Source organism: Cucurbita pepo, chromosome 17 (genome assembly GCF_057944985.1).
Source record: "Cucurbita pepo subsp. pepo isolate OVF chromosome 17, ASM5794498v1, whole genome shotgun sequence".
Classification (NCBI taxonomy): Eukaryota; Viridiplantae; Streptophyta; class Magnoliopsida; order Cucurbitales; family Cucurbitaceae; genus Cucurbita; species Cucurbita pepo.
In genome coordinates this window covers 2,897,671-3,100,928 of record NC_141814.1, presented here as the reverse complement: position 1 = coordinate 3,100,928, position 203,258 = coordinate 2,897,671, and the positions used below count along the sequence as shown (strand labels likewise).

The 203,258-nt window shown below is 36.1% G+C and overlaps 23 protein-coding genes and 2 non-coding genes across 45 annotated transcripts; 9 read left to right on the top strand and 16 right to left on the bottom strand.

Annotated features, from left to right (window-relative positions):
* Window positions 1-3,552: 3,552 nt before the first annotated feature.
* On the top strand, window positions 3,553-6,096 carry LOC111778616 (transcription factor UNE10). Its single transcript, XM_023658546.2, has 6 exons — window positions 3,553-3,750; window positions 3,862-4,561; window positions 4,823-4,915; window positions 4,983-5,048; window positions 5,529-5,885; window positions 5,963-6,096. Exons 1-6 carry the CDS (start codon window positions 3,659-3,661, stop codon window positions 6,041-6,043), a joined length of 1,389 nt encoding a protein of 462 aa, XP_023514314.2. The 5' UTR covers window positions 3,553-3,658; the 3' UTR covers window positions 6,044-6,096.
* A 9,073-nt stretch (window positions 6,097-15,169) lies between these two features.
* Window positions 15,170-15,993, bottom strand: LOC111778615 (uncharacterized). Its single transcript, XM_023658545.2, has 2 exons — window positions 15,781-15,993; window positions 15,170-15,695 (listed from the first exon to the last, which is right to left on the bottom strand). The coding sequence occupies exons 1-2, from the start codon at window positions 15,876-15,878 to the stop codon at window positions 15,425-15,427; spliced, it is 369 nt and encodes a 122-aa protein (XP_023514313.2). The 5' UTR covers window positions 15,879-15,993; the 3' UTR covers window positions 15,170-15,424.
* A 15,077-nt stretch (window positions 15,994-31,070) lies between these two features.
* LOC111779072 (Bifunctional inhibitor/lipid-transfer protein/seed storage 2S albumin superfamily protein) lies at window positions 31,071-31,607 on the bottom strand. The gene has a single exon (XM_023659130.2). The coding sequence runs from the start codon at window positions 31,566-31,568 to the stop codon at window positions 31,173-31,175; it is 396 nt and encodes a 131-aa protein (XP_023514898.1). The 5' UTR covers window positions 31,569-31,607; the 3' UTR covers window positions 31,071-31,172.
* A 10,627-nt stretch (window positions 31,608-42,234) lies between these two features.
* Window positions 42,235-44,866, top strand: LOC111779146 (scarecrow-like protein 6). Its single transcript, XM_023659222.2, has 2 exons — window positions 42,235-42,425; window positions 42,515-44,866. Exon 2 carries the CDS (start codon window positions 42,584-42,586, stop codon window positions 44,693-44,695), a length of 2,112 nt encoding a protein of 703 aa, XP_023514990.2. The 5' UTR covers window positions 42,235-42,425; window positions 42,515-42,583; the 3' UTR covers window positions 44,696-44,866.
* A 16,609-nt stretch (window positions 44,867-61,475) lies between these two features.
* SPL8 (squamosa promoter binding protein-like 8) lies at window positions 61,476-63,685 on the top strand. 2 transcript variants are annotated; one of them, XM_023658087.2, is made up of 3 exons: window positions 61,476-61,619; window positions 61,948-62,589; window positions 63,300-63,685. In XM_023658087.2, the coding sequence occupies exons 2-3, from the start codon at window positions 61,976-61,978 to the stop codon at window positions 63,532-63,534; spliced, it is 849 nt and encodes a 282-aa protein (XP_023513855.2). In that variant the 5' UTR covers window positions 61,476-61,619; window positions 61,948-61,975; the 3' UTR covers window positions 63,535-63,685. The 2 variants fall into 2 exon arrangements, with proteins under 2 accessions (XP_023513855.2, XP_023513854.2); XM_023658086.2 differs by lacking the exon at window positions 61,476-61,619 and adding an exon at window positions 61,653-61,858.
* A 4,312-nt stretch (window positions 63,686-67,997) lies between these two features.
* LOC111779166 (vesicle-associated protein 1-3) lies at window positions 67,998-73,880 on the bottom strand. The gene is made up of 8 exons (XM_023659244.2): window positions 73,648-73,880; window positions 72,937-73,007; window positions 72,749-72,830; window positions 72,463-72,578; window positions 72,197-72,358; window positions 72,040-72,081; window positions 70,136-70,213; window positions 67,998-68,303 (listed from the first exon to the last, which is right to left on the bottom strand). Exons 1-8 carry the CDS (start codon window positions 73,697-73,699, stop codon window positions 68,190-68,192), a joined length of 717 nt encoding a protein of 238 aa, XP_023515012.2. The 5' UTR covers window positions 73,700-73,880; the 3' UTR covers window positions 67,998-68,189.
* A 2,706-nt stretch (window positions 73,881-76,586) lies between these two features.
* On the bottom strand, window positions 76,587-78,286 carry LOC111778763 (PLATZ transcription factor family protein). Its single transcript, XM_023658737.2, has 5 exons — window positions 77,970-78,286; window positions 77,705-77,872; window positions 77,532-77,606; window positions 77,305-77,448; window positions 76,587-77,199 (listed from the first exon to the last, which is right to left on the bottom strand). The coding sequence occupies exons 1-5, from the start codon at window positions 77,970-77,972 to the stop codon at window positions 76,834-76,836; spliced, it is 756 nt and encodes a 251-aa protein (XP_023514505.1). The 5' UTR covers window positions 77,973-78,286; the 3' UTR covers window positions 76,587-76,833.
* Window positions 78,287-89,502: 11,216 nt separating this feature from the next.
* LOC111778761 (DUF641 family protein (DUF641)) lies at window positions 89,503-91,651 on the bottom strand. Its single transcript, XM_023658735.2, has one exon. It carries the CDS (start codon window positions 91,432-91,434, stop codon window positions 89,899-89,901), a length of 1,536 nt encoding a protein of 511 aa, XP_023514503.2. The 5' UTR covers window positions 91,435-91,651; the 3' UTR covers window positions 89,503-89,898.
* A 2,260-nt stretch (window positions 91,652-93,911) lies between these two features.
* LOC111778760 (uncharacterized) lies at window positions 93,912-98,212 on the bottom strand. 2 transcript variants are annotated; one of them, XM_023658734.2, is made up of 8 exons: window positions 97,568-98,212; window positions 97,257-97,350; window positions 96,469-97,172; window positions 96,164-96,272; window positions 95,883-96,067; window positions 95,307-95,786; window positions 94,503-94,601; window positions 93,912-94,382 (listed from the first exon to the last, which is right to left on the bottom strand). In XM_023658734.2, exons 1-8 carry the CDS (start codon window positions 98,111-98,113, stop codon window positions 94,314-94,316), a joined length of 2,286 nt encoding a protein of 761 aa, XP_023514502.2. In that variant the 5' UTR covers window positions 98,114-98,212; the 3' UTR covers window positions 93,912-94,313. The 2 variants fall into 2 exon arrangements, with proteins under 2 accessions (XP_023514502.2, XP_023514501.2); XM_023658733.2 differs by having other exon boundaries at window positions 95,307-96,067.
* A 1,940-nt stretch (window positions 98,213-100,152) lies between these two features.
* Window positions 100,153-101,624, bottom strand: LOC111779135 (mogroside I-E synthase-like). Its single transcript, XM_023659211.2, has one exon. The coding sequence runs from the start codon at window positions 101,581-101,583 to the stop codon at window positions 100,237-100,239; it is 1,347 nt and encodes a 448-aa protein (XP_023514979.2). The 5' UTR covers window positions 101,584-101,624; the 3' UTR covers window positions 100,153-100,236.
* Window positions 101,625-105,587: 3,963 nt separating this feature from the next.
* LOC111778338 (phloretin 4'-O-glucosyltransferase) lies at window positions 105,588-107,219 on the top strand. The gene is made up of 2 exons (XM_023658095.2): window positions 105,588-106,381; window positions 106,505-107,219. Exons 1-2 carry the CDS (start codon window positions 105,615-105,617, stop codon window positions 107,091-107,093), a joined length of 1,356 nt encoding a protein of 451 aa, XP_023513863.1. The 5' UTR covers window positions 105,588-105,614; the 3' UTR covers window positions 107,094-107,219.
* A 1,735-nt stretch (window positions 107,220-108,954) lies between these two features.
* Window positions 108,955-114,714, bottom strand: LOC147787483 (phloretin 4'-O-glucosyltransferase-like). Its single transcript, XM_087119216.1, has 4 exons — window positions 114,265-114,714; window positions 113,457-114,000; window positions 109,076-109,336; window positions 108,955-108,979 (listed from the first exon to the last, which is right to left on the bottom strand). Exons 1-4 carry the CDS (start codon window positions 114,707-114,709, stop codon window positions 108,955-108,957), a joined length of 1,275 nt encoding a protein of 424 aa, XP_086975342.1. The 5' UTR covers window positions 114,710-114,714.
* Window positions 114,715-118,810: 4,096 nt separating this feature from the next.
* LOC111778287 (phloretin 4'-O-glucosyltransferase-like) lies at window positions 118,811-121,975 on the bottom strand. 2 transcript variants are annotated; one of them, XM_087118945.1, is made up of 3 exons: window positions 120,915-121,975; window positions 119,695-120,079; window positions 118,811-119,426 (listed from the first exon to the last, which is right to left on the bottom strand). In XM_087118945.1, the coding sequence occupies exons 1-3, from the start codon at window positions 121,901-121,903 to the stop codon at window positions 119,031-119,033; spliced, it is 1,770 nt and encodes a 589-aa protein (XP_086975071.1). In that variant the 5' UTR covers window positions 121,904-121,975; the 3' UTR covers window positions 118,811-119,030. The 2 variants fall into 2 exon arrangements, with proteins under 2 accessions (XP_086975071.1, XP_086975072.1); XM_087118946.1 differs by lacking the exon at window positions 118,811-119,426 and having other exon boundaries at window positions 119,576-120,079; window positions 120,915-121,966.
* Window positions 121,976-128,707: 6,732 nt separating this feature from the next.
* Window positions 128,708-136,638, bottom strand: LOC111779362 (phloretin 4'-O-glucosyltransferase). The gene is made up of 3 exons (XM_023659516.2): window positions 136,050-136,638; window positions 130,754-131,363; window positions 128,708-129,299 (listed from the first exon to the last, which is right to left on the bottom strand). Exons 1-3 carry the CDS (start codon window positions 136,426-136,428, stop codon window positions 128,888-128,890), a joined length of 1,401 nt encoding a protein of 466 aa, XP_023515284.2. The 5' UTR covers window positions 136,429-136,638; the 3' UTR covers window positions 128,708-128,887.
* Window positions 135,152-135,291, bottom strand: LOC147787482 (small nucleolar RNA Z247). The gene has a single exon (XR_015413573.1). It is a non-coding gene; the product is annotated as a small nucleolar RNA Z247 (small nucleolar RNA).
* Window positions 136,639-139,719: 3,081 nt separating the features above from the next.
* LOC111778667 (DExH-box ATP-dependent RNA helicase DExH9) lies at window positions 139,720-149,388 on the top strand. Its single transcript, XM_023658621.2, is given in 15 exon segments — window positions 139,720-140,253; window positions 140,795-140,995; window positions 141,082-141,300; window positions 141,696-142,034; window positions 142,962-143,066; window positions 143,998-144,108; window positions 144,518-144,768; window positions 145,366-145,489; window positions 146,000-146,282; window positions 146,383-146,469; window positions 146,472-146,536; window positions 146,869-147,015; window positions 147,206-147,438; window positions 148,592-148,856; window positions 148,946-149,388. Coding segments are annotated over 15 exon segments (2,979 nt in total). The 5' UTR covers window positions 139,720-139,983; the 3' UTR covers window positions 149,225-149,388.
* Window positions 149,389-151,052: 1,664 nt separating this feature from the next.
* On the top strand, window positions 151,053-151,125 carry TRNAE-CUC (transfer RNA glutamic acid (anticodon CUC)). The gene has a single exon. It is a non-coding gene; the product is annotated as a tRNA-Glu (tRNA).
* Window positions 151,126-154,050: 2,925 nt separating this feature from the next.
* Window positions 154,051-157,083, top strand: LOC111779265 (receptor-like kinase TMK4). Its single transcript, XM_023659383.2, has 2 exons — window positions 154,051-156,319; window positions 156,396-157,083. Exons 1-2 carry the CDS (start codon window positions 154,075-154,077, stop codon window positions 156,914-156,916), a joined length of 2,766 nt encoding a protein of 921 aa, XP_023515151.2. The 5' UTR covers window positions 154,051-154,074; the 3' UTR covers window positions 156,917-157,083.
* Window positions 157,084-159,303: 2,220 nt separating this feature from the next.
* Window positions 159,304-162,409, top strand: LOC111778298 (long-chain-fatty-acid--[acyl-carrier-protein] ligase AEE15, chloroplastic-like). 18 transcript variants are annotated; one of them, XR_015413520.1, is made up of 8 exons: window positions 159,304-159,514; window positions 159,645-159,749; window positions 159,905-160,149; window positions 160,778-160,844; window positions 160,912-161,059; window positions 161,174-161,231; window positions 161,314-161,416; window positions 162,002-162,409. XR_015413520.1 is itself a non-coding variant. In XM_087119308.1 (6 exons), the coding sequence occupies exons 1-5, from the start codon at window positions 159,398-159,400 to the stop codon at window positions 161,213-161,215; spliced, it is 576 nt and encodes a 191-aa protein (XP_086975434.1). In that variant the 5' UTR covers window positions 159,306-159,397; the 3' UTR covers window positions 161,216-161,231; window positions 161,314-161,507. The 18 variants fall into 18 exon arrangements, 2 of the variants coding, with proteins under 2 accessions (XP_086975434.1, XP_086975435.1); XR_015413534.1 differs by lacking the exons at window positions 159,905-160,149; window positions 162,002-162,409 and adding an exon at window positions 161,740-161,878 and having other exon boundaries at window positions 161,314-161,709; XR_015413532.1 differs by lacking the exons at window positions 160,912-161,059; window positions 162,002-162,409 and adding an exon at window positions 161,740-161,878 and having other exon boundaries at window positions 160,062-160,149; window positions 161,314-161,709.
* Window positions 162,410-163,896: 1,487 nt separating this feature from the next.
* On the bottom strand, window positions 163,897-166,003 carry LOC111779226 (putative xyloglucan galactosyltransferase GT14). The gene has a single exon (XM_023659325.2). The coding sequence runs from the start codon at window positions 165,669-165,671 to the stop codon at window positions 164,187-164,189; it is 1,485 nt and encodes a 494-aa protein (XP_023515093.2). The 5' UTR covers window positions 165,672-166,003; the 3' UTR covers window positions 163,897-164,186.
* Window positions 166,004-173,072: 7,069 nt separating this feature from the next.
* On the bottom strand, window positions 173,073-174,752 carry LOC111778863 (UDP-glycosyltransferase 75C1). The gene has a single exon (XM_023658857.2). It carries the CDS (start codon window positions 174,609-174,611, stop codon window positions 173,247-173,249), a length of 1,365 nt encoding a protein of 454 aa, XP_023514625.2. The 5' UTR covers window positions 174,612-174,752; the 3' UTR covers window positions 173,073-173,246.
* Window positions 174,753-177,987: 3,235 nt separating this feature from the next.
* Window positions 177,988-179,319, bottom strand: LOC111779082 (uncharacterized). The gene is made up of 2 exons (XM_023659141.2): window positions 179,108-179,319; window positions 177,988-179,020 (listed from the first exon to the last, which is right to left on the bottom strand). The coding sequence occupies exon 2, from the start codon at window positions 178,978-178,980 to the stop codon at window positions 178,069-178,071; it is 912 nt and encodes a 303-aa protein (XP_023514909.2). The 5' UTR covers window positions 178,981-179,020; window positions 179,108-179,319; the 3' UTR covers window positions 177,988-178,068.
* A 2,916-nt stretch (window positions 179,320-182,235) lies between these two features.
* Window positions 182,236-186,266, bottom strand: LRB1 (BTB/POZ/Kelch-associated protein). Its single transcript, XM_023659042.2, has 7 exons — window positions 186,107-186,266; window positions 185,677-186,005; window positions 184,707-184,829; window positions 184,478-184,593; window positions 184,317-184,380; window positions 183,923-184,202; window positions 182,236-183,290 (listed from the first exon to the last, which is right to left on the bottom strand). Exons 2-7 carry the CDS (start codon window positions 185,927-185,929, stop codon window positions 182,477-182,479), a joined length of 1,650 nt encoding a protein of 549 aa, XP_023514810.2. The 5' UTR covers window positions 185,930-186,005; window positions 186,107-186,266; the 3' UTR covers window positions 182,236-182,476.
* Window positions 186,267-189,097: 2,831 nt separating this feature from the next.
* BAG6 (BCL-2-associated athanogene 6) lies at window positions 189,098-193,767 on the top strand. The gene is made up of 3 exons (XM_087118963.1): window positions 189,098-189,282; window positions 190,078-191,959; window positions 192,113-193,767. Exons 2-3 carry the CDS (start codon window positions 190,178-190,180, stop codon window positions 193,685-193,687), a joined length of 3,357 nt encoding a protein of 1,118 aa, XP_086975089.1. The 5' UTR covers window positions 189,098-189,282; window positions 190,078-190,177; the 3' UTR covers window positions 193,688-193,767.
* A 188-nt stretch (window positions 193,768-193,955) lies between these two features.
* On the bottom strand, window positions 193,956-202,684 carry LOC111778610 (uncharacterized). Its single transcript, XM_023658535.2, has 14 exons — window positions 201,859-202,684; window positions 201,550-201,636; window positions 200,080-200,189; window positions 199,921-199,971; window positions 198,793-198,964; window positions 198,246-198,551; window positions 197,968-198,171; window positions 196,251-196,736; window positions 195,951-196,160; window positions 195,611-195,799; window positions 195,151-195,314; window positions 194,905-195,057; window positions 194,745-194,823; window positions 193,956-194,634 (listed from the first exon to the last, which is right to left on the bottom strand). The coding sequence occupies exons 1-14, from the start codon at window positions 202,291-202,293 to the stop codon at window positions 194,179-194,181; spliced, it is 3,102 nt and encodes a 1,033-aa protein (XP_023514303.2). The 5' UTR covers window positions 202,294-202,684; the 3' UTR covers window positions 193,956-194,178.
* Window positions 202,685-203,258: the final 574 nt, after the last annotated feature.

Genomic DNA, 203,258 nt, shown 5'->3' with positions numbered 1-203,258 from the left:
AGGACTACACAAATGTAACATATGCTGAGTAATTTGTAAGGTAAAAATATACACCAAATTTAAAAAGGATTATATTGGTTTGAGGGTATGATTTTGGGCGCCCGTGCACAAGTCTTGCATGTCATAGTCAAGTTGGGTCTGTAATGCCCTCAATAGAGGGGTGGGTTGGCGGGTCTCCAATAGTATCTTGTATAGGTGGTTTTGTGACGGCACAAGTCTTGCATGTCATAGTCAAGTTGGGTTTGTAATGTCGTCAATAGAGGGGTGGGTTGGCGGGTCTCCAATAGTATCTTGTATATGTGGTTTTGTGACAGGTTGACTTTCATCAACAAGACTGCATTTCTGTCGAACATTCTGAGAAACGAACCTACTAACTCCGCTCTACTGTCTCTTCTGTCATTTAACCAAGATTGATAATATTAACTACATCAGTAGATGTTGATCGTTGTTATTGAATTGGAATATGATGGATCTTTTTCCTTGGATCAGTATGAATGATCTGTCACCAAACTTTGCTTGAACTCCGGTCATATGGTTGCTTACTCTGTTATTCAGGTACCACATATTAGTCTCCACTTAATTTTATTTTTTTCTTGAAGAGGTTTGTCATAGTCTACTCTTCAATGAAAGTTAACAATGTGAATGTGATGTTTGCCTCTTCATGCACTTCTTGTTCCTACTCTTCATGCATAGTTTAGTATTTTTACAAGATTAACATCATGCTCTTGTCCTTTTTGCAGGTTGACATCATAATGGGTTTATGAGATATTGTTACGACCTCTTCTATCGCTAGGTATGAAGCCACAACCATAGCAATGCCCACGACCTTTGCTTTCCATGTTGTAGCGACTGCATCCCTTTCCACTATTCATCGTCATTGCATCGCCTATAATGACCTGGATTTTTTAAGTAATTAGGAGACTACCATGTGTCAAGATGAACTCTAAGTAAATCCCTAATTGTTAAGCAATGAGGAGTTACCTCAGATAAACTTTAGGTTTGTCCTTGGTTTTTAAGCAATTGGAGGCTATCATAGCTCAAGATGAGCTCAAAGATAGCCCTGGATTTCTAAGTCATTATGATTCTATCTCATGTTAAGCTTTAGGATAGTCCTTGGTTTTAAAGCAATTAGGAGACTACACTAACCTAAGTGGAGCTCAAAGTTAGCACTTGATTTTTAAGCAATCAGGTTGTTATCTCATGATAAGCTTTAAGCTAGTTTGAGATTTTTAAGTAATTAGGATGCTTCCATAAATTAAGATGAACTCCAGGTGAGCCATTAATCTTTAAGTAATCAGGAGGCCATCTCAAGAACATGTGCGAAGTAAGCTTAGGACACACCCATACCCTAAAGTACCCTAGCCTAAGAATGCTAAGATATAAAGAATGCTAAGAACAAATAACCAAGGTTATAAGACTCAGAAATCAAAGAAATCCATAAACCTCCCATGATACAATATGTTCATGACTCAGACTGCATCACTTGCAATGTAAGAAACCTTATATGTTGGTTCCAGACTATGCCACTTCAAAAGTATGAAGCATTGGACGTAGGTATTCAGACTATGGCGCTTGGAATGTATGAAGCTTTGGGCATACGGCTTAGAATGTAAGATGTCTTGGTTGTAGGTTTCAAACTGTATAGTAGAGAACACACGAAGTCCTTGATACAAGTTCAAATTACATACTTGGAACACATGAAGTCTTGGACGTAAGTTAAGACTATGTCGCGTGAACACACATGAAGCCTTTGGCATAGGTTGTCAGGTTCATGTCCAATATCATAAATCTTAGGAGGAGTGTCTTAGGGAACAAAACGAGAAACAAGAACTAAGGGCAAGAACCAAGAGCAATAACTGAGAACCAAGAATAAGGATTAGGACATGGATCAAGATCCAAGTTCTCAAAACTCAGAACCTAGAACCTTGGAACTAAGCCCTTAGGCTGCCAAGATTAAGAAATTAGAACCTAAGACCAAGGTCTTTGGGGAAAGATCAGGACAAGAACTCATAATTCAAGAACAGAAGTTAAGAGCCTAAGCTTTCATGTAAAAAAGAAGAACATGATAAGAAAGAGTGTGGTACCTTAGCACACTTAAGAACACGATTAAGAGCCTACAAGTAGGTTACTCAGTGACTCTTTGTAGTCACTCAGATTCTCTCATATTTTTTAGGTGACAAGAAGGAGTTGGTTAATGATAGACGCAGATTAGGAGCAGGTGCCATACAAAGCTATACCGTTTTCAACTGTTTCAATATTTTAATTGTTTTGTTTATCGTGTCAAATGTATTCAAACTTTAATTTGAATTTAGAATGTATTTATGTTTTTGTTTTAAAACGTGAAAATTTTGATTCATGAAAAGATATGAATCCAACCCTTACGTCTTCCTTGCAACACAATCTCGATGTTCCATGAAGAAATGGAGGGGAGAAAGTCATGGTAGAGAGTTGGAGAAACCGAGTATTAGGGCAAGGAACACACGTCCGTGAACTTCTTCCCCTATTTTGGGGAAGAAGAAGATGACGTGACCGATTCAATTGAACCGACTGCCAACACAAACCTAACTGAACCGTGGTTTTTTTTAAATTAAACCCAATCAAACCGGTTCCAAAGAAACTAATGATATCAAAATAATATAGTTTATTTAAAAAGAAAAAAATTGAACTTTAGATAATTTATTGCATTGCTTCGTTAGAAATAAAAATCTTAAATTATGCAAATATACATACATAATTATTAAGCATGTGTGTTTCACGTGAAATTGAAAAATAACCATTTTTTGCTTCAAGCCGAGAGATAAATGGACCAATGAAATAACTCCCCAACTGCTATACGTTGACTAGCTGTACAAACAGCGCGTGGATAACACGCGGCATTACCTTAAAGCTTGATTTTCCTGTAACGTGTTCCTTCTGCCACCACATGTCATTTGGATATTTTAGGCAATATTGATTTCCACGTGTTTGACACGTGTACCTCACATTATAATATAATCTCTTTTTTTTTTTCTTTTAATAAATATCTTTTCCTAGTCACCCACAGAAATACTTAAAAACTATTTAGATCTGAAACAATAACGATAAAAATAAAATAAAAAAAAAAAAAAAAAAATCTTCTCATTAAATATGAAATTAAAACCCCATAAACTTAACCATAATATAAAATAATTATCTCCACTTTATGAATATATAATACATAATAAATACTTTCATATATTTTATTATTTTTAGTTCAATTAGATCGCATACAAAAAAAAAAAAATTGATATTAATTTTCTGGTAAAGATCCCAGAAAAATACGTAGAATTCATATAGACAATAAAACGAAGATAGAAGATAAGAATGTCAGGTTATCCAAACATAGAGGAAAACTTTCGAGGGGACCTTTACTAGTCTTAAATGTGTCAAATGTTCACTAACTCGAGTTGGAAGCTAACGATTATCTCCCTAATTAATACTCGTCTTTTCCAACATATTTTATTCTAGAGTGTCTATATATATATATTTTGGAGTAATAAGTCCATAACATTATTATTATTATTATTATTTATCATTAGTATTATTAGCATTATTAGAATTTCAATTTCAAGCATTGAAACCGACCACCGTCTCTCTCTTTCTCTCTGATTTTCTCCACCACCGAAACACAACGCACAAAATGAGTCAGTGTGTTCCTAATTGGGACCTCTCCGCCTCCGCCGCTCCTCCCCCGTTCCACGCCTCCTCCGCCTCACACGACGTCGTTCCAACGTACGCTCTCTTTTTCTCTCTCTATTATTTTTTAATGATTTTTTATTTTATTTTTGGATTTTGGGTTTTTTTTTTATTTATTTTTTATTTTATTTTTTTATATTTTTGTAGGTTTGAGTATGAAGTAACGGAGCTCACATGGGAAAATGGGCAATTGGCTATGCATGGGTTGGGGTTGCCGAGGGTAACCGGGAAGATTCAGCACGGCGGCGGAGGAGGAGGAGGAGGTGGTGGTGGTGGTGGTTCTAAGAATACGTGGGATAATAAACCGGCACGTGCGAGTGGCACGCTTGAGTCTTTAGTGAACCAAGGAACTTGCCATGGTGAGATTATTGGTTTTAACGGCACCGATTTAGTGCCGTGGTTTTCCGACCACCACCGACAGACACTGCAAACGCCGGCGGCTATGGATGCGATGGTGCCGTGTGAAGCCGGCAAGGCGCCGGCGGAGTCGAGTGATATTCGCGTGGCAACGCGTGTGGAGAACGAGAAAGGTAGGATGGTTCACGGGAAAGGTGGGAGAGTGATGGCGCGTATGGTCCACTCGGGCACGGAAGGGAGTGGGTGTCGGAATCAGATGAAGGTGAGTGGAAACGCCGCCAAGTTCGGCGGGGAAAGTGGTAAGAAAGTGACGTCGGACACTCGCGATAGAGATTATTCCGTCGTTAGCGGAGGCGGCGGAGGATTGTCCGTCACTACCGCCACGTCACAAGAATCGATGGATAATACGAGATCCGGCAAAATATGCATTAAAACCACCACCACCGCCGCCACTGACGACCGTGACTCCGTCTGCCATAGCACACATCAGGCAATATTTATTCTTTTTCGTAAAAAATTAAAATTATGTTGTTTTTAATATCAATTTGGTATTAGGAATTACGACTCTCCATAACGGTATGATACTGTTCGCTTTGAACATAAGCTCTCGTGTCTTTGCTTTAAGTTTACCAAAAGACCTCATACCAATGGAGATAGTATTATTCACTTATAAACCCACGATGATTTCCTAAATTAGCCAATGTGAGATTCACTCCCAATAATCTTCAAGGTTTGGGACAATTGTGTTCAGGTGGAAGAAGAAGACAGACATAAAGAGAATTCAAAATCATCGATTTCTACTAAAAGAAGTCGAGCTGCTGCAATCCATAATCAATCCGAACGGGTAACTTTTATTATTATTTTTTTTTTTTATGGTAAATCTTTTTATTTATTTTACTTCAATTTTGTAGAAAAGGAGAGATAAGATTAACCAAAGGATGAAGACACTGCAAAAGCTGGTTCCAAATTCAAATAAGGTACACTTTTACAGTAATGGTGACAATATCATATCATCGTGGAGAGTCGTGATTTCTAATATGCTATTAGAGTCATACTCTTAACTTAATTATATCAATAGAATCTTCAAATGTCGAACAAATAGAAAGGTGTAGTCAGAAGTGACTCAAGTGTCAAACAAATTGTGTACTTTGTTTTTTGTTCGAGGACTCCAAAGAATGAGTCGGAGGGTCTATAGTGGACTGAAAAGCCCAAAACAAAGCCACGAGAGTTTATGCTTAAAATGGGCAATACCGTATTATTGTGGAGATGGGTGATTTCTAACACGACCATATTGTTTGACGAACACGACTCTCCACAATTAGCAGACCAATGGAGATGGGTGATTCCTAACACGACCAATGGAGAGAGTATTTTTTTTTTATAAACCCATGATCATTTCCTAAATTAGCAGACGTGGAATTTTCATCATCCAACACATATTACTTAATTATTATTAGACGGACAAAGCGTCGATGCTGGACGAAGTGATCGAATATTTGAAGCAATTACAAGCTCAAGTACAGATGATGAGCAGAATGAATATGCCAATGATGGTGCCGATGGCACTGCATCAGCAGCTCCCATTGGCATCGTTGATGAATATGCCAATGATGGGGATGGCGAGCATGGGAATGGGTCTAGGAATGGATCATTTAAACATGATTGCCAATCGCCCCGCCCTCGCCGCTGGAATGTCTCCGCTCCTTCACCCCACTGCCTTCATGCCCACCGCTGCATGGGACGGAGGCACCGCCGATCACATCCAACCTCTTCCGACCGACCCCCTATCCACATTCCTTGCATGTCAATCACAGGTCAATATTGAATTTAATATGATTCATTACTATTAATGCATCATTTAATACACTTTTTGTGTGTGTTTTCTTTGCAGCCGATGGCAATGGAAGCATATAACAGAATTGCTATGATGTTTCAACAACACCCCTCCATGGCGGGCGGCTCCAAGAATTAATTCATTCATTTTCTAAAAAAAAAAAAAAAAAAAAGTGGTGTGCGATTAATCAATGTTATCAGAAAAATAATAAAAAGGGTAAATGTAAAAGTAGAAAATGAATATTACCGTTGAGTTTAGAGTTTATTTTTGTAGATATTGAATTGCTTTCTTGTAACTATCATTTTTAAAAAATTAGACTGTATGTGAGATCTTAGGTCGGGATCTTAGGTCGGGAGAAGAACAAAACGTCCTTAAATTGAAAATTTTTCACTAGCAAACGTGTTTTAAACTTCACAGAGAATAAGAATGGTCAACTCATTGACAGCCTTGACGTGACCGAGTAAAAAGGGAAGGAAAGCTGCGGAAACGATTATAAAACTTTTCATCCACTTACCTTTCTTATTAATAATTTTGTTTTTGACTTTCTGTTTTTAGACATTAAGATTCTATTCTAAACTAATAATCGAAGAAGAGAATTGAAAAAGTATAAATAATAATAATCATAATAATAATTGTTGTAAATAGGAAGAAGGAAACAATGTGTGTCAGCTCCTCAACAGTGTTGTGTGTGGCAAAAGAACAAACATGTAACGTGGATGTGTTTGCCATACAAAACAATGAGGCTTTAAATGATTGGATGTGTACATCTCAACTTGGTTTTAGCTTTCACCACAAAATCCTCCTCTTTTTTTTTTCTTCACCCTCTCAGCCTCACTCTCACTCTCCCTCTACTATCACGCTTGAGGGTTATTGGTAGCGAGTCCGCTAATTTAGTGGAAGATCATAAGTTTATAAGTGAAGAATACTATCTCCATTGGTAATGAGACTTTTTGGGAAAGCCCAAAGCAAAGCCATGAGAGCTTATGCTCAAAGTGGATAATATTGTTGAATGATGGAAGTCCCACGTCGACTAATTTAGGGAATGATCATGGGTTTATAAGTGAGGAATACTAACTTCATTAGTATGAGACCTTTTGGAGAAGCCCAAAGCAAAGCCATGAGAGTTTATGCTCAAAGTGGACAATATCATTCCATTTTGGAGAGGAGTCATGCCCTAAACTTAGTCGTGCCACAATAGATTGGTGAATCCTCAAATATCGAACAAAGAACTCCAAAAGAAAAGGAGTCAAGCCTCCTCGAAGGCAGTAAAAAATGACTAAGACTCCAAAGGAGTCAAGCCTCGATTAAGGGGAGGTGCACTTTGTTCGAGGGGAGGTGTTAGATGATGGAAGTCCCACATCGGCTAATTTAAGGAATGATCATGGGTTTATAAGTGAGGAATATCATACCATTGTGGAGAGTCGTGTTCATCTAACATGGTATCAAAGTCATGCCCTATACTTAGCCATGACAATAGAATCCTCAAATATCGAACAAATATTGTGAGCTTCGAAGGTGTAGTCAAAAAGTGACTAGAGTGTCGAACAAAGGGTGTGCTTTGTTCAAGTGCTCCAGAAAAAGAAGTCGAGTCTTGATTAAGGGGAGGATGTTCGAGAGCTCCATAAGCCTCAGGGGAGGCTTAAAAGAAGTCGAGTCTTGATTAAGGGGAGGGTGTTCGAGAGCTCTATAAGCCTCAGGGGAGGCTTATAGTGTACTGTATTTAAAGGGGGGATTGTTGAGGATTGTTGGGAGTGAGTAAACCATTGTATATCCGTGAGGTGGTTGAAGTTGGTTTGGCAGGTTGTGGGGCGTGAAGCATGCTTCTTCAGAGCATTTCTCGAGAATTCCGACGATTGAATTATTATTTTTTTTTAATTTTTGGCCCACATTATATAATAAAATTTGAACTTCGAAGCAAATGTTTATTTTATGATACAACCACTATATATATATTTTACCATTAGGAGACAAAGAAAGTGGATCTTATTTGAGCACTCAAAGATTGAATAATTGACCTGAATCCACACAAAAGTGGAAAGGACCAAAACATGTGGTTATTTAAATGTCCAAGTGTTTACTTCCCAATCCAATCCTTCACACAAAACTCCATTGCTTTTATCTTCAATGTCTAAATCAATACAATCATAGGTTCCATACACACCTGGTTTTTGTACCACTACTCAACAACCCAACAAGCTTTCTTTTCACTCCCACCAAATCACCATTGCATCCACTCACTTACCTTTTCTTTACATGTTCGCTCTATCTATTCTATTATCACTTCTAACTTTTTCTTCCCTTTTTGACATATTTCATTTATGATAGTTGAGAATCAAATTCATCTTCTTCTTCTCTTATGATGGAAAAGAGTTGAGTTGAGTGGAGGAAGATGATTTTTTAAAAGCTTAAGATGATATGAGGGTGCGTACGTGTATGTCGCGACGTGTTCAAGACTCAAAAACATGAAGAGACACGGTAAAAAAGACGGTAAAGTTTGAAACATTTCAAATAAACACAGATATATTTTATTTACAAATTTAAAATGATGTTTGAATACATTGGGCGTGGTAAATGAAACAACTTGTAATATTAAAACAGTTAAAAAAAATACAATATGGCTATGTATGATCGCCCAATGATCATAGTGACCATCAAATCTCGGAATAGCAGGTTGAACGCGAAGCTATCAACTTGTCTTTCTGCTACCATTCTTGATGATACAAGATTGCTCTGATATCAGTTGTTGGTAACCGTAGAAAAATTTGGTAGAATTCTTGGGAGAAAAGAAGTTTGTATTACTAGAGAAGAATGCTTAATTGATTTTCTACTCTTCTAGCCAAGATATATATACATATAGGTAATTTGCCGGGACCTTCCCCAATACCATTCATTATCCAAAAGTCATGCACCTAATTAATTATGAACTAAAGAAGCTATGCGTATCTATTCATACATGTCTTTATACATATATATACAAGTGATCCTTCAACGCATGTATCTATTCATACATGTCCTTATACATATATCTACAAGTGATCCTTCAACGCATATATCTATTCATACATATATCTACAACTGACCCACAAATAGATGGATCTCTAGCAATGTTAAAATTGGAGGATTGAAGAATTAGCTGAAGAAATTTAGTATATCTCATCTCATTCTATATTGTTTGTATCATGGAATCAGGTTTGAAAGGGCATCTTCACGATTTAGGACTCAGGTGAGTGCTCCATTTGACTTGTTTTTCTTAGTTACATTCTCTCTTTCAAGGGAATTGATTGAATAGAGAAGTACATCTAGCATTTGGTATGATTTATTGGACGAGTCATGGGAGATCATAATGTTAACACTTATTGTATATTTATTGCAGGTTTCTAACCTTGCTTCTGAGGCAAAGAAGGCTCATGAACTTGGCCACTTTGGTTACCTAGGAAGATGATGCATGATCAATAGGTGAGTTCCTCATGTGCCCACCTCGATTGTAGAGACCCAAGCTAGACTACGTAAAACAATTACATTGTTTTTCAAATGATTTTAAGGTAATGTATATTTGCATATGCGTAGCTCAGTTAGGTCAAATGTAATATTGTCTACCAAGTTTAGGAATATATATTTAGATATTTTATCACGAAAGATATCTATTTTTAACAAAATTATTTACGTGTTTTAGGAAGAGAGATATACTTACTAAAATGATTTAGGTATTTCACGGATAAATGATTAGATATTGTAAGAATAAATTGTTTAGATTCTAGGGTACATACACTTCACTCTACTAAGGTTTTCATTCCAAGAAATCTCAAGTAAAACAAATTGTAGTCCTATCTATAGTGTATCTTGTAATCTATTCTCGATTGGTGGTAATAAAGAGTGCCCGTGTTTCCTACAAAGAATTGTGTTCAACAATATGGTATTAGAGTGGAGTCGGTATAGCTTGTTGATCTTTTGGAATTCTTAATATGCTTTGTGGTTGCTATTCTGTTTGATTTTCCACATCAAAAACGATTTCTTGAGATTACTAGTGTGTGAGTTTCTTTGTGTTGGTCTATGACTCTACAAGTTTTATTTCGAAAAAACTCGTTTGGTATAGTTGAGTAATAGCCAACACGATGGTTGATTTCCAAATTGTTGGACGAAAAAGAAACTCAACGACAACTACAACACATGGGCAACATGCTTGATGTCCTAGTTATAAGGATAGGACTTTTTGGAGTTCGTTGGCAGGAGTGAAACTACGCCGCCAGAGGAGGATCATAGTGGTGTCTGGTACAAATGGAGAATCAAAGCACGCAAAGCAATGTTGTCTTAAAAACCACAATCGAAAAAGAAATGTTAGAACACATTTGGGATGATAAGACACCGAAAGAACTATGAGACACGTTCATGATGTTGTTCTCAAAGAAGAGTGATATGAGGTTACAACTTCTAGAGAATGAGTTGTTATCAATCTCACAATGCGAAATGATGATTGCTCAATACTTCCATAAGGCCAAGTCGATTTGTTAGGAGACTGCTAAACTAGATCCGAAGTCTGTCATTGAAGAAGCTCGAATGAAAAGGATCATTATCCATGGAATGCAACTAGAATATAGAAGTTTTGTTATTGTTGTACAAGGATAGCCCGCTCAACCATCACTTGTAGAGCTTGAAAATTTGCTAGCTAGCTAGGAAGCCATGACTAAGCAAATGAGAGGCATCACGTTAAAGGGTGAAGAAGATGCACTCTACACAAGTGAAAGAAAAGAGATTACAAGATGTATGAAGAAGCATCACAAAATATGGCTTGGTAGAAGACAATGGAGGGTTTACAAAATAAAATGTCCCTTGCATGGATCAATCGAGAGATACAAGGCTCAACCTGTAGCTTGAGGGTTCTCTCAATAATATGAACTAGGCTATGATAAAACGTTTAGTCCAGTGGCGAATATCAATATCGTACATATCCCACCAGCACTTGCGGTAAGTAAAGATAGAAAATTATGGTAGATAGATATGAAGAATGTTTTTTTGCATAGAGAGTCAGATAGGGAGATCTACATGGATCAACCAAAGGGATTTGAAAATAGAGTTGTAGTCATTAGTGGATACATGCAAAGTTTGAAGAAGCCTCATTTGGATGTGGCTCGACAGATCCTGCGATATGTCAAAAGTACAATCGACTATGGTTTTTGTACAGAAGAAGCGGAGAATGCAAGTTAGTTGAATACTGTGATGTAGACTATGCAGGATATCACGCTACTCGAAGATTAAGCACTTGACATGTGTTCAAGTTCGGTTCGAGAACAATTTCTGGATGTAGCAAAAGACAACAATCTGTATCATCGTCAACTATAGAAGGGGGGTACGAAGCAACGACTGGAACAACTTAAGAAAGAACATGGATGAAACTCTTATCGAAAATTTGCACCAGAGAGTTCACTATCCAATACCACTTTATTTGAGACAATAAATATGCCGCTCGCCTAGTAGAAAATTCGAGGTTTTATGCTAGAACAAAGCATGTGAAGGTGCATTATCATTTTACTAGAGAGAAAGTGTTGAAAGAAGAATATGGATGACCAAGTGACAAAATTATCGATAAGAGAACTGAATATTGACAAATGTGAGGGCTTTTCCTGTCAACTCAACGTGGTGCAGTGAAGACTAATGCTGGAAAGGCGTGTTAAAATATCATTACTGCTACCTGAGTCGATTCCTTTTGAACTTACGTAAAGGAAATATATTAGAGATACTGAGATTGTAACTAAAAGATGAAAATGAATGGTCAAATTCCTTACAGAAACGTCAGCTTCAAACAAAGTAATGAGATATAGCAGTTTAAACCATGATAATGAATAATGAAGCATCAAGGTATTGCTTTGGTCTCTCAAATAATGAGAGACGTCAAAATGAAAACTCACAACAGTTACCGTTAGTTATGAAGCTTCCTCCATAAGGTACGAAGTGGTGGCCCATGTTAAAATATATCATCATGGGTCCAATAGTAACTAAACCCAACTCCGAATAGGAACTAAACCCAATAATTATATGAGTACATTGTATATTTTTTTTTAGGAAAATAATTTAAGTATTTTAGAATAAAAATGTTTCGATATTTTAGTAAAAACAAATTATATATTTTAGGAATGGATTGTCTCGCCTCTACTATAAATACCTCTCCACCCTACCTAGGTTTTCATTCCAAAAGAAATCCAAAGTATAGAGTGCACTAGTTTCTACAAAGTGTCTTGTAATATCTTTTTGATTGGTGTTACTAAAGAGTGCAAGTGTTTTCCACAAAGCGTTGTTTTCAACAATTTGGTATCAGAGCAGGGTTAGTGTAGGTTGTCTAATCTCTTGGAATTCTTAGTATGCTCTATGGTTGCAGCTTTGTATGATCTTCTATATCAGAAACGATTTCTTGAGTTTATTAATGAGTGAGTTTCTTTATGTCATGAGTAGTATGTGACTCTGCAAGTTTTGTGTCGAAAATACTTGTTTGGTATCATTGAAGTATTGCCAACACGATGGATGATTTCCAAATCGTTGAAGGAATAAAAAAACTCAACAAAAACAACTACAACACATGAGCAACATGCATGATGTTATAATTACAAGGATAAGACTTCCGAGAGGTTGTTGGATGGAGTGAAACTATGCCGCCAAAGGAGGATTTTAATGGCCCCTTACACAGATGGAGAATCAAAAGTAGGCAAAACAATGTTTGCCTTGAAGATCACAATCAAAGAAGAGATGTTAGAACACATTTGGGATGACAAGATACCGAAAGAAGCATGAAACACGTTTGTGATATTGTTCTCTAAGAATAATGATATGAGGCTACAACTTCTGGAGAACGAACTGTTATCAATCTCACAATGTGGCATGACGATTGCTCAATATTGCCACAAAGTCAAGTTGATCTGGATCATTATCCACAGATTGCGAATATAGAAGCTTTGTTATTGCTGTACAGAGATGACCCGCTCAACCATCAGTTGCAGAGGTTGAAAATTTGTTAGCCAGCCAAGAAGCCATGACTAAACAAATGGGAGGAATCACATTAAAGGATGAAGAAGAAGCACTCTACACAAGTGAGAGTCGGAGCATCAATAAACCGTCTACCAAACGTGGATACAAAAATGGTGACAAAGGAAAAAGCCACCAAGGAACTGCACAACCAAGGAGAGCTCAAAAGAACGACAACAAGAGCTCTCAAGGGAAGAAAGTTGAAGGTATTTACTACAATTGCAGGAAGAAAGACTACATGTCCAGAGATTATTAGAGACTAAGCCTAAACTTCCTAGAGCCTAGAGTAAAGCTATGAAAACATACTCGGTTAAGGATACAATCAGAAAAGTAGGTTGCTTACAAAGTATTTTTATACTCAACCCTTTCCCCCTTTCTCTTGCAAGTGTTCGCACGCTACTGGTTGAGGTGGGAGCGTTCAAGAGCTGTGTAGTCATAGAGGGGGTCATTTTAGAGCATCAATCCGTTTTCATATTTCAAGTCATTTGTATTTCAATTTGTATTTGTATCTCGAACTCATTTTTTCATTTGTAATAAATTTGATCGCCATTTAATAATGAGATTTTGTTTTGTATTTGATTGTGGTGTTCTTGGTTTGTCTTTAGTATGATTCAAATTTTACCGTATTTTATCTTTTATTTTATTTTACTCTCTTTTATTTTTTTTACCGTCTTTATTGTTTTAGTCACCGATCCGAGTTTCAAAGCCTCAAAAATCGAATCAAGATAAAAAAAATAATAATAATAAATAAATCAGCTTGAATTCATTCTATGCTAGTAACGAAATTTGGGTACTATAGTTCTTGTGTTCATGTGGAAAATAGGTAGCCCAAATATATCCATTGATTATTTATCTTTTTAAGTTTTGTTTACTTCAGTCAATAATTGTCTTAAATTCTCACAAATTTACCCAAAATATGTTAAACTTATTAACAATAATTTCATACATCATTAATACTTAACATGTGTTAAGCATAGGTAAGACCAATATAATACATAGTCTTTTAATGGGTTAATTAGGCTTCACGTGTCAAATAACACACAGGCATTTCCACGTGTTGAAGTAATTAATAAAACAATAATTTATTAATACAACCACATATTTAAATAAAAGTAATTTGTGGAATTAATGATTTAAAAAAGAAAAAACCATGAGAGTTGCTTGTGAGTGAGAAGAAGAAAGAAAGAGAAAGAGAAAGGAAAGGGATTAAGCAATGAATCATGTGATGAGTGATGAAAGTGGAAAGATAGTTTAGAATGAAAGAAAAGAATATGGCAACCAATTGTTAGATAAAGGTTGAGACCTTGAATGTAGCGTTTCAGTACCATGGAAGGAAGCACATATTTTAGTGTTGGTAACGTGTTAGGGTATTTTCGTAGTATCGATATGCTCAGATGTAACATCTTCACGCTATTTTGATATGTGTGTAGGTTTGTACACTTTTAAAGTTGATATCATTTTCGTTCTAAAAACTATCATAATTTTGTTTATCCTTGAAAGGCTCGATATCTTCAAAAGAAACGATTTTTATGAGTTTGTGTACTTTTAATTTAGGGTTTTAAGGTAAAAAGTTGATTGTCTTTGAAAATTTCTTAAAAGCACTTACAAAGTTGGTTTGAAAATTATGTTAGAAGTACTTTTAATAATGCAAGAATTCATTTTAATTAGACAAAAAGTATTGTTTTTTTTTTTCAAAAGTCCTAAAAGTATATAAAGAAACTAATAGTTGCATAAATAATTAGATGGATTAACAAAATGAAAATGAATTAAAATACCAAAATGGATTAACACATTGAAAGTTATTGGGCCCCATATAACACAAAAATACATTTATGAATGCATATTTGGAAATTTGAAAGACATAAAATGAATGGCCACAAATCAATAACAAAACACTCCATTATTTCTCATTGACTTTGAGCCTTCTTTATTATCATTCTTTTTATAATTTTTCTCCCAAATTCATAATGATCACTACGTTCGACGTTCGTTCCAGAGGAGAACTAAACGAAACTCTAGCCGACATGTTTTAAAATTTTGGAAAGAACCCAAAAAAGAAAAACTCAAATAACACACATTCTAACAGACATATTTTAAAATTTTGGAAAGAACCCAGATAACACAATATAAACGAAACATTCTAGCAGACATGTTTTTTAAAATTTTGGAAAGAACCCATATAACACTATAAACTAAACATTCTAATAGACATGTTCTAAAATTTTGGAAAGAACTCAGAAAAGAAAGCTCAAATAAGACAATATCTGCGTATATAATATACTGATAACAAACCGGAAGCAAAACAGACAATATCTGCGTATATAATATACTGATAACAAACCGGAAGCAAAACTCATGTGGTCTACTGCATATAAACCCACGCACACTCAAAAGCAACCTATATTATAAACTATATAGATATATATATATATATTATATATATACGATGTCTATAATAATATTTAAGATTTGAGAAAATTAAAGGAACCCCATTCACCGCCCTCGTTTTCAGCACATTACGTCCTTCAGAAGCTTGTACCTGCGTGTGGTGGGCTTGGGCGACGGAACGCCACCGGCGGTGCCGTGTTTCCCCTTCTCACCAACGGAGGAGGAGGCATCTTCATGGTGCTGCTTGATTCTCTCACCGGTGGGCGGCGGTCTCTTGGAGGAGGTTCCATGTGATCTGGAGGAGGAGGAAGTACGACCTTCACACCGGCACCAATCACAGACCTGAATTGGGTCGGCGCGACCCAATTCAGTGTAGTAATTACTGCAATAGCTGCCAGATTTTGAAGCAAAATACTCAAAATTAATTGATTGATATATTGCATGGAATATGGAAGAAAGAAAAAGCAGAGACATACGAATGTTGAAAGCGGGTGCGGCAGTGGTTGCAGCGGAAGAGCTTGTCAGGGAAGCCGATGTCGCCGCACATGCAGCAAACAATTTGAACATCCACCATGCTTCTAAAATGAAATCAAGATGCGACCCAGCAAGCAACCACAAACAGACTTTAAATATAAACAAAAAAGATGTGGAGTCGGTGTATAAAAATCCGTTTCCACTAAAAAAAAAAAAAAAAAAAAAAAAAACTTTAATTGGGTTTGCTCAATTATATTTTTCATCCACTTTATATCAAATATTAATTATAAATCAAGCTAAACATATTATATGACCATTATGTCCCTGTCTACCATTATGTCTCTCTATATGGGCTGTTGCTCTGTTCCCTTACCTATCTCCTCTTTTTACTCCGGTTCCTGTATAATTACAAAAATCTGTGTACTACCCACGCGCTTTTGTTTTGGATGTGGCCCACGCGCCTTGTCTACTTCCTACTCCAAAACTGTGTGCGCTTTTCTTTATCCTTTTGTTTTTCCCTTCTATTTCATTATTGTGTGCCATTTTTTTGGATGGGGGATGTTATTCTCTTCCAATGACATCAAAACGTGTAACCATCGGAATACGAAGAAGGTTGCGTGATTGAGTATAAAATACTTACCTAGTAGCTTGCTTGTAGGGTATTAAGTCGTTCTTAAATCTTATGTTATTCATGTTTGTTAAATTATTCACGTGACTCGTTTTATATCTAGATATCTCATTTTTAAGTAAGACCTGAGCCTCGGAATAATTAATTTCTCGATTTTTCCTTTAAAGTCTCAATTTTTAGGATTGACAAATTTAAGGATGAGGTAATGTTATAAGTCCTGTTATGACTTGATGCATGATTTAAGTACATCCGAGTTATTGCATTTAGATGTGATGATAAGATTGAAAGGGGCCATGAGATAGCAAACTAACATTAGAAAGACGGAGAGTTGATGTCGTAGAGTGCTAGATGTCTAACTTATTGATTTGTTACGAGATACCTTAAGTTTCAATACTAGATCTGGAGGTACCCATGAACTAGCCTTCCATGATCATAACTCTAGAAGCCGAGCATGTCAACATGCATATTACGTACGCAATGGCAACCACTAAAAGAATTAAGTACCCCATGTGTAGATCATTACCCTTCGGGAGTTTTGATAAGTTGGCATTTGGAGAAACAAAATTCATCAACCTTGGAAGTTGAGCAATGATGATCATCATGACGTGCAAGGTTTTGGTTGGAGTCATCAGAGACTAAGTTCAAGTTATGGACTTCTAAGAGCGTGATGGGCGCGTTATGCTACTTATGAGTTATGGAGTGATGGACATTTCTTGGTGAAGGATCGCCTCGATTTCAAGAGAGAGTTTCATGCTGAGTAGTTACACGTGGTTATCAGGTGACCCCATTCTAAGTCATCCTTAGTATTAGACAAGCATGCTCGTAAAGTCAATGATGTAGAGCCTTCTCCTTCTCTTCTTCGTGTTATATTTTTCAAATTATGTGGGTTTTCTCTTGCTCTCAATTGTCCTCTTTTTTGTGTGTGGTTAACCCTCTTCTATTTAGGGCAACATTCCTTAAATAATTCCTCAATTTCCTCAAATTCAAGGCTAAGATTACCTCTTTTTTCCACATGCCTTCCTCACCATTATTTGGAACAATTAGATGTGGTCCCCTTTTAGCCAAAATGTTTTTACGTGTGAATAACTACCTTTTATGGAATGAAGTGCTTCAACAATTGTTTTGATCTCACAATACTCGGTTGGAGTGGATAACTTGTTGCAAACCTACAAAGACTAGTTTCACACACCAATATGCATTCATACGCATCAATAATGCATTAATCACCAACATGTCGTAAAGCCTTTCAATATGAATCATAGAGCTAAGAATCATTTGATTGCAGGAGATATTGAACGAACACTTAACTCATTTTTAAATCGACGAAGTATAGCTTTGAGTTTATGAACTTTATACTACGTAAACTTTATCCTTCTAATATGTATTTTGACTAGTGTGACCTATTTCTTCACGATTATTCTTTGAGCTATATTTTCTTTTCTAGGTAAAATTGGATATATAGTATTTCTCTATACACGGTTCATGCAAGCAAGCATGAACCTACTGAAAGGGGCTTGTTGACTAGATCATGCTTCTGCTGTCGAAAACCTATAGAAAAGAAAGGAACTCGAATAGTATTGTAGTATATGCATTTGTGCATAATATGTTGGATAAACAATTCATGATCATAAAACATATAACATGCATGTGGTACTACATTAAAACTCATGATTCAATGCTACGATTGCACACAATACTCACAATACTCACACTTATCTTGACATAAATTTCTTATGATATATACATAAATATTCATAGTATTTCACTCATGACTTTATACATATACATAGTTGTCTCACAATCCATAAATATGATCCTATGTTAAAAGCTATCATAATTACATGCATTACAAAGTTGATATGAATATCATAACACAAATAATGCATTGCTATTAAGGTTTGGACAAATTTAGTTTTTGTGGAACTTAAAGTGGTCACTCATGGTGGGACCAACACTTGGAGAGGGGACATCATCACGTATTCATGACGTGGCATCCAAGCCATGTAACATCTTATATTTTACTATTATCTTAACTGATGACGAAAAAAGAATATTTAAAATAGAAGAGAAAAAGAATTGGGAAGTACAACAAAGTCTCAATTAAAAATTTAAAAAAATAATGGTGGTGGGACATAATTGAATAAAATATGTATATAGTTGACAAAGAAGGTGGGGCCCTAGGGGATAATGTTGAGATACGAGGCAAGCAAAGATTTAATTAACTCATTTTTAGAAGTCAAGTATCTAAGATATTGCATTAAATAAAAATTAGAATCACTTCACCAAACAAAGTCAAGATTAGTGTGAATGGAGAATCAAATCGCAAGATCCTCTTTGGGTATACATGGTTTGTATCAACGGTGACCCAAGTTTAGTTAGTAAGTGTTGTGCAATCGCATTACGGAGCTCGACAGGGTTAGACCTAGTTTGAGGGCATTCTTGGGACTTGATGTCGTTTGTGTCAACAGTGACCCAAGTTTAGTTAGCTGACTTATTCAATTGCGAGAGTAAGTGTTGTGCAATCGCATTACGAAGCTTGACAGGGTTAGACCTAGTTTGAGGGCATCCTTAGGACTTGATGTCGTTTGTGCCAACAGTGACCCAAGTTTAGTTAGCTGACTTATTCAATTGCGAGAGTAAGTGTTGTGCAATCGCATTACGAAGCTCGACAGGGTTAGACCTAGTTTGAGGGCATCCTTAGGACTTGATGTCGTTTGTGCCAACAGTGACCCAAGTTTAGTTAGCTGACTTGTTCAATTGTGAGAGTAAGTGTTGTGCAATCGCACTATGAAGCTCGATAGGGTTAGACTTAGGTTGAGGGCATTCTTGGGACTTGATGTCGTTTGTGCCAACAGTGACCCAAGTTTAGTTAGCTGACTTATTCAATTGCGAGAGTAAGTGTTGTGCAATCGCATTACGAAGCTTGACAGGGTTAGACCTAGTTTGAGGGCATCCTTAGGACTTGATGTCGTTTGTGCCAACAGTGACCCAAGTTTAGTTAGCTGACTTATTCAATTGCGAAAGTAAGTGTTGTGCAATCGCATTACGGAGCTCGACAGAGCTAGACCTAGTTTGAGGGCATCCTTAGGACTTGATGTCGTTTGTGTCAACAGTGACCCAAGTTTAGTTAGCTGACTTATTCAATTGCGAGAGTAAGTGTTGTGCAATCGCATTACAAAGCTTGATAGGATTAGACCTAGTTTAAGGGCATCGTTGAGACTTGATGTTTAAGAATTGGATGCAATATGTGTTTGATGAAAGAATGTGGATGAGAAGGATTAGTTGGTGAAGCTAAGAGCGGGGAGAAGGCAATTGTTTCCCAAAAGAAAGACATATTTTGGTTGAGAAAGGGAATTAAAAGGAAGTGGGTGAGTGGCTTGGCTATAAGGACACTTTCACCTCCACACATTATTCACTTCATCAAATCAAATCTAACAATCCCTTTATCTCTACTCTCCCTCTTCCTTTCTAACCGTCCACGTGTGTTTCTTTCTTTTTCTTTTACTTTGCTTTCAATCATTCATTCAATTCATTCAACTCATTCATTCATGTACCCGACATGACATGCCTTTCCCTACCTGCCTTCCCTCTTTTCTCTTCCTATCCATAACTACTCTCTCACTCTTGCGTCAAAAGTTCAAAAGTTCACGTTCGTTCATGAATCATACGAATATTAGGAGTTAAACAATTTGAAACAGATGTTAATTTGAAAGATTATTGATATTAACTCTGTATAACTTAGTTAGCAAACACGGGACAAATGATTCGAGGGAGATGGAGATGAGGATGGACCCATGTCACTCTCAATCTTAAATTATAAAACTTGTCCCATTAGCCCCACTATGTATGGAAGCCTATTCTTTTATTTTATTTGGGTGTGTGTATCTCTATGTATGTGTTACCTAAGACCCTTTCTTCCAATATATGCCCTACCACTACTCCAACTCTCAAGTTGGGGCGTTCACAAAGATTTGGGCAAATAATGGTGGCTCCCACATGGTTTTAAAATTTGAATGTCTATAAAATTTATTACTATTATTATTATTGTGTTTGTAGTGTTTTATCCGGTTGTCTTAGGGTAGGCGCTGGAGAATTCCCCAACAACCTACGACCCACCAAAGTAATCTCCGACAGCATTGTTAAAATTGCTTTGTTGGAAGTTGTAACTTAACCACTCACTCACTCACTCACTCGCTGTCCTTTTGCCTGTCTCTCTCTCTCTCTCTGTCTCCCTTTTATGGTTGGGCCGATACCATACTTAATATCTGCTCACTACTTGTAGACGCACATCCATTCCTTTGTTAGACTTAAAAAGACTTATCTCGGTGTCAACCAATTAGAGAAATAGAATTGAGATCGAAAATATGTATTTTCATTGATATTCATAAACTTTAAATAGGATACAAGTTACCAACTAATACCTACTGATAAAGAGATATATTCCGTAACTAATATATTCTCCAAATATTATATCTCAACACAACTATATGTTATGTTATGGAGAATAAATGTTTCAATCAAGCGACGAAAGTATCAAAATTTATTTTGATTTCATTTAGAATTAAACAATTGGTTAAAGCTTATATTGAAGAAATATAAAAGAAAATTTGACCGGTCTTTAATTTTCGTATTCTCTAACTTCTCCAATGGTTCAGTCTCCTCCATAAATCCTTTCTTATTATGACTTAAACACGAGACAAGAAAGAAAATTATGGTGCTTGTTTAAGCACTAGTAATATAAAACTAATTAGTTAAAATTTTAATTAATCAATTTTCATTAAATAATTATAAGTAACTCCACTTGTCGCAACTCAATTTTTAAGGTTGATGAATACAAGAAAATTTAAATCGAAATAAAGACAAACAAACACCACAATTACATACCAGATGAAATTTTTCTACAAGACAATTTTATTCAATTTATTACTAATGAGCAAGTGTGTGTTGGGATATAGAGATTGTTGCTCCATTGTTATAGATAGTAAAACTATATATATGGATAATATATAGTAAACTATAGTAAAAAACTGGTAAAAAAATATATGGTAGATATTTATATATAGTAGGTGGTTATATCTGTTAAACCTATATATAATAAATCGAAATCATATATATACTCGTTAGGCAGTGCTTTGAATATGTACTTTTCTTCCTTCTCTACCTGAAGTCATTAATATAAACTTTTCAGTGTACATACCTAAAGTCAACAATATAAACTTGCTAATATTCTTCTTGCATTTTCTCTTTCCTGTTCTTTGTGTTCATCCCGTACGTGCGTTGTTGTGCGATCTTAATAACTGGTATCAGATCAAGGTGGAATTCACTACTATCTGTGAAGATGAAAAGTTCAAAGATTGAAATTAAAAAGTTTGATGGATCCGATTTTGGTTTCTAGAAGATGTAGATTGAAGATTATCTATACCAAAAATATATTCACAAACTCCTGTGGGGTTGAAGCCAGATACCATGACCACAGAGCAGTGGAAGCTCAAGGATCGTCAAGTCCTAGAATTGTTCAGTTAACGCTATCTAAAAACGTGGCGTTGAACATCATCAAGGAGAAGACGACATCAGACCTGTTGAAGGCGCTATCAAATATGTACAACAAATTATTGGCTATGAACAAGGTATATTTAATGCAGAAACTGTTCAATCTATAAACGTGTTAAAGGCGGATCGGTTGTGGATCAAACAAATTGATGACATTGGCTTTGAAAGCATTATCAACATTTCACCTCCAAATTATATTCTCTTGATCCACCCCTACTTATAGACGGAAGAAACTTGTTTTCTTAGAAAAATAAAAGAAGCACAACAAAGTAGTTGTCCAATTTGCCGCATTTGTTGGATAAATAATAACTGAAATTACCGACTTACCTTCTAATTATTCTATTGTCTTTTTTGGACTTGTCCTTTCTCGTTTTCCTTCAATTAAGTGTCTGTTCGGAAGAGGTTTCGAGACACTTATAAAAACTTGTTTTGTTCTCCTCTCCAACCGATATGTTTTCAGATCCTTAATATTTGTACAAGGCATGTCTCAGCCATCTACCATCCCACCCTGATCACCAATGCCCTCTCTTCTCCCCCTCACTACTCTAATGGTCACACTCTCCCACTACAAAAATCTTTGAACAAAAGTTTCTCCAAAATGTCACTCTAGAAATACAACGTGACACGAACTCAATCAAATTTCACTATCCTCAACTATCCTAGACAACCCTTTATATAAGGATAATTCATGTATCAAAATCATAATATAAATCATCAATAGTTATGAACTTAAATGAGTATTAATAACCAAATGTTACCCAATTAATAACCAAATTAATATTCTTATCTAATCAAAATATTTATAAATTAAAGGGGAGTTAATAACCCAATTAAATAAGATTCATCCCAATTTACCACAAAAATCTTTCTATATTTTCTCCCTTCTCTCTCGCCATTGTCTTCTCCATCTCAAAATAATATGTCAATCTCTCTCTTTCTTGTTCTTTCTCTTCTTAGCTTATCCTTTCAAGCATGGTATCTCGAGTCTTCACTTAGCTGATAACAAATTTCAGAACAAACTTCAAGCTCCCATTAAGGTTCGTACCTATACAAAACGAAAACTTTTAGTATTTTTTTTTTCTTTCGCTTTTTTAAAAAAAATATTTGAATTCTTAACCAAACAAACAAATCCAATGATGTACGTAGAATTTATAAGTTTGACTTTTAAAAGATAAAAAAACGAAAGAATTATCAAATAGAACCTTAGTTACTCGTAAGAAATGAGTTCAAATGTCTGGTCGATTATTTAGCTTTGAATACTCTCTTCCTAATTTGATCATAACCCATTTTTTGTTTTGTTGACTTTGTTTTTGATCTTGTAGGAACGATTGGTTAACATAGGTCTTCATTCGAATAAAGCAATGATAGAATCCATGAAGTTATCATCTCCAGAGGGTGAAGAGAAAGAGAGTGTAAAATCAAAAAGTGAAGGCTTTTTTGATTCAGATTATGCAAATGTGACCACTCATCCTCCTTCTCACAACTAAGTATACAATAAGTAATTAATACAAATATCTGACCTTATTAGCTTTCTATTTTACAATAAATAACGAAGGCGTTTTTCCTCTTCTTAGCTATATATTTTACATGGAAATGTCTGCCCTTATTACTCATCACTACATAAATGAGATTCTTTGATGTCTTTAAAAAATATCATTGATCCACACGTTGCTCTCTACTGCATACGAGCTCCACAACGATTTGTCTCTTATCGATACACTCACGGATGAAGTGGAAGCGAGTGTCAACATGTTTGTTGGGTTCATGAAATACCAAATTCTTCATCAATGCATTCACAGATTTATTGTTGACGAAAAGAGTTACTAGCTAGGGGTGTACATGGTCCGGGTTGGGTTGGGTTGAAGGATTTTTTGACCAACCCAAAAATTCGGGTCGGTTGGATTGGTAACCCAACCCAACTCTATTTTCGGGTTGGGTTGTTTGTTAAAAAAAATTATTTTTTTAAGAAAGTTTTATTTATCCACAATTTATAATTATTCGGATACAATATTAGATAAGAGATAATTAAAAGTTCACAAATCAATATATAATTATTTACCCAAAAAAATCAATCAGAAACAAAAATGATAACATCATAGTTTTGTCATAAAACTAAAAACAACCCAAATATAGACATTTGTTAAGAATTGGTTAGAGTAGGATAGATCGTGAAATTACAGTAAAGCTATTAATTTAGAGATACTATATATATATATTATAAAAATCTTTTAATTGTAATAGACTTAAAAAGTTTTTATTGATCATTTATTTTATTATATATTTTCTATATTATAGAAAATATATAATATCGAATCAAATAGTAAACTGAAATTCTTTATTAAAAATTTAATGAGACGTTAAAATGTTGACATTAGTGGATTAAGTTAAAATCGTATTTTTTAATTCTATGAATTCTTGTTTCTTTTCTCAAAATCATTATTATATTGTAGAATATATCCTGTCGAATACATAATTAAATTGGTTCTAATTATATTTTTTTCAGTTTCGACGGACCTTGAAAAATTTATTGATTTTTTATTTTATTATATATTTTCTATATTCTAATCAAATAGTAAACGGAAATTCTTTATTAAAAATTTAATCCGACTTTAAAATGATGACATTAGTGATTAAGTTAAAACCGTATTTTTTAATTCTGTGAACCCTTAATTCTTTTCTCGAAATCATTATTACTATTATAGAATATATCCCGTGGAATACATACAAAATCCTCTAAAATCAAACTATTATTAAATTAATTAAATTGATTCTAATATCAATTATATTTTTTTAATCTCGACGGACCTCGATGAGATTAGAGATTACTAGAATATATGCGGCGGAATACATAATTAAATGGGTTTGCAAAATCCTCTAAAATCAAACTATTATTAAATTAATAGAATTGATTCTAATATCAGTTATATTTTTTCAATCTCGACAACCTTGATGAAATTAGAGGGCCCTAAACTATTATAAAAACTAAAAATAATATAAAAGAAATTAATATATTTGATAGGTGTCTAATTCGTGTGTGAGTAGTTTAGGTTAGGGTGAAGAACCACTCGGGCAAACTTACCATTACGATTAACTTCTTAATATATTTTATATATTTTTATTTGGCTCGAGTCAACTCGAGGATTTTATCCTATGAACTCGAAACCGAACTGAGTCAGTTCGGGTTCAGAAAAATGAACCCAACCCAACCCTTATAGTTTAGGTTGGGTTGGTCTGGGTTGTCGGGTTGAATGTACATCCCTATTACCAGCACTAGTTCACTTCTGGTCACTTCGCTCAACAAATTTCTCAGCCACAATGCTTGGCACGATGGTGTAGTTGATTCCATGAACTCGGCCTCACATGAAGATAGTGCCACAATTCGCTACTTCTGAGATTGCCAAGAGATAAAAAAATTTCGTTGAGATAAAACTCTATTCTTGCAGCGTTTTTTCTATCATCAATGTCTCCAACTGAATCACTATCGATAAAATTGACTAGTTCTTTAGGACCTCGCCGTCTTTGATACTTTAGCTTGTAGCTTGTGGTACCCTTCACATAGCGGAGAATGTGTTTAACCGCTTGATTATGCATCGTAGTAGGCATTTCCATGTACCTACTCACCATTCCAAAAGCATATGAAAGGTCCGAACGAGTATGAGTCAAGTGCCTCAAAATTTTGATGACGCACCTATACTCAGTGGAATTCACCAAGCTTCCATCAGAATCTTTCCCGAGTTGTAACTTTGCTTCCAATGAAATACTTGGTCGAGTTGCATACTGCCATCTTAAATTGTTGCAACAACTTTTTAGCATAGGTCGATTGCTTTAGCATGATGTAATCTTTTGTTTGGTCAACTTCAATATCGAGGTAGTACGTGAGTAACCCGAGATTAGTCATCTCAAATTCTTTCATCATTTGTTGCTTGAACTCTTTGACGCCTTCCACACTTGTACTAGTGACGATCAGGTCACCAACCTACATGCCAACTATGAATGTTTCAACTCCATTGTTTCTTGTATACATTGATTGTTCTTGCGAGCACTTCATGAAGTTTAGACTCTTTAAGCTCTCGTCCCGATATATGTTCCATGCCCTCGGTGCTCTTCATAAATCGTAAGAGCCTTTGATAACTTGTACACGGTGTGTTTTTCAGTTTTGATGATGAACCCTTCAGGTTGGGCAACATACACTTCTTCTTGGAGGTCACCATTTAGGAACACTGATTTGATGTCCAAGTGATGGACCTCCCACCCGTGTTGATCTGCGAGGGAAAGAATCAACCATACAATGTCCAATCTAGCCACAGATGCGAAACCTCCTAAAAAATCAACTCCTTGTCGTTGCATGTATCCCATCACCACGAGTTTTGCTTTATGCTTGATAACATTTCCTTCACTATTCTTCTTCAACTTAAACACCTACTTCAAACTGATGGGCTTGTGTCCGGGCAGTAAGTTAGTTAGTGTCCACTTGTTCTTCTCAATGACTTCAAGCTCTTTTTACATGCCCTATTGCTACATCGTCTCAGTTGCAGCCTCATGGTAAGTTGCCAGCTCCTCGGCCGTGAGCAACACTAACTCTTCAAGATCTAATTCTTCTTCAAGCGTATCTACATAAATTTTAGCAAGAGAACGAAACATCTTTGGTGCATCCTTTGTTGTGGGTTGCTCTCTTGTTCCAGAGAATTTATCACGCCTTTCGGTGTCACAAGTGATGACAAGTGTGGACTTGTTGATGTTGTGTCGGTGCAGTTTCTGTCTGTTGCTTCTCCCACTTCTTCTAGGGCAATGAGCTCTATAACAGTCTGCTTGTTATCGCCAACACTACACCAACCCCACTTCTTCTCTTTTTCGAATATGATATATCTACTTACACAAATTTTCTCATGTTCCGAATCATACAACCTGTGTGCCTTGGTCTCATCCTCTACGCCAAAATACACCATCTTTTGGCTTCTGTCATCAAGCTTTTTGATATATTCTTTGTAGTCTTAACTTGCCTTGTACAACCGAAGACTCTTAGGTACTCGAAGTGAGGTGTCTTACCGAACCATGCTTCGTAGGAAGTGCGAGTGTTTAGTGACTTTTTCAGTAAACATTTTAAAGATAAACCACATTTCGCATTTCCTCGCCCAAGAAAATCGTTGGGACTTCATATTCGAGCAAGCTTCTTGCAGTGTTCATTATGGTGTGGTCTCTTCGCTCAACCACACTGTTTTGTTGCGGAGTATACGGTACGGTGAGTTGACGCTTGATACCTTCCTCTTTGAAAAACTTTGAGAAGTTCTGGGATAAGAACTTGCCACATCGGTTAGTGCACAAGATTTTCAGCTTGAGATCAAACTCATTTAAAACGAGTCTTTTAAACTTCGTGAATGCACATAATGCCTCTCCTTTTACTCATGAAGGCACATAATGCCTCTTCTTTTTTCTTTGAGCATGTACACCCACAAACAAAGACTATAATAGTCAACAAGTGAAAGAAAATACTTGTTACCGTTGATTCTGGCAATTCGGAAGAAAATGTCGACGAAAAAACTGGCCGAAGGTTTCTTAGAAAGAAAAAAATAGCGGAAGTAAAAGGAGAGAGGGAGAGAGATTTGCTGAAGACTCCATGATTTATTGAATTCTTTAAATAACACATCTAATTACAAAAATAGAAAACTAATTACAAATAGAAAAGGTGGGCGAACAGTTCCCTAAGTTGGCCAAAAATGGCAGCTAGAATTACGCTTTTCCATGGGCGTGAATTCAGACGCTTTTCCATAGCTTTTATTTAACGGTTAGCCCAATCGATGATGGAGTGATCTGGCCACACAAATTTGCATGGACAAGTTATAGTTGTTGCTCAACACGAAAACTGGTTTGAGCTGGAAACGATAGCCTTGCTTGTTTGAACACTAAACAACTTTCACATAGCTGGTTTGAGTGTATGATTTTGGGTAGCCCCGTAGTCATCTTCTTCTCTCCCATCATTTTGAGCGCCTGAAAGTTCACGTGCCTAAGTCTTGCATGCCAAAGCTGGGACTACGAGTGCCGTCAATAGAGAGATGGGTTGGTAGGTCTCCAGTTATATCTTGTAGCTGTTATGCAATCGTTTTACCTTCATTAACAAGGTTCCATTTTTGTCGAACATCTTAAGGAACGAGTCAACTAACTCCACTCTGCTTCCTTCTTCTTTCATCTGATCAAGATTGATAATATTACTCTTCAAGCTTGAGATATAATATATCTTGGTTAGTAGACGTTGGTCGCCGTTCTTACACTAAAACAAGATGGATTATTTATGTTGGATCGATACAATTGATCCATCGTCAAGCTTCATATTTTCAATGAGCTTCTCATCAATCTCCTTGAACTTTGTTCGATCTTTGATCATGTGGTTTCTTGCTCAGTTGTCAAGGTACCACATGTTGGTCTCTACTCGGTCTTCTCCTTTTGGGGGAAAGTTCATCATAACCTTCACTTCATTGAGAATCAACAGGTTGGACATCTTCTCGGCCAACATTAATGTGGGCTCTTGATCCTGCATGAGTGTGAGGTTGGCCCCCTCATCGCACTTCTTCTTGCGACACTCCACTGCATAGTGCCCATATTTTCCAACACATCATACTTTTGTCGTCCAGAGGTTGACATTGTCATGGGTTTGTGTGGTATTGTCAATGCCTCCTCTGCCACTATGTCGCGACCATGTCTGTGACCACGTCCACGACCTATGTTTTCCTCGTTATAGCTTCCACGTCCCCTTGTACCGAAAATAAAAAATAAAAAAGAGTCAGCCGCATCATCCTTTTTTGTCCGTGCGAGCCACTCCTCATGTGTGAGTAAGAGGTGTCTCTTTCTCTTTGTCTTTGCAGCCACAAAGTCTCTCCTCGTGAACCTTAAGACAACCAATGACCTCCTCAATTGACATGGTCTTGAGGTAGCTGAACTGGTCGATACAGGTAACAATTGGTATGAATCTCATGTTCACAAATAAACTTAAATACAGCAGGGAGAGAAAAAAAAATAATTATGAATTTTTTTTTTGTTTTTAAATTTGGTCAAAAACACTAATTTAAGAGAGAAATGGCTGTGGGATGGAGAAAAGCGATAAGTCAGTTATGGCTAAACTTAGCCGTAGAAAAAAGAGTGCTCTAACTATGATTGTAGAAAGTAGAGAGAGAAGAACAAGTAGGGAGAAGAACAAGTGAGAACAACAAAGAACATCAAAGCACCACAGCAAACTTGTTTGAGTTAGCGTGTAATACAAAAAAACATTTTGAGAATTTTTTTGTCTTCTTATCTCTTCCCTTTCGACACTCCTTTAAAGTTTCATGAGAGTTATCTAAACGAGTTAGATGAAGAGCGAGCGTTTTTTCCTCTCAAGTTGATATCGGAGCGGTTTTATTTTTCTACAAATTGGTATAAGAGCAATTTATTTTCTACATCTCAAGGGAACAGTTTGAAGAAACTTCTTGACAACGAAGATCTCTTCCACCTTGTAGCCTAACGAACGAATGTCGTTGACGATCGTCGTTAACTTCATGAAAAATTCATCTATTGATTGAACGTCTTCTATGTGAATGGCCTCAAACTCACTCTTCAAGGTCTACACTTATGCTACCTTGACACGTTCCACATCCACATGCATTGTTTGCAGCGTCTCCCACACTGCCTTTGCCGAGTCTTTCTCTGCCAACATGAGAAGGACGTCCTTTGGGATTTCTTAATAGATGGCAACAAGAGTCATCCTATCCTTACACTCCTCAACATCACCATGCTCGATGGCATCTCACACGCCTTATGCCTGTAAGTTGATACGCATCTTTATCGACCATGCTGCATAGTTACTCTTCGTGAGTAATGGGTAGTGGAGCGTTACACTCCCCTCCTTTCATTCTTTATCATTGTTATATCCCCTCCGGCGACTTTGTGTGGTGATGACATTTATTTTGGCATCCTTAGCTCTGATACCAAATGTTGGATGTAGTCCACGATCGAAATATGTCAAAGCAAACAAGTGAAGGAGGAAGAACAACTTGAGGGGAGAGAGCTTTTGAATAAAGGAGCCGTAAGCACTTATGATTTTCAATTCTCTTTTTTGTTGTTAAAAGTGTATACATCTAATGAGTATTTAGAGAGGAGAAAACACTAACTAATTTCATAAACTTTCTACTAAAGTTAAAAACCACTAACAATTTTCTTAATCAAAACACTAAATTTGTTCACAAGACAACGGCTAACAATTCTCCTATAGTTGCTCCATAAGTTAGTAACTTATTCTACCTAGTCAAGTTTATTTGCTCACACATTAAAGGTCATGGAATTGAAGATAGGGTAGTTGCATTTATATTTGGTGTAGTAGTCCTTAGGTTAGATCGGAGCGTTTGTGTTGTTTTATTTAAATTTCTATAATCTCTATTTTCATTGTTTTTGCTGATAATGTTGTACTTTAAATGAATTTCTTACCTACAATTAAGTCTACTATGACATCATTTATGAAATATTTCAAAGGAATTTTTCTCCGCATAGTAGACATGTCATGCATCGAGTGGTGACCTTATTCTTTGACATAAAAATACAATCATTACAATTTTGATATTAGAACTATTTAAAATTTCTTATAAACTAACAACTTAGATATCTAATTATAAAAAATATTTTAACAAAATGTATTATAAATTTCACTTGGGTTAGCCTAATAACAAACCTATTAAATTGAGTTGGATTGAGCCAATCAAATAATAACTTTCGACCAAACTTGAATCAAATTAATGTCGGCCTAACCACAGAATCATTGAAAAGAGACCTAATTTTAAAACTTTGACATCAATAATTTCTTCCAAATTAGTATCAACTAGTTTCATATTTTCTATTAACTAAACTTGAATCGAAGATATAAAAAGATATTATCAATGTATTAAAAATCTTCTTTTCTCGAACTCCTCACATAAAATTCTAGATCTGAGTATTGGGTAACAAAACTTAGATTACCTCTTCATTTATACCATCGTCTTTGTTTTATGCACGTTTGGTGTTACGTAGAATGTTGGATAAACAAATCTCGATGACGTCGGTTTTCGTGGCATAGTTCTACACCATACGGACCAACAAAAGAAAATGTTCATGATATAAAGCACATGAAAGTTCACACTCACTTTTATTTAATCAAAGACAACACAACCATCAAACAACAAACACTTGTGAAGCAAACAAAAACAGTTCAGTCTCTGACTAAGGACAAACAAAGCCTTGTGGAATACTTTTCCCACATGAATTTACAACCAAACTAAGAGCAATAGGCACATCAACAGTAACAACACCCAACACATTCGCCTTCAGCGCCGTGCACAAACACAATGCAGCCTCGAGATCGGCCAACCCCTTCAACAAAGTACAACATTTCTTGCTAGGTTTCGCTCCGATCTGCTCAGATATGAGCCCTAGCCAGCTACCGCAAACCCCTAACTTGAGTGTATCTTTTGGGCACTTAGCCTTCGCTATCGGTGTGGTAGCAGGCGATGGCTGAACCTTCGGAGAGCAACCCGGTTTGGCTGATGAAACACAAGCCAAAGCTATGATGTTCAACAAGGCTACAAGAGCCAAAGCCTTTGGAATTCTGAGCCCCATATCCAATATCGAATGTGTGTATAGCAATTGTGTGTTTTGAAGGTGTATTTATGGAGAGATATTAGGGTTTGGCACATGTGAAGTTTGTGGCTTAGAATTTAACTTTAGGGGTTGCAGTGAGTGAATGGCATTGGTTAATGCACGCTGTCAGAGGCTATTTTCTCCATTGGCAGACACACCAAATTGTGGCTGCGGATAATTTGAGTGCATGTGAATTGTACAGAAGAACGTTATCCGTATTGGATTTTTTCTCAATGGCATTGGTTAAGGCACGTTGTCCGATGTTCAACAAGTTGTCTTTCAAATCTGGTATATAAAATACATAGGTGATTACTTGCACAATCTCATTTACCTTAAATTTTACATTTCTTTACCCATCACAATCGTATTTAGTTGTCACTCAACTTCACAGATGGTTGAAACTTCTCATCAATATGATATAAAAGTTCTTTCTTTCCATACATGTGGTTGCTATGAGTCAAGAAACCAAATGTCCTTATTTTCTTTTCAGCTTTCTTCTCATCTAAATAGGCCGTTAATAGCATCTCTTCGTTGGTTTCTCCATAATTTGCTCTGTCATTCTCCTTTTTAGGACACTCTATTGGTAATGTTCTAATCCATGAGAGTGGTAACATTCCACCGTTGATCTTCCATCATGTGTGACTTTTAGAGCTTGTTCTTCCTCACAAACATAGAGACTATTTTGTAACTCATCAATGGTAGGAATCCAAATCATTAGACTCCTCAATCAAACAAACGACATAGTCGAACTTAGAAGGCATAGATCTTAAGATCTTTTCTATGATGTCAATGTTTGTCATCTTCTCTCCATGAACTTTCTTTCTATTGGCAATCACGAGAGTTCGAACAAAGTAGTCTGACATTAACTCTCCCGTCTTCATGTGAAGAACCTCTCACTCTTTGCGAAGAGCTTGCAATTGTGCACGTTTAACTTGAGTTGTTCCCTAGTACTTCTGTTTCAAGGAGTCCCAAATATCTTTGGTTGTTTCTTTTTTAGAAACCGGACAATCTAAAACTCAATTATAAAATTTATAAGATGTGAAACTCAAAAGGGTGACAAAGCATTTATTAATATTTTATCAAATTTTTAAATCACGATAACAATCAACTTTAAAATAAAATGCTTCAAGACACCCTCGCACGTTAAATTCCCAACAACACAAACAAACTCCTGATTTCAATTATGCGAAACAAAATAAACAAATCAAATTAAATGCTATAGATTTCTTTTTTCTTCTTCTTTCATCCCTATTTTTGCTAATTTTACTCCATGTTTTATCTCTGCTTCATGTAACTTTTTTTAATTAAACATTAACGCTATTTAGAATGTATGAAGCTTTGAGCTATGTATTCAAACTGTACCTCTTGTAACTATGAAGTCTTAAGCATATTTAGGTCGTAGTGTAGGAAACACATGAAGTTCTAGATGTGGGATCAGACTAAATTTGGAATGTAAAAAGCTTGGATATTGGTTTTTAGACTACTATGCTTGGAAAGTAAGAAGCTTTGAGCATAGGTATTCCTGCTTGGAAAGTAAGAAGTGTTGAGTGTAGGTATTCAGACTATGCCGCTTAAAACGTAAATATGTTGCTTCACTTAGAATATGACATGAATTCTAACTTAGGTTGTCAAACGCACTCATCACCCCTCTTCTTGACACCTGCTATCCTTCATCAGCTTGCATGATCAATTTTTAAGAATTGATTAGTATGATTTCTTCCTATTTATTTGAATTTTCATAACTTTCTATATATAAACTCAATCAACTTGGTTTCCCCACCAAAGTTGTAGAGTTTTAATCCATGTTTACAAAGACATTTTTCTCGTAATTTATAATCAATTATAAAATAAAATAAATATGTCCAAAGTCGGTCTAAAAACTATAAATCTTACCGTTCTTGACGCATGCCGAAACGCTGACCTCCGATCTAGTTCAACTTTAGCTTCTTTCAATAACTTGTAAAATTCCTCTGGCAACAACATACTAAAATATCAAAATCTAATTAAAAAAGCTCTCAGATTTGGAGGAAAACCGAAACTAAAACTTGAAATCTTACCGCTTCATGTTTCTTGATTCTTGATGGATTTGGATAATTCAAATGTTCAGATTGGGACTCCTTAATGTTCTGAGAATCTTTTGTGAACGGTCCATGGTCGGATAACGCCCCCTCATAGTCGGATGGAAGTATCCCAGTTGCGAAAGTGATGAGCTAATTAGTGATTTATTTAGGGGAATTGTTAATGCTCTTAGCTTGGAGAGAAAGTTTAGAAAATTTGTTAGTGCTTTCTCCCCTATCAATACAGTCACCTACTCTAACAAAAATAATCAAAAAGCATACTGCTTAAGGTTCTTAGTACAAAGAAACTCTCTCTTCAAGTTGTTTTTTGTGCTTCAATGATTTGTTTTGGTGTATTTCAATCAAGAGCCAAAACCAACACTTGATATCTGAGCTAGGATGTCAAAAAAAATATCATCAACATAAAAAGTCACTGGAGATGATGTGACAACGATAAGCCGTGGAAGGGAGAGGAGTATAATGCTTCAGTACCCGTTACTCACAAAGAGTAACTACGCAGTATGGTCGGTAAAAATGCATGTTAACTTAGAGTAAAGTGTGAGGGACACCATTGAGCATAGTGATAACATTGAGGAGCGTAAGAACAGGATGACTCTTGCTGCCATCTACCAAGCAGTCTTAGAGGATGTCCTTCTCATATTGGTAGAGGACTCAAGAGAGGTACCGTGGAAGATGCTGCAACCAATGCATGTGGGTGTGGAATGGATCAATGAAGCAATGGTGCATACCTTGAAGAGTGAGCTCAAGACTATCGATATGAAGGATGATGAGTAATAGATGACTTTGTCATGCCATGAAGTTAGTAACGATTGTCACCGGCATCTGTTTGTTAGGCGACAAGGTGGAGAGATTTCCTTGTCAAGATTTTCTTCGAGTTGTCCCTGAGATTCACATTATACACATACATGCACATTCCTTCCACTTTTCTATTTCTTAAGTATAAGGTGTTCTAATCACTTCAATTAAATAAGACTAAATTTGAGAGAGAGAGAATTGGTGTTTTGAAAGGTTCAAGAATGGTTGGCTACTTATATTGTTAGTGGGCCCACCTTTTGGTTTGAGTTGCATGCATGAGGGGTGTCCCATTATCTTACCCAAATTGAATGCCGCCCACATGTACTCCCATTTTTATATCTTTTTTCCCCATAATAGTCGGTTCTTTTTCCTTCTTATATTATTTCCTCCTTCGTAAAAGTTTTTCCTCACATCTAATCAATTTAAAACAGCTCTATAAAAATTATCCATGACTTCTCATTGGCGAAAGAAGGATGGTCGGTAAGAAGAGTCCATCTCGAGTGAAGTACCTCGGTATAAGTGAAAAAGAATTCAAAGGACGAAGGCAAACCGGTTCAAAATTGTTGACTAAGACGAACCAAGTAGTTGCCTTTACACGTATCATTTATGTTTTATGTTATATGATGATATAATCATGTTATATGATGATATGATGATAATATATGATAATGTGATGATAATATGACAACGTTATATGATGATGTATATAAGATGATGATGAGTCCAGGGAGGGTGCGAACCGCATGGGGATCCACACTCGCACGTGTGGGTTGTGTGTAGAGAAGTATTACACGTCCAATTTTGATTAGATTTGAGGCCACCCCCTATGATGATTTTAATGATAAGTCCCTAATCATGAGTTGCATGTGTTTGATTCCCTGACCCCAATAGTGAGGTCACATACTGAGTATTTCTAAGTCGTGTGCTACTTCTATTTCAGGTATAGGCAAGGCATCTTGTACGGCCGACGATAGTATCGCAAGTTAAGACTATGGCACATGCATAGAATAGTGATATTTTATTCCTTATTCTTTAGGTTAGGATAGAATGTTTTTAATTTTATTGTTTATTTATTTCCTTTAGTATTTTGTTAGGTTGTTTTAGAGATGTTTTCAAACAAGTGCATGACAAAATTTTATAATGAAGTTTTAAATGTTTATTTCCACATAAAAACATAGGTTATGATGACGTTAATGACTTTAGGTTAGTAGACATCGGATGTCGTTACATTTAGACAAACTATTCATATTTTTTTCTGTTACATAACGACCTGTTTTTATACATGACAATCTAAAGTCTGTACTAAAACATGTGGAATAAACACTTCACGTAGAATACGTCTATAAATCAAAGGAAAATGTTTTGAATTCATAACAAGACCACAAACTAACCTAACATTTAAAAATTTAAGGTCTCGTTAAAGCGTTAAAACCTTAATTGATAATTTAACACAAAATCTAACATAAAATATATAATGACCTACTTTTCGAAAACCCTAGACTAACCCGAGTTCATTATTATAGCATGCTCACATCATTTAAAGTAGAAGAATAAAAAATGCATGTATATAGTCAAATTGCAAAAAGAATAGTGGTCGGTTTCCTTGGGGTGGTTGGGCTTCATTAGCTCGATTGACTTTTTAGATAATTTTGGATCATCCCATAATTAAGCATAAAAAAGTCAATATAGCTTACTATTTTAGACAAGTTATAATATTTAACAATGTTTAGGATAATTAAGTTAGTTGGCTCCACGAACAATCTCTTAGCTCAATTTTTTACAAGAATGGAATATTATAGCTAAATTTTAATTTTAGGTAAGCTGAACATAGGAACGATAAGCTCCGATATGTTTAGGAGTTCCAAGTTAAGCCTAAAATTTTAAGTGGACTCACTATCTAGGTACATCATGTCATTAGTTAAATTAAGGAAATAGGTGATAAACATTATCAATTTTGATTTTTTTAAAAGATATTTATAACGACACTAGATTTCTATTAACCTAAAATTACTATCGTCATTATAGTCTATGCTCTTATGCATAATTAACATTTGAAATTCATCTTAAAATATTGTCATGGACTTGCATGTTTGAAAACATTTTTAAAACATAAAGAAATAATAAATAAAGTACGTAAAATATTAAAGGTAAAGAACATCATATATAACCTAAGACTAAGAAAATAAAATATCACTATCCTATGCACATGTCATGGTCTCTAATTGTGATGTCGTCCATGGGTACCCTACATTTACCTGAAATAGAAGTAGCACATGACTTGAATATTTTAAAAATACTTAGTAAGTGACCCACTATTGGGGTCAGGGAATGCAAACACATGCAACTCATGATCTAGAAATCTATTGTTAAAATCATCATAAGAGTGGCCTAAGTCCGGACAAATTGAATGTGTAGTACTTCTCTACACACAACCCACGCATACGAGCGTAGATCTCCAGGCGGTTGCACCCCCTGGACCCAACATAGTCGAGTTAACTGTTTATAGCGACGTTCGGAGCTCAGCAAACCCTTGAGTGTCATGCGAGGCATGATCATTTCATCATCGTGTGCGCATCCGTACTCATCATCATAAATGAGAAAGTAACCCGATGTATATGTACACACAAATTGCATAAGGTCCCTATAGTTTTCATTTTTTAATTGTGCTTATCACACAACCTTCCTATATATCATTCACACATTACCTTAGGTAACATTTTTGTATTGGTCTTCATACGTTAATTATCATTAACATCAATTAGGGTTGTGCCTTAGAAAACTCGTCGTCATAATACATAATGACAATTAATACATGGGCATCATCTTAATACGAAATATCATCATATTAAGTCATCTCATCATCATACATCTTACATTATCATGTTGTCATGCATCCTCATCATCATGTCATCATATCATGTACATCATCAAATCATCATATAACGTCATCACATTATCATCACATCATCATGTAGCGTAAAACATAAATGACACATGAAAGGGCCACTGAACATGTGTCGTCATACATAAAAAAAAGTCTTCTGATCGAGCCGATAGAAGGTCACTTACCTGATTAACTTAAACTATGGTCACTAATTTATCCTTAATGAAGGTTTAATTTCGTCATTTGAAATTCAAGTCAAGCCCATAACATCAATTTTTTATATTTACATTTTAAACAATAATTTAATATCGGTTTGAAATAATTTATAGTATTTTTCTTAACATTCATAAATAAAAATGGATAGAAAAATAGATTACAATAAAATGATTACCCACATGATAGCACTTCATAGACAAAATGATTACCCTCAATAAATTTAGACCAAAACATATTTCAAATTAATCCTCAAAACATTCGGTTTGTTTGTGTTTATGTCTTTTATACTTTTTAAATGTTTAAAATTCTTTATTGTATTTTATTTTATTTATTTATTATTATTGTTTTCAATAAAGCTTACAAATCCGACATCCACACCGCCTCCAAAAAAATAATATATAACCCTGTCACCACATTATCCATTTTCCAAATAATTCAATGTAAAATAATGTAAAACCCAAATTATTACTTTTTCTAATTATTCTTAAAACTATAAATTACATTAAAATATTTTGGGATCAAACAAAAAAAATCATTTTAAAATATTCTATAAAATAGATTCAATTAAATTTTTTAACCTAATAAATATCTCAACTTTCAAATTTATATTTATTTTATCTCGAAATTTTAAAAATTGTTGAACTTTTAAATTTTCAATTAAATTTTCTATCTACATCTTTTAAAATTCACAAATTTACCAAAGTTATATTATTATTATTATTATTTTATTTAATTAGTCCATTTTAAACATTTTTAATATTTTAAAGTTTAATAATATAAAAATTGGGAGTAATACGAACTTAAAAATTTGAAAATTACAAGCTTAGTCCCTCAACTTTTTACATTTTCAATTTCCATTTTATATTTAATAAATTTCTAAAAAAAAAATTATTTTCGCATCTAATAAATTTTTTACTCAAATTTTTAATTTTGTGATCCGTAGATATTCATTATTTTTAGATTAAATGTAAAATTAAAACCTAAACCATTTATTAAACATAAAATAAAAAAAAATATATATATATATATATTAAACCGTCTTATTGGATATATTTTAAAACTTTTCAACTTTTTGAAAACGAAGGCATGTGGTGTTGTTTTAACACTTTTACTAAAATGCCCCCAACCATACGTTTTTTTTAATAAATAAATCAATTAAAGAAAAACTAAATTAGGCAGTTTTACCTTTGACCTTCTCGTCAGTGTTCTGCATTTTGAAACTGTCGTAAGCCAGATAGGATAGCCCACAGAGCCTCCACACTCCCCACGCGCTAACTTCGCACGTGTTCTGCACTTTCCCACTGCCCTCCATTGTACGTTATGATTATGTTAGATCATAAACCGCTAATTATGTTATATTGATCTTAGAACGTAGATTTCGATTCCATAGAATATTAGGTTGACCAGGTATCTCGTAAGGATAATTAGGGCATAACTCCTATTATGAACTAGCTAGGAAGGGTTAGGGTCTAATTGATACATAGAGTTAAGTTGTCAACCAAACGAAATCCCAAAAGTCATAGAGGGTATACTATTGAGGTAGCTATGGTTGTGCCTAGTGTGGAACTATGGTCATATACTGTTATACCCGAGTGGGGGTGTGAACAGGCAACTTATTGTCTTAGCTTGGAAAGGTGATATGTCAAGTAGTTAACGGTTCCTAAGACAGGTAGTTTACTATTGTAACTCGAAGAGGATGTACAAACAGATAGATTATTGTTTCCACCTAAAATGGCGATACAATAGGTAGTTTACTGATCTTATGGGTAGGGAATGGTTGCCCGACACCATTAGGGAGAACCTTTCAGATAGAACCTAGTAGGCAGACACATGTGGAGTACGGTTACTGTTTTAAGAGAAAAGGGTTACCACATACTTATGAGATTTACCCTTGGCATTTTCCTATGGGCCACAGGGGCTCGAGGCACAATTAGCACAAAGTTGATGAGGGACCTAAGAAAATGAAAAACATAGAGCTAAGAGTATCGAAAACCTTTAAGTTATGAATCAATACGGAAATAAAATGATAGGTCTCATTCACGATGGTATGTGTTTGCATCTAACCCCAATAGTGAAATCATTTACTTGAGTATTTCTTAAAATACTCAAACCACGTGCTACCTTTATTTCAAGTAAAAGCAAGTAGAAACTATGACACATGCTTAAAATAGTTGTGTTTAATTTCTTAGACTTTAGGTTAGAGTAGGGTATTTTTACTTAATGTTTATTTATTTTGTTTAGTACTTGGTTATGTTGTTTTAAACATGTTTTCGAATGTATAAGCCCGTGACAGTATTTTATGTTGAAGTTTCAAATGATTATTTTCGCACAAATGAGTACTTTATGCATACAATAGCAAATTTAGGTTAAATAGGCTGTTACAGGAACTCTTAAAGCCCTAGGTATAGGCATGCACGCTATCCTAGGGAATGCATGAAACTTTAGACACATGCTATATCATAGGGGACACATGAAATTTCAAACATAGTTCAGGATCAATATGTTCGTTGACCATAGGACTCCACAAGTCTTCCAAAGAAGTGTCTAAGGGACAAGAAATAAGAACCATGAACTAAGAACCAAGTAAAAATCAAGAACCCAAAACCTCAAAATCAAGGTCCTTGGTTCAAAACTAAAAACTTAAGAACTCAGAATCCTAGACCAAGATTCTCAACGTAAAAACACGTATGTACTAAGAACTCATGACTAGAACCTGAGGACCGAGGTTCTTAGAACAAAAACCAACACATGTATCATGATCAAGAAAATAGTGGTACTCTAGCATCTAGTATGGACACGATTAAGAGCTTACAATTAGATTACTTATTGTGTCTTGGACTCACTCTATATTTTCCATGTGTTTCATGTGAACAAGGACGGGAATTTGGTGCCATAGAGAGTCAAGCCTAGAGAACTAGAACCTCCACTATTGTTGTATCAATTTTCGTCATCTGATTAGACTCTAAATGAACAACCCCATATCTTTTTCCTTCACAGACATCTAGTTTGTACTATAGGGCAAGCCTTGGATGTAGAATCAGACTACATCGCTTATAACATATGAAGCCTTGGATGTAGGTTTTCAGAATGTATCATAGGACAATCCCTAGATGCAGGTTCAAACTACGTCACTTGGAATGCATGTGAAGCATTGAATGTAAGTTCAGACTGTGTCAGTTGGAACGTATGAAGTCATGAACACAAGTTATCAGGTTCATGACTAGTACCGTAAATCATAAAGGGAGTGTTTTGAAACTTTATTTTGATGTAATATAAGTATATTGTATATTATGTTTTAAATTCTATTTGTTTTACGTTGCCATCTTTTTACATCATTGAATAAGCCAAAGTCAAGACGTTGAGACTGTGCCTTATAGTAATGGTCCGTGATTTGATGCGTCGAAAAATGGGTCGTTGTATTAGCATCAATCGTTGTTGATTTCATCAAAGAGCTTAAACAATGAACTCCTTTTAAGTTCCCAAGATTATGGATAGAATGATTTAGTAGAGTTGAGGTAGACAATATCTTTTCGTAAAATTTATTATAACACCATTTTCATGTCGTATAATTTCAAATTTCTAAATCCAATGTAACTCGACTACGACGGATGCTTATTGGACTGATTGATCTAAGCAAAGATATTTTTAAAATAATAGTTTGAATAATATTTTTAAATTTATAAAAAAAATTAAAATATCTTTGGAATGAAACCCGACTATATTATTTTAAAAATATCTTTAAACTTTTAAAAATATTTTAAAAAAAAAGTTAAAATAGTATTATCTATAAAAAAAAAATCATAAAATTTTAAAATCAGAATTAATATGGATAAAATCGATCTGTTTATACCTCATAAATTATTCTCCTATTTAAAATTATTTTTTTGTGTTTAATTAAGATACTAATAAAAAAGTTTACGGGTATTTTAAAAATATATATATATATTTTTTTTTTGTAAAGTAAGGTATTTTTAAGTCATTAAAAAAATTTAAAGATATTTTTTAAATAAATTATTAATTGTTTTCATTATTTTTAAAAAATTTGTAAGTGAGTGAAAATACAAAGTTATTTAAAAAATAAAAATAAACATTTTAAAATGGGTTAGGTTAAAAGAGAATAAATCTACAAATAAGTATTTAGAATGTTTTTGAATTAAAATAAAATAATCCCACCTCGAGAATCAAAATTTGGACATAAACCTAATCAATATCATAAATGAATCAAAATAATTTAAAAAGGTTATAAAAAAAAGGTTATAAAAATAGTATTAACCTATAAGATTAATTATTTAGAAGTTGAAAATATATTGAATTATTTTCATTAAAATACGATAAGTAAATAAATATTTAAGAAAAATTAAAAGCTTTGGAACTATACATAAATACAAAATTTAAGGATTATGTTTAATTCTTTAATCTTTATTGTTTCATATAGTGTCGACATATTCAGAATTTTAAAATTATTTTACTCATTAAATAAATAAAATAAAATTTATATTTAATTTAAAAATAAATAAATAATAGAGAGAGAGAGAGAGAGAGAGAGGTAAAGTCTATCCGATTGAGACCCTCTGCAAACTCCCTTCTTCCACGTTAACATTTAATATTTACAATAAAATAATTAAAAATAAAATAAAAAAGCTAGAGAGAGAAAGAGGGGGAGAGAGAGAGAGAGAGAGAGAGAGAGAGAGAGAGAGAGAGAGGCACTTTACCACTTTTATATGTTGCACGCATCCATGGCAGAGAACAGAAGGAACCCCAAAGTTCACAAGCAAACTCTTCTTCCTTCTTCATACCAAACAAGAACAACAAGAACAACAAGAACAGGAACAAGATCAGCCCAGCAGGAACCAACATTTGAAGGTTTATTATCAACAATTTCTTCTAGTTTTAACTCCCTTTTTGTTAATTTCTTCATCTCTCTGATTTTTGTTTCATTTTTTGGGGTTTAGATCTTGCAATCTCATGCTCTGTTTGATTGGGTTTGGTTCGTATGATTATTACTTCTGGGTTCTTCCTAGATGAAGGCCATGTCCTTACCCTTGTCTTTTGAAGACATTCGTTCAAATGGGGTATTGAATTTCACTTCTCTCTCCGATTCTCCGCCGCCGCCTCCACAACTCCGCCGTCACAACTGGAGTTGTGGCACTGATAGTACCAATCTGCTCAAAGATATTTGCTATGTGGGTGCTGCTGAACCCACCTCTGTTCTCGACACTCGAAGAAGCCCAAGCCCTCCCACTTCCTCTTCCACACTGTCTTCGTCTTTCGGCGGCGGTGGTGGTGGTAACGCCTCCACCGACACTGCAGTGGTTGCGCCCCCATCTTCTCTCACTCAAAACCCTTCTCCTTTAGACAAATGCGGCGGCGGCGGTGGTGGTGGCGCCCTTGGAATTGATGATTGGGAAAGTGTTTTGCCGGAATCCCCTGGCCATGGTCCCTCCGTTCTTGGGTTAATTATGAGTGATGTTGAAGACCCATCTCTGGGATTGAATAAGCTACTGCAGAGCGGAGGCGGCAGCGGCGGCGGTGGTGGTTCTCATCTGGACTTGGACTTTTCCGGTGTCGATCATGGTTTCGTCTTCGAACCGATTACTCTCGCCGGAGAATCTATTGTAGACCCATCTTGCAACGATTTCCATAACGGGAGACTGTTTCCTGGCGTGTTTCAGAATCAGAATCAAATGATGGAAGCGATTGATGAGAAGCCACAGATTTTCAATTCTCCCCAAGTTATGATGAATCAAAATCAAACCCAGTTCACTCAGAATCCGGCTCTGTTTATGCCTCTGCCTTATGGCTCCCCTGTTCAAGATCACCATCAAAACCACCACCACCACAATCTGCTGGTTCCGCCGCCTGCTAAACGGTTCAATTCGGGTTCAATTGGGGCTAATTATCAAGAAATTATGAATCGTAGACAGCAACAGGCACAACAAGTTCAAGTTCAGATGTTTGCTCAGCAGCAGAGGGCATCAATAGCAGCAGCTATGGCAAAACAGAAAATGGTGGATGAAGAAATAGCAAATCAACAGCTCCAACAAGCCATTTCCGACCAGCTATTCAAAGCCATAGAGGTAATCGAAACAGGGAATTCTGTACTCGCGCAAGGGATATTGGCGCGGCTCAATCATCATCTCTCTTCCCCCATCGGGAAGCCCTTTCAAAGGGCTGCATTCTACTTCAAGGAGGCGTTGCAGTCACTCCTTCAAAACCCTTCAAATCCATCCTCCAATGTCATCTCCTCCCCTTATAGCATCATTTTCAAGATTGCTGCTTACAAATCCTTCTCTGAGCTCTCCCCTGTTCTTCAGTTCGCTAATTTCACCTCTAACCAAGCCCTCCTCGAGGCCTTCAATGGCTTCAATCGACTTCACATAATCGATTTCGATATCGGATACGGCGGGCAATGGGCTTCTTTGATGCAGGAGCTTGCCTTGAGGAATGGCAGTGGGTGTCTCAAAATCACAGCCTTTGCTTCGACTTCCACACATGACGAATTTGAGCTTGGTTTTACCCAAGAAAACCTGAAGAATTTCGCTAATGATCTTGGTATTGGGTTTGAGCTAGAAATTCTTAACATGGAGTCTTTGAATTCTGGTTCATGGCCATTGCCACTAAATGTTACAGAAAATGAGGCGATTGCGGTGAATCTCCCTGTTGGTTCGTTCTTCAACGACGCACCCCCATTGCCGATGGTTCTCCGTTTCGTCAAGCATCTATGCCCAAAAATCGTTGTGTGTGTTAACCGAGGGGGGAACCGAATGGATGTGGCGTTCCCCCAACGTGTAATCAATGCGCTGCATTGTTATTCAGGGTTGCTTGAATCAATGGATGCAGTGACTGTGAATATGGATACCCAAATGAAGATGGAGAGGTATCTACTGCAACCCGGCATCGAGAAGCTGGTGAGGAGTGGTGAGGCTTGGAAGGAAAGGCTGCCTCCATGGAGATCTCTGTTTTTATCATCCGGATTCTCCCCATTGACATTCAGTAACTTCACGGAGTCGCAGGCCGATTGTTTGGTGCAGCGAACGCCGGTGCAGGGATTTCACGTCGAGAAGAGACAGTCGTCGCTTGTTTTATGCTGGCAGCGAAAGGAGCTCGTGTCGGTCTCCGCTTGGAGGTGTTGATAGGATCATTTGTCTCGGTTTTAGTTGTATGATGATCATCAAAATTGCCGGGTTTTTTTTTTAATTTTTTTCTTATCCATTTGGTTATGGTTCAACAACAACAGTTGCTAATTGTGTATGTGCTATTTGCTCTAATCACGACTCTTTATAATAGTACGATATTGTCAGTTCTGACCACAAGCTCTTAAGGCTTTCCTTTAGCTACCCGCTAAATTAACTAAATTGAAATTTGCTTCAAAATGAAATTAAAATTGAAAAGGCCGTACGCCATCATAAGTACGAAAAAAACCCGATCAGACGACTGTGACGGCGGGGGCACCATCCATCTCCGAGAACGACATCTCCATCAAGCTCCAAGCCACGTGTATGGTTGATGCGTGACTTTGACCGGCGCTTCCCCCACAGTCATCTGTCCTCTATATTATTTAGTATTTATTTATTTAATTGTTTGTGGGGCCCACAACTGTGATGTTGCCGTCGTCTGAATCTGATCAGCAAGCCAATGAGGACCGTGGGATGGAAGGCCCAACGTGGAAGCTCAGCCGTGTGATTGAAGTAATCAAAGTGTCAATAATTCAGTTCTTTACTAACTGATTTTATTATTTATAATGTACATAAAAATATTTAATTAAAAAATTAAAGATTTATAAATCACTAATTATATTTTAATGGATTTTAAAATATTAATTAGCTCTATATTAATTAACCGACCATATTGACTATCTCCAAATCATTAGCCTACTAATATTTTAAATTTCAATTATTAAATTTATTAGTATATACAATTATATAAGGCAAATTGAAATGCACCCATTTTATTTATTTATCAGTCAAACCCTTATTAAATTTTGCATATTTATACCGGTGTTAAGACATATAAGGAAAGTAGAACATAGTACCTATTATAAAGGTGTTAAGACCTTTGTTTAACAGACGTGTTTTAAAATTTTTAGACTGATAGTGAAAGTGTTGGAGTATATATGTTTCGATTTTGAATATATATGTTTTGGAGTAAATTGAAAGTTTAAGAAGTAAAAGATTTATAGTTGGGATTGTGTTTGATTTGTTCATAAGTAAAACCACTTTGTTGAAGCTTTTGTTGTTCTTTTACCTTTATCCTTCTCTCTTTTCTTTTCCAATCCTCAAAGAATGAAAAGAAAAGAAAAGAAAAAGGAAACAAAATACCTTTCTTTTCACTTGGGGAACATAGATTCTAATTTCCAAGATTGGGAATTTCATGTTTATATTTATATGCTATGAATGAAATGAATTTATAAGAGATTATGCATGCATATTTATCGAGTATAATAGTATAATATGTGAGAAATGAATATGAATGAGAGTTGTCTTGCATGATTTATTTACAATGAAAAATTATGAGGACCTGATGCATATTTGTATGTTCATGTGTATTGGGATACTTTCTCTTTATGATGAGTATGGACGCGTACACTATGAGATGGAAATAATCATCATCTTTCTCATGATGCTACGATGGTCACTATTCTCTTCGAGTGTCGTGTGTAGAGAAGTATTACACATTCAATCTGTCCAAACTAGAAAGTCACCTAAGAGAAGACAACTTTAAATGATAGATCACATTCATGTTGCATGTGTTTGCATTCCTTGACCTCAATCGTGAGGTTGCTTGCTGAGTATTTCTTAAAATACTCAAACTTTGTGCTATTCTTATATTTCAAGTAAAAGTAAGACACCTCTGTACGGTTGACGGCAGCGTCACATTAAAGACCATGAAACTTGTGTCATGGTAGTTTCATTTTATTTTCGTAGATCTTAGGTTAGATCAGGACATCCTTTTTAATTTCTCTTTGATTTATTTATATTACACATTGGTTATTTCATTGTATTGTTTTAAGACTTTTAAGGCAAACCTATAACTCCATAGAATCATTTTATGAATGATTTTAAATGAATGTTTCTACATAAAAAAAAAAAGGTCACGTCACTTACTTCAATAGAAAATTAGGATCGTTACAATTCTTTAGTTTCACCCGAAAATTTTCTTTTTCAATAAGGTTTTAAAAAGTGAACGGTGAAGTCATTTTCAATTTTGAAGAATATCTTTTATCTGTATGTGCTTGAAATCGTGCAAAACTTGCTGTCAATGACATTGATATTGATATTGATGCAAAGCCCCATGGATCTTTAGCTTCAGTTACTTTCATTTAGCATATGAGAAAGTGACCTTTCTCTTCTCTTCTCTTCTCTTCTCTTCCTCTTCCCAAAAAACCAACCAAATCTCGAGCATTATTTCATGTTAAGTCATACAATCATACACAATCTTATGATGTCATCTCACTTTTACTCGTCGTAAATCGAGCCGAAGAACAAGCAAAAAAAGGAAGGAAAAAAAGTGGGTTTTCTTTTATTATTCTCTCCCAAAAACCCAAATTCAAAATTGATGTACACAAAGCCATTGTTGGAAGAAAGTAGATTCCAAGAAAGAGAGAGAGGCCAAAATATAAAAGTTGAACCATTTGCTTTTGTTAAATGCAAAATGAACTTTAATTTGTTTAGCAATTATCACATTATGATACCAAAAAGGAAGGACTTTTGTAATGGAGAAGCCTCCTAGGAGTGAGGGATTCAGGTAAAGATATGGTAAAGAGTGAGAGACAGACAGAGATTTGGCAGCTTTAGGAGTCTCCGAAAAATGAAAGAAACAAACAAAGCTCTCTTAGTTGAGTTGTACTAATGACTTGTCAAATCCCCTTAATATCATTTTTTTTCTTAAGAAAAAGAAAGACAAAAGGGTTTTGATTTTGTGGTTTTAAGAATATTAAAAGTTGAGAAACTTTAACCACAAAATCAACCAAAGTGTGTTGTTTTTGTATTTTTCATGTCAATTGAGAAACCCATTTACAAAGCATTGGGGTTTGGTTCAAAAGAATCCTATTCTTTTTCCCTTTACTTATTTTACATATCTTTTATACACGCTCTTTATATTTCTAAGTCAGCTTCGAAAATGTTTATTATTGAATTATTGAACGAGAATATCTCACTTTTGTGTATTACATGAAATTAAACGTGAATATATTAAATTTAAAAGGAATAATGAAAAGGGTTAAGCTAAACGAGATATATAAATATGATTTTAATAAAAGAGGATTAGATCACGATCTCGATAATACGAGTGTAAGAAAGTATAATGTAAAAGTGGGTTAGGGAAAGCATTTGGAAAAAAGGAAAATGGTGAAATATATGTACGTGGGTGCATGCTCGTGTGCGTGTAGAAAGAAAAAGTTAGGGTTTCGGGAGATAAAATAATTCGCCTATCTCGCTTTTATTATTATTATTATTATTATTAAAACTTTAATAGATGCTTGGCCACACCATACCTTTCTCTCTTTCTTTTAGGTTAGAGTCAGCTTAGAAACAACGCGTTGTTAGCATTTTTGTTTTAAAGTTTTGTTGAAAAAGTTATAAATATACAAAAACCCAAAAGTAAACACTCATATGATTAGGAAAGGCCAATAATTGTAGGCCCTCTCTCTTCTACATCTGTCTTTGTTTTTGGAATTTTTAATGAATACTGTTTTGTTTTATTATTATATGGTCGAGTTTTGGCTCCACGTCACTTTTGCATGGCTGAGTTGGCAACACTCTATTTCATGTTTTTTTTTTTTTTTTGTCTTATTTTTAATGAAAAAGTAAACTCATTCGATTTAGTTTGGTTTGGTTTTGGTTTTTTCGGTCTCTTTTCCATATAATTGTACTTCTTTCTTAATAGAATCGTAATCTTTAAGTCTTATATGCGTAAGAGATTGAAAAGAGAGATTTTTTAGTCGATTGATTTTTTGAAAACTCGGTCGTTTTCGGTTTATGGAAGGTTTTATTTGAATAGAAAGATGAATATGTTAGGGTATGGAATTTTGTGGTTGACCCAAGAGAGGTAGAGAGAAAGAGGGCAAATTAAAAGAGTTGATTAAGCAACCAACTTAGTGTGAGGGCATGTGTTTAGGAATGGAGGGTGGGTTTGGCAAATGATTGGTGGAATTTTAATTTGGTTTACATTAATTCAGCTATCAGACACAACATTGACTTTGTTTAAAATTTTGGGTCTCTTAAAAATATATGTTGGGTCCCTTAAACCCTTATATTAAACATAATGTTTGATAATACAATTATATGTTTCAATATGGAAGGGTAAAAGAAGAATCATTATTTTGATCAATCTCATTCACGTGCATTTTAAAAAATTATGTTGATGTAAGGATCCAAAAAAAAAAAAAGAAAAAACGAGGTCACCGGAAAAAAGGAGTCGAGAATTTGGACGACTCGACGAAATTCTCGCACCCTCACCCTACACGTTTTTTCCAACGCCAAGAATATGCCAATGACCTTCAACCACACCTCACAGAATCCACCTGCAAAGAAAAATAACATGATACAGAGGGAAAACGAGGGAGAAGAAGAAAAGAGTGTTGAGTTACCCCACATGAGCACGATGCCAACAACCACCCATTGAGACTCATTATGTCGTATAGTGTAGATAACACCATGGAAGAGAGGACTAACAAGCTACGGAACACCATGATGCACACGAGTGATTACTACTGAACAGTGTTGTAGCTTTGCCAATCAAGAGGATAAACTGATTGCTAGTGCAACTCCTTGCGCAGGTACAGAGAGGGAGATGAAGGGGTATATTAGAAAAAAGAATGAATGTGGAGGTTGTGTCACGAAAATGATGTAAAGATCAAAATTACGGGGGGACCTCATGCATTTTGTGTGCGCATACCATGACACAACGCATAGGGTAGTTGAAGTTTTAAATGTTTAATTCTGCACATGAAATTAGATGATAACGACGGTAGAAACTCTAAGTAAGTAGAAATTTAGGATCATTACCGTTGATCTCTTATATTTTAGTAAAACATTACTCATTCCTATCACAGTGATCGAATATGAACCTTAACGAAACATTGATATATATAGATTCATTATTTTATATCATTACCAAATGTACTCGAACATTTACTAATTTGTTAGTTAGGCTAAAGAGTTGACCTAAAATTTAGGTTAGAGGCATGTTAATTGAAATTGGGTGAAGTTTGGTAATGGGGTACGCATATTGGTTGAAAAGTAATGATTGTTAGTTCAAGAAGTCAACGTAGTGAAGCCAAAATGGGCAACGAATCAGTACTTATTTGTAAGCGTCTGACAGCAAATTGTTAAAAAAAAGAAAAGAGTTTGTATGTTTTGATTAAGGAGTTGACTAAAACAATAATATATGAATAAAAAATTGAAGTAAAAGGGACAAAGCATGAACATGCAAACTCAACATCAAACTCATTGTCAAAGCCAACTATTGATTATGGAGCACGGAATGGTGGGTACAAATCCATTAAAATACCTCCTGAAATTGACATGTACCTAGCCTCTCACGTTGACATTGCATTGCTGGCCTCCTATGTGGCCACTACTATTCATATCATGGCATGGAATGACTCTCACATTCGGGTCGTTGTGGGGTCTACTCCAACCGTAGGCGCCACTTGATGTGGCGTTGCTAGGTCAGTTTGAGTTATGAATTCTTAAAAAATCGGACTTCTTCTACCCCTGTCTCGGGAGGTCCTTCTCCTCAAAATCCACTTCTACGTCTACTAAGTGACATGATTTATAACCCTCAACACATAAACGTACTATACATAGCATTATATCACACATAGTTCAATCATCAATAGCATTCTACATAACCATTTATTATCTTTCATATGATGTACCTAATGATGATGGTGCATCAGCGGTGGGGCAATAAAAACACGTTGAGCCTACCTCGTAGGATGGTTTACAGAATCTATATTCTATAAGCCTAGAGCTATGATATCAACTATAATGACCCTAATCTAATAGCCTATGTTTCTTTGACTTTCTATCCCATTTATGATTCTCATTCTTAACATATGATGTACCTAATGATGATGGTGCATCAGCGGTGGGGCAATAAAAACACGTTGAGCCTACCTCGTAGGATAGTTTACAGAATCTATATTCTATAAGCCTAGAGCTATGATATCAACTATAATGACCCTAATCTATAAGCCTATGTTTCTTCGACTTTCTATCCCATTTATGATTCTCATTCTTAACATGGTATCAAAGTTTCTCATTCTTAACATGGTATCAGAGTAGGAGACAGGAAGAACAGAAGAAAAGTGACAGAGATCGTATTAGAGCACCGATCTTGGTGTTCTTAAATATCAAAATTTCCTTTATGGCAAAATCAGTCAAATCCAACTTCAAAACTTCGGATGTTTACTTAACCGACCTTTATTATATTCATGACTCTAATCAGCCAAGATATTCCCTTTGCCTCAATCAAGTAAATTCATTTATGCATAAACCAAAAAGCAGTTCTTCAAGTTCTGAGATACATTAGAAGCGGTCTACTTTTGAGTTTTCCATCTTTTTGGGAAATTCAATAATTTTTCCCCTTATTTTCAAGACTTTCAATCTCACTTCTGTTTCTCATTTTTAACATTAACATGTTATTAGACTAACGTTCTTTCCCACATGTGTTTGAGATTTGAAATTGTGAATATAGGATTATAAATAATGAATTAATGTCTATTTTAGATATTATATTTCTAGCTTTTATCAATTTTCATTTTTGTACTTTACTTTTATTAAGTTTTTGATTTAATTTTAATTAGAAAATTAAGCTAAAAAAACAAAAATGAAGAAAAATTTAAAATACAAAGATTAAAATAAAACAAAAAATATACAAACTTAAACCTTTATAATAAAAGCAAATTGATTTAAACTAAAATTATAATGGAGGAAGTCCATAACCTTAATAAAATAACTCTAGATCTCCCTACACAACAAAGACTTTATCATAAAAATAAATGATAATGTCATGGTCAACTATTATGGTCAACTGTCCATCAAAACTTAATAGGGTCAACTAAACAAAACAAAAAAAAAAAAAAAAAAAAAAAAAACTGCAAATTGCTGTCGACAATAATAATCAAATTGAAACTAACGTGTGACAACATGAATGGAAATGTTCTTATTGCGTAGTTTCTTGGCCAAGGATCTATACAGATTGAAAGTGCTTCGTATTCTATGACATGTATGGGATTTAGCGTGTACCCTTGCTGCATGAAAACATAAAATACATTACTTCGTTTCTTGGCTAAGGATCTTTATAGGCTTTTCTTCCTAAATCAAATCTTCTCGTAATGAAAGTGTTTTGTATTTTTGACGTGTGTGGGATTCGGCGTGTACTTTTTCAATATGAAAACATGAAATACATTGTGCATGACAGAAAGGCTCGATGAGAGTGCTACTCTATACACCCGTTGTTCAATTCTTTCTAAGATTTCGAAAGGACCAATGATTTTAGGGCTCAACTTGCCCTTCTTTCCAAATTCGAGCACCCCTCTCGTAAGTGCTATCTTTAGGAACACCTAATCTCCAGAACGAACTAGACTTTTAGTTCAATTTCTCATATTGTTGCTTTTATAACTTGAACTAGTTTCGGACCACTTACTTCTTTTCATGGCACAAAGAACTGCCACCATTTCCTCTATGATATCTTCAAAGGTGTCATCTAACTTATCTTCTGTCATCTACTCCTTGTAGTTAAATTCTAACAAGTGCCAGTACTCATCTTACCTGCCTGCAACATTTAAAATACATGTTTTAAATTACTCGATTTAATCTCCCAATCTAACCGTCGATCCGTGAATGGAAGGTCATGCTTGAACTTGAATTGTGTTCTTGAAGTGGTAAGGAGTCGTGCTTGAACTTGAATTGTGTTTTTAAAGTGGTAAGGAATCACTACCAAGAAAAGTAAGATTCATATTACTTTATTAATCAAATATTTCAAGACAAGAACACTTATTTGAGATTTGAATCACTCCACAAGCAAAATCGATCATGTCAAGCCTGCATGATTCTAAATATGCAACCTAGACTACCTACCATTTTAAAAACTTAACCCTTCAACTAAAAGAAAGAAAGCACAAATACTCTTTTACTACAGTTTCTAAGTCTACTTTACAGTGATAAGATACATGTCTTTATTATCCTTATAACGAAAACCCTTGGCCTTCCATGAGGTGTTGCAAGAGTCGTAAACTTCATATTTTATAATTATAATTAACCACGGTGTAAATGTAACTTTAAAATAAATAAAAGTCTTAAAATACATTAAAGAAATATCAACTTTAGATACTCATTCACTCAAAATAATTTGTAACCATCCATAAATGAAGTTTGATTCTTTTTAATCTCGCATGAATTGTAATATCTAGGTGATAATTTGAATATTTTCTTCGCATCTTCCATGAAATTTATATGGCATGATTGATGTCTTGGTTCATATCACAAATCCAGTAAAAGATTAACCTAGCTTCTTAGTCCCTGATAAGATAGGAAATCAATACAAGAGGAATAAGATTCGGATTACCTTGTTGATCGAATATCTCAAGGCAAGAACATTGTTTGAGATTCGAATCACTCCACAAGCAAGATCGATCATGTCTAGCTTGAATGATTTTTGTTGATCAAATATCTCAACACTTGTTTGAGACTCAAATCACTCCACAAGCAAGATTGATCATGTCGAGCTTGAATGATTCTACATGCAACCTAAACTACATAGAATTGCAAAGAAACTTAGCCATTGGCTAAAGAAAAGCACAAATGCTTCTTTTACTATATTTTCCAAGTCAGCTTACAAATACAACATACATGGCTTTATATAGCCTCAAAATGAAACTATTAAAGGCATTCCAAGAGTTGTAACATTCATACTTAATGGTCATAATTAACCATTATGTAATTGTAACCTAAGGTAAATAAGAGCTCTTAAACTACATTAATGAAATACAATAACTCTAAATTGTAATCCACCCAAAATTTATCACATGAAACTTCATTCTTCTTCAATGTGGCATGAATTGAAATATTCTTTTGATAATTTCAACAATATTTTCGTCACATCTTCATTGAACCATATTGTGTATGATTGATGCCTCTTTGTTCATATCAGTCCCATATGATGAACACATACAGATTAACTAGGAATAATTGAGCTAGTACTTTTCTTTTTCTAGGGTCAAAACACTTTTTTTTAGGTAATCTTTCATTGGTGATCACGGTAAGCGTTACTTTGTTATGGTCAGTCACGTATCAACTTACAGTTATGTTTCTTGATCTGCCTCATGATAAATGTAGACTAATGAGCCACCTTTCTTCTCTTACGGTGATGGCTATAACTCTTTTATTATCATAGTAGATATAAGTAGATACCCTTGACCTATAAAAGTTCTCATATTACTAAGCTTTTTAGCCTCATAGAGCTCCTTGCTAAATTCAACGAGATTAGGGCCTATAGTTATCTTCTTCCTTTAGCTCATTGGACCATATAATGTAACATTTGTCACATAATATATTGGACACAAATTCATATAGAATTCCATTCGCCACCTAGGGACTTCTATACTCCTCTTTAAGTTCCTTGATGTTCATCTAGACCGTAAAATTTTTTTAGGTATTGGTGTCGTGGTTGTTCCTTAAGCATTAAGAAGCTTCTTTTACATATAATGTAACCATTCATGCTCAGAATTTGAATTGAGATTTGAAATTTAGATTCTGCACCATAACTCCTAATCATAATTTTATGATGGCATAACTTATCTATATGTTTCTCATTCCTTAAAACTTTGCTAGGGTTGGAGGAGCCAATGTCAAATCTTGTCTTTCGTCTAGATGTAGATGGCGTGTTCAATGTTGATTCTACAAGCTTCACTTTATGAGCATGCTTGTCATTTATGACGGTGCTTTAGAGAGTGGTCTTATAACTTTCTTGGCATGGGATGCCTTGTGCCTTGAATATTTGATAGACCCACATACGTTAAAAAGTACCAACCCTAGACGTGTAGATGCTCTCCTTGTAGCACACTTTTTAAATGACTTCTTTTGTTTTCACAAATGTTGTTGGGAGTTTCAATCATTGTGTCAGTCTCATTACCATTTTCTTCTTCGCCATCAGCTTCAATGCCTCAAAGTTGAGATGTTTATACGTAAGAGGTCATATAGTGTTATGATCTAGAGTCGTTGCTTTCATACATCTAGACCACATAATTGAGAATTTCAACAAAAATATCTTGTTCTTCACCATCTTCACATGAGTAATTAGCTTGATATTTTTATCCAATAAGCTAAGAGTAAAGTCATTCATCTTGATGTTCTATCTTGTCGTTTTTTATTTTAGGGACATAATAGACATCTGAGATGCAAAGTTTTCTTCCATTTTGAAGCTTAAAGACTACATCATTTTTTTCTTTAATTGGACATTTGGATAGATCACCAAATGTTATGTTGCCATGTTCACCTTTATCGAGCACTGTAAAGAACTTCTTTCTTCTATGCATGTGGTTCGAGGCTCTCGAGTTTAGGAACCACGTGACCCATTGAGGCGGCTCCAGGACATTAACAACACTATTGCATCACTCAATTTCTCATCATCAAGAAGATTAGCCTTCTTTCCTCTATTATTGTCTATATTATTCCAAGAGTCATATGAGTAATAACCAAATTTCTTACCAACATAGAACTGATTTTGTGATTTTTCTTATCTTCTTGTCAACCACATCCTAAACCGCAGTCTCGGCCACAAACCTCATTGCTTCCACAACCATTCCCTTAATTGTCATCAACGTGGTTACTACTGGTTCATTATAGTGGTTATCACAACCACCTCATCCTCCATTTCGACCCCATGTCTACCTCTTCTTCGATGGTAGCCTCCTCTTGACATAACATTCATGACTTGAAACATTAAACGTATTCGCTTTTATATATATATCTTGGGTGTATGAACGTGATGTAAATTTGGAGGTTCAAGGTGCATGAAAGTGATGTATGCGCAGTTAATATTTACCAAAGTGATATACATCTACATATGAAAAACGATGCATACTTAGTAAACCCTAGAGTACATAAGTGGGACACCTAGTGATGTTCGTATAATCTAGACACATGTTAAATACATGAACGGGACACATGAACCATTAAGGTACATGAATAATTAGTAAGTATATTGATGTGTGTTCCTCATAGAGTGATATTTAATATTTATGTTTTTATATATATATATATATTTTTTTTTTCATACTAATATAAATATATGTAGGATTTGTTATTTATAGTAAGTGAAGAAAATAAAGTGATTTACAAGGGTCTTGTTTCTCCTAAATTGTTTTTCTTGTCGTGTCTTGAATTTAGTCTGAGGGCCCAATTGTTAGATGTTTCTATCTAACTTCCTACATTCAGTGCATTGAATCATAACGATAAGAGTATTTGATTGAAAGTGTTACCTGACTCAAAATTTGATTGGCCTGACGTGGTGAGAATCAACGTTCAAATAACCGTGATTCTTATCAAAAAAAAATTTCAAACTATTTGCAACAATTTTGTGATCCATGGATCTCCGATCGGAAAACTGTATCCAAGCTCCGTTGCTAGTCTATGCTCTTTGAACTTTTTAAGCTTGACTAACTGAAACATTTGAATAACTAAAGGAAGTGAAATCAACCAAGACCTCGTTAGTAGCCGCGATCGAGAGTGGATTAGGGGTTTGAATAAAAACAAAGACGAAGCTTTGTATGAAATTTACGTTTTCAATTCAAGCCTTAGAACTCAACTCATATGCTTAAGATCGGTTCATTTCTATTTTTAGGAACTTAAAGGAGCATTTTTATAAGCTTAGGTTAGGGGAGAATTTTGAGAATTTCATTATCGGGTAAGTTTTGACGGGAAAAATTCAGCCTCAATTCTCGATCTATTTAATTGAAACCAATTCTATTAGTTTTGTAGAAATTAATGAAACAATTGAATGAAAGATGTAATACCTGAACCCGATAAGAAATTAATACTCGATTTTTCTTTCGAATATAAAATTTTCAAAAATTTTATTGAGAGTATTTGAGACCGACCAGATGAGGTAAAAGAGAAAAAAAATCTTCCTAAAATCCAAATAGCTCAATAAAAATATCAAAGAAAATAGTAAAAATTGGTCCAAGTCAACCCCGAGGGATAAATTCGCCATTTTGACCTACCTTACCTAGTTAGGGCTCTTTTAGAACTATAACCACAGAAAACCAAGATTCGGTCCAACTGCAGTTTAGAGTCAAAATTTCTCCCGAGTTCCCCCTTCACAAGAATTGCTTAGTGGTATTGGGAGAACCATTATGGCTATTGATTTATTCGAATCATTATGGCTATTGATTTATTCGAATTCATCAAGAGTCGAGGAAGAACTAAAGGTAAGCATTTTAAGTTTTTTATTTTGGTTTTCCTTCAAATTTGAGAGGTTATTTTGAAATTAAATTTTAAATTTTTAGTACGTTGATATCCAAGAATTTCACACAAGTTTTATGAAGGGAGCCTAAGTTGACTTGGATTGAAAGACTATGTTCTGATGAACATCAAGAATCTACGTATTATAAGTTTTACAATTTTAGATATTTGGATGTGTTTATTTTCTTTTGTGATTGGCCTAAAATTACAATAAGAGTACTTTGTTAAGTAAGATTAAAACTCTACAACTTTGAAGTTATGCCGAGAAAGTTATGAAAATATGAAAAAAAAAAAAAAAAAAAAAAAAATCGTAAACTAATCGTATTCTGAAGAAAAATAAATTCACGCAAGTGTTGAGGAGTGAACAAGCATCCAGCAAGAGGCTGAGTAGTGTGTCACCCTCCGCAGAAGACACGTGTCGAGTAGGAGGAGGAGAGGCGCATCGACATCAGGCAAGGACACGCATTGCAACCTTAGGAAACGACTCGATCCAACCAATCAAAACCCGAGATCGCATCCACTTTGCCCTCGTGTGACAACTAGAACTGAAAACCTGATCTGATCGCCTGAGATTCAAACTAACCTGGATCATTGCGTGCCTATCAGAAAAGACACGTGTCATAATCAAAGCACGACTTCATCTCTGAAAGGTGCGTCGTACTTGCGCATGAGTTGCTCGTGTGGGAGACTTCATGTGTGCATGTACAACGCATGTAGGTCTCTTTTTGTCTCGTTTGACATCCATTTGTCATATTTTCAACTCAATTTCGATAATAAACCTAATCTTAATTGAATTATGACCTACTAGAGAAATTTTAAAAATTTTGGAGCTCTTAACATGTGAAAAAGTTAGCTTACGAAGACACACGACATCCAAGTAACCACACAAACTTTAAGCAAGTAATACTTAGTGCTAGCATTCCTTACCTCAGATGATTAGAAAATGTATGTTAATTACTTCGGAAGGGCGCTTTTAAATGAGTATGCACTGTATATATGTTATGATAAAATTACCGTTTGCCCCTAAGTTGAGATTTCCGAGAAGCATGTTGTGTTATGTATCATGCAAAGTTAGAATGACAATGTACATGACTAGAATACGAGTTGGACAATATGGATGAGCATGTTATGCATGATGTAAAATATAACCAAAATGCCTCAATGATGAGATTTGTAACGAATGGTGTTTTATATGCTTTCTATTCTATTAGAAAGGAGAATAGACTATTGTGATCTATGCTTCAGGTGATTGATGAATGTTATCCCATTGAGCTTGTTTGCTTGTATGTTTGCATGATATAATATATTTTAGCTGCAAGTGTATGACTGTGCTTCTCTCTATAGAGTGTATTTTATCTACACAAAGCTAGGGCATTTGAGTTTGGTTGACTAGACGATCTAGGTCAATATGCCTCCAATAGACTAAGCACCTTAGGATCGTGATCACCGGTCAGAGGGTTTAGACTCTAGTGTTCTTAGATGAAGAAAGACTCAATGAGTTAGAACATAGCATCCTGGAGCCAAAAGTCCATGTTAAGCTACTTAGGCACCCTAGCTAGGAATCCAATAGACCTCATCAACTCCCACATATGACTGAAGTGAAATCTAAATTATGGATTACATGCTCAGGTGATTGATAGACATATCTCCATAACAAAGCATGCATGAGAGAACTCAGTTAAGATTAGGGCACTACAACTAGTGCAATTTACACGTTGACCTAGGTCAAAACGTTTCCAATAGACCCTACACGCAAGATCATGAGAGGCAATCAGTGGTCTAGACCTAATTGCACATAGAGATTTGGATTACATCCAATGAGCTAATTTCAAGCGCCTTGAAAATGAGAGATGAGATTTTAACTGTCTAAGAGACTCTGAACCTAGTAGACCTCTATGGCATCCAAGGACGACAGAGGTAACTCTTCAAGCTTATAGCGGTGTGACGGTGTCCTCAAAGTCTCCACTACCTATCCACTTCGGTACTCATTTTGTCAAAAATCTACTTTGATAACCATACCATCGAGGTAGGTATAGGTCGGATAGGGAGGTGCGTTGAGACGACTAGATGCCCAACCATGTGAAAATGGCTAGTAGTCTCTTGAACAGGGCCCCTATGCTATAAACACGTTTCTGAGAGGGGAGCGTGGGACCACATAGGTTAACCCAGTAACTAGTCGACACACAGGTGGTTGCTCCCCCAAGCTTTGGTGACTTTATGGTCCTGTAGGAGGATCTGCCAGCTAACCTTCTACGAATGATGTTTAGACTAGCAGATACCATACTATTCTTATAGAGTGTATGAGATCGTGCCTTAACCCAGGTCACCGATCATTCACTACATAAGCAAAGTAATTTACCAAGGTCAAAGAGCAAAAAAATTGTAGCAACCCAACAAGTCAAAGATAGCCTCCAAGTAGTTAGTAGTTGGTACGGTCTCCATAGAGCTTCTACTTCTCTTTCCACTCTGGTACAAGTACCGTTGAGCTCAGTTAGGGTTGTGTGATTGACACCGGGCATGAAAAATTTTTAGGGTAAGAAGAAGAATCATTTTGTTGAAAGACACGAGACATGAAAAAGTCTAAAACACCCCGAATGGAGAGGAAAAAGAAAAAAAAATTGGAAACCAAAGCTGGTGAATACCCATCATTCTTCAATGAATATAATCAAATAGAACGAATGGTTTTCGAGAAAACCAATTGCTAGAGCTTCCTTGATGTCACGGCTAGAATTTTGCTAAAGAAAACATCGTGAGAAACTCACGGTAGCGGCGCAAACGAAAGTAAGTTTCAGAGCATCAAAGTAATGACACGTGTGTTTCCTCTCTGTTCAAAAATAGGAGACGATGACTAGTTGAACTGACCACTCTTTTTTTTTACTTTTGGACCACCTTTCAACTTTTTTACGAAAGTTAATTCATTAAGGGACCTATACAAGAAAAGTGGAGGAATTTTGAGCTGAACCGAGCTCTCGAACGTAACCAAATTGGTAAGAAGCTACAAGTTTTACTGATAGGGATCACTTGAAAATGCTCTCTAGAGTTAATATTTACTTAATATTAAGTGAATATGGAAGGTTTAGGACTTGAACCACCTATTAAGGGCCTCAATTGAACGTTTTACTCCGAAGTTACCTATTAGGGCTCAGTAAATCTTAAAAATTTACCCATAAATGAATTCCACTAAACTTAGACAATCTAAGAAATAAATTTTGTGATGTATGATGAATTTGAAGAGAGTAGAAGCATGTTTGAACTTAAACCAATAATAAGATAAAGATATTCATATTAGGCCCTTTATTATGTTTTATAATTCAAATGAACTATGAATGACATAAAATTTGAGGCACATGGATTATTTAATCATGATTTTGATATGTTTGGATACAAGAATGATTTGTATGCTTTGAAATAAGGTGAACTATGTAAAGTGTTTGAAGTCTAAGTTGCACACTTAACCTTTATGATGAACTCTCCAGAACTTAGAATGATGAATTTAAAGCCTACACATTAGCTCGAACGATATAACCAAATTAAGTAGGCTGATTTTAAGACAAGACACTACCATGATCTTAAGCCTAATACGATGTCCATATAGCTAAATACTACTCTATGAAACAAATTCAGTACTACCATGATCTTAAGCCTAATACGATGTCCATATAGCTAAATACTACTCTATGAAACAAATTCAGTCTTACCTAGTACGTACCTTAAGTCACTCTAGACCTCCCACCTATTTGGTATATCATGATCTCATATTATGATCGACCCTAATATTAAAAAGTAAAAAAAATATATGGGAAAAATAGTAGTATATAAAAGACAAAGAAAGGAATCAAATACTCTCAAATTAATTTTAAGATAAAGTTTTAATAATATCTTTTTTGTAAAAATGTGAAAGGTTATTATTTATTATTATTTTTTTTTTTTTTTGTAAAAATTGATCAAAGGAGTAAGATAGTAAATAATTACCATAAAGGCTAAAATTGGAAAAAGAAAAAAAAATATATATATATTTATTTGAAGAGTGTTTTTTTTTAAATTAAAATGAAACTTTTTAAAGATGAAAAACGTGAATCTAAGTAGCTTTTTTTTCATTCGCATCAATAAATAATACTAACCCGGCATGCCCTAACGACGAGACAAATATTATGAATGTGGTACGACATGTCAACAAAAACGAAAGTAGACAAGTTTCACTAAATAGGAGCAACATGCATGCATGGTAAATCACCGAAAGAGAATACGTAAATTTTATTACTTACTATTCAATAGTTTAGGAGAAAGCATATCATAGTAAAAAAAAAATTACATAAATTTTGGTAGCATCCCGATGGAAACTTTTCAAATTTAACCGTTGAACAAGAGAGTAAAAAAAAAAAAAAGAAATTGAGAAGATAGTGGGGAAGGAGGGTAAAATGGGAAGCATGGAAGGTAAAAAAAAAGCATGTAAAAAGGTTATAAACCTGTAAATGGTAGGAAACAGAACAAACCCCACTGTCCCTCTCTTTTACCTTTCCCTCTGCAGAGATGAAGGCGTCTGGGTGGCAGTAGTTTGAGTACCCACAAACCCAATCGCGTCCCGCAGGTCAGGTCCTAAACTTAAAGGGATACACTTAATTAATGCCCCTTTATATAACCAAATATGCCCTTCCAAACCCACTCTAACTAAGACAACAGCCCTCTAAAAGGACACCCCCTCCCCTCTCTCTCTCTCTCTCTCTCTCTCTCTCTCTCTGCAAATGGCAATTTAGGGTTTTTTTTTTTTTTTTTTTTTTTTTTTTTTGGGATCTGAATTTTTGTTCTTCCCATCTGCTTCAGCCATTGGTGAGAGTGAGAAATTTGTTAATTTTAATTTTTATTGCGTTTTTTTTTTTTAATTTTTTTTTTTTTTTAAATTTTCTCCGACATTGCAGGTACTTTGCCTCGAAATTTTAAAAGAAAATGTTGGAATATGAATGGGGATCAACGAACGCGCCGCCGATTCTTCTCCCCGGCGACGAATCCGAACCCGCTTTTAACCCGGAAGCGCCTCACTCTCACCATTTACCCACTTTCATCGACCATCACCACCACAACACTTTCTTGCCGACTCTGACTCCGCCGCCGTTCACTACCCACTTCGGCGGGTTCGACGACCACCGACACAGCTTCATAATGGGTCCTTCTCATCATTACGATACTGTAGTCGACGCCGTCCATGGCGGAGGTGTCGGAGGGGGGGAGTTTGTGGTGGTACCCAAGAGTGAGGAGGTTTGTCGGAGTATAACGGCGGTTCCTGTAGATTTCGCGGCGAGGATAGGGCTAAATTTAGGGGGGAGAACCTATTTCTCGTCTGAGGAGGAGGAGTTTGTGAATCAATTGTACCGGAGAGCGAGAACCGGTGGCGAACCGGGTTCGGGGAACTGGTCGGCTCGGTGCCAAGCGGAGGGGTGTAATGCGGATCTGAGCCAAGCAAAACAATACCACCGACGGCATAAAGTTTGTGAGTTTCATTCCAAAGCTTCCACCGTCATCACCGCCGGGTTGACTCAGAGGTTCTGTCAGCAATGCAGCAGGTTCGTTCCCCCTTCCTTCTAAAATTCCCAAACTACCCTCCTAATTGCTCCGTAAACATTTAGCGTTATGATCATTTAGATAGATTAAAAGTCGAAATATGTTCGAATTTATTATAAACCGAGATGAAATAGTACACCGAGCTTTAATTTGTAGCTACTCCGACATTAAAATTAGTTGAATTAATCTTTCATTATAGTACCTAGGCTTCCAACTACTTAAATATTTCACCCAACTTAGTGACTCAAGTGTGTAAAATGACATGAATGCCCTTGTTAGAGGTCAATCATTGGTTGGCCGTATGGTGGAGTAAATCCCGAGGGTAATTCCGTCCGTAGGAAAAAGATCCTGTAGTTTTCAGGTTTGACGGTGGCTCTAGACTTGCCCCCCTTCACAAAAGACCTAGAGCCACTTTCCACAGATAGCTGCACATCTGCCCGAAATACCGAAAATGCCCTCGGGATACCAAAATAATGATTGGCCTTCCGTACAAAGAAAAAAAAAAGAAACCCGGAGGGCATTTTCGTACCCCGTTTTTATTTTTGGTTTAATAAAATATGTGTGTTTGGAATGAAGAACCAAACATAGGTCAAAGTCAAAGGTTAGAAGTGGACCCCACGTCCATTATTGTAATAATAATATACTTCAAAAACTATGTTATATTATGTGTATGATAATATTGAAAAAATGGATGGTGGAGGGTTTATGACAGGTTTCATGTGCTGACCGAGTTTGATAACGGAAAACGGAGTTGTCGGAAGAGGTTGGCGGATCACAACCGTCGACGGCGGAAGACACAACAAATTTCCAATCAAGGAAGCCCCAAGACGCAGCGCCTTCAAACTACTACTACTACTTCTTCAACCGAACAGTCGGCGTGGTCGGTGACCGTGGCAGTGTCTCCGGCCAAGATGTCGTTGGAGTGCCTTAGCCAACGCCCATATTAGACAACAAATTTAATGATATTAATATGTGTATTGTGTAGGTAGCTTTTATCTTAACCTTTTTTTTTATTTTAGTTTTAATAAAAATACATTTTTGTGTAATATTATGAAGTTCATTTAATAGTAGTACTGATGCTCTCATTTGGGTCTGCAACTATGGGATTTTTATTACAAAAAAGCTATATAATATTCATTTTCATTCCTCATCTTATATGTTTTTTTTTTTTAAGTTTTATAATACGACTAATTTTAGGATAGTTAAGTATGTTGGATTCTAAGCTCGATCTTGTGAACAAATAAAATTCTTAAGTGAACTTATTGTTGGAACGTCAAAAGTTTGGGTTGGATGAAATTGTTTGATGCATGAATAACACGTATCATGTGGCCTTATTTACGTGTTATTATTTATGACATGATATATATGATGCATATATTTTTCTTTACGTTTGTTTATAATTGTTAGGTTGATATGACCATAAGTATGGAAGTATTTTGTATATCATTTTATTGAACCATGATTTTTAATGCAAGATCTTATACATGTTGTATATCATATAATTATGGGTTAATTATCAAATATGTAACGCATAGATTCGTACACCACAAATAATATTTGTGGTCATTTCATTTTTGTTAGTTTTTAGCAAAATGTCTATGCGCTAGCCTATATATAGTCGAACATATGAGGTACGTCAATAATACCACATAGTGGACCCACATACATATGCGTGGACCGTATATAAAAAAATATTATGCATTCAACCCTACGTGAAAAAGAAAGTAGTGCCCAATGATGGTGTTACCCAATGAGTATTTCTCATCTTAGGTTTTAACATTTTTACGGGTAAAGGTAAGAGTCTTATGTACCGATGACGGCGTCAATTGAGGAGGCTATAGAATAAAGCCATAGACAATAAATATATATATATATATATATATATTTCTAATTTATAATTTATCAGATTTTTATCTTTTATTTCATTTTATATTTTGTGTTTGATAATTGAGTTTTATTTGAGTTTTGGATTTTAAAAAAGGATTTTGGTTTTGAGATAAAATTTGATTTTAAAACCAGTAAATTGAATAATTTGAGATCAAATTGATCAAATTCAGATGAAATTAAAAGGAGATTCAAATTTGATAATAGAAACTATAACTTAACTAAAAAGATATGCGAAGTAAATGAGAACAGAAAAGTTTAAATAAAAAATAAAAGAAAAGAGAAAAAGAATGATAATGATTTGAAATTTTCCAGGAAAGGTATCTGTTTGGTGTCAGAGAAAGTTGGTCAAAATAGGGTGGTGGATTGCTCTGCTTTCCCGGAAAGTTGCGGTGAGTAGGAATTGGTCAAAAAGTTATATAAACAAATTAACCAACGCCTACCCACAATTATCCTATTCTCAATCATATATATATATAGGCTCCATGTCCGACATCCGGATCATGCTTATCCAAGACATGTTGTCCATGGCTGTATACTCGTTTCACAACTTCTCCATGTCCGACATCCCGATCATGTTTATCCAAGACATGTTGTCCATGGCTGTATACTCGTTTCACAACTTCACGACGGAGAACGAAACAAAATGCTGGACCGTCAAGGCAGCTTTACCCGTCTTAAGAGTGGCAAAGAACTGGCTTTGTGATAGTCAAGATGGATGACTTCGACATCGTGTTAGGGATGAATTTCTTACTATAACACAAAGTCATTTTCATGCCACTAGCTAAAAGCTTAGTAGTAATGGGGTCGAAGATATCTAAACAAACACCCATGAACTAGGAGGAGTGAAAATGATGTCAGCACTACAATTGAGAAAGGATATTAGTCATGATGAACCTATAATCACTGCAACTACCATATTTAAAGAAGGAAGCTCGAGCGAGCCAACCCTAACACAAGCTTTTACAATTGATTCAGAAACACTGCGATGTGAGACAAGGAAGTCAGACAAAGTATTTATCTCCACTTGGGTAGATAAATAATGAGATTGATGTTATATCGAGGGCGAGATTGCCTACGACAAATGAATGTCATACAACTCAACCTTGAGCTAGTTGAATTCTACAAACCGCTAAATGACTTGCTAATAGTCGGGACAATTAGACCCATAAAGCCTACCCTAAATGACCACCTAAGGGCTAGGGAGAAACACGAAGCCAACACCTTTGCTGAAGGAGGGAGACAGAGACAATCCTTTGAAACAACACATATTCATGCAGAAGTACCATCTAGACAGATGAAGAGAAGGGTCGATCAAAAGGGTCGACCTCGACAGCTTCAAGATGGAAAGAAAGTTCTGATCAAGTTGAGGTCAAATCAACTTCGAGATCAAAGCAACAATAGTCAAAGACTAGTACGAAAATACTATGGACCATTCAAAGTTATCCACAAGGTCGGAAAGACATCATATAGGATCAAATTGCTCCTATGGATGCGGACTAGCCCTCTTGTCCACGTTAATAACTTGAAACGTTACAATACCAACCAAGAAGACATCAAGTACAAAGAGACAACACAACCAAGAAGAATTTCCAAGCGAAGAAAGTAGAAGAGACTCCGACAGAGAAGACACCAAATGTCAACGAACCAATAAATAGTTTCCAACAGTTCCTTGCAGAGTGGAAGATACTCCTCAATGTTGAAATCAGCTTGAAGCACGTCGAGAGACCTGAAGTCAGCCTCAACTCACATCGCTGAGTTCCTAATTGAGTGGGGGAGGATGTCATGATCATGTTTGTTCAAGGCATGTTGCGTATGGCCGCATGTCAAATGTCTTGGTCGAGACGTATTGTCCATGGCCGCATGCCCATACCAAACCCTTTATACATTGCTTTCATCTTAAATAGGTTTTTACTATTTCACGTTGTGTCAATATGGGGTGTATGATCACCGTTCACCAAAATTTTGTCTATACCCGCCATGGCTAAAATGCCCCATAATATACTACAGTGGGATATGACTAGTTGTTTAAGTCATGTTGTTCCTTTATTTGCTTATAATCATATAACTTTGCTTTCTTTCCTTTCTTCAAATTGTTTTCAAATATATTCACTCACTCACATCTTCTAAAACATTGAGCGCAAACATGACTCGGTTGAAAATGTAAAGTCTTAACCTCTAATTTCAAAGAAATAGTACACTGTCGGCTGTCGTTTCACTGCCACTCATAAGATCACAATTATGAGGTATGTTTGGCCGTTGAGAGGCACCGCAAAAAACACTATTGTAGGAAGCAAGACACCAACAAAGAAATAACTGCATGGGTGATTAGTTGAAGTTTGAAGACCAACCAATTCAATTGAACCCATTTGACAAGTTCAGTTGGATTGTTGATCGGTTCAATTTGACCAATTGGTCTACTTGGACCGGTTTAGACCAATTTGGTCGGTTTAGCTCATTTTTTCTCTATTATTTATTTGAGTGAGAATAATATTTGTAGCTAATTCAATATAACTATCACTTTGAAGACTTGATCAAATAGATAGATGGAACATAATCGAGATAGAATTTACTCCTTTCATGTTAGATAAGTACATGAGTAATTTCTTTCCGTGCTAACTTCAGAACTTGAACAATGAGTCTCATGCACTCACTAGCCTGAGCGAAAATTAATTTACTATGGAATCATACATAATAGGCTTATTAGAGGATCAATGATGTTTAAGATATAAGATGTAATTACAAGAGTAAAAATAGAATTTTTAATTCAATTATAACGCACCATCAACCGTCAAATGAATTGGATTATAAAAAAAAACGCCAATTTCAAGCCCCATCCCAATTTCATTTTATTTAATTACACATGGTTGATGTAGCCGAATTTAAAATAATTTAGACTTTCCAATAAACTAAAGATACATCAAATTTAAAATTTTTTAAGGATGAATTTCAAAGTTTATCCTCACAACTTTGAATCAATCAAATCTTCTGGCTTGGGCAATAAGAAAAATTGAAGAAATGGAACATATAAATAGGCACCATATCTGTGTCTGTTTGTTTGTGTTATATTTGGGAGATTGATAAGAAATGGGATTGATGAGAATCTCTTTTTCATTCATGTTGGGAGCTCTTTTTGGAGCCTATGCTGCTCAGAATTACAATATTCCCAATGTCAAAAAGCTTGCAGATTCTGGCTACTCGATGGCAACACATGTCGAGAAAAATTATCGAAAGCCCGTTGCAGGGAAAACTGATGGCGAGGGCGAGGGCGAGGGCGAGGGCAAGGGCGACCATCAAAAATGATATCTTCTGAGCTTTGCTTGTACATGATTATGATTTTAGTATTTGGAACCATGGTTCTTGTGATTGCTTTATTGTGATGGATTTTGTACTCAAATCATTGTTGTATTCATTGTTCATATCTACATGCTTTAATAAATCTTGAGAACTGTTTGGAGGAGAGAAAAGGCATGGCTTTTACTTAACCAAAATCCAAATGGAAACCAGATGGATGAACACTAAGAGGGCAAACAAGCAACAAAAAGTATTCTTCTGAAAACAACTATCCAGAGTCGATGTTGATTGACATAACAAATCTGTCTTCAGTTTTGACTCACTAAGAATTCAACCAATTAAGGTTGTTAAATTCTGGACAAAACACAACACAGATAATAACATCAAAGTGCAGCAAGCAAACGCCAGGGAATGCCTAATTTGTCTATGTTTTCTTTAACAGGTATCCGATCAGAACTCCGATGAGACCAACGAGCACCACAAGCAATACAGAGAAACCGCCACCCTGCCTTCCGCTTGATTCTTTCCTCAAAAGTTCCTGCCAAAAGAAAAAATATATATATATATATATATCTTAAAAAAAAACTATAACTTGGGCAAGTGACGAGATCAAAGGAACATTAGCTGATTTGTGCAATACCAGACACTCATCAAAAAGAGAGACAAGACATAAAGATGCTACACTTAATGGATATAGATCGAGCTTTCTACGTTAAGAGGCTAAAAGTAAAAGCAATGCTAGTAACTAGATTGAAATATGATAAAATTATTGGTAAATACGAAACATCAGTTCGAGACCGGCTAAATCCCCTTGCTTGTGTTTCGTAATCTTTCGTAACATCAAGGGAAAATAAACTTTAGGGCTCTGTCCTCAGAAAAAACAACAATAATAAAAGCTTGTATTTCTACCATTGTCAATCTTAATGGTAATAAAATGATCAGCACAAAATAACTAGTGATGAGCCAAAAACTTGTGAAGGTAGCTTCGCATGATTAATAGTGTGAACCAACCATAGTCATTGAATCTATCTTTGAACTTTTTGAAGGGCTCATTATCTTACTTTTTCATAATACCCAATTTTCTTGAAAGTAAGGCCGAAGGGTAGGGAGGGAAGAGGCGTGGGATTTGGCTTAGATAATTGGCTTCTTGCAACTAAAAGGAATAGAATTCCCCATAGGATCCCTTCCTTCCATTCTCTAAAAAGGGAAAAAATCACACAGTGGGATACCATAATTCTTTCTTTAGTTACAACCAAAAGTCAGCTTGGATACAGGCAAAAATGTCAAGATATTGACTTGTTTTTATGATTTTGTTTGAATAAAAACTAGCTTTCATCATAAAAGAACGCCAACAAAGTTATCTTTTATGAAAATGTAAATGTCCCTATCTATGTAAATAGACATGCAAGAGAAAAAGACATGGAAACAACAAAATCCATAGAAATTGTTATGTTTAAATCCTATTTTGGTCCTTAAACTTCCACATTTTCTGTTTTCATCCCTAACTTTTGAAATGTCTTCACCCCTAAACTTTAGAAAATAATCATTTTAGTCCCTTTATTTTCCCTTTACACAAATTCATAACATAGCTTTAAATATATATATTAGCATTAATGTGAGCAAGTAGAAGATTTGTACTGGGAAAGGAAATTTTCGGCAGAAAAGTAATACACCAAGGACTCAAACGGCTATACCTTTTAATGTTGAAGGACTTAGGTGGACAATTTGAAATGGTAATTGTGTTAGTGCAAGGACTAAAAAGAGAAAATTTGAAAGTTCATACCAAACTAGAACAAACTTGACAGTTAATGGACCAATATGAGATTTTAACTAAATTTGTTTCATTTAAATAACTTTAACCATTTTTAAATCCAAAATATAAGGTTGTATACTGTTTAGATATGCAAGAGGAAAGGGCATGGAAACAACTTAGTTTTTACTCCTTTTTCTTATCATCCCATTTATTTCAGAACATGCTCAGAGATTTGTCAACATTTTCCAACATTTTCAATATTTACACATTAGTTCAAGAAAAATTCCCTAGTACTAATGTCCACCTTAACACAAGGACATGTCAATGGGAATATCAATATGTCGATGATAATATCAACATTTCAATAAAAATTTACTCATGGCCTCAACATAGTTCACACAAGTATTATTAGACACAATCCTCTATCGTTTTCTTGGGCTGTCTTTAATATGTACTTATATCTTGTAAAAAGAAAAATACTCACAATTCCTTGTTCCATGACAATCAGCCAATATCTCCTCCCAAACACAATCATAGAAAGAGATCAAAGCACTAGACTAAGTAGAATAGCTAAGCTTGAAGATAAAGAAAATAACATTCAATCCTAAATGAAATACCAGTTCCTGGCGTAGTTTCTGATTCTGTTGCAAAGCTGCAGCTTTCTCCTCAGTCAACTTAGAAACTGCGGACCACGTCTGCATCAATATTTTCATCATGAAGTAGAAAAATCAACAGACAATACAGTAAAAAATAAATGCTATGAAAAGTTTTCAGCATCCACTTATCCAGAAACACATTGACCAGCCCTTTCCAGGTACATCTCCCAAATGTGTAATGTAACAGCTAATAACCCATCAATCAATTCAAATTTACACCCAATGGTTTATCATTCAAGTATTATAATTATCTACAAAGTTTGAACAACACCTAGAACACTTGGTTTACAACAGACTACCAGGTTCTGTAAATGATTAACACTTGAAACAATTGTACTATTTATGATCTTACTAGTTATCATACTAATAACTAAACACCAAGAAAGCATTTCTTGCCGAGAACTAATTTTGAAAGTTCCAATAACCAAATAGGCAAATTTGACAGTTACAGAAGAAATCTACAAGTAGCTGTTATCTGAACTGCTCCAAATAGATTCAAGATACACTACAATAAAACTGGCCTCCTGAAGTGCGAAAATGAGTGGGAGAAACAACTTATCATTTTGCTGCTACCGGAACTCATGATTGTTTAAACTTTAAACCCCAGCTCTCCTAGCCCCCATATATCATCCCAATCATGGATAACAATATTTAAGATTGGACAGGAAAAGGAATAGAGCAATCGATCACATCCTATACCTTGCATTAATTAAGAAGGAAAAAAACACACAAACAAATAAGACAGGGCAGCTTCCGGTGACACAGCACTTCTCGAAAACAAAAAGTCACAAAGTCATGACTGATGGCCCCACACAAAGTCACATTGTTTGGAAGGTTGCTCTTCCTATGTCTCGAACTTGGACAAAAATCCCAACAATCCAATGACAAAAGCATGGTGACTACATCTCTTAAAGTTGCTAATTTTCCGCCTAAGTATATGGATCACAAATTCTAGAAGTTGAAAAAGGTCCCCTCATACCTCAATTCTTGACTAACGACTTTTCATCATCTAAAATATCATTCCCATTTTCACATGTAAGTCCCTCAGGCCTTTAAAAACATGTACATGTTTGCCTGGTTGTGCTAGCCACAGAAAGGTAAATGCCTTAAATATAAATTAGAAATCAAAAGAATCCAAGCATTTGTGTCTAAGATCTTAGTGGTGTATGTTTCTAAAAAATGTCTACCTCCTTTCCTCTACTGTTACAATGTTTTTTTTTTTAAAAAATAAGATTTCAACTTCTCTTGGTGCCGCTCCAACCTTGCTGATAGACATGGCCACACAAAGCCTATCAATTTTTTTAAGTTAAGAGTTTCTTTGCCTATCTTTTGGAATATTTAGAAAGAAAGAAACTCAAGGTTTTCTTTGAAGACAGAGAAAGGGAAAATAGAGGAGGCTGAGGGACCAAATCTCTTCTCACCTATATAGTTTTGCTGCTACCGGTAAAAAATTGTAGTTAGTAGTCACCTAATTTTTTCTTTAATTCTAGTGCAAATAGTTTATACTTGCATTGGACTTTTTAGGAGGATATCTTATTGTTCTTTCTTTTCTACATTCAACTGGAATTAATAGAGTAGTTCCTAAGGAAACAGTCTTCCTCCATATTTCATTCACATTCCCATGCATTTGGTACAGGCTCTTCACTGGCAAGCAACATTGAAAAAACTTTAAAATGGAACACTAGAACATTGAAAAGTACTTTCTGTACAGTCAGAAAAAATATTCATGTTACAAAAAAATTTGAAAAGTGTGTGCAGTGAAAGAAAAGACAATGAAAGAGGGAGCAAAGAGTTTATAAAAGTCATAAAGAAGATGAAACACTTAGATGTCTATATAATATAGAAGCAAGAGAAGAACATCTTACCTGTGATGACTTCTCTTTAGGATCCTCCAGAGATCTTGAAACCTAATTAACAACAATTGCAATAAAATAAGCAAAAGCATCGGCTTCATCACCAATGATGGGTGGAAAAGAAAAGACAAGAGTAAAAAACTACAAAAGAAACTTGGAAAACATTTACAGCATCAAACAACGCAAAATTTTGGTTTCCATCATCGACTGCAGCGGTTCTGGGAGGAGATCCTTCTTCAGATCCTTCTGGAACAGGCGATGGTGGATTTGCAAAAGTGTAAACAACCCTCATCTTAAACTCATCTACTACTTTACCATCTCCCTTGTTAAACTACAATTTCATAGATGCAAAACATAAACAAAAAAATGTAAGATCATTATAGATAGAAAAAAAAAATTACATAACTAATAAACGCATAAACAAGAGATTCCCACCAATTCTGCACTAATGTCCTTCGATGTTGTACCATCGGGTGCTACAACACTTTGAATCAAGAACTTATCCTTGCACTGCATATCAGGAGGCGCCTCCTTTGGACCTTGCATCGTAACTAAAAAAGACAAATAACATATCAAATATCCATAACTCAAAAGTAGAGACCAACTACATGAAAAATATATAGGCCAATCCAGTAGACACAATGAAGAAAAATCAAGGTGTAACTCATAATTTTAAATAGAAAGAGAAAAATGAATCAACTACTTTCACATACTGATTTACCTGTAACATTGCTTGCACTACTGGGCAAAATGATTCCAGCATTAGGACGAACACAATACTTCTTGGGATTGGTGGTTTTAACCTATTAAATTAGGATGATAGAGTTCAGAAATGTACACATAGTCAATTCGTACCCGTCAAAATGAAACGAAACTAACGTACACCAAGAATGAACAAAAAAGACATACCTTGAAGGCAACATATTTGTCCGTTTTGTTGGTCAATTGCAAGGAACAAGAACTTTGCTTCTTCAATTCAACTTTTCCATAATATAACGAACACACATAAGTGAAGTTTCACAAACTACAGAAGTAAAAAAAATACAATAACAAACAAATAAAAGTGCGGCACAGATACCCATAAATCAGAATTTGATGAAATGGCAATCATTACCAAGCTTCAAGTATTCGAGATATCATAGTGAAATATAGGGCCAGATTTCAAAGAAGCAAGCAGAAACAAAAAATTAATCGAACTCCTACAATCAATTCAACCTGATATTTGCAATTCGTGATGAACAACAACGCAACTCCCTCAAGTAACTTCTTAAACCTTAATAGATAAACATTCTTAAGTTAGTTAGATAACCCTTGACCTCTCATCTGGACCTTTACGGACACTCCTCCGTCAGTCAACATCCTAATGTTTCACAAATTCAAAGCCCAAACAAGTGGAACCATGATGATCAGAAACAAAAGAAGAGTAAAAATAGAGCAAAAAAGGAAACAAAAAATCGAAAGCATAATCGGGGAAAATGAAAAGTTCCCACCAAAGATTCATCAATTCTCCAAGTGCAACAGTTGGGAAAGAAATGACCCTTTTGAGAAAATTTTGGAGAGAACCAAAGTGGAAAGTAGGGAAGAAACAAGAAGGGGGAAAAGTGGAAAGGTTATACTCACATGCGAATTTGAGCTCGGAGGGTTGAATATTGATATAATCCCCAGAATTCATTTTTGTCGACCCTTATCCCAGCAGATATCAAATTCTACCAAAACACTCTCGATCAGACTAATGAGAAAAGTATCATGGATCTAAAAATTGAGAAAAACAAAAGGAAGAACCCCAGAAATTTCGAAAGTAACCACACAGGGAACTGGTTTTCATGTTATTACTTTTGAGAGTCAAAACAGAGAAAGAGGGGAATTGAATGCTCCTTGTTTTACATAATTTCAAAATAATATTCCCTACTTATAAACTCATGATCTTCTACTAAATCAACGAATGTGGGACTCACTTCTCAATAATCATCAACAATTCTCCTCCTCGAACAAACTACACTATAAACCTCAAGGGCCTCCTCTTAGTTGAGGCTCGACTTCTTTCTCTGGAGCCCTCGAACAAAGTACACTCTTTGTTCAACACTTTAGTCACTTTTGACTATACCTTTGAGGTTCACAATTCTTTCTTCAATATTTGAGAATTCTATTATCATGGCTAAGTTTAGAGCATGACTCTCGTACTAGATTGTTGAACACAACTCTCTGTGGGAAACACTCGCACTCCTTATTAACACCAATCGAGAAGAGATTACAAGACACCTCGTAGAATACTATACTTTGTACATGACACTTTGTAGAATACTGCTCTTTTGTATTTTTTGAGATGAAAACCTAAGTACGCATTCTATGTATCTTTATTCTAAAATATGTACTAAATAAATATACAACAACCTTTTACAATTATTGGGCTTGACGGGTGAGTGATGATATTTTAACTGTGGTTAAATACAAAATAAAATTTAATTACAAGATGATATTGTCCAAATATATTACAAAGGGGAAAATGGGTTTGAGATACAATAACAAAATGAAATACAAAAAAACTCAAATATAAAAATGGATTGATGCTCTAAAACGACTTCCTTTGCGTCCGTGCAACTTTTGAAAGCTTTCCCACCTAGACCAACAGTCTGTGAACACCTAAAAAATAAAAGGGAAAATGGATGATTATAAAAAATAATCAGTAAGCAACTACTTGTAGGCTCTAATCGCATTCTTATAGTATAAGAAATAATGAATACAATAGCTTACGAAAAACGTTATCGTAGACTTTTTATAGCGTTTTTGTATAGTTATAATTGATGCTATAATAGAGTATGAAGTTATAGCTTATAAAGGTTGCTATGAAAACATTTTATAGCATTTTTACTCCTCAGATTTCTCTCTAGGTCTCTCTCTCCAATCCTTTAGGAATTATCTCGCAAAATGTTCCAACCAGCCTTGTTTTTATATTCAAATCATAATTAGGAAAACTTTGCAGAATAATAGAACATTACGAGTAAGAAAATTAAAAACCCGCCAAAATTTTCTCCATATTTCTTTAGTCGAAATTTGCTAACATTTAGTTTAATTTACTTCTAACTAAAAGTTGGTTCCAACGCTTCACTGCGTGAATGAAACATTTATTCCAACGTTCACTCTAAATAAAAAGTTGATTCCAATGAATATTTCATTCACACAACGAAAGCATGAGAATCGACTTTGATTTTATTTACACTTAAACAAAGATAAAAGTCAAACAAACGTACGTTAAAAAAAATATATATATAGAGAAAGTTATGGCAGGTTTGTAAATTCTTTAATTAATTAATTTTCATTCACTATAAGATAAGTATAATCCATGGATATTAACTAGTTGTTCATAATTACAATTAGGTCAAAAGTTACACCTCTTGTGTGCGGGTGAGAGGTGGAGGCTCATTTTAAAATTACATTAGAAAATATGGATATTATTTATAAAAAAAAAAAAAAATGGTGATAAAAGGGAATATTATTTAATAAAGAAAATACAAAATTTGTAGGAAGATTTGATTTTAAAGAAAAATCCAAACAACATTCCTACCTGTAATTGTTGAACACGTCAATGAGTGATTATTACGTAGATTTTAACCTACCAATCATTCAAAGCCTACACAATTAAAAATAATAGCGCGGTTCTCAGTAAAATTAAATTACCACTGGTCCGTTTTTACCTTCACCTTCTTGCCAAATTATATAAATTAATTATCTTTTTTCAAATAGGTGAGAATTAAGAATAACTAAATTTGTATTCTTCTTCATTTTTAATTTCCTTTCTTCCAATTTCGCCTTTAATTTTTTCCCAAATTTTCAATTTCATTCCCCATGTAATTACGTTTTCTTCAATCAAAGTCTTTGCCAGATAACTTCAATATAATGAAATACCTTTTTTTTTTTTATTATTATTATTATTATCATTTATTACATACTAATTATATTCTTCTTCATTTTTTTTTTTTTTTTTATCTTTACATTTTTATTTTATTTCTATTTAAGCTGTATTTCTTTCTAATTAATTCTTTACTCAAATTTTTTTAAATTTATGTTTTAAAAAAAAAATTCATAATTTTAAAATAATATAAAAGACGATAGATAATAGACTTACTACACTTACACGGTTCACTATCTCACAAATATGGCAAACAAATCATGTGCGAGAGACAAAACGAAATATCGATTTGGCCAAAAATCGCGAAGAAAATCCAAAATCTTCGTTAATGGATGTGAATCGAACTCACAAATATGACAAAATCGCATATAAGCGCCAAATTTTCTTCTTCTTCCATAGTGCAGCTTCATCTAACTTTATTTTAATTTATGAAAATGTCACAATTTAGGTAACCATTTTTAACATTTTTTTTTTTTTTTTTTATCAATTTAGAGAAAGAAAGGAGAAATGGTAAAAAGATAAATAGTAAAAAATAATGATTTTAAATTTGAGAATTCAATTAAAAAAAAAAAAAACAAATTCCAACATGCCACGTCATAATATTTATATATTTTCTAATAATAACATAATCTAATTAAATTAAAATGAAAGATTTTGAATGTGAATATTGTTGTAGTAATTAAAACATAGTCAGATCCTCAAAATATTCTCTCTATCAACAAAAAATTGGGAGATTTTTTTTTTTTTTTTTTTTTTTTTTCATTCTATTTAATTCTTCATATATCCCCAAAACACCCCCATGAGAAACCACAAAATGACATCTCTGTCCCTAAAAAACCTCCCCCTTACAGACTGCCCACTACAGTACTACACTTGAAAAATAAATAGAAAATGAAAATTCAATAGAGTGGGGCCCGCTGCGGGGTACTTTTTCTCCGGCTCATCAGACTCCCAGACGTCTCGGAAACCGTCACCGAACAGCAAGCCGGCCGGCACGTTGTCCGATACGCCGCCGCAGCAGCCGTCAAGCTACTTCTCTTTTTCTTCACAAAGTCCGTGGTCGCCGTCGAAGCAATAGTAGTCCTCATCTCCAACACTCTACCACCGTCGGAACTGGAAGAGGTTCGGGTCGAACCGGCCGGTTCTAGAACAGAGTCAGGCGTCATAATCATTCCGTCGTCCCAAACCGGTTCGGGTAATGGCAAGAAATTGCACTCCAAAAGATGCCTGGAAACCCCACCTTGCGCCTTTACCAGATAATCAATCTACATAACGAAACCCAAGGCAAGGAAAAGAAACAAAAACCCAGTTTAGAACACAAGAACAAGAAGCAAAAAATGAAGAGAAAAAAACCAGAAACCGAATCGAACCTTGCAAGAGAGAGAGCAAAAGAGATAAGGGTCTTGAAGGCTTCTATCGCAGGTACTACAGAGGTTGCCGGAGGAGCCTCTGAAGTTTCTAGTCTGTGGCCTCTGTTTCAGAAACACCACTTTCGCACTATTCGTAGTGTACGACTATTAATAACAAAAACCCCCCATCAACATTTTGGGTGTGTGTTGCAAAAGCATGGTGAGAATTAATTAAGATTTTTACTTACTTGAACAAAAGCACAGTCAATTAGCTTCACAGCATCGTCCAATCTAATGACATCGTGATAAACATATCGCCTAATCTGAAAAGGAAACACAGCGGAATTGAACAGAGTTGTGGAGAAAAGGGGGGGGGGGGGGGGGGGTTGTTGAAAGAGTTAGGGATTGTGAATTATTGTACCTGGAGGAGTTTGTGAGAGCGGTGAGAGGACAAGCAGTGCGGGCAGATACCGAGGGAACAGTCGAAACAGAAGATGTTTTTCTCGTTCTTTTTGGCATCTTCATGAACCACACAGGCGTTGAAGAATTTCTCGCTCAGAAGCGCTTGCACCCAGATGGGTACCGTGTACTGCGGACAATTAAAAAACAAGAACAGAGCAATTTAGAACCAATTCTTGCGAGAAACAGAGAGACAGACACAGAGAGAGAGAACAGAATTAACCCACCATTTCTTTCTTTTTTTTTTTTTTTTTTTAACGAGAGAGAGAGAGGGATTAGGGTTTAAGAAGGCATAGGGAGAGAGAAAGAGACGGCGGAGAGATGAGAGGAGAGGAGTAATGGGACATTATAAAGAGAAGAGAGAGAGAGAGAGAGAGAGAGATGTAATGGATGTCCGGAAGATCCTTGAGGAAAACCCTAAACAAAATGGCCTACGTTTCTTCCATATCAATTGCTTTGTAATTCAGAATTTTGTGAAAGAGGGAGGAGAGGTTTGATTTTGATTTTGATTTTGATTTTGATTTTGATTTTGGTTTGAGTGAAGCATGTGGTAAATGACAAGACGTGAAACAGTGACTTTTCTCTGTTTCTTTACAGTAAAAATGGGTACACGCTCCTCCTTCCCTCTCATTCCATCCACCTTCATACTTCAATTCTTTTCATCAAATCCATCACTTTTTTTTACTCGATTCTAACCCTATTCTTTAATTAGTTGGGTAAATTGAGTTGACCCAACCAAAAACATGTCGACTCAGACCATTTGTTCACTTTTTCAAAAACACAACTCAATTCAAATCGAAAAAAAAAAAAAAAAAAAAAAAAAAATTTGACAGTGGAGTTTAATTTATTTACGATTTATGATTTTTTGAAGATTTATTCACTTTATTTTTTTCTGCATGAATTGGGTTTAAATTTGTGGGAGACTCAAAATCCCGTTGAAATTGGAAAGTTTAATGCGTTTTTTTTAACTTTTTCTTAAAATTGGTGGATGAATACACCAAAACTATTTTTTAATTTAATTTTTATATTTTATTAAAATACTTTTATTTTTATACCTAAATTAAAATTTTAAATTTGTATGAAGTTGTCCGAGTAGGCAATTTGTTATCAATCATATCATTGCTCGTCCAAAATAGAACAACCTGCTTTTCGATTTACAAGCTATTACTTGATGATGTGCAGTATTTGAAAATATACCATAATTTAAAAGTTAGCTTACTAAACGCCATTACAAAATGAAAAGTACGGATTACTAGATTTATAAAAGTCGTAACATCTAGAATAAGACAAGCCACCAATCTACTCCGATTGCTATTGCCCCGTATCTTGTGCACGTCATTGCTTTGATCGCTTCACTAAAGCCTCGTCTTAAAAGAAATAAAGTTGCATGGATGAATATAAAATTATTCAATTACTAGCTTGTTTGGAGTGCTTAATTCATTCTCATGTCTTATGTCACACACCTCCTAACCTCCCTTTCTTGTCCAACGAGCATTCTCTAGTAGCTGTTGATGCCAGACATCCATTAGGAATAGCGACCGTCACGACAATATTATGATAACATAATGATCGTTCTCCTACCTTGTAGCTTATGCATCTATACTATCGTGAAGGATAAGGCGTATCCCCCAATGCATGAGCACACAATGTTGGTTGTGTTTGGTGGGCAAATGTGGGTGGTATGTGAGGAGAGGGAGGAGCGTGTCTTCATGAGTAGTTGTAGGCGCGAGAACTTCGGTGCCTCACTGGAATCCTCATACCTTTTCCGACGACTGAACATGATTATTTTTTATTATTATTATTTTTTTTTTTTTGTAACCAATTACACTTACCAATTCACTACTTAATGGCCTCTTGGCTCGATGGTACTGGTACCGGAGTAGGAAGGGAAGCATAAACTCTGTTAACATCGTAACCACTGCTAACAGCATGAATGCTATCTTAGTCTTTCTAATTTGTTGTCGTGGTCCTTTAAGTTACTCGGGCGACTTAGTGACACTAAGCAAATTATCCCTTGTCCAAGTTTCTTTGTTCCGTCTTCTTGAGACTTTCTTGGTATGAGAGCACTAGGGTACTAGCATGTTTATCGCCGCTCACGACTTTAAGGTGTTCAGTTTGTTGGAATCGTCTGGTTCCTAAGACATTGTCTGGCCAATCTGTCTCTACGCCTTAGACCCATCTCAAATAGCTAAATTATTTCTACTAGAGAGAACACACATTCATGCACCTGGAGTTAATGTTCAATAAGACATGCAATCGGTCACACATGCCCAATGGGGCGATAACATCCATTAAACACTCGGAGTGCAAATCACAAAATTTCCATCATTCTTTTAAACATATTATATACATGTAAGTAGTAAACTAATTAAGGAACATTAATGAAATTCCTACCACAAGTGTGACTAAGCTCATGCTTAGGCCCTAATCAAACTGAATCTATCCACTTAGGATTGGAATTACTAGCCTGCATGCATTTCCAAGCGATCCCTACAAGTATGATTTGTCAAAAATCTGAGATTACGTACTTGGTTGTCGCATGCCTCATTAAGTTCAATTGCTCGCTAAAAAGATAAAAAATAAAAATAAAAAATTCTAAATTTTTGGGGAGGATTCTTATCAGACAAAAATTGGGTTAGTATTGAAATCGTGACAAAAAATAGTCAAGCAAAAGTCAAAACGAGCAAAAATATAGCATCATGACATATGCATAGGGTAGTTATATTTATTTTATTAGACTTAGGTTAGAATATGATGTTTTTAATTTTAATGTTTATTTATTCCAATTAGTATTTCGTTGCATCGTTTTAAAGATGTTTTCGATCACGTAAGTCTATGGTAGTGTTTTAAGATAAAGTTTAAACGCTTATTTCTGCACAAAAATGATTACGTCATGATGACGGTAACGACTCTAGGTAAGTAGAAATCTAGAGTCGTTACAATGTGAAACTCAGAATTTGATGAATACCAATTTTAAATCATTTTCTTCTTAATTTTGTGTCTTCTTGCAATGAACTCGGATCAAATTAATTTCTTTACCAAAGTCGTAGAGATAAATTATTTTTCTTATATTTTTACTGATCGAAAATTAAAATAATCACATTCAAACTTCAAAATTTTATGTTCTTACCGTATCTTAGAACTTTCCAAGACAACAATTTTTCGGTTGAATCTCCACCAAATTTCTTTATACCACAAGAATTGCTTGAATCTATGACAAAACTGAAATAAAAAACCGTGGAACTTACCTTCGTTCTTTTTGTTTCTTGACGAAACCGAACGATCCAAATGCTCCTTGGCCAATCTCGAAGGCTAAGTGCTGGTTTGAACGAGTTCTGTTTCTTACTTCTTCTTCCTCTTTAAACCTTAATTTCTCTCTCTCCCACGTGTCACTAGGACTTTTCAAACCCGGGTAAAATTACCATTTTGCTCCTCCGTTGACTTAGACCATCACTTTTCAACTTTTTTTTAATTTTTATTTTATTTCTTTATAAATCTCATTCCGAACATCTTTTTCTCTTCTACACCTTAGAAACTTAGAAACTTACATAGCATCCAACTCGAGCATTACAATCTCTCTTTGTTTTGTGAATATGGTCATAATTATTTATGTTGAAACTTAGCGATAAGAGGACCCTAAACCCTAAACCCTAAACTCCAACATTTATAATGTTCCACTTTTTTTCAAAATGTTTTTGTTTTTAGATAAAAACAATGATACCTTAAATAATTGTTTAATATTGTTGTATCTTCATCTACTTTGACACGATGGACAATAAATAATAAAATTATTTATTTATTTCATAGGTTATTAAAAAATTTCTTAATTCTCACGGGTGAAGTATACGTGTTTGAACATAAAATTGTGTCGGATCGGTGACTCGCACAAATACCCTGTAAAAACAATGTTTTTTTTTTAAAAAACAAAATAAACTTTTGTTGGGAGCAGTTAAAAATTTGAAGATGAGTAAAAAGTAAAAAAAAAAAAAAAAAAAAAAAGAAAAAGAAAAATGGTAGGGTAGGGGCATAGCATATATCATAATATTATCATCTTCCCTATACCATCCTTTCTCATATTATTTCTCTCCAAAATTAGCAATTGAAAGAGATGGGAGAACAAAAAAAAAAAAAAAAAAAAAAAAAAAAAAAAAAAAAAAAAAAAAACCTCTATTTCTTTTTTACCTACCTCCACAATTGGTACTATTTTTAAATTTTCAAAAATTTAAATTAAAAAATATAATTACTCTTTAATTAATATTTTGTTTCAAAAATACCCGTTAATTTTTTTTTTATTTTCTTTAGCTTTAGTTCATATTTTCAAAGGGAGGGCGCAAACAAAGAGGGATAAGGGGGCGAATGGCGTAAGGGCCGTACGAAATGTCGATGGTAGGCGCTGCGTTGCGCTCTAGCGGTGCCTCAGTTGTAGTGTGCAGGCGCTTAGCCGTTTCAGTCAATTTTTTCTTTTTTTTTTACCTCTTCTTTTTCACCGTCCAAAATTACATTCCCATTCAATTCAATTCTACTCAACCTTAGAAATGCATATTTAACTTAATGAACTGTGAATTTGAAGTTTACTTTTCCTTATGAAATTATTACAATTTACTGGCCTTCATATATCTTATCATTAGGGTGAGGTCAACTAATTCGGTAACTTTTCAAAGTTATTCTCGTAATTCTTTGTTATAAGTGCAAGTTATATCCATGTAAGTTGATTGAGTTAAACTCGAAACATTTGAACAAACCTTCTACATTGTCTCGCCAAATCAAGGGAGCTTACAAGTTAGTTTTTATATGGGTCTAGACCAACTACATACAGTTTCTTCTTTAAAAATGTCTACTAGACGATGTTCCCTTGGTGCCTACAGAAACAACTTCGTGATGAATACAACTCCGTTTTGGGAAACACTCGCACTTTTATTAAGACTAATTAATAAGAGATTACAAGACATTCTGAAGTAGACTATTGAACTTTATTTTTCTTGGGATGAAAAACTTGGTGGATTGGAGGGCATTTATAACATACGCTAGACAATGTAAATCACATATTTGTGATCGTATATATTTATTTTCAAACTTCATTCCTAGACTATTTAAATCTTTATTCCTAAAATATCTAGACAATGATCTCGGACTTGACCTTATTGGCATAGTGATAAAATATTCTTGGTACTAGGTTGGACTTAATCTTGGAAATCCAACTCCACCTATATAGTCCATAACTTCATATCATAACTTTATTAACAAAACTATTTCATTCTAATCAAAATTTTACTCTAAGTACTTTAAATGGGTTAAAAAGTAGTCATATTAACCTCAAATACTTTGAAATACATAAAAAAAAAACGGCTCCAAAACCGTCCAAAATAGTAAGAAGGTGTCAAAAAGCCCTTGAACGTATGATTACTTGCTTATTTGGGCGTGTTCAGGCTCTCGATTCTTGACCTTCCCAAAACTGAAAATCAAATTCCAAGTTGTTCTTGGTTTGTGTGATTGAGTGCTCATCACCTCTCAACTTTTTCAATAATTTTGTTGCTTACTTTTTTCTTGAATATATGAGCTATGAAGTACGAATTTCGTAGATAAAGTTCTAAAATTTTAAAATCCGTTACTCACCAAAAGTCAACTTTTTGGTTCTTATGTTCTAGGTTTCGTCACGGAAGTTGCTCTTCTTCTTACTACGAACTTGTGAAAAATAAATTTTAAGAAATGAAATTCACTGTGGATGAGGAATTTCTCCATTTATTTAAGCTTTAATTTGTCAAATTTGGATTCCACCAATGACTCTTCCACTTGTCAAACATTGGATGGTTGATGGTTTTTGTAATTATCCCAAAATTTTTCTTTAATTATTAATTAATTTTCTCAAATTTTGCCACGTTTAGGGTTATCTTTGTAAATTTGGTTTAATACGAGGACATTTTTGCACATTGGATTTCATGTGGGTTAATTTTCAATTTACCCCTTTTAAGGTTATTTTTTCAAAAATACAATTTTAGGGTTACTTTTCCATTCATTAGATCCTCCGTAGAGAAAGTGAGTATTACATTTGTTGTGGTGTGTAGGCACATGTAAATTGACGATGTATCCCACACTTGTGTAGATATCGATCAAACTCATGTCACGTATATTCTCTACCATTGTATGAGTGTAAACTAGGGGTGTACACCCAACCCAACCCAACCCAACCCAACCCAACCCGAATTATAAGGGTTGGGTTGCATTGGATCTCAAGATATCGATCCACTCGAATTATAAGAATTGATTCAAACCATCCCTACTTTCCACCCTTTTCTCACATTATTTTGACCTCCATCTTCTATAGGGATACATGAGCTCGATTCAAACCGAGATGACTTCTCCGTCCCTTCTCCCAATTTAATTCTTGTTTCAAGTGTTCGAGAATTCTCTTCGAGTAGAAAAAACTATGTTTTTCTCGTTCGCTCTTTATAAGTTTTGAAATTTAAAAGTACGATTAAACTAGAGTAAGTATATATAAGGATGAAAGATACGACTATGACTATTACTATTATTATTTTTTTTAATAAAATAATAATTCAAAATTTTCATTAAGTATAATAAGAAAAATATATAAAAGAAAAAAAAAACCATCATCTTTATATCATTTGTTATTTTTTTGTCCTTGTCATTTTGATCATGCAAGAACTATAATATTTGTTGGATTATTGTAAGGTAAGAAGACTAAGGGAGAAGAAGAAAAGACTATTGAGTTACCTCACGACGCCGACAACCCGCTGTCGAGACTCATAGTGCTGTGTGGTGTAGATAACATCATGGAAAAGAGGAATGACAAGCCAGAAAACACCATAGTGCAAACGAGTGATTACTGTTGAACGGTGTTATCGCTTTACCGATCAAGGGGATGAATTGATTGTTAGTGTAACTCCGTCGGTTGACTTTTCGTAAGATTTAGTTTTTGTCATTTAGCAATTGGTAAAAAGAAAAAGTGAGAAAAAGAAAATGATAAAAAGAAAACAAAAAGAGAGAACAATATTGAAGAAAAAGCAAAAGAAAGGTTTTTAAAAACAATGGAGGAAGTGGCTTTCGTACGGAATTTTATCTCTCTTTTACAAAAAGAAAGGATAGAAAAAAGAAATAAATGTGTGGCTACCAGAAGCCACATGACGCGATATCTACCACTAAAAAGGTGAATAATTATAAAAGAAACAATACAGAGTTGAATGAGAAATAGAATTGAGATGGAAAGTTAATAAAATAAACTATCAACTAATATCTCCCAATAACGAAACTATAAACTAAAATCTTGAGAATAAAATAAAATATACTACGAAACGAATAAATATTAATTGATTACTAACGGATTATGAATATCTAAGATATATTCCATAACTAATATATTCTCCAAATATTAACCGATTAAATTTTGTGTTAACGACCAAAATGGAGAGAGTTTATGATTTGTGTTCGAATTTATGTTAATTCCATAAATTATTTTATTATTGAGAGATAAATTTTGAGTGGAAAATGTTGGAAGGATTGAAGTAGACTTTTGAAATGATTTTTGTGATTATTATGGTTTAATTTCATTTATTCAATTGACTTTTAAATTATGAGACATCAATGGTTTGAAAACTTAGGATGATTAGTATAGGTAAATTATTTCACACCACTAGATGTTGTACCCGTGACAATTCTCGATCCATTTAAGACTCACTTTAGCACACGCATAGGCTTTGGGCTATGCGTCGAGGTGTTTGATTTTTAGAAGTTGCTCTATGTTACAATTGCACTCTTTTGAGTTTTGACGACGAGATAGCAATTATGTAGCATTTGTTCGAACATATCAAACAAGTTAGCCGTGTAAAAAATCAAACTTCATGGACAATCTTGACCTATTGTCGAGCCTCAAACCATGTTTTCAGAGAAAATGTATTATAAAACATAGGCGAGGATGTTAGTTGAAAATAATTTGAAACAAAGCATTGTAGATGTTAATTGTATTGAATATGTGTACAAGAGATTACACTACTTGGTCAGGGAGAGAGGCTTGACGACTACGTCCTTTATAGTATATTTTGAGGCATTTTATGTCAACCGGTATAGACATGATTTTTCGATATAATACACAAATATTGTAATAACAAAATAATACAAGATAAAAAAGAGTATGGTATGACATGGACATGCAGTCACAGTCACAGTCACAGTCACCAGGCAACACACACTCTAGACAAGCATGACCATTAAATCCTCTCTCACTTAATTGGTTGACACTCCTGTCAACAGACTAGACACTTCATGTTCTTCTGAACAGGTCAACGTCAAATATCAAAATTTTGAGTTCTTTGACATCTTGGTTCCTTTTGAAAGCTTTGGATTTCGAGATGTTGAGCCCATCATGAGCTTGACTCGGTGCTTGATTTTCTATAGCCTGCATGGTTAGGTTCACTCGGGTATTCAATTCAGTCATCCCTACTTTGATGGTGTCTATCGTTATCCTAAAATCTTCTGACTACTCAGTTAAAAAGTTTCAATATGGTCTTTTGTGAACTATCTAGCTCTTTGGCATTCGTACATGTGTGCTACAAAACTCTTAGAGCTACCTCTACCTTATGAGTTACTCAATCATGTAGCTTTCTCTTCTAAGGAATCAACCCTAAATATCAATTATTTGATTGGCAGTCCATCCAAGTGAGCGTTAATAGCGTCAATTCCACCAACTTTTTCATCAAGTTCAGCTACTCGACCTTCTAGAAAATTAACCATATTGGGACTTCTTTCAAGAACAACATTTCATATTCCATCTTAGTGAGTCGGTTGACTTGTGATTTAACCAACTGCTTTGTCACCGATATTGTTTCAGTCTTAATGGCACAAGGAGCTAACTTAGCTTTAATATCACTTGTCACAATCGCACCCTTTTGGCAATTGGAGAGCGATTGTGCGACACTTGTTCTAATCTAGCAAACATGTCAGCCGTGTAAGAATTGAATTTCACAAACAATCTTCATATATGGTCAAGCCAAAAGCCACATTTTGAGATTTTTTTTATTTTTATAAAACATGAGCGAAGAAATTAGTTGAAAACAATTTGAAAGAAAGCTTTGCACATGTCAATTGCATTGTTCACCCTTTTGGCAATTGGAGAGCGATTGTGCGACACTTGTTCTAATCTAGCAAACATGTCAGCCGTGTAAGAATTGAATTTCACAAACAATCTTCATATATGGTCAAGCCAAAAGCCACATTTTGAGATTTTTTTTATTTTTATAAAACATGAGCAAAGAAATTAGTTGAAAACAATTTGAAAGAAAGCTTTGCACATGTCAATTGCATTGTTCACCCTTTTGGCAATTGGAGAGCGATTGTGCGACACTTGTTCTAATCTAGCAAACATGTCAGCCGTGTAAGAATTGAATTTCACAAACAATCTTCATATATGGTCAAGCCAAAAGCCACATTTTGAGATTTTTTTTATTTTTATAAAACATGAGCAAAGAAATTAGTTGAAAACAATTTGAAAGAAAGCTTTGCACATGTCAATTGCATTGTTCACCCTTTTGGCAATTGGAGAGCGATTGTGCGACACTTGTTCTAATCTAGCAAACATGTCAGCCGTGTAAGAATTGAATTTCACAAACAATCTTCATATATGGTCAAGCCAAAAGCCACATTTTGAGATTTTTTTTATTTTTATAAAACATGAGCAAAGAAATTAGTTGAAAACAATTTGAAAGAAAGCTTTGCACATGTCAATTGCATTGAAAACACGTGGGCAAGAGAGGTTACAACACTTGGTAGAAGGGTTGATGACTATTTGATCCTCTTACACTATATTTTAAGGCATTTCATATCTGATAAAAGTATACATGATTTTGCCGAAATATCATATACACATAAATTGTAACATAAAATAATACAATAGGAAAACAAGATAAAAATGGTATGATATGGTCTAGACATACGACAACCAACAGACAACACACTCTAAACAAGCATGACCATAACAGTTTGCGTGCATATAACTACTTAATATATTAAGTACCTCATGTATGATTAAATCTGTGATGCTACATGCTTTGAGATTACTCATTATATAGCAAGACTAACTTCTCATAGTGCATCTTGAGATCACAAATCACAGTATGACAAGATTTGTGTTTGTGTTGGTGTATATTTGAAATATTTTTTTATGTATAGGACTAGTTCAGTCTGTTGTGCATATTGATTTACACCCATGTGTGTCTTAAAGTTAATGTTTCGTATATCATCTCTTGAAAGGACTATAGTTAAAGGAATTTTGTAAGTATTTCATGCCAGAGTGTTTATAGTGTTTATCGACGACATAGGGTTTAGACCCTTTTGGTTCCGAGCTCAACTCAAACATACTCAAATCCTCAAATCTGATTGAAATTTAAAGTCATCCTAAGCTTTCAATTCTTACAAAAGTCATCCTAAAATCAGAGTTCCCAAAAATATACTTTCGATAACTCTTTTTTAAACAAAATTTTCAAATCGTACTTTTCTTACAAAAGTAAATTACTTTTTAGAGGGCTCAGTAGTGTCCCAACAAAAGAAAAGGCTAATTTCTCTCTGTGGGAGATTTCAGAAACGAAATCTTCTGAATCTATTTAGATATGAACAAAAAAAGAAAAAAGTTTAAAAACCAGTTTTCAGTTGAGGTTCTTCTACTGTAATCATATTGAAATTGGTAGCTACAAACTTACCTGACATTATACATAGTGAACTGATGAAAATTTATATGAGAAAAACATCAGCTAAGATACTCAAAACTCGAATTCATATAGAACTACATAGAAACTTTCTAAACAATGGATGTTATTTTGTTTTCGAGAGCAAAGTTGTTTAGAAACGAATGAATGAATGAAAAAAAAGGAAAGTCCAATTCAGAAGGAGCCAAAAGAACAAAACAAAGAAAAAACACATGAAAATTACAAAAAGGAGCTTCATGATTTGAATACAAAAGTCAAATATTTAGTCCAAACATTGGGGGCTAAACAAAAAACAAAGCACTCATAAATATCATAATCCAACATAAACTAACACAACTACAATTCCACCTACCCAATGGAGAAAGCCAATCTATAATCCTGAGGAAACAATGGCAGACAAGCAATGAAGGAACAACTGACTTACTGCAAAAAGATTATGTCAATCGATATAATCATCAAAGTTCAAGAACCGAACTTATAACTTAACCTCGCAGGAACAACCTGGTATCTTCCGGGCAAAAAACAATTAAGAGAGTTGCAAAGCCAACCCAGCTAGAAAATCATAGGAAACCTAAAATTGGGGCTTCTGGTTGAAGTTTTGAACAGTTAAGAAATAACCCTAAGTAGCTATTGAGTAAAAGCAAGGTCAAGGTGCTATTTGGATACATTTTCTATGGAAGTATTCTTAAAACTGCTTCGTAAAACAACGGTTGGTTCTACAAACACATCAGGGTTGTTCTCAAGTCCAGGGTTAATTTGAGCACAACTCAACCAAAGATAAACTTTCAAGAAGTCACCATCTAAACCTACTTTCTGTACTAAAGAACAAAAATTTGGTTTTAAAAAGCAGCTTTTTAACCAATACCAGACAATATCTAGTGGTTGAACTATAAAATTCCAACAAATAAGCTGAATATTAGCATTAACTAACAAATTTCAACAAATAAGATTCTAATGCTAAAGTAAATATGCTTAATTCTGCTGCTAATTTATGCATGGCCCATGACAGCAATAGGGTATCTCTCAGAAGGAATTCAATATGAAAAACTGAAGGAAACAGAAGATTAATCATTAATAATATGATGAATGTAATCAGTTGATCTGGATACACAATTTGGTTATGTATATTAGTGAGTGATAAACTGGAAAGGAGAAAAAAGATCTATAAAATTGACCCTGCACAATACTCACAGTAAGGAAAAAAAGAGAGGAAGATAGAAAGATTTACAACGTGTGGCTGCTGAGGTTGCAGTTTATGTGTCCAGCAGTGATGAACGCTCTCAGGTGGTGCATAGTTCATTCAGCTTTCTTGCTTCAAGAACGCCACAACAAGGCATCTGTTAAGTTCATGAATTCTGAATTCTGTGGAATTTGGAATCATAACATGAAAGGGGAGGAGTCATTTTCCTCGGTAAACATCCCATTACTAGCTTTTTTTTGTTTTTCAGCCTTTGCCAAGAGCTTCCTCAAGATACACCTGAGACTGGATTACCGTTCGCCCAATTTTAAAACCAGGAACGACCGTAAACCCGACTTTCGCCCTGGATTTAAAAGGTGGAATGTATCTTCTTGTAACATCTTCCATGTATACCATTGAGAACTCTGCACCCCTTTCAACTTGAAATACTTCCACAATGGGATCAAAAGAGAAGGCCAGCTTATGCAACATCCACACTGAGCTAGCCATTTTAATAAACGACTTATAGAACACGCTGACTGACCGCCACGACTTCAGAATGTCTTCTTTCCTATCCAAATTACTGAAAATTGATGACTCCATAGTAGGATGGATAAGTTCTTGATATTTTCTCTCACAAAATTTTGAAAACGCACATTGAGGATTTACACTAAGAAGTTCCATTGGATTGCTTGAAACATGCTCAAGTAATTGCTTAAGAGAAATGTTATTTCTGTCCAAATTCTGAGATTGTTCAGTACAGAAACTCTCAGTTTCACCCACACCAAAAATTTCTGAATCAAAACTTCGAAACATCCCTAAACAAACATATGATAAGAATGCATACCGATTATGCGCTTTCTTCGCATATCCAATCTCTCGGTGAACTGAATTGGCAGCTAAATCCATATCCCACGAAGCTTTTTTCATCAATTCCATCAAAACTTTGGTAAAATTATACGTTGCTCTACAAGCATCGTGTAATATAGAATCGAATACTCTAACAGACATTAAAACATCAGAAGGCGCATTCAAATTAACAGATAACTTCTTCGATAACCTCGAATTAGACTTCTGCAATTCTCCCAGCTTTTTTCTGAGGGCTAATACCTCAGAATCCTTCCGATCAATCTCGGACTGAGCCCGGTCCGAGACGGTGCCAAGCGTTCGAAGCTTACTTTGATTCTCTTGCACCTGCGCCTCCAAACAAGAACCAACCGGAATCGAAGTACTTTCATCAGGATTTCTACGATAATCTTTATAAAAACGTTTGAAATCAGAGAGCTGCTGCAGGTGCGAGACCAATACCCTATCAGCGGCCGTCACTTTCTCTTCAACAAACGGAACATGAGCAGTCTGCAATTGGATATACGAAGCTTCAAACGAAGAAACCGTAGCGAAAATGGACGAAACCAAAGTCTGAATCATCTCCGTATTATCAATTCCATTTCGCCTCTTTTCCGTTCCTCCTCCCTCAACTTTAGTCTCCGCCTGATTCAAAGTCCTCAAATAATCCGGAACCGGTTCCAATTTCTTCAGATTGGGAGGCGCCAAAGGCTTAATAACCGCAGACGGCAAAGAGGGAAACAAATCGAAGGCGGAATCGGGTTTAATGACGACGACTTTCTGGTCAGTAATAACCTCCTCAGCAGAGTCCAAGAGCGAAAAGCCATCAGGTTCATCAGCAGCATCGTCATCGGCAAAGAATTCGAAGGTCTTAGTCTTGAAAGCGAGGGCGAATTTCTGAAACATCTCAGAGATCTGAGGGGACTTGTAGTTGGAGGAACCGTCCATGTCGGGCATAACTGGAAACTGGAGATCAGGGAAGAAGTGGAAGGAATTTCAGTGAGTTGAATGAAGAAGAAAAGAGGGAATTGAGAAGAATTTGAGAAATGGAGAATGGTATGCGTTGAATAACTTTGAAGCAAGGTATGAGTGCGGAGGGTTTATCGAGAGAGAGAGAGAGAGAGAGAGAGAGAGAGAGAGAGAGAGTGGGGCTTAATTTCCACTCAGTTCTGTTCTTCCCTTTTTCTTTTTCTTTTTATTTTATGTGCAACGGTAATGAGATGGAGCTAACATTACAGCTATATATATATATATATATATATATATATATATATATATATATATATATTAATATTATTATTTTTAAATATCTAATTACATTTATTACACGGCTCAAATGGTTTGGGATACAGTTACAAAACGAAATATAAAAGACTCAAATATAAAGACAGGTTGAAGCTCTGGAATGACCCACTCTTTAACAACAAAGCTCTCGAACGCTCTTCCACCTCGACCAGTAACTGCGAACACAAGAAAAAGGAAGAGGAAATGGGTGAGTATAGAAATACTTCGGAAGTAATTTTACTTGTAAGTTCTTATCGCATCTTTAACCTAGTAAGTTACCACGAATTTTGTAGTAGGGCCCTAAAAGGTCCAGTCTAGTTCAAGGTGCTCTCGTTACCGTTACAACATATGATTGTGGCACCTATCCTGATATACATCTACTTATGTAGTCTCTTGTCCCATCCAAGGCGGGTTTATTTTATACACACTAAGGATCTCCTAAATAGGGTTTTGTGTTGTAAACACTTCATAAGAGGAGGAGTGAGACCAATAGGTGACATACTAATTGGTCAACATGTTTACTCCCTCAAGCTTAGTGTGACTTCATGGTCCTATGGAACATTCCGCGTAACCTTTTACGAATGATGTTTAGATTATCCTATGTCATACTATTTAATCAGATTTTATTAACTAGAATACCAGTTAGTCACTACAAGACAAAGTAAGTTACCTAAGTTTAGGAATAGAAAAGTTGAACAAGTTATCCAAACCTTGAACTGCTCAAAACTTCAAGGCCTCTCCAGATGCTAAGATAACTATAAAGTTTAAGCTCGAACTTCCTATAACCTAGAGAAAATCTCATGGAACTTAATAAGATAAGAATGCGCGATAGCCTATAAGTAAGTTGCTTAACGAGTATTTTACAATCACCACATTTTACATTTTTTTTAGGCAACTATTGACCACTGGTCGAGGTGGAGGAGGGTTTGAGAGTTGCACAGTCATAAAGGAGTCATCTAGTGATGTCAATTTTTGTGAATTATGGGGTCTTGTATTTGTTTACACTTGTATTTGTGAATTATGCCATGACAATATTTTGTCACGTATAAGAGTGAATATAAAGTCAACTTGAATATAGATCGATGGGTTAAAACATATGACACTACTCAATAAGTTTGAAATTTCATCGTTACATTTTAGATTTTGTTTAGCTTTTACAAAAAAGTACAGATAAAAACTAATTGTATTGTCATGTCAACATAAATAATATACTTTTTTTTTTTACCGTTCTAAATATAAAAAATTTATAATATTGGTCATTTATTATTTTTCTTTAGTACAATAAATATTAGGTATGAGAATTTGAATATTCAAATAAACGGTTTCCATTTTCAGTACATGTTTACTTTCCTTAAGACTCGACAAATAATTGTTTTATTTGTTATTGAGAAGGAAAATGAGAGCTTACCTAATCTTCTCTCTAATGTGAATAAAGGGTGAGAATAAGACATAGTGATGTGTTTTTGGGAAGTTTCCACTATATATATGATTGAGTGACAAATGTTTTGTAGGGAAAAGGTTTGGTTGGTTTGAGGCAAGGGCAGGTTGATGATGACCAACCATTATATGGGATGGCCAAAGACGCAGCTTTAAAGTGGAAGTTGCAATCTTTTATGCAGACAAGTGCAAGTAAAACCCTCTCCAACCTTATTTCCCTTTCCCACCTCCAAACAAACTGACTGCCCACACTAATAGAAAAAGGGCAAAAAGCAAAGAATCATTGCCAATTATGCATTACACCCACCAAACATTGGCCTTGTTCCATGCAACACTCACAAAAATGTGGCCTTGGATCTTTTCTGGCCTTCCATTTTACAACTAGTATTGGTGAGTCTCCATGAGATCTTATATCGTATAGGCATTTCTACTGACAGAGTGGATAGGTACCAACATTTTCACTCCTTTTAATAAAATTATAAATGAATGGCCCAAAATTGCTGAATTTTGGGAACCAGGGTCCACTGTACACCTAAATCTCAACTAAATTTTCATCTTTACGACGGTTGGTTAGGGATGTTGAGGCATTGTACCGCCTACTCCACGCACTTACAATTACTAATTCAATAAAATACAAAGGTGATTTTGAAAACTACTTTAAAACTTGCTAATATTCAACTACGTACCTTCCCCTAATAAACAATGGCAGATGGTATGACTAAATCACTCACTCTTAATTTCAACTCAAGATCACATCAATGAAGTTAATATACACCCCTTACCAACCCACCAATAATCTACACTATACATAATCCACTCTGTTACTGTTGTGCTACTATCTTTCTTTTAAAGAAAAAGAAAAGGTATTGACACCTTCAATTTTAGGTGTCTAAAAAGATTATGAAACTTACTGTATTTAGAGGTCAACCAGAATGAAACCTTTTTCTTCCTTCATCGTCAAGAAGCAATCCTTTCACTCTGTGATGCAAATGCCTTTCATATGGAAAGAAAGACCATCCAATTCATTCATGCAATCCTAGCCTCACATATGCACAAAGAGTGAAGGCTGTAACTTTTGTCACACTATTCAGATTCGAAGTCTTCATCACGTTGCTCTATTTGCCACCTTCAATCTTTCTTTTCTTAATTTCACTAGAAAATCGAACATTTGGTCGTTGGGGGCACTGTCAAAGACAACGAACTTTCAATGACTAAGCAAACTTAATCTTCAAAGGCTTGACATTGAAGAGAACATATAGTTTTAAATGGAAGAAACAAATATTGCTAATATATGGAGACTGTACCATGATTCTGCTTTGAATGTCAAGTTTGCAGTTCATTTGTAGAAGGCGGTTTTTTGCAACTAACTCTGCTTCAGATGCTTTCCTACAAGCTTCTTTCACCTGTAAATGCATGAAATAGAGCTCTGATATTTCATGGTCAAGGTTATTACACGAGTATGCAAGCCAGCTTAAAAGGAAGTGACATAAAAGTCTGGCTGAGTAGGACTATTGAAGCTTTTTCATTAAAAAAAAAAAAAATTGAAAACTCTTAGGTGTTGGATTTGTCCCACGATCAAAAAAAATATGTCGAAACAAGAGAAGCAAAGTAAAAATTTGAGGAGAGAGATATTTTGATCCTGGGACAAGTCCAACATTTGGTAGTAGTAACTAACTTCCTAAACTTTCTTTAAAACCATTAACGGTCTTCAGCACAAAACTTGGTGGCAACTACTGCTCATTCTCCTAATTCTCCTATAATTGCTCCATAAGTTAGTAACCGTACTTAACTTATTCTACAAAATCAAGTTTATTAGCTCACATCAGGCAGTCACGGTGACATAATAAACATCAAAATTACAAATTAAATAAAGTAATTACTTCTTTCCTGTTACTAGAATCAATTACTCTCTTAAGACGAGATTTACCAGTGTAACATGTGTATACTATTACAGTAGCGCATTATTGGTCATATGAAATACTGAAGTTTTTAAATGAAATGAGTGCCAATCAATTAAAATGTAAGACAAAAATACAGCAATAGCTCAAAGCAAGGAAAATTTCAAAGCAAAATCTTAGGAAAGCACAATAACTAATTTAAGCACTTACCTTATTTGAATGATATCCAGCATCACCATATGCACCATCAGAACATTTTTCCAGCACATCACGTATAAACGACAATTCTTTCATCAAGTCTGAAGCAACTACTTTAGCATCTTGCAGCTGATTTCGAGAAAATTCAAATGCTCTTTCAGCATGGAGACGAAAAGAGGAACAGTTCAAACAATTGCAGATTCCTCTGCATCCTCGTGGGTTTTGCTTACGAATTCCCTTTCCAACATTAATGCGCCTTGCTGGTAGAACACATGCTTCTACACATAAAGGATTAGGTTCTAAGCTGTTTCTCTCAGAAAGTTTAGCGGCATCAGAAACATTATCTGTCAAATTTGTGCAGCCTTCTGAAGTGATTGGTGATTGTTGAGAGACCATTCTAGATCCTTTTCCAGTAAGCAGATCATAACTAGATAAGACTGCTTGATCATACAATTGAGGGTCCACTTTCAACATACATGTATCCAACATCTCCTGTTCAGAATGCAAGTGATGCATCTGTAATTTAGGTGATGATAGAAGTTCATCATTGAGTCCATTATGCAATAGAACTTTTTCTGTTTCACAAACCATTTCGTTCATAGTATTCGACCCAGGCATTGAGGGAGTATCTAAACTTCCATCGCATGGCATGTTGCAAGATGCTAAGCCTTCTGATCTATCCCGGGAATTGTGAGAATTTGAACTCGGTGATTGCAAATTCATAGTTGGCAATTCTTTCTCCGGTCTTGGAGAGTCAATGTTTCCCGAAGCACCTGAGAATATAAAATATTGATAAAAATCAGTCTTTAACAGAATCAACAAGCACAACTATATGGAATGAAGATTATCCTGGGGGAGTGGATGCATACAGTTTTCTGGGTTATCTTTAAAAAGATCCTCAAGGAATGGAAGCATCCTACGATAGCTAACTGAAACTTGGTTGTATTTCGACTTCAATTGTACAAGTGGATTGCGAACCTGATAAGTAGTTAATTATATTAGTAGTAATACACACACACACAACAACAATAGTTTGATGATCAAGTTGGATGTCATTCCCCAAGGCTGCAAAACATTCATTTCCAAATTATGGCACCCACCAAAAGCAATCATGCAGAATGTTTAAAGGAGGTAGCAGAAAAGGATATAAGTAAAACCATTTCATGAATCTCACCACTTTGTTTCTAACACAGGGACCATATTTCTTGTCACTCTCTGTAGCAATGTTGCAATCATTTTCACCAACAGTGGAACTACCAAGATATTGATCTGTGCCTCGAGTGCATGACACTTTTTCGTTCTTCCTTTCTTCCTTCACTAGGTTACAAGCAATGTCAGAATCCAATGATGATATCTTGATTTCTTCCTTGGAATGATTTTCTGATTTGATATCCTCAGAAACATTGTTACACAACTTCTCCGAAACATGGGACTTAAAGTTGTCTACTTCTGAGGAAAGATTTGAAGATATAAAGGGATCTCCTCCATCAAGCCTCTCAATTACGAAGGTTTTGGATTGTTCATTAGAGAATCGATCCTCTATCTGATTCTCTGAGGGCCCTCCATTCTCTGTCAGCTTTTTGTCAAGAGAAGAGACAGAAACTACATCCCTTTTCAAACCAGAATTCTCTTTGACTAAAGTCGGGTCATTCCTTGAATCACTGCCATTCTGAAAGTTTTTAGCATCCCCATTATCTGGAGGCGTTGAATTTAGCTTCATAGTGTTACATGATATGCCGTAGGCCAAAACTGCATTATTTACACTAGTATCTGAATCAATAAAAGATGACTCATTGGCACGATTACACAGATTAGATTCAATATTTTCCTTCTTCAAATTTTTTTCACGTTTTGAGCACAAATCTCCTTGTAGGATGTCTGTAGCATATTGGCAATTAAAATAAGTTAGTGCGAAAATAAACCTGGATAAATAGTAAAGAACATAGTGGGCACAGAAGTTACAATTGTCGCCATCCAGCAAAAAGGGCAGCAATCTTTTGTAGGCAATGGAACCAGGTGCCTTGAATAACTTCCGTTTAGAACATGGTTTGAGCACCTAATTCATTATTTCAAGACCCATATTAGACTAACATAAACAAGAGAGTATTAGCAGTTCTAATTACTTCAAACATTCACTAATGACAATAATCCCATGAGGTCTATTGATTGAGCCAACAGAAGAGCATTCGTAAGAAATCAATGCAAAATAATAATAGCAATAATAGTAAAATAAAACCAATGGAGGGAAAATTCAACTTAATCAAGATACTTACGGATCCAGTTCTAGTAACAGAGTCAATTCTACAGTCAGCTTTCGCACAAATATCCCCTAAAACGCTTCCATGGCTTGAGCGAGGACATCCATTTGAAGAAGCCGCCACAAGACCCCCAGCCAGAACCTCCGCATCAGGAGGTGTAGAATGCACCAGTTCCACACTCTTCCCATCACATCTCCGATCCTCGTCGCCCAATTCAACATACCCATTCGAATTGCGAAAATTCTCATTCCGGACCTCTGCAGTTTTGGAGATTTTACCGACTCCACTATCTCCATTCGGACAAGTTCCATTGGCGGTAATCGGCCCATCTTTGTCGCTAATCTGCCCTTCCGATGGCTCCGAAGAGCGATTATCTAAATTGGGAGAGAAAACTCGCTTGATACGCAGATCCTTCGCAGCATAATACGAAATCTTATCCCCAACTTTGGATGCAAGTTCATCCGATTGCGGCAGGCTCTTGGGTTTTTTGCGGGGTAAATGGAGGAAGCCAGCTTGTAGAGGTTGAGGTTGATGAACAATGGAGGAGCGTTTGGAAGCCATAGAACCATGCTTTGATTCCACGGGAAAACCTCGTATCTATGGCGATGATAGTCAATTGGAGAGGGAAGGAGGGAAAGAGTGAGAGCGGGAAGAAGAGGAGATGGCGGGAAGCCTAGGGGAAACCGCTTAGAATTATGTTAATGGCGGGAAATTTAAATGGGCCGGCCCATGAGGAAACCCAAGCCCAATTTCAGCACTGACATGCAAAATTTTCACATGGTAGCATTTATCTAATATGTTAATACAAAATTTAATTTAAATAATATTAATCAATAATAAATTAAAATTTATCTGATATGTTGTCCACGACACTATCGTATCATATCATAACATGAACAACTTCCAAACTTGAATTGAGTCAATAAGAAAATAGCTTCGTCTCATATTGTTGTAGAGTTAGGCAATAACTTCCCGAGCTTAGATAAAGTCCATGATGACTTATTAGGGACAACAACTATTTATACGATTTTTTTTATTTGTCTTTAAAACGTGCAAACTTTTATCTTATTTTTATTTTTATTTTATTTATCTTCACCTTTGTCTTTTGAGTGATTGGAGATTCGAATCTCGAAAATCGAGTCACCACAAATCAAAGCTTAAAGTTTAGTGACGATTGTGGAAAAAAAAAAGTGTCCTTTTGTTTTGAAAAGTCTGCGGTGACATTTCTAAAGTGACGTTGATAGCACACATAATCGTCATCCGATACGTAGTTTGTTGCCCACAAGGGTCGGAAGAAGATCGGTAATATCCAAATTCCTTAAATCATAATAATCAATGACAATGATAGTAACCAACCCAATCAATGTCAATTCACAACCTAAAATCAAAATAAACCATTTACAATGCCAAAAATTTGGTCCTTTATTTATTGAACTGACTTGTTTGAACATGTATTTAGGTGGGAAATATAATCTTCGACGTTTTTGATTGGCTATTCACCTCTTCTAATTTGTACGTTACCTATTTAGACAAATGCGACTAGTTGTTATTTTACCTAGTTCGAATGTTACTATTACTCTTAGAGATGTTCACAGGGAAGAGACAGGGAAACCTTCTTCTCCTCATCTCCTCTACCTATTTCATTTCCCATCCTCATAAAAATTTTCATTTATTTTCTAGGGGATCGAAGTGATGGAAAATTTGAAGGAATTGGGTTTCGTGCGGGTAACTATTTTTTGTTTATTATTATTTTAAAAAATGATTATTTCAAAATTTTTCATTTCTCAATATAATCTTTATTAAAAATGATTAAAAAAAATAAAAAAAAATATATTACATATATATATATATATTTTTTTTAAAAAAATATATAATCTAAGTTCTATCTCCCTAATTTCTAAAAAATCAATACCACTAAGTCTTTTGTTTGAATATTACAATTAGAGTCTCAAAATTAATTTTTTTTTTTTTTTTTTTTTTTGTTTTTTTGTTTTTTTTGTTTTTGTTTCTTTTATCATAGCCAAAAAGTTGGTAAGGACAAGCAAGACTGGGAATTAGGTGCGGACAAGGACGGGGAATAGAATCTTGTCATCGACCCCATTTATCTAAAAAAAAAAATGTTCCCTACTCCCTCTTTTATTTACCGTCTAAACATGAACCCCTCTCCATTTCAAGTAGATTCTTTCACATAAAATAGACCTCTCTAATTACTTGTTAGGATTGGTTAGCTCTAATACTAATTAACTTGTTAGGATGAATATCAGTTGTTAGCTCTAATACTAATTGTTAGAATCGCTCAACAACACATTTGACACAAAGAATAGGAGAGAAAATACATGTTGGCGAGAGAAAACACAAGGACTAATATTGGCCAGAAATTTTATCAATAGGTTTCAATTTACTAAATATAGCTCTAAAAAATTTAAACCTAGAACGTCCCATCTAACAAATATATTTGTCTTTACCAAATATCTGATCTATATATCTATGATCTTCACCAAATATCTACGGTATATATGTTTGATCTTTAGACGTTAGGGTCCATATCCCAACAATACTCGGCTGTTATCGTTTTTGGGTTGAATAAGAAAAACCCTCCATGTATAATAATCATTCATTTAGTGATAAGCAAGAAAATAAGACAAATACATAAACAACAAAATAGATAGTTTTTAAGATCTCTCTCAATCTGTACCACCACCATCAATCTGAGCAACAAAAGCCTGAAGATTCAAAGTTGAGGATCCACCTTCTTCCACAGCTTGCCTACCCAATTGCTTCCACACTTTGACATTCCTCTCAATCTCTTCATTCCCCATCACCAAATCCAAACATCGCCTAATCTCTCCCCTCTCAACAACCCCTTCTGAATTACCCTTCACTCTCACTCCCGTCTTCCACAAATCTTCCACAAGCTTCGCATTCGTCATCTGATCTATCTGCTGCGGAAACCCAACCACCGCCACCCCAAGACTCAAGCTTTCAATCGTCGAATTCCACCCGCAATGACTCACAAAACAACCCACCGACGGATGCTTCAACACTTCAATTTGACGGCACCACGACACAATTTTCCCTTTCATTCCCACCTTCTTGAACTTCTCCTCATCGTAATTGGATCTCACAACCCACATGAATGGCCGTCCACTCTCCAACAAACCATTCAAAACCTCCTCCTCTTGCTCCTCACACAACTCACAAATCGACCCAAATGATACATAAACAACCGAGCGCTCCGCCTTGGAGCTCAACCATCCGATATAATCCTCACTCGACACGTGGAAAAGATTGCCACCATCATCATGACTAGAAGGAATCAAGGGTCCGATTGCAATCATTTTCAACTCATCAATGGCTCGCAAGGCATCAGTTTCCAACGTGTCAAATGTGTTGACTAAGACTTTTGACCGAGTTTGTCCACCGAGGAATTCGAGTTGCTCTCTCATTGGAGGAATTATAAACGCATGGGGCCCACATGGGGAGAAGAAAGATGGCATATCACGAGTTGTAAACAATGGCAAGTTTGGTAATTCTATGCATGAAGATGGGGTTTGGAGTTTGTTGCAAATGGGTTCTTCATAGCCATGGAAGTAATGGAAGTACAAAGCTAAGACGGTTGCAGGCTGAGCGAAGAAAAGGGCTGAGGGTATATTGAAGGAAGTGGCGATGTCGGCTGCCCAATTGAGTAAGAGGCCGTAGATTAGGAAAGTGAAGGGGCGGCCTTTGTTGGCTGCGGAGGTGATGAGGTTGGTGAGAGATTGAGAGCCGCAGCGTTTGAGTTCAGAGAAGAAGTGGGTGATGTTGGCGCTGAGTTTGAGATTGTCGTCGTCGAAGCCGTCGGAGAACGTCGCGAAAGACAAGCCCTTTGTTGTTGGGGTTTGTTGGGCGTTGTTCATGCGGCGGGCGGCGGCGATGGTGGTGGCGAAGGTGACATCAATGTTAAGGTGTATGAGTCGCTTGGCGAGTTGGAGGGAAGGGTTTATGTATCCTTGGGAAGGGAAGCATACGAGAAGGAAGTGGGGGTTTCTCATCTTAAACCACTATGGTTAATTGGCTTGTTCTTGTTTTTTGGGAAAGATTTATTTATAGGAATCAAATATGAAGGGAGGTTCATGGAATTTTGCATACAAAAATGAGGTTGTCAATTCATTATTGAAAAAGGTGGAAGCTAGATCTTTGACTTTATCTTCATAATCCTATCTTCATAATAATTTGGATTACCTAATCCAAATCATTTTTATATTTCGATCTAGGTGGGTTGAATTTTTGAAAAACTAATTTTTTTTTTATCCATAATATTTTTTTGGTTGGGTTATGTAACACTGATTTTAGGAGGTAATTAATGATTATTGATTTTCTTCCTGAGATATGAAATATGTACCTATAATAAGATCATAGGATTTTCTTGTAGGCCGAGAAGATCAGGACTCAAGTCGATGAAGAAGGAAATCATGTTCGGGATGGTTGTAAGATTAAAAGAATAGTCAAAGTCAAACTAAGGGCAAAACGGTCATTTTAACCTTGCTCCTACCTGAGTGGAATGGATAGTTGGAACATAGCAAGAAGGAGAAATGAAGCAAAAAGGGGAAAAAGAAAAGAGAGAAAAAAAGGAAAAAATTAGGGTTTAGGAAAGAAGAAGAGAAGAAAAGCTTGTCACCCTAAATCTGGCATTGGAAGATGATCCAAGCCAAGAAAGCCTCAATAGAACTCCTCTTGGTGCTGGAAGAGAAGTTTGGGTGGTGGATTCGCTCATTAAGGGAAGAAAACCAAAGATCAAACAAGGTACGGTCATGGATTTTCGATTTGGTTTTAGGTAGATCCGACAAGTCTTTTTGAGTGAAAAACCTTGAACCCCTTCAGAGATCAAACACGCACGTGGGATTGCTCGTAGAACCCCTTCATAGAGCGTGAGGAGCACGTGTAGGAGCATGAGTAATACTGATCTTACTTTTATGGGAACTAGGATCCATCAAGAAAATTTTAGACTTTTTGGAATCCTCTCCGGCAAGAAATTCGAGTTCGAGAAGGCATGCGTCAACCATGTAAATAATCATTTTGATTCCCATGAGCAATACTTGTAGGAACCGCTTGAAATAAGCATGCATGTTATCAAATTGATATTCCGAGCTAGCCAGACCTAGTATATTAGTTTATAAGCCATGAAAAAGAATTAAATAAGAAAATCAATTGTACCTAATTCACTTTAGGATGTGATTGTGATATTGTGTGCATGTGAAATAAGGAAGGAAAATTTGTGAAATCTGCTCTCCAGGTGAAGATGGACGTTATCTTCCCGTACATGCCTGCCGCATGATAACTCAAGTGCATGATTGCTTGTGTTGTCTTTCTTGTTGAGAATAGGAAGAAACGAAGAGCCTAGACTAAGGTGCTTGACACTGAGTAGGCTAGACAAAGACCTAGAATGGGATACCTCTAGAATACCATGCATTCAGGTCCGCGGAAGGATGATTAGCGGACCCAGACCCTAGTATTCTAGATCACGACAAGTTTGAAAGACCTTGAGCGAGAATCCTAGAGATGAATGAATCCAAGTCTAAGCCACCAAGATCCGCCCTAGAAATACCTAGTAGGATACCACAGTAATTGTAGACAACCGAGGTAGCCCAACGGACTTGAGTAGTGTGGATAGTGTCACCAAAACCTCCACTTCCCTCTCTGTTCCGGTACCGTACTGTCAAGACAATACTCCGATACCGAGATCGTTGAGCCAGGCAGAGTCGAATAGGGTAGTGTGATTTGTGCCTAGACCTATTGGTGATAGCTAAGGGGTCTCCTAAATAGGACCCCTGAGTCGTAGAAACTTCTCCCTGAGCGGGCGAGCATGGGACCACGTAGGACAAACTAGTAGCTGACTGGCACAATGGGGATCACAACCCCCCAATTTTATTGGTAGTATGGCCTCGTGGGAGGGTTGTTAGCTAACCCCACGGATGATGTTCAGAGAGGGATATTGATTCAGATCCAGTCATACTCCCCCCTCAGTTTTACTTGTGAGATCGCGCCTCATCCCAGGACACTGATCATCTACTGCATAAGTTTAGTAAGCCATTTGAGTTGTAGGAAAGAGAGTTGCAGCTTAGTCCGCACTCGCTAGAACCCCGAGACAAGGTCGTGGATACCTACTAAGATAAGGATGCGAAAAAAGCCTACAAGTAGCTTGCTTAATGAGTATTTTTATATTCATCTCTTTCTATTTTTTTTTCCAGGTGAGTGATGCCACAAATCAAGGTGGGAGCGCGTGCGGGAGTCTTGAAGTCACAAGGGAGTGTTTTGAGGCATCTAGGAGTTTGTATATGTCATACATAGTTACTTCATTCATTTTATGTCCCACATACTTATTTTATGAAATTCTTACATTACTTGAACACTTTGTTTTTTTTTATATATATATAAAAAAAGAACAAAATACAAAGGATAACCAAAAAATGAAAGATTTGGAAGTAAGAATAGATTAAAAATTAGTCAAGAATATTTGTGAACAGATAAAGCACAGTATATACATAGAGAAAGAAAATGAAAAATCCGAGTAAATATCAGAGGGCGAGAAAGTACATAATACTACCAGTTAAAATAACTACATCAAATTCTTTCCTACAAGAGTAATACTATCTTCCATAAGACCGTAATAATAGAAAATGAGATCTTTAATAAAAATGAAAAAAAAATATATATAACATTCCAAGATTCTACTCATGCAAAGTTTTTGATGCTCACATGAAATCTTAACACATAGATAAATTGACATATTTATGATATGATATAGTGTGATGCGATATGTTATAGTATGATATGTAAATGATAAAAGTTGTTATGTTCGGAAGCATGGAACGTTATGATATGACATATTTATGTAATCTGAATGATATGATATGATTGACATGTAAAATGACGAACTAGCATGAATTACAACCCCAACATATGCATGAAAGATATGAAAAATGTTATGATAGGTACGAAACGCTAGCGAGGTTGTATTAAAAGAGATAATGAAAATAGAAAAATGTTGGGACCTCATGCATTATTATGTGTTTATGCATTGGGCTATACCCCTATTCCTTCACAATGATACGGACACGTAAACTACCAGGGAGGAGAACAATCATGTGTTTGACATAATTCTACCTTGACGGCTGCTATTTCTAACGGGTGTCCGGTATCAAGAGCTACCAGAGAATACTCACCCAACAAGAAAAGGAGCCCAGGTGGTGTACGAACCGATTGGTGGGTCCATACTTGCACGTGTGAGCCGTGTGTAGGAAATAATTACATATCCAAGTTGCCCGTTAGGATAGCCGTCGTAGGAAAACAGACTATTATGATAAGTCTCATTTATGAAATTGCATGTGTTTGCATTTAACCACAATAGTGGAGTCACTTACTAAGTATTTCTTTAAATACTCGAGCCACGTGCTACTTCTATTTTAGGTAAAGGCAGCACATCTCTGTACGACTGACGACGACATCGCAACTCGAGACCATTGCACATGCATAGAGTAGTCAAATTTATTTTCTTAAACTTAGGCTAGAATAAAATGTTTTTAATTTAAACGTTTATTTATTTTAATGAGTCTTTTGTTATGTAGTCCTAAAGCTATTTTCAAACCAATTAAGTACTTGACTGTATTTTGAGATAAAAGTTATATTTTATGAAAGTTTAAATGAACTATTTCTACATTATACAACAACGACCTTATGTTAAGTAGAAAATTTAGTGTCGTTACACGTTTAGAGTAGAATTAGTAGAAAAACAAAAATTGAATTTGTGAGAGAAGAAAAGTTATTTAAACATAAGTAGAAGACAAATAAAAAACATAAAGGAGTGTCCAATTTTGTCTGGCCACGTGCCTGAAACCAGAACCACAAGCTACTTCAACCAAAAGAAATTGAGTTGGAACACTTAACTAATGCGTCATAGCAAATGTCATGTGCGAACACAATATTTGGATAAATTACGTCACAGCAAACGTCATTTATAAACTTCTCCCCTCCCTTTATCTTATAAATTATCCCTCAACCAACCAACTGCTTGCATCTTATCAACATGGACAACACAGCACCCCACCGCCACCGTGTGCTGTTGATAACATACTCTGCTCAAGGACACATCAACCCCGCCCTCGAATTCGCCAAACGCCTAACGCGCCGCCGCATTGATGTCACCTTCGTCACCTCTCTCTCCGCCTATCGCCGCATGGGCAAAACCCCAACGCTGCCTCACGTGTCATTCGCCTCCTTCTCCGATGGCTATGACGACGGTTTCAAACAAGGGGACGACATCAATCATTTCATGTCGGAGCTGGAGCGACGTGGGTCTCAAGCTATTAAGGATATGATTGTGGCGGGTGTTGAACAAGGCCAACCCTTCACTTGCATTGTTTATTCTATACTCCTCCCATGGGTGGCTATAGTGGCGCGTTCCCTCCACCTTCCGGCGATTCTTCTTTGGATTCAACCGGCTATTGTTTTTGCTTTGTACTACTATTACAACTATGGTTATCATGACATAATTCAAAGCGTATTCGATGATCCGTTGGCAACTATTCAACTACCTGGCCTTCCATTGTTAACGGCTCGTGATCTTCCTTCGTTCTTTGGTTCTTCAGATGCTTATGAATTTGCTCTCCCAATATTCCGGAGGCAATTTGAATTACTCGAGCAAGAGACCAATCCAATGGTTGTAATCAACACATTCGACGAATTGGAGCACGACGCGCTTAGAGCGATTAGCAAGTTCCATTTGATACCCATCGGACCATTGATTCCATCAGAAGCCTCCTCCCGATGTGATTTGTTTCAATCTACTACCAGGTATGATATTGTCCATTTTGAACATAAGCTCGATACTAATACAGTTGTATTCCTTACCTGTAGTTTTAAGTTTATGGGTTAGGGTTGAATTTAAATTTTGTTTTGTTCGTATTCTTTTAACAGTTATATCGACTGGTTGAACTCAAAACCTAAAGGGTCTGTAATTTACGTATCGTCGGGAAGTATATCAACGTTATCGAAGCACCAAAAAGAGGAGATAGCAAGAGGGTTATTAAGCTGTGGACGACCATTTTTGTGGGTGATTCGAGACATTGAAGAAGTAAATACTTTGAGTTGTAGGGAGGAATTGGAAGGTTTAGGAAAGATAGTGTCATGGTGTTCACAAATAGAGGTTCTATCAAGGCCAGCGACAGGATGTTTTCTAACGCATTGTGGATGGAATTCGACGTTGGAGAGTTTGGTATGCGGGGTACCGGTGGTGGTGTTTCCACAGTGGTCGGATCAGGGGACGAATGCGAAGATCATTCAAGACATGTCGGAGACGGGAGTGAGGTTGGAGGTGGGGATGGATGGCGTGGTTAAGCGAGAGGAGATAAAAAGATGCTTGGAGTTGGTGATGGGAGATTCAAAGAAAGGAGAAGAGATAAGGAAGAATGTGGTGAAATGGAAGGAGTTGGCTAAGGGAGCCACCGCCCACGGCGGTTCTTCATACTCAAACTTCAAGGCTTTTGTGGACCAAGTTTGTCCTTAATTTCTATAAGCTTTGAGAGTGATAAATTCCTAGGAGAGGGGAAGAGAAGAGGTGAAAGTTTATGCCACGTGAAAATTATGAGAAAATACAATCCACCTCTTGTTGAATAGTAGATGGTTTTTTTCATTTGTTCGGTGCGAGTATCTCATAAGTTTCTAAATAATTAGTTTGGTGTATAACAGGTTAATCTTATTGATACGACCCAATATTTTACTACAAACCATGACTCAAAACGACGATGAAATGCAAGAAATATTTAGAAAGACATCAAAATGAAAATCATTTATTTCAAAGAAAAAAAAAAAAAAAACATGAAGGTTTGTGTATAAAAGAAAGAACCGGACTCTATGTGACAATCCACATCTCTCAAATACACCCTCTCTTGACCTGACACCTCACGCACCTGAAAAGGGAAGATATAGGAAGGCTGAGTATAAAAATTATACAAAGTAAGTCACCAACTTGTAGGCTCTTATCGCATTCTATGCTTAACAGATAAACATGGACTTCTCATTGGCTCTAGGATGTCTGGTTCTAGTCTTAACCCCTAGGGGCTACTTTGTTTCTATGTCCTTTCATTTAAACCCTGAGAGTTTCTTATGCTAAGCTGTGAATGACTAGTGACCTACGAGAATCTACCTCGTGCATGGTTTTATGAGACTACTTGGTATCTTAGCTAGAGGTGAGTTGCAACCACCTAAGTCCATAATAATCCCCACTCATTTGACCACCTAGGTCCATAATAATCCCCACTCATTTGGAAGGGGTTACCCCTCCCTTATCCCATCTAGCTAAATGATAGCTACAATGTGGGTCTCACGTTTTCCATGCTAAAACTAGGAGCAGTTGGGTCTTGATCAGGAACCCCCTAATCCCCCCACAAAGCTATGACACCATTCACTCAACTTGCAGCATAAGGGTACCTCTTTAAGGTTGTTCGTATGTCGTGGTGATCTGTTAATTTTTTATTTTACGATAGTTTTTGGAGTGTGAGAGGGTTTATTGTCATTTTAAGGATCTCCAAGTTGAAAAAGAAGTCTATTGTTATTGTCATGACCCTGTGAGTCAATGAGCTTAACTTGTAAAAGTGTTAGTAGTTATTAACTTGAGAAATTTAGAAAACTTGTTATCTATTTATTTAGTAGACTTGTTAGCTGTCCTTAACTTGTGTAGAAAGTTTAAAATAATTGTTAGTGTTTTCTCCCCTAGAAATAGTATTCTAATTGTCAGTGTTTTCTCCCCTATAAATAGTATTTGAATGCACCCTTTATTCACAGCACTAAAAAGAATGAAAAACATGTAAGGCTATTCCATTCAAAGAAACTTTCCTCTTTCTCATATGGGTGGAGAAGGACTCAACAAAAGTAGCATGGGAGACGCTGCAAACAATGCATGTGGGTGTGGAACAGGTCAAGGAAGCAAAGGTGCAAACCTTGAGGAGTGATTTTGAGGCTATCCATATGAAGGACGGTAAATTGGTAGATGACTTTGCCATGCAGTTGACAACTATCATCACTGACATTCGTTCATTAGGTGACAAGGTGGGGGAGATCTCCATTGTTAAGAAGTTCCTTTGAGTCGTCCTCACTAGATTCATGCAGATCGTTACCTTCATCGAGTAGTTTGGCGACTTCAAGAACATGTTAAGAATTACTATGATGACAAAAAGGAGCTGAAGCACCTCTTACTCATAAATAAGGAGTGACTATGAGGCCACCTAAAATCATACACTCGACCTAACTATGTGAAAGTTGTCTAGTCTCCAAGCAAGCTAGATTTTCGTTTCTAGCTTAAACCAGTTCCGTGTTGATCAAACATTACAATTGATGCATGTAGATTTATAGGAGTTCATTTTATTTTATTACCATTTCTTATAAACATCCCACCTAAAATCAATGAAAATATCTTAAACAAAAATTTGAATGATATGAATTTCAAATAGTTGTGGTTTGAAACGAGATGATGAGAAGAAATATTTAAACCTTTTTATCTCTTCTCGCTTAACCATCCCATCCATGCCCACCTCCACCCTCACTCCCGTCTCCGACATGTCTTCAATGATCTTTGCATTGGTTCCTTGATCCGCCCACTGTGGAAACCCCACCATCGGAACCCCGCAAACCAAACTCTCCAACGTCGAATTCCATCCGCAGTGCGTTACAAAACATCCTGTGGCTGGGCTTGATAGAACCTCTAGTTGTGAACACCATGGAACTATCTTTCCTACCGCTTCTAGTTCCTCCCTGCAATTAAAGATGGCTAATTAGCTAATTTAGAGAATGATCATGGATTTATAAGTAAGGAGGAATACATCTCCATTGGTATGAGACATTTTAGGGAGCCCAAAGCAAACTTATAAAAGCTTATGATCAAAGTTACAATATCATACTATTGTGGAGATCCATGATTCCTAATATGGTATTAGAGACATGCCCTAAACTTATATCAATAGAATCTTCAAATTTCGAACAAAGAATTGTGAGCCTCGAAGGTGTAGTCAAAAGTGACTAAAGTGTCGAACAAAAGGTGTACTATGTTCGAGGGCTCTAAAGAAGGAGTCGAGCCTCGATTAAGGGGAGGCTGTTCGAGGGCTCCATAGGCCTAAAGAGAGTCTCTCAAAAGTGTTTGAGGGCTCAAGAGAAGTAGTCGAGGCTCGATTAAGTGGAAGCTATTCGAGGGCTCCATAGGCCTGAAGAGAGGCTCTCAAAAGTGACTAAAGTGTCAAACAAAGGGTGTACTTTGTTCGAGGCCTCCTGAGAAGGAGTCGAACCTCGATTAAGGGGAGGCTATTTGAGGGCTCTATAGGCCTGAAGAGAGGCTCTCAAGAGTGACTCAAGTGTCGAACAAATGGTGTACTATGTTCGAGGGCTCCAAAGAAGGAGTCAGGCCTCGATTAAGGGGAGGCTGTTCGAGGGCTCCATAGACCTGAAGAGAATCTCTCAAAAGTGTTCGAGGGCTCAAGAGAAGTAGTCGAGGCTCGATTAAGTGGAAGCTATTCGAGGGCTCCATAGGTCTGAAGAGAGGCTATCAAAAGTGACTAAAGTGTCAAACAAATGGTGTACTTTGTTCGAGACCTCCAGAGGAGTCGAACCTCTATTAAGGGGAGGCTATTTTGTCAGAAAACACTCATACAACTAAGAGAGGAACCAACTTACTCATCTTATTCAACTTGTTACACAGTACATATATAGACAGAATAGCCACACATTAATAACTGCTAATAACTTCCCTTAACCAGTAATAACTTCCCTTAACTGTTAATAACTTCCCTTAACTGACATAATTTGAAATACAAACAGTAAATACAAATGAATTACGGTTAATACAAGATTAAATAAATTAACAAATCATCCCCTTAATCTTGTATTTTGATCTTCACATTCTTATATTCTTCAAACCAATTCTTTCTCGAACGTCCTAAGCATATTCCTTGACAAGCAGCTGATGTCGCCGCAATATACTCCGCAGGATGAAAGTGTCACCATCTTTTGTTTCTTTGAAGTCCATGTAATTGGATTTCCATGCAATTGTTTCTTTCTACTTGCTTTGCCTTCACATAATGACATCTAATATCAATAGTTCCTTTCACGAGTTTGATAACTTGTTCAACGCTGCTGTTGCCGCCATTATCGCCGCCTTCCTTCTTCTCTGTCTTTGTTTCAACGGGCAATTGCTTTTCATCGACAGTTTTAATTACCTGTTCTACTTGTCCGGCCAACGACTTTTCCTCAACAGGTTTAATTACCTGTTCTACTTGTCCGGCTAACTGCTGTTTCACGACAGGTTTAGTTCTCTGTGCTACTTCAATTGCACGGCCGGAAACAATGGTCTCCTTCTCCTTCTCTTCTTTTGTTTCCTTCGTTGCCACATTCTGGACCTCCGCCACAACGCCATCGCTCTTCTCCTCGGATTCAAACTTCACAGTGCCAACGATTTTCTCGCCATCGCTCTTCTTCTCTTCTCGCTTCTCTGTTTTTTTCTCCGATTCAATCTTCACAGATGTTGTTTTTCGATAATCGGCCAGTGAGATCCGATGAGAGGAAATCGATTGACGGGAAGTTGTTGGAAGAAAATAAAAATGCGAAAAATAACAGGGAGAGAATTGCTGAAGACTTCCGGTTAAAATGTGATGATAAAATCTTCTCAAACAGATTTACCTATTAAAATATCTAACTTATCCTAAAAATAAAAATGGCTGGAGAGTGGAACTAAATCTGTGCCACTTCCTACAAAATTTCCATCTAAAAATTTGGTAATCATTCGACGTGTTTGTCAAATGGTCAAACGAAGGTATTCAATCAACTAATGAAAACGTGTAAATCTAAATAAGGAAAACCTCAGGTTTTATCTAACAACAGAGTCATCGATTTTCTCCTCATCGATCATCTTCTCTGTTTTTTTCATAGACGCAGCCTTCACATCTCCATGTCCTTTTATCTCTACAAGTGATCCATCTCCGAACTTCACCGTGCCGGTCACTGACTCGTTCAATTCCGAGAACAAACTTTGACAACCAGTCATATGATTGCTGGCTCCCGTATCTAGGAATCAAGTGTTGTTTTTCTTCTCAATTTCTTTCGGGACAACCTTCTCTTCATAAAGAGCCATCTCCGTCAACTCTGGTGAACCGAGAGTTCGGACTTCACAAACTTGTGCTGTAAGTAAGCCTGGCTCATCCTCATCACTTTGCATCTCAACCAAGTGCGCCTGATCTTCCCATTTCTTTGATCCACAATCGGATGCATAATGGCCAATCATTTGACAATTATAGCACTTCACCTTTTGACATTCTGAGGCAACCTCACCTTTTGACTTTTGTCAGCCTTCTTCTCTTGATGAAACGAGTCATTTCCACGTCCATGACCTCTCCCTCTCCAGCGACCACTGCAACCTCGCCCTTGGCTATGGCCCATTGTCGCTACTTTCTTTTGCTTTTCATTCTCCTTGAGTCAATAAGACATGCTCAGCATTCTCTTTGTTGCCACTGATCCGTTCCACGTATGCTTTAAGACGGCCGATGACTTCCTCCATGGTCATCACCTTTAAATCGGCAAATTGCTCTATTGACGATGCGATATGAAGAAACTTAGAAGGTACTGAGCGGAGAAATTTTTTCACCAAGTATGCCTCTTCAAACTTGTCTCCAAAAGTGCGTATTTTATTAACAACTCCTGTCAACCTTCTTGCATAATCATCAATAGTCTCGAACTCCTTCATATTCATAATTTCGAACTCAGTCTTCAGAGTTTGGATCTTTGCCTCCTTTACATGTTCAACACCGACATGAATAGTTTTTAACGTCCGTCATACTTCTTTTGCTATCTCTTTCTCTGCTAACAAAAACATCTCCTCAGATATTGCTTGATAGATAGCTGCTAAGGCCATTTGATCCTTCCTTTCATCAAGACTATCCAGAGACTCAGTTGATTCGATTGCGTCCCACACCCCTTGAGCACGCAAATAGACCTTTATCTTCATAGCCCATGCTGAGTAGTTGGTTCTCGATAACGTCGGGTATTGGAGTGATACCAGACCTTCCTTTGTTGCAGACTTCGACGACTCTTCTCTCTCTCCAGTGTTGTTATTATTTCTCAGCATGATCTTTGGCATGTAACCACGCTCTGATACCAATTGTCAGAAAACACTCATACAACTAAGAGAGGAACCAACTTACTCATCTTATTCAACTTGTTACACAGTACATATATAGACAGAATAGCCACACATTAATAACTGCTAATAACTTCCCTTAACTGCTAATAACTTCCCTTAATAACTTCCCTTAATAACTTCCCTTAATAACTTCCCTTAACTGCTAAACTTCCCTTAACTCACATAATTTGAAATACAAACAGTAAATACAAATGAATTACGGTTAATACAAGATTAAATAAACTAACATATTGGAGGGCTCCATAGGCCTGAAGAGAGGCTCTCAAAAGTGACTAAAGTGTCGAACAAAGGGTGCAGTTTGTTCGAGGGCTCCAGAGAAGGAGTCGGGCCTCGATTAAGGGGAGGTTGTTGAAGGGCTCCATAGGCCTGAAGAGAGTCTCTCAAATGTGAGTAAAGTGTCAAACAAAGGGTGTACTTTGTTCGATGGCTCCAGAGAACGAGTCGTGTCTCGATTAAGGAGAAGTTGTTCGAGGGCTCCATAGGCCTCAGGAGAGGCTCTATGTTGTATTTTGTTCGAGGGGAGGATTGTTAGGAGGAAGCCCCACATTGGCTAATTTAGGGTGGTCATGGGTTTATAAGTAACAAATACATCTTGCAAAGCCATTAGAGTTTATGATCAAAATGGACAATATCATATGATTGTGAAGATCCGTGATTCCTAGCACTAATCACACTTATTTTAAACCTTACCTGCAACTCAATGTATCATCTCCCATATCTTCCTCTCTAATCACCCAAAGAAACGGTGGTCCAAAGCTCAACAGCCCACTTGCAATCTCCTCATTCTGTTCCTTAGACAGCCTCGAAATGCTTCCAAACGATACATAAACAACAGCTGCTTTGGGGTTGGAGTTCAGCCAACTAATGTAATCATCGTTGTTACGACTACATGGAAACATATCACCGCCAAAAGAGGCATCTGAAGGGTCCTCACAGTCGAGAAAAGCCGACGGAACCAAGGGTCCAATGGGCACCAAATGGAGCTTGTCCATCCCTCGCACCACGTCCTGCTCCAAGGCCTCGAACGTGTTGACTAGAACCTTGGGATTGGTCTGTTGAGCCAGTAATTCAAATAGCTTTTGAAATTTGGAGAAGGCAAAATCGTAAACATTGGAAGGAAGGAGAAATGATGGAACGTCATGGGCAGTTAATAATGGAAGTCCAGGTAATTGAATTGTTCTCGAAGGGTCATCGAGAATGCTCTGGATTATGGAGTCTTTGTAGCCATTGAAGTTGTTAGTGAAAGAGGGATTGATTGAATAATTGATGAGATGATTGAATTTTGAAGAGCAAGAATGCTCTATATATATAGAGAAAATAGAGAGATATCTAGAAAATCTACCTATAAATCAGAAAATCTGGTAACAAATCCGTAAACAAATCAAAACAAAATCTAATCAAATCAAGAGTAAATCAAATAAAAAACAAATCGACTCCTAACTATCAGAAGATTTAAATCAAATACAGCAATCTAAACACGTAATCTTTTAACAGAAGTAATGGTAGTACAGAGTAAAAACGGTGGCAGGTTGAACCCAGAGAAGAATTGAAGGGAGGTGGAGGGAACGCGCCACCACAGCCACCGATGGTAAGAGTATGGAATATACGACGCAAGTGAAGGGTTGGCCTTCCTCCGCGCTTACTCTAATCATATCCCTTATTGCTTGGGATCCAAGGCGCTCCATCTCGGACATGAAGCGAATGGGTTCGTCATCTCCTTGTTTGAATCCGTCGTCGTAGCCGTCGGAGAAGGAGGCGAAGGAGATATGAGGGAGCGTTGGGATTTGGGGCATGCGGCGGTAAACGGAGAGGGAGGCGACAAAGGTGACATGGACGAGATGGGTCGTGAGGCGCTTGGCGAATTGGAGGGAAGGGTTGATGTGGCCTTGACTAGGGAAGGATATCAACAGCACACGGCGGCGCTTGTCACCGGTGTTATCCATAATGGGCGACGAATGGTGGAACTGGATGAAAGATGACAAAAGAACTTAGCGATATCACAATTTTATATCACAATTTTATTTATTTATTTATTTATTATCATTATTATTATTATTTTGTAAATAGTTTATAAAAATTAATTGCATAGGAAAGTTAATTTTATTAAACATCAATTTTAAAAAATAATTTAGTAGGTTCATAATTAAACTTTATATCTAATAAGATGTTTAATTTTTAAAAATTATGAATAGGTTAATCATCTATAAATACAAAATTTAAATTTAAAAGGATCTATTAGACAAAAAGATTAAATATTTAGAAATTGATTTTGATTAAATACTTATAAAGTTTGAAGACTATATAGACAAACTATATAAGTTTTGGATGAACTTGTACCTGTTAGGAATGAAGGGAGAAATCTAATTCAAATAACTAAATCAAAGTCAAAGTCAAAGTCAACCTTAAGTCTTTGGATCATTTTTGTTCTCCTAAAAATTGTTAAAGTCAATCTCGGGTCTTTTCATCATTTTTGTCCTCCTCCCTAATCAAGTACGTGACAGTGGCTTGGTCAAGGGATTAGTGAAGAAGAAGGAAAAAAAAAAAACCCCGAAAGAGAAGGAAAGAGGAATCCATGTGAGACCTCTCAATTCAGCCTAAAGTCTGATTTTGGCCAAGCTCCTGTCACGAAAGTTGCTCATTGGCCATAGGAGAAGTATTCTGGTCACTTGAATCATCCAAAACTATAATAAAGAATGAGAAAGATTGGAAGGTAAGCTCTTAAGTTTTATGTTCTCGATTTTTTCTCAGATTCGTCGGATTATGGAAGAGATGGATTTTGAAGAAAGTTAGAGACGAATCAGATTGGGAGTAGGAGTTCTGACGTTCCTTAAGAATGGTAACTAATGTAATTTGGACAAATCTTGGACTCGGTAATATTTTATTGTGGTTAAAAATTAATTACAAGAAAAATATAATACATGAGGACCCACTATTATGTGTAAAATAAACCCACCTTACAAGAGGACCCGGTCCCCGGCTTACATAAGTAGATAACATGAAGGATAAGAAAAAAAAAATTATTGAACTAGGCCCAAACTTCTCAAAGCCCAAAGAAAAGTCCATGATAACTTACTAGGTTAAGGATGCGATGAGAATATACGAGAAGACTGCTTACTAAGTATTTTTATACTCATCATTTCCCCTTCTTTTTTTCAAATGATCAAAGGTTACCCGTTGAGCGGGAGGAATGCTTGAGAGTTGTGCTGTCATAGAAAGGTGTCGACTCGAGACATCAATTTAATTTATTTCTTATGAGTTGTCATTTGTAGCATTTTGTATCCCTCTATCATTTTCAATTGTAAATAATTGAGTTTGCTATGAATTCATATTGGATTTTGGATTTTGATTATAGTGTTGTATGTTTTAATTTACACAAAATTTTACTCTATTTTCCGTTTGTTTTTGCTTTCACTTGTTACTATCATCTTGATTTTTAGACACGGTACGAGATTCGAATCCTCGAAAATCGGATCGTGACAATTCTACCTCCCCTTGGTGATAAATATGCGTTTGAAAATGTGGTAGGATTAATCTTTAGAATTAAATAAAATATACACGTTTGTTTGGTAAGATTTAATATAATCAATTACTATCTCATATATATATATATATATATATATATTTCTTCTATTAGGTTGTTTACCTGCCCTTTATATGGAAGGGATCAAGTGGAAATGTAAATTAAAAAAAATGTGGGAAAGGGATCTGGTAATTTAGGTCATCATCGATGGACCCACTAAGTCTGTCCACTTTCACTTAGAAAAGCCTATCTATCGAGTAAAACGTTAGACACGATTGTACATGTCAAAGATAGTGAGGTTCCATGGTGTTCCAATCAGACAAGGATCCATGATTCAGCTCTAACTTTTGGAGGAGTTTGCAGAAGGTAATTAGAACTCGATTGGATTTCAATACAATCTTTCATCCTAAGACAGATAGTTTGAATCAAACCATAGAGAATATGTTACGAGCCTACGCTCTAGATTTTGCAAAAAGTTGGAATAACTAACTACATTTAGTAGAATTCACCGATAACAACCATTACCAAATGACTATTAGCACAGAATAAAGTGTTGGTTATCTCATGTACTAGAAAAAATTCAAAGACAGTGAACTATCAAAACCAAATTTGATCCAAGCCACAAACAATATCATTCAAAAGATAAAGGCAAAGATGCAAATACCGTGTGGCAAACATAAAAGTTAGACATTTGATAGACATAAAAGTTAGACATTTGATAGACGTAAAAGCTATGCAAACACGAGGTGTATAAATTTAAAACTTAGTGGGAGGATCACATGTTTCTAAAAGTGACTCCTTTGAAAGGGTTCTTGAGATTCGAACAGATGCAATGGTTAAATCATTGGTAGGATGAGCCATTCAAAAGTTCTATAAATAGTATGTCCAATAGCATATAGATTGAGACTACCATCATATTTATTGTCGTGTACAATGTGTATGTTTCCATTTTGAAAAAGTATATGACAGACTCATCGCACAAAATTGACTTTTAATCCTACAATTAAATAAGGACGTAAACTATGAAGAGAAAATGTAACATGAAGAGAAGATATTGTCCTCTTTGGGCTTTCCCGGCTTTAAAACGCGTCTGCTAGGGGAAGGTTTCCACACCCTTATAAAGGGTGATTTGTTCTCCATGTAACGACCCAGATCCACCGCTAGAAGATATTGTCCTCTTTGGGCTTTCCCTTTCGGGCTTCCCCTCAAGGCTTTAAAACGCGTCTGCTAGGGGAAGGTTTCCACACCCTTATAAAGGGTGATTTGTTCTCCTCCCCAACCAATGTGGGACATCACAGAAAATTATAGGAATCCTAGTTACAGCGGTTATGACCTCGCAAAATCTCGAGAGTTAGGGTTAGTCAAAGTGGACGGGAAAGCCATCATTTCCAAGAAGCAACTTAACTATTGGAGCTCTTCCTAGGACAAAATGTTTTTAGAATGAACGCTTTGTCCAATCTAGCTTGTCGGTCAAGTCCAAGAACACTAATAATGTTGATTATTTTACTTATAGTTTGATATTATGTGTTTTATGAAAAAATCTAAGATTATTAGTGTAATCTTGAACACTATGCGATTGACATTCACGAATATCATGTTTAATTAATGATCTAAAGGTTCCATACTATTGACACGACCCACTTTGTAATTGTTACAAATGATCTAATACAAATCATTCATGTGGAGACATGTGAGTAGGGTATCATCTATAATAGTATAAGATTTGAGTACGAAATAATGTTCCTTTATAAAATTTTTAGCTAACAAGATTAATATTTCACAAAATGATCATATATACAACTTGATCTTAATCTTGATTGAGTTATAAACTACTGTGAAGGCTTGTCTATTAATTTTATTAATTTACGTGACTGAGAATGATTTTTTATAGTCCTTTCACTATTTCTACAATTTTAGAAATTTGACCAAATAAGAAGCGGGAAGATGATCTTACCAAATGTAATTCACTTCCTCCATGCATGAAAAATTATGTAACGGTGGGAATATTATTTTACAACTTTATTGAAAAACAAACTTTTATATCTAAAATATGAAAGAACTCCAAAAACGATAAGGAATCAACCTAAGGAAATGTTTTGGAATGGATTACCTTGATGATCAAGGTCAAAAGTATAGAAAACTTGTTTCTAAACTAGTGTTTCGAACTATTTGACAAGAGGTTAGATCAACACCACTTGAATGACTCTAGTATTAAAGTTCTAAAATACACGAATTTGCAAAAAATGGACAACTTAACTCTCAAGAAAGCTAAAAAGAATCTCGAGTTAAGTCAAGCCTACTGGAAAAGATGTCCGCTAAGACTACTGGGTAGAAAGCTGTCGGCTACGAATTTCTACTAATTTGAATGCCAATTTTATGGGAAAAAAACGTGTAAAAATTCCATGGTATTCAAATTCTCATAAAATTCTTCATGTTAATCTAGTCTTTCCATATTTTAATTTTCTTATTCTTATTTTATTACCATTTCTTGTTAACATCACACCTAATAGCAATGAGAACATCCTAAACAAAAACTTGAATGACATGAACTTCAAATATTTGTGGTTTGAAACGAGATGATGAGAAGAAATATTTAAAAATATTTCTATCATCAAATTGTATGATTGAAATATTGTTAACGACCCAGATCCACCACGAGCAGATATTTTCCTATTTGTGCTTTCCCTTTCGGGCTTCCTCTCAAGACTTTAAAAGTCGTTTGCTACGGAAAGATTTTCACACCCTTATAAATGATGGTTTGTTGTCCTCCCCAACCAATGTGGGACATCACAATCCACCATGTTCAAGGCCCAGCGTCTCGCTGGCACTCTTTCTTTCCTCCAATCGATGTGGGACCGCCCCCAAATCCACCTCTCTTTGGGGCCAGCGTCCTTACTCGCACACCTCGCTGGCACTCTTTCCTTCCTCCAATCGATGTGGGACCGCACCCAAATCCACCTCTCTTTGGGGCCAGCGTCCTTACTGGCACACCTCGCTGGCACTCTTTCCTTCCTCCCATCGATGTGGGACCGCCCCCAAATCCACGTCTTTTTGGGGCCAGCGTCTTTACTAGCACACAGCCTCGTGTCTACCCCTTTAGAAAACAGCAAAAAGGCTAGCACATCATCCGATGTCTGGCTCTGATAGAATGAGTGATTAAATGGTTGATAAGAAGATTATATTAGGAAGAGCAACAATGTTCTATATAGATAGAGATAATACGAAAAGATATTTAGAAAATCTAAATATCAGCAGAAATCAGTAACAAACCAGTAAACAAATAAAAAACTAAATCCAATCAAAACTAAATCAAATTAAACTAAATCAACTGATTTAATTCGATACTAAACTGACAGCAATCTAAAAATAAGGGATGTTTTAACTTGAACAAACTTGGTCAACAAAAACCTTGAAGTTGGCATCTGATGAGCCACCATTCCTAGCAGCTTCCTTGGCCAACTCCTTCCATTTGAGAGCCTTCTTCCTTATCTCTTCCCCTTTGTTTGAATCTCCCATCACCACCTCCAAGCACCTTTTTATCTCTTCTCGCTTAACCATCCCATCCATGCCCACCTCCACCCTCACTCCCGTCTCCGACATGTCTTCAATGATCTTTGCATTGGTTCCTTGATCCGCCCACTGTGGAAACCCCACCATCGGAACCCCGCAAACCAAACTCTCCAACGTCGAATTCCATCCGCAGTGCGTTACAAAACATCCTGTGGCTGGGCTTGATAGAACCTCTACTTGTGAACACCATGTAACTATCTTTCCTATAGCTTCTAGTTCCTCCCTGCAATTAAAAACCGATGGTTGCTTGCGAGAGAGTCTCAAATTAGAGAATGATCATGGATTTATAAGTAAGGATGAATACATCTCCATTGGTATGAGGCATTTTAGGGAAGCCCAAAGCAAAGTTATAAAAACTAATAAACTAATGATCAAAATGACAATATCATACCATTGTGGAGATCCGTGATTCTTAACATGGTATCAGAGCCATACCCTAAACTTAGGTATGTCAATAGAATCCTCAAATGTAGAACAAAGAATTATGAGCCAAGAGGTGTAGTCAAAAGTGACTAAAGTGTACAAAGGGTGTATTTTGTTCGAGGGCTCCAGAAAAGGAGTCGAGTCTCGAATAAGGGGAGACTGTTCGAGGACTCCATAGATTTCAAGAGAGTCTCTCAAAAGTGTTCGAGAGCTCCAGAGAAGTAGTCGAGACTCGCTTAAGGGGAACCTATTCGAGGGCTTCATAGGCCTAAAGAGAGGCTCTCAAAAGTGACTAAAGTGTCAAACAAATGGTATACTTTATTCAAGGGCTCCAGTAAGGGAAGGCTATTTGAGGGCTCCATTGTCCTGAAGAGATGCTCTCAAAAGTGACTAAAGTGTCGAACAAAGGGTGTACTTTGTTCGATGGCTCCAGAGAAAGAGTCGTGCCTCTAAGGAGAGGTTGTTCAAGGGCTCCATAGGCCTAAGAGATGCTCTATGGTGTACTTTGTTTGAGGGGGGAGGATTGTTAGGAGGAGAGTCCCACATTGGCCAATACATATTGTGAAGCCATTAGAGTTTAATGGATAAAAGATAAAGTGATTCCTAGAACTAATGACACTTATTTTAAACCTTACCTGCAACTCAATGTATCATCTCCCATATCTTCCTCTCTAATCACCCAAAGAAACGGTTGTCCAAAGCTCAAAAGCCCACTTGCAATCTCCTCTTTCTGTTCCTTAGACAGCCTCGAAATGCTTCCAAACGATACATAAACAACAGCTGCTTTGGGGTTGGAGTTCAGCCAACTAATGTAATCATCGTTGTTACGACTACATGGAAACATATCGCAGCCATAAGAGGCATCTGAAGGGTCCTCACAGTCGAGAAAAGCCGACGGAACCAAGGGTCCAATGGGCACCAAATGGAACTTGTCCATCCCTCGCATCACGTGCTGCTCCAAGGCCTCGAACGTGTTGACTAGAACCTTGGGATTGGTCTGTTGAGCCAGTAATTCAAATAGCTTTTGAAATATGGAGAAGGCAAAATCATAAACATTGGAAGGAAGGAGAAACGATGGAACGTCATGGCCAGTTACTAATGGAAGTCCAGGTAATTGAATTGTTCTTGAAGGGTTGTCGAGAATGCTCTGGGTTATGGTGTCTTTGTAGCCATTGAAGTAATGGTAGTACAGAGTAAAAACGGTGGCGGGTTCAATCCAGAGAAGAGTTGAAGGGAGGTGGAGGGAACGCGCCACCACATCCACCCATGGTAAGAGTATGGAATATAAGACGCAAGTGAAGGGCTGGCCTTCCTCCGCGTTTGTTGTAATCATATCCCTTATTGCTTGGGATCCGAGGCGCTCCATCTCGGAAATGAAGCGACTGGGATCGTCTTCTCCTGGTTTGACACTATCGTCGTAGCCGTCGGAGAAGGAGGCGAAGGAGACGTGAGGGAGCGTTGGGATTGGGGGCATGCGGCGGTAAACGGAGAGGGAGGTGACAAAAGTGACATGGACGTGGTGGCGCGTGAGGCGCTTGGCGAATTGGAGGGAAGGGTTGATGTGGCCTTGAGCAGGGAAAGATATCAACAACACGCGGCGGCGCTTGTCACCGGTGTTATCCATAATGGGCGACGATTAACAAAAGAACTTTGGTTGATTTCTGAAATTTGTAGTGCGAAATATCTAAGTGACGTTTGCTCTTATTAAAAAAAAATTGCCCTTTTTCCCCTCAAAATTCTATATTTTTATGCTATATAAATATCATTTTTAGTCTTTATATTTTATTTATTTATTCGTGTACCTTAATAAAAGCATTTTGTATCCCTCTCTCATTTTCAATTGTAAATAGCTTCAGATTTCACCTTAATTTAGGTCATCATTCATGGACCTACTAAGTCTGTCCACTTTCACTTATCAAAGCCTACCTATTGAGTAAAACATTAGACACGATTGTACATGTCAGAGATAGTGAGGTTTCATGGTGTTCCAATCAGACAACGATCCATAATTTAGCTCCATCTTTCAGAGGAGTTTGCATAAGGTAATTGGAGCCCGATTGGTTTTCAATACAGTCTTTCATCCTAGTATGGATAGTTTGAATCAAACCGTAGAAGATATGTTACGAGCCTGCGCCCTCGATTTTGCAAAAAGTTGGAATAACCAACTACATTTAGTAGAATTCACCAATAACAACCATTACCAAATGACTATTAGCACAAAAGAAGGTGTCGGGTCTCTCATGTACTAGAAAAAATTCAAAGAGAGTGAACTATCAAAATCAAAGTTGATCCAAGCCACAAACAATATCATTCAAAAGATAAATGGCAAAGATGCAGATACATGTGGCAAACATAAAAGCTATGCATATGACAGACGCAAAAATTATGCAAACACGAGGTGCATAAATTTAAAACTTAGTGTGAGGACCACATGTTTCTAAAAGTGACTCCTTTAAAAGGGTTCTTGAGATTGGAAAAGATGCTATGGTTAAATTATTGGTAGGATGAAACATTCAAAAGTTCTATAAATAGTATGTCCAATAGCATATAGATTGAGACTACCATCATATTTATTCTCTTGCACAATGTGTATGTTTCTATTTTGAAAAAGTATATGACAGACTCATCATACAAAATTGACTTTTAACTCTACAATTAAACAAAGACTTAAACAATGAAACGAAAATTATAGGAATCCGAGTGAGAGGTGATGACCTCGCAAATTCGAGAGTTAGGGTTGGTCAAAGTGGAAGGGGGAAGCCATCATTTCCAAGAAGCAACTTAACTATTGCAGCTCTGTTTTTAGAATGAAAGCTTTGTCCAATCTAGCTAGTGCGTCAAGTCCAAGAACACTAACAATCTTGATTATTTTATTTATAGTTTAATATTATTTGTTCTCTAAAAAAGTCAAGATTATAAGTGTAATCTTGAGTACTATGCGATTGACATTCACGAGTATCATGTTTAATTAATGGTCTAAAGGTTCTATACTATTGACACGACCCACTTTGTAATTGTTACAAATGATCTAATACAAATCATTCATGTGGAGATATGTGAGTGGGGTATCATCTATAATAGTATAAGATTTGAGTACGAAATAATCTTCCTTTATAAAAATTTTAGTTGACAAGATTAATATTTCACAAAATGATCATATACAACTCGATCTTAATCTTGATTGAGTTATAGACTCCTGTGAAGGCTTGTCTATTAATTTTATTAATTTACATGAGTGAGAATGATTTTTATAGCCATTTCAATATTTCTACAATTTTAGAAATTTGACCAAATAAGAAGCTGGAATATTATCTTACCAAATGTAATTCACTTCCTCCATGCATGAAAAATTATGTAACTATGTGAATTTGATTTTACAACTTTATTGAAAAACAAACTTTTATATCTAAAATATGAAACAACTCCAAAAACTATAAAGAATCAACCAAGGAAATGTTTGTTGTAAATTGTTATAAGGTGCTCTACTTTAGGACTGATTAGTCTTATTCTCTGGGATAAGTTTTCTGATTAGTCTTATTCTCTCGGATAAGTTTGCTAATATTTTTAGGTTCGGTTAGTTTCGATGATATTTTTAGGTTCAACAAAAGACTATATAATGACATTCTTTCTACGGTTGAAAACATCAGTTTTGTATGTCACATTGTATTTCTTGGGTGACATATTGGTGTTGTGAGTACATTTGTTCCACTATCGGCACACAACAAGTGGTATCAGAGCCTTATTGTGATATTTGGGGTATTGTGAAAGTTTTGGCCTCATCGACCACTAGACGTGCTCACAATCGTGCTTATTCTCTAAATCAATTTTCAAGAATTGTGTTTTTAGTTACATCCAGATTAATTATTGCAAATGGCAGAATCATCACCGCATGGATTGAGATTGTGGAGTTCCAATCTCGAAGTAGAGAAGTTTGATGGAACCAATAATTTTGGTGTTTGGCGAGGCGAAGTTAGCGATTTGCTGGTCATGCAAGACCTCGATGTTTCTCTCCAAGAGGAGATGCCTGAAGACATGACAGAAGCAGAATGGATGAAATTAAATCGGCAAGCCTGTGGAATTATTCGATCCTGTCTTGTCAAGGATAAAAAATATCCATTTATGAAGGTTACCATGACGAAAGAATTATGGGACAAGCTTGAGGCAAAATATATGAAGAAGAGTGTGGAAATAAACTCTATTTGAAGGAGAAACTCTTCCGTTTTGACTGCAAGGAAGGTATCTCAATGGCTGAGCATTTGATGATTTTAACAAAATCATCACTAATTTGCTCAATCTTGATGTTAAGATTGATGACAAGGACAAGGCGTTGTTGTTATTAAATTCTTTGTCGGAATCCTACGAGTTTTTAGTAACGACCCTACTACATGAAATCACTAGTATTGATTTTGAAGATGTTTCAAATGTCTTAATAAATAATGAGATGCAAAAGAAGGAAAAGGAGACATATCAATGTTCTAGCTCAAATGTTCTCACTATTCATGGAAGGACTTCTACTTGGAAAAGGAACGAATGTGGAGAGTCCCGATTAAAGTCGAGAGGTAGATCTGATAATTGGAGAAAACTTGATAAAAATGAGTGTGCATATTGTCGACAGAAAGGCAATTGAAAGAAAGATTGTCTAATCTTAAAAGAGAAGGGGTCGAAGTCCAATGTGGTTAGAGATGACGACACTGATACAGATGATGCCTTGACAATCTCCCTATCAGTCAGCCAAACCAGTGAATGGATTCTTGATTCTTGGTGGACTTCAAAAAGTTCAATGGTGGAGTTGTCTATATGGGCAATGATAGTACTTGCAAGATGATGGGAATCGGCTCAGTACAAATCAAGATGTTTGATGGGGTTATATGAAAACTCAATGATGTGAGGTATGTCCCTGACTTGAAGAAAAATTGGATTTCCCTTGGCGTTTTGGATGCGAGTGGTTATCGCATCATTTTGGAATGAGGGAATTTGAAAGTAGCTTGTGGAGCTTTGGTGGCAATTAAAGGAACTAGAAGAGGTAGCATATACAACCTCAACGGAACCACAATAATTACGCATGCTGCTGTGGCAAGTTCGAAAGAACAAGACATATCGAAATTATGACACATGCGACTCGGGCATGCTGGTGAGAAGGCGCTTCAGACATTGGTGAACCAAGGAGTCCTTAAGGGTGCCACAACTCGTAAAATTGATTTCTGTGAACATTGTATATTTGGTAAACAAAAAAAATTGAAGTTTGGTACATCTATACACCAAACAAAGGGCATTTTGGATTATCTTCACACTGATGTATGGGGTCCCACGAAGAATGTCTCATTGGGAGGAAAGAGGTGGTTTGTCACCTTTATTGATGACTACTCGAGGAGAGTTTGGATGTATCCCATGAGGCACAAAAACGAGGTTCTCCAAATCTTCCTAGAGTGGAAGAAAATGGTAGAGAATCATACGGACAGGAAAATCAAAAAGCTGAGATCAGACAACGGGGGAGAATATACTTATGATCCATTCCTTAAAGTATGCCGAGATGAAGGGATCGTTCGACACTTCACTGTTCCTGGTAAGCCACAACAAAATGGAGTTGCTGAGAGAATGACCCAGACATTAATAGAAAAGGTTCGATGCATATTGTCTCAAGCAGGATTGAGTAAGGCATTTTGGGCTGAGGCTCTCAGTTATGCAGTTCACTTGGTGAATCGTTTACCTGTTTCTGGAAATGGTGGGAGAACTCCGCTTGAGGTATGGTCAGGTACTCCTATTAGTGATTATGATAAATTGCATGTGTTTGAGTGTCTTGCTTATTATCATGTGACGACTCAAATCTGGATCATAGAGCAAAAAAAGCCAAGTTTATGGCTTTAGCAAAGGTGTGAAGGGCTAGGTTATGGTGTCCAGAAACAAGTAAGATGGTTAATAGTCGAGATATGACATTCGATGAGTCTGGAATATTTTTGCAGAAAATTGAAAATAATGACGAGACATAGAAGCAGGTGGAGAAGGTGGTGTTCTCTCCTGATATGGTTGCTCCTACTGAAGAACCTATTGATCAGGTAGATAATAACTCTAATGTCTTAGAACAGGAGCAAAGCCTTGTAAATGAAAGAGTGGAGAAACCTGAGTCTATCGCCAAGAATAGACCACGAAGGGTAATTCGAAAATTTGCAAGGTTTGATGATACGATAGCATATGCTTTCTCTTTAATTGATGAAGTTCTTAACAGTTACAAAGATGCTATTAAGAGCCCGGATAGTGGCAAGAGGCTGTGATTCAGGATATATCATCATTGCAGATAAATCAAACTTGAGATTTAGTACACTTCCAAAAGATAAGAAGGAAATTGGTTGTAAATGGGTTTTTGCAGAAAAAAGAAGATTCTTCTGGTATACGTTATAAAGTTGAACTTGTGGCTAAAGGCTATGCACAAAAAGAAGGTATTGATTACAATGAAATTTTCTCACCTGCAGTAAAATACTTCCATTCGAATTTTGTTGGCTTTGGTTGCTCAATTTAATCTTGAGCTTGTACAACTCGATGTAAAAACTGCTTTTTTGCATGAAAATTTGGAAGAAGAAATATATATGGTGCAACCGGTTGATTTTCGAGTAGTTGGACAGCAACATTTATTATGCAGACTGAAGAAATCTTTGTATGGGCTGAAGCAATCTCCTCGCCAATGGTATAAAAGGTTTGATCATTTCATGGTAGAGCATATGTATACTCATAGTCAATTTGATCATTGTGTGTATTATCAGTGTCTCGATGATGGATCGTTTATCTATTTGCTCTTATATGTTGATGATATGTTAAATGCTTCAAAGAGACAGGTGGAGATTGATAAGCTCAAAGATCATCTTTCTAAGACATTTGAAATGAAAGATTTAGGCCATGCAAAGAAAATACTTGGAATGGAGATAGAGCGAGATCGGAAAAAAGGTACAAATTGGTTGACTCAGTCTCAATATCTACGCAAGGTATTGACAAGATTTAGTTTGAATAATTCAACCAAACCCGTTGGTACTCCACTTGCTCCTCATTTCAAGCTTAGTGTTTCCATGTGTCCAAGTTCTGACGATGACAAAAGGTATATGGAGAATATTCCTTATACAAATGCTGTTGGTGCTTTGATGTATGCTATGGTGTGTACTCGACCTGATCTTTCACACGCAGTAAGCATCGTGAGTCGTTATATGCATAATCCTGGTAAAGAGCATTGGCAGGCTGTCAAATGGATTCTTAGTTGGTTATGTGGATTCTGATTATGCTGGGATTTGGATAAGCGACGATCTACTACGAGTTATTTATTTACTATGGCTGGTGGACTTGTTTGTTGGCGTTCAACATTGCAGTCTACTGTTGCATTGTCTACCATCGAAGCAGAGTATATGGTAGTAACGGAAGCTTTTAAAGAAGCTATTTGGATGCATGGTTTGATCCATGACTTGGGTATTTTGCAGGAACATATAGATGTGGTTTGTGATAGTCAGAGCACTATTTGTTTGTCAAAAAATCAAGTCCATCATGCTCGTACTAAACATATTGATGTTCGTTTTTACTTTATTCAAGAAATTATTAGCGAAGGGGATATTCGTTTATTAAAAATTGGAACTGCTAATAACCCTCCTGATATGTTGACAAAGGTGATCGCTCGTGAAAAGTTCTGACGTTGTTTGGATTTCATCAACGTCGGAAGAAAGGAGTAGTGTGTTGACGTGGTAGCAACCAAATCAGTTATCAACTGTAGATCTTATGACAAGGTGAAGATTGTTGTAAATTGTCGGTGCTATTCTTTAGGAATGATTGGTCCTATTCTCTAGGATAAGTTTTCTTATTAGTCCTATTCTCTGAGATAAGTTTCCTTGATATTTTTAGGTTTGGTTAGTTTCACTGATATTTTTAGGTTCAACAAAAGGCTATATAATGACATTCTTTCTGTTTTTGAAAACATCAAATTTTGTGTGTCACATTGTATTTCTTGAGTGACATATTGGTGTTGTGAGTACATTTGTTCTGCTTTCGGCGCACAACAATGTTTTGGAATGGATTACCCTGATGATCAACATCAAAAGTATAGAAAACTTGTTTCTAAACTCGTAATTCGAAGTACTTGACAAGACACCACTTGAATGACTAGTATTGAAGTTCTAAAATACATGAATTTGCAAAATGAACAACTTAGCTTTCAATAAAGCTAAAAAGAATCTCGAGTAAAGTCAAGCCTACTGGAAAAGATGTCCTCTGACTCGGTAGAAAGATGTCGGCTGGGAATTCCTACCAATTTGAATGCCAATTTTATGGGAAAAAACATGTAAAAATTCGATGGTATTCAAATTCTCATAAAATTCTTCATGTTAATCTAGTCTTTCCATATTTTAATTTTTTTATTCTTATTTTATTACCATTTCTTGTTAACATCACACCTAATAGCAATGAAAACATCCTAAACAAAAACTTGAATGATATGAACTTCAAATATTTGTGGTTTGAAACGAGATGATGAGAAGAAATACTTAAAAATATTTCTGTCATCAAATTGCATGATTGAAATATTATTAAGAACAAACTTGGTCCACAAAAGCCTTGAAGTTGGCATCTGATTGAAATATTATTAAGAACAAACTTGGTCCACAAAAGCCTTGAAGTTGGCATCTGATGAGCCACCATCCCTAGCAGCTTCCTTGGCCAACTCCTTCCATTTGAGGGCCTTCTTCCTTATCTCTTCCCCTTTGTTTGAATCTCCCATCACCACCTCCAAGCACCTTTTTATCTCTTCTCGCTTGACCATGCCATCCATGCCCACCTCCACCCTCACTCCCGTCTCTGCCATGTCTTGAATGATCTTTGCATTGGTTCCTTGATCCGCCCACTGTGGGAACCCCACCATTGGGACCCCGCAAACCAAACTCTCCAACGTCGAGTTCCATCCACAGTGCGTTACAAAACATCCTGTGGCTGGGCTTGATAGAACCTCTAGTTGTGAACACCATGGAACTATCTTTCCTATCGCTTCTAGTTCCTCCCTGCAATTAAAGATGGCATGAGCCAATTATTTCGGAGATGGTTGTGAGAGAGTCTCACATTAGCTAATTTAGGGAATGATCATGCAAGAAGGAATACATCTTCATTGGTATGAGGCATTTTAGGGAAGCCCAAAGCAAAGCTATAAAAGCTTAGGCTCAAAGTGACAATATTATACCATTGTGGAGATACGTGATTCCTAACATGGTATCAGAGTCATGCCCTAAACTTAGCCATGTCAATAGAATCCTCAAATGTTGAACAAGGAATTGTGAGACTCGAAGGTGTAGTCAAAAGTGACTAAAGTGTCAAACAAATGGTGTATTTTGCTCAAGGGCTCCAGAGAAGGAGTTGAACCTCGATTAAGGAGAGACTGTTCGAGAGCTCCATAGGCCTGAAGAGAGTCTCTCAAAAGTGTTTGAGGGCTCCAGAGAAGTAGTCAAGGCTCGATTAAGAGGAAGCTATTCGAGGGCTCCATAGGCCTAAAGAGAGGCTCTCAAAAGTGACTAAAGTGTCAAACAAACGGTGTACTTTGTTTGATGGCTCCAGAGAAGAAGTCGAGCCTCGATTAAGAGGAGGCTATTTGAGGGCTCCATAGGCCTGAAGAGAGGCTCTCAAAATTGACTAAAGTGTCGAACAAAGGGTGTAATTTGTTCGAGGGCTCCAGAGAAGGAGTCGAGCCTCAATTAAGGGGAGACTATTTGAGGGCTCCATAGGCCTGAAAAGAGGCTCTCAGAAGTGACTAAAGTGTCGAACGAAGGGTGTACTTTGTTCAAGAGATCCAGAGGAGTCAAGCCTCAACTAAGGGGAGGCTATTTAAGGGCTCCATAGGCCTGAAGAGAGGCTCTTAAAAGTGATTAAAGTGCAAAACAAAAGGTGTACTTTGTTCTAGGGCTCTAGAGAAGGAGTCAAGCTTCAATTAAGGGGAGGTTGTTCGATGGCTCCATAGGCCTGAAGAGAGCCCCTCAAAAGTATTCGAGTGCTCCAGAGAAATACTTGAGCCTTGATTAAGGAGAAGTTATTCGAGGGCTCCATAGGCTTGAAGAGAGTCTCTCAAAAGTGTTCAAGGGCTCTAGAGAAGGAGTCGAGTCTCGATTAAGGGGAAGCTATACTTGGACTCCATAGGCTTGAAGAGAGGCTCTAAAAAATGACTAAAGTGTCAAACAAATAGTGTACTTTATTCAAGTGCTCCAGAGAAGGATTCGAGTCTCGATTAAGGGGAGGTTGTTTGAGGGCTCCATAGGCTTCAGGAGAGGCTTTATGTTGTACTTTGTTCGAGGGGAGGACTGTGAGGAGAGAGTCCCACATTGGCTAATTTAGGGAATCATTATGAATTTATAAGCAAGAAATATAGTTTACAAAGTCATGAGAGCTTATGATTAAAGTGGACAATATCATATCATATCACTGTGTAGATCCATGATTCCTAGCAGACACTTATTTTATTAAACCTTACCTGCAACTCAATGTATCATCTCCCATATCTTCATCTTTAATCACCCAAAGAAACGGTTGTCCAAAGCTCAACAGCCCACTTGCAATCTCCTCATTCTGTTCCTTAGACAGCCTCGAAATGCTTCCAAACGATACATAAACAACAGCTGCTTTGGGGTTGGAGTTCAGCCAACTAATGTAATCATCGTTGTTACGACTACATGGAAACATATCACCGCCAAAAGAGGCATCTGAAGGGTCCTCACAGTCCAGAAAAGCCGACGGAACCAAGGGTCCAATGGGCACCAAATGGAGCTTGTCCATCCCTCGCACCACGTCCTGCTCCAAGGCCTCGAACGTGTTGACTAGAACCTTGGGATTGGTCTGTTGAGCCAGTAATTCAAATAGCCTTCGGAATACGGAGAAGCCAAAATCATAAACATTGGAAGGAAGGAGAAACGATGGAACGTCATGGCCAGTTACTAATGGAAGTCCAGGTAATTGAATTGTTCTTGAAGGGTTGTCGAGAATGCTCTGGGTTATGGTGTCTTTGTAGCCATTGAAGTAATGGTAGTACAGAGTAAAAACGGTGGCGGGTTCAATCCAGAGAAGAATTGAAGGGAGGTGGAGGGTGTTAGATTGAATGGCACAACCTCATGTATTTATAGATGCGTATAATGAAGATTACATTCCAAATCTATGATTTGGTAACAAACCATAAAATCATAGATTTGGTAACAAACCCTTCAAATCATAAACTAGTAAATCTTAGACTATTTTAGTATATACAGTTATGATCTATTTTAGGTTTAACACCCCCCCTCAATCTGGACGATGTACTACTAAGTTCAGATTGCGCCTAAAATAGCCAAAAGAAGGAGCTGGCAGTGGCTTTGTCATGATATCGGCGAGCTGATCCTTGGAAGATATGAGTCGAACATCAAGCTGACGAGTCGATACTCGTTCACGAACGAAGTGATAATCAACCTCAACATGCTTCGTCCGTCGATGAAAGATTGGATTGGCGGATAGGTAGGTGGCACCAATGTTGTCACACCATAGGCTAGGCGCTCGCGCTTGCGAGATCCCGAGCTCACGCAAGAGAACTTGGATCCAAATTAATTCGGCAGTGGCATCAGCAACCGCCTTATATTCGGCTTCCGTACTAGAACGAGAAACTGTCGATTGTTTCCTCGAACTCCAAGAGATAAGATTGCCACCAAAGAAGATCACATAGCCTCCAGTGCTTCGACGATCATCAGGATTCCCAGCCCAATCAGCATCTGAAAAGGCACTCAACAAATCAGTGCTGGACTTTGTAAGACACAAACCCATATCAATAGTGTCATGTAGATAACGGAGAATTCGTTTGACTGCCGCCCAATGTATAGAAGTCGGAGAGGACATGAACTGACACACTCTGTTGACACAGAAGGATATATCAGGACGTGTCAGAGACAAATATTGGAGAGCACCAACGACACTTCGATAGCGAGTAGTATCCTCAGGTGAGAGCTTTTCACCACCATTCAATAACAACTTCTCACTGGGAAGCATAGGTGTGGGCACACCTTTGGAGGTGAGCATATTGGTTCTGGCTAATAAATCTCGAATGTATTTATGTTGTGTCAGAATAAGTCCACTAGAAGTATGGCGGACCTCAATCCCAAGAAAATAACTCAAAATACCAAGATCCTTGACGGCAAAATCATCCTGAAGCTGTGTAAGAAGTTTCTCAGTAGCCGTAGAAGATGAGCTGATGATAATAATATCATCAACGTAGATGAGAATATACATCTGAATGCCCGTTTTGTTAAAAATAAAAAGAGAGACATCAGCCTTTGAAGGTGTAAAATCCAGCTGTAATAGTTTGGAGCTAAGGCGAGAAAACCAGGCACGCGGAGCTTGTTTAAGGCCATAAAGCGACTTATCCAGCTTGCAGAGATAACCAGGGTGTTGAGAATCCACAAATCCAGGGGGCTGCTTCATATAAACATCTTCATTAAGAAGGCCATGAAGAAAAGCATTTTGAATATCAATCTGCCGAATAGCCCAACCACGAGAAATAGCAAGAGATAATAAGAGCCGAATGGTAGTGGGCTTAACAACTGGACTAAAGGTATCATCATAATCGACGCCATACTGCTGTTTAAAACCTTTAGCAACCAGGCGTGCTTTGTAGCGATCAATAGAGCCATCTGGCTTTTGTTTGAGTTTGAAAACCCATTTGCAATCAATAACGTTAAGACCAGCACGAGGAGGAACTAAGTGCCATGTCTTATTTTTTTGAAGTGCCTGAAATTCATCATTCATTGCCTGACGCCAGAGGGGATGCTCCATAGCAGTAATATGTGAAGTAGGTTCAGAGGCAGAAGACCGAGCTACAAGATATGTTACTGTTCCATCTGTACGCACCTTGGGTTTTTTGATATTGTGCTTCAATCGAGTACCATACGGATGAGTAGTAGGTGCAGGATCCACATTTGAGGGGACGGCCGTATCAGCCGTTGCGAGGGGAGCAACCGATGCTACAGCAGTTGGTTGACCAACGGCCGAGGATTCGACCGGGCATTGCGCAATATCATCTGCTGGCGGAGAAGCCGATGCCTCAATCATTGGCGGAACAACCAACGCCGATTCGAATGGCAGCGACGCGGAGGATTGTTGCGGCAATTCCGAAGCTGATGTAGACACCAAATTTTCTGCATCCAAAGAGTTAGTAGGCCCAGACATATGCATGTGATCATTCTCCAAATTAGTACTGCTATTACCCAAATGCAAGGTGCACAAATCAGGGGCATTATGCGTCGACTGCATGATTGGGGAAGAATTAGGTGAGGCTCTCTTGAATGGAAAAACATTTTCATCAAATATGACATCTCTAGACATATAGACACGACCAGAATCGGTGTCAAGACACTTATACCCTTTATGTGAAGAACTGTAGCCTAGAAAGACACATTCCTTTGATCGAAAAGAGAGCTTTTGTTTGTTATAAGGACGAAGATGAGGCCAACAGGCACACCCAAAAATTTTTAATAAGGAGTAATTTGGTGGGGTATGAAAAAGAAGCTCTAAGGGGCATTTTTTATCGATGACACGAGTAGGAAGACGATTGATGAGATATGTGGCTGTAAGAAACGCGTCGTCCCAAAATTTAATAGGTACATGAGCATGAGCTAGAAGGGCTAGGCCAGTTTCAACAATATGACGATGCTTGCGTTCAGCAGACCCATTTTGTTGATGTGTGTGAGGGCACGAAACACGATGACCAATTCCAAGGGAACGAAAAAATGTGTTATGAATTTTCTGATATTCCCCACCCCAATCAGATTGAACCCACTTGATTTTAGTATCTAGGAGGCGCTCAACATGAGCTTGGAATTGCAAAAATATACGAGGAGCTTCTGTACGATCATGCATCAAATAGATCCACGAAAATTTACTAAAATCATCAATGAAACTAATATAATATTTAAAACCCCCAACAGATGGAGGTGCAGGGCCCCAAACATCCGAAAAAATAAGTTCCAAAGGTGACGAAGACCTATGGGAAAAACTAGTATATGGTAATCGATGACTCTTTGCTAACTGACACGCATTACAAACTGACAAAGATGACTCACTAGCACACGAAATATTATTTAGACGCAAAATGGATTTTATTACTTGAGATGAAGGATGTCCAAGACGAGCATGCCATTGGGCGTGAGTAATAGATCTGCTCACCAAGGCGTGCTTGAGATTATCGACATCGGATGGCTTAATAGGATAAAGACCAGATTCACACCTCCCATTTAGGAGACTTTTCCTCGACTGTCGATCCTTTATAGAAAAATGCCAAGGATGGAATTCAAAAAATACGTCATTATCACGAGAAAATTTATGAACAGAAAGAAGATGTTTGGAAATTTCAGGCACATGCAAAATATTACGCAACGCAAGAGGACGAGTAGCAGTATTAATTAGAGAATGACCAGTATGCAAAACACGCAAACCTGCTCCATTGCCGACTTGAACTTGTTCACCTCCATGATAACGTTCACGCACAGCGAGACGATCCAGGTCACTGGTGATATGGTCCGTAGCGCCTGTGTCGCTGTACCAATTTGGGTCAATCTTGTAAGAGGAAGTAGCCGCCAGTGCCGTAGGAGGAGCAGAAGAAGGTTCATCTTGATAGGACTCATCCATCCTATGCCAGCAGCGGATAGCAGTATGCCCCACTTTGCCGCAGATCTGGCAGGAAGGACGAGCAGAAGGGCCACGACGATCACCAGCAGGACGAGAGGGTGCATAACCTTGAGAACGACCACGACCGCGATCCCTACGCCCACGATTCTTCTGCTGACCACCACGACTAGCATAATTGGCAGAAGATCCAAGATTTAACTGAAGTTCAGCCTGGTGTTGTAGTTGGCGAGCTTCATACGTCATTAGATGTGCAAACACATCATCAAGGGTGAGGGCTTCACTCTTGGTAGTCATTGAGGTGACGAAGGGATCATAGTCAGGGCCAAGACCAGCGAGAAGATACGCGATCACATCATCATCCTGCAAGGCAGAGCCGGCGGCGGCCAGCTCGGTGGCTAGCCCTTTGATCTTGCAAAAATAATTTGCAGCAGATTGATCTCGTTTCTTGGACGTGGCAAGCTCAACACGAATCTGAGTAGTGCGAGCACGAGTTGACGATGAAAACATCCGCTGCAGGGTATCCCACGCCTCCTTGGACGTAGTAGCGGCAACCACATCATGAAGAATCTCCTCAGACATGGAGGAGAGAAGGCCGCTAAGGACTTGTTGATCCTGATCATACCACTGATTATAGGCCGGATTAGAGACCAGCTCAGCACCAGCAGCAGTTGAGGAAGGGATCAGCTTGGCAGGTGCAACATTGGTGCCATCGAGGTAGCCCATAAGCTTCGTACTCCGTAGGTAGGGGAGGAGCTGGGCACGCCATATGATGAAGTTGTTTTTGGTTAGACGAATTGTGACAACATGGTGTAGAGGGATTGGATATTGTTTAAGGCCAAAAGTCGCCATGGTAGTTGAGACGGTGTTGGAGATGGTGGATGGAGAGGAGGAAGAAGACATGGCGAGGAGTTTAAAAAATAAACCTTGGCTCTGATACCATGTTAGATTGAATGGCACAACCTCATGTATTTATAGATGCGTATAATGAAGATTACATTCCAAATCTATGATTTGGTAACAAACCATAAAATCATAGATTTGGTAACAAACCCTTCAAATCATAAACTAGTAAATCTTAGACTATTTTAGTATATACAGTTATGATCTATTTTAGGTTTAACAGAGGGAACGCGCCACCACAGCCACCCATGGGAAGAGTATGGAATATACGACGCAAGTGAAGGGCTGGCCTTCCTCCGCGTTTGTTGTAATCATATCCTTTACCGCTTCGGATCCGAGGCGCTCCATCTCGGAATGTGAGCGATTGGGATCGTCATCTCCTGGTTTGAAACCGTCGTCGTAGCCGTCGGAGTAGGAGGCGAAGGAGACATGAGGGAGCGTTGGGATTTGGGGCATGCGGCGGTAAACGGAGAGGGAGGTGACAAAAGTGACATGGACGTGGTGGCGCGTGAGGCGCTTGGCGAATTGGAGGGAAGGGTTGATGTGGCCTTGAGCAGGGAAGGATATCAACAGCACGCGGCGGCGCTTGTTACCGGTGTTATCCATAATGGGCAACGATTGGTGGATGGGCGACGATTGGTGTTATCCTTAACTCTTTAAATATCAATATTGATATGGATTTTACTTTAATTATGGTTTTTACAAATACGAACAAAATATTAATTTAATTCTGAAATTGTTTCGATCTATGAAAATTGTCACGATCTCGAAAGACATGTAAGATTAGACATTTATTGTGCTGCAAGTATACTTTCCTTTTCAAATGATCAAAGGTTACCTGTCGAGGTGGGGGAGTGCTTGAGAGCTGTGCTGTCATAAAAGGGTGTCGACTCAGAACATTAATTTAATTTATTTCTTATGAGTTGTCATTTTAGCATTTTGTATCCGTCTCTCGTTTTCAATTGTAAATAACTTGAGATTTCACGTTAATTTAGGTCATCATAGATGGACCCACTAAGTTTGTCTACTTTTACTTAGAAAAGCCTACCTATTGAGATAAACGTTGGACACGATTGTACATGTCAAAGATAGTGAGATTCCATGGTGTTCCAATCAGACAACGATCCATGATTCAGCTCCAACTTTTGGAGGAGGTTGCAGAAGGTAATTAGAACCCGATTGGATTTCAATATAATTTTTCATCCTAAGACAGATAGTTTGAATCAAACCGTAGAGGACATGTTATGAGCCTACGCCCTAACTACATTTAGTAGAATTCATCGATAACAATCATTACTAAATGACTATTAGCACAAAAGAAGGTGTCACGTCTATCATGTAATAGAAAAAGTTCAAAAAGAGTGAATTATCAAAACCAAAGTTGATCCAAGCCACAAACAATATCATTCAAAAGATAAAAGGCAAGGACGCATACATAAAAGCTATGCATATGACAGACATAAAAGCTATGCAAACACGAGGTGCATAGATTTAAATCTTAGTGGGAGGACCACATGTTTCTAAAAGTGACTACTTTGAAAGGGTTCTTGAGATTCGAAAAGATACGATGGTTAAGCCATTGGTACAACCGACCATTCAAAGTCCTATAAATAGTATGTCTACTAGCATATGTATTGAGACTACTATCATACTTGTCGTCCTTGAGAAAGTATATGACAGACTCATCGTACAAAATTGGCTTTTAATCCCTACACTTGAACAAGGACTTAAGCTATGAAGAGAAACCTATAGGATTCCTAGTTAGAGAGGTGATGACCTTACAAAATCGAGAATTAGGGTTAGTCAAAGTGGGAGTGGAAGCCATCATTTCCAAGAAGCAACTTAACTATGGAAGCTCTTCCTCGGACAAAATGTTTTTAGAATGAAAGCTGTGTCCAATCTAGCTTGTGCGTCAAGTCCAAGAACACGTTTTGGACCAAGTTCGAGTTTAGGCTTATTTACCCACACGATCCAACCCGGGATTATACTTTAAATCCTCGTAATTAATTTTTAATTTTTTACTAATAATTTTGATTATTTTATTTATAGTTTCATGTTATCTGTTCTATGAAAAAGTCAAGATTATTAGTGTAATCTTGAGCACTGTGCGATTGACATTCACGAGTATCATGTTTAATTAATGATCTAAAGGTTCTATGCTATTGACACGACCCACCTTATAATGGTTACAAATGATCTGATACAAATCACATGTGGAGACATGTGAGTGGGGTATCATCTATAATAGTATAAGATTTGAGTACGAAATAATCTTCTAACTGAGAAGATTAATATTTCATAAAATGATCATATACAACTCGAACTTAATCTTGATTGAGTTATAAACTCGTGTGAAGGCTTGTTTATTAATTTACATGAGTAAGAATGATTTTTATAGCTATTTCAATATTTCTACAATTTTAGAAATTTGACGGAATAAGAAGCTAGGAATATAATCTTATGATCATTCACTTCTTCCATGGATGAAAAATTATGTAACTCTGTGAATTTGATCTAACAACTATGTTGAAAAAACAATACCTTCGGATCTAAAATATTTAAGAACTCCAAAAACGATAAGAAATCAACCCAAGGAAATGTTTTGGAATGGATTACCTTGATGATCAATATCAAAATATATAAAACTTGTTTCAAAACTCGGATTCGAACCACTCGACAAGAGGTTAGATCAACACCACTTGAAAGACTCTAGTATTAAAGTTCTAAAATATATGAATTTGCAAAATGAACCACTTAAGCTCTCAACAAAGCTAAAAAGAAAGTCTATACATTTCAATTCCAAAATATGATGTTAACAAAGAAAGAACCGAAGACTTTATATAGTCTTTAACATTCTTAATATAGGTGAGTTACAATACATCATAACCTCTATATTAAAATAACTTGTTAATGATCGAAATATAATAACCTATATAAGTACAATACACTAATAACATCCGTATTAAAATGGCGGGTTAATATTGAAATATGGTAACATATGAGAGTTACTGTAACCCTTTTAACTCTCATATGAAAGCTAGTTTAAATGACAAACAAAATTGAAATTAGAATTAAAATAATGAAATAAAAAAAATGCTTTTTTTTCTTTTTAATGCATCTCCATCTCCGAGCTTAACTTTGCATGACAGGTAGGCAAATACTTCAAAATTTTCTAGAATTTTTTTTGACGAGCTCAACATAGCTTGAATATAAATGATTAAAGCTCGTTGAACTCTTGGCTTTGGGCCTTGTAATTGGACCTTGAGGTATGACAATAGATGTTCACCACTATTCTTGAACAACTTGGAGTTGGCCTTCCTTCTTTTCGCACTATTACGGATACGAAAATGAAAATAATGGGCAAAATTGGATTCAATTGTCAATTGCTCCCATCGTAAATAGGATTGACTACGGATTCGAGCCATAGCACACGGTTTCATAAAACCAAAATCCGATCTAAATAAAGCAGGTTTTACATGAAGAAGATTTGGCTCAGCATGTTCTATTCGATACGGGTAGGAAAAGAACCCAACTTATTAAAAAAATAGAGAAATCAGAACCCAACATGTTAAAGACTTATAGCTAAGTTTTCTTCCATACCTATAATACCAACTTATAGCTAAATTTCGTATTTATGTTTAATATGAACCAGGGCCAAATCTATTTTTTTTTAATAATACCGAGTTGGGTTCTTTTCCTACCAAAGATAAAAAAAACAACACTCCGATTAAACATAAATACAAAATTTAGCTATAAGTCGATGCTGTTAAAATTTAATTCTAAATAGGGAAATGAGTTCGGGGTACAATTACATAATGAAATATAAAAACACTAAATACAAATATGGACTGGCGCTCCCAAATATTAAAATATAGGTATGGAAGAAAACTTGCACAAAATTTTAGTTAACAATTGGCACACCATCTTTCTTAGGGTTTATGGTGATAGAAAAACCCTTGAAAGAGTGTTCTTTTGGAACTCTATTTTTCATCCACAAAATCCAAAACTCTGTTCGCCAATTTGGTTACAAGTTCACCGTAATATAGTTTTGTAGATGCTCGTTGACTTCTTTACTTTGCTGTTCTCATAAACGAGGATAAACGGAAGATTTGCTGCAGGTTCTTGAGTGGGTTTGATCTTCCGTGTTCAATTCAAACTGCCATGGGCTCTTCGAAGAGAAAAGTGGGTCAAAATATGCCCAGAGAATCTTCGCCGAAGCACCACAAAGCTAATGCCCCTGCCATGGTTGAAGACGAACCAGTTGCGTGTGTTCATGACGTGTCCTACCCCGAGGGTTCATTTAATCCTCTCCCATCATTGAGTCTCTCCTCGTCTGGAGGGAAGTTGGAACCGGCTAAGGTGTTCCCTTTCTCTCTGGACCCCTTTCAGTCTGAGGCTATCAAGTGCTTAGAGAATGGAGAATCTGTCATGGTAACTTCGTTTAATTTTTCATTTGTTTCTTTGGTCATTGCTTGAGTTCATTGATGGGTTTTATCGTTCCTCTGGGATAATTCTTATGAAGTTTAAGTGTAAAATAATGAAAATATAATGTTCTTCTTAGAGGAAACTAACCTGACAAAGAGTGTTTTAAAATCACTTCTAAACATGTCTCTAATATGTGTTTTAGTCACTAATTAAGTGCATTGTTTATTCAGTTTGAAGCCCAAGAATTGAATCGGAGGTGAAATTTGATGGTTAGTAGTTATATTTTGAACACAGAGAGTAGCATAGTATCGACCATACAGCAATTTGTTTTGCCAACAACTTAAGAGTGCAAGAAGTTAGTTTTGTTGTAATTTCAATAATATGATTGGACTTAGTAACTTATGGACATTCCTTCGATTTGAAAGTCATATTTCAGTCATTTTTATGCGTCTCCATCCCTAGTTTGGTTGTGATTGGTTGTCAATGTATATATCACAAATTTCTATTATAGAAAGCTTAGCGAGTGAAATAATCAGTTCTTTGACAGGTATCTGCTCATACATCAGCTGGTAAAACTGTAGTGGCTTCATATGCAATTGCAATGTCTCTTCGGAATAAACAGCGTGTCATATATACGTCACCAATAAAGGCCCTCAGCAACCAAAAATATAGGGAATTTAAGGAAGAATTCTCGGATGTTGGTTTAATGACTGGGGATGTAACAATTGAACCAAATGCTTCTTGTCTGGTACGCCTGTTACTCACTGCTTACTTTCATTTTATAGAATTCTAAATTTTAAACTGTTGGTGAATGAGTGATTTCTTCAACTTTAGGTCATGACCACAGAAATTTGGCGTAGCATGCAGTACAAAGGATCAGAGGTAACACGGGAAGTGGCATGGATTATTTTTGATGAAGTACATTACATGCGTGATCGGGAGCGAGGTGTTGTTTGGGAAGAGAGCATTGTCATGGCTCCAAAGAATGCTCGATTTGTCTTCCTCTCAGCAACTGTACCAAATGCAAAAGAATTTGCTGACTGGGTTGCAAAGGTTTTCTCCTCTTCTTGGTTAAATCTTGTTATTAGTAATTGATTTGAAATGAAAATAATTTTTGGGCCCAATATAGAAGGGCTAAAAAGCAATGTCCCTCCCATTTATCAGTTCCTATATTAATTTTGTTGATTGTCCTTTCAGTGCATGATTTTTTTTTTTTTTTAATAAGAAATGAGGAGAGGACTGATATTGGAAAAAACAAATTTTGGCATTATGCTGATGTCTTGGTTGTGCCATTCGATATCTTGCCTTGTTTTACTCTTTAATCTTCATTTTATATGATTTAATGGCCTTTGCAATACAATTTTTTTTGTTATTTGTAGGAAAAAAAAATGTAAGGTTGTTTTGTTGATTTGATAATATGCTGGCTTGGTTGATTGGTATTGATGTAGGTCCACCAACAACCATGTCATATTGTTTATACTGACTTTCGACCAACACCTCTTCAACACTATGTTTTCCCATCCGGGGGTGAAGGCTTATATTTGGTGGTTGATGAAAAGGGACATTTTCGTGAAGATAGCTTTCAAAAAGCTTTAAATGCACTTGTCCCTGCTAGTGATGGTGACAAGAAAAAGGAGAATGAGAAGTGGCAGAAGAGTTTAACTTTGGGCAAAACTGGCGAAGAGAGTGATATATTTAAGATGGTGAAGATGATAATTCAGCGTCAATATGATCCAGTTATACTTTTCAGTTTTAGCAAAAGAGAATGTGAATTTCTTGCAATGCAGGTAATGTCCTATGCTGTTCTTGTTGTTGCATAGTTGATCTTGACCGGTTGTCAGCATGATTATAGTTTTTGTTTGCTCGAGTTGTTAGATATGGCATCATCGTGCTTGTAGTTTGATGATCTATGAAGATCCAATAAGTATCTTGGTAGATAGACAATACTGTTTTTTTGTTTTAATTTTTTTTTTAAATGAAACTACTTTCATTAAAAGGTGAAAACCTTGAATCGAGGGAAAGATAAGGTACCCTACAAAGAGGCAGAAAAAATTAAAGAAAAAGTTTGGCTGATTTTGAAAAGGAAGTATAGCTTCAAAACTCTTGGAAAAGTTCACCAAGATGAAGCTATGAATCCAAGAACAGAAAAATCTTTATTATCATTGCCACAAATTCTTTTGCTTATTTCCACCCAAAACTCCCAAAGCATCATGTTAGCCTCAGTCCTTCAAAGGCTCATATATTTATTTGAAGTGACCACAGAAACATGCCCCATAACTTCTCTAAAATACCAAGAACCTTTCTCCAAGATTTGAGTGAAAGCAGAGTGTAAGAAGAGGTGATAAAGTTTACTAGGCCTCTTATACATAACACCTCAATTGGGATTAACAGAGAGGCAGTTCTTTGGACTCTGTCCTAAGTACAAACCCCTCACAACACTAAGTTTCTTTGAAACTAAAGTTTTTTGGAGTTTTTTTTTTCTTATCCCAATTAAGTTTTTGGCTTTATTGTCTAAGATAATGTGAAGCTCCCACTATTAGTAGTGATTGGTCAGGATGTTTAAGATTCGGACTTGCATGTTGGTTCTTCTGTTAGATTTTTTTGAATCGAGAAAGAAGGAAGCTGTTTGGTTTCATAGAACATTTTAGTTAATTGTTCTCTCTAGGTCATCCCTTCTCTCACTGTTGTCAAATTTAACCTCTTGTTTGTTCCAGATGGCCAAATTGGATCTAAATGGTGATGATGAAAAGGCGAGCATAGAAACCATCTTTTGGAGTGCTATGGATATGCTTTCAGATGATGATAAGAAGCTTCCTCAGGTAAGTGATTGCTCATTTTCCATCAATTTTTGGTATAAAATGTCGAGGTTGCAAATTTAGGGTAGGGTGTGACAGGAAAACTTCCATTCCTTGGATGGTTCTCAGATGAAATTAGGTTATTACATTTTATTTTGTTGATATATATGTATGTGGTTATACCTCTTTGACTTTACAATTAACAGGGAAATTTGAAGGAAATTGAATTTTCTTGATTTCTGTCATTAATAAGAAAAGTTGGAAGCTCTTTCATTGTACAATTAATATGAAATTTAAACAGATATGCATTACTAGATTGAACTTCTTGTTTCTTGCATTTTTGGTTGAATTTATTTTACGTAACGTAACTAGGGGAAGGAAATTTGAGTTCTATCTTCCATCATTGCATGCAAACCTAACTATTGGATTGTCGGTCTTCAAGGAGGTTTGGGCATTTGCTTCTAAGGTCATTTATAGCTATGAGTTAGGTGTTATTCTTTTTGGATTGGTGCCCCTTTAGATGTGTTTTGACTTCTCTTGTTGGATTTTTTTGTCTGCTTTTGTATAATCTTTCATATTTTTTGATGAAATCTTGCTGTCTTATAGAAAAAAAAAAACAAAACAAAATAAAACAAATGGATTAGAAGATTCGTATGCTGCTTACCTTGTCTCTTTGTCTTGGAACTTCTAATAGTTGAGCTACTGGCCTTCTGCTATCGAAACCTCTCCACAATTCTAAGTTGAGGGTTTATTATTTATTTATTTTTAAAATCTAACTGTCTTGTTTCTATAACTTATGGTTATGTTGGGATTGGGAAACAATTGGTTGACAGATAAGATGCCAAGTTGAGAAGTCATTAAATGTATTTAACCTTATAGAATTTCCGCTTAGTTGATTTATATGGCTTGTATTTAAAAATTAATTATCTTTCCCTTTTCTGTTGCTTTGAAATAGGTTTCAAATATGTTGCCTCTCTTGAAACGTGGAATAGGTGTCCACCATTCTGGCTTGCTCCCTATTTTGAAGGAGGTGATTGAGATATTATTTCAAGAAGGGCTAATCAAGGTCAGAATTGCAGTAAATGTATTTATTTATTTGCTGTGTGCTCGCCATATAATCTGCTCGATTGCTATCTCATGTAGTACCTAGTATTGCAATTGTGTTGGGTGGCGAGTTGTGACCTTGTTGTATTAAGCATTGAGGCAAGATAAAGGTGCTTTGTCTTAGGAAGTCACTTGCCGTTTGATAACATAGTTTTTCTCCTTCCTCTTCCTCTCTCATAGTACTTTTTCCATCGATAACATTTGTGCACTAACTACTAATGAATTACTCTTGTCATGGTATTTCTTCTTCCAACAAAATTGCATTTAAAGAGCCAAAGAAATTAACATTTGTACCTTATAGACTCCTAAAATATTTGATTACATTTTGTCAATGAATATTTTTAATGGGGTCATTAAAACATTGTCTTTAGTGTTTGTTTGCCACAGAGACCTTCAGCATTGGTTTAAACATGCCAGCAAAAACTGTTGTCTTCAGTAATGTCCGTAAGTTTGATGGAGATAAATTTAGATGGTTATCAAGTGGTGAGTATATACAAATGAGTGGTCGAGCTGGACGGAGAGGAATTGATAAACGTGGAATATGTATCCTTATGGTGGATGAGAAGCTGGAACCAGCAACGGCTAAAATGATGCTTAAAGGAAATGCTGATTGCTTGAACAGGTAGCTACAGTTGGTTTTCGCCATTGAATATGTTAAAATCAATTATATTGTCTTAAATTTTTTTGAATGTAGGGATACTATTGAAGGAATGGACCTTAATTTAAGGAATATTTGTGTAATTTCTAGTCTTAGTTTAAGAAATATTTGTGTAATTCCATTAAACAAGAAAATTTGTTAACCTCCCTATTTTTCTACGTTGTTACCTAGTATCTAGGAATTTTGTTAGATTTTCTGTATTATAAAAGGCACATGTACTTCTTTGAAAATAATAAGAAAAGTGAGCAAGATAATTTATACGTGCAACCGATATTTAATTGATAAAATGAAATATTATCAATGTGGAGAGATGAAGTTCTTAAGTCGAGAGGTGGAACTTCGGAAAGATTTTCCACTTAGCCAAAAGATCATTTAGTTGGCGGATTTATATCAGCCATTAAGATACTTGACGTGCTAAGATGTACTATAGATGAGTTCTAGTTTTTTTATTAATTGCATTTTATAGGATTGTGTTTGGGGTGTAACCATGTCGACAACCTTATTTTTTCAATTCTGTTGTTTAAATAAGTTCCTCTGACATCTTATCTTTTTGCGTTGTAGTGCTTTCGACTTGAGCTATAACATGCTCTTAAATCAAATCCGTTGTGAAGATGGCGATCCTGAAAATCTGCTGCGCAATTCCTTCTATCAGTTCCAAGCCGACCGCAACATACCTAATCTCGAGGTTAGTTTTTGCATCACATATAAGGTTGCTTGGAAATAAAGAAATTAGTTGAAATAAAGAGAACCAACTCTGGGCAACTGAAAATGGAAAGGATGATCTGTTACAAGCAATTGCAAAATAATGTGTCATCTATATATGTATGTATGTATGTATATATATATATATATATAATATACTGTTTTACATCCTTCAGGTCTTTTTTTTTTATCACTATGCTCCTTGAATTATATTTGTTGAACATGATAAAGAACTATTCGTATTTTTCACACTAACCTCTGTGATTTTTATTTGTTGAACATGGTAATGATGTTTTTGTTTTTTGGTAGATACCTATTACTTTGCGTACCTGTCTAGTTATCTTTTTACCTATAATTCTTTTTACTAAAGGTGAGAGGTTTAAATCCGTATCTTCACATATTTGTTGAACTTAATAAAACACATGAAAGATCGAACCATATTGTGGTATATATTTCATATAAGTTGACGTGCTAATTCTAGTTATTACTGCAGAAACAAGTGAAAACCCTTGAAGAGGAGAGGGATTCCATAGTGATTGAAGAGGAAGATAGTTTGAAAAATTATTATGATTTGCTGAAGCAGTACAAAAGTTTGAAAAAGGATATCCATGATATTGTCTTGTCTCCTAGATACTGCTTGCCATTTCTACAACCTGGCAGGCTTGTATCTATTGAATGCAACAGTTATGATGTGAATTCTTCCACTTTCTCCATTAAAAACCAGGTTACGTGGGGATTGATAATTAATTTTCAAAGGGTGAAAGGTGTTTCTGAAGGTAAAATATCAATAATCTCTCATGCATATTTATTCCTTTTTTCCTCCTTCAAATTTTAGCTTGTTAGTCCTCTGAATCTGAACTTCAATTTTTGTTACAGAGGATGTTAGCATGAAACCGGAATCTGCTAACTACACTGTGGATGTTCTTACGAGATGTGTTGTCAGTAAAGATGCCATAGGAAAAAAATTGTTAAGATTGTTCAATTGAAAGAGCACGGAGAACCTCATGTTGTTTCCATTCCAATCTCTCAGGTATGGAGTTAGATTATCTATTATAGGCACATCAGAACATGCTTTATGTGAACTGACATTTGAGAATTGGAATAGAGACCGAAGATTACCAAGTTTGACACTGATAAGATCTAGGTTTTTTGAGAAACTACTTGCAGACAGATAAGATTTAGGTTAAAGTTGGTTCAGTTTTCCTTCTGTCCCACCGAACTGATATTTGCTCAAGTAACTGTAAAATGTCTTTCAATCAAGAGATCTATTTTCTTTCAACTATTACATCTTCTGCCGACTGCCATCTTGATTTATTTCAATATAACGTCTTGATGCATACTTTCTTTCTTGTCTACTAATAGATCAGTACTTTAGCCAGTATTCGGATACTCATACCCAATGATCTCTTGCCGTTGGAAGCTCGAGAAAATACATTGAAGAAGATTTCTGAAGTTCTATCAAGATTTCCAAAGGGTGTGCCCCTTCTAGATCCGGAAGAGGACATGAAAGTACGTAATTCTTGGATGAAACATTTTTCATTAATATGGGAATTCAAGTATATAATCTTTTGGTTAATTCACCCGTCTGTACAAGGAAAACCGTTGGCTGGAAGTATAATCTAGCATCTGTTTGCTTCTTCCATTGCTTCTTCCATGCTTTCTTTCTAGATTTTGATTTTTAACTGCATGTGATGTTCAGATTCAAAGTAGTTCATACAGAAAGGCAGTTCGTAGAACAGAGGCCTTGGAGAACCTCTTTGACAAGCATGAGGTGGCAAAATCAACACTTGTTGAGCAGAAGCTCAAAGCTTTGCATTTGAAGCCAGAGTTGACGGTTAAGATCAGGTCAATTAAGAAAACAATGCGTTCTTCTTCTGCATTGGCTTTCAAAGATGAACTGAAGGCCAGGAAGCGAGTATTGCGGAGGCTTGGGTAATTGATCTTTTTCCCCACTCTTTCAAGGTACAGGTGTACAATAAACCCAAGAACCCAAACCAACCCAACTCGAATTATAATGGTTGGATTGGGTTAGATTATGTGTGTACATGAGTCGAGTTGGGTTGGTCTGAGAAATTTTTTTAGACCAACCCAAAATTTTGGATTCGTTAAATTGGTAACTTAACCCAACCATAAATTATTTCCAACCCAACCAAACTCAACAGGGTTGGGTTGGGTGGTCAGGTTGTTCAATTTAGAAAAAAAGTTTTATTTATTCATAATACATAACATTAGATAAAAAGTATTACAACCATGCTTACTATGCTTACTAATGTAGTATGGGAATGGAACTTTGTATATATTTGAAAGCCATGTACGAAGGAATCATAAAGTGTGTATATCATGCAATATGAACTTCAAAGAAGATGGACTATATTTATTCTTAGATGGTTATAAATTTTGAGTGGTTGATAATTTGGAGTTACGGTGTTTCATGTACTTTAAGGGTTTTTATTTACATTAAGGTTACATTTGCATACTTTAAGGGTTTTTATTTACATTAAGGTTACATTTGCATAGTGGCTAATGATGGTCATAGAGTATGAAAGTTACAACTCTGGAAATATTTCATGGAAGATCAAAGGTTTTCTTTTGAGGTTATATAAAACCATGGATATTGTCTTTGTAAAGTAGACTTGGAAAATGTATGTAGTTTAGGTTGCATGCTTAGAACCATTGAAGCTTGACTTGATCAATCTTGCTTGTGGAGTGATTCAAATCTCAAACAAGTGTTCTTGTCTTGAGATATTCGATCAACAAGTATCTTGGGGCGATTCCTTATCGTCTTGAGATTCTTGGATATATTAATATCCAAAGGTCTTATTCTTCGATGAGGTTATTAGATCAAATTTCCTAGAGTTACAATCATTTGCAATGAAATCAAATGATTCGGGGGTTTTAGCATTTGTGAACTAGGAATTTGCATATCCAAAACGTTTATGAGAGTTCATAGATTCAACTAACTAAGGTCACCCTATTATCATTGCTAGTTCAGGTTGATGGTTTTGATTTCATGATAGAACAACAATATCATCAATTGTAGATACATTGAATTAGTTGCAGTATGTGATGTTTTTTCCCATGGCAGTTACATCACAAGTGATGACGTTGTGGAATTGAAAGGGAAGGTTGCTTGTGAAATCAGTAGTGCAAATGAATTGACACTTTCAGAGCTGATGTTGAATGGGGTTTTCAATGACATAAAAGTGGAGGAACTTATCTCTCTCCTATCTTGTTTTGTGTGGCAAGAGAAACTTCAGGATGCAGCGAAGCCTAGGGAAGAGCTTGAGCTGCTATTCATTCAATTACAAGACACAGCTCGAAGGGTCGCTAAGGTTCAGCTTGAATGCAAGGTTACCACAAATTGTTGTTTGTTACTCTATCCTTTTTATTACTTTTCATTGGATTAAAGCATTGAGAGAGAGTTATTGTGAAATTGCAGGTCGAGATTGATGTGGAAGGGTTTGTGAATTCATTTAGAGCAGATATTATGGAGGTTGTGTATGGTTGGGCAAAAGGATCAAAGTTCTATGAGATAATGGAAATAACGCAGGTTTTTGAGGGAAGCTTGATAAGAGCAATTAGAAGACTGGAGGAAGTCTTGCAACAACTAATAGTGGCAGCAAAGGCCATTGGTGAAACTGAGCTTGAAACCAAGTTTGAAGAGGCTGTTTCCAAAATCAAGAGGGACATTGTCTTTGCTGCTTCTCTCTACTTATAATAGGTATGTCTTACCCCTTTTTTAACTTTAATTTTTGTACAACATTTGATTGTTTAATTATATGCGTCTCTTTGTAAAGTTTGTTAACTCTTGTTTATTTATATGCTTCTCTTTGTAAAGTTTACAAAATTTCAATAATAGTCCTCCAAAGACGTTTCCTTTGAGTCTTTTCGGTTGGAGAGGGGAATGAAACATTTGGGTGCGGAAATTTTTTCCTATCAAACGCGTTTTAAAACCTTGACAGGAAGCCCTTGAAGAGGAAGTCCAAAGAGAACAATATATGCTAACAGTGGGTTATTTGTCAATCTTTCTTTTTTATGCGGGTGCCATAGAGTGGGTGAAGATCATGCACATCTAAGGTAGGACATTTGAAGGTGTTATGAAGGTGAAGATCATGAACAATATATGCTAGCAGTGGGCCAAGTCTTGATGTAGATAGGAGTTATGAAGGTGAGGGGAGAAGGAAGCTCACATTATGATCTCAATCATTTTTCTTCTTGTTGTTGTATATCCCATTCATGCACATCTTCTCTTTGTTTCTCGAGCCAATAGTGAGTTAGACAGAGTTTGAAAAAGGTAAGATATTTGATGATTCCATTATCATACATGATTGAGTTGCAAAAACTTCTAGATAGGTATCCCACACCTCGAATTGAATTTATTCTAAGGTAGGACATTTTCCATTTTTATAGTAACTTCATTGTGAGAAACAATTGTATCTCTAATTATAGCTCATCTGGGATGTAAAATATGACTTTTCTCACCATCCCCATAGTGTATGAGGTAAATGTATGCATTTCGATTAAAGTCGTATTCTATGATTACGATTCTATCATATGTTTTTTTCATTCCATCGAAAATTGATTTTATGGTACAGACGTTTATGACCTGCCCCTCTATGCCCTGTGGTAATGATTCTTTTGGCATTACGACCTTTATCACAATGATGTTGTCCATAGATCAAATTATTTTGTTGATTGGATTTTACTTGATTATCTATGGCTCCATTGAGTTCACGTTAGGGTTTTCGCTCGTCTCAATCATTATTATCATAATGATCCATTTCAATGATGTGCTATTGCATTCTGTAATTCTTAAGCTCATACTCAATTAGAACTTAGCTCAAATAGGAATTCTTTTAAGTGTTGTTTCCATACCAATTACAAATTTAACAAATTTCAATACATCTAATTCAACCATATATCACTTATAAACTTAATAAATATTCCTATATTCCTATAGAAGCTTAGCTCTAATAAGAAATTTTAAATAGCTAATTAATGATCCATGCATATATGATTTGATTCAAATTGCTCCTTATTTCATTTTGAGCTTGGTTTTTGTTAAATTAGGGCATTTTCCTCCTTTAAATTCTTCATAATCTTCTCGTTAAGCCTTAAAATCTTGTAGATCGTTGTTTTATTGCTCTAGATCCTTATTTTTTTTTTCATTTATTTATTTACTTTATCTTATGGATACTTATAGTTATCTATATCTCCGAACTTTGTACATTGTTTCAATAATACCCCTAAAATTTTTAAAATTCTATTAATACCATCGTCTTCTCTTTGATAATAAGGCAGAAAATATTTTAATGCACCTAGGATGTGTAGGTGCCCCTTTTTTTTAGGGAGCCGGTCCGTGTGTCATTACCACTTTAAAAATTCTATTAATATGATTTGTATTATATATATATATTTATTTATTTATTTTATGTTGAAATTTAACAAATAGAAATCAAAATTATCGCAATAGTCAAAATATGAGGGTATGTTCCCAAAAATATTATTAATATATATAATATTATTCAATACTCAGAAACAATAAGTCCGTTGTAGTCTAGTTGGTCAGGATATTCGGCTCTCACCCGAAAGACCCGGGTTCAAGTCCCGGCAACGGAAAATTTGTTTTTATTTTTATTTTTATTTTTATTTTTCTTTTGTTGCCTTTTATTTTATTTTATTTATTTTCAATTTTCATTTCGTTGCCTTTTCTTTTGTTTCTTTTCAATTTTGGTTTTGTTGCCTTTTATTATTATTATTATTATTTATTTATTTTCGTCTTTCTTTTCTTTTATTTATTTTCAAATTTTAACTTTTCTTTGTTTTTGATTGATGATTTGGAAATTATTTTTGAATTCTATAATACAGATATTATAAATTTTAAAAACAACATTTTTATACTTTTAGTATATTTATATTTTAAAAATGTAAATATTTAAATGCATCGAATAAGATAATTCTTTTTATTAAATATAATATTTCAATTTATAAACTCAAATTCATTTTAATAAAATATATATTATTTCTTTATAACACTATGTCCATTTTTGTTTTCAAATTTAATTTGAGATGCATGTGATGTCAGTTCACAGTTATTCTGAATTTAATAATATGTAATTTTGTTACTGATTTGTAAATAATGATGCGACAATTTTTTAATTGAACAATTTTTTTTCATTTAACACTAGCATTATCCATTTTCTTCTCAACTTAATATCACTCACATTAAATTCCTAACAAGTTTTTAAATTTTAATAAGCTAAATTATTATAGTTTCTCTCAAAAAAAAAAAAAAAAAAAAACTTTTAAACTTTTTAATAGTGTTTAAAAAATATCTTTGAAGTTAAAAATATATATTTTGTTTTAAAGTTCAATAACTACGTTTACCTGTAAGAATTTATCGTTGGTACTATGATTAAAAAAATACACATAAAATTATAAAAATAGCTTAACACTCTTTACTTTTATTAAAAAAAAAAAAAAAAAAAAATTACTGTCAATATATGAGCGAAAACCGTTTAGCCAATTTCATTAATATTGATGGTATTGAAAATTTATATGTAATTTAATAAATATTAATAAAACATATTGGAGAAGTCTCTATAATTTGTTTATTAAATATGACACAAAATGAGAGCACAGAACATGGGGTGGCATAAGGTTTTTTATATAAGGGAATTATTTAAAAGAGTATATAGTATAGAATGGTTGGGGAATAAGCAATCACTTGATTTTTTATCCCAAAAAATAAGGGAATATTTCAACATAATTTATATATTTATTTTTCTTTGATTTGTTCAAATAGAATAATATCTATCATAAAGGTAAATGAAACAAAATCGAACAAAATCGAAAAGTTGTTTGCGACTAGGTGTCTATTTAGTAGGTCTACTTGAAGTGAGGTGCTTGCCTGCATGTTGAATGTCCTGGTCATGTTTGTCCAAGACATGTTTTACATGGTTTTATGCTTGTTCCATACCCTTTTACTTGCTTTTATATTAAATAGACCTTTACTATTCTTGCTGTACCAATATAGGGGTATATGACTAGTCACCCAAATGTACGGGAGGGAATATGACTAATTGTCAATTTTTTCTACTCGAGTTAAATGCTATTATCGTTGTTGTTTATTTTCTTTTAGCCTATAACATTGTTTTCTTTAAAATTGTCTTTAACGTATTTCCTCACTCACGTTTTTGAAACAATTTATCTCAAACGTGACTTGAGACTTGAGCATATGCCAACATTGTTCGCAAAGTCCAAATTTCACACATCTGACTTATTCGCTGGATTAGAATAAGTCGCACAATCGTTGTCTCATTACTGCAAGAGTACAATTGTGACAAGTAGTATTAAAGCCAAATCGACTATTTGAATCGTAATACACAAACATGTATGTGATGCAAAACAATTGGACAAATCTCAAGCTAACCAGTCGGTAAATATCAAAGATCAGTTACTCTACCTGAGTGAAGTTTCTATGGAACGAGGCTTTTGAAGTCTCACATGAATGAAAATGCCTCTAAGGGCTGACAAGATCGACGAGATAAAATGCTGCCTTAAGACAATGCTTGTCCATGAATTAATGATTAGGATTGAAGCCCTAGAAGATAAAGCTACAATTGCTAGTTGCTTTTAGTATATAATTAATGATCAAATAATATATATGATCGACCGTAATGAATAAATCTACCTTTACAAAAAAAAAAAAGAAGCTAATTTCTTACTTTTTATTAATGAAATATTTTTAACCAACATAAGCTCGAAATTATATTCTCGACCAAAAACTTAGAAAGTTTAAATGTCTCATCTCTAAATATCGTTGAACCGTCAAACCTATCGAGCAAATTATAATTTCCGTCTCTATAATTTTAAAAAGTCAAATTTAATTCGTACCATTTTAAATATGAGAATTAGACCATATAGTTCGATAAAATTATCACAAATATATATATATATATATATATATATATATATATATATATATATATATATATAATTATGAAAGTTTTATGTAAATATAGGGAGTATTTATGAAATTAATAATAAAATATAAAACAAAATTTTTATTTAACAAAGCATGTATTGAGTTGTAAAGAAGGAAAAAAAAAATAAAAACATGTGACGGGAAGAAACGTTAAGTAAACGGTGGAAGAAAATGATACGTTGTCGTTTCACGTTGTTCTAGATCAGATTTTTTGGTTGCATTTCACCATAAAGCTGCCACCTTTGCTTCTCCAATTTTTTCAAATAAAATATTATCCATTTCTATTTAAAATTAATAATAAAAATATGTTAATTTTTGTGAAAGTTTAAAATATTATAGATTTTAAAAAAAAAAAAAAAAAAATTAAAAGAGTAAATTACATGGAACAAGCTTCACAATTGTTAAAAATATAACAAATAAAAAAATACAAGAGGCGGTGAGGGAAATACTTCAGACGGCCATGTAGTTTTAACAAATCCCCAGTCTCCTCTTTCATTCCCCTGCAACTCACCAGTCTGTACCACTCCACCCATTTTATTCATTAAACTCCATCTTCAACCTCATTCTCTCTCCAATCTCCAATGGGTTCCCTCAACCCCCTCCTTTCTCTCTCCATTCTCCTCCTCCTATGTCTCCTTCTCTCCCCCGCCGCCGGCGATGATGCCGCTATCATCCAGAAGCTCGCCGCCGCAATCTCTCCGACCCCATCCGGCTGGTCCACCAACACCCCGTTCTGCGACTGGAAGGAAATCCGCTGCGACTCCTCCAACCGAGTTACCTCCATTAACTTAGCCTCCAAATCCCTCTCCGGCGTCCTCCCTTCCGATCTCAACTCCCTCTCTCAACTCACTTCGCTCTCTCTTCAACGCAACTCCTTCACTGGCCCCATTCCTTCCTTCGCCAATCTCTCTTTTCTCCAATCTCTCTATCTTGACAACAACAATTTCTCCTCTGTTCCTCCCGCCGCCTTCCAAGGCCTCACGAGCTTGCAGATTCTGAGCCTATCCCAGAATCTTAACCTTGCCCCCTGGTCCATTCCCACTGATTTGACTCAGGCTTCTAATTTGGTTAGTTTTTACGCTGCAAATGCCAACATCGTTGGCTCCTTGCCCGATTTCTTCGATTCGTTTTCTACTCTGCAGGAGCTTCGTCTTTCTTACAACAATCTTACTGGGGTTTTGCCCAAATCTCTCGGTGGATCTGGGATTAAGAGCTTGTGGATGAACAATCAGGTAATGGGGTTGTCGGGTTCTATTGATTTGTTGTCGTCTATGACTCAATTAACTCAGGTTTGGCTTCATAAGAACCAATTTACTGGCCAAATTCCTGACCTCACCAAATGTGAGGGTTTATTTGATCTTCAACTTCGTGATAATCAATTTACTGGGATTGTTCCTCTGTCGCTTATGCACCTTCCTAGCTTGTTGAATGTTAGTTTAGATAACAATAAGCTTCAAGGGCCATTGCCTGTGTTTGATTCAAGAGTACAGGCGAGTTTTAGTAGTGTGAATAGGTTCTGTAAGACAACACCTGGGCAATGCAATGCTCAGGTTTCTGTGCTTCTTGAGGTCGCTGGGGCTTTCGGGTACCCAATTTCGCTGGCGGATGCTTGGGAAGGGGATGATGCTTGCCAGAATTGGAGATTTGTGGTTTGTACTGATGGGAAGGTTACTACAATTAACATTGGGAAGCAACATTTTGTGGGGATGATCTCTCCTGCATTTGCCAATTTGACGAGCTTAAAGAATTTGTATTTGAATGACAATAACTTAACCGGCGAGATTCCAGCGAGTTTGACGACGTTGGCACAGCTTCAGACACTCGACGTTTCGAACAACAATTTGAGCGGACAAATCCCCAAGTTTGCTGCATCAGTTAAGTTGAACACGAAGGGTAATCCCCTGATTGGAACAAGTTTGACCCCTGGAGGACATGATGGTGGGAAGATTGATTCCAATGGCACAACCATAGATAACCCTTCTTCTGGATCTTCCAATGGATCCTCTGTTTCAGCTGGTGTGATTGTCGGTGTTGTCATCGCTGGTCTTGTTTTTATTGCTGTCTTATTGTTTGTTGTCTTCAAATGTTATGTAAGCAATAGGCATAAGATGTTTGAGAAAGTGAACAATCCTGAGAATGGGAAGGAGATTGTGAATGGCTTGAATGGTTACGCTGGAGTTCCAAGTGAGCTGCAAAGCCAGAGTAGTGAGGATTTCAGCAACAACATCCATTCGTTCGACGGCGGGAACGTGGCGATATCGATACATCTTCTAAGACAAGTAACGAACAATTTTAGCGAGGATAACGTGTTGGGTAGGGGAGGATTCGGAGTCGTTTACAAAGGAGAGTTGCATGATGGTACCATAATTGCTGTGAAAAGAATGGAATCTGGAGCAATGGGTACTAAAGGAATGAATGAGTTTCAAGCTGAAATTGGTGTGCTTACTAAAGTAAGACATAGACATTTGGTTGGTCTGTTGGGTTATTGCATTAATGGCAATGAGAGGCTGTTGGTGTATGAGTTCATGCCGGAAGGGACATTGACACAACATTTATTTGATTGGGAAGAGAATGGCTATGCGCCACTTACTTGGAAACAAAGAATTACAATTGCTTTAGATGTGGCAAGAGGAGTTGAATATCTCCATAGCTTAGCTCAACAAAGCTTCATTCATAGAGATTTAAAGCCTTCTAATATTCTTCTTGGCCATGACATGAGAGCTAAGGTTGCTGATTTTGGTTTGGTTAGGAATGCACCCGACGGCAAGTACTCCGTCGAGACACGTTTAGCTGGAACGTTCGGCTATCTTGCTCCTGAATATGCAGGTTTTCTTCTAACTCAATGTCTTAAATTCGAGGTTATATGTTCGTATTGTTAATACTCGGATCTATTTTTGAACAGCGACGGGAAGAGTGACGACGAAAGTGGATGTGTATGCATTTGGAGTAGTATTGATGGAGATCATCAGCGGTCGAAAGGCGTTGGACGACACGATGCCGGACGAGCAATCTCATTTGGTGACATGGTTACGTAGAGTGTTGATCAACAAAGAAAACATCCCAAAGGCGATTGATCAAACGCTGAACCCTGATGAGGAGACAATGGAGAGTATATACAAGGTGTTGGAGCTGGCAGGACACTGCACAGCTCGTGAGCCTCACCAAAGACCCGACATGGGCCACGCCGTTAACATCCTTGGCCCTCTCGTGGACCAATGGAGGCCTACGAGCCATCATGAAGAAGAAACAGAGGGGATGGATGTGGGCATGAACATGAGCCTTCCCCAAGCTCTTCAAAGATGGCAAGCCAATCAAGGAACATCAACCATGTTCAATGACCTTTCTTACTCACAGACCCATTCCAGCATTCCTTCCAAACCTTCGGGATTTGCAGACACCTTTGACTCCATGGATGCCAGATGACCAAGAACAAACCAAAAGGATTCTCAACTGTTCTTCATTGCTCTCTTATATTTGCTTCATTCTTTTATTAATGAACCATTTGAATTTCTTATTCCTTTCCATTTATTCGAATGATAAAGGTCTTTCATATCCATAACTTAACCGTAATTGACATGTTCTTTTCTTGAGGTCGAAGAATGGTCGAAAGGGTCGATGATGGGAGTTGGTATTTGGTTGATAACACAGCTTGGATTAGTTGGGCTAGAATTTGAAGCATTGATTCTTCCAGGCTGTGAAAGGTGACAAAAAAAAAGCTTGGAATTCTTTGAGCTCAGAGCCAGCAAAGTGTAAAATGAGTTGGAACAAAGCTGGAAGAAAGAGATGGAATGTTGGGTTTTTTTTAAGGATTTATTTTGGATGGTCATGTGGTTCTTTGCCGAATCTTTGAAATATTGTTGGCTGCTTATGATTGATAATGGATTACGCGTCTTCAAGGCTTTGGAATTTGAAGAACATGTCCCTGTTTTGAGAGAGAAATGTGTGGAGGAGGACTGTTCCGACAATGACTGACTTAAGAAACACATCTCTGACCGACCATCGTGACCGGAGATCCCGCCGAGATTGGAGATAAACGAAGACTTTGTTTATTGATTCAGTTGAAATGTTTAGACTTTGGTGCCTCCGGGATGCGTTGCGGATTAATATATTTTCAAAATTCCTTGTGGCCTTTCATGTTTTATTTGAGGAAGTCCCAAGTTTAATATTACATTTAATTAATATATGTCGGATGAACAGCGGTTGGACATGCGTCGGTCATTGGCGCCAAAAGCATGTCCCAGCTGGAAACCGACACGCGTCAAATGTGTACTAGAAGAACGCGTTCACACCACTACACTGACATGTATGATTGGAGGATGGAGTTTTGTGTGTTTGCGTTTGGGTGCTTGGTGGATGTTACCATCTCGTTGAGTGTGTGTATGTCTGCTTGCATGATTGATTATACACTGGCTCTAGGTGATTGAATGTGTCTACTCTTTCTGATTTGATTTAGTACCGTTGAGCTAAACATGAGGTCGGTTAGGGTTTGTGTGACCTGAGTGAGAGAGTTTAGCTGAGCTACCCTGCCCCCTTATAGGAGCGCGTTGATGATGCAGATAGTCAGCAAAACTGGTACATACAGGAGTAGCGCCCTCGACCTTGAGTGACTCCATGGCTTATGGGATGAATTTGTTAGTTACATCCCATGGATGACGAGCAAGCTAGCACTTATTATGCTGTCCCAACCTCATTACCACTTCATCCAAATCCTTAATTAAAATATATATATATATATATATATATATATATATATATATATATATATATATATTATTTTTATTTTTATAAAATCCTCCTCTTATTTTGAACCTTTCTTTTAGAGTCTATCAGATTCCTTCTTAATAATTAATTAAAAATCAATCAATTTCATTAAAAATTGGGAATCAAATAACTGAATTTAGTATTACAAAAAAATATTATTGCAGAAGAATACTATTAAATTTCATAATTTTTTTTTTCTGTTCTACTCACAATAATTATATTAAATTACTTAATTTTAGATAATTAATTATTGTTATATTTATTTTTTTATTTTAAATAATTAAAATAATTTTAAATAATTTAATTCTAGATTTAACTTTTATTTATAAAAAAAGAATAATATAAATATTATGTCAATTTAAAATCTTTTAGCCTGATCTTAAAATTATCTTGAAATAAATGATTTTAATAAAATTATATAAACTTTGAAAATACTTTAATATAATAATAATCAAATAATAATCAAATGGTAGAATCAATTATACAAATTTAATTATGAAGTAAATTATTTTAACTGTGATAAATTATTTAAAACACACAAAAAAAAACATGTATAAAACAATCATCATAATAAGTATTCCATTAATTTTGTTTAATTATAATTTATTGTTATTAATTATAAAATTAATTTGAATCAGTCCTTCATAGTTTTAAATTAGGGTATATTATTAATGAAGGAACAAATCGGCCCAAAAATAATTAATTGATTATAAATGATTGTTACAATTATGAAAAAAAATCTAATTTGTAGTAATAACTAATTCTAACTAACCAATTAATTAATAAACTAATTAATAAATAATTTTAGTAAATAAGGAATTTCACTCTTTGAATAAACTTGGGTAAGATTGAATCAAATATATTTTCAAATAAATTATTATTGATTTATTCTAATTAAATAATTACTTATATGGATTTTTTTTTTTTTGTAAAAATAAATAAATAAATTGATTGATTAAAATAAAATTAGAAACAAAAATGAAAATATTTTAATATCTTAATAAATTTAACAAGTAAATAATAAAAGTGGCGGTTCCATTTAGGTTAGGAGTAAAAAATTTGTTCGTCCATTTTTTCGGAATCCAGTTGTTCTTGGATATACCTCTGTTTTACTTCAATATCCTTATGTTCTGTGGCATTTGAATGTTGATGATGGGCGCGGCGATTCCTTTTACTTGCAATCAGCACTCGTGGATTTCTACCATTTCTCGTCATTCGCTCCAAAGTAGCCCTGATTTTCGAATCTCTTGCCAATCGAAGGTAATTTTTGAAATCCGTTTTGAATGTCATTATGTTATGATTTAGAGAGAAATTGAATGAATTATAATGTAGAGAGAGAGGTTGGAGTTAAGGAGGTATTGTCCAATGCTAGAAAGTTGTTTGGTGTTAGGTATTGGTTCCTGATATTTGGAGGTCTTCAGCGGAGAGGTATCGCGATCGGGTAGCATTACTGGATCCATACCATAATCCTGCTTCCAAAATTACTTATAAACAGGTATCCATACCATAATCTTGTTCGTATTCCTCGTTTGCTTCTTCAGCATAGTCAGTGATTATGTTTTTGCTTCATTTTAGCAACGAAACACCATCTTGTTTCTTATATTACTTGCTTTTCTTTTCTTTTTTTTCTTCATAAATTTAAATTTGCAGCTAGAACAAAGTATCTTGAATTCCTGTGAAGGTCTTAGGGCCATTGGAATAAAGCCAGATGAAAAGATCGCACTCTTTTCTGATAATTCATGCCGATGGCTTGTTGCCGATCAAATATTGTATTTCATTTTGTTATATTTTAATAATTTGGGTTCAGGTATTATGAGTATGGGAGCAATTAATGTTGTTAGAGGTTCAAGATCATCAAGTGAGGAGTTGTTGGAAATATACAATCACTCTGAAAGGTCTCTTAAATTGCTTCATATTTACTGTATGTTGCAGAGAATCAAAGGTTTTAATATAAACTATGTTTTGGTTTTAAATTTAAACTTTCGCATTAGTAGTTGTAGACAACCCTGAGGCTTATGGAGCTCTCGAATAGCCTTTCCTTAATCGAGGCTCGACTCTTTTCTTAGAGCCCTCGAACAAAGTACACACTTTGTTCGACATTTTAGTCACTTTTGACTGCACCTTCGAGACTCACAATTCTTTGTTCGATATTTGAGGATTCTATTTCATGGCTAAATTTAGGGTCATGGCTCTGATACCATGTTAGGAATCACATATCTGCACAATGGTATGATATTGTCCCCTTTGAGTATAAGCTCTCATGGCTTTGGTTTGGGATTCCCCAAAAGGTCTCGTACCAATGGAGATACCCATGATCTTCCACTAAATTAACCAACGTGGGACTCACACCCAATAATCTTCAACATTTGTTTCATTACTCTTTTTATTTCACCGAAGTATGATGTGTTCTAAGGCTGCTTGGTATGTCAAACATTTTCCAGATAAAGAATTTATGGGATATTATACCTGCTAAAGTTGGGGATAAATTTCTAACCATGCTTCCACCTTGGCATGCATACGAAGGGCTTGTGAATATTTCATATTTACACATGGAGTGGAGCAAGCTTACACAACAACGAGAAAGTTAAAGGTATTTCACTTACACCAAATCTGGGAAATTAGAATTTTTTTAAGCTCTTCTGTATTTGAGTTGTCAGGATGATCTTCGTGATTATCAACCAGACTACTTGGTTTCTGTTTCATTGGTGTGATTATAGTTCCCAACAAGGGACAATTGTTGTCTGCTACATCCGATCTTAGCAATGAAACCTTGACAAACCTGATTTATAGTGAACTCATAAAATGGTTAGACTTTTGTGATGTTCCTATGTTCATCATTAGCCATTTACTGTTCGTTCTTAGTCTTTTGGGAAGAAGGAAGGGTGGTTGATAGCAATATAATATGTTGGTTTCATGCAGGACTTCAGAGTGTTCATTTCAAATTGGACTAATCCTCATTGACAATGAACCATTCACGGTATGAAATTCGTGAATTTATATAAAAAGATACTTCCAATTTGCAAATCTTTTAATCTACTTTTGAACACTTCGAATTGTAGATGGATAATGGGTTACTAAGCCCTACATTGAAAGTTTGAAGACACAAGGTTACTGGTTATTACAAGAAGGAAATTGAGAACTTATTCAAGGCAATATAATGTGGTAAGGCAATATAATGTGGTTAATTAGTATCTGGACTTGGACAAACCTTTAGCACAAGCTATATATATAAATAACTTTATAATATGCTACATGTGATACAAGCCTTTATATGATATTCTAGGATTAGTCCATGAATGTAAGTACCAAAATGCTACATGTGATACAAGCCTTTATATGATATTCTAGGATTAGTCCATGAATGTAAGTACCAAAGTACTATCCTAAGGCCATGAACTTAGTTAAGTAAGTCCACCACACACCCCATTCCTTAAAAGTTACCGTGACCTTGATAGGTGCTATTCCAACCCAAATCTCATGATTAGGTGCTATTCCAACCCAAATCTCATGATTTCATGTTTTTCTCATCTAGATAAGATGTCATGTGCCGTAGGATGTTATGTTCATGCTTTCATGTTTTCTTCGGCTAGATTTTTACTGTAATGTTTTGGCCTGATTAATGCCCGATTTATGGACTTGAGGAATTGGGTATTCAAAGATTTTCACCATACACTTTCACTATAAAATTTAATTAGATGAAATTGAGTTGAGAAAAAGCCTCAATTTGAGTATATTGTTACAAATTAGGAAGAGAGGTCCCACAAAGTTGGGGGAGGTGCAAGAATCAGAAACAAAGATGTTGGGCATCGTGTTGTCTGCAAAGGCTGTAAGGCGCCGATCCGCATTTATAACGACGGTCCCATCAGAGTGTCGGCAACACTTCAACTGCACCTTTCACTTCATATTTATTTCTTTTTCTCTTAAATCATAACTTTTTTTCCTTTTTTATTTCAACCTCTCAACATAAGGATAGAGTTATTGCGTTTTAATTAGTTTATCTTACATTTTCCTAAATATTAATATACTAAACAAATTACTAGTGACCAAACCAAATAAATTTTAGGAAACTCCACAACCTCAATCCATGTTTAATGGCATCTCAATCTTTTAAGTTACATTTAATGGCACCTATGTTTGTAAAAAATAGGGGGTGTAGATTGAATTCGAAAAACGACCCGCCAGCTTGAATAAAAAAAATTGGGTTAGATTTTTTTTAGAGCTAAGTCAGTTCGATTCAAGTTTCAAGTTTATTAGACAAAGAATTAGGTCAACTCGAACCAAACCAATCTATTATATGCCTACATATTTATGGTTTTCTTCTAGTTTTAGCAACTATGGTAGACGCTATCTTAGCTCTTTACCCTTGCTCCATTATCGCTAGGAAGTTCTTCAAGTGCCATGCCCCTTACAACTCCTCACCCTTCACACTACAATTATTCTCACTTACCATTAACATGTGGATGAAAATTGTCTATCTGTGCTTTACATGTCACGTCCCTCTTCCCTCTTCAATGAGTAAAAACTTTTAAAATTTCTTTTCTAAAAATTTTAGAGTATTCATGTTACTTTGAAAAGTACATAAACATTTTTTGAAACGTGATACTAACGATTCCATCCATATCTAACGATAAGAACAATTTTGAACTTTTAGGGTAGTTTTGAAATTAAAAAAGAGGCTGAAGGGTGGGTGTTAATGAAAATTTTGAAAATCCAATAATATTTTTTTAAAAATTTAAGGGTAATTTTAAAAAAAAAATTAAGAAGTATTTTTTAAACAAATAGTTTACCATCCAACCTAATCAATAATAATATTTTATTAAAATATTTTTGGATCTTCCAAAATTAAGTTTTAGTAATTTAGGGAATAAAATCATCCATAGATATGAATGGAAATAAATCATGAAGATGGCATGCAAAACAATAGAAGCAAAAAAGCAAAAGCCAGCATTGGAATCTTGTTGAAAAAGCATGCAAATGATTAGGCTATTCAAACAAGAACCATTTCATGCTCTTTTTCTAACTTTCTGTTTCTGCTTTTCTTGACCACTTACACCCTCAAACCCTTAAATTCAGCTCTTTACTAAAGCAATATATATATATATATATATATATATATATATATATATATATATATATATATATATATATATATATATATATATATATATATATATATATATATATATCATGAAGTATTCTAATCAAATTAGCATCCTACATTATTTTCATGGCCCACTTTGTCCCCTGCTTTGATTTAAACCCTTCTCTATTGCATGCACACCACGACCACGACCTAATTGAGAGGTACATTTATATAAATGGATCATATAACAATTATCTAAAATGTATTAACAAGGTGCACCTTTCTTTTTAGTAGCTCAATTATAGGAACTTCAAAATCATGTGTGTTTTGCTTCGAGCAATTGGGTGACTTCCTGAAAATTTTCATAGATAGACATGTAACTGAGAACAAAACATGCTAAAACATCTCGTGTTTGAACTGTGCGTGTCTTTAGGTAAACTCACATTGAATAAAAGCTCAATAATATATTCACAGATAATAATAATAAACATACGCAATATTTTGTAAAGCTAAACTATGATAGAACCTAAAAAGAGAGAAAGGAAAAGGACAAGTGAGGTCAGAATAAATATGATATATAATTCATTTAGAGGTGTATGTAATGCATCTTTTATACATACATGATGACACAAAAACATCCTAATAAACAAAAACTGTAATTCTTCCAATACTCATTACAAATGCAGCAGCAATCTATGAAACATTGAAAAAGAAAATGAAGAACAGAAAATAGGAGCAAAAACTTGAACAATGGGATGAGGATGTATGATAATTCTTACTTGGTGAATCATATTATCCGGCAACAGCCCTGATTTCCATTGTTCTTCGTCCAAATCCGCAACATTGTTATCAGATTTTTCTGGAAAATGTGTACTTAAAATGATCAGGATCATCAAATCCTTCACTGGGATCTTTCCCATCCCTGATCTTCCTTCTAACATCTTCAACTCTTTCAAGAATCCCTTTAACACCTAAATCAAATGCATCTTCAAAATCCCTAAATTTCGATCTGGGATCTGCATAAACAATTTTTGGAATAGTTCTTATAACCTCCTCTCTCATGGCGGATTCCCTGTCCTTGGGAATCCCATTCAATATCCCCTCAATGCTCTCGTTCCAATTTTTCACATCCCTCACAGGTATATACACAGAATAAGCTGTTCTGTTCTCAGGAAAATGCCACAAATATTGGGAATATGCAGAACCTGGATGAAAGAAAACAGGAATACACCCAGCTAAGATCGAATCGAATGTTGATCTTCTGGTGTATGAATCTCCGACAGGTTGCAAGCAGAAGATCGAGCTCTGAAACTCTTTCATTGTGGTAACAGGATCATCACAATTAACCCCATCGGAGCTGCAATCTATGAATTTACAGAGGGAAGAACCTCGACATTGTTCGATTACCATACCGCGAATGGAGTCTCTGAGTTCCGGCCGTGGAGCGCCGGCGAAGGTGAACAAATGACGGCGCCGTTTGGTCCTCATGAGACTCTGCCATTCAACAACTTCACTCAGTTTCAATGGATGAAAATAAGTCGGATACGGAATCGCAAAATCGTTCTTCCACGAACTTGCTTCAACAGAGAGCATCGTCATATTGTGAGACTCAGGCAAGAATCTGAGTTTACTTCCCCAATCAGAAACATCATCCGTTTTTCTTCTGAAATCCCAAGAAATTCTTCCGGCAATGAAGAAATGATCCCTCCCAAACATCCTCTTCCACTCAGGTTTTTCAGAAATCACACTCAAAAAATCTCTAGCTGAAGAATCCCTAACAGAGATGCTCGGATTCCAAAGATAATGGCTGATGTCGAGACCAGCGTAGAACGGTACATAAACGGCGGACGCCATAGCCGAATCGTTCGTCAAGCACTTGTACTGTTTCATCTTGTTGTGGAAAATGACCTCCAACAGAAATTGATTCGTCTTGAACCAACTATTATTGGAGAAAACCCCTTGAGAATCTTCAATTTCAGGCCCTAGGCCACAGTTCACCAAATACGGACACATATCGGATTTGTCGGTTCCTCTGGTAAGAGATTGGCAATTTCTAATCAAATCAGAATTGAAACGACTCGGAATGTCCTGGATGAACAAGTAGCGACCAGAGCAAGGATCGGCGGTGTCAGATTCCAAGTCGACGCTCCGAGCATCAGCAGAGGGTTTGACGAGTAGTCTATTAGGGTTGAAGGAGGAAGCGAGGACGCCATTGTTGGAGGAATGGAAAGTGGAGTAATCAAAACAGAGGAAAATCCATGTTATGGCGAAGGAAATGAAAATGGCGAACCAGAGCTCGGTGGAGCAAGTGGTTCTAAACAGTTTCTTCTCCATTTTTTGGGTATGGCTGTGGACGGAATCTGAAGACGCGTCTTGTTGGAGTCAAAGAAACGGCATCTTCAACACAGAGGATTCTCTAGGAGAGCATCATCAGCATGAAGGGTGTGAAGGAATAGCAGAAATTACAGTTTTACGCCATTGATGAGCAGCAAGCTATGGAGGATAAAAGAAAACGTCGGTTACAGTGTTGGAATGGAAAGGAAATTGAAGTGTAATAATTGGTGAGGCCATCTCGTTTAATTTTCCAACACATAATACGCTATGAATGCGTGATAGGCGTAATCATCTAAACACTTTTCTATGCCATAGTTACTTCTTTTTCTAGACCCAATTAGACATAGACATGATCTGACCACGTGAGGATCGAGTTGGACTCATGAGTCGGTACATGTAGTGAGTGTTACCCATCTGACCCTTGATGCGATCGAGACAAGAAAGTGTCTTAACTCGGCCGGATATTTCTTATGTAGTTGGGAGTCATGAGTCCGTACATGCAAAGTCCAAAGAAGTCTCATTTGGATTCTTGTCGATGAATCTTGAGATATGTTAAAGGTACAATCTTCTGTACAAAATAAACAAAAACTACAAGTTACTTGGACACTGTGATATATTGACTGTGTAGGAGACCATAATACTTGAATATCAACCACTGGGTATGTGTTCAAGTTTGGTTTGGGAACAATTTATTGGTGTAGCAAAAGACAACCAACAGTATCATTGTCAACTATAGAAGCGAAGCAGAGTATAGAGCAGTGGTTGGAGCAGAAAATTGACTATCCAATATCACTTCATTGCGACGAGCAGAAAATCCGGTGTTTCATTCTAAAATAAAACATGTGGAGGTACACTACCATTTCATTAGAGAGAAAGTCGGCCAAGTGATAGACTTGTTTACAAAAGGGTTGAATACTAGCAAATATGAGAGCTTTTGTTGTCAACTCAATATGGTGGAGTGAATGAGGACTAGTGCTGAGCATAGTGTCAAAATATATCACTGATACAATAAGGTCAAACTCAATAATTGTATGAGCCTATATTTATTTTTTAAAAAATGATCGAAATATTTTAGGAATAGAGATATCTAGATGTCTTAGTAAAAACATTTAGATATTAAAAAAAATGTAATAGAAATTTTAGGAATAAATTGTCTAGTCTTTACTGTAAATACCTTTTCACCTCTTCCTTACAAGAAATAGGAAGCATAGAGTGCAGTAGTTTTTATAGTGTCTTGTAATCTCTTCTCCGTTTTAATAAAGGGTATAAGCATGTCCTCCAAGTAAATAACCACATGAACTTTAGGTAAGTAATACTTGTAGGGTTCGCTAAGACATGCTAGCATACGAGCATTCCTTACCATAAGTGGTTAGAAAATGCATGTTAAGGACTTTAGAACGACGTTTTTAGATGAGTATGTATTGTATGCATGGTATGATAAAATTATCTTTCTATCCATTTGTGATGAATAATTTTTTATATGCTTACCGCTTTGTTAAAAAGAAGGATGGCTATTGTGATCTGTTCTTCGGGTGATCGATGAATGTTATCTCCCTATTGAGATTGTTTGCTTGTGTGGGTGCATGATACACTACGTTAAGCTCCATGTGCTGACTGTATGTTCTCCCTTTTGAGCGTGCTTATCTACATATAGATAGAGGATTAGAGTTAGGTTGGTTAGACAATAACCTAGGTCACAACGCCTCCAGTGGATTGAGCGACTTAGGATCGTGATTGACGGTCAAAGGAAAAAGACCCGAGGAGTCAAAATAGAGCAACCTGTAGCAAGAAGTCCACATTAAACCAGCTAGTCGCCTTAGGAATCCAATAGAACTTCTCAACTCCTAGATATGACTAAGGTGAAGTTTAAATTATGGGATACGAGCTTAGTTGATCGATAGAAATATCTCCCTAGCAAAGCATGCATGAGAGAAATTAGTTAACATTAGTGCGCTACAACTAGTGCGATTTACTTGTTGACCAAGGTTAGTATGTTTCCAGTAGACCTTGCACCCAGGATCATGAGCGATTAGAGGCTTAGACTCATGTGTACTTAGAGAGTGGTTTAGCCCGAGGAGCTAACCCCAAACATCTTGAAAATGAGAGATGAGATTTAAACCATCTAAACGCCACTAAGAACCTAGTAAATTACAACGACATCTGAATATGATTAAGGAAGCTTAATATAACACTGAACCCACTTGAGTTACTATTGAGTGAAGGATCAGGCTATTAAACTAGTCTTGTAGAAAGACTAGAGACTCCACGGGTAGTTAGCTCAAGGTAAGGACTCCTATTGAGTGTAGAAACGAGTCAAGGCTGATGCCTCAACTTTGTAAATCAGTCTTAGAGAGAGACTAGGGACTACAAGTGTAGTTGTCAAGGCCAAGACTTCTACTATGTGTAGAATCGGGTCTAGGCCTTAATCCTGCCTTGAGAGGAGACACGTGACTACATGAGAAGCAATGTGAGGAATTACCACTATATGTATACCCGCCGTAAGAGGGAACGAGGGACTACATGATTGGGTAACATGAGAAACTACTACTGTATGTAGACGTAAACTCGCCTTAAGAGGAGACAAGGCACTACGTAAGTAGATACGATCCCAGTTCTATTTCTCATTCTCACCATGGTATCAGAGCATCATAACATGGTAACCAAAAGACGTTTGTAAGTTGGCAAAAAGGATAAAAATAAAAATAAAAAAAACCATTCAATCCTAATAATGATAGTTCCAAACGCAAATAATTAACGCATTGCTACATTTTTGTTACACAATTTGTTTTTATTTTACTAAATTTAACACTAAACCTTTGAAATTATATACAAAGAGTGTCTTTTTATTTTCATTAAATACTTTTAACTTTTCATTTTCAAGACAACAAAATAATATAACAACAACACCGTAGAAGAAGATCATGCAAACTCTCAAGTCTTTTGTCGTTTTTGTTTTCGTTTTAGGGTTCGTCCACAGACTCGAACGATGTACCTGTGGTAAGCCTCTTTACTTTTTTAATGCAGTTTATTTTTAATAAACTAAGAACACGAGTCAAAGTTCACATGATAAAGAACCCAAATAAATTGGATAATGGAACATGGACCGAAATAATGGGTATTGATATATTAATACGTCATTTATGTTTTTATTTTCAGACTCAAAGTATCAACTTCCATTGACGAGGTGGGAAGTGATTATTTGGAACCATTATAGAAACCCACCTGTTGAGGTTCATTGCAAGTCCAAAGACAACGATTTAGGTTATTGACTTTATATATCTTCTTAATTACTTGAAATTGTGAACCATATGTGTTTTCACTTTTATCTACATTATAAATTTAGGTGTACACACCGTCACTCCAGGAACCCAGTACAAATGGGAATTCAAGGAAAATTTCTTCCAAACGACATTGTTTTGGTGCAACTTTAAGAGCAAATTAGGGCATGCTTCATTCGAGGTTTTCTGGCCAGAAAATGGAAAATGGTTTTCTGATCGATGCAATAATGAAAGATGTATTTGGTTTGCTGATAGTAAGGGTTTTTCATTGCTTAATATTCCTCTAAACAAATTTGAGTTCTTGCACGCATGGGAACCGGATAGTTCTTAGACTAAATCTCATCACCAACTTTTGCTGTAATTTACTTCCCATATCAAATAAAAAGTAATATTATGTGTTCGTTGTATATTTGTGTATTGTAGTACGCACCTAGCCTACGTTCTTCCAATTCATTAAGCTAAAGTTTTCTTGTTGAGACCAAATTAAGATTCAACTTCTTTAATATCCATTTCGGATTCTAGCTTAAGGGGGGATGAAAGACTTGTCCGAGTACCTATATGTCCACGTACCAACGGGTGACTTGAACGCAGTCTAGTATGACCATAGAGTTGTTGAGGACTGTTGAGAGGGAGTTCCACGTTGGCTAATTTAGGGAATGAGCATGTGTATATAAGTAAGGAACAATATCTCCATTGGTACGAGCCATTTTAGAGAAATAAAAAACAAAACCATGAGAGCTTATGCTCAAAGTGGACAATGACATACCATTGTGGAGGGTCCGTGGTTCCTAACACAGTATCCGAGCAAAGCCATGATTTGTTGTGGGTGCAAGTGTATATCAACTGTTTCTTGCTCATATGTTGATACCAACACTATTTTGACTTGTACTAGGACATATTAGAGAAATTTAAGAACTTTTGGAGCTCTTAACACGCAAAAGATTTAGCTCGGAAAGGCATGTGTTATCCAAGTAAGTAACCACACAGACTTTAGGTAAGTCATACTTGTAGGGATCGCTAAGACATGCTAGCATGAGAGCATACCTTGAAATTTATCTGTACAGAGTTAAGACTAGAGCACTAGAGTCTAGCCAGCTATATGATGACCTAGGGCAAAACCCATTTAGTAGACTGAGTACCTTAGGATCATGAGCGGCAATTAAGAGGTCTAGGCCCTAGTGCTCCAATACTAAGAAAGACTCGAAAAGTCAAAAAGAGTACCCTTGAGTCGAAAGTCTGTATTAAGCCACCTATCTGCCCTAGAAGCCTACTATACCTCCTCGTAGCCTAGAGATGATCAAAGCGAGTTTAGAATATGTTTTCCGTTCTTAGGTGATTAATAGAAATATAATTATGTAGGAGTGAACCAGGTTAAGATTACGGTGCTAGAGCTAGAATAGTTTACATGTTGACTTGGGTCAGTACGTTTCTAGTAGATCGAGAACCTCAGGTTCATGAGCGACGATCAGAGGTCTAAACTTGACTGCACCCAGAGATTAAATTAGTCCCTAAGAGCAAGTCCCGACTGTTCTGAAAATGAGAGATGACAATTAAACTCCTTAGATGCACTTAAGAACCTAGTAGACCTCCACGAGAAAGACGACTATGAAAGCTTTACATGCCTAGTAATAATGTGACAATGTTACCAAAGTCTTCCTGTCTTATCCTCTCCGATATGCCCTTAGTATTAGTAGCCTCACCAAACAGTAGGAGTACAAGTACCATCAAGTTAGGCCTAGTCCTGATAGTATAGCCCGTCAAGTTAACTAGGTGCTCTTATCTAGTGGGACCCATCCTAAGAGGTGGTATGGGACTAGGTGCTCTTATCTAGTGGACCCATCCGAAGAGGTGGTATGGGACCATGCAAATAACATAGTAGTTGGCCAGCACATAAGTCGCTTCCTCAGAAGATTCAGGGTGACTCTATAACCCTATGGAAGGGTTGCATCTAACCTTTCATGGATGATGATCAGACTAGCTAGATGCCATACTATCCTAACAAATTTTATATGGGAGCATCTCAACCTAAGATACCAGTCATTTATTATTGTTGTTATGCAAGCTGATTAAGTCCAAGAACAGGATAGTTCACTCCTAGAGATTAGATTTTTCGTGCAGTAAAACCATGCACTAGAAATGGGTGTCAATCTGTCTTTGTAATTTGAGACTACGTGCTTTTGTTATTATAAGTCTACCGACAGTCAATTTTATATTATATTACTAGTCTCGTTTTTTAAAATGTGATCTATTTAATGTTTAAAAACATTGAATATTCAACCATTTATTATAGTCACAAATTTATTGCAAATCTATTAAATAAAACATTGAACATTCAACCACTTATTAGTTACAAATTTATTTGGACCACTCTAAATTACATATTTTTTAAAATATATTTTATTTGCAATAAATTACATGTGAAAAATGGAGAAATTAGGTATAGAAAGCTATGCACCTTTTCAAATTCGACATCGTTGTAGTACCAATCACAGGTTTGGTTGGATCAGGAATTCATTCTCCACATTGTTCGACAATAGAGATGGGCTAAGATTTAAGCACGTGCGTTGATCCTCTCGAAAAACAACGAACAAATGTTAAAAAAATAAAAGAACGAAATGAAATGGTCAATTCCCTCGTTTATAATGATTAAAATAAGTCTGAAAAGTTTTTAATTTATGTCGGTTTAGTTCTTGAATTTTTAAATATATTTTATATTCGAAAAATGATGTACTTAATTATTTTTTTAATTTGGTGTATAATAAATTTATACATTTTTAATATTATGGCCTTTTTAAGTTACTTTAGTGTCTGCTACACAAACTCGTGCAGCAAGCGTTTAAGAGTCAATCTATAACATTGAGCATAACAAGCTTCATTGTTACGTGAACAAGAAAACATATTTATCTGTAGCGTTGATATTGTAATATACCATGTCAATGCTACCTTATTTTTAGACCTAGACTCTAAAACACGTAGTGACGGATGTTTCTTAACTCGTGGAATGAGGCAAATTGTTGGTGTTAACAGGGAAGTTATTATCAGTGTTCACTCATAATTTGGTTGATCATATTCATAGCAATCAATCATGTCGACGCTCGTATAATATAAAAATTGATATCATCGTGAAGAACTCAACGAATCGGGAATTAAGTTGAGGGTCGAAGTTTATAATATAAAAAATTGATGGAATAAATTTGCAAGTAGAAATATATATTATTATTACGTGTCGGCACATGCAAATACAGATTTATATTCTTTTTTTTTTTCCAGCGGTGAATTTGAGGTAACAATAAAAGTGAACGTTACAACGTGGGGAAGGGAAATAATGAGCTACGTAAGCAATTACGTGTTACATAAAGGCACTGCTGCCGTCAGCTGCTGACGTATCCAATTCTCAAAGCCACATTCGTTCCATGTATGGAAATGTGTTTTGTCGGAAAGTTTTCTGGAAGTGACAAGAAAACAAAAGGATAATATCACCTCACCTCTCTTCAATCTCTTCAAAAATGGTAACTAATAATATATATTGGGTAAAATATACTTTAATTTTTAATCTTTAACATGGTATCAGAGCAGTAGAGAAAGTACGGAAGAACTTCTGTTTCTCATTCTTAACATAGTATCATATCAGTAGAGGAAGAACAGAAGAATTTCTGTTTCTCATTCTTAACATGGTATCAGTAGAGGAAGAACCGAAGAACTTCTGTTTCTCATTCTTAACATAGTATCATAGCAGTAGAGGAAGAACAGAAGAATTTATGTTTCTCATTCTTAACATGGTATTAATAGAGGAAGAACCGAAGAACTTCTGTTTCTCATTCTTAACATAATATCATAGCAGTAGAGGAAGAACAGAAGAATTTATGTTTCTCATTCTTAACATGGTATCAATAGAGGAAGAACAGAAGAACTTCTGTTTCTCATTCTTAATATAGTATCAGAGCAGTAGAGGAAGAATAGAAGAACTTATGTTTCTCATTCTTAACATGGTATCAGAGCAGTAGAGGAAAAATAGAAGAACTTATGTTTCTCGTCCTTAACATAGTATCAGAGCAGTAGAGAAAGATTGATCTTCAAGTTCTTAAATATTAAAATTTTATTTTTGGTTGAATCCGCCTAAACCAACTTCAAAATTTCAGAGGTTGATTTATTACTGGGGAGATTGTATTCTATTCAAACACTGTGAACAATAACGAGGATTAAACTTTCGATCCCATTTCTGTTTCTCATTCTTAAAACTAGACATGTGATTTAAATCTAAACATAAATTATTGAGAGACATCCTAAATCGATACTCTTAACGGTCGCCACCATTACACACAAAATCAACAAACGAGCTAACGTTGGCGTTGGAAGAACCTCCCTTAGTGGTGGCATGGTTGGCCAAGTCCTTCCATTTTAAAGCATTCCTTCTCAAACTCTCCCCCTCAACACCATCGCCCATGACAAGGTCCAAGCATTTCTTAATCTCTCCCCTCTCAACAATCCCATCATCATTCATTCTCAACCTCACTCCACTCTTAGACGACTCCTCAATGATCCTCGCATTGGTGGATTGATCCGTCCATTGCGGAAACGCCACCACCGACACACCACAAGCAATGCTCTCCAACGAAGAATTCCAACCACAATGCGTCAAGAAACACCCAACCGATGGATGCAACAACACCTCAAGTTGCGAACACCACGTAACTATCTTCCCTTTAGCCACCAGCTCTTCTCGGCAGCTCACTAAATCCCCTTCATCACCATCGCTCCTTTTCCTCATCACCCATAAAAATGGCAGCTTTGAATCCAATAACCCTCTAGCTATCTCCTCCAATTGAGCCGTCGACACCGCCGCAATGCTCCCGAACGACACGTACACGACCGAGGATTTGGGTTTGGAATTCAGCCACCCAATGTAGGGTTTCAAATCCATAGAATTGGTAGGGTGAAAGAAAGAAAGAGAAGGCAACACAGGCCCAATTGGGATCAATTCAACACTAATCGCTCTCAAAACATCGTGCTCCAAATCATCAAACGTGTTGATTAAAATCTTCAAATGGGGTTCTTGTTTGATGACATGGAAGTGTGTTTCGTAGAGTTTAAGGACAAAAGAGTTGGAGTTTGCCGGGTTGCATAGAGAGGGAAGTTGTTTAGAGTCCAACAAAGGAAGCCCGGGTAAGTGAATTTTAATAGAAGGATGGGAGAAAGCGTTTCCAATAATGTCTTTATAGCCATTGAAGAAGTGATAATAAATTGCAAAAACGGCGGCGGATTGGTTCCAAAAGAGAGCGGAAGGGAGATCAAATGAACGAGCCACTTCCGCCATCCATGGAGTTAACAAAGAGTAAACAACAAAAGAGAAGGGCTTTCCATTAGCTTTGGATTTGAGGATGGTTTGTCGGATGGCTATGGAGGCTTGGCGCTCGAATTGTGAGAGGAATGGAACGACGTCGTTACCGAGCTTAAAGCCGTCGTCTTGGCCGTCGGAGAAGAAGGAGAAGTAGAGGTTTGGGGAGGAGGGAAGTTTGGGGAGACGGTGGCGGACGGAGGAGGAGGTGGCGAAGGTTACATTAACGCCGCCGTGAGAGAGGGTGTTGGCTAAGTGAAGGCCTGGATTGAAGTGGCCGTGGGTGGCTAATGCTACGAAGAGCACATGTGGGTGTGATTGTGCCATGTAATTGATAGATGTGTTGGACTTGGTGGGTGTGAATGTTCATACGTTCTTCCCCTTTTTATAGCTACAAATTTCGAGCACAAGACAACACAAAACACAACATGGTTTCTTTCTTTAGCAATGTGGGGAAGGAAATTGATTACCTTACACAACTTTTCTTTTTCTTTTTTTTTACTTAAATTACAAACTTTTAAACAAAATAATAATAATAATTATTATTATAATTATAATTATATATACTACCTGTGTTCGTATGTCTGATAATAAGATATTGGAGAATATAATGTACGAGAGAATCGTATAATTGTGTTTAATGTTACATGAAAACACTATCAAAATTTTATATAAATAAAAAAAAATATTTTTTTTTATTCCCACCGATTATTCCAATAATTTTATTATATTACTCTATTTTGTAAAAAAAAATTAAATTCATGGCTAAATTATTTTTTGACGAATTTATATAATTATGATAATTATTGATAAAATAGTAAAAGAAATGATTCAGAAAAGAATTTATGTAATACAATAGAATATTTAATTAGTTTTAATTAATTATAGTTATTATTATTATTCATTATAAATTTAATTTGAATCTTTTTTTTAATTATGGTATATTAATAATGAAGGGGCTAATTTAATATATTCCAAAAATTAATTAATCAATTATGGAAAATAAACTCTATACTAGGTAAGTCGATTAATATTAATTGATTAATTAAAACTTAAAAATATTTTCAACTAATTTAATAATAATGTTAGTAAATAAGTAATTCATTTCTTTAATAATTTTTTTTATAAGAATTAATTAAATATATATTGAATAATAATAATAACTATAATTTAATATATTCCATTGTATGACCTGACGCCGGCAAATGGGGGAAGAACATTTTTGGGAAAGAAAGAGAAAAAGGAAAAAGAAAAAGAAAAAAGAAAAAGGAAAGGAAAATATATAATATATATTTATTGCGTCAGCAGTGATGTAATTGCTGATGCACAGGCGGTGATATAATAGTGATGTCATCATTGTAACAACCCGCAAAATAAGCTGTAACCTCCCTCAATCCCTATCTCCAACAAATCCTACCTAAGCTTATCGGATAGTGACTAGAAATTGTATGAGTTATCATTTATTGTATCGTATGATATCATATACTAGTATATGATTATGTATGAGTTATGATGCTTAGTCACAGGTTCAGTCTTCTTTCCGCTGTGAATCTTCAAACCCATTCAAGAACCTTAAATTCGATGGAATTTTAGTATTAGAGAATAACGACCGGTTGGAGAAGCATATCAAGGATCTTACGAAGGAGTTGAGAATAGTGGAACAGTTAAAAGATCATGCTCATACGCAACATGCAACTGTTGACAAAAATTGTTGGAAATGACCCACGATCAATATATATCGAAACAAATTAAAGAAAGAGTAAGAACAACTTGAGGGGAGAGAACTTTTGAATAGAGGAACTTTAATTCTCGACACATGAAAACTATGTTAGGTGACCAAACCTACTTGAATGTTCATGTATGACGGTAGATTTAGTTACCATGTTCTCTAGAATTTTTTGCATGATGGGGAGCCTTAGCCTTTTGTTTTACGTGCTTTATGAGAATATGTTCTAGAACCATTCTTCGATGGTGAGAGTTCTATATTTACAATTATTTAGATAATCAAATAAGATCAAATGGAAATGAAAAGAGCAATATATAGATGCACGATAGTAGCATATGATCAATGATCAAATATGATAAATATGATAAATTGCAATGAAAAGCCAAAAATCCTCTATAATACAAGATATTAGCCTATATTCAATGGTCAAATGAGATATAGAAACTAGATTGAATCTCAAAAATAGCAGTTTTGTTATCGCAGACACAACAAGGACTACTGTAAAATTGGAACCTTGAGATGGTGCGAAAGATGCATAAGCCAAAGAAGTTCAATAGCAATCATGGTAAGAGCAAGATACTCAGATACAGAGTTGGGGTATGAGATAGTAGGTTGGTTCTTGACACTCTAAGAAATGAAATTGTTACCAAGATACCAGTTTTAGACCGTGTGATCATAGGATAGATTATTAATAGTTGAGATTCTTTCAAGTAATTTCAAGTATAGGTCGTGAAAACTTGACCAATATGTGGCGGCAGGTTAGTGATGAGAATTCCATGTTTTAGCCATCGAGATTTGGACCCAAATCCGACCGGCCACAATAGTTTTGCTCTCATTTCAGCTTGAGTCGTACATGTTTTCATTTTCCATAATTATTTTACCTTCCGTATTTTATTCACATGGTAAATAATTGCAACTTTCTTTGTTGGTCTCACAAAGATTTGTTCCACAAAACCAATAAATATATATTTTATTGACATTCATCGACCAACTTAGATCAAATTTTTGTTAGAGCGACATCAAATAAAAACCTTCTAAAATTAAATTTCTTGCTTTGACATCATTTGAAAAGGTTAAGAGCGACCACGTTCCCATGCGTGTAAGAAGTCAAAATTGTTTTGAGGAATATTAAACAATGAAAACCCTTTATTATCTACGAACCAGCATCGTCACAAAGCCATCTTCCCTTTTCTGGCCTGAAAACCTCGAATGAAGCATGAGTTCTCCCATATGTAGGAATTTTTAAATATTTCATTAAATTCTAGGAAAATAATTTTTAACAAAAAAAAAAAAAAAAAAGTAGTGACAAGTAAGAAAAATCGGGAGAAAAGAGGAGTGGAATGATATGAAAAACTTGATTATTCCAATTCAAATATTAGGAGTCGAAAGGAAAGATGAGACGATATTAACGAAACGATTATCTGCTTAAGAATTCAAAATGTCCCTTCTTTTTCAAGGTATGTCTTCAATGAGCTCCTCGAAAGACGGATGCAAAATAAGGGTTGAAAAATCTACGCTTGTCTTAGATTAGGTCTGAGTTAAAGTTAGTACCCAAGTTTTATCGTGTAAAATCAAACCGCGTTTGTACCCAAGTTAGTACCCATTTAAACCATTTTCAAACGGCTATTGAATATAAAAAAAATAAAAAAAATATATTTTAATTTATCAAAAATATTTTTCCAACACGACCCGTAAAAAAAGATAACATTTTTAGTCATTCATATCGAGTAAATTGGCTAGTACAATATTAAGTTCATTACAAGGGCTTCACTTCGTTTTGATTTGATATCGTTACAGATCTTAAATATGGTACCCAACCTTGCCGTGGCCATGATCGAGAGCCCAATAACTCTTCATCTGGTAAGTCGTCTCATAAAAAACTCGGTGTTTATCATGAGATCATCAACGGTAGTATTCATTTCTCTTTTAATATATCCTAAAGAAGCTAATAAATGAATCTTTTCAACAACTCTACACTTCAAGAATAAAAAATTCTACCGATTATATCGTTCGTTTAAACGTTCTTTATCTCATTACACGGTCAAAGAAGAAAAAGAATCAAGGAATGTAACTATTTTCAAGAGCGGGTTGTGTTCTTACCACTGATGCAGAAGGCAGTCTACTTTTCCCGATCCAAACTGTACCGAAACTCTCTCCTCTGTCAGACACCTTCTCCATATCCTTAATGTTCTTCCTCCTCACAAACCTCAAAACCGCCATTAAAACTAAACCCACCAAAGCTAACCCAACCAGACCACATCCAAACCCAACCACCCACCATTCCCACACCTTCTTCTTCTTCTTCTTCTTCTTCTTCTTCTCCATTGAAGAATTTGGAACAACAAGAGAAAAATGGCCATAATCAGTGACAGAACACAACCTTGGCTTTGTCATGTTCTTCAATTCAAAACCCCCACCATCTCCAAATTTCACACATTGTAGCTTCTTCTTCACATCCATTTCTCCCAATTTCACTTCAGGAAACCTCACCAAAATGGGTTGTCTTCCCATGAAGAACAAATTCAGTTTTCGATTGGTTAATGTGCTGGAATTTGAAGTGGAATCATAAAAAGTGAAGCCAAGAACAGGGGCAACAAGAGTATAACCAGGAACTTGATAGAAACTTGAAGACCAATTCCCCAAATTCTCAAAAACTATGGCTATTCTCTTTACATAAGGGATTGGAGTGATTCTTGGCGGAATGGATATCCAACTCAAATTTTCTCCACTAACCCAGAAACTAATACTCATCAATCTAACATAAGAAACTTCAATCCCCGAAAAATTTGAAGGCAGAGTGATGTTATAGACAACCCCTGTTCTAGGTTTTGACAGAGCATTATTCGTATATTTATGAACAAACCCACCAAGAGAATCGGCATCTTTAAACGAAACAGAGCATGAAATCAACATCAATAAACAAAAGAACACCACCCAGATGATAGAATCGTACCAGTTTCTCCTTCCCATGAATCAAACGAGTGTTTTCTTGAGCAGCAAGCCAGAATTTCTGATCAAGGGCAACAAAAAAAAAAAAAAAAAAACGATGGGGTTATTATTAAAAACCAAATGGGTAAGTTAGAGAAGGAAGAATCACCAGCATGGAGATTGCGGGCGTTCGTGAGCCGCCGTGGACGGAGGTGAGTGATGAAGTGGAGTGGGCGGCGAAGGGGGGAAGAATGATCGGAAGAGTGATGGTGTCAAGAAAAGGCATTAATGGGAGTTGAGAAGGTTTGTTTGTTTTTAATTGAATTTTGATTCCTTGTAAGTTGGGGTTTGTTGAGGTGAAAGAGAGAGAGAGAGGGCATTTGATAGGCTATGGCAATGTGCTTTAGCTCCAAAGCCGTTCACTTAATAACGTGGCTCACGATTCTATATTAATGGATATCTAAAAACGTACTCACTTGCACTTGGTTCATTCTTGTTCAGATCTTTTGCACGATTGATTTCGTGATTGGCTTGAACCAATTTGAGTATCAATAGTTCACGTCCACCTACCTTGCACGATATTAACAATATATCGATCACCTATTTCTAGCTCTAATGTATTGGGGACCTGCATCATTTTCGTAAAAAGGTCTCGAATCATGTCATCTCAATGGTTGCTTGGATATTGTCATTATAAGTGAATTTCAGGAGATATAATATGGAAACCCGACTACATTTCCTTGCAGAAAGTAAGCAAACTTGGTGAGTTTGTCAATAATCACCATATCACTATATATTCCTTCCGAGCTTTTGCAAGACCTACATTGAGGCTCATGGTTATATTTTCCTATTTTTACCCTTGAACGCTAAGAAGTTTAATTACTTCGTCGTCCTTGATCTTGGTGCCTTCACTTATAAACAAACAAAATATTTACTTACGAGCTCGGTTATGTTTTTCTTCTTGCTTTTCTATCAAAAATGTTGTCTCAAGTCGTGATATATCTTAGTATAACTTGGATATATAGAAAAATTGTGAGGTATGAACTCCTCGTTGGCACATCGCCTAGCACCTGGCTCTGATACTATTTGTAATAGCCCAGATCCACCGCTAGCAGATATTGTCCTCTTTGGGCCCAGATCCACTGCTAGCAAATATTGTTCTTTTTGGGTTTTCAAGCTTCCCCTCAAGGCTTTAAAATCATCTACTAGGGGAAAGTTTGATGTTTTGTTCTCCTCCCCAACCAATGTGGGACATCACAACTCTAGACCTATATCAAGGCCCTTGAGGCACGATTCCGACATAAGTTCACATAAGGTTCATGCATTCTAAAGTTCAATCAACTCTCACGGTACTACTATAGACCCTTTCCACTCATGTCAGGTTCACTAAAAGAAAATTAACTAGCGAACTCTCTAATAATTCTCATTGAGTATAATCAAATCATAATCCAGTTCTATAATTATCTAGATCCCTGACAATCGAGTAAATTTTACAATTAGGAGCTAGGTTGTGAACCCCTAATTGTCTTTGTATAATGCATAAAATCACATGCATGAACATCATAGGTCTCAAGTTCAACCAACTTTAAAGACACAACTGTGGACCTCTCTTGATCATGACAGGTTCAAAGGAAATTAACTAGCAAATTTCTTAATATTCCCACAGATTATAGTCGTAAATCATAAACTAGTTCTATAGTTATCTGGACCCTTGATAATCGAGTCGGATTTATGAATAGCGACTAGTTGGAAAACCCCTAATCGTCTTAGTATAACCGCATAAACGTCACATACATGAACAAACCCTAATCGGACTCAGGTTCAAATCCTTAAAAAAAACTCCAAAATTTGTCCGACTCCTAAAAAAAGTGCTACATGGTAATAGACCATAAGAAGCGATAAAATCAAGGCCAAGATCATACTATAAATGGTTGAATCACACAAATTAGGTGAAATCAGTTGAATTGGTGAGATGTCGAGGACTCGATTGAGATCAACTGTTCATCTACTTCTCTAAGAGAAAAGGGAAACAAGTTGAGCGTATTACTACTTCAAGCAAGACCAGAACCCTAAAACACTAAAACACTAAGCTATAATCTTTGTATACATAGTTGAGCGTATTATTGTTATTCGAACGTTCTCTTAGTTAAAACTCGAAAATTTGAGTTAGAGAAAATGAGAATAGCGTGACCAGAACCCTAAAACACTAAAACACTAAGCTATAATCTTTGTATACATAGTTGAATTTTTTCCATTCATATGAAAGGGTTACAAATTTAGTAAAATTTAAATAAATTATTGTTATTCCAAATATGCTTTGTAATTTTGTGTTTAAATTAAAAATCATAATTTGTCAGATATCTCCAATTTACCCTTTAGAAAAAAAATGGATTCAATTTGGGTTTTCCAAGACGACTACTTTTTTCTTAACAATTAAGTTTCTTAGCTAATTTCTTTTTTTTTTTTTTTTTTTTTCTTTTTCTTATTAAGGAAGACATATTTCGTTTACCTTATTATTAATTTTATTATTATTCGGGATCCACTCTGATTTTTTAACTTAAAAAAGTAATCATTTTAATAATATATATATATATATATATATATATATATATATGGTGTGTATTAATTGGATTAAAAAGTAATAATCTTGTATGACGGACAAATTTATATAATAAATCTCTTTTTTTTTTAATTTATTTATTATTAAAATATCTTTTGTTATGAACTTTCTAAATATATATTTTAATTTTTTATTATGTTATGTTCGTTTATAAATGAATTGTTGGTGAATATTACATCTGGCAAGGTAAAACTCAAACAAAAAACGTTTTCTAGGAGGAAGTGAAAATCCGGGGGCTTTCACTTTTTTGCACCCAATTTTGGTCTTGCAACTATTTAAATTAAATAATAATCTCTTTCCCGCCCAAATTTTTTAAGAACGCTAATATTTAAATGGTGACATTAACAAGAATGCAACAAGAATACAATTAAACTTCCTCTAAACAACAGAATAAATGGTTAAGTCTATAATTAAACCTAAATTTTATCAACATTAAACCTGTTTTTATTTGTACAAAAGTTTCTTTTATAATTTGTATTTTTTAAACAAGTACCCTTTTTATATTTATTGTTTCTTTTATAAAAGAGGGGATCAAGAAGGAAGTCATATATTTTTGTAAAAAATTGATAAATTCACTTAATCAACTTAAGATTTTCGATTCGAGTATATATATCAAAGGATAAACATATGAATCATTAAATAAAAAATAAGAATAAAAATAAATAAATAAAAAAAGGTGGTAGAATGAGATGTTGTCTTGAATTGGTGAACACATGAAAAAGGAAGAGCTTAAAAAGTTAGAATTGAGCATAAAAAATTGGAACCTATTCAAATACAATGTCTTCTTTTCCTGCCATTGAGAAAATAGCTAAAAGGACTGACTACTACTATTACTACACAGTGAGTGTCAGCATGAAAAGAAGTCCTTCAATCTTTTGAGCTTTGACATAGAAAGTATGGGAAGCAACAACAAAGAAGCTATGGCTTGATCGTCAGCTCTGCCCTTAGATGAAGGATCCCATTTATGAAGTAAATACTATCTTCAGCCGTGAACGAAGTCCATGGTATACCAAATAAGTTTCGGTACCCAACTGCTTTCCCACCCGTAAACGTGTAGTTCCCCTTGTATTTACTCAGAAACTCTTCGCTCGGTTTCGATCTTGCTGAAAATTCGTAATCCACAGCAAAAGACACAGACCCTTTCTCCTGCATCCCTAGAAACAATCCAAAGCAATGGAATGAACTCTGCTGGTCCATGTTGCAATGAGCAGACAAGAAGAATCCTTGCCCTCCCAAGTGAAATGCTTGAGAGTATATTCGTCCAGACGGGAATAAACTTGTGCATTCTTCTCGTTTCAAGTCCAGGTATACCACACACTGTTGTCGAGGGAGCTCCAGTTCAATGATCTTAACTGGCCTATACTTGTAGGTCCTCTCGATGAAGCGACGGTTCGAGGAAGTCGACTCATCACTAATCAAGGCTCTCTGTCTGTGAGGAACGTCTGCCTTGAAAAACAGTGCCTCGAGAACAAGTTTCGAAGCAGCCTCATGATCAAAGTCATTACATGTCAATACCTTCTTAAGCTTCCGGCAGGACATGTAGGGGAAGCGAATGAATTTAGCAAGACGAGTACCAAGGACTTCTCGTCGTTCTTCTAACGAAGAATAGTGCGACCTTGCCCACTTCAAAACAAAGTCAAATACTGCATCCTCTGATGCTACTTGAAGATCATTACTGGATAATATTGCCTCTATTCCAGAAAGGGGAAACAGCAATATCTCTTCTTGGAACCTGACATACACACATTACATTATCGTCATTATAGAATTTAAGATAGCAGGATCCCTTGACAAAACAGTTTAGGAAACATGGCTTGGAATATTTATCATCAGCAAATCGTCAATGTGACGAACTATTGATGGCAATACATGTCATGCATGTCTTATTCTTAGTTTATTAACTAGCTATTGCTAGCAAGAGCAGAGCAACAAAGGACCAATGCCATTGTGGTACTTCTTTGGAAGGTGTGACTCGAGAGGAACCAAAGATTATTCAAAGAGAAGATACCTGCAGTGATGGCCTATGGGATTCTACTAATAAGCTCTTTCCCACCATCTGGTGTTCTATTTCTAATATTAAATTCTTTTAGTAATTACGATCTCGTACATATTTGCCTAATTGGGAGTATTTTTTGAAACCCTCAGGGGATATCTCAGATCCCCTTTTGTTTGATCCTTCTTTCTTTCAATTATTATTTGTTTCTTGGGAAAAAATCTATAGCAGAATCAACAGGATGAACGTTGAAGTGGTAAGTTTCTTGTTTTCTTCAATCTAGATTAACATAATATAGATTAGAACACAAAAGACCAAGAAAAAGAAAATTAGAAATAAAATTTTGATCTTCATGTGAGATGTGAACTTACTTAGTTATGTCTTTATAACGAGCCGCAAGGTACTGTTTTGCTGTATCAGTCAGTGATTGAACGGCTTCAGCCATTAGAACACTGGAAGGAAGCTCCAAAAAGAGCAGTGCAGACTCCGGTGTCATACTCAAAGTTCGCAATTGTCTACTGCAATACCTCATGCATGAAGAAACCTCATATTTATCAGCAGCCATTAGCACATCCAATAACGCAGGAGCGGTGGTAACAGACAGGCTATTGCTGTACATAAAGTTCAACAACTCCATGAGAGCAGCTTCCTCTGTTCCAAGTAAAAGGACATAATATAGCAAGTCAGTTTTCTCTTTATAACACAGCCAAAAACTATCATTCAACAGTTTTCGTTCGGAAAGAAATTTCATATGTTATTTCTTACCAGAGGCATTGATCCGTAAGGTCACACGTCGTTCATCTGATTCTTTCATGCCATTTGAGAACAGCTACAAGTTTACAAGATAGCGTGAGAAAATGAACATTCTTGGGATTGTTGGGTGTGATAGTTATGGAACAATATCAATAAAGACTATTGACCTTTACCTTATAGAAGAATGGGCTTTTGGCCGCCAAAATAGGAGAGCTAATATGCAAAGTCTTCACCCTCACCACAGTAGAAGAATCCAAATTTAAATCATTGCAATTTGCAGCTTCATCACCTACAACAATATTTTCATGAATCAAACACAAAGTTCGAAATTCAGATAAAACCCCGATCATATCAACTTTTTATTTGAGCACAGAAATTCTGATTGGACTTCTCCGTCATTACCTGATAATGATTCTTCAACCATTGCCACAGGTCCCTCGTCTGGATTTTCTGACAAGATATCTACCATATCGGGCTCTTCACAGGTTACAACTTGCTGCTGTGGGCATTTACTGAGATCCAGAGCTGAATAAAACAAGAAAAAGGAATTAATTTTTCCGGTGAACTTTTTCGTGCAAGAAGTTGTCAAAAGAAAAGTTACACCATCAACAATCAAGAACCCACCGAAATATTGGAACAAAATGAAAATTCTGCAAACTGAAAACATAAATTGATCTCTCGAGTTCTAATATTTTATACAGACAGAATGACATTGCATAAAAATTCCACATTTTCCATTAGCAACTGTAATCTAAGTAACCCACTACCACAGTTTTTATCTATTCTTTCAGGAAAGATCGACCATTGTAACCATTTAATATCAACATTTTAATATTACAAACTCTGTATGAAAGGTTGCAAGGTATGAGCAGTTTGCTATTTACGGCAGCTGGAAAAAAACCAAAATAAGCGTTCTTTGCGCAAGAATATAAAATAAATAAAAGGATCTTACTAAAATCTGGAACTCGACGTACAGAAGATTTTGATTCAGAGTTCAGAACGTAGACTTTAAATTTGTACATTTCCCCTTTCGTTCTCAGCTTAAAGTGCCTCGAAAGGAAACTCATGAACCGATTCTGAGTTCTAAAACTAATTTTATACGAATTCATAGCCCAGAGATAAGAAAAACATCCATAAACCCAGATGGATATGAGTTAACATGCTCAAGTGATTCAGAAGAAACGGCGCTAAAACCACAATTAGTTTTAGACAAGAAAAAGAAACCCGGAATTCTGTAAGGTTCCTCATAAACCAGAGTCGGTGATGGAGCTAGCTACACTAATCCAACGGAAAATTGAAATTATCTAAATATAGACAAAAGTTATACTCGAACCCCCGAAAAAAGAAACAAAAATAGTCGAGTATGACTCACCATTTTCCGTTTTCTTTTCCTCTTTCCTCCTCTTTCGGCGAGCCCAATCGAGGACACTGCTGCACCCACCAAAATCCGGCTCCGTTTCATCGGACACACCGACGATCTCAATCCTCAGTACGCGATCGGAGAAGTTACTGTCGTCAAAAGCGAATCCAAAATCAGAATCCCGAGACGAAGTGGAAGCACCAAGCACATAATCGGAGCCGATCGCCGCTCTAGGGTCGAACAAATCAGTGTTGGAATCTTTCATCTTTGGTCCAAACAAACAAAACAATCACTCAACACGAACCCAGATGCAATTGAAGACAACCTTGATCTGGAAAGCCCTAAAATCTCAGCAGAAGCGGGTAGAAAGGGTAAGAAAAATATGGAAGAAGAAGAAGAAGAAACAATCAGAAATTGAGGTGGAAGAGTTAAGAATTTATACATTGGAAGAGAGAGATTCGTAGGAAGAAGCCAAATCATTTCGCCGTGTGAGAGAGGTTGGGTTGAAAACCAAAACCCTCGTTTCCATATCCGTCCTGCTTCCGTTGGTTTGTTAATTTTATCCTCCCGCCGCTCATGACTGACTTTACCAGAAATGATACCTAATAAAACTATTTTCCATTTTTTTATTATTATTATTATTATTACTCTTAATTTCCATCTAATTTATTTGGAATTTTTTTGGTCAAAATTTGTGAATTAAATTTATAATATAATATAATATAATATAATATAATTTCTATTATTTAAATTTTTAAAATTAATCCATTACCCAAAAATATATTCTCGTCAAGTCCACCATTAGCCGATTTCAAGCATGGGTTTCCTAGCTCGCCTCGTCTCAGGTGGGCGCATAAAAATTGTTGAAATTTATAAAATTATTGAATTTTTTTTATATACTTGGATTTATATGATATATTTAAAGTAAATTGTTGGAAGCAAACACAAATATTAAATTACTTGTTTTATATTAATTTTAAATTGAAAGAAAAATCAATATTTTTTTAAAAAGTTTAAAATTTTGGAGACAAAGTCAAATGTTGATTTCTCCGAAGGAGAAAATGTCCATTTTAGCGGTCTTGTTGAGGTGGATGTTTGGATTAGGTCATCTCCTACCTCCTACAAATTGACATTTCTTTATTCTTATATTAGTTTTTTTTTTTTTTTTTTTTTTGTTACTTTCCAAATCATTATTTAATATCGTTCGAATTGATTTTTGAGACGGCCGAACACCGTATCTCCTCAGTTTTGTTGAGTATGCGCACCCATCTTTAATAGGCCCACCGCGACTCGACTCAATTGAGATGTACTTTTAGGCCTCTTGGCCTAGTATTCTCTCTCTTAGGGGTTTGATCTAGCTTTATCTCGCGTAGAATTTTTGTTCGGCCCTTAGTAGTCTCATCATTATTAGAAGATGAGAAACATGTTGGCTGATTCCATGCACGTGAGGCGCAGGAAAAAGATCACTTGTGAAGAAGATTCAGAAGATGCTTATCCAATAGCTTCGGATATGTAAAAGTGAGTATTTAAAGATGTTTTCATCATTTCGAATAATATGGTTTGGTAATAGATCGCTTCTTCCAAAGCATCTTGTTCGTTAGGCTCGCAACAATCCAATTAATTCTCCATGTGAAAATGCATTGGTCCAATATTAGGCAGCCCTTTTAGTTTATTGAGCATTTGCTTTGTAAATACTTGTCAAGCTAACGTTATTAATGTTTTGCCTTTTCTAGCTTAAAAATAAATTAATTAAGAAAAAAAAACATTTGGGAAGTCCGTGGATTTAATTTTGAAATGACCAATCAGACTATTGGATAAGCATCTCTAAATATTCGTATTGGAAGAGATTATTCACACATTTAGAATGTTAAAATTATGAGTCATGTCTCATCGTCTCTCAGGAAAATGAGAGAACATGTTGGATATAGAGTATGTCCTAAGACACATGTCTCGCTACTTTAGTGCGCGTGAGAGATTGTTGAGATTTATGCCTCATAATTAATTATTTAATTTTTAATAACAATTTTGATTATTTTAGTTGCAATTTAACATTATCCATTATATAAAAAATCGGAGGTTATTAATGTAATATTAAACCATATGTGATTGACATACGAGAGGATTGTCTTAAAGAAATAACCTAAAATTTTGTAATCTATGGATGAGATTAAGTGTCTTGTCTTGATAACTTAATTGATACGGTTCAATTTGTAATTGTTACATTCAAATTTTTACGTGGAGACACGTGATTTAAGATATCTTATACGATGAATATATATAATATTAGACCATGAAATATTTAATCTCTCTTTATAAAATCTTTAATTGAGAAGATTAATATTTACATGATAATCATATAAATCTCGATCTTAATCCTAGGTGAATTATGAACTCGTGCTTGTGAGGGTTTGTCCAATGACTTTTTTAGCCGGTTCATTAAACCTACCATTTTGTAGACATGACCAAATAAGGAGTTGGAAACACAAGAATTTTGTAGGCAAAACAAACTTTTGACCGAACAGTAATTACTAACAAAGGCCAGCTTGCTTGTAATGGTTATAGTCATGGATACAACTTATCATACTCGGCATAAAAGTACAAATTTAGATCTATAGTAAAGTGACCTATAATTAATGAATAAAATTTGATGTAGGACCTAGTAAGATTTGGAAACTCGAGTAAGTTTAAGGTGTCCACGAAAAATTTAAAGGGATCCAATGAAAAGAATTAAGAGACCCGAGCGAGGCAAGAGACTTCTTACCGATTTCTGGAATAGATGATATATTTTTTTTAAATATTATTCTATATGGAGACATTCGTAATAGAGCCTTAAACGCTTTCGTATGCGCATACCCATAGTAAGTACGTTCAAAACACAAATTCAGTACTAATTTGAACATTAAAATGTAGGTAGCTCAGTATCATGATCATGTTTGTCGCTTCGGTTGCCACAAGAGTGTAATTCTGATACTTAGCACTACATAAGGTACAGTTCTCTTGTTTTACACTGTATTTATTGCATTTGACTATTTTTTATCCTGTAAGAAAATATTTAAATTTGTAATTAAATTTTAAAAAATAAAACTATTTTTTTAGTTTGAAAAATTTTATTTTAGATTTTGAAAATATTGGTAAGAAGTAAATAATAAAACAAAGATTATTTTTGTTAATTGGTATTAATTATTTCAATAAATAATTTAGGATAATTTTAATTAGATTTAAAATTAAAATTAAAAGAATTAAAAAATAAAATTATTTGAGTCTAGAAAACTCCGTACTCGCGAACGAGAACCTTCAACGTACCAAAATTTCGACACGTCATCATACACGTGGGATTTCAGACTCCAGATATTTCCGGCCGGAAACACCAGAACAATCTCGAAGACACCGGAGACGTTCTTCCAATTCGACGTATAAAATGGCGCAGATTCTTACAAAATCATCAAATCTAATATCGCCGAGTAGCTTGGATCGATCTAAAAGCGACAAAAGGAACTTGAATCTCCGTTTTCTGGGTTGGTGGACCGTTTTTGCGCCGATATCTATTAAGTCATCTGGATTGTGTCGGAACCGATTGGTTGGATTTTGTTCTTTTTTGTTCGAGAAATCGCATCCTAGGTGAGTTTTCATGATATCTTCTTCATATTCTCTTTCCTTTTTGAATTTTAATTGAATGTTGTTAGTGGTCTGAATGGTAAATGTAGAATGTGGAACTTGAATCGGGGCTTTGAGTGATCCGAATACTAAATAGGATTCGATATCTTATGAAGCCTTATTCTGCAATTTGAGATGGTGTTATGATTCTGTTTATGTATGATTCCGCGGTGTTATGCTCTCTCTTCATTTTCTTGGGAAGAATTCTTACCCGTAATGTGTGGATTTTACCTGTAAACATCTTATTTTATCCTTTTGAACTCTGAGGTGAAGGATATATTTCTTTGAACTTTGTTCAAGTTGGTTTAGTTTAGTTATAATTTTTCATAGATTTGTAACTATGATTTGACTATTGGAATTTAGCCATTTTAGAATTTATTACTTGATTCTGTGGCTGGGTTTGAGTTTTCTTATGATTGGTTTAGGACATTTTTGTGACATAAATTGGTATTTCATTAGTTGAATTTTGTATGGATCATGATTGATTATTGACAATTTTGTAATCGTGTCTTGAGGAGTAATATATTGCAAGTTTGTAGCACCCATTCTAGTTTGGAATTTTAATTGATAAAATTGAAATTGGGTCGAAATTATCCAAAAGGTTACTCTTCCCTGTTCTGTTCTTATGAACAGCAATGGCAATATAATCGAAGAGACGATCTTCTGCGTCGTATAGATGATGTTCGTTGCGTAACATCTCTGTTGCCTGCGTATTCACTGTCTGTCTCTTACAATGTGATTTGGTGATACTCTCAACAGGAATTACAAAGATCCCACGAATTGTCTGAGCCAAACAAGCTTATCGCTTTTCCTTTAAGCCTATTGCATCTTTTTGTGGGCTTCAGATCAGCTAGAGGAAATGATTCCCATGTACAGGTACATGGACTCACAGCCGTTCGAGAAGAATCGAATGCCTGTCAATCCATATCACTATCCGAATATGGGAAGTGTCCCATCTTACACGATGATGGATCCAGCTAAATCATGTATGCCTCCTCATGATTCTGGGCATAACTGTTGCCATTATGGCTACCCAATGCCACCTTCCTGCTGTAATGATGGTAATTTCTTCCCTGGTTACTATAATTTCAGACCACCGCACCTTCCTGTTCCACCCCATCAGCATATGCATTGCTATGGCAGTTATCCACCGTGCCCTGAACCGTATTACGTCCAATATGTTCCTCCCATGCATTATAATGTAGAGCAGCCTAGGTATGAGTTTGACAAGAACATGATGAGGAATCATCACTGTTGTGGCTGTCCTAATAGCTTGTGTGGGCAGAAGCAGAAGGAAGACAGATGTGTGAAGATTGAGGAGGAGAAACCGGACGATCAAAGAAAGGGGTCGATGGTTCCATTTCAATTAGGAAATAACCAATCCCCAATTGTGTGGATTCCACCTGACTATGTGGGGAGTGAAAAAGGGAAAGAACCTTCTGAAACTGGAGCCATGAAGCAAGAGAAGGAACGCCATGGTTTGAATTCGCCGAAGAATTTGGATCCAAAGTTCTGGCATGGCTGGCCTTTGTCTGATTTGAGTCGCCTCGGGTCATGGTTTCCTGATGCAGAAGGCATGGGGACTCGAAGTGTGCAAAATAATCAACCGGAGGATGGAAAAAAAGAGTTCCCATTTCCTCTTATTTGGATGCCTACTTTTGGTAGAGAGGAGAGGGCTGGAAAGGACGTCCAAAATATGGATGCTCCTACAAAATACACTGAAGAGCCTTCTAATGTTGGGAAGTTGGTACCAACGAATATCTTGCAGAGAAATGATGCAACAAGTGAAGGTCCTGAAGTTGTGAAGACCATAAATCAGAGCAATATTCCTGAAATGGATGTGAAGCATAAGACTGATGACGCCAACAAAAAGAAAGAAAGGAGATGCATTGTGGTGGAGCCTGCAAAAGAAAACGAGGTAAGGGAGTCATCTAAAGATAATGTCAAAGGACAGAAATCAACCTCGCCAAAGAAATCAAGATTGCCTCCTGTTTGTCTCAGAGTGGATCCCCTTCCGAAGAAGAAGAATGGAAATGGCAGTTCGAGGTCGCAGAGTCCTTCCAAACTGACCGATGTTAAGGAAAACACTCAATTAGATTCAAAGATCAATAGCGCCATAGCAGAGCCAAACAGCGAGAAGATCATTAAGGAAGTTGAGGTGAAAACCCATGACAGCCTTGATGGTAATCATGGAAATAAAGAGAATATCTCTAGAAATGGAGAGCCACTAAGCTTGACAGCGCAGTCTCAAGAGAAGGTTCTTGACAAGCTCTGCAAGGAAGGGACAGAAGAACAGGGGGAGAAGGACAGAACAATAGACCAAGCACCTACTGGGAAGAATGTGGATGAAGGGTCGGAGGTAAATTCAGGGGACATAGTTCAGGAAGAAGGGAAAAATGAGAAGCCTAACTTATCGGATGATGAAGCTGCCATGCTCATTCAGTCAGCCTACCGTGGTTATGAAGTTAGGAAAGGGGAGCTTCTGAAAAAGATGAGGCAACTTGCTGAAGTTCGTCAACAGGTCATGGAGGTTCATAATCGTGTGAATGCTTTGGAATTGGCTCCTCCTCAAGATGAGAGAGAAAGAGTGTTTGTTGGAGAAATGATAATGGGACTGTTGCTAAAACTCGACACCATACAGGTATTTGTCTTCTGCTCGACCCTTCCTTTTTCTTCTTTTTGAAAAGAAAAAAGAGTACAAGTAGGATTTGGAATTCTTTTCTCCTTCAAAAATTTATAAAATGTTGATTTGAAGGCTATCCTAAGTTGTTTTCTTAAATTTTGCATTGAAAAGGGTCTGTATCCGAGTGTAAGGGAGTTCCGGAAGTCTTTGGCGAAAGAACTTGTAGCGCTTCAGGAGAAACTTGACTGCATGGTGATTAACAAGCCTACAGAAGTAGTACAGGAAGCCACCGTGGAAAAACATGCTGAACATTTTGATACAGCAACTTATCATGAAATAAAAGAGGAAGAGCAACACAAAGAACATCAGAAGCCCACTGGGGATGGAAATAGCGAGTTGCCTGAAGTAAACGATGAGAACACGAAGGTACATGAAGCAGAGCAACTTGTAGAAGTAAAAGAATCTGAAGTTCAAAATGAAGATACCTCTGAATTGTCGTCTCATGACTTATCCAAGAATTTTGAGGGTGAAGAGGCTGAATCAAAGGTTGAGATGGAACAGAATGTGGAGTTGTTGACTGATGCAGAGCAAAAAGTAGGGGATGTTCTTCAAGCGGACAGGCAAAAAGAAGCTGTAAACCAGCAAGCATATTCTTTTGGAGATACTCGTCCTGCCGAAGATTCTTTGCAGGTTGATGCTTCGAGGTCTGTCTGTGATGATCAAGTGGGAGCACAAACAGGACTAACACCTCAAGTTCTTGACAAGATTAACATTTCTGCACCTGCTGAAAATGGACAAACTGAAGATCAGTTGGCTGCAGATGTGGAACTTCCAATGAGAGAGGACACCAATCCAAATAATTTCGAAGCTGCCAAGCTTGAGCAACTTGAGATAAGGGGAGAGGTGTCGGAGACTGAAGAGAATGCACATGATTTGGAAGTTGAACTAAGTAGTGATGGAATTTCTAATGTGAAGCATCCTGAGGTTGAGGACTGTCATGTCTCAAGTGTCGGCTCTGAGCAGAACAGGGAGCATTTGGGTTATACAGAACACGAAAATGAAAACGAAGGAGCACCTGATGAATCTGCAGAATTGCCAGGGGAAGAATTGAACTCCAACGACAATGACCCGAACATCCAAAACAAGTTGATAACCGAGCAAAACAAACAACTGAGTATGGATGAGCTTGTGCCATCCAGCCAGTTAGACAACCAGGCTAGACGAGCATGTGATGAATCTGCAGATTTGCTAGAGGAACTATCAAAATCGTACCACGATCAGAACGTCCCAAACGAAATAGTAAACGAGGAAAATGAACAACGAACTGCTGACGAGGAAACTAAAACGGCGGAAGACATGCTGCACGAGCCACTTGTACTTGATCCTGGGCTATCCAGCAAGTTAGACAACGAGGCTAACGAGTTACATGCTGCTGATGAAGCAACTCTCGATGGACCTTCTATTCAGATGGGTGAAGGGTCACTGCCTTCTTCGCCAAACCCGAATAAGCTTGATTTGGGTACTGAAAAGGAGACGGATAAGAAACTGGTGGAAGAAAACGAGAAAATGAGAGAGATGGTGGAGAAGTTGATGGAGGCTGGCAAAGAACAGTTAGCCATCATATCAAAACTGAGCGGAAGAGTGAAGGACTTGGAAAAAAGGCTGGCAAGGAAGAAGAAACAAAGGCGAGGATGTGGCTTACCTATGCCAAGACAGCATACGTTGAATGGTCGGATTAAGGCTTGAAGGGATCTATTTGTAATATTTCATCTCGTTGTATATTTGTTTCTCATAAAAATAAAATGCATCTATGTTGCCTATGATCATGATCGTTCTTAATAACTAATACTTCAGCTTATTACTGTAAAATAGTCCACTGAGAAATCTGCAAAACAGAGTACTTCAAATTTCGGGGTTTGGGTTACTTTTTCTGAACTCGAATCGCCTCTTCACCATTTCGAGTTTGAGTTCATAGGGCAAAGAGTATATATTGTATTTAGGAGTAGAATTGCCATAAAACTGGACTCAACACAGAGAAAAATATAATACATGTGGGTGAACATACAATAGCACCAATCAAGAAGGATGTTTTACATAATAACAAGACCATTTGAACAAAAAATAAAATAAAATAAAAGGAAAAGAACATGAAGACATCCTTCCAGAAAAAATTAGAGAAGAAAAAATACATGAAGATGTTAAAAATGAAATGAATTTAAGAGTAGGCTCTACTTGAGTTAACTAGTTTTCAAAATAGGTTCTGTACTAATTGTTGTGGTTGAATTTTCCATCTCTGGTGGAGGCTTTACATACTTCCCTATCACCTTTTGGTGTCTTCTGTGTCTCATTCTGTCTAGTTTAGCTTTGCTCTTTTTCTTCCTGTTCTCTTTCTGCCGATCTCGTAAATTCTTCTCTCTCTCGTACACACCTTGCCAGAAAACCTCACCTGTCGATGGCCATAACCACCGTCTTGTGGGGTGGTCGGCATCTGCTTCCTCTCCCAAGTCCTCATCCATGTTCTTCAGCGTGTCGTATGAAAACCATTTGATCCACATGTGGCCTCTTCGTATATCGAACTTGTGTTGTTCTTGCATTGCACCAGTCTCAGGTTTAACATACACTATACGCCTTGCACTGTGGTACGCCCAAACGTTTACGAGGAGTTCTAGCAGCCTGGAGTAGCACTGCTTGTCCTGTGAAAAAGTACACAACTCTAGCATTTACAACAAAACAATACAAATGCACAAACCGAAGGCGAGCTCGATGTTCACATGTGAGAAACTAAAAAGAAAAGGGAATTTACTTTTGACAAACTCAAGTAACATCGTCCACTTGAATGGTGTTCGTCGTAAAATTGCGCATCCAGGGCATCAACAAACATTCTGCAGACAAAAAGAAAACTCAAGAATGGGAACTCTTAAGCAAGACTGCTATAAAGATAGGGTACAAGATCTCTTCCAAACCTCGAAAACATGACAAATTCCAGAAAAGATCTGGTTGGCAGAGCCCAGCTCTGCATGGCAGACCATGTAGAACCATCCGCAGGCATGGGTGGTAAAAATTCCTGATCACCTTTTATACCGAACATCGTCTTCAATGACTCGGAGAAAGCAAACCTATTACCGAAAGGGGCATAGGCAAAGAATTGATATTAGAAGACTGTATAATGAGAGTTCAGATGTTCCTGTACATATGTTTTCAGGTCTTACTTGCAATTTCCAGCATTTATAGAATCACAAAATGACCAAAAATCAAGCTGGTGCGGGTTTCTTGGATCCGAGTCCATGCGTGCCCAAAAGTAAAGTGCATCTCCATGCCTTCGGGTTTGAATTGCATCTAATAATGCACTTTCAGCAATTTTTGACAGTGATACCTATTCAAAGCACACCATCAGTTAGATAAAAGGGTGTTTCTTCTCACGGAAACGGTAACGGTAGGTATATGCTGATATAGTTCTGTAATCCTTTATCGAATAGTCTAAGCGTTTACGTTTGTGAAAATAATCTAAAGATCATGTCATAGCAGCCAAGCTAAAAACCTAATGCATGGACAGAGAACTTACCAGTTCTTTAAAGTTCAAGTGGTTTGTTTCTTATTTTCAGAAGAAATATAATAGTGAGTTCAAGAAGGAAACTTCAGAGGAAATATGGATAGAGAGACGTCACATACATTCCTGGCGGTTGCTCTCCAAGATTGAAAACCGATCCAAGCATTCTTGTGTATGCGGTCAACCCGGTTAGCAATTGCAAAGAAGGCTCCGTATTCGCCGAGTACATTTCTGTAGTATGGGTTATTGAGAAGTGGAAGCCGTGAAGGTGCATCGATATCATCTACCCCAGGTCGCCTGCCTTTACTAGACTGCAAGAATTACGTTTAACATCAACATTCAGATGGTAACGACAACGAATCTTGCAAACATAGATACAATAAGAAGCCATTTTCGTTTATATTCGAACCAAACAATCAAGCAGAACTAAGAAGACAAGACGACAAGAAAATTTTTACGCACCAGCCCAATTCCACGGTAAAGAGAATAACGGTGCAGGAAAGGCCAAACTCCTTCCCCAAAATAAGGTTCATAAATGCATAATGGCTGTCCTGTCCTTTCAAGCTCCCCTTCATCCCTCTCATGCAAATCATTCTTAGATCGATCAGCTCTCTTAGCGCTTCGATACACGTCCTCCCATGTGGTATGAGGTTGTTCCGTTCTATCTTTAATCTGTCAAATTCAAGTAACAATAACAATGATAATAAGAAAAAAAATCTCTATAAATTATAGAGAACCAGGATGTGCTGCTTAAAATCTTACCTCTTCTTCCTCTCTTCTTCTTTTGATATTAGACGTTGCCGTATGTTTTTCCTCCTCCCATATATCGTATACAAACGACTCGCTAAAAGCAATAAGACTAGAAGGCTTCGGTTTTTTAGAATGGTTCCAGTGCTTCTCAAATTCATCTAAAATCGTGAAGCTTCTTTCGTTTCTGTTCAGGATGGTCAAATTTGATACCCCTTCAAATAACTTCCACTGCCATTTTTCTTTCAGTTGGGAAGGGATTTCAGCAACTTCCTTAGCTGGTGCAGCTTCTGATGGAAGCTTAAGAACAGCATCAAGTAGTGAGGCATATCCCTCCACAGTTTCTGAAACCATCAGATTTTTCACAGTGCCCCTTCCAATCGAAGCAATACTGCGAGCCAGTGGCGATAATCTCCCTTTTGAGACCATTTGCATAATAATTTGGGAAAGTACATAGAAATTTCCCTTGGGGAACAAATAGCCATTGACCCTGTCATCAACCTAGTTGTTATTGCCAGTGTAGTCAGTAGCTTGTCCAGAATTTTCACGTATGATAAATATTTTCTTTAAAAAAAAAAGTATCTTTCATTAAATATGCAAGTACAAAAAGAAGAGGCCACACAGAGAAGACTTCAATCATTTCAAAGGATTGCCAAAAAGGGAAAAAGTTACAAGGAATTCCAATTGTTGGTAAACGAAAATCGGAAATACCCCTAAGCAATTTAGTGGTAGAAACAGAAAAGAGTCCTACTAAGCCACATCCCAAAGATCCTCCAAAAGCCCCTCATTAAAAGAACGGTAACGGGTTAAGCCCATTGCTAGCGGATATTGTCCTCTTTGGGATTTCCCTTAAGGTGTTTCGTTCTCCTCCCCAACTGATGTGGGATCTAACAATCCACCCCCCTTCAAGGCCCAACGTCCTCCCTAGCACTCATTCCTTTCTCCAATCGATGTGGAACCCCATCAAATTCATCCCCTTCAGGGCCTAGCGTCTTTGCTAGCACACCGTCTCGTGTCTACACCCCTTCGAGAAACAACCTCCTCGCTGGCATATCATCCGGTGTTTGGCTCTAATACCATTTGTAACAGCCCAAGCCCACTGCTAGCAGATATTGTCCTCTTTGGGCTTTCCCTTTCGGGCTTCCCCTTAAGGTTTTTAAACGTGTATGCTAGGGAGAGGTTTCCACACACTTATTATAAAGGGTGTTTCGTTCTCATCCCCAACCGATGTGGGATCTAACAAGAACATTGATGCTACATAATACTTGAGATAACTGGGAGAAGAGTGGGAAGATGCAACAAGGAACCAAAAAATATGTCATATAAGCAAGAACACAGAATCTTGAAGAGAGATATTATACAAGTATCAAGTCAAGCACATAAAGAGCGGATGATAAGTCAATCTATAAACATTCAAATGTGAAAGGATGAAAGAACAGGTAAAATACATTTTACCTTCTTCTTTACATGAATCACATCCTTCTAACACTAAATTCCAACTGTTAGAACCAAGGATCATTATATAATGAATCTTTTAAATGAATTTCTTTGTTTATTATTGTAGTCACCCCTTTCTGTTGTATATTGGTTCTTAGTTATGAATTATTTCTTATCGTAAGCAATGATTGAGAACAAATGTATGACGTATCCAAACAGATATGAATAAGAAATAAGTACCATCCTGTCCTAGCATAGTATCAGAGAGTTGTAAGATAAGAAATTAGAAACGTACGTATTTCCTAATAATGGCAAGATCTGGAGCAATGATAGGTTTACCCATGCCCATGGCCTTCACCAAAACCTGTGGGAAAGATTGTTCTTCCAAAAAGGAACTATATATAACAAAATCAGCCATGCTTAGAGCATTGTCTGATCCTGAATCGACGGGAACATGCTCCACAATACTCCTTGGATATTCCAGTCTCTGAGCAATTGCCTAAGGAAAACCGAACGAGTCAATAAAGGCTAGCAATTCATTAATGAGAGATGTAAACCAAAGCTGACATGCACCTCAACAGCCATTGTGTAGTTGCCGTTCGAATCCCCACTTAGAACAAAGATCTTGAGATGAGAATTCGAATGTTCATCCAAAGAAAACTCGTGAAGTAGTGGTAATATGGCCTGCAAAATCATTGCATGTTCCATCCACATACCCCTATACAAAAATTGGCTTCCAACAATGGCAATAACCAAGTCATCATTTGCATAGCCCATCCTCGCACGCAGAGAGGTGATATCAATCTCTGCTTCCAATGTGTCGGGAGGATAACTCGGAATCACAAAGAAATTCCCACTATCAAATGTAGAGTAGACCATCTGTGGAAGTTTTAGATTCAATAAAACCAATTAACAACTTCATTACATCACAGGTTTACAATGTATGAAATTATTCTTTCTTCCTTCTTTTTTGTCAAAAAACCAAGCATTGCTGGGAAATGATTTTAAAGATGATTTACAAGTAACAAATTTCTTAGTGAACAAGTCTTTTTCTTTTTTTTTTCTGCAGGCTAATTAATTGGTTCATCCCTGTGTTTAATCTTGTTAAGCAAACCATTACCGGCATGACATAATTGGGAAAGACAACAACAGTTGAATGGTTGAATACTCTCTTCCAATCATTTAAAAGATCAAATAACCCACTTGAAGCATAGTTTTGAGAGCGTAAGGCAAGAGTTTCTTCACGGATAGTCCAGATAATCGGCAAAGACTTGAAAGGTTCCTGCAGAAAACTGTAAACAAGCAACACTACTCATTGAACTAAATAATAGACTTCCGGATATTGCCATAAGTTCACTATTAGTACAAGATTAGATGGATTGATAATGAACATATAGGCAATTCTTGGGATAAGAACACTAATGTAGCGGCAAAAACGCAAACAAAGAACAATAAAATAGAAAGAAAAAATAAACTGTACCATAAAAATTAAGGAATACATGAACAAAATTTATTTCTTAGTTAAAAAGTTACAAAAAAAAACAAAGAACCTTTTTAGTACTTTCGAGTTTTTAGGAAAGGTTGCGGTTTGAATCCTAGAATTTCATTAGTTTGGAATCCAGTGACGGATATGTTTCGAAACAACTTTGGAAAGCCTATTTCTTTTGAGGTACGCTCAGCGAGATTCTTCTTTACTTATTTATTTTCCTCTCTTCAAAATTCAAAAAGTTGCGAGGAAAAGTTCGATCTTATTAAATATCAAGCTTCTTCATGTTCTGCTCTCTCCAAAGCTTTTTGCAATTATTCTTCTTTAGAAATTAATTTATGCTTACGATCAGAAGAACTAGTATTTTTTTCAATGGGTATTTCCTCCATCAATATAATATCTGGTCGTCGAGCCTTTAATGACACAGAAATTGTAATGGGTTTGGGCCGTTACAAATGGTATCAGAGCCAGACATCGAGCGATGTGCTAGCGAGGAGGCTAAGTTCCAAAGGGGGTGGACACGAGGCAGTGTGCCAACAAGGATGCTGGGCTCCAAAGGGGGGTGGATTGGGGGTCTCACATCGATGGAAGAAGGGAACGAGTGCCCCAAAACTCAGCTCAAAAAAACCATCTTTACTGAATGTAACTCAAAGAAATGGCAACAATACTCCAGGATTTCATGAAGTAGGATATACTATATCATGATAATCAAATGTCCATACTTATTGTTGGTACCAAAAAAAGGATTATACTAATTCTTACCAGGAATAGATATCTTTCACTTCAAGAGAGTGCATAAGTATGCCATCGTAGCTGAAAAAAGCATCATAAACATGATTAGAAACAATACAAATTTTATTTAATAGAACGCTTTAGAGATAAATGTCATTAAGTCAAAATATTGAAGTAGAATTAACATACTTTAGCCAATCAACCATGACCTCAGTCTCATCACAAGTTTGAATTAGAGTAACTGGGACTCCCATCTGCCTCCAAATATCACTCACTGGCCCACCCTGAAGAGAATAAACCTGTCGACCAAACAATTGAGACATCAAATTATATGCTCGTGCAGATAATCTCTATGACAGATATCGTTTAACTGATATAAACTTAGTTCTTGACTTCTATTTACACTGAAAGCGCAGCCTTGCATCCATTGGCAAGAAAAACGGTATCAAAGCAGAAACAATTGTGTGAAATTTCTAAAGGTGTACGAACAACGGTATCAAGGTAGAAACAATTGTGCGAAATTCCTAAAGGTGTACGAACAACGGTATCAAGGTAGAAACAATTGTGTGAAATCCCTAAAGGTGTACGAACAACGGTATCAAGGTAGAAACAATTGTGTGAAATTCCTAAAGGTGTACAAACAACGGTATCAAGGTAGAAACAATTGTGTGAAATTCCTAAAGGTGTACGAACAACGGTATCAAGGTAGAAACAATTGTGTGAAATTCCTAAAGGTGTACGAACAACGGTATCAAGGTAGAAACAATTGTGTGAAATTCCTAAAGGTGTACGAACAACGGTATCAAGGTAGAAACTTCTGGGTGAAGATCAGGGATGCCGGGCTTTAGCCCTCAAATCTCAATCGAAAAGAGAAACGGATATTCTCACTTTACTTGCCGGGATTCTATCAATATTCTCCTTGCTTATCTTTCTACGGACCCCAATTGCTCCCTTTGAAGACGAAGTTGAACTTTACTATAGGGCGAGCGAAGTGGTAAGACCCGCAATCATCCTCCTAGAATGCTACCTCATCAATAACTCCCACTGGGATAATGGCTTTGGGAAGTGAATCTATGGCTTCTATGTCTCAATCTCTGGCAGGGAACAATATATATAGGTATTGTGCGAAATTCCTAAAGGTGTACGAACAACGGTATCAAGGCATAAACAATTGTGTGAAATTTCTAAAGGTGTATGAACAACGGTATCAAGACAGAAACAATTGTGCGAAATTTCTAAAGGTGTATGAACAACGGTATCAAGACAGAAACAATTGTGCGAAATTTCTAAAGGTGTACGAACAACCGTATCAAGACACAAACAATTGTGCGAAATTCCTAAAGGTGTACTAACAGCGGTATCAAGACAGAAACAATTGTGTGAAATTCCTAAAGGTGTACGAACAACGGTATCAAGGTAGAAACAATTGTGCGAAATTTCTAAAGGTGTATGAACAACATTATCAAGACAGAAACAATTGTGTGAGATTTCTAAAGGCAGACGAACAACGGTATCAGCTGCTTCACGATATATGGAACGGGAAATTCCAGAATACAGAATGCTTACACATTACCTTAAATATTCTCACAAATCTACCAAGAGTAAACAACATAATATAAGTTGAGATTAAAGAAGGCAATGTGAAAACATATGAATTACCTGAAATACATATCCTATCTCCTGCAGAGCAGATGCAATGGTTACCATCAGCACTTGATAAGAATCAACCAACAGATCTGAAAATACCTTTAAGGAGAAAATGATATTCAAGTGAATTTTAACATCAAACAACATCAGGCATGCATTCAGTAACATTCAACTGAAGAACAAAATCCATAAACACTGTCAAATCTACACAAGACATGAAGTTAAAGAGAAGAATTCACAGTCCACGGAAGAACATAAATGGAAGAGGCCCAAAGATTTGAACAATTCAAGAACATAGCTAGGATTGAGTAGTAAACTCACCAGTGCAAGTTGAGGTTTCCTATATCCATAACGATTTCTAGTCCTATTCAAAGATTGAAACCCTGTTTCTCTTGATTCCCTTTGAAATTTCTCCAGAAGCTTTGATGGTTCAAATCGAATATCCTCCCCAAATTCCAACATGCCCAGCTCCTCTAAGAACTTCAAATCCCCTAAACTTGTCTTCGCATCTTTAAAAGAAACCTCAGACTTCTCCACGACTGATCCAGGCAAGAACATTTGAAAAAGAACCACAAAGAAAAGGAACACAACCACAGTACAAATCCATTGCAAGTAATCAAACTTTTGGAAAAGCAAAAACCGGGAAAATCTCGATCTAGGTCTCTGCAAATAGGAGTATCTTTCCCCCTTGTTAGTTGATGAAGAACGAAGAAAAGGGTCTCTCTTCAATGGAAATCCATTTTCCAGTGAACCCATTTGCTTCCATCCAATTACAGTAAAGTAAAACGCCTCAACTCAACATCCCAAAATCAATCGCATAAAATAACACCAAATTCACAGCCGAAACCTGAGAATTTCGAGATTCAGAATCAAAACAGAAATGACCCAGAAATCGCCGACAATTGCTTAAATGGGCTGCAACGGATTTGGCAGTAGAAGCAGTAAATTGAGGGCGAAAAGTAGAGGATGCTTGTGAGCTAGTGAACACAGAAAGAAAGAAAGGGTGAAATTGCTCAAGTGAAGGAGAACGAACGAGGATTGAAAAGAGATGATGTGGATGCGGGCATCATCGTCGTCAAGAGTCAAATTCAGTTCCAAATGGGTCTCGAAAATCAAAGATTTTCAAAGATTTTACTGGAAAATGGTGGGTATTTGCTAAATATAGGGCTCCGCACTTTAATTTGAGATTACATAAAAATAAACAAATCAGAATTAGTTCTGAAAGTGAAAGATTGTAGCAGTGCTACTGTTGCAACACTCCATCTTTAGACAGATTTACATACTTTTTTCTTTTTTTTTCTAAAAACAAGTTTGAATTTGAGTTTTGATCATAGTTTCTTATTATTTTGTCAATGTTACATATATGAAGAAATTGAATTGTGTTTAAATTCTTGTTTGTGAATCAAATAAATGTGTTTAGTGCCCGTTATCACAACTCCATTTAAATATTTTATTTTTATGGAGTTAAATTATTTTATATTATTATCGAGTTAAATTATTAAAATAATTTAATTTTCAATTTATGTAACTTAAATTTTAAGTTTTTGAATTTATTTTGTCATCAATTTTAATAATTATTTTTAAATAAATGACTTTAATAAAATAAATTATATAAGTGTAAATAGTACACTTATATGCTAAAATGAATTATGTTAAGGGTGATATATTATAAATAGGATATAATTATAATAATTTATTAATAAAATAGAATAACTTTAAAA

Bases quoted from the DNA above. Each gene is read 5' to 3' on its own strand.
- LOC111778610 (XM_023658535.2), bottom strand. From the start codon at position 202,293: ATGGGTTCACTGGAAAATGGATTTCCATTGAAGAGAGACCCTTTTCTT. The intron at 196,161-196,250 runs GTAAGATTTTAA...TGAATTTGACAG, and splicing joins GAAGAAGAGAGGAAGAAGAG to ATTAAAGATAGAACGGAACA. The intron at 195,058-195,150 runs GTAAGACCTGAA...TTTCGGTAATAG, and splicing joins ATAAATGCTGGAAATTGCAA to GTTTGCTTTCTCCGAGTCAT.
- LOC111778761 (XM_023658735.2), bottom strand. From the start codon at position 91,434: ATGCCCGACATGGACGGTTCCTCCAACTACAAGTCCCCTCAGATCTCT.
- LOC111779135 (XM_023659211.2), bottom strand. From the start codon at position 101,583: ATGAGAAACCCCCACTTCCTTCTCGTATGCTTCCCTTCCCAAGGATAC.
- LOC111779072 (XM_023659130.2), bottom strand. From the start codon at position 31,568: ATGGGGCTCAGAATTCCAAAGGCTTTGGCTCTTGTAGCCTTGTTGAAC.
- LOC111779226 (XM_023659325.2), bottom strand. From the start codon at position 165,671: ATGGAGAAGAAACTGTTTAGAACCACTTGCTCCACCGAGCTCTGGTTC.
- LOC111778616 (XM_023658546.2), top strand. From the start codon at position 3,659: ATGAGTCAGTGTGTTCCTAATTGGGACCTCTCCGCCTCCGCCGCTCCT. The intron at 5,049-5,528 runs GTACACTTTTAC...AATTATTATTAG, and splicing joins TGGTTCCAAATTCAAATAAG to ACGGACAAAGCGTCGATGCT. The intron at 5,886-5,962 runs GTCAATATTGAA...TTTTCTTTGCAG, and splicing joins TCCTTGCATGTCAATCACAG to CCGATGGCAATGGAAGCATA.
- SPL8 (XM_023658087.2), top strand. From the start codon at position 61,976: ATGTTGGAATATGAATGGGGATCAACGAACGCGCCGCCGATTCTTCTC. The intron at 62,590-63,299 runs GTTCGTTCCCCC...GGTTTATGACAG, and splicing joins TTCTGTCAGCAATGCAGCAG to GTTTCATGTGCTGACCGAGT.
- LOC111779082 (XM_023659141.2), bottom strand. From the start codon at position 178,980: ATGGGAAGGAGAAACTGGTACGATTCTATCATCTGGGTGGTGTTCTTT.
- LOC111778298 (XM_087119308.1), top strand. From the start codon at position 159,398: ATGTTGATGATGGGCGCGGCGATTCCTTTTACTTGCAATCAGCACTCG. The intron at 159,515-159,644 runs GTAATTTTTGAA...GTTTGGTGTTAG, and splicing joins GAATCTCTTGCCAATCGAAG to GTATTGGTTCCTGATATTTG. The intron at 160,150-160,777 runs GTCTCTTAAATT...ATGCATACGAAG, and splicing joins ATATACAATCACTCTGAAAG to GGCTTGTGAATATTTCATAT.
- BAG6 (XM_087118963.1), top strand. From the start codon at position 190,178: ATGATTCCCATGTACAGGTACATGGACTCACAGCCGTTCGAGAAGAAT. The intron at 191,960-192,112 runs GTATTTGTCTTC...TGCATTGAAAAG, and splicing joins TAAAACTCGACACCATACAG to GGTCTGTATCCGAGTGTAAG.
- LOC111779146 (XM_023659222.2), top strand. From the start codon at position 42,584: ATGAAGGCCATGTCCTTACCCTTGTCTTTTGAAGACATTCGTTCAAAT.
- LOC111778863 (XM_023658857.2), bottom strand. From the start codon at position 174,611: ATGGCACAATCACACCCACATGTGCTCTTCGTAGCATTAGCCACCCAC.
- LOC111778760 (XM_023658733.2), bottom strand. From the start codon at position 98,113: ATGGCTTCCAAACGCTCCTCCATTGTTCATCAACCTCAACCTCTACAA. The intron at 96,068-96,163 runs GTATGCATCCAC...TTATATTCTCAG, and splicing joins TAAAGATAACCCAGAAAACT to GTGCTTCGGGAAACATTGAC. The intron at 94,602-95,306 runs GTAAGTGCTTAA...ATGCATTTACAG, and splicing joins CTGGATATCATTCAAATAAG to GTGAAAGAAGCTTGTAGGAA.
- LOC111778763 (XM_023658737.2), bottom strand. The intron at 77,607-77,704 runs GTACAATAATTC...TTTCCTTTTCAG, and splicing joins GCTCTCACAAACTCCTCCAG to ATTAGGCGATATGTTTATCA. The intron at 77,449-77,531 runs GTAAGTAAAAAT...TGTTATTAATAG, and splicing joins TTGACTGTGCTTTTGTTCAA to TCGTACACTACGAATAGTGC.
- LRB1 (XM_023659042.2), bottom strand. From the start codon at position 185,929: ATGAAAGATTCCAACACTGATTTGTTCGACCCTAGAGCGGCGATCGGC. The intron at 184,381-184,477 runs GTAAAGGTCAAT...GTAAACTTGTAG, and splicing joins AAAGCCCATTCTTCTATAAG to CTGTTCTCAAATGGCATGAA. The intron at 183,291-183,922 runs GTAAGTTCACAT...TGTGTATGTCAG, and splicing joins CGTTATAAAGACATAACTAA to GTTCCAAGAAGAGATATTGC.
- LOC111778287 (XM_087118945.1), bottom strand. From the start codon at position 121,903: ATGGATAACACCGGTGACAAGCGCCGCCGCGTGTTGTTGATATCTTTC. The intron at 120,080-120,914 runs GTAAGGTTTAAA...TTTTAATTGCAG, and splicing joins GATGATACATTGAGTTGCAG to GGAGGAACTAGAAGCTATAG. The intron at 119,427-119,694 runs GTTTTTGTTGAC...TCATTCTATCAG, and splicing joins CATCAGATGCCAACTTCAAG to AGCCAGACATCGGATGATGT.
- LOC111779166 (XM_023659244.2), bottom strand. From the start codon at position 73,699: ATGAATTCTGGGGATTATATCAATATTCAACCCTCCGAGCTCAAATTC. The intron at 73,008-73,647 runs GTGAGTATAACC...ATTATGGAAAAG, and splicing joins CTCCGAGCTCAAATTCGCAT to TTGAATTGAAGAAGCAAAGT. The intron at 68,304-70,135 runs GTATTTCATTTA...TTCTTTTGGCAG, and splicing joins AGAAACTACGCCAGGAACTG to GAACTTTTGAGGAAAGAATC.
- LOC111778615 (XM_023658545.2), bottom strand. From the start codon at position 15,878: ATGGTGGATGTTCAAATTGTTTGCTGCATGTGCGGCGACATCGGCTTC. The intron at 15,696-15,780 runs GTATGTCTCTGC...AAAATCTGGCAG, and splicing joins CGCACCCGCTTTCAACATTC to CTATTGCAGTAATTACTACA.
- LOC147787483 (XM_087119216.1), bottom strand. From the start codon at position 114,709: ATGGATAACACCGGTGACAAGCGCCGCCGTGTGCTGTTGATATCCTTC. The intron at 109,337-113,456 runs GTAAGGTTTAAA...CTTTAATTGCAG, and splicing joins GATGATACATTGAGTTGCAG to GGAGGAACTAGAAGCGGTAG. The intron at 108,980-109,075 runs GTTTAAATATTT...CATTGATTTTAG, and splicing joins AAGCGAGAAGAGATAAAAAG to GTGGGATGTTTATAAGAAAT.
- LOC111779362 (XM_023659516.2), bottom strand. From the start codon at position 136,428: ATGGATAACACCGGTAACAAGCGCCGCCGCGTGCTGTTGATATCCTTC. The intron at 131,364-136,049 runs CCCTCTGTTAAA...TTCAATCTAACA, and splicing joins GGTGGCTGTGGTGGCGCGTT to CCCTCCACCTCCCTTCAATT. The intron at 129,300-130,753 runs GTAAGGTTTAAT...CTTTAATTGCAG, and splicing joins GATGATACATTGAGTTGCAG to GGAGGAACTAGAAGCGATAG.
- LOC111778338 (XM_023658095.2), top strand. From the start codon at position 105,615: ATGGACAACACAGCACCCCACCGCCACCGTGTGCTGTTGATAACATAC. The intron at 106,382-106,504 runs GTATGATATTGT...TTCTTTTAACAG, and splicing joins TTGTTTCAATCTACTACCAG to TTATATCGACTGGTTGAACT.
- LOC111779265 (XM_023659383.2), top strand. From the start codon at position 154,075: ATGGGTTCCCTCAACCCCCTCCTTTCTCTCTCCATTCTCCTCCTCCTA. The intron at 156,320-156,395 runs GTTTTCTTCTAA...ATTTTTGAACAG, and splicing joins TCTTGCTCCTGAATATGCAG to CGACGGGAAGAGTGACGACG.